General features: G+C 39.9%; 10 protein-coding genes and 3 long non-coding RNA genes across 22 annotated transcripts in view; 4 read left to right on the top strand and 9 right to left on the bottom strand.

Moving 5' to 3' along the window:
* Positions 1 to 6266: 6266 nt before the first annotated feature.
* Positions 6267 to 7918, bottom strand: LOC130178723 (golgin subfamily A member 6-like protein 24). The gene is made up of 2 exons (XM_056391174.1): positions 6703 to 7918; positions 6267 to 6538 (listed from the first exon to the last, which is right to left on the bottom strand). Exons 1-2 carry the CDS (start codon positions 7904 to 7906, stop codon positions 6267 to 6269), a joined length of 1476 nt encoding a protein of 491 aa, XP_056247149.1. The 5' UTR covers positions 7907 to 7918.
* A 30037-nt stretch (positions 7919 to 37955) lies between these two features.
* On the bottom strand, positions 37956 to 52888 carry klhl20 (kelch-like family member 20). The gene is made up of 14 exons (XM_056391706.1): positions 52763 to 52888; positions 51089 to 51152; positions 48411 to 48668; positions 48177 to 48285; positions 47063 to 47269; positions 45143 to 45301; positions 44916 to 45010; positions 44519 to 44634; positions 44215 to 44398; positions 43954 to 44097; positions 43585 to 43718; positions 43252 to 43460; positions 42992 to 43098; positions 37956 to 42060 (listed from the first exon to the last, which is right to left on the bottom strand). The coding sequence occupies exons 2-14, from the start codon at positions 51109 to 51111 to the stop codon at positions 41976 to 41978; spliced, it is 1830 nt and encodes a 609-aa protein (XP_056247681.1). The 5' UTR covers positions 51112 to 51152; positions 52763 to 52888; the 3' UTR covers positions 37956 to 41975.
* Positions 52889 to 56048: 3160 nt separating this feature from the next.
* Positions 56049 to 62158, bottom strand: LOC130179134 (LIM/homeobox protein Lhx8-like). 2 transcript variants are annotated; one of them, XM_056391910.1, is made up of 8 exons: positions 61840 to 62158; positions 60042 to 60200; positions 59389 to 59510; positions 58810 to 59030; positions 58506 to 58609; positions 57810 to 57905; positions 57006 to 57174; positions 56049 to 56635 (listed from the first exon to the last, which is right to left on the bottom strand). In XM_056391910.1, the coding sequence occupies exons 1-8, from the start codon at positions 61864 to 61866 to the stop codon at positions 56559 to 56561; spliced, it is 975 nt and encodes a 324-aa protein (XP_056247885.1). In that variant the 5' UTR covers positions 61867 to 62158; the 3' UTR covers positions 56049 to 56558. The 2 variants fall into 2 exon arrangements, with proteins under 2 accessions (XP_056247885.1, XP_056247883.1); XM_056391908.1 differs by having other exon boundaries at positions 57006 to 57186; positions 61840 to 62155.
* A 3622-nt stretch (positions 62159 to 65780) lies between these two features.
* Positions 65781 to 78665, bottom strand: LOC130179230 (uncharacterized). Its single transcript, XR_008829257.1, has 3 exons — positions 78496 to 78665; positions 67214 to 67302; positions 65781 to 66372 (listed from the first exon to the last, which is right to left on the bottom strand). It is a non-coding gene; the product is annotated as an uncharacterized LOC130179230 (long non-coding RNA).
* A 2894-nt stretch (positions 78666 to 81559) lies between these two features.
* LOC130179076 (microtubule-associated protein 4-like) lies at positions 81560 to 168838 on the top strand. 5 transcript variants are annotated; one of them, XM_056391812.1, is made up of 16 exons: positions 81560 to 81715; positions 96063 to 96262; positions 110072 to 110146; positions 111305 to 111544; positions 118247 to 119458; positions 142354 to 142709; positions 143528 to 143716; positions 144584 to 144692; positions 147519 to 147578; positions 148004 to 148260; positions 152406 to 152462; positions 157788 to 157880; positions 159688 to 159769; positions 159863 to 159972; positions 160233 to 160422; positions 161107 to 168838. In XM_056391812.1, the coding sequence occupies exons 2-16, from the start codon at positions 96073 to 96075 to the stop codon at positions 161109 to 161111; spliced, it is 3225 nt and encodes a 1074-aa protein (XP_056247787.1). In that variant the 5' UTR covers positions 81560 to 81715; positions 96063 to 96072; the 3' UTR covers positions 161112 to 168838. The 5 variants fall into 5 exon arrangements, with proteins under 5 accessions (XP_056247787.1, XP_056247792.1, XP_056247790.1 ...); XM_056391817.1 differs by lacking the exon at positions 118247 to 119458; XM_056391815.1 differs by lacking the exon at positions 157788 to 157880.
* Positions 168839 to 171684: 2846 nt separating this feature from the next.
* LOC130179079 (uncharacterized) lies at positions 171685 to 211852 on the top strand. Of its 3 annotated transcripts, XR_008829227.1 has the most exons (10): positions 171685 to 171725; positions 173759 to 173806; positions 174202 to 174276; positions 182276 to 182418; positions 191314 to 191391; positions 191524 to 191684; positions 200908 to 201048; positions 207498 to 207601; positions 207903 to 208067; positions 211100 to 211852. It is a non-coding gene; the product is annotated as an uncharacterized LOC130179079 (long non-coding RNA). The 3 variants fall into 3 exon arrangements; XR_008829228.1 differs by lacking the exon at positions 171685 to 171725 and having other exon boundaries at positions 171756 to 173806; positions 200881 to 201048; XR_008829226.1 differs by lacking the exon at positions 171685 to 171725 and having other exon boundaries at positions 171766 to 173806.
* On the bottom strand, positions 175068 to 188179 carry LOC130179077 (myosin-7-like). Its single transcript, XM_056391818.1, has 37 exons — positions 186978 to 188179; positions 186724 to 186867; positions 186481 to 186637; positions 186357 to 186384; positions 186167 to 186275; positions 185934 to 186026; positions 185778 to 185841; positions 185426 to 185524; positions 185225 to 185328; positions 184985 to 185123; positions 184083 to 184201; positions 183847 to 183996; positions 183576 to 183746; positions 183140 to 183449; positions 182775 to 182854; positions 182255 to 182460; positions 182032 to 182155; positions 181297 to 181433; positions 180742 to 180997; positions 180406 to 180648; positions 180139 to 180315; positions 179911 to 180056; positions 179733 to 179823; positions 179225 to 179614; positions 178960 to 179086; positions 178757 to 178875; positions 178476 to 178672; positions 178211 to 178394; positions 177962 to 178127; positions 177753 to 177877; positions 177357 to 177665; positions 177051 to 177254; positions 176669 to 176965; positions 176483 to 176587; positions 176274 to 176369; positions 175716 to 175850; positions 175068 to 175433 (listed from the first exon to the last, which is right to left on the bottom strand). Exons 1-37 carry the CDS (start codon positions 187176 to 187178, stop codon positions 175413 to 175415), a joined length of 5823 nt encoding a protein of 1940 aa, XP_056247793.1. The 5' UTR covers positions 187179 to 188179; the 3' UTR covers positions 175068 to 175412.
* On the bottom strand, positions 193300 to 205727 carry LOC130179073 (myosin-7-like). Its single transcript, XM_056391810.1, has 38 exons — positions 205677 to 205727; positions 205007 to 205215; positions 204754 to 204897; positions 204475 to 204631; positions 204351 to 204378; positions 204160 to 204268; positions 203905 to 203997; positions 203760 to 203823; positions 203582 to 203680; positions 203382 to 203485; positions 203165 to 203303; positions 202949 to 203067; positions 202605 to 202754; positions 202342 to 202512; positions 201951 to 202260; positions 201275 to 201354; positions 200885 to 201090; positions 200057 to 200180; positions 199683 to 199819; positions 198902 to 199157; positions 198568 to 198810; positions 198235 to 198411; positions 198007 to 198152; positions 197829 to 197919; positions 197321 to 197710; positions 196976 to 197102; positions 196773 to 196891; positions 196492 to 196688; positions 196227 to 196410; positions 195978 to 196143; positions 195769 to 195893; positions 195373 to 195681; positions 195079 to 195282; positions 194691 to 194987; positions 194478 to 194582; positions 194287 to 194382; positions 193945 to 194079; positions 193300 to 193565 (listed from the first exon to the last, which is right to left on the bottom strand). Exons 2-38 carry the CDS (start codon positions 205205 to 205207, stop codon positions 193545 to 193547), a joined length of 5823 nt encoding a protein of 1940 aa, XP_056247785.1. The 5' UTR covers positions 205208 to 205215; positions 205677 to 205727; the 3' UTR covers positions 193300 to 193544.
* LOC130179075 (myosin-7-like) lies at positions 209612 to 224254 on the bottom strand. The gene is made up of 37 exons (XM_056391811.1): positions 224054 to 224254; positions 223708 to 223851; positions 223420 to 223576; positions 223297 to 223324; positions 222767 to 222869; positions 222568 to 222660; positions 222432 to 222495; positions 222243 to 222341; positions 222029 to 222132; positions 221320 to 221458; positions 221118 to 221236; positions 220801 to 220950; positions 220547 to 220717; positions 220148 to 220457; positions 219924 to 220000; positions 219585 to 219790; positions 219383 to 219506; positions 218562 to 218698; positions 218193 to 218448; positions 217822 to 218064; positions 217557 to 217733; positions 217299 to 217444; positions 217090 to 217180; positions 216619 to 217008; positions 216373 to 216499; positions 216045 to 216163; positions 215708 to 215904; positions 215286 to 215469; positions 214879 to 215044; positions 214655 to 214779; positions 214264 to 214572; positions 213969 to 214172; positions 213546 to 213842; positions 212739 to 212843; positions 212398 to 212493; positions 212010 to 212144; positions 209612 to 211188 (listed from the first exon to the last, which is right to left on the bottom strand). The coding sequence occupies exons 1-37, from the start codon at positions 224252 to 224254 to the stop codon at positions 211168 to 211170; spliced, it is 5814 nt and encodes a 1937-aa protein (XP_056247786.1). The 3' UTR covers positions 209612 to 211167.
* Positions 224255 to 230489: 6235 nt separating this feature from the next.
* LOC130179078 (myosin-7-like) lies at positions 230490 to 243029 on the bottom strand. The gene is made up of 37 exons (XM_056391819.1): positions 242814 to 243029; positions 241927 to 242070; positions 241148 to 241304; positions 241014 to 241041; positions 240796 to 240901; positions 240326 to 240418; positions 240153 to 240216; positions 239939 to 240037; positions 239715 to 239818; positions 239402 to 239540; positions 239207 to 239325; positions 238876 to 239025; positions 238620 to 238790; positions 238222 to 238531; positions 238062 to 238141; positions 237764 to 237969; positions 237562 to 237685; positions 237315 to 237451; positions 236961 to 237216; positions 236641 to 236883; positions 236086 to 236262; positions 235847 to 235992; positions 235678 to 235768; positions 235193 to 235582; positions 234657 to 234783; positions 234455 to 234573; positions 234171 to 234367; positions 233906 to 234089; positions 233429 to 233594; positions 233212 to 233336; positions 232196 to 232504; positions 231902 to 232105; positions 231510 to 231806; positions 231303 to 231407; positions 231120 to 231215; positions 230887 to 231021; positions 230490 to 230623 (listed from the first exon to the last, which is right to left on the bottom strand). Exons 1-37 carry the CDS (start codon positions 243012 to 243014, stop codon positions 230603 to 230605), a joined length of 5820 nt encoding a protein of 1939 aa, XP_056247794.1. The 5' UTR covers positions 243015 to 243029; the 3' UTR covers positions 230490 to 230602.
* Positions 242897 to 247554, top strand: LOC130179080 (uncharacterized). Of its 2 annotated transcripts, none has more exons than XR_008829229.1 (3): positions 242897 to 243035; positions 245097 to 245309; positions 246941 to 247554. It is a non-coding gene; the product is annotated as an uncharacterized LOC130179080 (long non-coding RNA). The 2 variants fall into 2 exon arrangements; XR_008829230.1 differs by having other exon boundaries at positions 246938 to 247554.
* Positions 247555 to 266748: 19194 nt separating this feature from the next.
* fitm1l (fat storage inducing transmembrane protein 1, like) lies at positions 266749 to 270767 on the top strand. The gene is made up of 2 exons (XM_056391645.1): positions 266749 to 267753; positions 269340 to 270767. The coding sequence occupies exons 1-2, from the start codon at positions 267575 to 267577 to the stop codon at positions 270016 to 270018; spliced, it is 858 nt and encodes a 285-aa protein (XP_056247620.1). The 5' UTR covers positions 266749 to 267574; the 3' UTR covers positions 270019 to 270767.
* A 345-nt stretch (positions 270768 to 271112) lies between these two features.
* Positions 271113 to 275852, bottom strand: part of trnau1apb (tRNA selenocysteine 1 associated protein 1b) — a 7480-nt gene continuing 2740 nt past the window's right edge. The window contains exons 4-9 of one of the 2 annotated variants that reach the window (XM_056391643.1): positions 275826 to 275852; positions 275479 to 275607; positions 274872 to 274988; positions 273652 to 273958; positions 272574 to 272619; positions 271113 to 272231 (exon numbers count right to left, since the gene is read on the bottom strand). The exon at positions 275826 to 275852 is cut by the window's right edge and continues 26 nt beyond it. In XM_056391643.1, coding sequence (XP_056247618.1) covers positions 272095 to 272231; positions 272574 to 272619; positions 273652 to 273958; positions 274872 to 274988; positions 275479 to 275607; positions 275826 to 275852 — 763 coding nt within the window. In that variant the 3' untranslated portion in view covers positions 271113 to 272094. The remainder of the gene's footprint in view (positions 272232 to 272573; positions 272620 to 273651; positions 273959 to 274871; positions 274989 to 275478; positions 275608 to 275825) is intronic. The other variant, XM_056391644.1, reaches the window with a different exon arrangement.

Raw genomic sequence — 275852 nt, 5'->3', positions numbered from 1 at the left:
ATTTCTGGTATAGATTCATTGACCTTTGTGGTATGTTTTGATTTTACTTATTTATACACTGTATAGTTGGGATTCTGACATAAAACATAGTATTATATTTGTCCACGTATGTTTTTTCAGAACTATATGGAGAATACTGTGGAAAACAAGAGAAAACTGAATTGAAAAATACAAGCTAAAAAACATCAGACCACACCCCCTCAGCTCCACAGCCCCCCTCTTTCAGAGGTGACATCATGACCTCCTCATTATAGTAACCTTAACAGGCAAGATAGACCAATGGAGAAATGCCACTTTTAGTTTTTCAAATCATCCCGGGAGCTCTGTAGAACTCGTTTGAATAATTGGTTGATATTGTAAATTTACATCTGAATATATTAAATAAAAGTGTTATAAAGTCAATAGTGGTGTGTATGTTATTTGTAATTAAGTTTCCAACCCCACTTTAGTTGAAAGACTAAACATACATACATACTATACATACAGAGACTTAGTTTAATTTGCATTTCTTAAGTATATTATATTTTATGAGAAATGTAAGAAAATTAATCTGAATCATTAAATATTGTATTTTGTGCTTCTACAGGTTTTTAACATTACTTTACGTACTTAAAGATTAAATGTTAACACAAATACTGCAAGTAGAATTTTGAGATGATTTTAATCTGTTTTACACTATTTTTTTTTAGGTTTACTTTACAATAGTAGGCATGTGTTAATATTTCATTGATACACACTTAATTTAATTATTAGGAAAACGTTTCCCTGCAGAAACTTTAGTGGCATCACTTAATTGATGGTGATTGATCATAATAAATTAGGAGAAATCTGTAAAATAAGTTTTTCTCTGTAGAGAATTTAATGAAACTTTCATGAATTTTAATGAAACCGCTGCTGCCAGTCATTTGAACAATTTTTTACGATCAGTATAACACTGCTAAACATTTTTTGCATTACTATACCCTTTCTAAGACGCATTTTGACGTTTTTATGCCTTATTATACCATGATGTTTTTATACCTGACTATACTACAGTGTTTTTATGACCTCCTATACTGCTACTTTTTTAGCAGCTGACATTGAGGTGCAACCAGTAGGACTGATGACTCTCAGTCAGAAGGTAGTGGGTTCAAATCCAGCACCTTAGCTCACTTACTATACACATATGTGTTTTTGCCTTTATATTATGAAGTTTTTTGACATTTTCATTAAACTGACCATCCGGTGAATTTTATTCTGCATTGAAGCATCTGCAGTCGTGTTCACATCATCTGTATTTGTTACCCATCTGTGTATAAATAAGTTTTTTACCTGCAGCATGTCATTTAAAACATTGACAAATTGAAGTTATGGAGAGAAAAAAAGCAATATTACAGCTTCTATTATACATAATTTATTTTCATCATCAGTGTGTTCTTGGAGGTGTTGACTGGATGTTGTGAGCCAGATGTTTCTGAGCGCACTACTTCCAAAGCAGCTGGATCTCTGTCTGTCACCACAGTGTTGTCTGCACACTGGATAATGCCTCTGGATCACCTGTGTTATCGAGCTCCTGAGACAATGTTAGCTCACGTACAGTAAACACAGAACATTTCCAGGTCCTTGCTGCACGGCAGAGGGATTCTGAGTTTTGTCAAATTAATTCATAAAAAGTTGACAATCGTAAGTCATCGTGCTTTGTCTTAATTGGGACTTACTTTCTAAATCTGCCAACCTCAATAGCAACAAGAATATGAGTTTTAAATTATGTAAGTAAAGATCTTTGGCTTAAAATAAATTAGGTAGAGTTAGGTTGAACTGTGGCTCTCTTAAAGCTTGAACCAAATCAGGACATTTCAAACTGGGCCGAAGGTGTTACAGGTGAATAATGAACAAGATGATAATATTATGTGAAAATGTTTTTAAAGGTTAACAATGGGATGACAGTGAAATTCTTTAAATACAAAATGTTTGTAAAGACAAACAAAGTGATACAGAAAATCTTCACCAATCCTTTCTTTGTTATTTTCAACATGTGTCTCTTTTTTTCCTTATTATTATTATTTACATTTATTAAATTTTTTTCTTTTTTTTGTAAAATTGGTTCAAATTTACAATCACATCCTCTGAGATGAAAAGATATTAGAGTTCAAAATGGGGCATGACACCTCCACTTTTATCAATACCTCACATCGAGGGGAAAAAATAGATATTCAGATGCAGTGTTGAGTTAAATCACTCAAAATGTTTAATTCATTGAAAATATACATTAGAGGGTTGAACTGACAGCAGGCTGACGGCTGGAGGCAAGGCTTTGTCAAGGCTGTTCTCAGGACAAACTGATGGACAGATATCAGCAGCTTCAGAAACAAACTGTAGTCTGGAGACCATGAACGGGTTCAGGTGAACTTCCTGAGACTGAAGACTGGGGCGCGGAGCAATGGTCTAGTGAGCAGTTTGTTTACTGAGGGTTTTGCTCATCGAGTGATTAAAAAAAAACTTAACACTTGATGGACACAGTCCAGTGTTGGAAGCTCTTTCCTCTGATGTTCAGGAGCAGAGGAGACACAGATTTTTTCTTTCTTTGTTTTTGTTTTAATTTAGAATAAACTTCTTTGGTCTGAATGGATGAACTGCAGCTTTTGTGGTTTGAGGTGCACAGTCTTTAGTCTGGCAGCTGCTGATGGAGTTTGAAGGCAGTTAAATTTCTATGCTGAGCAGAGACATGAGACTTGCAGGGAGAGACAAAGCAGCAATAATAATGTGAGGCCGTGGTCCAGTTAACCAGGACAAAATAGGTGCAGTGGAAACACCGGGACAACTTCTCAGGTGTATCCTGCTGGATCTAAACTCAGGCAGAGTTTTCTCACTGTGTCAGCAGGATGAAGCAGCAGCAGCAGCAAAGTGGGAGGACTCGGGGTACAGTTAACAGTGACAAGGCGTCAGGCCTGTTTCAGGAAGTACCGGCTTGGTTTAAACCACACGGGAAGTTTGCTATGCTAGCATCAGGTTAGAAACACTGCAGAATCTGTGGTTGTCACAGTAAATGGCTGAGTGTGGACAGAGTTTGGGAAGGCTACAGATAAGCTCAGGTAAAGTGTCTGACAGGTGTCAGCAGAGCAGAGAGGCTGCAGCTGAGTTGAACAGGCATCAGGAGCATCTTGATAAAACGGGAGTGGACTGAGGAGCAATATAAAATTCTCTGAGCATGAGCGACACCCAGAAAAACAATTCACGTGGGAGGCTGCAGGTGCAGTGGAGACATCTGAGATATTTTTCTTGAACACTAAAGAACATGGAGGACAGGAAGTCGTAGCGAGCCATTTCAACACTTTTCATTGTTGAGGTGTTTCCACAGAGAACTGGCCATAAGACACTTGGTGAAATTGGTGGTGGACACCAGTGTTGGAGGAAGCCTTGAGGTTGAACAGGCGAATGTTGCGGTTTGAGAAGAGTTTGATGAGGCAGCAAGGAGCTAGATTCATTAGATGGATGAGGACGAGGAGGTAGCACTTTGTTCTGACTATTCACAGACACGTGTATCAGCAGCACAACTGAGGAGTGCAAGGCGGGGCTTTTTCCACACCTTGAGCGACTGACCTCGACTGCACAATTGTCGGGCGGAGGAATGAAAGTTTTAAGACGGATAAACTCTCCGTGGAGGACGGCCCAGGAAAGGCTTGTCAAGCAGCAAATATGATAATTAAAAATTTTCTGATGTAAATGACCTCTTGAGATGAGGTACTCATTTGTACATAGCAACCACCTGCTGACAGCAACCACCTGAAACACCCTAGCAGCTGAAAGGTGACTTCTGCATCGTCCACATGCGCAGGATAGCATTTATAGTTCAAATCAATTCACAACCACCACCACTAAGCCTCTTAGGGAGGAAGTTGGGATGTGATGGTATTCAGGTGTGCACAACATCTGACTCTGATATCACAGGGATTGTGTTCTCTCCTTCCTGACCTTTCACTAACCTTAACCTCATACCTTAACCATTAACCATTCCTTTCTGAATATTAGCACTAATGATCTGTGTCGATGTGTATAATAACGTGTTGGTCAAATGCTACTGATAAAGATTCAAGATTTCATTTTTCTCATGTTTTTTTCCAGGGCAGCAGACCCTGAGGAAGGTGCACCAGAGGGCAGCGATGGGGCATCTCTCCTAGTCCCAGGTATCAATAAGCTGCCACCACTCAAGGTCAAAGCACACACAACACCCTCCTGCATCGTTCAGCTCTGTAGGATTTCACCTGAGTCTGCTGTAAAATCAAAGTTTTGGGTTCTTATTCAAGAACATGCGGCATGTCGTTGTGCACTGTGCCTGCTCACAATGCCAACGAGGCCAGGTAATCGTGGCTGTGCCTGCCTTAGGTTGTCCCCAGGTTCTGCAGGGTTGGGGGGGGATCTTACCCGTCATAGGCGAACCAGTCTTCCATACCTGCCTGCCTGTGTTTTTTCCTACACTGTACAAAAACACTGTCACAGTGTCTTCGCACGCTGTGCCTGCTCACAGCGGCGTTTAGGTCAAGTACTCGTGGCTGTACCTGTCTTAGGTCGTCCCGAGGTTCAGCAGGGGGATCTTACCCGTCATAGGTTGAACAGTCTTCCATACTTGACCCTTTTGGTTTTGTTTTAAGAAGTAGGAATGTATCAACAGCAGACTTTAGTAGGATCTGAACATGCCTGACTTGAGTGGTGCCTGACCTGAGTGTTGCATGATCAATACTCATGAGACTCAGGATTCTCCCCAGTTCCCTCATTCACCTTCCTCAGGGCAAATATATATTAAAAGTTAGGTATCTGCCCGGAAATGAATAAAGGACCAACAAGCTAACTAGTCAGGTGGCCTGAGAGACCAGCGTCTGACTTCTTAAAAAGGACAAATTTCTGTTCAGTCACATGAGATCATGCAACAAGGCGAAAGGTGTGATGACCTTTGATCTCAAAGACTGTGCACACGCCACGCTGAGTGGGTCAGCCTGTTTCTACCTTTTGCCATGAGGCATGGGACACTGGCCAGACCACTTTGAGGGGTTAGATTAGTTCAGGTTGATTGGTTGAGGCTAGCCTAGGCTAGGTTAAATTGGGTAAAGCTAGGCTAGCTGAAGCTACGAGTTAGGTTAGACTGTAGCAGGTGAAACTAGGTATGGTATGGTTAGGTTAGGTTAGATTAGATTAGATTTGGATTGATTTGATTAGGATAGATTAGATTTGGATAGATTAGGTTAGGTTAGATTAGATTAGGTTAGACTAGATTAGATTAGATTTGGATGGAGTAGGTTAGGTTAGATTAGGTTAGATTAGATTAGGCTAGATTAGATTAGGGTTAGGTTAGGTTTCAACAATGTGGGAAGCAGTAAAAGTTTTGTCACCTTGGTTCAAACTGCGGAGGGACTTAGAACTTCCCCTGTCTCCTCACTGCAGTAGTAGTTTTAAAAAACAAAATGCAAGATATGGAAGTAGGACTTTAGCGTACGTTACCTCCAGGAGTTAAGAGACATCACATGGTTTTTGTTTTCGGGGTGTTACCGGAGTTGAATAAACACCATGTTAAATGTCTGAGCGAGTGTAGCGTGGTTGCTGTTGAGCAGTTGTAGCTGTTGTGGAATGACAATGCAGGAGCCCCTCAACAGCCCTGACCCTAAACCCTAACCCTGTTCTCCCAGTGTTGGAGAGCTCAGTGCGATAAGCTGTGTCACATGTTCTCCGGTCGGCAGAGCACGATCCTCTGCTGACAGGTTTCTCCAGGTGTTGTGGTGTGGAAGCTCGTGGAAGCACGTGAGGTTGGAGTGATCATCTGTGGTACCATGAGGGACTGGAGGGTTAACTATGAGGTGTGACGGTGAATCAACTGCAAGGTGGGGGGGAGGGGTCAGGAGAAGAAATAAGGGGAGGATGAGGAAGGAGAGTCGAGAGAGGCCTCCTCTCCTCTCACGATTATCTCCTTCCTCATCCTCCCCTCGTTCCTCCAGCTGACCCCCACCACCCCCACCTTCCTCCCTTTGCAGCTGATTCACCATCAGGCCTCACAGTTAACCCTCCAGTCCCTCACGGTACAACAGAGGATCACTCCAACCTCACACGCTTCCAGAGCTTCCACACCACAACACCTGGAGAAACCTGTCAGCAGAGGATCCCGCTCTGCCGACTGGAGAACATGTAACACAGCCGATCGCACTGTCCGGACTGAGCTCTCCAACACTGGGAGAACTGTTGAGGAGCTCCTGCATTGTCAGTCCATGTGCTGCGTGACGCCAACCCCCCCCCCCCCCCCTTTAGTACAGCTTGGTTATCTTCACTTCCCTTTCCTCAGGCACGTGGACACGATTTTGTGACCTGACCACTTTTTTTGCCCGCGAGTAAACAGACATGGTCTTTCTTTTGCTATTTACCTCTCCGCAGGTCTTTCTTGCCCTCCTCTTTTGCTCCCTCTCCTCCACCATTGCCTCGTCCCGGTCTAACTCCCTCATGACCCTGAGCAGGCGAATCCTTCTGGACTGCTGCCGGTTTGTCATGTGCACCAGCTGCTGCACTGAGTGCCCTGAAACTAAGGTTAGAGTCAAAGGTTTTAATGACGGTGGTGAAGCTCAAAACATTTTCACACAGAGGTAAAGAGCTAAATCAAACTACAAGATGAAGTTTAGTGGCGGTGACGTTGAAGTCATGTGACCGTGGTGCAGCATGCTTCTGTGTGAGTGTTGAGTTTCTTACTGTTGAGCGAGATGAACCACTCGGCCTCGTACGTCCGGTTGATGGCTCGGACGACCTGGGCTCTCTGGCTGTTGATCAGCCACATGTACAGTCTGGAAAGCAAGCTCAGCTTTGGAGTCTCCTCCTCCTCCTCTTCTCTCTCCTGACTTTCTCTCTCCTTCTCCTCCATCTTCTGTCGCTCTTTCTGTTGCCTCTCCCAGATTTCTCTCTTCTCCTTATGGAGACGTTCTCTCTCTTTCTTTGTCTGCTTTTCTATCTCCTTTCTTTCCTTTTCCTCCTTCTTCATTTGCTCCCTCTCCTCCTTCCCCATAGATTTAAATTCCTTCTTCTGTCTCTCTTTCTCCTCTTTCTTTTGCCTTTTCCTCTCCCTTATGCCCATCTTCTCCATTTCTTTCCTCTCCTTCTTGCGACGCTTTCTCTCCTTCTCTGCCTGCTTTGCTCTCTCCTTTCTCTCCTTTCTCTCCCTTTCCATTTCCTTCCTCTCCTCCTTCTCTCGTCTCTTTCTTTGCTTCTTCAGCATCTTCTGTCTCTCCTTCTTCTCCTTCTCCTGTATCTTTCTTTCCTCCTTCTCCATCCTCTGTCTCTCCTTCTCCTCCTTCTCCTGTATCTTTCTCTCCTCCTTCTCCATCTTCTGTCTCTCTTTCTCCTCCTTCTCCTGTATCTTTCTCTCCTCCTTCTCCATCTTCTGTCTCTCCTTCTCCTCCTTCTCCTGTATCTTTCTCTCCTCCTTCTCCATCGTCTGTCTCTCCTTCTCCTCCTTCTCCTGTATCTTTCTCTCCTCCTTCTCCATCTTCTGTCTCTCTTTCTCCTCCTTCTTTTGCCTCTTTCTATCCTCCTTCTCTCTCTCCTCCCTCTCCTCTCTCGTCTCCCAGGCGACGGAAGGCTGATCATATTTGCCAGATGTCGCCTCGGCCCTTGGTCTGGTGGGACCTTCGTCGATGTTCGGACGGGATGAAGGGCCGTCGTCATCCTCACAGGTGTAAAGATCAGACATGATCAAAGGGCTCTCACCCCTTTGCTTAGTCTTTCGTTGGGAAGCCGAAGGGCCGGGATCCTGCCAGGTGGAATGGGGCGGGGCATCGGCATCATCTGCCAGATACCCGGGTCTCGCGGCTCTTCGGTTGCACTTCCTTCTTTTAAAGGAGGAGCACAAATCTCCAAGAGACCAGGGTCTCGAAAATGATGGTTGAACAGAATAGGACATTGTAATACTCTCACTAACCGACGACGAAAAACTGCAGACACAAACACACATGACACACACATGATGATCAGGTTCTTTAACTGAACTTTCACACTCAACCAAAATGAAGTGAGATGCATTTCTCCCATCAATACTTGACAAGACTCTGTGCATGATAAACAAACACGTAAAAGACGCTGCAAAACATGTCACTTAAAACGACTGAGTACTGGTGCTACTGGTGCATCAAAAGATACTGAACTTGCACTGCTGCCAAATGTTATTACAGTGATAATACTAATAATACTCATAATTATAATTATGATCATAATAAAACCACTATTGGTGTTAATAATCTCACAGTTAGTTCAAGAGAAGTTTTTCAGTAACATGACATGATATTTTTTTGTCATCAGCAAACAACATGCAAAAAAACAAAAAAATGTAATAAAAAAAAGCATGAAGGATGCATACTTATCAAATAAACATTAAATAATCTTTGTGTTTTATTTTATTTTATGTAAGAGAAACTTCACAGTGTCACAAGTGAAAGGACCAGAAACCGTTCAGTTGAATTTTACTCTTGTGCAAAATTTAAAAACAAAAGGACTAAATTCAGTCCAGTTTGAACAAATGCAACTGAGGCAACAAGTGAAGCAAAGTTTACCAGTGGAAATTGTGTTGTGTAAATCATTTTACATCTTCTGATTACAGCTTGTTTGCAATTGCAGGTTGTTGTTTGCAATGCCACTAATGAAAAAAGTAATTTACTGGACCGATAAACAGGGAAAGTAAATGTACTTGTTCTTCAACACGATACAGTTCTATTAAACAGATAAAGTCAATTTAAAACAGAAACATTTGCTCCCAGCTAAATAATGGTCTTACCTCTCTCCAATGGTTGATGTGCGAATGAGGCCAGAACTGTGTGCACCTGCAGATCTGCACTTGTTCCACTGTGATGTCACAGGCAGCAGAACAGCGGCGGGTTCTAGTTCTCATGTTCTGTTCTCCTGCAGCGTTCTACCGGTGACACACGTTCCTCTGTACAAAGGTCATGTGTTCGAATCATAACAACAGTTACACTCACAGCCCAAAATGCAGAAATGGCAATAAATTTAGCAAAAGCCACGATTCTCATTTTGATTGACTTTCCAGTAAGAGAAATATTTCACTTTTCACACAGTTTTCTTTACTGTGGAAATCCGTATCTGCCACTGTGGTGAAAAAAAAAAGATCCTGTAAATCATTATAATGAGAAACTTTCTCAAAAAATGAGGAACTTAGGTCAATCGTCACAAAGTTATGTACGCTAACTAGCTTTATGTAACCGCCATCAGCATGTTATCACGGTCTATGGCAGCTACAAAGGGTCCAACCTTTTTCGATGCAGCCCCTGAATTTGTCCCTGTAAAAACTCCATGTACAACACAGTAAAAACTCTGACATGCTTTAGATGGAGCCTGTTAGTGTTCAATATGTCGAGCCAATGCTGTGATCAGGAACCAGCGATGAACAGATATACAGAATTCAGTCATCATTCATAGATTACATCACTGACACAAAGCGAGGGCGAACAGTAGCATGTTAAGGACCAGGAAATAACAGGGGGCACTTGTTAATTAATTTCCACAGCTATAAAACATTTTCATCATCATTATCATCATCATCATCATCATCATCATCATCATCATCATCACTACTATCAGACTACTTTTTCCCAGTAGCAGAGGAACAGAACTCACAAAATCTCATTTATGTTCTTTGGAAGAAAAAAAAACTTTTCAAAGGAAATTGCAACATGAAGTCTCATAAATTTCCAAGGCAGACAAACATTTTCCAGCATCTGTAACATTCATTAGAGTGTGACTGTGTCTGTCACTGACTTTCTGGGTTGACATGATTTGTTTTCTGTCAGGCTTGTCAGTATTTCATCAGCTCCTACCACAGTAAGTGTGCGCTACCATCCCATACACGCGTCACGACACACATGCACGGCCTGATATCTACACGCTAATGTACTCTGTCTTTGTTGACAAATAATAGCGAATATGCCATTCATTATTACTGTCACTATGTCGACTGCAGCAAACAAAAAGCAAACTTGTTCAGGTCTGTTTGTGTAGTCTGATGGAAATATTTTGCTGGTTACAACTTCTGCTCTAATTTCATTCTGTTCATCTTCATCCTAAAATATGTGAATGTGAAATTTACATTTATTAGATACGTATGAACGTATCTTGTTTTACTTTGTATGATATGATACATTTTCTGGGTTTAAAGCTCTACAGTTTAAGAAGATTTGTCCCAGATGCTGCATACAGTATCTTGCTGGGTGGTTAGTTTTACCACCGTGTCGTGTTACCCAGAATTTACTTTACTTTATTTTTTCTCTTTGTCTCTTCCCTGCAAGTTCTGATCAAAAGTGAAAATGTTACATAATTCAAGTTGGGAGAGAAAAACAGCAACCGTCTCTAACAGGAGCAAAACTTACAAACTTGTGAACTCGTATGAACTTTCACACGTCAAGTCGACTCAAGCCTGAACCTGCACCTGAATTTCACAGCCTCTCTTGGTAAATAAAGACTAAACTATTGTGGATCCAAACGGAGGCTGAGCTCTGTGTGAGAGACTAAATAAGAAAGATAGTCTGTCTCTTCTGACTTTTCTCTGCGAGTGATCATGTTAGAGTAAATACAGCTGAAATCACAGCTCAGTCTTTGTCTTTAATTTATGTGTTTGGTGATTTTCTCATGCGACATTGCAGTTATAAAATCAGGATTTGACCGTAGGCGGCCCAGAGATAGGTTGGGACCTACTCTTGTTTTTCTTTATTTGAATAAAATGTATCATCTGTCTTTTCATATACATTTTATTTTACCTTCAAATGACTTACACTTCAAATATAAATTATATGAATCATTCTGACATATTGTTAGTGTTGTTATTGGTTTAGGCACCAATATGTGACAGAGCGTCTGGGAACATTGCGTACTCAAGAGCTAAATAGAATTGTCTGTTCACTCCAGATATTTTTCAAAAAGCCTCCCTTCTCTGTCGGTCCCTTTATTCGTCTCTGGCGTCTTTGTTTTCCACAAAATAAGGCACAATTACTTGTGACGTGATGTGTTGGCTGCGTTCTGCTGGGCACACACTTAGCATCAATCCAGCGTGCAACCTCGGTTGCATAGTTCAGGAAGCAGTTAATTCTGGATTATCAAGAGCAAATTGGAAATCTCTCACTCTGAAGCAACTGTAGGGTTACACTGTGAGTTTAAAGGGGGTTATGTTACCTTGAAACACAGTGACAAAATCATTGGTTAAACTCTGTGATGAGGGGAAGACGACTTGGGTTAGGATTAGGGTTAGTTTCCATCATTTGTGTCATGCTACAACTAGTCAACAAACAAGACATACAAGATATACTATATACCAAGATATACTACAACCTTTTAATCACATGCCACATGTACTTTTTAGAGAAAGTTCTACGTCACCTCCATGATATTTTTTCACACGATTACGCTTTATAAATTAAGTATCCACACTTCTCATTCTGTGCCAAAATGCATTAGCCCGAGCTAATATGACACTTAGCCTTTTCAGACAAGCCCATAATTTGTCTGTGCAGCAGGTTATTATGACCCATAGTTACGTTTTGTTGCTAGGCGGCATCTAGTGGTCGTAGTAATTATGACAGGAGCAATGGGAAAAGTGAGGTGACGTAGTGTAAAGAGAGACATCTATGACTGTTTGACAGAGTTAACCATGTTGTTATCATTGTAACCATGACAACAAAGATTGTTTAATGTTGAGGAAGTACTTATTTTAACCCAAATCATGACCTTTCCTAAACCTTACCAAGCAACGACCGTTATTATAGTAACCATGGAGACAAATGTAGGTACGCCAGTGTGAAAGATGAGTTTTTGATGAGAAATTATTAGAGATCAAAGTAAAGTTTCTTGTTATAATGTGATAAGTTTGTATGTTGTAATAACAATAAACGTCTCACGTTATAATGTGTTTCTCATCACGTTTTCTTTTTCTGGCGTGGCGGGAATACGCTCGACCGACACCTCATTTGTCATAGTATAAAGACATGAATGAGTCCTGCTTGTGTTCACTGTTCTTCTTCAGCATTCGAGTGTGTTGATCTTTCATCATAAACCACAGTACAATAACATTTTTCATTTTGTAATGTGGAGGAATAATTTCTCACACTCAAGTGGATAAATGGTAATTGTTACCTCAGCATTTGTTAAGAGGACACCGCACTGTGGAAACTTTGATCAGTACCAAATGCTGCTCTGGCACGTTGATTGATTCTGTCGTTAATGTTTAATCTGCACTGGGAAACTCTTCTTTACATTCCTTATCTCTTTTATGTCTGCTCCCCAAAAGTTAAATAGGTATGCATTCCAGGCTTATTGCCCTTCTACATCAGTGGCTGCCCATTTGTGATGATTGGTTAAGAAATAAAAGTCACTACATTTACCATCGCCCTATTCTCAGTGTCAACTGCAATAATATTATGGGCCATAAATGTGAAAAACTCATTGCTCATCTCTTTTTCCCAAATGTCTCATCCTCCTTCTTCTCTGATCCGCTCAGACAGTGATAATTTAAAATACGAGGACTCAGTGTAATGGCAGACAGTGATGAGCTGAGGCAAAAATTAAGGCATGTTTGTGAAGTGATGGATGGCAGACGTTAATGTGGTTATTGAGATCACTTCTCTAAGTGGAGGGTCGGGGGAATTGTGTCTTGCACCTGTCTCCCAAATGGCAAGTGTTATTTACAAGGTCTATATAACGAAAATCTAAATAAATACAATAAGCAACACACATAAAATACCAATGTAAAAAAGGTAGTGAAAGGTTGCTATTTCCAGCTAAGGAAGGTCGTGATAAACGGCTTCATTTCCTCCCGGCTGGATTACTGCGACGCCTTCTACCTTGTCTCGACTACAGCCAGTACGAGAGGAAGCATCTCGTGTATACTTGCATCCCTGCAGTCACTGGCTACCAGGCAAGTACCATGTCGAGTTCAAGGTTCTTTTATTTGTTTTTAAGGCTTTACATGATTTGAGTACATCTCTGAGTTCCTCTGGCCCCTCTCCATCCCCCAGATCCCTCAGATCCTGCCCCAAAACCTTGGAAAAGTTTACCTCTTTAAATTAAGTGTTCCCCCCTCCGTCAACATTTTTAAGACTAAACTTAAAACCCACGTTTTCTTTGGCTTTTCCCTGAGGTTTTATCTTTAACTTTCATCCCGTGTTTTTATTTCAAACTATCTGTTTCCCTGTCAGATTTCACATTTTAGCTGTTTTTATGTTGTGTGTTCTTTGGTTGTATATCATTGTACAGTAATTTGTTAAACTCTGTTTGTTTTAAATGTGCTTATTACTATTATTAATAAACTTGATTTGATTTGATGATGGAACCCGCCTAGTGTTACAGAATTATATATTTAGGAGCAGTATCTAAGTCCGTAGGAGGTGTTGAGAGAGCCACAGGGAACTTTCAACTTTCAACTTAATTCAGTACAACAATGAACTGTTTTCACCATAACCATGAAAATGAAAGTTAAAGAAATTCCTCTGTGTAATACAGTACAATTCAACAGCACCACAAGCAACATCCTCCAAATTAATCAGAGTTGAATCAACACCTCTGACAGTTTCAACAAAAACTGATTATAACCTTCATAAAGGAGGATTTATTTATTGCAGGACTGTTGGATTTCACTCCATTAGTTTAAGTGTACCTAATAAACTGTCGTTGTATTTCACTGGGTAAGTGATACATTTGGTCTGCTGATGGCACACGGATTATTCATCCTGATCATTAGGATCTTTTCCCCGATGATTAATGAGATTTCAAGGCAATCCATCCAGCCGTTGTCAAGATATTTGAGTCCAGAACAAAATGATGTACCAACGCTTCCATTCCTACAGCTTTGTAGCTAATGTTGCTAAAAACTCCCTGTGAAGGTTAAGTTAAACCAAACTTTACACATACTCTTGCAACAGCTTTGGCCCTTGGCTTTTCTGCCGCACTACTTGAGAGCGCTGTGTGAAGTTTTTCCTGGTCGCATAGGAAACACTCTCGCTGAGCTTAAAATATCAGCCGCAGGCAATATTCCATATGTTATTTGTTGCAAGCAGGGCCGGATTGATTGTTGATGAGGAGCCAGAGGGAGTCAGTGGGAAACCCACAAGGAAAGGGCCCATGCGGTCAATTAACTGCTCTCCTTATTATCACTGCCTCAGTAGACAGTGTTAAGAGCTGCTGGATTGAGGCCATGTGCCAAAGACGCTACACAGTGTCCATAACAAGTGTGTCTCATAAGACTATTTGTTCGCTGCTGGATGTCTTTCTGAAGAGAGCAGTGACTCTAACATCCGCAGTGTGCATTTAAACTGTCTTGAAGTTATTGTTTTTAAACCTCAAACACACAGTAGGAAGAAGTTGGAGATGGAGGATAAATGTTCTTAAGATTTCCATATTTCATGCTTATTTAAGACTGTATTGTAATTTCATCAATTCCTTACAATCATAAACTTAATCATAGTTTTATTTTTGCCAAGCTTCCTCTCCAGCTCACTGTCTCTTTGCTCAGAGCATAGACTCTATATAAAGATGGACGTAGCCTCTGTGACGTCACCCAGAGGTTTCTGAGGAGCGGTTTAGAAGCTCAGAGTGAGCTGCTCCACCGTCGCCACCTTGGCAGTGCCTGACTCCGCCCCTAACTCCCAGCTTATCCCAAAATGGAAAAAGAGGCGGGGCATGTGTGGAGTTTTTTTCACCTCCATGTTGGCTTCATTGGCTCAGAGTTATAAAAATAAACTTCCATCAAAGCCAGTTTGACAGTTTCACAACTTTGACCTTTTACCTTGTTTTGGTTATGAACCTGTGAAATAGTATGAGAGGTTTCATATGGTAATAGAAGCCATACAAGTTGAAGAGTTAAAAAAAGGAAAAATTTGAAATTAAGAAATGAAACTAGCCTGAAACGACACGCCTTCATCTCGTCTTAAGCTGAATTTCACAGACTCTTCTCCCTTTTCCCTGAGGAGGTAAAAATAAAGAAAGTGGGCTGAAATCTCAAATCACACACCTCTTAAGGTATCTTGTAGAGAAACGTTATGAGAAAGTGACACAAAAACAGAATGATCCTCTCATGCTATTTTTGAGAGAAAAAGTTAATGAAGAAAGTTTAAAGAAAGAAGGAAAGAAATCTCTCTAAACGTCTGGAGCGTCTAGGAGGAGGGTGAACGGACGGATGTCTGAGCGACCCTCTTCTGAAGATCAGACTGCACAGAGTGGGATCACTCAGTTCCTTATACCTCACACTGCCCCCACATATATATTGTTTAATTAATTGTAAATTTCAGCCTATATTATAGTTAGCCTATATTATACAGTAACCAGTTTAGATAGCAAGGCAATAAATCAGCAAATTGATCATGCTAATGTTCCATCCATTCACTTTTAGATTTAGTGTTATCATGTTTTTTCTTTTGCATCATGGTTAATGCAGCCAATGAAGCGAGCCAGCAACCAGGATCTGGAGAGCTTTCCTCTCACCTTACCACAGACGGAGAGCGAGCTCCGTAAAGGCTGTTGTGATGTGGAGCGTTTCGAGGAGCCTCGACTCTCCTGTTTTACTGCTAAATACAACATCATTTTGACAAATCTCAACATTTGGGAAAAAGTTGAAAACTCATTTTCGTAGAGAGCCCTCGAGGACACCCTGTCAACTCTGGAAGCTTCAGCAATTGGCTGAGCGACAGGAGCCGGTGGATTCCCTATAGGGATATGAGACAGCTACAATGTGCTGGGAGCTTTGAATGAGCTACTAAACAGTAGGAAACATGTACACAGGGAATCAGCAGCCTACAAAACGTGTTAACGGTGCAGGCTTCTGAGAGAATGTGAACCTGTGGGGGCTGTACGTGAGAATTTTCTCAGTGATTTTTCTTTACATTTACATATAAACATGTCTGAGCCTACGGGAGCGTTTTCAGTCGGTAAGCACAAATCCTCGTCTCCCTCAGTGCGCGAGATGAACAGTTGTGTGTGCAGAGCGTATTGATTAATATCTTCAGCACAGCAAGTTGTACTTGTTTTCTATTTTCTTTTTCTGAACTTATTTTGTAGGTGCAGAAGGAGGATTTATCACAGTCAAACTGACTAACAGACAGTGGGATCCAAAGTTTGAGACCACTAGTTAAGACACTTCTATTTTGCATTTGCATTAATGATATTAGCTGAACAGTTTGAGTAAAAATTTGTATAAATTTACATGAATTTGGCCAAAACCTGACGACACCCTGACGACCCAATGTTCTAGGTTGTTCTTGCGGTGTCTCGGAGTGCTTGGCTTTCTCAATCTCAGTCTTCAAGTGCCCCTTTAAATGTTGAATGGGGTTGAGGTCAGGCAATTGTGGAGGAAATCCATGACAATCAGGACTTCTTGGTTATCTTCTTCTTATCTTCGGTTCTCAAGTAGTTCTTGCAAAGCTTTCAGGTTAATTTGTTTGGGTCACGATCCTGCTGCAGTATGAATCATTCTCCACAAAGATGCAAAGAGTTGCATTTGCTAATAGATGTAGGCTAACAATGAAAAGTTCATTCACTTCAATGTAGTTGACCCTGCACTGACCTTTAGCAGAGGCCTCTCTGATTGGCTACGAGTTGCACCGCAAGAGTTACAAGAGACAAGAGTCTCTCCTTTCTTACACTGTGTTACATTTAACTCATTAGTTAAATATGAGCTGCTTTTTGAGGATTTACAGCTGGAGATTTTGCAAGTTCAGAAACAGACCAAACGAACTGGGGAAATAATAATAATCATATTCAGTGCTTAAGATGGCTTCCTATTTGTTGTGAGCTAGAGAATGGAGTGTGAAAATTAAAATGAACATGAGTTCTCAGCATATCATGACAAAAAAAAACAAACCTTCTAAACCGATGCTAAAATATCCCTGTTTCTATTTACTTGCTGTTTATCTACCTAGACATTTGCAGGTCTGTGCCATGAACAAACACAAATCCAAGCATGGTGGAAAATAACACTGTGTCTAGAAAATGGCAATAACAAATGTTTGGCATCATCTTGACTTCACATTTGTGGATATATGGGCCACCTGGACAGCACCAGATAAGTGGAGCTTGTCGTATGTCTGCACGTCTGTCTGCCCATTTGTGTGTGTGTGTGTGCGCGTGCGTGTGTGTGTGTGTGTGTGTTTTAATTTTCCTTTTCTCTTTTCAATTTATAATGGCAGTGCAGTCCTTGTTACTGCTAACTCCTGCTGGGTGTTACAGATTAATAAACAATGCCTTAATTACACTTCCGCAGAGATTCTTCATCCTCACAGTGAACCACTTTTCAATCATTTATACTGAACAATTAACAGACAGTAAAGAATTTAATTAGTAGTTGAACTAATGAAGTTGTAAACAACAAATAGTCACTTAATATTCAGTCATTCTGAATACCTTTAGGTACGTGTTTAGTAAATCAGCAAAATCAAAGTTAAATCGTCTCTCTTCACATCTCGTGCGACTTTCAAAATAACAAAGTATCATGGCCTTTTTTTTGTCTCATTCCATCTGCAGGACGCTGATGGAGGTACGTTGGGATTATTCATTAGTGATATTTTCTGTGTCTCTGCAGCTCATACTGAACAGTTTCTGTTGCCTTCATGACATTACTGCTGATCTGACTCTGCTGTCACGGCTGGCACATCTGTCTGTCCTGAGCTCGGTCACACAATCTGCCCTCTCATGTAAGATCGCTACCTGGAAACAATGCCAACTTCATTGTAAGTGAACCCATACAGAAGATTGAAGCACTGAAATTCATACATGAAGGTATGTGAACACAACATACGTCTAAACTCAAAAGTTCCTCTGCAGACATTTTTTAAATATGTAAAAATACTCTGACAATATGTTTACTTCCTCATACTGTATGAAACCCTGGCTGGTTCACTGCAATTCCAAGTTGGAAATACTATAGATTATTTCACTCATCATATGTCTTCATATGGATGTTAACAAAGTTAAAACATCTCTCTCTCTCTTCACTCAGAGGACAGGGTCACACACATTACAGAAGCCAGAGGCTGGTAGGGATCCAGTGTCGTGGCAAATGACACTTAAATAGAGTAGATGCTTAATTCTGCTCAAAATTTTGGATGACATTGACAAAGTTGTGCATTTAGAAAACGCAGCTGTTCAAAGAGAAATGCCAAAGAACTGAAGATCGGCTGAGAGCGGGTGTCCAAATGTTCCAGGTCCACTGACAACACCTCCGCCCCTGGACAAACTAGTTAATGCCCTGCATGTGGGCAGCAGTGGCTGTGAGAGTAGTGAACACATATACTGTATATGGCTACTGTGTCTTTGTCTCTCTCACACACACACACACACACACACACACACACGCACACACACACACACACACACACACTTTCTGAGTAATACATTCTTGAATTGTTACCAGTGGATTAGTTAATCCTCAAAGTCCCTTTAAACCTAATTACTCAATATTGCTGCAGGCAGGTTAGTGACACACACACACACACACACACACACACTGATCAGCGTCATTGATTTCAGTGTGGAGACCGGATAAAGACAAAGGTGCATTTTGAAAAGCAAGCAGGCTCCATCAGCTGCGAAGGTAAGTTAAATGGTGTTTTCTCACTCTGTAACTTCAATTAAAGGTTACATTAACTTTTAAACAACATCTCCAAATACACTCGGGGTCCGAGAGTCTGAGTCCACTTTCTCATTCACTTCATTTGTCCATTCCCTCTAGAACAACACACATTTTCTGATCTGACATCCCTGATGAAACCATTTGTCTGTGCCCTCCAAAGAACTGTTTCATATAAACCTTGAAAAATAAATCCGTTATTTTTACCAGGAAGTCCCATCGAGATAAAAAACATCTTTTACAAGAGAGAACTGGCCAAGATGGCAGCCGTACAAACCACACGCCACATATTCGAATACACCATTAAAAAATAAATTGGTTAAATAAATCACTGTTAATTTTAGGAAAACATTGTGATTTGCATTAAAACAACTGCTTTGTTAATGTTAGAGGACGGTTGCCATCGTGCTTACAATAATAACCACGTGGTTAAGATGATTAGCAGCTCAAATTTGACAACTTTTTAACATGAAGTGAGGTGTTTTTTTGTTTGTTTGTTTTTTTTAAAGATGTATGCACTTTTGGACTCCTTATCTTATCTCTAAAGTTGAACTTTAAATTGGTTTTATAAACTTCTACTTCTGAGCTGATCAGAACTTCGAAAGCAAACAAAGACGACCGATCAGGATATCTCAATAACTCCATTTCTTTTTCTTGTTGTGTATCAGAGTTCCCTGTTTTCACCTGTGTGTCTGCCCTCCCTTCCCCCGGCTCCTGGCATTCCCCCCCCCACCTGTCTGCAATCAATTCATCACCTGCAGCTCCAGTACTCCGCCTCTCAACATCATGTGGAATTCACGCCACGAAAAACTGAGGATGTTCTGAGATCAGAGGGAGGAGCTACCCGGTGTTAGCGAGGTGTTCCTAATAAAAATGCTCCGTCTGCAACACATACAGCTAAAGCTTCACCTATAAATAACTGTGTCGATACAGGATTTAATAAGTGTTGTTTATCAGTCACACAAGAGAAGAGACTCTGAACACCTGTTTGACTTTAACAATTACAGGTGCAACAACATGACGTATTCTCCGTCAAGCCCCACATCCAAACTCTTGACACACGTCAAACTGATCTCCAAAGCACTGATCACAGAGCCTGACAAACCTTCACACTCTACATTAAACGGCCTCTAAACACACACTGACAGCGTGAGCCGTCTCATCAGTTTTTAGTGCACAACCGCCATGTTAAAATCCAGGGCTCCACCGTTTAGGATTTGCTTTTTTTATATTGCAGCTCAGATCACTTCTGATTCTGCTGAGCGACTATATAATAATCAGTCTCAAAGTACAAACTGTAAATCCGCCACATGAAACTCCAACAAAATGTTGAACAGACGAACAAGAAAAAGTAATAACTGTTGGAGCTATAAAGTATTCATGTGACACTCTGAGTCTCCTCTGCCAGCCGCACCATGATGGATGTCCACACCCTTTTGGAGACATGAGCTTCACAGGACAGATATCCAATGTGCTGCTACTGTACATCCAGACTTTATTATCCATCTGCTCACCTGCTCCTATCATCTCTCTCTCCAGTGTTCTTCAAACACACATTTTTTTTCACGATTTGATTGCTCCTTTCCTGCAGTGATGCCACGCGCTGCTGCCCACTGGAAGCGCTACAGTATCCGGGCACTGGCTTGATATAAAGCAAATTGAGAAATAATGGCAGGGTGAGAAAAAAAAAAAAAAAAAAAGGAAGGATGAACACCTGTTGTATTGGAGCAAAGAGACGTGCTGATATGTGGGTTGTAAGCTGTCGGTCTTTTTGTTGTTTTGTTTTGTTTGATTGTCAAACTTCTGTAATTAACCATATGCTAGGTGGGATTCAGGAGAGAGACTGAACCAAGTCGTTATTAATTCATAGGATAACTGGCAAAAACAAAAGTCATGACTGTCAGTGGGGAGATGAGTTATTTTTCTCTGTCCCTGAAAGATGCAGAAAATTGACTCCACATAGGTTGCTGTCGAAATTATGCTCATTTGTGGCATGTGCTCAAAACAGTACGAGCTGACTCTAACTACAGTTTTGATAAATGGAGATTTTAAAGGTGAGGAAATCAAATAATGAACCCTGGACAAGGAATGAAGTTTGATGCTGAACTCGCAGCATTTCTTCTGGACTGGTCAGGAAACAGCTGTAAATGCTAACGTTAGCTATGTAGCAATTGCAAAACTTATATAAAGCTCCTTTAAGTCTCTGGCCTCTGCAGCTGAAGGCCGGGTAAGGAGGTGAGTCCTGTCACGCCGCCCTCACACTACGACTAAAAGCTCTTTATGAGCGTGATGCAAAAATGATGCAATATTTTACAACTGCTGTGGGGCTTGGTTTTATGAGTCATTTTGATTTCTTCTGGACCAAGTGGGATCATTTTTAAAAACGATGGTTTGCATCTGAACAGGAAAACTCATTTCTAGTTTTATTAGTTTAAAAAAAAAAAAAAACTGAGAGTTTCCCCAGCAACGCCATGAACAGCATTCTGGCTCACTAGCAACAATCTCTCATCCAATCTGAGTGTGTTATCGAATGATGTTGAAAACAGGCCCTTAACCTAGCTGTTAGTTTTGACTCGAGCGTTGTCCTTTGACTGTCAGGTGACTAAAGTTGTGGATTCCCTCTTTGGTCAGCTGAGCTATTTACCCAAGATCAGGTCATTCCTTTCATCTGCGGATTTAGAGAATGTCATCCATGCTTTCATCTCCTCAGGACTGGACTACTGGAGCGCTCTTTATTCTGGTAGCAGCAGGCGCTACACCCACAGAAAACCAGCTGATACAAAATGCTGCTGCCAGAGGTTTTAACACATCTGTCCCTGCTGTGCTTCACTGGTTACCTATGGTTTTTAGAATTGATTTTAAAATTTTACCGCTTGTTTTTAAAGCCCTTGAATGGTCAGGCTACTGCCTTCGTCTGTGATCTACTGCCTGATCACTGCTTGAGATCCTCCAGCAGGTCTTTGCTGTCTGAGCTGTGGAACTCACTGCTGTGGAGATCTACGACAGCCAGATGTAATATCATCTATTTGTTGTAAATGTTTCAATTACTTATCTTTCTTTTAGATTTATTACTTTTATTCATTGTTTTTCCTCCAAAGCACTTATGAAAGGTGTTTTTGAAAGGTGCTCTATAAATAAAGTTATCATCATTATTAGCTTGTCTTTCAAAAGACAGGTGTTCTTCACCTGGAGTTTCTGTTTGCAGTCTGGCTCTAGCTGTGATTTCCTCAGGGAGTGTGTGTGGTTGAAGGGCTGGCGGGGTCACACAGCGCCTGCACTTCACTCTCCATCAGCTGCCTGAGCCCACTGCAAAGCATTAGTCACGGCAGTGTGCCACGGCACTGATTAAGCTAGAGAAGATGGAAAACAACAACAGTCACTGGGCGATCATTATTCTGTTCTGCCAGTAGGGTTTGGTATTGATGATCAGCTAGACTTCATTTCATAGACAGAAAAAAAAATAAATGCTGATGTTCTCCAGGATGCACGACTGCAACAAGAGGCTTTCAAAGGGGAACAAAGAAGAAGGCAGTCTGTTTGGAGTCTAGGTTCAATACAAAGACCAGGGGCCAGATGCATAAATGATGCATACACACAAAAAACCACCACCACAAAGCCATCTCCTGCACATAAATTGTTTTTTTTAAAGCTATTTTTTCAGGTATTTTTGCCTTTATTCTGTTCATAGTGACAGAGAGACAGGGAGGTGGGGGTTCAGCAGATGGAATTAAGTGAAATCTCTCCCAGTTTATATTTAATATATCTTGGATAAAGTGTTCAGGGTTAATGTTATTCGATTTCCTTACTTTGATTAATTTAGGAGGAAGATGAGGCATTTTAATTTTCCAGATACAAAAAACAATAGAGTGGTCACTGAGAGAGTCAGGTAGTTCCCCAGATTGTAGAATCCTGCCGGGATGGGAGACTAGAATCCAGTCTAGCAGGGAAGAGGAGCTGGGACCAACTCTGGTGGGTTCAGTAATGAGTTGGGTTAAATTTATGCTGTTAAAGAGATTGCGATCTTTGTGAGAGGAATGAACCAGCCAATTGGAATTAAAGTCACCTAATATGATTTTTTCACTAGCACAGTCTAAGGAATTAATGGTGGACAGGATACATTCAGTGGTTTCAGCAGGAGCAGATGGAGTTTTATAGATATTTCCTATGATTAGTCGTTTGTTTTCATGAAAAATTATTTAAACGAAGAGGCCTTCAAAGTGCAGGGGATTCTCACTTGGCAATACAAGTTCTGCAGTCAGATTTGAGGATACATACGTTAAGAGACCCCCACCTCTTGAGCCCCTGTCTTTCCTAAGTAGAGCATAGTTGACAAGTTTGACTTCATCATCAGAAATATCACTGTTTAATCAAGTTTCAGAAAGAGTAATTACATGAGGTTTATTATAAGTGAGCCAGGCTCTCAATAAATCAATTTTAGGTGGCAAACTCCTAATGTTCAAATGAATGACAAGCAAACCTTTAGAAGAGTTCATTACTCTGAGATAACAGGATAAATATGCGCATGATGTGATAGCAGAAATGCACACGGAGCATCATCGCAAATTGTAGTATGTAGCAGTCAGGGGCAGGTGATGAGAGAGGCAGAAGGAGAGCAACACATACACACACACACACACACACACACACACACACACACACACACACACACACACACACACACACACACACACACACACACACACACACACACACACACACACACACACACATACAAGGACAGGGGAAGTACATAAGAACAGGCTGCAGCCTTGAGGGGAAAAAGTAAAGAAAGCTAAAATCAGAAAATAGAAAATAAGTACACAGCTCAGTCTGCATGACCCTTTAAGCAACATAACAAAATAAGAGGTCCAGGTTTATTAATGCTAAACGAATTATATAATATAATATAATAAGCCTCCATGAAATCATCTGATGACATGAATACAAGTAATAATAATAACAATAATAATAATAATAATAATAATAATAATAATAATAATAGTAATAGTGATAAGACAAAATAAGATAGACTGCGAATGCTTCATCTGATCACTTCTGGCACACAGTGTTTTTTTTATGCAAATTGATTAATTAAGGGAGTGTCTCCTATACACTCATGGCTAATTGTAGAAGTGGAACGTGCACATGCGCACAATTTCTCAAAGAGTGAGATTTATAAAAAGAATGCATATGAATATTTCTGGTTTTGTGCATACACATGGTTTTAGTCATGAATCTACACAGAGTTTAATGCATCTGGTCGCTGCTGTGTCTGGATGCAGATGGACAGACATGAAGAACTCATGTTCTGCTATTAAAAATAAATAAAAAATACAGAGAAAATCCCTACAGGCTTTATTTACTCCACCAATAATCATCCTGCACTTATACCAAAAAATGTAAATTCCCTTTGTCAAGCAAGAGTCATTTCAGGTAAAATTACAGCAGCTCTCATAACATAATCTAAACTGTGGGTTTAGATTATCTACATTTATCATCCATAAAGTTCAGACAGGGAGAAACCAAAAAACAGCTCATTTTTCATCCGAAAAATATAATGCAATTACACAGTAATGTGAGTCTGATCAGATAAACTTCACACTGGGTTTTGACTGAAGAAAATTAACGAACAATGCAGCTTCTCCCCTCTAATTAAACCGGTGTTTGCTAAGCATGACGCAACATGGCGTGTGACATTGAGATGAGAGGAAAGTCAATGAGAAAAAAATAACAGGTTGTAATTGAGAAAACCTTTATACAACCAACATTTCCCCTGTCGGTTATTATTACTGATCGTTCAGTTTTACAGTAATAATAATAATGAAATTGATAATTGATAATTGATAATGAAATTCGCGTCAAAACTATAAACTATAGTGTTTGCCGTAGAGTGACTGTGTGCCTTTACTGCATTCAAATGAGGACAAATTAATCACAAGCGCTGACCATTTGAATCTCACAAACAAATTAGCTTCATGTCTGCAGCCTCTACGGGCAAAGACACGTTTCTGCCTCGTTGTTTAAAATATCTGTTTGGCTTTAATCCTTGTATAATTGTAGTATGAATTCATGATTGCCTGCCAAGCAGCAAGACATCGTGCACGGCTGCCATAGCGTTTTTTAAAGGGGACCTATTATGCTTTTCCCTTACTTATAGTGTGTTCTATAGGTTTTTGTGCATGTAAATGTTCTCCAGAGTAACAAGGATCAAACTTTACACCAAAGGGAGTAACTTAGGGGTCCAGACATTACTTCCTGGTCCTATTGACCATCCCACCTGCAACCTGGACACCCCCTGCAAGCTTGGCACGCCCCCCACAAAACTACTTATAATGATGAGTTTTCTTTAGTTTTGTAGCCATGCTGAAAAGACACCATGTTCTCAGCTGCCTGCAGAAATCTGCTTTATTTTCCCAGGGTTTTCTCCACTGCTCTGAACGTTATCGTGTGAGCCCGCACTTCGCTTCATTTTCACAACGGTTATTTCTGTAATTCACACGTAATGTAATTCACACTTAATGTGGCCGAACAGAGTCTGATTGTTATTGTGGATTTGTGATGTTAACCGATCTGATCACGTTAGTAAGAGGCAGCAGCAAAGAGGTTTATTGACAGGTTGTACCTGTTAGCTCAGATAAATTATCCATAATTTAACAGCTGAGTTCGTTTTTCAGTAACTAAAGTTTAATTCATTCAGATTTATCGTAAACCAGCAGGAGGTGAAGCGGTGGACTGTCTCTGTGTTCCTCCATTATTTATATTCCTTTAGTGTCCAACCAGTTGTTAATTCAGCTCACGGATGATGTATTATACATACATTTCAATTTTGTATTTGCATTTAAATTACATATATGTTCACATTTCAGTAAAATATCAGTATCAGTATAACATCCCTGCTAAGTGTTATAATTCTAATAATACATTATTAATATATCACTAGGATATTATCACTTTATGTTGTAATTTGTCAACATTTGTCTTTGTAACACTGCTGGTTGGTTTAATAATAAAGCATTGCAACATTTTTAAGATCTTTGTACGTTTTATATGTAAAATCTTAATCTGAAAAGTAACTAATAACTAAAGCTGCCAAATAAATGTTCAGCACAGTTCAGTTCTTTTAACTTCAAAAGTCACAAAGCATTAAACAAGTGTGTCCCAGACAGGTTCAACACTTTTCTTGTATCCCCTGGAAAGACTTCCGTTGTCATCTGCGCTACTTGCAGCATGTTTCTGTATTTGGTTGTTGTTGTGTGTGTTTGTAGCACGTGTTGTCAAATTGATGAAGATGTTTTCTGAAGTTGTTTGTGTTTACGATGCAGCGCATTGAGCTCTCAGGGCCACAGTGCGTACGCTGAAAAATGATCTTTTCAAACCATCCCAGTCGAACTCTTTATCTTCCGTCTTTCCGTTAAATTATCATTATTATTATTTTTATCATTGTTATTTTGGTTTTCCTTAAAGGGTCCTCCACATGCTCCACATGCTCCACACATCCACACGTGTGTGTATCTATATGTAGAAAGACTACAAATACACAAATATAGATAATTATTGTCATGGTGGCCATGTAACTATTTGACTATTTCTCAGTGCTGACCAATCTCTTTTCTTTTATATTTTCTTATGATGCACTTCTTCTCTTTTGCTGTTTCCTTGAAACACTAACGTCAACTCCTGACCTTAGTCATACTGTACATAAATTAAATTCTGTGAGCACAGTCTTCTTCTTCTTCTTCTTCTGAACTGCTGCACAATCACTCCAAACACTCGTCCTGTCTGCCGTGATGCGGGAGGTGGAGTCCCGAGTATCTGTGTGAGCAATTTCCATTTAAAGTCCTGCTGTGACACAAACAGAAATTACTGTGACCTTCCATATTGATTGGCTGGGACATCATTTCCAGGCGTACCATAATTAGGATTGGAGTTAATCCCTCTCTGTCTAGTCCCTGCTGCATATTTTCCTTGTGGGAGCTGACCTCTGTCAAAGATAAGGAGCGCACCTTCCTTGTCTCGCTCTCGTCTCTCCGTTCACACGAAGAGTTCTGAGCCAAGTTGATAAACCTCACTATTGAGGAGACTTTTTGTTCAAAACTCGCCCTCCATTTCTTCCTGGCTGGTTGTCTCTCAGTCAATCAGCAGCTAATAAAACACCTCAGGCTGGTTCTCTGCTCCTCTGCCACTTTCTCTGTCTCTCTCAGAGAAACTCTTGTCTGAGCGTTCTTGTTTACTCGTGGCTGTTGACAACACCGAAGGAAAGGTCATAATACACCGAATTACATTCACCAGGCACTTAATTAGAAACACCTATGCACTTGCTTATTCCAATCATCCAATGTGTTTAATGTTCACATCAAACGTCCGACCGAGGGAAATGTGATCTCGTTGACTGTGGCATGAGTGTTTGTGCCAGACAGGCTGGTTTGAGTGTTTCTGAACCTGCCGATCTCCTGAGATTTTCTTGCAACAGTCTGGAGGTGGATGGTCTACAGCAGCAGAAAAACCACGTCACAAGAACAGAAACCTGAGGCTGCAGTGGACACAGGCTCACCAACACTGGGCGGCTGGAGACCTGGTCTGATGGATCTGGATTTGTGCTGAAGTGGCAGATAGAGTCAGAGTTTGAATCCACGGACCCAACCTGCCTCGTGTCAACAGTCCAGGCTGCTGGTGGTGGAGTGACGGTGTGGGGAATGTTTTCTTGACTCACTTTGGGCTTTAATATCAATCAATCATTGTTTGAATGGCACAGCCTGTGACATGACATATGACAGCCCTTTTTGTATTTGTATATTTCATTGTTTCATTGTGGTGTAGGTGGAGTTTTGCTTTTGCTACATAGCTAGGGTTAGCATTAACAGCTGTAAGAGCTGCAGCACTTTGTTGTTTTCACAAGACATAAGAAGTTAAAATACGTCCGTTCGACCGCCTGGACGCTACAGTGACTCTGGGCCCAGGCTAGCTGGTTAGCATGCTAACTTTAGTAGAAAAAAAGAAGTGATAAAAGTAAAATCAAAACAAGAGGGTTGCTTTCCACCGCTTGAGACAGCTCTTCTACACTGGTAAGTTAACAGCTGTTGATGCTTACATTTGCTATGTAGCAATAGCAAAACTTATACCTAGCCCCTTTAACATTTTATCATATTATCCATACCGTAGTTAATATATTGGATACAATAATAATCTAAAAATCGAGGAGTGATTAAGAGACAGAATGGAAGTTTTTAATTTCCCACATAAGACATATTTCACACACCAAAATGTCCCCAATTGAGTGTTTTCATATTCAATTAAAACCGCGCCACAGCTGATGCGCCATATGACAGGAAAATGTCACATCTCTTGATCTGAAAAGGTCACATGGGCAAACATTTGCTGCCTTGTCAGACACTCGTGGAAATGTTACTCAGTGCGTGCCGCTAATGTGAGAAATCAACAACATCAGTAACATCTGTATGTTGTCAAATGTTAATGTGACTCTTTCATGTGGCAGTTCATGACTCAATCATAGATGTTTTGAAAATGTGTTGGCAGACACTTTGATCCCCGCCTGCCACAGGCTTCTCCTCTGTGTGGATTCCTCCCTCTATTCTGTGTAGTAATTTCCTGTTTTATTTTGAAATTACTTACCTGAGGTGTCCATGATTCTATTAATTCCTTCCTTTGTCGTCCCAAGTCACACCAATACATCCAAATGAATTGTAGCTCTGTGAGTTTTGCCTACCCAAAAACTGTAATTTTAGGAAGTCATAGCTTGTGATGCTACATGACTTCATGTTTACATGGGTATTGTTTACATAATTGGAGGGCTCAACAAATGTATTTGTATGTATTTGTTGTTTGTAAACATAAAACCTTATTTTTAGTTGATGTTGGTGCAAAAATATTGTGAAACCTTTGATTGTGCAAAAAGGGGAAAAAAATAAATCTTCAGCGTTGTCTAACATGTACAACGTTACATGATTGTGTATCTTGACAAACATCCTGCTGTGAAAACCTGTGAATTGCAGTTCATTGTTTGTCTGTCTGAAATAAAACACGTGGGAGATATTCCCCCGCGGCTGACTGTATTAGTGACTCCAAGCCTTTAAAGCTGACGCATTCATACTGACTGTAGATCTGTAGACAGAGAGGTGCTGTGTACTTGATTATTGAGGTGCACCAGAGGAATCATTCTGAGGAGTCAGAGTCGTGCTGTGCTCCATAGCTTTAACCCCAACTCCCCTTCACACCATTCTACATTCAACACCACTGACACAATAATTACACACGTCTGAGCTGGGAGATTAGCATATGGCATAAGGAAACAGAGGATTTTATTTTACAGTGAGGGACTCTGTGGAGCACCTTTGAGAAAAAGTATTTAACCTTTAACTGCTTCCCTTAATGTCACATCACCCTCTTCCAGATGAGGGTCACAGCAAAACAAGGAGAGCAGGGTAATGTACTGTGGAGCAATGCTGCCACCATCTGGTGACACTGAGAACAACACTAGAAGTGGTGAAAAATTAAGTGGCAAAAACGTTAAATTACTGAAATGTTATATTGACATATTTTTTAAACTACAAAAAATAGAGACACTTCAAAGTGATAAATGATTGATGCATTAAGACAGTTGATCCTATCTTGGGAGTCAATGACAATGTAAAACAGAGAACTACTCTATTTATTTTAGCTATTTTCCTATTCAGTTAACTCTTTTTGTGTTTCACGTGAACAAGTATCTTCTTAAGTTCCTTTTTTTTAAAGTTATTTGACCGCTTAAATTTGCCCTTTAAAAAAAAGATAATATTCAACACAAAATCTACAAAGATTGCACTTCAGCACTTCGGCCTGATAACAAAAACTTATCCTGGGTATGTTGAACTTGTTTCGTAGTTCAGGCCTCAGGCTGTCAGAGTTGTAGCTATGGTGGGGTTTTTGGAACATGGACGGTGTCTAATGAAGTGGATAATGAATGGTAAATCTGAGATATGGATTTCTATAAAATCTCTTCCAGCTTGCAATTTACACTGTCCGAAATGGCAGTAAAGAAGAACTGTGTAATGTCACTCAAACAACCAAACAGCCAAATGAATTATTACTGTATATCACCACGGACGCACCTCCAGAAACACCAGTTATTGCTTATGAAGTAGGACAAGTTTACCATTTAATTTCGCTCTTGGTTTCTGCAATGCATGGAAAGTGCAGACAAGACGGTACCGAACATCCTTTCCACCTCCTGACTTGCAAAGAAAATCTCTTGTGGCAGCACTAAAGTAGGCAGCATCACTGAGTGTGTTCTAGACCACAAGGCACAGGAAGTGCTACTTAAACATTTACAAACTGCCTAGTTATTTTCTATCAGAGCTGACACATGTGACAAAGGAAATGAAAATGTGGTCCAGTTACCTTTTGCTTTTCACCAGCTGAGAGAATTAAACAGAGCTTGTTGCACATTTACGAAGATGACAACCAGACAAGCGAGGCTACTGCAAGAAACATCAGTGGAATTTTCAATGACAATAATCTTAAAATAGACCGTGTTGCTGCGTGTTCAGCTGACAATGTGTCTGTAATCCTTGGTAAACAGAAGTGGGAGCGGCTGATTCAGTGTGGCTGTAAATGCCATGTATTCCCTTGTGAGAAGTGACAGTGCTGAAGGCTTCTGAAGGTCCTGATGGAAAGAAAACTTTGTGCTTTGTTGTCTTATCTTTGATTCATGTTCAATCCCGGAGACTATTAACCAAAATATACATCTTTTTTTTGTTTGTTTTTTGAAAAACAGAAGATATAAGTATACCTTTTTCATCTGGGAACTGTGTTTGGAGGTCTTTCTACAAATCAGAGTGTACTTAAGATCATCATGGTTCATGATTTTGGTTAAAAGTTCCACAAGGCTCACTCCTGGGTCATCTAGTTTTCTCTGTCTATACAAGGACGCTTGGTTCTGTCTTACACTTGCAAGGCTTGTCCTACCATTCCTCTGCTGATGACAGAGGGTGCCATTTTTTTCACATTACACTGGAGAATCAGTGATTCTCTCCAGCAAAACAACCTGAAACAGCCCAAAGACATTATGACATAAAAAGGTAAATAAGATATTTAGTGCAGCATTTGGAGCTACACATTTATTTAGGTTTGAAAACTGATGGAAACTCATATAGATCTGGTCATTTTTAGACATTTTAATGCGGAAAATTTACTGGAGGAGTGCTGAAACTATAATGTCTCCCCCGCACTTCATCATTCAGTGGTGTGACATAGTTAAATGAACACACTCTGTGATCTTTGGTATCTTGGAAGCCAAGCTGCTCTCTTCTTTGGTCATGGTTGTAACTAACTGAAGTGCAGTAGTATGACATGTGCTGTTATATAAATACGTATGTATTTCACATGTATCCTGGCATTTATAGTCCTGTCAGTCAGTATTAGTGGCTGCTCAAAGAGACGGGATGCTGATTACACATCGAGGCGTCACTCCTCCCCCCCGATGTTATTCACACGTCAAGTCGCCTCACCCCTCAGTGTGTTCTCTGACAGAAATGTGGGAGTAGTGCTCATGTAGTAAAAGAAATGGATCCAGCTTGTTTTGGATCCACGGCGCAAAATTACTGAACACACAGAAATGAAAACGTGCCTCTGCAAAAATGTTTATAAAATAATTTCTCCTATAACCTAAACCTAAAAAAGATAGGATAAGAGAAATAATAATGATTGATATATTACGCAGTGGGAAATTGATTCTTCCTTCAATATCTACAGTAGTTGGGGAGGCTTTGATATAATTTGCGGCGTGTTTCCTTATTTGATCAAAGGGTCTAAGGATTGAGCGTGTTGTATCCTCTACAGACTGTGCAGCCAAATTTAGGAAAAATTGTGAATTCTCATATATAAATGAATAATAAATTGATTTGATTTCACTTTTCAAGCTTCATAGAGTTAGTTATTGCTACTAAAAGAGAGATAGATCGGTGTGTCATCTGTGAAGAGTTATCAAAGCGACGACTCGTGGCCAAGGGCAGAGAACAATACTGGAAAAGGAACTGACCCTCGTTGCACACCATTCATTAAAGTGGCGGATGATGATAGAGGACTGAGGGCTGACTGACAATCAGAAAGAGAAAATGTGGGTTAATGCACGTTTCCATCCACTACTGTGATGTGAATATGAGCTGAATGCAGATTAACAGCTGCTGGTGCCATTAAACAACAGAGGAAGTAGAGGAAAAGAGCACAACAAGACTGACACCATTAAATATGAGTCATTTTTCTTCTATTTATTTGCTATGCTTGGTTTTCATTGGACTTTGCAGCATTTTGTTTTTTATGGATACACAAACCTTTCCACCTCAGCCAGGCATAAAAACCACTCCAATGCAATGTGTATAGAAATACGCTTTGAGATAGTGGGGGGAAAGGTCTTGAGATTGACCCAAGTAGTACTGTAGCCCTGCCATATAACTGAGGACAAAAATATTTTCAGTATACTCCTTGAGTCGTTTACACTCACCAAGTATTCAGTTCTTTGTGGCATGGATTCCACAAGATGTTGAAAACAATCTCCCATTCTCCCACATCCCAAAGGTGTTCTGTTAGATTCAGATCTACTGACCGGAGAAGCCATTGAAGTGCTCGCTTACTTTGTGACTTGGGGCATCATCGTGCTGGAAGTAGCCACTAAAGGATGGGTACATTGTGGCCATTAAGGGATGCATATTATAACAGCACTCGAGGACAAGGTACAGGTGATTTTCAGCTTGAAGATCAAAGTCTATGACGGGATGATGATTATTACTGTGGAAACAAGTGAAAGGAATATGTCCTCGAGATGTGTATTTCAGTCATGATCTGTAACATGAAACATCCTCTCGGTTTAAGAGGATGCTTTTTCACTCCGCTGCTCTTCTGACAGATCAGCAGGTGAATAACCATAAATCACACGGGCTGACCATGAATTTCCTCTGAGCTGTATGATGAGTGACAACGAGTGCTTTTAGTCCTGCTGTTGAATGATTTATGTGAAAAGACCAGGGATGTACTGTGGGTAATTTTCCTTTTTCAAATCTTGCCCTGACATGAAAGTGGTACGAAGTGAGCAGAGATAGAGTAGAGTTTGTGCACACCTGACATCGACGGTCCAGGTAATGTTTGGGCCCAGGTGCAGACACCAGTTTCAGGTGGAGTGTTGGTAAGGTATTTACTAGGAAAAGAGTTGGCTGTTTTTGGAGGAGGTGAGATTGCGTCAGGCTGAAGACAGAGTTTCTGAGGATCTAGTTTGGCTCGAGGGATCACGAGAAAACCAGGTTAAGAAGGAGCACGAGGGAAAACACAAGAGATTACTCAAAGAAATACTAGAGCTGCCACCACTGAAGCCAGCTGAACAATCTGAGAGGAGCGAGCCGGAGTACTTGAGCAGTAGAAGATGAACAGATTGCCGTCAGGTGTGCAGGAAATTCCAGGAGCCGGGAGAGGTAGACCCGCCCACAACACACACACACACACACACACACAAACAGGGGAGGAGGAGACACAAGGTAGAGCAAGGAAACACAAGGTAAGGGAGAAAAAATGAAACACAGCTAGAGCCATGACAAAAGCCATGTCCCAGTTCAGGGTCCGCATCCTTCGGAGGCTGCATCTGAAGACCGACTGTAACAAAATGGTGCGAGAAATGCGGCCTTTTTTCCTGGGCAATGAAGGATCCAACGGGTGGGCCTTAGCAGCTCAACCTATCCCAAGATTCATTGCGCACTTGTAGTGAAAGTAATGAAACACAGATAGAGAGCCTGAGGATTACACCTTTAAATCTAAGTATCGGTACAGCTGGTGAAAAATAAGTTAAGTGTTGTCAAGGTTACTTGGTGACAGGAGCAAAAATCCTCATAGACCAGACTGTCTATCAATTGCGTTCGACATTCCCGGTCTATGTTTTGTTCTGTTTTTCAAAGTCTTCATTTTCCATGATTATCTTGTCATCCCACATCTACTGAGCTGATACCAAACACAACAAAAGAAACTTTCATGAGCACAGGCTTTAAATAATCAGCTTTAACATGCACTTGGCAGGTGTAACTGACATAAGTCATGACGGCTGAAATATACAGACCTAAAGTACCAAACTAAAACCACAGAACTAAAAGAAAAAACCTCTAAAAAAAACCATGTCACACAAAGTAGATGTCCTGCTGAGAGACATCTGATTGAAAGTGTGTGTGTGTGTGTGTGTGTGTGTGTGTGTGTGTGTGTGTGTGTGTTTGTGTGTGTGTCCCACTGAGGACCTTTATCATTTGTTTACCATGGACAGGGTGATTGCATTAGTTAAAATGAGTGTGCTCCCAATCCTACTCCACAGTGGAAAATATGTAGAGTCGAGGATGCAGAGTAAAGTCTTTTTAAAAAGACATGATGGAACTTTGTTGTGGAAATCAGAATGTATTGACATGTCATCTGCTATTCACAGCATTGGCAGCCTTAGCTATGTGTTGCCTTTCCCTCCAAAGGGCCCCCGACTGATATACAAGAATTGAATAATTCACCCACTTTAATACACACATATATATATATATATATATATATATATATATATATATAGTATATATAGTGGCCATGACAACTGGCCAACTGTGGTTTCTTCATTCAAAGATGTACCGCTGAAAGTGGGTGCTCGGCTGAAATCTTTACAGTCTATGCGTCTGAGCAGTCACTGAAATGGACCTGTCTGATGCAGCAGCTATCAGAGACCCTTACTTCTGAGAGGAAAATGAAACCAATCTATCCCAGTGGTGCTGGAAAACAGAAAATCGTAGACAACAAAAGAAAACATCCAAATAGTGTCCCCAAAACTGACCTCTGTCTGTGGTAAATAAAAAAAGAAAAGCCTGCTGACGACTGCACCCGCAGCACCGTCACAGCGTGCCAGCCAACCAACTGGGGCTAGTGAGACAGAAGATGCTGCTAATCAGAAGAACAACGGACAACAGAACCCTTTGAGTCAAACAAACGGTGATATTGATGAACAAACACTATAGAATGACAATCACTTTAGGAAGAAAGCAAGTGAAAGTCGCAGATTCTCAGCTATATTTACAGTAACTGCATCCCAACCTCAGCACTGCTCAATGTGACAGCACCTGTGACTGTAGCGAGTGCAGAGAAGTTTCTCACACCTAAAGCTCATGAAAATGCATCTGAGGTCATCCATATTCTCCAGGAGCGTCTGTCAGCTCTTGCCCGGGTTTTAATTGAGCATGTGGTAACGAGATCGCTGGACAGAGATGAACTTATTAGAGCATTCTCAAGCATGAGAGGAAGAAGATCTAAACAGCACTACCCCAGACTGAATCAATCACTTCAAGTCTTTTCACACATTTTTAGTAGAAATACATTTAAAACAAACTACTTATCTCACTCCATGTGGACCCGCTCCCCCTCTGCCTGTAGTGAGCTGTCCGTGGTGCTGAAAGAACAGTTCACTTTTAAACTGTGGTATTGCTCTTGTTGTTGATTTAATTTGAGGGAATTATTTAAATTGTTTTTACGTCAGTTTTGGATTATTTCTGTGTTGAGTCGTCCATGATTGTCTGATATACCAATAAACCATTATTGATGTAAACCAACTTGAATTGTGGCCTTTTTTTTATGGAGGGGTAGGGCCCCACATTAGCTCTTGAAATGGGTCCCCAGATTCTTAAGACTATGATTCACAGCGCGGGAAGGTTTCAGTGCTTATATTTTGGTTTTCAGATGTAAACTTCAATAAGACTGTTAGCAGACTATGCTAGCAGCTCTATGAGGCTGTATTTAGGCACAGCAGCTGTTTGAGTTAAACACTAACATAGGCATGCTAACAGTGACTCTTCACAGTGACAATGCTAACATGCTGATGTGTAGCAGGTATAATGTTGCTCATGTTCACTGTCTTGGTTTCGCATATTAGCAGGCTAACATACAGTATGTTAGATAGCACGAAACACAAAGTTTTTCAGGTATTTGGTAATAAAACAAAGCACGAGGCAGATTAAAAATGTGACTTGATGACACTGCTGGATTAAGAATTAGGGTATGTGTTATCACTCAAATGTTCTGGAGATGTTTTGCTAAAATGATAACCTCATGGTGGCTCTATAAGTCTGGGGACAGTCAACCCCTTTAAGGACTATGACTTTTTATTGCCCACTACATATGAATTACAAAGCAAGTGGTCCTGCAGGAACTTCCTGTCCCCTGGAAAGGCGACAGAGAGGAGGCCAATGAGTGGAAATGGGCGAGATATGATGATAATGTTTTTGCCAGAAATGTCATCTGAGGCACTTACTCCATCAATATTCGAAGGTAATACTGTTTTACAATTATTCATAACTCTGATGTTTCTCCAGAAATCATTAAGACAGAAAATGTTTAAAATTTGTATTTGCACATTTTTTTTTATATTCAAATAAGGGTCCATGTTTATTTCTGCCCAAAGCCCTTCTGGCCTCGGCACGAAGCTCTTTTACAGTCACTCCAACCAGGACTAGGATTAGTATTATGTTTATAACGAGGCTATCATACCCACTTATTTTTCAGAAGTCTAGTGAAATGAGAGGTAAAATGAGCTGAGTGTTACTGCACACCTTCAGCAAGGTCTGCTCACAAACATCAATATGGTTAATCTTTTACAACAGATTGCCTGAAATGTGCCGTTTGGTTCTTTGACGTCTGTGCCGGGTTTATTTCTGCCGGTTGCCTCAGGCGGTATTTCAAGGTGGACGGCTCATGAAGAGCCTCAAGGTGAAGTGCTGCAATATTGTGGTTGTCAGCCCTTCAATAACACACCTGCGAGTGTACATCTCAAGTGCTCAGTCTCCGTCAATGAGTCCTTTGTCTTGAGGATGTTGTGATTGGCTTTTTAACCATGTTCACCGCCTTTTTTGGTTTTCAGTAGGTCCATTATTTTTTCACTCTACAACTGGAGACCTCAGAGGGACTAACTTTTTTTTCCACCTCATCATCAGCAGTAACCCAGACCAGTTTGCAGCCGGCTGTCTCTAAACCCTGAGGAGCCCACTCCATAATCAGCATCTCATTATGATAATCAACACTCACTCACTCATTCAGTGACCTTCATCATGTTCTTGAAGAGAAAAAAGGGCAAAACCAAAGCACATCATCTCGCCTGCAAACAACAGAATTGTTCATTGATTATTATTTATTTATTGTTTATTGTTATAAGATGTTTTTCACATTATTACAACATATAAATCATTATCACCTTAAATCAACTGTTACCTGTGATATCAAAATGATGTAAAAACACATTTTTCCAAACTAAGTGTTGTAGTAAAACCAACAGGACACTATTGATGTGTGACTACAGAGTATAAGAGAGAATTTATTCAATATTTTTTGTAGTATCTGTTTTCGGAGTTGCACTTTGTTCCTGATCTCGACTCACAGCCGGCTGCACAGAGAGACCAGTGTTATTTCTCCAGCTCAGAGCACGGTTTGTTTTAATGAAAATTAGCTTGTAGCTCGTTGTCTACTTTACTATGGTAGGAGTGAGACGTTGTTTGTGTCTTGACAATGTTCATGTTATGACCTATTGAACACAACAAGTTTGAATCTGTGAATATCTTTTAAACTCTACTGAAGTCTCAAACAGTTAATTTTAGCATAAGGCTACAGTATTATCTCTGCTGAATTCAGGAGGAGCTGGTCTAACACAAGACAATAACAAGAGTCTGCAAAAACCCAAGTAAAACACACTTAGTGTACATACAGCATTTATACTGCAGCAGAAGCCAGCTCCAGCTGAGCCACAAACCTATAGCAGTGCATTTCAAATTGTTTGCCCAGAGCAAAGTTTTCATGGTTGAGTGTATATTTTAAGAGTGAGGGTATGTCTGCCGGGACAGATGCAGTGTGCAGGAGATTGTTCAGTGAAGAATCGTGTGCAGCCACTGGCTCGGGGTAAATTTAAAGACAGTAAAAGGATAAAGAGATGGAGGAAAGTAAAAAAAATGGTGCTGAAAGAGAAGCAGAGAGAAGTGGCAGAGACTTGTGTGCATAGTTACCCTCTCTTTCATATTCTGTGTGGATGTTTGACGGTGTGTCTGCTGTCTGTCATGTACATATTCATATAATGTGGTTGTATAATTTAACTCTCAATATAAAGCAAATTTCTATGATGATGATAACAGGCAAGCCTTGTAGGAATGCTATGGAGAATATGTAAAAGTCTCCTGCAAATGTCAATTTGTGTATCCTGCAGACACTTTTCATTTTCTTTAACTAAACTGAAATCATTTGAGAAACTAAACTGTAACTCTTATTTGTTCATGACAACAGTATTAGCTCTCATGAAGAAACAGACAGATTGTTTTCCAGGGGAAAAGTTTAATCCTTGTCATAGTGAACATGGTCCAGAGCTGCTGCAGTGATCGCAGCTGAGAGATGGCTGCTTTGATTCACAAAAACAAAAAAAAACACCATAGATCACAACCATGTTTGGGTCATGTGTTGGAAAGACTGCACAGAGGCGACTCAAAACAAGATATTTAAATATAGGCTACTGACTGAAGTCGGTCGATTTCGGTTCATCACAGTCACGATGCATCGTTAGCAGCTCACATGATTAAAAGGGGAAACTCACTCAGTTTGAAAGCCAAATACAGTTTTACTGCTTTGGTCTAAAACGATCCAGTCAACACAACAAATAACCAGAGTTGTAAGAAAATTAAGACTAGAGTTGAAGATGCTGAGGAAAAATAGCACAAGGAAATGAAAGCAGGAAATTGTATTCTCTGAAAAATGCAGTCAGGAAGTTGGAAACAAGGTGTTTTCTTTGCCCAGTTGACATTGTGTAAAAAATACAGACAATAACCCGGCGCCTGGGACCAAAGCAATAACATGTATCGCAATAACACTCGTAACTGAGTGGGATCTCCTCATATTTCTGTGGCAGTGAAAAATAGCAACATATACTTGGGAGATTTTGGGAGCTGGAAAGACTGCATCATTTTTTGTTCAACAAAGGGGTGACTATATTTCTTCTATTTGATGGACATTTATCACAATCATTATGTAACATGTTGCATCAATGTTTGAGTTTAACAAAAAAAAAAAAAAAATTGCATGAAATGATCAGATTCTACATGTGAACATCGACGTATGTAACAGCAAAATATCCAAAAGCATAAACATATTCAACATGAACATTTGCATACAGCAAATACATTATGAGCCTAGCAGTGATCCTGTGACTTGAATTAAAACCAGCTAAATCTAGATTTGCCACGTTATTGAACATTAACACCAGTATTCAGGTTAGGTCCTGCTTTCTAACTCAATGCATTTGTTCAACACACAATTTAAAGTGCAGAACTGTGATAAACTGTGTGACACAAAGTCAAAACATGTAGTGTTGCATCTATGAAAAAACCCCATCATCAGTGAGGCCTGACATGTCCGATTCATCATTTTAGACCCCCCCCCCCCAAATATCTGGAAATTTGAACACCCATATAAAATACATTTAAGAAAAAAAAAAAAAGATACAATCTAAAATACATTTCCAATCACAGTGCAATAAATTATGAGATTAACCCCAACCACCGTATCCTCAAACTGTGTCTGTTTCACACTGAGCTGAGATCAGTTACGCAACCAGGGACCACTAAGAAAACTGCAGAGGATCTCTTCATTATCCATACCAGTACTGCACTACAACTGTCCTCCAGCAGGTGGCGACATTACGTGCCGCATATGAGGACATTAGAAAACAACAACATGGGAAACTGTGGCTGCAGAACAAGGAGGCCCCGTGTCTCTAAACCCTGTGGCTGTGTGAACTAAAACAAATAATATCACATCGATTACTCCTACAGAAGTAGCTCATTAATCAATGCATATACAGTTAAGAATTATGTTAATATGATTACTTCTTTAATATAAATATGCTTTGCTGCATTGGTCGATAGGCCACTTGTTTCTCTCTCTACCGTTTTGGGTTTGTTGTTACAGGAGATTTTGATGTTGCAAGTGTGAAGCATGTAAAATGAATCCGATCACATGAACTGTGTTTGATAAGAAAACTGAAATCTTCACATTTTAAATACTGAAAAACTACTAAATCATGAGTCCAACAGTTTCTATCAACATTTCTGAACAAAACTTGTGAAATATTTACATGATATAATTTTCTTTGATGTGACTGAACTCGTTTCTTGACACCTGTATCCTCATCTGTGTCCACAGTGGATCAATATTCAATGCAAACACATCAACAACTGAGTGATTTTATGTCCTAGGCTGTAAACAAACGGTCTCCTTTTGTATGGTGACAGGTGTTTTAAAGCAGCGTGTTTGTATTATATTCAATCTTCTTATCCCCAGAACTAAACTGATAGCATTAGGGGTTCTTTTTAAATTACTACAAAGATCTGTCTGATTTTATTGTGTATTTTTCCTCCTGTCGACAAATTCCATGAAAAGTCCAAAAACCAACAATTAATACGCAAATATTGTGTGTGACGCCAAAACCTGATGGGTGTTATTCAGATGTGTCAGAGCTTCACTGGTGTCCAAAAACTCTTAAAAACACAGCAATGGGCCACAGTGTTGCACTGATTTACATATTCCTCCATTACCACGAACACACACACAATGTAGTCAGCCATACACACAGTCCTGCTACAACAAATACTCATGTGTGGATTAATCTGCAGGTGAGAGCGGTCCCCCAAAAATACACAATTTCCTCCTGTTTGAGTGATACTCGCTCGTTTTGTAAAATTAAGGTCTTCAAGATGAATGAATGGACTTGGGTTAAAGTTAGTAAGTTGTAAAGCACTGAAAGATAAACATCTTGTTGGTTTTGGTCTTTTTCATGGACTTTGTTGACAACAAAAATACAAATATCACCAGCATTTTCCTTTCAAGCTCCTAGAAGTTCACATTTTTTCCACTTCTGAGGTCAGACTGGGACATACGATCAAACGCACCAAGCGTTTGTCAGATCGTCCGACATGGTCTCCGATCCCCTTTTCCAATGGCAGAATCCAGGGGACAGTTTTTCTAACTTTCTGAAACAGACAATCTTGACACGATCAACCACTTCACAGTGAAAGTAGGCTCTTTTTTTCCCCCCTACATCACACAACACAAAAAACAGTGTGATGCAGCCAGGTGGAGGTAATGACAGGTGGCATCAAAGTGTTGCCATGTAGAAAGGGTACAAACACTTGTGTGTGTGCTTGTATGAAGACGATCAGATTCGTTTTAAGAAAACAGAGGCATTTAGGATTCAGACCCGACAACAAACCAGCGCCGCGTTTGGATGACTTTGGTGTCCGAGTTCTTTCCACTGAAGGGTTATGGTGACGAACAGGCTACATGGTGAATTCCATGAACTACGCTTTGACCATCTGAACTGAAATCTTTAAACATTGAAGATAACAAGCAGCTACAGCAGCCTCCCGGAAAGTGCAGCAGTCCCATTCGGTGACAGTGAGTTCTGAGTAGCAGTGACCTCCTCGTACATATCCTCCCGCTGAGAATCACTCCCCCTTGTGGCAACAAGAGATAAAATCTCTGGGTATCCAACTGACAGCGTAAATGCAAAAAAGGAAACTACCTGACAGTTTTCTACTAATTAATGCTACACATGAGGCCCAGAGACACAGCAGCCATAGTTGAGATGTATGCTTCTAAGCCTAAAGCCAAGTAGAGACAGAATGAGAGGGCAGTCGGTATGCAATGTTGTGTCTCCAGGAAACAAAATCGACCTCACACAATAAACAGAAGGTTTTCCGCTCTGCCTTCTGTTTCTTAACTCATTCAGGGCAGTCGTCACTCGCCAGAATTTGGGGGGTGGGGTGTGGCATTTTTAAAGACAGGGGAAGGTGATGGAGGCTCTCACAGTTGGAAAGACCGAGAAAGCCCTCGTCCAGTGACCCGATGCTTTTGAAATTCTTAAACCGCAGAAACGTAAAATAATCTTCCCCAACAGCAAACTCAATCAAGTTTAGTTCCATTTCATTCAAATGTCCCAGAGCGAGAAGCCCGCAGGATGAAACCTGCAGAGGTCACAGGAGAAGGACCGTCCTCTTCTAACTGGAAGCTTCATGGCTCTCGGTTGACTCTCAGTGCACGTCACGGTGACCATGGTCAATCGAAGACAACCAGAGCTGATCACCTCAGAGTGGGGTCGGGGGTCAACTAGAGTTCAAAAGTTTGTTCCTCCGTCAGCCTCACTCCCCCCCCCCTCCACGTTTTTTCTCATCCTCGTGTGACTGGACAGCGCCTCTTTTTGGAGGCACAAGAGTTGGTGAAAAGAGGCATACCATTGCAACGTGATGAGAAGTGAGTGTATGAGTGGATGGGTGGGGGGTTGGTGTTACCATATGTGGGATTCACAATGAGTCATTTTAATGACACCCACCCCTCCACCTAGCCGGCGGTAGTTCATCCCCCCGTACAACCTGGAAAAGAGGGCGAAAGTCAAATGGCAGAACAGAAGAAGAAGAGGAGTGAGACTGTGGAGACTGACTGTTGATGGACAGACAGATAAAGCTGCACTCAAGATTAATTAATTAATTAATATCACTTAATCTAGATAAAGAGTTGCTTTGTCGTGGCTTTCCCTGTAACTTTCAGAATATTTTTGATGTAACAGTTTACTTCTAAATGTGTGTATGTACTCTTCACTTTTATTGCAAATACGGGTTTATGATTTTTAATGATGCTAATCAGGCTGCAGTGATGTTTTTTTGCAGCAATATATCCAATATTTGTCCATTCATAGCGGTCAACAATGATGCAGTATCAATATGCTTTAGGATTTATCTTGACATTACAGTCTAAGCAAAAAATTCACAAACTAAATGTCTGTAAAAGGGTGTAGCTGTTACTTTGGATAATCTATAGATAATCTGTGAATGTATTTTTATTTTTGAAAGAAATACAAAGTACTTCTTACAAAACTGTTGAGGTTACGCAGGTTATTCAGACGAATGTGGGAGTTGTTTCTAGAAATTGATTCTGCTGCCAAATCCATTCGCCCTAACTCTTAATGTTCGTTTTTCAGACTTCATAAACATGTTTGTGTAGAATGTGCTTTGTGATACAGGAAGTATCACAGTTTCCCACACTTTCAATATGTCGTCTAACTACAGACTTACTTTGTCTGTTTCTTTTTGTTTAGTTTTTTGTTGGATTTTTACAGACCAGCTAATTGCAACTGATGCAATATGGGAAAAATGCCGACAGGCATCATATAAACTGCAAACTTTTACAATAAATCACATATTATTCTAAGTGTGTAATTAATTCATTATGACTATAATAATGTTTATATTTAGATATTTGCTTTCTATCCAGATTTACTGGTACTATTTCTTTAGTGCCACATACCTCCATGTGTTGGCATCGGGGTCGTAGACTTCTATAGTTTTGAGATACGTCGTCCCATCAAAGCCTCCTACTGCCATGAGCTGACCGTTCACCACAGCCAAGCCCACCTGCAGGTACAATTACACTTCAGCCTCAAACACAGGTTAAAGAATTTCCCAGGATCAATGGCAACTGAACCAACACATTTAACAGATTTAATTCAATTCATTCATAAACTATGGATTACATCACAACACCACAAACTCCCAGCACACACTCACCCCGCTCCGTCTGGAAGTCATGGCCACTACAGGAGACCACTGGTTGGTCCGGGGGTTGTATCGCTCTGCACTGCTCAGCTCTGTGGTGTCGTCTCTCCCTCCAACAGAGTAAATCATATCCTGGTAGACCGCACAGCCCAGGTGCTTCCTCCTGGTCCCCATCGGAGATACAGTGTGCCAGCGGTTCTCTTGGGGGTTGTAGCGTTCCACTAAGGAAAAGAGAAACGTGACATCTCCTTGTTGAAACATGCCAACAGCTTCCTTCTCATTTCTCGCCATCATTGTTACAACTGAGTGTTCGTTATTGTATTTTCTCGTAATTGAGTTCCATACCTGTATTTAATGGTGACGTCCCATCAGACCCTCCCACAGCATACAGAAATCCCCCCAGCACAGCCACAGCTACACCCAGTCGCCTGGTGCTCATGGACGCCACGCGAGTCCATTTGTTTTCCTTAGGATCGTATCTGAAGGATGGGAAGGATGATGTCAGATTACACAGAACTATTTTCACATTTGAAGTCATAAATAAAGGAGTTAATACATAATTATTACGAGTATTATATCTGTATGTGACGTTGGTGCAAGTCTGGTGAGTTGAATGGTGAAGCTAAACATGTAGAGCCCAAACGCATGTTTCATGTTCAACATTGAAACTGATGAAAGAATTAAAGCTGAGCCAAGACATCAGCTGACTGATACCTTTCCACAATGTTGAGACAGGAAACTCCATCCTGTCCTCCTACAGCGTACAGATAACCACCGAGAACAGCCACGCCCACACTGGTGCGACAAGTGCTCGTGGGAGCCACATCACTGCTCCACTGGTTGGTCTTAGGATCATATCTGTACAACAGGAAAATGCAACAGAGAAAAAGTCAACATTTTACTTTTTAGAAATGTGAGTAATAAAGAACGGAGGGAGTGAAGACGGAAGTAAAAACTCCAGTGATCAGGCCATACCTCTCCACAGAGTTGAGATATGAGGATCCATCGTGACCTCCCACCGCATACAGCAAGTCATCCAGAACACTGACGCCGACTCCACACCGCCGTTTACTCATCGACGCGACCATCCGCCACTCGTTGGTCTGAGGATCATAACGCTCCACGCTGGAAATGGCGTCTCCGCTGCACCAGCCGCCAACTACAGGACAACGAAACATGACTCACTTTTTACACTTTTCCCTCGCACCGGCAGCAGTGTATACATAGTGAAAATAATGAATATTTTTGGGTATTCATTTCAGTGACTGATGGTACCGACCTGCGAAAAGTACCTCTCCACAGCGGATGGGTTTCCTCGGCCGTGTTCTGGGGCCCTGCATCAGCGGCCGCTCCTGTGGCAGCAGCAGGTAATTCTTAGCCTCATCAACCAGGTCTCTGAAGCAGCAGAAAAACAAGTATACGATATCAATGATGTCAATCATAAATTAAGTTACATATTATCACCATATCAGCATGTAAAATGAATGTAAAATAAAGGCTGATGTCTCTTCTTTCCGCCTCTCAGATATTTTTCCAACTAGACCATTCCTTTAAATTTAAAGGATTAAAGTTTAGGAAACCAGAAAATTCAGGGATTTATATCTGCACAATCACCAGTTTCCCCCCCAAAATTTTTTGAATGTTTGACGACTTTTATGTACACAAATGGCACCAACCTGCACTCCTCGTCACTCTTGATGAGAGGATCTGAACCCACAGTGCCCACGAGAAATTTAGGACTGAGCAGCGGCAGACGGACGTGCTGCAGGACCTGTGGAGCAGAAGTGTCCTTTAGCTACAGCAGTAATAATGTTCAGAGTTAAAGCACGGCTCGTACACTGATTACCGTACTTGCTGCGGTAGCTGTAACGGTCGTGTTAGGATGTGTTCTTCAACAACAAACCTGCGGTAGCTGTGGTCTGCGCTCCTGGATGCTGTATTTCACCCACGCCATCACAGCATTAAAAACCTGCTCCTCGCTCCGCACGTTGAGCTCATCGCTGGAAATGATGTCGATCAGCTGATTTGCGGGCAGCAGCATGAACTCCTCACTTTCCATCACCTACAACAGCAGAGTAGACGAGTTAGTGAGCAGCTCTGCCACAAAGAGAGAAACAGTACATTCAAATTCTCTACAGATAAAATCAGTAAATCAAATTCATAACCATCCAGTGCTGCACTTATGACACAGCATTTATTCCCCTGACACCTGAAAACCACCTACTACAAACCATGTGGTGTTAAGTAAAGAAAGCAGAACCTGTGTCACTGTGAATGATCTTTCTATTTGAATCTTTTGACTTAAATGCAAATTTTCACACAACTCCCAAATGTTTAAAATGTACATACATGTCAGGGATGCACTGCACACACCTGACTGATGATTCACAAGAGACTGTTCTAATGGCGGACATCTTGGCAAGTAGTGGCAGGAAATACACAGGTGTAATTAAAAACATCAATAATGGTTGCATCTTATATAGTTTGCTGGTATTTTGAATGACGGCTCAGTTGTAGGACTGACTGAAACAGTTGTTGTTTATGGCATTTGTTCTACGTTTTAAGTTCTACCAGTCAATTTAGACAATATGCCTGTCACCAACATTAATAATCAACAATCGATTGACAGAGAGTGTCACGATTGAAACCGTCCTCCAGATGTAGCCGTTTGTCTCGATGATAATAGTTGTAAAATGGTGCCGACAGCTGTTTGACTTGTGAGACATCCCTGAAAGTTGCCCATGTTCCAGCCAGACTGAGGGGAACTTTGACTGAATTTATTATTTCAGGGGGCTGGTTTCACAAAGATTTTTTTCATTATTTTTTGGATTTTGACTATGGCCTAGATCTAATAAACAGTCAGACTTCTGACCGCTTCACAATAAAGCTGTTCTCGTCGACCTGTTTTTCTATTGCTGTTGTCAGACAATGAAACCAGTATGAACTAGAGACTGAAACGCAGCCCATTAAGACAACATGGTAACCAGCAGTCACCTCCAAGCCATTTGCAGGACAGTACTGGAAACTAGTAAAGTAGATAAGCTTTGTCCAAAACGTTGCTAGATTTGTCGCTAGTTGCTTTTTTTTTTTCCTCCCAAAGTTGTTTACGAGAACCACAGTCACTTCAGTCAGATGGCAACAGACATATACATTTACAGGACTGGCCCCCACTGTTGCAGTCCAGCTAAAACTATAACTAGCTGCACATGGGAAAATGTTTGTACAAAAATACAAAGTAGAACTGAAACAGAGAGGAGTGTGTCGTCACTTTTTCTTTTTAAAAAAATCCAGCTTACATTTATTTTGAAAAGCAACACACTGTGAGGCTCTGAACCTCTTCGAAATGTGATGCTTCCTTTTTCTGTGCTGCTCAAGCACAAGCTTCAAAAGTCACATGCCTCCAAGTGATGTTTATAATCATGAGTCAATACACTGTCTGGACTTTTTCCATGTTTACAAGCCGCAGTGTAACTATAGTGTCAAACACACAGAAACACATCAACAACCATATTAGTTACTGTGTGCACACATCCTGAGGCCTGGAAAAAGTCAACTGTGCAATGATGACGAAACATAGTATATAAACACCGACACGTTTGATTCCACATGCTGTCTGTAAGTTTAAGTTTCTTACATGTTTTTTACAAAAAGCATGAAAAGTAAAGCTCTGACTCCTAGCTGTAAAATAAATACCTGTATCGTGTTCTCATTACGGAGCATTTCTAAACTTACCTGCGTCATTTCTGTAGCACAGTGCTACATGTGGCTTCTTTAGAAATTGAAGGGACTGTGTACAGTTCTTCTCATATATCTACATTCTTACCTCCTGAAAATTGTGCTGGGTGAACTTGTCTGCAATGCGGAGCAGCTCGCGGCAGGAGTGCGTGTCAGCGAAGGCCCTGATGCCCAGACAATTTGATGGATCCAGCTGCCTTTTCAGAAACTCACAGCAGGCCTCCTGGATCTCAGCCAGCTGGAGGAGGCAGGCTGCAGGGAGCAGCGTCTGAACGTTCCCCTCCTCTACAGTCACCTGGGAGCGGGGAGGGCAGGACACAACACTCGTCACATATACTTTACGTTACACCAACAGTTTAAACAAAGGGCAACGCTGCAGCAGCTTCTCACTGTCCCCACAGGCCTCTTGATGGCCTCCTCACACTGACACACAGACGACCTGGAGGGATATGTTGCTGTATCCTTCTCCTAATTGGAACTTTTCAATTAAAGTACCTTGTTATCTGAAAAGTTCTTTTTCAAGATACTGTATGTTTTCTGATAAGAAACCCAGCATTTAGACTGTATCGACCCCATTTATTTACTTAACCTGAAATCACTTGTTACACCTAACCCGACTACAGAGAAAAAAAAATCGAAATTCTACTAAAACAACTGGCTGTATCAGTGACGATTTAAGTGCATCATATTAAAGCATGTGAAGACTTGTGCAATTATGATTTTATTTTATTTAACAGGAATAATACACAATACGTATCTCCTTTGAAAGGTAACTCTTTACATTTTACAACCAAAATGTCTGAACCAAAGTTACATGAGCACAAAGATGGTAGGAATCAAAATTTTTGAGCTTTGCCTTTATTGGCATGAAAAAAAGCAAAGACAGAATCAGGAGACTCGGATCTTTAAAACAATGTATAATTTGTCCATGTCGTTTAAAAAGGTTAAAAACAGACATTTACACTACAAAAATATTTGGAAGCCCCATTAACCCCGCTTGCTGCCCGAGCCATAAATAAAGATATGCTTAAATAAATTCAAACTTCTCATCTTTCTTTCACCGACTTGAAGCAGATTTTTAAAAAAAAGCTCCCTCTCTTGTTAGTATTTGTTCAAATGCGAATAGCATTGGCACAAACCACACATCATCAGTCTCTGATGCCAAATATCAATAAAGCACTGTTCTGTGGTACTGCTGTTACCTGTGAGGTGTAGGCAAAGTCAATGAGCAGCTCCATGGCTCTCTCATCGATGTCTCGGATAACGACCTCAGTCTGCCTGCTTTCTGCCAGCTCTCCAGTAAACATGGCCCTGTGCAGACACACAATATCCTTACAGTCAGTCCACCTTGCACTTTGATGTTAATTCATTGGCCAGTGGGTTAATTTACAGATATATTTATCTTTAACTAACGAATACAATGCGTCTCTGGGTACCTGAAGTAGGGGCTGCAGGCCGACAGGATGACACGATGAGCGTAAATCTTCTTGGCACCCACCACCAGCACCACGTCACAGAGCTCCCGGTGTTTTCTCAACAGGTTGATCACCTCCAGGGTCTGTCGTGGGTGTTTGTCTGAGACGTAGGGCATGCGTGCAGGCTGGGGGACCCCTTCAGGGAGTTTGTTGGGGTCCCCCAGAGTACAGCGGCTGGTGATGTCCATTCCAGTGGCGTCTTGGCGTGCGCTGGTGGCCCTTAACATTAACCAGATGGGCAACAATAAAGCGAGTAAATATATAGTCAAAAGTTTGTGTGTAGTCAGGTGAGTTGGTGTTGTTAGCATTCATGTTTACTCTGAACGCAGTGGCAACAAAAAGCATGTGAGGAGAGACATGAAAGGAGAAAGGGATGTTTTGTTTGTTGTTGTCTTTAAGTTCAGCTAAACAAAAGAAAACTGTCTCTCAAACTGGATTTTACAACAGGAAAATGCAAATGGTTAATTTGTTAGCCAAATCCAAACTGGTATTTTTGTCAAGCCTGACTTTGTTGTAAATACAAAAAAAAAAAAAAAAAAACAAAAAAAAAACACGTGCTATATTCAAATATATACAGTATATCAGAACAAGGTCGAGCAGACTTGAAAGGACACATGAATCAAGGCAGGTACAAGATTATCCTGGAAGAAAAACATGCTTCCTCCTGGTCTGACAATGTTCCCAACCCTGAGGATTGGTTTTTCCAGCAGGGCAGTGCTCCATGTTACACAGCCAGGTCAATCAAGCTGTGGATGGAGGACCACCAGATCAAGACCCTGTCATGGCCAGCCCTATTTCCACACCTGAACCCCACTGAAAAAATCTGGACTGTGATCGATAGCAATGTCAAGCACGCCCAGAATGAAAACCGTGGGTGAAATATTGATTTCTAAACTCTTCCCAAGTTAAAACATTAGTATTGTGTTGTTTAAAAATGAAAACTTGCAAATAAATGCTCTGGACCAACACGGCTCAGGCTTTAAAAAGGTGCAAGTCTTTGCTGTTTCACTCCTTCATCGGTTCAGGAGAAGAGGCAAACATGTGGGCTGATATGGAGAACAGTGTTCAGGGCCTGAAGTATGAGATGAAAGCATAAGAGAGGCAGCATTAGAGTTTGGCCTAAGAGCATCACAAAGCATGTCCAAAGCAGTTCTAATTTTGGGTTGAAGTGGCAGAGAGCAGGGAAGCTTACCCTCATCTTGATGTGAACCCTAAGGCTATACCTCTATTAACAGACGGTCCTTTACTCAACTATACCAGATAGAAAATTTGCACGCAGTTCTCCCAAAACCACTGTAAATTATGCTGTTACATTATATCAACTATGGCAGGTCTAGCACAGTGGGAATTCAAGTTATCAGAACATTATATTATAAACGTCAGATATATTATTTCAAACATCAACCCTTAATAATATTGAGATGTCAAATTCTGCTATTTATATCAAATATGTTTTCCGGGATCTCAGTCATTGTGTGTGCAGATTTTGAGGGAAATAGTTTTGGAGTCATTTACTAGTTTTTGTATCATCTAAAAAGAGGTTTGTGTGTTATCACATGCTGTCGTCCTGTTTCACACATCAACATCCTGAGGGTCACTCTGTGTGTGGGGCGAGTGCACTACAGCTATCTCTTAGGACCAATGTGTACGATTTAGTGGCATCTAGTGGTGAGGTTGCAGATTGCAACCAACTGATGACCCTTCCCTCACCCCTCTCTTTCCAAGCGCGTAGGAGAACTTACGGTGGCCTACAGGTAACATCGTAGTGCAAAAGTCCCGCTTCCTATGTGGATATGAAGTGTTCATTATACACAAATGAAAACATAAATCTGAATATTATAATTAATTTCTGCCAATAGATGCACATTAACCCTACACACGGGTCCTTTAAGGCAGTAAACCCAGAATGTTACATATTCATCTCACAGTAGGGAGCCTGCCAGACCCATACTGAATTAAAGTGAAAATTACACTGTTTTAAATACAGAAGAAAGAAGGAGGTAAATAACTGATTAACTTCCAAAATGAGCTTAGAATTTTCCAACAAATCACAACATCCATCTCTTTTCCCCAGTAACTTGTCCATTTTCCCTAAAAGTACATCTGGTAATCCATTCAGTGCAGTTTTTATTTTTGAGTTGTGGACCTGGGTTGGTGGTTCCCATCAATGTGAGGGCACTAGTTTTATTTTTTAACCGAGCCCACACTATAAAAAGAACTGTTTGGATTTCCTGCTCAACATCGTTCGTTTACCTAACTCTCCATCAAAACATCAACCTGTCAGAGGACTGACATTGACCACAGGCTTAAATTAAAAGCCAAAGTGAAGCAATAGAGCTGTGGTCAGATCCACCCAGTCCTCTGGGAGTTGGGAGGTGTGGGGAATTCTTTATAGAATCCCCAATGACTGGTCTTCAAGAGGATCAAGGGGAAACTGTATAGCAGGGAGTTGTCCGACTCATGCACAAACTTTTTTGGGTGACGAGTGTCGCCGAGTCATGCAGGGTTCACACAAGATCTTTTAATATTTTCCTCTGACTTCCTCTGACCAAATTTCATTACTATAGTGGATATTTGTGGTTGTGGTGACATAAAGGAGGAAGGAAGGAGCACACATTCCTCCATACTTGAAAACCTACCTGCGCATTGGCTTTGCTTCCATGCACTGAAGAACAATGTTTGGTCCAACACCTTGAGGTTAACCTACAAAGCCGACAAAACAAAATCAGGTCCTTAAAGTTTCTAATGATACCTTATGATTCCTTTTGAAAAACATTCAGCCTGCTGACAAAAAAACTATGATATCTTCTTTTGAAGATATTATAGTATCCTGTCCTGCTACCTACTGAATTTGATCTGTAGCTATTTCTCACAAAGATGTCAGATTGATCTGTTTGCTTACACCGAGTCACCAGTTTCTGTGTTTTTTTCAGACACGGCTGTATAATCTACTGCAATAAACCCTGCCTTCATAAAGTTTATAGTGTACAGATTTTACTGACAGTGTCAAACAGGTGTTTAATAAACTCCGTGGTCATTTTGAGACTATAAATAGCTGTGATAACATTTCTGCTCATCAGTTTCCCATCATGTATGTAAATGGGGGTGGACATTGTGTAACACCACAACACCATTACTAACTACAGCCTCACAAATAACCACAGACCTGTACTTCTCTGTTAGAAAACTATAAACAATCAAAAACATTATTCACTACAAGCAAGGTAGTATGTATAAGAAGGCAGTTGTATTGGCCTGCCATACATTTTAAAGATACTAATACACTGTTGACTCTGTGCATTTCCTAGTTACACTCAACTGTTAAGTTTGGATAGCATGACCCCTCATATGATGTAAAACCCTTTCCGCTACATCATCCCCACAGAAACTAATACTTAAATAATTTTCCCATTTGACATTGAAAGCAGTTTGTCCTCAACTAGCTGCTGAACTCTGACTGCTGATTCCCAAGTCCACAGTTTTCAGATAACATTACACATTATTAACCATGTCACAGATCAGGATTAATTAGTAGGAGACCAAGAACGCAGAGCGGACACTGTTGCACGGGATCAGTTAAACTGCGGCTTACATGTTCATCTAATGTTAACATCAGCTTTGTGTCTAAATATCCTCAGTGTAAGTCACATCACATCATATAATGTTTATACATAGTCGCTCCTTGTGAGTTATTCGTTTCAAGCCAGCTACATTCTTCGCGTGACTAACAAGTGGCTTAGATATGTAAACTGCTTGTGGTTAGCTATTTCAGTAGATAGCCAGATCCGGATACGCAGTCTGCTAATCAGTTAGCTAATCACATTTCCCGATAGTGGGACAAAAAATTGGTTTCAATTAGGTTGTAGCAGAAATGCTTTAGCTACATAGACGGAACACGTAGTTGCGAGGCTAAATGTATTTGTACAGACTTGAAAAAAATCAACAAGCTAGCTAATATTAAACGCCTGGGAACGCTATGTGCTATCGCTAGCCCCGTGGCAAGGTATCCACTGGCGATTCCGATCACAAAGCAAATGCATAACGTTAAAGTGAATCCATTCAACCAAAGAAAACGAGAGTTAGCAACAAAATTAGGGCATTCATTTGTTAGCCAAAATGTCCAGGCTAACTGTGGCCGCTTGAGAGTCAATCTGTCTCACAGCATCAGGTCAGAAACCACGGGCTGGATATCATAAACTGTAATGCTAACATTAACTAAGTTAACGTCAGCGCTTTCCGAAACGTCATGTGCTGATATTGTTAGCAGTGACAACTATCTGACAAAAAGTAGACATGGTCAAGATGGTGTTTACCTTATATTTCCATCCTACCGACACACAGAAGTAGCCCAGGCTGCTAATGTTTACACTTTTATGCCGTCGGTTAAACACTGGTGCTTTTCTTCCTCGATAACATGCGCATGCCAAATGCCAAACGCCATATCCGGACAGAGTGTTTTCAAAATAAAAGGCATGGGATTACGTCATTGCATAAAATATTGTGCAGACCACAGACGAGAATATAAAAATGTTAAAAATGCTAAATTTGCACAAATCCACAATTAATTAAATAATTCAAACAATACCAAAGTAATTTCCACAGTTTATATTTACACCAAGAATGGCAGGATATTTAAATAATATAAGTAGATAAATATGCACGCGTGATTTGATACGCATGACATGCCAGTATAAAAAAAACCCAGTATGTTTATTTACCTGCCTAAAATCAAAAGCAGGGGGGCGGCTTGTGGGGCTCTTTCCAAAAAGCCCCGAATCTTGGATGAAGTTTAGTGTAACTATATTTACATTTATAACTTCAACTTGGTGTCATTTCATCTCAGTCTCTCTGACTGAAGCGGCAAATGAATTGAGTTCTATTAGTACTGTACGGGGGAAATAGCCATTAATATTGTTATTTCTGGTGTAATTTATTTACCATTGAGTTTATTGTAATCATTCAGTCCATTTGCCGTTTACAGCATAATTTGTATTTTCTACATGTAGGCTATACTCAGTTGGCAGTTACCTTAATTTGTCCTGTACAGTCACTGGAACAGCCAACTCATCTCTTACAGGTGGTAATATTAAGGAATATGTTATAATCAAGTGGCAAACTGCCGTGACGTCACCCATTAGTCTGTGAACTGCCGTTTTGAAGCCTCGAGTTTGGCTTAATGGACATCACCATCTTGGTTTTTTGGAGCCAGAAGAAACCATATTTGGATGAGAAGATGGAGCTGGGGAGGAATGAGGGGTGGATTTGACCTGTGACCCCGAGGACACCAAGTACACCCACCCGCATCGGCAACCTGACAAAAACAGGCCCCTGGCTGAGCCGTGCGACGATGCTGCTAACACGGTTAGCTGTCACAATCCTAGAGAAACTCCCTGGTGGGAAGCACCAGTTGGGAAAAAATTATAGAGATGGCTGTTGGACAGATCAATCAGTTAGACATACAGTGCATTTAGAAAGTTCTCACTTTTTTACATTCTATTATTCTGCAATCTTATAAATTGTTAAATTAATTCATCAATGAACAGTGCCAGCAAGCTAGCTGCTAATGGGGATAGGCTCTATAAACGTGCACACATACATTGCTGCCATTATCAACATTATCATTTATTACAATTATTATGATATATCATTGTTAGCATTATAATTGTTATCAATGTCATTAATACCTGCAATTACTTTTACTATTATTGTCATTGCTATTGTACACAATCAACTTTCTCACAAAATATCACTATATATATATATCAATTTTGTAACTTGTCTATCGTACTTTGTGATTACAATGTCTTCTGTTTGTCCATTTTTTCCACCAATAAAGGAAAAGAAAATGCTAATGCCAGCGGCCAATGCTAGCTAGCCCCCACTTGTTAATTTGCAATCATCTTGTCACCTTCTATGTCCTAGTTTTTTCACCAAAAAAAGCTAATGTTAGCAGCTAATGCTACTGCTAAGTGCTAATGCTAGCAAGCTGGACCCCCTTCCCTTTTTTAATTTGCGCTGATCATTTGTTCAGTTTTGATTCAGACTTTGTTCAGTTTTGATTCAGACTTTAAACAAATACTAATCTCTTTGACACAAGCACAACTGTTTCACATACACAAACTTCAATTTCTGAAGCAGATTTATCTTACAGGTTTACAAAGGTTGATTTACAACTACAAACATTGGAATTATTTGTCAACATCACTTTACAAGCTCAAAATCATTTTGACCCTAATTTGAGCCTAGATACACGTATAAATACGGCCAACAACAGATCACAATAAGTTCCTTAACAACAAATCAGACACAGCAAGTTTCCAAACAAGTATTTTAATTGTAATATTCAAGCCAAATATATTAATGATCACATCCACATTGTTTTCTGATGCATTCGATATGACGACAACTTATATGTAATAAACAGAATATCATTTTAACTCATCTTAAACGTTAGACAATGATCTGTGTGGAAATGCAGTTACACAAACTGCTTTTAACAGAAATTAACAATAGTTTACAACTACAAACATTGGAATTATTTATTATCACTTTACAAGCTCAGTCATTTTGACCCTAATTTGACCCTATATACATGTAAGGGGTGGAGTCATGCGCATGACTTACCGTTTCCTGAAGGTGTGGTTCTGGCCCGAGGTGGATTCTGCCATCCCAATGAAAACACAAAAGGAAAATAAGCACATGTCAAGCAGCTCCTCTTTTGACTGAGATGTTTGGGGCAGTCTAAGGACAGAACATAAAAGATGTGTCAATCATGCACTTAAACCTCATTTAGCATATACTGTAATAAAATTAGTGGTGAGGCAACATGAAGACACTGGAAGAGTCAGAGCTTCTGTCAATGTCTGTGTACACATGAAAAGCACAAAACTGTAAAACTTGATGCTCAGAATTCCTGCAAGTGTGTGACACTGAGGTTACAAGTAGAATTTAAATTCAGGTGTGAAAATAGGATCTGAATTCTACTTGTAACCTCCATGCACTTGCAGAGTTATGAAGGCAAGGACACACTGCAGGACACATAGGTGGTGCTTGGCAGGTTATAGCAGCATGAGGAAGGGATGATGATGACGACATCACAAAGGCAGACTCAGAAAATAAGGTTTATTGCCAGGTAGGTTTTCACTTACAAGATATTTGGCTTGGTGTAAAACATACTTTTTTGTAAAAAATTTGATGATTCTTGTGTGTCCCTCATTTTGATTTACCACCCCGTCAAACTAACATGTTTTGTTGCTTTTAACTGACATCACAAAGAGGAAGTCACATTATTTGAGGCTTTGGAGCAGCCAGCAATAAAAGCAGGCAAGTTCTGACCAGCACATAGAAAATGTCAGGTGGACTCTAGTCAATGTGTAGAAACATTTCAAAGATGATCAAGATACATGGAGGAAGCTGAGCTAAATATCAAGTGTCATAGTAAAGAGTCTGAATATTTATGTCGATGTGATATTTCAGCTTTTCATTTTTAATACTTTTGCAAAAGATTGTTTTTACTTTGTCATTACAGTGTTGTGAGTGTAGATTCTAAAGGTGAAGAGGATTTTTTACAGAAAGGAACAGGAGATTTTTATCCAAGAATGTACCATCTCCAGTGGCTTTAATACACAGTATAACCCAATCCTGAATCTTCTAGTAGTCTTCACACACAGAAACCGTCTAATTCTGACAGAACTGACATTTACTCAGTTACATCAAAAAACACAAACAAAAACAAAACAAAACAAAAAACTTTTATATAATTTTCCAACAAAGTGTCTCATCTTATACTTTCCAAATAAATTAAAGAAATTCATGACATACATATTAATTTCATCAATATTATACTTGACATTTTCAACTGTGAATCCCTGTACGAGTGAATTAAATTAATTCAGTGACTTCAGTCACACATTTTTTTTTAAAGTGTCCGCTCACATATTAGGCAGTGAAAATTAAATCATTTGATTACTCCTCATTTGCTTGACAGTTAATGAATTGAACTCATCAAATCTTGTGGGAGCTTTTCTTTTTGTTTTTTTTTAATTATATAGTAACGATTTGCTCTTCATCATCCTCCTCAGTTGTCAGAGTTGGGCTGTGGCTCAGGCCTCAGGCATGGCTGACTGGCAGCTGTGTCAGTGAATGCGATATGAGTGGCTGAAGCAAAAGTGGGTCTGGAGTTTGGACTGGGAAAGAAAAAAGAAAAAGAAAACTAATAAACCACAAAGATCATTAAAATCAAATCAATTCAAATTATTATGTAGTATTATATTGTACATGTAGCTACTGTAACAACTGCAACATGCTCTACCACAAATTGCCAGGTGTGGATTTCAATAAACACTGATTTATTTATTGTAGTGAAAATGTGATTCCCTCAGGTTTGGGCCTAGCATTGATTTTATGTGGCAGCCATACAAACGCTTTGTATGTAATCATTTTGATTGTCAGCACTGAGTTTTCTCTGTATGGGTATTTGGAGGTGCATTTTTTATTTTATTTTTTTTAATGACAAAACTCATGGTCTGCATAGTGAGATGTGAATGTGTTTCTTACCATCCATATAAGTCAGTGTAGTGAGAAGCGGTGTGTCTGGAGTCATAAAGGTTGTGTAATGCAGATCCTCCATTAAAGGTGGTGTCAGCTGACCAGGAGCAAGTGATGTCATCATGGTGGAGGAAACACAATTTGGGCTGATGTGTTTCTTTTGACGAGCACGGCAGTTCTGAAACCAAACCTGCAGTAGGTAGAACGGATTGATTGCCAGACATTAATGTGATATTCTCTACTTTCAGGTGCTGATGTGTCACTTGATGCTTAAACAACATGTCACTTCTCCTTTTCAGACACAGAAATATGAAACTAAGCAAATATTTGCGCATGAAACATTAAAATTCCTCGTTTCTCATAGTCAGGGAAATCAGAATTCTCTAAGTTCATTATGATGAATGTGACCACATTACAATTACTCAAATTTACAAACATTTGACCATTTCTGAGAAATTTTGGCCGTAGAAATTGCTGCAAACGTTCAAGTTCTTGCAAATAATGCAGCTGTTAGTTCATTTATATTCATTATACAATCAGGAGAGTAAAGATGCCAGTCATGTAAGTGTCTTGTTAGGCAGATCTCAAATGACTAAGAACATTTCTATTTTCAGTGCACTCACAGGCAAAATATAAGTGGCTAATCCTATACACAGGACTACAGGACAGAACGTTACTTGGAATAATACAGCTGCAACATAGAAAGCTATAATTTTTTCCTCTGTTGAGAGAATTTATCCTGACTGCCCAAGTCAGTCATGATTTTTGATAAAACTATAGCCTCTCTCCTACAGGTAGTAACAGTTGCTTCACCTGAATGACCCTGCGGCTCAGACCAGTCCTCTCTGCCAGTCTCTGGAGAGTCTGAGCATCTGGGTTGTTATCTTTAGCAAACTGAGTTTGCATTACCTGCAGGTGTAGAAATGACAGAGGGGAACATGTTTATTTGATTGACATTTTAGTCAAAGCTTGATTGTGTGACAGTTTAGAAGAGATCACTGCACCTGCAGTGCTCACTCTGGTTTCAAAGTACACCACCAGTGCTGCCACCACCAGTAGAGGGCGGAAAAACAAAACAAGCTGACCAAATATCACCAGCTTATACATTTGTTATGGCTAACACATTCAGCACTCATAGAGCAACATTAACATTAATTAGGAGTCATGTGTCTGCACACCTGACAAATCTAAATCAAACATTCACTCTCATTTTAACTCAGTTTTGGACTCTACTAACTCTTTCAAATTTACCTGGGTCTTTAGCTTGATGAAATATATTGAAATGAGATGTACTCATGTAATTTAACTATTACTTTAGTAGGAAACACACATATAAGCTCAACAGTAGTGCTGAGCATTTCCTCAGGGAAAGGAGATAATCAGTAATTTGTCCTATCACTTTATCTCTCATGCAGGTGGCAGGTGGGAAAGGGAAAATGGCCGTGTAATCACAGCAGCAGTGACCCCCACACACAGGGAAACACCAACACACACAGTAGTTGGTAATACCTGTAACTGGTCAACAGTGAAGCTGGTCCTGGCCCTCTTAGCGGGTCTAGGCATGGAGCCAGAGTCATCTTTGTCCGTCGCCTCGTCCTCTACTTTGGGTTGCTCTTTAATACAAGACACAGGACACATTACAAGGACTGTCTGACATTTTAAAATATGGGCCCTGTTCCAGATCAGAGATTTGTCTGTCTCACTACAAAAAGAAAACGAATTCTTACTATAGTGTAATGTTTCACGACTAATTTACTGACTTTGTTTCCATTCAACCTGACCCTTTGTTATCCATCCCCATCCATATACTCACCATTTTCCTTAGTGCGTTTGATATTCTCCATCATAATATCATAGTGCGGCCGGCAGAAGACCCTGTTCTCCAGCAGTCCACACTCCTCCCCGGTGGACAGCTGGCGCTTACAGGAGGTGCAGGAGAAACAGGCCAGGTGGAAGGTGCTGCCTCGAGCCCTTCGCACCCAGTCACTAGAGTGGATGTTGCGGCCACAGCGAGCACAGCGGGTCCCATACCTCCTGAAGAAACATGAGAAACAGGAGGAGAGGTGAGGCGCGGGGAGGAGCAGTGGTGTTCATACGTTAAATGATGCTTTAATCCTGCATTCAATTAACAGATTCCCCTACCAGCAGATATGTGTTGTAGAAATTCAAGTTAGCTATGCCAACTTTTGCGTTGCACATCAGATCACATGAAATGCATATTTTCAGATGGACCATGTGGCACCATATCACCATTATTCTCCTTAATTGGTCTTATGTAAAGTTTAGTTCAGGAAACAACAAACAAAATTCCTCCAGACCACTGTTATAAAACAAGAAAACTGATATGAAAAGGTAGATTTTATTTATTTATTATTTTTACATAAAGATTTACCTGAAGTAGTCGAGTTTGCAGAACACCTGTTTATCTTTGATGTAGCAGGTCACATGTCGCCCCAGTGATGTCTTGCACACACTGCATGAGAGGCAGCGCACATGCCAGCACAAGTTGTTCACCTGAGGTGGTAAAGAGATTTAATTTGAACAAAAACCTTAGTAGCCTTAGTATATTTAATACTATCCTTAGAACTGAATGAATATTACTGCAATGCATTTATTTATTCAACATAATGTTCTCATGAGTGATTTATACCACGATTAATCTAAAGGGTATTTGGTTTGCAACCAGATATAAAAACATTTTCCATCTGAGGGAAAAAAAAAAAAAAAAATCTGTGCAGTTTTTTCATTGTTCAAAAATTACCAAAAATTACTCCAGTGCAGATTTAAAATTTCATTTAACAACCTAACGTCCCACACCTACATTTATCTTAAATTACATTACTTTTATTTTCATTTAAGTACAAATAAAAAAATCTTAACTTCAGGTGGAATAATTCACCTATATTTCCCCCCCAGTTAGGAACCAGTTGAAACGTGTCTATATCTAAATAAAAAACTTTAGGGACTTTGTTTTCTAATAATTAGCTACGACTGAAGAGGACCGGTTTTTCGCAGTGTTTGCAGCGACATCAGTATCAGTCTGACCTTGAGCAGGTATCGGTCCAGTATCTCCAGGCCGCAGGAGGTGCACAGGGTTTGCGCGTGCAGGGAGGGCACAGTGTGGACGGAGGAGGACGACGAGGAGGAGAGGGAGGACGGAGAATAGGAGTCCTCCTCGAAAATATCATCAGGCCCGGAGGAAACCTGTCAGAGGGAGGGAAAAAAAACAAAAAAAACACCATGTAACAACAGCTTACAAAACTTTTGCACTTTTATTTTTATGTCTTAAAACGCTTATATCACAAAATGTAAAACGTAGTTTTGGGGTCAGGTGAATGAAAAGCAAAACGATTTTTTTTATTTTTCAAATAAATAAAATTGTTTTCAAACTAGTTCACAATGTTGATATTAGACTGGGAAGACTTTGCTATAAACGCTTTCTTTTGATTTATTTGGCGGCACTTTGAAGCGAGCAAACACTCCCGCAGGCTACAATTCAAAGACTAAACTCTCCACACTTTACCTCACGACCGTGTACAGAAAAAAAAAAGTAGTTAATTTGATATGAAAACACCTACTGTGTCGATATAAATATTTCCTCCTTGTAGCTCAGTGACAACAGCCTCCGGAAGTCGCCTCTCTCCCTCCGACATGCTCAGGAGTCAGGTACGACACAACTATGACCAAGTAGGAGTAATGTCCCTTTCATCTCCATGACAACCGCAGAGATCAGCCCATTCCTAAATACAGGTCACCTCGGGGAAACCTAATATCGGCTAACTGTATTTTGTATTATTTTTACACGATTAAAAAATAAAATAATAATAATAATAACATTTTCTCCCGGTGTTCAATTAGCAAATCCTACTTGGGGGACGTCAGGAGACTGGAGAGTCCGGGGCACGTGCTCACAGGTGAACGTGATTGTGACTAATTGTGTTCACAGCCGCACAGGTGCACATGATTACTAAAAATTACATGATCACCACTATTTATTTCAGTGACGCCTCCAGGTATGTCTTGCTACATTAAGAATAACTGTGGTCCTGAATTTGACCATTTATTGCTGCTGTTCCAACACAGGAGAAATATGCAGAGGCCTTAATATAAATGATAGGGATATTTTTGTGTAGTAATGAACTAAAATCGGAAAAAAAAACAATAAACAATACAAGCACGTATTTAAATAAAATCAAATCTCAAATAGCTTCATCCATGACACTTTTCTCGTGATATATTTCCCGAGAGAGAATAGCCTACATGAAAAGGTGATTTTTATTACAGACAATGACATCTGTGGATGATGAATATTTATGCAGGTACAGCCTTCCAGGCTGTTTGTAGCTATTCATCTCTCAATAAAATAGAGAATAAAATAAATCCTGTAAGCATTGTCCCTGTGTTCCTGATATTACTTGTATAAGCTTTTGTAATATGACCTCCAAATAAATGAAATTGAAAAAAGTAGACTGCTCTCTAAGTAGGCTACAATACTAATTGTGGGTTATAGAGGCTAATATATGCGGCAATATTAACAGCAGAACTTAACACTTAAGACTTTCACCTCTTTTTAGCAGCTTGAAATAATGTAGTAATGTAATTGTAGTAAAACTGATTATATTATATATCTATAAGAGGTCTGATTTCCTAAATGTAAGATAGATAAAACAGTAGACTGATAGTAATAGTGTAATGATTATATGAAAGTAAACCTGTTAATAAAAAAAATTAATCTAGAGTATGTCTCCTTCTTAAATAAATTCATCAATGAAACCAATGGATTTTAATGAACTATTGTTGAAGTTGTAACTCTTTTTTAAAGTCGTGTTATTCGTGTACTCACCAAGCTGCTGGAAACAGAGTTAAACATGTTCACGGAGCATCTGCAGCCTCCTCCCGCTCATTCCTCCTCAGCCAGATGTTTGTATTCCACAGCAGCAGAGCGGGAACTCTCTCGAATTCACCCCGTTATTAGTCAACTATACTCCGGCCTGTCCACCGCTCCAGCCTCGCCTCTTGCTCCTCTGAAGACTTGTTCACGCGCCACTTCTAAAGAGCCGCGACCTTTCCATTTAAGCAGCCCCGCGTGCACCTCCCACTCTCACGGCCTGGACCCGCCCGCTGCAGCATCACTCAGCACTTTGGACTTGTATTGTGAGGATCAGAGCTTCCGTTTTTCTTTCTGGGACAAATATAGCATTTAGATATTAATAACTGGAGCTAATTATTCAAACTAGCACAGCATTTAGATTATTGAAAAAAAAACTGTGTTTATATTTGTTTAAATATTATTATATCCTCCACCTACTATGACTACAGCACAAATCTTAAAAACTAAACTTTGCAAAGTGCTTTTCCTGTGAGAGGCTGTTAGATTCACTTTTACTACATCATCAGTATTTCTTATGTATTTCCCTGTGTTGCCATGGGGGACATTATGAACACAGCGCAGGTCTTTGGGGAATGATTTCTATTTGTTTAGACATCCAAACCGTCTGACCAGCAGCACCTTCGGGGGCAACCCACCAGCAGCGAAAACCTGTTGATGTAATTCCTCATACCTGGAGTAAATTAGGACAAAACAGTTTCATGGATTAAATTACCTGAGACGGAGTGAAAATCAGTTTTTTTGACATGCACAAAAGATCTATTTTTCCACACACTGTCAACACTTATGTTGGTAAAGTTAATGTCTGATGAAGGAAATGCTGACAGTGTGCAGGAGTAGATATTTCAACTGTTCCTTCGTTGAATTCCTGTAATGTATTGAACATTTTACATAATGCCCATGATTTAAGACTTTCTGCTTTGAGGGACCGTTTTCCTCTGGATGCAGAGGGGGTCTGGCAGATCTCCCCTCTTCAGAAAAGAGAGAGTGCTGTGTCAAACTTTAAGTGAACATGATGGCCAACCAAAGGCGTGAATGAAAACCACTTTGTGAATGGCAAGCAAAGAGACTGGGTCAAGAATCCCTCTGGGTCTTATATGTCTGCAATCTAATACCTGAGCTCCCCAGCCGTCCAAACTGGGTCTTTATGTGAAACTGAATATCTTGTGTGGCACAGAGTGTATTTATCCTCTGAGAGAAAAGTGTTTAACAGGCTTTAAAACTCGTCTTAAAACTGAAAGAATGAACAGCATAAAAATGATCTAATTTATAAATTGAGCTGCAAAACAAATCCTGACCTTAAAAGACTTGATTTGTAATTAATATTATTTATTTAATTGTTATTTTTAAATTAAACATCTAGCTACTATAGTTAACAGTAAGTGGGTTGTCACATATCACATTATCTCCACTGGGTAAAACAATACAATTTTTAAGATGCAAGAGGAAGATAAGCTCACAAAATATGCATTTTTTATTTTGCAGGGCTTTTAATCAGCAAATTTCTCTGTGTACTGTAACTCTGAAGGAGTTAAGGATGCAGTACATGCTTTGTTTTTTTTGCTTGACATAAATGTCTAGAATGTGGTTTAGGACGTATGCAGTCACATTTGCAGTATCATTGTCACAGCAGGAAAGAATCCTGTGTTCATATCAGCCCTGATTAAATGAATGTGAAGTCTGACTTTTCTGCTCTTGTGTCTTTTGTGCAGCACTTTCATCATTTTCAATGCTAATTACCCAGTTTTTCTTCTATTCATTCTGCGTAAACCTGGTGTACCCCACCTGTGTCGTCATGGTGACAATAATAAATACACAGTTAAGATTGTGGAAGGGTCACAGTTTGGTTTAGGCACAAAAAAGTACTTGGTTAAGTTTAAGTGAGTACTTCCTTCAGGGTAGAAGACCTTCGTCGTCATGGTTACGATAACAAACACACACTTAAGTTGTGGAACGATCGGGGATAGAAGAAATAACGTTGATTAGCAGTTTCTCATGGGAACCAAACATCAGCTTCCTAATGTGAAAGTCCTGTGTTTTGTGTTTTGTGGACCCACCCATCCATCCACCCCACCCTCCTCCTCCCAACGTCACCTGATTTCCTCCTTTGCTCCTGATGTAACGACTGCGGTTGCTATAGCAACGTTGTCAAGAGAAAAATGTTTGCTTGTCAACATTTTGTTGACTGCAAAATTGTTTAGGCAAGTCTTGTAGAGGTTTGTTTTAAAACCTTAATTATCAACTATGAATTAATTAGCAATTATTTTCAATTGTTAACAATTAATTGTTGCATATATTAAAAATAGTCTTGTAGAAAAAGAATATCCAGCACACAGCTCTAGCTCAGCATCCCAATTTATTAATCATCCTAATGTTTCGGTCTCTCTCGACCTTCGTTATTTCCTCTGACTGAAACATTAAGACGATTAATAAATTGTGATGCTGAGGACGAGCAGTGAGCAGGATACAGGTATAGCACACCTGTACCTGAGACATGTGGACAATTGAAGTTTGCATATATTAAAAAAAAAAAAAAAGAAAAAAAAAAGCCCATCGCAATTTCCCAAAGCCCAATATAACATAAATAAACGACTTATTGTCTGTCCATCAGTCTAAATCACAAGGAGTTTACAATCATAAAAAACTAAAACAAACCAACAAAACAAAACAAAAACTTGCAAACTGCAATTACTCTCATTTGGTCTCTCAACCAGTGAATTGGAGCAATTTTACTTGTATTTGTTAGTTTATGATCCCAAAAATGTTTGTCCACAGGCCACAGAGCAGGTTAATCAAGCCGAGCGTGTGGCAGACATCTCCACTCCACTTCCTGCTAATCCAGGCTCTTCACAGTGTTTAAGGATTTAGGACAATTCTCCTTACAGACAGCATCTGCGGATGCATTCACATGAACAGGAGGGGTGGGGTGGAGGCAGCTGCCAAGAACTAAGAACTGAAGCTAAAAGTACACTTTGCCTTTTGTTCAGACTTATTGTTCCCTTCAGACAGTTGTCACAGTGCAGTTTCTGGTTTATAATCCTGTTTGTGCTAACAGTGCTACCGCTAAACTACGGCTAATAGATACACGGATGCTAAAATTATGAATCAACCTCCTATTATGGTCTAAAAGTGTTTTACTTTGTCTGGCACAACTGCAGGAGACTGGGGAAATTGTGTGTCTGCCTTAATTCCCATTTGTTTAAAAATGTCCAGGAGTTAAGACGGTCTGAGAGCTCGCTGCGGACACCTGCTCCTTTATGAAAATGACTGAGTAATTTAGCTGTCAACCTGTTAGTGTGAGCACTGCTCAAACAATCAGTCACAAGACAACAGGATTCGACGAGGCCAGCACTGATCAGATGGAATAAGAATATATATATTTTTAAGCCTCCAACAAGTAATAATAATACGACACTGATGTGATTATTGGCGGTAATATCTCGTCAAACAATATAAAAAGTGCATCTTTCTACCTTGAGAACTGCGCAGTGGTTAACGTTTATCTTTGTGGCGTCAGGGTTCGTGAGCAGTGGCGGTGTTTGTCAGTGGGCTTGGTTTCCCTCCTCAGGCAAAAACAATCTCAGCATCCTAAAAACACACACAGTTGTTTGTGGTGGAAAGCAGGAGTTGCTTTTGGTTTGGCCGCGATACGCCGCGGCTTATCTCACTGTTTCAAAGTGACAGGGTATGTCTGTCACCATACACGCATCAGTGTGTGTGTGTGTGTGTGTGTTTGGATGGGACTGTGTGTGCAGTGTCTGAGGATGAGAGAGGAAGACCACCTTCCTTACCAACAGCGTGTATATACTGTAAATACATTATTCATTGCAATTCATTTCAAAAGTCACTGTTAATTTCTTACATAAGTTATTTACTGATCAGCATGTTACAAAGGACGAGAGTATAGCACAGACATCAGTGTAGGATCAGGATCAATATTAATATCGGTGTCTTAAATGAAAGATCAGAAGAAGACGTGATGCCAGCCGTCACAGAAGATGGAGTAGAACGTGTGCAGGGTGCAAGGTTGCCTGGAGGTTGCGGCCTATGCCAGCTGACATTGAGGAGCAAGAGGCGAAGCAGGCCGTCGACCCACGGAGACGTCGCCGGTCTATCGTGGGGCTGGCACAGGACATACTCACACTTACATTCACCTATGGGCAATTTACTCACGTACATTTCCATTTTATTCTACTCTATAATTCTACTCCACTACATTTAAGAGGGAAATATTATACTTCTTACACAACTACATTTGCAGATGTAGTGATGGTTGTCCTTCTGGAAGTTTCTCCCGTCTCCACACAGGATCTCTGGGGCTCAGCCAGTGAGCATCGGGTTCTTGATCACCTCTCTTACCGAGACCTTTCTCCCTTCATTACTCAGTTTGGCCTGGGCGCCAAATTCTGGCCACTGTGCTCTTGGGGAAGCTTCAATGCAGCAGAAAAGTTTTTGTAGCCTTCCTCAGATCTGTGCTTCGACACAATCCTGAAACAATTAAAGCATAAGGCTGCAGCATAACAAAAGTTTTTTTTTATTTTTTATGTTCCAAACATCATCAGACAAAACACTCTTTTGTTCGAGTTAAACTCCACGCCAGAGAGTTTTTGTCAACTCTCTTTCCAAAAAAAAGTCTTGAGTCCTCACTGCGGCGCTGAGTGCTGAAGCTTCAAAGCTCTGTCTGTCAGTTGGTTGACTAACGCAGCTAAAACACAATTTCCAAACTCACTGAAAGCCTGTTGTTGGTGTTGACAGACCACTTTCATGCCATTCCTGTATTCCTGTACTGGCGCACATACACATACACACACACACACACACACACACACACACACACACACACACACACACACACACACACACACACACACACACACACACACACACACACACACACAGTATGTTGCAATAAATAAATAAATCTAAGGGCTAAGGGCAAAAATTCCTCTAAATGTCTGTGTTGACCAGCATGTCAAACAACCTTTGCTTATGTTGTCTCCATCTGGGTTTTAGAAATGTATGTAGGATGTATTGTACTTTCTGAATCAGGTATCTACTGCTTGGCCTTAGTCCTTTAAATATGGACCTCTAGATCAGTGAGTCCCAACCTTCTGACACAGGTTAAATACTGTATATCTGTATGTGCTTTAAAGTCTCTATAAACCTCTCACGTATTCCATAATAAAACAACATCAAAGATCTACAGAAAAGAAAGAGAGGAATAAATAAAAGTTTGATCATTTGAGGGTAACAGTTCCTTCTTTGTAACAGTAATTAAACTCAAGGTCCACTTACTAGCTGGAGCTTTCATCTGCAGCTCATGTTTTACCTTAGCAGATGGAGATGAAAAACTCTGCCCTCTTTAGTGGTTGCTTGACTTTATAGATTGTTTTCCGGTAGCTGCCGGTAGCCTCTGAGCTGCAAAGTAAATTAAATGTTTAATTAGTAAAGAAGAAAAGACAGAAAACATCCTTTCATTCCTCATTCACTCTTCTGACAGTTTCTTTATCTGCAGAAACATGACAAAGTCGGTCTGTTACACTCAGGCAGCTTGTGCTGTTGGAAATGACAGCTAGCTTAGCTTGTCATAGCCTAGCCTGTTAGCTTAGCTTGACCTCTGCCTGCACTGTGGCTTCTCATCTGAACTGTTCATAAAGTCAGTCTAACATTTGATCATGTGATCATCGTTGACTGATCTATGTAAACTTGTCACCATAGAAACAGAGGATACATAATCTTCTAAATAAGATCCAGTACTTAAACAAATAGCACTTCACCGCTGGTACTTAAAAAAATACAAATTAATAAAGTAGAAAATTGTTAATACTGGAATTGTTCCGATCTCAAAGCTATTATTATATGTATTTTAGTTTTATTAAAAAATTTTTTTATATAATGAGATGAATGTAATATTGCTCTGTTTATCTTCAGCTCTGGATGCTAACAATCAAAGATTGAGATCAAAGCCGCGTCTGTCAGTCTGTTAAAAACCAAATACTCTGAGTCACTTAAATTATTATGTTAAACTTTCATCACTTCATCTGCAGCGGCACGCACAGCAGGCCGCCACAGTTTATCAAATTATATCATACTCTCAACAAACCACTTTGGATCTAAAAGTGGACTTCAAAGTTGAAGTGGGGATAATTTGGGCTTTTTCTGTCTCTTTTATTTCTGTCTTTATTCCCCCATCTGTACTTTCTTCCGTTGTTAATCTCGCTCTATCCTTCCAGTTTCCTTCCCCTTCTCTGATATTCTCCCTCTATTTTTTTATGGTGTCACTCACTTCTCTCCTTACCGCCTTTTACCACTTTGCTTTACTTTACTCTCTCCCTCTCGGCCCTCCTCCTTCTATCTCTCTCTCCATCTCCGTCTCCTGGTCTCTTTGACATGTCTCTGCGTTTCCTGTCTTTTGTGAAACCCTCCTCTCTGTCACATCTTGTTTTCCTCATTCTATCCTGTTTTAATCCCAGTTCCCGCCCCCCTCGTACAGCGGAGTCACGCTATTGGAGGAAATGGATGAATAGTGGCTGCTGAGTGACAGGTTATTCTGGGCAGACTGTGGAGGTAAACATAACGAGGTAATGGAGGTAAACGTCTGGTTGTTTGGTTGGGTGGTACACAAACAAAAGACCAGTAGGTTCTGCCTGGGCACCGATACAGTCTCAACTGTTGTGTGTAAGAAAACCAATAAAATTATATGAAGCTTGTCTCTATATTACTCAAATATCGATTCACCATGAATCACTTTGTTCATACCTCGACCTGCTTGAGAAGTCTGCAGCTGCGCAATTCCACAAGGACAAATCATGTTTTTGGTGCTGCTTTCAAGTTGCCTCGGGGGGGGAAACGGGAATTCCCATTTCCCCATAATATATGTACATATATTGAATTTCCATATATGAAATATATGTACATATAAAACAAAAACATATGTTAAAATTAGAAAGAAAACTATTAGAACATTTTTATATATTGACATACACTGTATGTTACACACACACACACACACACACACACACACACACACACACATCCATCCAAAAGCCTGTCAATATATGTTGATATTATATACAGCAGAGTCCAAGAGTCTGAGACACTTTCCCAGAGTGAGAAGAGAAATGTTTAAAATGAATGAGAAATTTATTAGAAAAACTTATATAAGCATATAAAATTTTTTAGGTGTATAATAATATATTGTTCACATGGTTGCAATAAGTTATGTAGGTTACCATGTAAAAATGTATTATTATTATTTTTCTAGTATATATGTATATCTGTACAAAATTTACTATTGGTATTTCATATATGTTATAAATACATATCTCCATATATCCACAGGATGTATATATGTGATAGTAATATATCCCCTTATAGGTGATATATATGGCAACATCACTCTGCTGTACACGTCATAAATTACATTTCTGTACATTTCTGTCACGTTCCGGCTGGATCATGTTTTCTAGGGAAAATGTTGTTACTCGTCTCTTCTGATATTTTCTGCCATGTTTGAGATTGTGTTAACAAAGTTCGGATAAATTAGGGTATCGTTAGACATCATTAGTCTCTGAGCATAAACGTTGCACTATACAATCATCCAGTATGTATGTTAATGTCGTTAGCAGGGAGACTAGCTGTTTTTGGACTTTCTCAAGGCATGTCTAAATAAATGTTCTCATAAACTGGCAACGATTTTCTCTACAAGACACTGAATAATTACTGTGATGTTTTACTCAGCTAAAAGAATTGAAAAAAAAGTAGCAACAGTACCACCAGCAGTTATTCTGAGTATTTGGGGTCCCTGCGACCTCTGACCTTTGCACTCTTCCTGTAATAAATGTAAATTTGAATTACATTCGGCAAATTTATTCACAATGTTATTTAAGATGTTTTAACTGAGAAGCAAAAGATTTATCTCTCAAATCATAGAATATAAATTGTCACAAAACTTAGAGACAAAAACAAAAATAGAGTATAATTAATTATGTCAATCTATTTCCTTGTAAATGAGACTGACATCAATATCCTGTCTGTGTCTCAAGGTGTTTGGCCCAATGGGACACACACGCACACACACAGGAAGTGTGTGAGGCCCTGTCAGTCTGGCAGAGTGGAAGACAATTCTACAGAGGGAATAGGAACGCTCTGTAATTTATTCACACTGTTGGCCAACACAAACCAACTGTACACAATCCTATCTGATCCAGACAAGTCTGTGATCCTACACACACACACACACACACACACACACACACACACCACACACACACACACACACACACACACACACACACACACACACACACACCTGCTCCGACTGTTGTTAATGACTTAAGATCTTCCACTCAGAATCAGTGAGTGACCCTGACGTGACTGCATCACATAATTTCTGCAGATTTATCGTCACCTCCACCACCAGCCTGGACTTTTATGTGTGCAGAGAAATAAAATCCAAAAATCACAAATGATCAAAAGACTGAATCCATGGACCCAACCCGACATGTATCTGACTTGGGTTCATAGTCTTTTGATGATTTTTGGATTTAATATTTTTTACATTATAAATAAATTGTAAAGTATAGTACTATAGTATAGTATGTTTTTTTTTTTAAAGAGAGAAATTGTGCTGGTGAAGTAAGAAACCCATAAAAGGCTTATGTTAAACCTCACCTCAATGTAATTACATCTTACAAAATGAGAAAGGAGGGAAGAAAGAAAGAAAGAAAGAAAGAAAGAAAGAAAGAAAGAAAGAAAGAAAGAAAGAAAGAAAGAAAGAAAGAAAGAAAAATATATACAGTGGAGGGGTTGCAGATATTTAAATGAATCTATCAGCTAAAGACACAAAGACATATAAAAATACATAAACCAAATCACTATTAGTTTACCCTGATTCCCATCTGAGGGCTTATTCATGCTTCTTTTAATTTTCTTTTAAAAACAGTAGGTGATGTGTCTACCAGGTAAATGTTCTGACCCTACGTCACATTATTTACCCATTCTGACATCTGATGTGAACGTTAACTTGTATCTGCAGGATTTCACACATTTTGCATGAATAAGCAGGTAAACAAGTGTTCCTAATTAAGTGCTAGGTGAGTGTAGATACGTGGAAACTGTGAAGGAAGCAACATGGGTACAACTTGCTCCAAACATCAAGTAGTAAGGTTTTCTCTCTGGGTGAGAAAATGAATCTTTTGCATGAATAATGGGTTAATGGTTTTCTCACTCATTAGTATTTACAGCATTTATTGCCTGGAAGCTGTCCACTGGACATAAAGGCATAAATCAATAAGATCAGGTTGAAAAGGGAGTGTATCGCTTTCCTCGATGGAGTGAATCTTTGAATTTTTAAAGGTGCCAGACAGAAACGATCCCGCTGTCACGTCTGGAATTGAAACAACTCAACAAGCCCCGGGGTCAGAGGTTACAGGATATAAGGTTGAATGGTGGAGAAAGGGATACAGGGAGAGAGAGAGGAGAGGGAGAGCGGGGAAGTAAGGAGAGACCTGTGGACCCTCTGGAGTGTTTATATAGTGGTGGTAGGATATCCTGCTACATGATGAAATCATTACAGACCTGTGTAGTCTGTAGCATGTGTGCGTGTGTGTGTGTGTGTGTGTGTGTGTGTGTGTGTGGTCAGAACCCTTTGTTGAGACAAACTGAAGTCAGTTAGCTGAGCTGCAGAGCTGCAGTGATCAGATGCTGACAACAAGAACACAAATAAAACCTGAAGAAAATATTCGGCTCATTTCATTTGCAAATTCGCGTTTTGAAGTGGGTTTATTTTGTGGATTCAATCAGTTGACCAACATTACAGACGTCAAACCACAAATCTGTGCTTCGCTGCGTTTGTGTGAGAAACACAAAATCCATTCCTATCTTTCACTTGTTATATATCATACCATCCGAAATGTTATTTCTATTCTTTAGTCTGAACTGTCCTTAAGGTCCAGGTCCTGAGTTGAAGATTGACACTGCTCTCATGTGTGTAAACTAAACATAAAGCTGCAGCCAGGAGGTCTGTTCAAAGCTTACAGCGCTAATCTTACTCATTAACATGTTATACAGAATTTCATTTTTTTTAATCTGCACAAAGCTGTAGTGTAAAAATAACATACTGTACTCCGACATGGTTTTACAGTCTTTGTGAGCCGCATCATTCTTGAGCATGTGCAGTGAGTCATCCCTGACTGTCTGACAAGCTCACAGTGACGCGTCTTTAGAGGTGTTTCTCTTACCTTTAGACAGAGCTAGGCTAGCTGTTTCCCTCCGCTTCCAGTCTTTATGCTAAGCTAAGCTAACCAGCAGCTGGCTGCAGCTTGATATCAGGCATGAGAGCCAATCACCTACTGTCAGCTAACTCTCAACAAGAAAGCAAATAACTGTATTTCCCAAAAATGTAGAACTGTTCCTTTAATATTGTGAGAAATGGCATTTCTGAACTTTAAAAAAAAGCTGCAAACTCTTCCTAATACCTCCTATGATCACGTGTCTCTATGTATAATCAAACTTGAATGTTTTTTCTGTTTGTAAATGAAACTCAAGCTGTAGAGGATTGTGGTGCTTGGGCAGAGAGGGTGAGAGATGGAAAGATTTCTTATGATGAAGACGAGAAATGGTGCAAATGATGTAAACAGAGACATGAAATATGATATAAACCTATATAAACACAATTTATATATTTTCCTTGTACAGATATAAAGACTGATACTTAAATAAAGCTCACATGAACAGGAAACATGCAATCTGGACCGGTGACATATTATGTAACACTCTCTACTATATACTTTGTTAGCATTAACGGCATAATAACCTACGTTATGTACATTTGTTGTGTTTTAAGATGTTGGTCAAGTGATTTTCATGCTTCGTGAACACAGTGTTTCCTTCCAGACACAGTTACTCTGACACACAACTTCTTTATCAACCGTCACATACATAAAAGCAGAAATATCATTTCCTGTGCTCCTGTGTTTTTCTTGCACCAAGTCGCGGAGTCTCTTTGAAGTCAGTGTTAATGTTCTCTGTCTAAAGTGCGTGTGAGTGTACAGTGTTGTTGGTCAGACAATGGCGGGCACACTCACACGTTTCCCCCTGTCATGTCTAGGAGGAAATTTTACATTTGTCACTCTAATGTCCATCTGTCTGTCTGTCTGTGTGTGTTTGTGTGTGTTGTCTTGCATAAAGCGATGAAGAGAGTGGAGAGATGTTGAAAAGCAGAGAGCTACAACTCATTCAACAATGAGCCGCACATCACCCAGAGGCTTACTCATACAAACATGGAGTGAGAGAGGAAACCAGAATGAATGGACTGATGAAAGAAAGCAAGAGAGAGATGCTGTGAGCGAAGGAATGTGTGAGGCAGTGAGTCCTGTGTGTTTGCAGGAACCTTAACGGCCCTTTGTTTTCCATTAATACTCATTTTACAGCCCGACTGATGCTTTTGTCTCTAAGCAGTGGTGGAAAGTAACTAAGTACACTTACTGTACTCAAGTACTGATCAATTAAAGGTACCATGACTCAGAATATTGTACTTTCTACTCAACTACACTTATGTAACAGCTGGAGTTACTTTGTAGATGAAGATTTGACCTAAAACAACATGTTAACAACATCTTACAAAAAAAGTAGTGTCTGGTAGGGGCCCTTTGTCGACTCACGTGTCAATAAGAGACTATAAATGTCCTGTTTGTGGCCCAGAGAAGAAAAAATAACAAAAATAAATGAGTGAATTATTATTATTTTTCTTTCCTACCCATAGATTGTAAATAAAGATGGAAATAGCCTCCATGATGTCACCCACAGGTTTCTGAAGAGCGGTTTTGAAGCTCAGAGTGAGCTGCTCCACTGTCGCCATCTTGGCAGTGTCTGACTCCGCCCCTAACTCCTAGCTAATCCAAAAATCAAAGAGAAGGGGGCGTGTGTGGAGCTGAGACTTCGGTGCATACTGGTTTGTGGCAGGCATACGCTCATCCACCGGTCACTCAACGGGGCCACGCCCTCAATTCTCCATAACTTTAGTCCCAAAGAAACATACAATTTATGCAGCTAACACAATCAGAAGTTGTTTTTTGTTTGAAAGTAGGGCGAACGCTCTTAATCTTAATTTTCACCTTCATCACACACACACACACACACACACACACACACACACACACACACACACACACACACACACACACACACACACACACACACACACACACAAAGGTCAGTGGCTGCGAGAGAAGAGCAACTGTAGATCCTCCTGCAGTCAGTCACTGCAGAGCTGAACATGATCCAAATCACTTTCATCACTAATAGAAGGGAAAGTCTAACAAAAACTGTTTTGACACATTGGTTTTGAACTAGTAGCTCCGGCTCAGGAAAATGTCAGTACACCAGTGTTATTGTAGGATCTCATCTGTCACTGCAGGGAGTCAAACTGCCAAAGACCACTAGACTGGAGTTTCCTGAATGGCTGGTCTTTCTTAGATTGTTTTACCACGGATGAAGACTCATTATAAACTGAAACTTATATGTTGATCTTTTATTGGGAACTTTAGGAAAATGTGAGTGTTTCTATGGGAGCGCAGTTGTTTTTTTGCTGGTACATATAGTTCTGGTACAAATACTTAAGATCGCCAGTTACTTTGTAAAGCACCGATACTGATATGTCTTCTGTCCCACCTTTGCACCAGCAATAAGCTTTAAATATATGTATGTATATACATTACTTTATGCAGAGTGACTGTGCACCACACTAAATGCAACATGGATTTTATTGCAATTTCACCACGATATGCAAACCATTATTAACACTTTACTTTAATTCCACTTATTTAGCTTTTAAAGGCAGGATATAAACATTTTATACTTGGTTTATAACATATTATAATGTAACTGAAAGCAGATATCAGTGTAACTATAATATTGTAAATGAATGAACACTTACACATGTCCTTATATCTGTGTATAACTACCTTAAAGTGAGTTATGAACCATTTATTAAGTGTGTATTCTGTTAATGAATGCTTAAAGTAAAGTGTTACCAGGTCATTTAAAAACTAAAGGAGATTAAAAAAAAAAGATTCAAAGTGTGTTGAAGTAGCAACAAAACATTTTTCCACTAGATGGTGCTGTATCTCTATTCTACATGTGCCATGAAACTTCACTTGTCTTATTGTCAATTTGTGTTTCCTGGAGAGGGTTGGGGTGGGGGGGGGGGCAGTTTCAACTCACATTAAAACAAACATGTACCACCTCTACACTAAAGGGTGTGTTGAGCGGCTTCACATTCACGTTTGCGAAGCTCTTGAAAACGATTCTGTTTCTAAAGTTAATGTGGTGGCATGAAGACACACATTCAGACAGCACACTCAATGCTTATCTCAATGATGTGGAGGACAAGTTTGAAATTTGTCTGTCCTGAAATGTCCTCAGGGAGGAATGCTAAACAACCAATCAGCCTCCAGAACATCAGATACGACCTTTAGTACTTTAGACGGACAAAGAGAAGTCAGACATGTCAGACACCGGAGGATAGATATTCAAAAGTCAGGTATAGCACCACCTGCCTCACCCTTCCTCACCCACGTCTTGCTCCTCTCATGTCCGCACACCCCCATCTTCCTATCCATCTAACCCAGACACCCCCTGTGCAGCCTTGCCCCAAATACTCCTTCAACCTTAAACTCTTCCAAATCTCCTTTATCGCAGAACCGTCCCTCCCCACCCCCAACCCCTTCAGCTCTGTCTTCAATCATCCACTGCTAAACAGATATTAGATATTTTAATTTCATGATAGCTGTTGGCACAGGTTCAGAGAAACAGCACTAATAACTTTTCTATTATGATTGCAATTAGTGAACGAAGGAGACGGGGATGTGTCGTCGTGTGTGTTTGCTGCTGCCTGTTTGACGAGCGTGTGTGAAAGTGTGTTAATGGTTCGACTGTTGAACCAGTGGTATGACACGGTATATCCAGTGTATTAGTGTGTCAGTCCTTCAGCTAAGCCTCCTCTCTGCAGGGGGGTTCACTCTTTATTTAGGTCATCAGCCCCTCTCCCTGTATATTTGAAAACACAGCAGTGGAGTGAGGGAGCCATGACTGTAGGAGGTGATGCGGCCTTGTCACGATCTAGTGTGTGAAATGGAGGACCGATGGACCGATGGGGGGGCGGGGGACGACTGACTGACCGCCGCTCAAGTGTAACATAGGCTATAAGAGTGCAAGCCACAGTAACATGACAAATTAAACAATATGCTTCGCTACTAATGATGGGAAGTGTCCTGAAGCAGTGACGGTTTTCAGCTCATTGGTTCATCAAAAGGCTCATTACTCGAAGCTTCTCTCAACAGAACTCACTAGCGACATCTACCGCTCCAATGAATGTGCAGCAGCCGAATCACTCGTGAACCTTTTAATAAAGAACAGCCCTGCTATCTGTTACCACTGTGCTTCTCATCGGACATTAAAAAATATTTATAATCTCATTAACAAAGTACGAACTTTCATCCAGAAATCCTCACTCAAAACCAACCAGTGACATTTCCCTCTGTCTTTGTCTGTCAACCCAACCACCTGAACCTGCTTCTGCTCGAGGTTTCTGCCCCTTAAAATGACGTTTTTCCTCGCCACTGTCACCATGTGTTTGCTGATGATGGGAATTGTTGGGTCCCTTTAAATAATGAAGAGGACAGTCTAGACTTGCTCTGTATAAAAAGTGTCCTGGGATAACTTCTGTCATGATTCAGTGGCTAACTGATTCTCAAAATCAAAATTAAGCTGGAAAAAGTGGACAAAAATATTATAACTAAACTGGAGTTAGGAAGACTAACTCTCAGAGGGGGGATTTCTGGAGACGCAGGGGCACAATGATGAAAAGGATGTAAAAGAATGAGAGGGAGGGATGATGCATCGAAACAGAAAGAGGAAAGAGGGTAGAAGGTTTGAATAAGACAGGAACAGAGATGCTGATGATAGAGATGTAGAGAGAGAGAGAGAGAGAGATGGGGAGATGATGCAGGCAGGCACAATATTATATAACAGTGTCAGGGGAAGAGGGGAGGGATGGAGAGAACAGAAGATGAGTGATGGAAGGATAGATAGAGGAGAGGACAGGCAGTGAAGCAGACTCCTCCCCTGCATGAACCTGATGAAGAGAACAAACTCACAGCCACGCCCTCTGGTCTGAGTCATCAAGAGCTGCTGCTGCAGACGTCCACAGAAAAGAGACTCAACTCAACACTCGACTCAACAGCTGCTTACTTTCATTTCACCACTTACCTGGAAGTCACGTTAGATTTATTATAACTAATCAATACTTGATAACAAGAAGTATTCTTCAATATTTTTGACCACATGAACTGAAAATCATCTGACCAAAGCTCTTTATAGATAGACGCATTACAGTATTAAAGCTGCATTAACCAATATTTTATATTAACAATAGATCAAATAATAATAATAATAATTTAGTTCCCTGCTCTCATAAAACTTTCCAGCTGCAGACAGCTGTTTTCAGTGCTACTGATTGGAATTTATTACATTTATGTAAATGCAGCATCAAATAAATGAAAACAAATCAATTAAAGCTGCTGCATGTGTGGTGGTTCAGGATGTGTGAAGAATGGTGAAATAAGCACTGGTCAAATAAGATTGGAGTCAGTTGTTTCTGTATGGATTTATTTAGATAATAAAATAAACAGCTGCTGCATCGAGTAGATGAACCTTCAAAAATCACTTTCCCATTTCCTTGAATTGGAAAGTGGTGCGAGATGGTCGAAAATATTTGGACTCCTCTGTATATGAAAAAAAAAGACATCTATCATTTTGCAGTGTGTGTTTGTTTACTGTGTTTTTGGGGCTTGTGTGCTGTACACAGTACGTGATATTTGAGAGATTATAAACAAACCCACCAAATCAAATGGGAGCCATAATCCCAGATAATCCTATAGAAACCTCTGCCTCTCCAACAGCCAGTCCATCATCTGGCTAGCTAGCTTTATCAGACAGCACCTTAGACAGCCATTCAGTCAGTCAGCTAACCAGCCGGTCTATTGTTCATTTTAATGTCTCAATTCACAATGAAGCAACAATCTAACTACTGGAAGAAGTACAACAGAGTTTAATAGTTGAGAAAATGCATCTGCAGAATCTCCAATATTGGGACACATTTTCCCGTCAAAAACCATCTTCAACACAAGGTGGTCCACAGGAAATTATTATAATCATAAAAGTATAAATTATTTAAACTTGAAGATTATTGAGGGTAAAAATGATTTACAATGATGTGGAGTACATACAAATACCAGTTAAAAGAGAACATCCAAGGTATTTATGCCGAGTGATGTTTCTAATATTTAAATGAATAAAACCTAAACCTTTCCTGTATTTAAAACTTGAAGGACTAAAAACAGGATGTGAAGAAGACACAGACATTGAGGTAGTTACAGGTGGTGGATGGGATAGAGGGAGGTTGACCTTGTTGCAGTTGGACCTATAGTGGTAATTGGGGAGTGCCTAAAACCCAAACTATGCATAAACCGTCATGTGGTGAATGCTTTACAGGAAAACAGATAATCAATGTTCGTGTTCAATGTTCAAAGACAAGAGAGGGGAGCCTACCTGATTAGGATGCAGGTGATCTTGCTTGAAGAGGTCTGATCTCTTGCAAGAGATGGTGAAACTGTCCACACAGGGGATCCCTCCGTTACAGCTGTAGTCCCTCAGCCAGATGTGCAGTTGCCATAACCGGGAGAACTTCACATCGAGGGAAGTGGACCTGAGATAAGGTGAGGCAGGTGAAATCTTTTTTTAAGCTTCTCTGACTGCTGTATCTTAAATTCATTGGAGCCTACTTGCATTGCACCTGCGGTGACGTTGCAGTTGTGGGATGGCGTTGTTAATGTCCTCAACAAGAGCATCTGGGTGGCAGGAGGTGAGGCACTTGTTGATATACACTTGTCGGACCATGCATGACCCAACATCCCTCGACAGCTGCCTCGTTAGAGGACTTGGAGTGAGCACCATTGGGGGAAAGATGCTTGGCCACCGGGCAGGAGCGACGTGCAGCAGCGGCATGTTTTCCCTGGGTAGACTAACCTGGCGGGGCAGACGAGGCTGGAGGCGGGCCGCGGGAGGGTCACAGAGGGCGAGCCCCGCACTCCAGAACATGGCGCGGAAATGTATTCTCAAACTGGATGGTCTCAGAGTTGTTGTTTTGCCGACCCTCGCTCTTCACCTGGGACAGGAGCATGAGATGTCCTTATCCTGGGCGGTGGGGATGGAAGACAACGGGATGCAATTAGAGCTCTTCCTTCTTCCTCGTCTCCTCACCTTAACCGGCGAATATCATCGAATAACCGTGAGTAGGAAGACAACTCCCACACATAGCCACAGTTTGTCAGGTCAACACTCAGGCTACCAGGCTAAGGATAGTCTGTGGCAGTCGCAGTGTCAGTTGTAGGTCAAACAAACGCTTAAAATCCACAGTTAAGGAAAGTTGGATATTGTTTTAAGTCCCACAGAAAAAGAGGATTAGTCCTTGTTAAAATCCGCAGTGAAGGAATCGTTGTAGCCGGAAGTTACAGGCTAATAACAAATTAAGCTAGCACCTGACAAGGGTCGACTAAAAAAAATAAAAAATCCAGACTTTCCATGGCTAAAAAGTTGTACTCGTGTGTAAAAAGACCAGACCACAAAAAGTGAAAAGGAAAAAAAAAAAATAATAATTTAAAACTAAAAAACTGTCAAGTCGTGATAGAGCTTGTCGTTAGATGGCGTACAAAACGCCACGCATGCGCAGTCAATAACCAAAAAGTAAACAAGGCAGTCGAACTGAGGGAAACTTGTTGGAACAAAAAGGGGATTTAAGGTCCTGTATCCCAGAATTTATGGTACTTTGATTGTATCATGTTGTTTGGGTTTTTGTTTGGTGCTTTTATCCATTCTATTGCTGACTTTCATGTATTTTTAAAGGGTGAGATATTCAGGAAAAGGCATTTTAAATCAGCTTAGGCTATGAACAGTGGTGGAAAGTAAATAAGTCAATTTACTCAAGTAGGCTACTTTGCTTGAATACAAATTTTAGAGCCTTGAGTATTTCCATTTTATGCTACTTTATACTTCAATGACATTTCTACGGGAAATATTGTTCTTTCTACTTCACTACATTTTCAAATCCCCCAATATCTCACCAAAAATCAATGAAGTCAAAAAACTATTTGTGTATTAGATATTTTAGATATTTTTTAAACTCGATTTTTCACGCAGGACTTCTTTTTTTTTTTTACATTGTTGTATTGGTGCTTTTACTAAAATAAATGATCTCAATACTTCTTCCACCACTAGTTATGAATTCTTATTATAATTATACAACGTATTACTGTAATTCTTAAATAGAAAATAAAGATATCTCATGGAATCCAGTGGACATTACAGACTGTGTCCATGTGGTCCAAAAGTCAGAAAAAGTGGTCATTCTGTTCATTAATTTGTCTTTATACTGTATAAAAACTATTGGATATGCACCTTTGTACTCTTTGCATTATCTGGTTAGATGCTAAACTGCATTTCATTACACTGATTCTTACTGTGTGCCACGACAATTAAGTTGAATCTAACCTAGTTCATGAACATGATGATAATCCCGTGCACAGCTGTACGGTTGTTCATCTGCCAGGCTGCTGATCTGGAGCAGAAAGATTCATACAGTAGAAATTCCAGCACACACAAGGGGTGTCTAAGATGTCATACATGATTACAAATATGAAAAACGAACTGCACATTTCGCCTAGCATCTTCCTACGGCTTGGTCATCACATGATCAGCAACAGCTCTATACTTTTAAAGATTATTGTGGCTCTCAATAGCCTGTGGTCAATTGCAGACACAGACATTTACATTTCTAAATTTATAATGTACATATAATTTAGTATGTACAATTGAAATTGATATACATAGTAAGTAAGAATACAACCCATATCACCCATAAATAAATAAAAATAAATAAAAATATAGGAAACTGAAAATACAATGATATGAAAATATAAGAGCCAATAATTTTTGCTATAAAATTGGCAAAATACAGATATTGACGAGTTATTACTTAAGTGTTATTACACAGAACACATTAAGAAAACCAATTTAGTCTGTCAGGAAATTCATGGTAACTATAAATGCGGTCATTGTACACATTGTGCAAATACAAATACATACAAGAGACGAGAGATAACATTGGCTTTGGTTTCCACAGCTGTAGACAGCTCTTGGCGAGTAAAGGAATGAAGTTTGATGCTGAAATGGGTTATCTATGGTGCAGGGTGGCAGGTTATCAATGAATATTTAATCATGTTTGTTTTGTCATTTTGATATTTAGTTTTGTGTTAGCTTGCATTGAAGTCATTTGGGTTTCAAACTTTGTTATTTTTATTTTTGTACACCATTTCATGTTAAATCTTGGGTCCATGTTGGAGATACACGTCCTGATTTTACCTTGTTAATCCTTAGATTTTTTAAAAATGGGTTTTACAAATCCAAAAGTAAATCAAGTGCAACGTTCAGGTTTACGGCAGCACTTGAAGGCATCACCAGTCCAGCTGCCTGCCTGCAGATTCAGAATCTTTTTTTTTTTACTCCGGCCTCTGATTGGCTGAGCCGCTTCTTGAGGGGGCGGGACCTTGTGTCTGAGTGCTGGCATCAGTCTGCTTTGCAAGCAAGGAAAGGTGGAGAAATTTTCAGCATCACACACTCTTGACTATCACATACACACACACCACACACACACACCTATATATATATATATAGGTATACACACTCAGCGAGAGAAACGGGACACGTCGAAACGGTGAGTAGAGTGTGTCATTTTACAATTTATATCTGATTTATGACGTGTCATCGCGTGATTATCGTTGTTTACTGTATCCTCGCGCTGCGCCATCATCTCCTGGCGGTTATAAATGAATGATGAAATTCATGTTATATTGATTGAATTATATTAGCTCCAGTGCTGCATGGATACGGGCCTTGTATTTAGCTCCTTCCATGATGGTGGACGGGCAGTTGAGGCGTTGTTGTGCACGGTGTTTCCCATCACAGTGATTGAGGGTAGTGGTGGGCGTGTGAGCTGGGATTTCTCTTGTCTCATGCAGAGGTCCGTGTATTCGTGTCTCTTTGTTATGGTGGTGCCGCAGTCGGGATGGTAGGCTACACCTCTCCTGCTGAGGAATCACCAGACTCCAGTATCCCACAAATATCCCTATAATATTCCTGCATGAGCTCACCATGCTCCTCGTTGCATCCAATGGCCTTTTAAACTTAGCATCTTTAAGCTTCATATTCCTATATGAGACTACAGTGACCTATGATTTTTAGTGATGTCTCTGTAGCAGGCCTGTGTACTGTACAATAGGAGTATATTATATTGAAGGCAGACAGGTGCAGCTCCACAGCTAAGGCCTTGTTATATAAAGCTTTTTTCCCTCATGTTAAAGAGCCTATACACCAGTTTTAGGAAGAGACTGTTATCTTCTATAGGAACTAAGTATACCATTATACAATAATACCCCACCCCCCTACCAGCCCACTCTACACACACATATACACACAGCCACACACACACACACTGCATCCTCTGTCTCTGTGGATTAGTACACATTGTTCTATCAATGCTCATGTCTTTCTCTCTCTGGCGGTTCCAGTCTTCAGTCTATTTCACATGTGAAATTGGATGTGTGTAGTGTTCGAGGGTAATTAATGAGCTGTAGATTCATCAATGAATCGACAAACATGCTGCAGGAATACTATCGGAGGATGGACATTTTAATTTCCCTTAAAGTAGAACTAGCGCTAAACTTTGAGTAAACATTGTCGTATCTGCTCGTCCCAAACACCTGACCGACGCTGCATGATGCAACACAGAGAGATTTTCAGCCAAGACACATGGCCGCACCATTACATAAAGTGGACACGTTCTCTTTGTGCTACATCGAATACATATTTCTTTAAAATTAAACTACATAGGTTCAGTATATTGGGAAAGTTCGGGGCGTCTGGAGGAGAATATATAACATAATGTTGCGATGTTTTGAGTCGGTGGGCACTGTTGCATCCTGCAGGGTTGAAGAGGTCACGGTCATCTTCTCTGACACTCTATGTTTGTGTTTCTTTTCGTGGTTGTTTGGCATTTGCTGCCGTTCCGGCTCTGCCTACCTGCTGCTTTTTCACTGTCACTCATATGTCACATCGTGTAAAATCAAAAGATCCTCTTGTGTTTGAAGTATTTATCTTTTGATATAACGACAAGGCAAAAACGAGGCGTAATCAGTATGTGATGGTTGGAAATTAAAATTTCACATGACATATTTGGTGATAGATAGTTTTATTACCTCAAAATTAATTATTTAATACTACACATGTAAGTGTTATATATCATAGGTTTATATGGTGTTATTTTTCTGGGAGGCGTTAGCAGCTAGTACAGCAGATTAGCCATTAACTGTAGGGTTGTTGGTTCAAATCCTTGGCTACTCGCAGCCACATGTCACAGTGTCCTTGAACAAGACGCTGAACGCTGAAGAAGAACATTTTAATTATGTCTTTGTTTGAAAAAAAACACTGTAGGTTTGTCTTTTGTTTTTTCGTCAGTGACAATATAGAGAGATTTTGATATAATTTTTTATTTTAGATTTATAGTTACCTCTTTTCTCATCAACGATATTGTATGGAAGTTTAGTCACAGGTCAGACGTCAGTTTTGTGTCGTCAGCGTCTTTGTCTTTGTCATGAGAAAAGAGGGTGATAAAATACCTTTTGTCCTTTCGTTAACAAAATGAACACCACTTCTGACATCTCTGGATTCTCTGATATCTTTAGATGATATAGAAAAGTGAAGAAAATGCTTGGTGAATGCAGTTTTCTGTTAACTGTCTGAGTTCTTTTTTGAATCGTTTATGAAACTGTATAATAATAATGGCCTGCTAATTAACGGTTCCCAGTGTCTAATTACAACCTTTTGTGTTAGCTGTAAACTACAGCAGCCTTCTCTCTCTAGCAGCATGTATTTTAAATGAAATGTTTTTGTGTAGTGACAGATGAGTGATGGACAGGCTTGTCAGAGACACAGGCAGCCAGTAATAAAATATAATATATAGAGAGGGAAAGAAAGAAAAAGAAAGAAAGAAAGAGGAAAATAAAAGAAGAAGATATACCAAGAAAGAGAGTGATGCAGTAATAAATGAATGAAGAGACACTTGGGAACAAAGAATTTACATAAGTGCATTTAGCAGCTTTTCATATGCAGAGGGACTTGAAAATGCAAAAGTAGAATAGACTTATTTTTACAACCAACACACACTACAACTACACACTTCAAGTTTTTGTGTAAATATTATAATGTGCACCAAATGATAAACTTCAGATTTATTAGACTGGAATCATCAAAACCACACGCGATAATTCTGGAATGGAAAATTTGCATGCTAACATTTGAAAAAGTTAGCATGCTAATGTTTCCTAAAGTGCCGTGTAAACCGACAAAATGTGAATTGAGCAAAAGGCTGCTATTGTAGAGCTGTGTCAAGCAAACCGAGTATGAAATGGACTGAGATGGCCAATGGCCTGGACAGTGGGAGCAGATACACTAGAACATCCATATCACAAGGTATTAGGAACCAGAGATGGTGTGATCACATAGAAAAAGAGACCGACTGTGTGATGCCAAGGACTTCAAGCAGGGAGCTATATGGATTATGAGAGATGTTCTAAAGCATGCTCGTTGTGATGATGATGATGATGATGCCGACATCATTTCTGCTTTATGGGGATTGGTGGGATTACATGCAATCCCTCCCAGATTACCAGCCAAGTAGGCAGGAAGTCAGGCTAGCAGTCATCCAACCAGATATGGTTAACGTTTTCAGTCGCTCTGCCGGGCAGTGAGCCATTCAGAGGCAGTTATCTACCCAGGCAACCAATGAAACGGTCAAGGTAGTCACCCGGCAGGCCAGACATTCACTAAGCACAACAATGTCGGTGATGATCAGCTACTTCTACGGGAAATGCGAAGTAAAGTGAATGTGCTAATTGTATGATTGGCACCATCTTAACTAAGGTAGTGAATTAAGATGTCACGCCTAAGAGTGATGATGAAAACCCTGTGTGTAGTATTTGAAAACATCTTACATCTGACCTGAATGGGAGGAAAGCAGTTTTTAGACTGCTTCAGTTTTCACAGAAAGTGGCTCATTTTCCTATAGACAAAAGCTTATTATAAATAGAAATGATTAATACTGAAATAAAAGAATAAATGAAAAGATGCTGTAATCACGTAGTAAGTTCAACACACATCGCAGACTCCTCATTTGAGGTAGTATGTCAAATGTTTGCATTCCCTTTCTAACGTTTGATAAAGTAGAATAAATTTCTCCTTGAGTGGAACAGAGATTTAATCAAATGTCTATGAGTAATGTGTAAATGGTCGCTTGTGGTGATGAAGCCCTCACCCACCTCTGCGGTTCCTTCGCCTCTGCAGAGACTTTTAGCCTGTTTTAGCTTATTGTTTTGGTTTCGCCGTCCAGCGATCTACTGTTACTGTTCCGTCTCATGGTTTACGGCAACCTCATCTCAAGCCACTGCAAAAACCACAACCCTGGTGGACCCAGTACATGCTACCTGCCCTGCACCAAACATCAATGGACAGTTAGCAAACATCGTAGGGTATTTCCAATGTTTAATACCCAAAGGTAAAAAGGTAGCACACACACACAGAGCTTCAGGATAAAGGTGACTAATCTCAATTTTATCACTTTATTGCGGCCATGGTAACATTTTGGCCCCGTGGCCTTCATCAGAGCACGGAGGAAATGTTTCCATAGTGAATTTTAGAAAAAGAGCTACTTGAATTCTCATGTGCAATACCCTCATCCACTGTAACAGCAACCACTCAAACCATTTTAAACAAACACTGGCTCTCGCTGTATGATTTTTTGAAGTCTAAATACAATCAGCAGAAGTAAAAAGCTAATATTAGGCAATAAACCAACTACGCCACAGTCACATGACTTCGACGTCACCACCACTAAACTTCCGACTTCTCTTCTCACAAAGTTAGTAACAGTTTGTATAAACACAATGAGGCTGTAAAGGTGGACTGGAGAGTATGTTGGTTTTCATGTTTGATGTTTAATGTCCCTGGCAACCTCTAGTATCATTTATACGCTTGTTAGCAACCGGCCTTTTTTGACAGATGTAAAAGCTTAAAGAAATTGTGACTGGGGTATTTACTGACTTATTTTATGTCGTAGCATTAAACGTGAAAATTCTGCCATCTTAACCAAAAACTGAGTCAAAAATCCCAGAGACTTCGGGATGAGGGAACTGGAAGCACTGAAATGCATCTAATTTCTGGTAAATGATGAATGTGAGTGTGTACTATCTTATAACTTTTGGGTATTCAACGTTGGAATTGCGTGACTTTGGTTTAACACCACACCATCCTTTCAAAGATCTAACTAAGGTGGAGCATAGAGCCAGATGTTGGAGTTGGTGGAGACCAAAACAGATCATAAAAAGATGAATGTTGGACTTAAATTCATCAGGTCACAGGAAACACAAATGTTGCTCTGTGTGTACGCAGGATGCGTAAAAGCCACGCTGTGTTTTCAGCTTGTTCTGCTTTATTTAACATATCTTTAAAAATCTTTAAAAAACTTTAACATTTTAAGATACATGGATCCATTTTGATAACTTACACATCAGATGTTTACTCAGATGTGGAGCACAGGTATCTTTTTACCTCAAACAACAAGATCTAACTCCATTGGATGATGACGGATTCAGCTGCCACTTTCTGTATTTTGATTTGAAAATTTCAGCATCTGAGCGCTGGAAATAAGCAATGATGCTTCAGACGCTGGAGACAAAAACAAGAGGTTAACTATTACCGAGGTAATAGTCTCACCCCTGGTCGTGAAGACACAGCGGAGGATTAAACATTTCATTGATTCAATATTGTCTTTTAAGTGTGTGAAGGCTGTGAAGTCGGCTTCACACTGTGCTGATGAGAGTATAGGGATCGAAGCTGTTGCACCAGTGATTCTCGAGAACTCTCTTCAAAAGACTATCAGTGTACTTAATGTGCAATAATAATATTTTGATTCATTATTGATGACCTTAGAGAATTATGTAAGATATGAGATGTTTTTTAGAAGCCAATTTTATTGCCACAGTGGGATTTAAGGGCCTGAAATCAAACATTGTCTGATAAAATAAATCGTCACAGAAAAAATTATTCTGCGTATTCAAAGCGGCATAATCCTGAAACAACATCATTTTATGAACTATTGTACCCAACTATTATCTATATCACTTCCTAAATACATTTGTTTTCAGTATTTTTGTTCATATCAGTAACCAGCAAATTGATGAGGATGTTAGACCAGTCGGACTTCAACCTGTTCCTCCTGTAGCTGTTTCACCAGCTTTGCCATGGTGGCCATTAAGGCTCTCGTATTGCTTTGCAAGACAAACCTCCTCCCTGACTGAATTTAAACATAATAAGCTGTCTGTACGACCGCAGTGTTTCAGATTTGGGCTTTACCAATAATGCTTCAAATAGGCACATTACCCAGAAACACACTTTGAGTGAACCATCTGGGACATGAGTGGTTGGTGTTCCCAGGTGCTTACAGGGATAGTTTGGGTTATTTGACGTGGGGTTGTATGAGGTCGTCATGCACAGTCAGTGAGTATTCATTCATCCATTCATCCATTCATAAATTAATTAATTCATTAATTAGCCCTACCACTTATCCTTTTTTAGGGTGGCACGGGGTGGAAGCTGATCCCAGCTGACATTGTGTGAGGCTGGGTTAAAGGTACAAGTTTATAACATATAGAGACTAACAACCATTCACAGCAAACTCCACACAAAGGCTCTGGCTGACGAACCCTGAACATTGTTGCTGTGAGGCGACGGTGCCGACCACTGTGCCACTGTGCCAGCCAATCACGTGTCCAAGTGCTAAACAAAGACGATTTACTTGAGGTTCTTGAAGATCAAGTTCACTTGGGAGAATTTCAGAGGAAGTCGTCCGAGCCTCAACTTGGAAGTTTACAGAAAACCAACTCACAGTCTTTACTCTTTGATTCTCACAACCCACTGGAGAACAAGCCGTTCTCTTATAAGAAGCAGTTTAACCATCAAATACCAACAATTACATTAAAATCAACCTCTTAGTCGACCGGGCTGTATAGTGGAGATGCATTGAGTGGACACCAGAAGTCTCTCTCCCCTGCTGAGAGTGCTGCTGAGGCTGAGATTCAGATGAAAGCTGACATCATATGGTACAGTAGAGCGCGGGAGGATGGCCGCTTGTCTCCCTCATCTTGATCGTCCTTGTGCTGAGAGCTTCCATCAGTGTGTGTTTGTGGTTTGAGACACGCAAAGGTCTCTTCTGTCCTGCTGATCGCAGAGGCTGAGTTTCAGATCTGACCTGACATCAGACATTACAGTAGTGTGAGGGGGGGATAAGTACAAATTATCCCATTCTGTCAACTTTCTTTAATGCATTTTAATATTGTTTTACGGCCTTTTATTGCATGCATTGCTGCCACATTGTCTTTCTTGATACTGCCACTAGGGGCACAGAAACAAGAGGAGAAGAACTACTTGATGTGGTAGATTTCTGATATTTGAGTCACTATCCCTGAAATAAGAAGGGTAGATAGAAAGATGTACATGCACATTTTTTATAAATACTTTAAATTAATGGAGCAGATGGAAAGAAAATGCAGAGAAAAGTCTTCAACTGTGGGCTAAATGATCAATCTTCAGTGATTTATTTTTAGAATTAAACTCTAATTAAATTAGATTAAACTCCTAATGTATCCAGTTGAGATAATCACTCATTTCTACATGTCACATTAAAACATACAGTACTACGAGAGCTGAGGACTAGAGAGACTGGAGGGTCTTGGACAAGACGATTGGATGGATTTGCGCTTTTACACCGGAAACAAATAGCGATCTCCCGTCCGAAGGTGCTGTATTTTGTTGGCCTATCCATCCATCCTTACCTCCTCTCAATGCAACTCTATACAAGTCCCTTGACACAGTTACATTCATACAAACCAGGGACAACACACTGATGTCATTTTCCTGTAAGTCTCTACAAACTGACTCACAATTTGTCACTGTATACAACATCCTGAAACACAATGAGAGGAGCTGATGGACAAACCTTTATTGAAACGTATTTATAAAGACAGATGTAGCACTGAGTGTTTGTTGCAAAGGAGTGCTGATGTCCTGAGCTCAGATAAGAGGATCTGCAGGGGACAGCTGCACAGCCAGGCTGCAGGATCACAAAACATATAGATTTGCAAGAAGCAACACAGGAAACATATAGGGGGGAAAAAGAGAGACGAAAACTGTAAAAAAAAAAAAAAAGATTTTAACCATATATAGAGCTGATAAATAAATACGTTTATAAAATATTCATATTTTATAAAATTCAATTCAGTTCTCCAAATATTTATTTTTTTAAATATTTTTTTTATATGGAAAATCAAACTCATGAGCGTTACACTGACCATGGACCTGGTTGTTTTTTTCTGTTGACAATAAAGTTAATTCAACCCAGACGATCACATCCTCAACAACACTGACAAAAGGAAAAAGAAAGAAAATGTGGTAAAATATGGCCGAAGATGGTCTGAAGTTCATTTTTATATGACAGCACAGTCAAGCCTACGGTTTTAACCGCAACATGTAAAACCCAGTAATATCAAGGCCAGCTCTCTGCAGTTTATACCAGATCTTTTGACTGCAGCCATGAGGGAAATCAGGCTGCAGACAGCCGACTAGAATTTCTGACATGCCACCAGAAATCCATCTGATCGTCAGACTGCCAGGTCGCTGATCTTTCAGGCAATCAATCAGGCGCAATTAATGCGTCATGACCCCCTTTTAAACAGGAAGTAATCTGGCAGAGGTTGAGCCCCGTTCTAAAATTAGTGGGCACAAATAATTTGGGGCTAAAATGTGGCCTAATCCATACAGTGTCTGCCCGGCTTTAAGTATCGCAATCTGTATCGGGAGAGACGAAACCAGATCGGTGCGTCTCCGTTTTGATGCTATGTGTAAGTGTGTATGTGCATGTATGTGTGTGTTGTGTGAGCTGTCAGCAGTAATCTAAACTGCTGCTCATCAGAGACACTGTGCGTGTGTGTGTGTGTGTGTGTGTGTGTGTGTGTGTGTGTGTGTGTGTGTGTGTCGGTGCGAGGAAATGCTGAGTCACCATGACAACTGGCCGGGCAGCCATGACAGGATTTTGTTAACACGTTAGATGCAATAAATGTGAAAAATGGAAAACGTGGCTCCGGCCTGTGCTGTGTGTTTCCCCTTCAGTGTTTCAACACATGAGGAGGATTGTTTTTTCTCATGTCACCACCATCATATAAACTACTCACATTGTCTCATCGCGCTGGATCCCTGCCGTCAGAATCATGTCTTTGTTGTATAGAGAGTGTTTATTAACATGAAAACAAAGAGGGAACTCGTATAATAATTGAAACAGATTTGACGATCACTTTCAGAGTCAACATCTCTGAACTTGCTAATGGACTAGCAGACATTGTTCCTCTGTCTAGATTGTTAGCTCCTAACTAAATCAGGCTACTCATTTATCATCTGCGTCTGCTGGCCTTAGATGTCCACTAACACCTTGACAGGACAGTCTGTCATTTTGGGAAGTTTGAGTAACTCAGCAATAGCCTTCTATCCAAACATAATGATGAAATTAATATTGATCTTCCCATCTGAGTGAGAGTAAGACAGCCAAGAAAAATGGTTTCCAAAAATGGTGACGTGTTCCTTTAGAGCTGGAGTAAGCATTGATTCTATTTGTTATGATAACAGTGAAGCTATCACCAAGCTAATGGGTTGAGAAACATGAGCAGTCAGATAATCTTATTTAAAAGAGGAAATAAAAAAACAATCTTGAAAGATATTACCCAAATTATCTGTTGTAAACATCCATCACAGTTTATATACCTACTTTCTGGTTTACAGCCTGTGTCTGTAACTCTAAGTCTCATTGCTTGCGTTTTAAAGAAGCTATTTGCAAGTTTTGCTATTGCTAAATAGCTAACGTTAGCATTAACAACTTTTTGTTTACCAGTCTAGAAGAAACGTTGTGAGTTCAGCATCAAACTTCATTCCTTTACTCACCAACAGCTGTCTCCAGAGGTGGAAACAAACACCAATGTTAACGCTTGTCTCTGTCAAGTCTTTTCTTCAACTGAAGTTAGCACACTAACTAGCTAGCCGCAGCCAATCTGGTCACTTTCCCATAGCGACAAACTTTAGCCTCCAGTCCACCCTGAAGACGAAGCGCTGCTTAGAGGGCGTATTATAACCTCTTGTCTATTAAATACTATTAAATATTTGGCCTATATTGAAACATAAAGTTTAGACTTACTCTGTCACAACATTGTCAAGCAAAACCTGCCATTTGTAAGTTTTGCTACTTTAGCATTAAGAGCTGTTTACTTACCAGTCTTGCCAAGAGCTTCAGTCATCATTGCATTTACAAGAGGTTATGATTTGCTCTCTGAGTGGCGCTACGTCTTCGGGGCGGACTGGACCCTACAGTGACTCGTAGGCTATCGGAAAGTGACTGGACAGGCCGACTGGGTCGGAGCTTGCTGGTTAGCATGCTAACTTCAGTAGAAGAAAACAACAAGACAACAAAACAAGAGCTAATATTGGCGTAGCTGAAAACAGCTCTCGGCGTCTAAAGGAATGAAATTTGATGCTGAACTCGCAACATATCTTCTAGACTGGTAGGTAAACAGGTGGTAATGCTAACATTAGCTACGTAGCAATAGCAAAACTTACAAATAGCTCCTTTAAACTGGTTTTCATTGGCCAAATGGAGATTCAGTTTAAGTCTTATGCTTCTGGAAATACAGCTGATTTAGTGCCAAATTATTATCTCTTGCTGCATGTCAACCACCTTTTATTCACGATAGCATGACTGGTCACTCAAGCCAAATTTATTATCACATGAGATACACTATGATCGTCTCCTTTTTCTTTGGTCTTCAGTGATTTCTGCAGGATGACAAGAGTTTCTCTGTTGTCTTGTTTGGTGTCTGTCTAGTTCTTGAACTGTGCGTGAACCCTTCCCTGGGCTGGACAGTGTAACTGAAAGCTGCAGTGTTAGCCACTCTCTGTTCTTCATGTGAAGTCAGAACTGCTGAGAAACTGAAGTAGTGATGTGCTTCTCTGTCTGTCAGGCCACCAGGCTGCTCGCACATTAATTTATCATGATTATACTGAGCTGAAAAAGAGTCACAGCCACTTTACATAATACAGCCCTCCTAAAATCTGCCTGACACGAACATATAAAGTGTCACAATATAAAGCAAGATGTTTTATGATTATTTGACAAAATAAACTAGAAACCAGTTTTATATATGTTGTGGGAACCAAGCAGAGATTTATGGTTTTGAACCGAGATGAATGCAGGAGGGAGCAGGTTCCCGGGGTCACTGACCTCTCCATTCACTGCTGTAGCATCATTAGCACAGACATACAGCAGATATTGTGCTGTGACTCATCACTGAACTGCACTGACCTGCGGCTGTAGAGCTAACGTGCATCATACTGTGGAGTTTTCTGTTGGATATGGACTGTGTTAAGTTTGTTTTTGTTTTTTTAACTTTAAAAAGAAATTTAAGTTTTCTGCTCATTTTATTACAGGTACAAATAAAAAATTGATTGCTCTAATTATCAGCTAAATTGTATTACAAGCATTATTTCTACAGACTTTAATGGTGCAGTGAAGTTGCACAAAAAAAAGCAGTGTGTGTGTGTGTGTGTGTGTGTGTGTGTGTGTGGTTGCGTGAGAGCTCTCAGTGTTTTGGAGGGTGAGACGATTACGTAGCAGACGGTTGGTTTCAGAGAGGGAGAGGTGGTGGATGTTGGAGCAGGGGATTGTGGGTACAGAGATAGTTTTTAATCCCTCAGTGCAACAGCTGTCGTGCCCAACAACCCCTCATCTTCATCATCATCATCTCTCTCTCTCTCTCTGACACACACACACACACACACACACACACACAGATAGACACACAGCCTTTTACTAACCACCATTTACATCATAATGTTTCTGTGCGTCATTGACATTATAAACTTATCATGTTAAAGTTGTGTTCTGTGTGAAAGCGCTGCACCAGTTCTTCTTGCAGCAGGTCGATTTCAGTTGGAATGATCGTTTTACTTTCACTGAAAACTTTCAGAAATGATGACAATGTGATTTTTGTTGGTCTCGCACCAAACAAACATGTTCCCTCACATCTGTAGGCCGGGGCGTCTTATGGTGCTAACAATGCACGACTATGTGACAAAGAAAAGAAAAATGCAGCTCCTGCGATTTGGATATTGCACTTGGTCATATTGCAACTTCAATTACATTTTGATTTTCATTATTGATTAGTCTGCCGATGTGTGTCTGAGAGAGAGAGAGAAAGAACCAGTTGTGTATGAGAGCATATCTTGAGAGAGCGAGTTCAAGCAGGAAGTTGATAAGTGGAGGATTGTGGGAAACTGAGTCCATGTGAAGGCATGTGAAGTCAGAAATATAGACGGATTCCCACAGTTTTAACAAACAATGTGACGATGTGGGTTTATTTATTTATAATAGAAGTTCAGACTTTAAGTTTCACATATTGACAGAAGCTGTGTTTGAGAACTTAGTCATATCTGCTTTAAGGCTGCATTAACGGACATGTGATCACCATATTGAGTTGTTATGGCTTTTAGATTTTAAACATCGTTAAATATTAAACACAATTATTTGTTAAGCTTTTAGATAATACAATGCACTAATTTAATATTGGGCTAAAATCAAGCCAGAATACACAAATATCTAAATACAAGGTCATACAATTTTCAGCAACAGGTAAAAATAGAAATCACTTGCCGAGGATACGTAGATAATATACACTGGAAATGAAAACAGCAAAGATGTTATAGTGAGTAATTGCTGGCAGAATGGGAGAGAGAAAACAAACAGCAGCAGGTCCAGGCTGCTGAACACTGCAGCTTATGAAACCTCTCCAGTGGAGCGATAAATATTCAGAATAATAGGCTAAGAGGGTAATGGAGGTTAGGAAGCTCCTGTTTAGGATTGGTTCATTTTTTATTGAAAAGATTAAATTATTGAGTGCATTGTATGTGTGTGTGTGTGTGTGTGTGTGTGTGTGTGTGTGTGTGTGTCTGTCTTTGTGTGTATGTGTGTGTTTGTCTTTGTGTGTGTGTATGTGTGTGTGTGTGTGTGTGTGTGTGTGTTTGGTACAGTGGCAAGACAATGACAGCTTGTTTGCTGGGAGGGTGGATGGAGGGATAAACAGAAACCGAGGACAGAAAGAAAGAAAAGTTTGTTCAGGGGTCATTCTGTCTTCGTGTTGGGGACACCGTCTATGCTGTATGTTCATGGCTTTCAGCGGGAGTAATCAAGTGTAACTGTAACTGAAGCACTTTACAAGTTGAACACAAACTGATTAAAAATCTGTCAAGATGAAGCAGATTTATTTGGTGTGACTCTCTCTCGTATCAGAGCTTTGTGGCTTTGATTTCTCTGCTCAGTTCTTCCTCTGGTTAAATGCTTACAACAACAAATGCTTTGTTATACTATAGGCTACCGATTAATAGGCCAGGCAGATATATCGTAGATTATTGCAGATATTATATATAATATATATATATGTTGGTCAATAAATAACAAGACATGGCTTTGCAGAAATGCCAAACTAGGTTTGAGGTCATTTAAAAGCAGTGTCACCATTACACTGTTTGTCCACCATTTTACATTATAAAATGTCCTGGTCTACCAAAATAATAAAAAAGACAACAACAGTAACAACTAAAGAAATCAGAAAAATAAAAAAAAAATAAAACAAATGGATCCAGGTTTTTTGATAGATATTTGATGGCTTTTTTAAATCTCATTTATATCTGCAGTTCATCATGCAGCATTTGAAAAAGAACATAGATTTTTTTTCTTACTAAAATAAGGTTTATAGAGCAGCCCCATGATAAATATCTGGGGCTGGTTGCACAAGACACCTACTCCTCATACTTAACTATACACTTAAGGTTTCATTTCTCATTAGCTGAGGGGGTTACTTAAGGGTATTGTGCAGAATCTCTTTCCTTAGTTAAAGGAAAAAAGAAAGAAGAGATTTACAGCAATGATAGAGATTTAACACGGGCCAAATTCTCCTGTTTCCATGGAGACTATTGATTTGCTGCCATTAGCACTTGTGATAGGCCGACCTATCATTGCTTTTAGGAAGCTGGTAGCATTGAAGGGGCGTGCTGCTATCTCATCCTGCTGTTGTGTATAAGAAAAGAAAAATAAATGCTTATGTCTTTGCCGAACAACATATGGAACATTGTGTTTGCACTGAAGCTGCACTTGCTTTAGCAAACAGGCATCGGAGGCTTTTGGTGAGAGCTTCCAGTCTTTATGCTAAGCTAGGCTAATCGCCTCCAGATTACAGCAACACACAGACGTGGGAGTGATGTCAATCTTCTCATCCATCTGTGGTGAAGAAAATAAATAAATAAATGTGTTGCCAGAAAAGTTAAACAATTTCTTTAAGTTACATTGACAGTACAACGTTTAACAAATGTAAATTGTAAACCCAATATGTTGATGTAAATGACTTTTTATCATTATATAATATAACATAATATATAATTGTATTATATTTTATTATATCATCACAGAAAATACAGAACAAGCACTTGTGTTTACGTCAGTATTATTGCTGTAAGTATTGGGATGTGTCACTGAACTGAAGGGAGAGAGTGAGACATTGAACACAGAGATACAGAGGGCAGAAAACATATTACACAGTATAATGTATTATCGGGCCGCACCTTCAAGTGGTCTGAAAATTTGCGTGAGATGGGATGTCACACCACTGCTCACCTAAACCAACAGGCTTGTAAAAGGTGTGAAGTGGTCAGTCACACCCACGTGAATGTTGTGTTCACTGGAGGGAAGAAGGTACAGTTTTATGTTGGAGAAAATGTCAGAGAGCCTGTGAAGCAGAGGAAGAAAACAGCAACTAGCAGAGAATAATGAATGTACTCACACCGTCTCTCCTTTCTCTCTGCAGTAACAGGACTATGGACCTGAGCCTGAGAGATGCTCTGGGTGGAGGCGGAGGTGGAGTCCCAGGTGGGGCCCCTGCTGAGGCCCTGCTGAAGAAGGACTTCATATCCTCATTGGAGAAAGAGAGCTATGATGACAAGGTGGGAGAGACGGTCTCCAAGAGCGACTATCGACCCTTGGTGGATGGAAAGGACATCAAGAGCGGTACGTCCCCACGAGCGTCTTTGCAGAGACGTGAATACAGAGTGAAGGTTTCTTGAATGTGATGTTGATCCCTGCAGGGAAGCTCTCTTCTCTGGAGGAGGAGGTCAGAGTTGAGAGGGCTTCCAGGCGTGTAGAAAAATCAGTCTCATGGCCGAACCGTCCCGAAAGAAAGTCAAATCTGTCCCTCAAGTTTCTGAATGCAGCTGCCAAATGTTCAGTCCAGTGAATGGGGTCAGGCGCAGAGTTGAGTGTAGCAGAATGAAGCATGAGGTCCGCTGTAGTGTCGGTGTGAAACCAGTGCCTGCAATAATCAGACATGATCAAGAAAGAGTTTTTTCTGTCTTTGTGTGAGAGGGCGTTCGCTGCAGTTTTACTCCGTCTGACGAGAGGAGGCCGCATCCATTTTCCAAAATAAACGGTGGCCGACAAGGGCCAACGCACTGCAGCGGTCCAAAACACTTCCAATTAGGGAAACGAGCTGCAGATTCAAAAACACATTTGAAAATACGAAACGGATACAACATGCTGCAAATGAAAAACGTGCTACAGGAAGCCAAAACTAAATTACTCACAATAAGTGCAAGTCTTTTGAAGATGACTCAGTTTATACACAGTGTTTCTTCACATTTCCCATAAACTTTGTGTTTGGTTCCAAAAGTCAAATTTCTCTTGCCTGAAAATAGTTTTTTTTTACTCGTACTGAGAAGGTGAACACTATTTTAAACAAGCTAATAAGTCTGTCTTGTTTCTTTAAAAGAATAAAATGATGCTGCTGCTCGTTGTCAACATCCTGTCAGGAGTTCTTATTGACAAACCAGCCAGTCTTACTAACGTCCACAACGTTCACTCTTAGAAATCATGTTTTCTGTTGAAAATATGAGATTTTTCATTCTAGTTTTTACATTGTTTTCCCCTTGTTAGTCAAATATGAAAATGTAACAAGCTTTAAAAGTTCTGATATCTGACCTGCAGCCTCTGTTAGCTTCTGTTAGCCTCTGTTAGCTTCTGTTAGCCTCTTTTAGCCTCTGTTAGCCTCTGTTAGCCTCTGTTAGCCTCTGTTAGCCTCTGACTGACAGGATGAACTACTGTTCCACCTGCTGTTGGTCATTTACACTCAACAGCTACTGAGCTAACTGCTAGCTACCTGTCTACCTGACATCATGTGATCAGAATCAGGAACTACTCCTCAAATTTTACTTTGCAGTTTGAGAAACGACTGGACAAGTTTCATTCAGACTGTTGTCGTCATAGCGACCGAAATAAGTCACCTATTAATAAACGTAACAGCTTGTTTAGACACGTAAAGACTGATGAATGAAATGATGATGCTAAATCATGTTAAATTGAACATATGCTGCCTTAATTAGCATTTCATCTAGTTGTTACAGAGACATATTCAGTTAATAATTAATGTTGTTTTGAACAGTGAAGGCACACTGAAACATTAAAGGCCTGTGGTTAAATTCAGAAAGTATTAATTAAGAGACTCATGTGATTTCAGTATCAATAACAGTCAACGATAATAATGATCCTGGACTTCCTCTTTTTATCGGCATCACTGCAAGTAATATCTGCCAGGGGCATTATGGATCCTCCTAGGAGTGTGTGTGTGTTCGTGTGTGTGTGTGTTTGTGTGCTTTGAAGATCAAGTCTACTTTAATTAGTTGCAGGACTTCCCTTGTCTTTATCTCTCAGGCTCGTTGTCTTTATTTCTCTACATCTTTGTTGATTCGTCCATTTTTCTTCTTGCTCCCTCCTCATAAATTTCTATAGAGATGATTATTGTGCCACGTCTATATGACACTGAGTTTATATCACACAGCTGTTGGTATCTCCTCCCATGATGATAACAAATACAAAACAAGTGAAAAATCAATCCTTCGCTGTGTAATGTTAATAGACATGACACAACAACCTCATAACTCCTAACGAGTTGGTATAAAGGTTGTAGATGGAGAACAGAGAGCAGCGTAGATCCACAGATTGATGAGATCTCGTTGATTGGTTTCGAGATGTGTGACGCTAAACAGAGACGGAGCATCACGCTCAATCGTGTGTGTGTATATCTAATCCTTTATGATAAACCATTAGCCTGTCGTATCATCTTGCGTTGTTGCCATGCCAATGCACAGCTGGTATGATAATGACCATCAAAAGCAGGCACACATACTCCAGCTGTGTGTGTGTGTGTGTGTCTGAGCTACAGCCTGGTGACTGTATAGGCCTGTGGGCTACGTTCTGTATGTGGTGTGAGTGTTCGTGTTGATCCTGCGCAGCAGACTGTGCTGACAGCAGATGTTTTACCACAGGGTTTCTCACATGTTTTCATATCACTGCTCCTCAGTAAAAACACACACATTATACCACTGACTCTGTGCAATGAGATTTTAACCAGGGGGCCAAAGGTCAGGCCACTGAAGCATTCGCTCTTGAGTCCGATCTCCTTTTTCCAACAGGGTGAACGAAACGTTACTTTTTCACTGATTGGATACTGAGGTTTTGGAAAAAGCTGTTGGACATTGTGAGTGAGTGAAGTTTGTTGTATGTTGCAACTTGTCATGTCTGTCATCCATCAGCATCAAGCTCTTCTGCCTGTGCTGTAGACTGAAACTGTCACTGTGTCATAAATGCAAGACGTCCACCTCAGAGTGATTCTTAAAGATCTTTCCATTGAAGCAACATGTTTGCCTTTGGTTTAATTGCTTTGGTTGATTAATCGATCAGGTTGAGTTTATAAAGTGACTTATAAACATCGTGTCAGGCTGTGGGAGCTGAGGATTGGCAGTGGACACCGTTTTGTGATATTTTATCGACTGAATAATGTTAACGTGGCTTTAGTTTGGAGAAATAGAAATGGATTACTGTTCAGCTGATTGCTGAAAGCATTTTAGCTGAATGTTGTGGATGACATGTTCACATGAATAACGCAACAGCGAATAAATGTTGTCATGGTTACAATAATAAAAGTGCGGTGGATAAAAGGTCGTGTATGAACACAGCAACGCTGACGTGGAATTGGTTTCACACCTGAAATGAAAAATGATCTGCTGTGGGAAAAGTCCTGTGTTTTGCCGTGCATCCACCTCAACCCTCCTCCTCCTCCTCCTCCCCCTCCTCCTCCTTTTCCTCCTCCTCCTCCTTCGCTCCTGTTGTAATTACTACCACTGCTAGATGTTGCCTCACAATGAAACACAACTATGGGTCGTAATAAGCTGCTTGTAGAGATGACCTTTGGGTTCTCACCGCAGGTAAAGTACGTTCTACAGTTATAGAAAATATTTCTGACATATTGGCTTTGCAGACTGACATATTGACATATCTAGTTGGATGGTCAGGGTACATTTCAGAATCACTACCAATCAATGAGATCTGTAGAGACAAGAGAGTGTCCTCTAATCTCTCTCTCTCTCTGTCTCGCTCTCTCTCTTATCTTTGTTCTCTGTCTCTTCCTCTTGTGTTTGTTTTCTCTCCTTCCCATGCTCCCACTGTTCTTTATATTCTCTAGCTGCACGTGCTGCACTTTTCTTTTCATTTCTGTTTTTATTAAAGGCGAAGCTTTGTAGTAATTCGTGGCTGCAGCTGTGACGAAGGGCTGTAATAAACATAAATGACATAAAGATTCTTCTTCTTCTGTTGTTTTTGGTGGTTAACAAACAGCTGCAGGTGCATCATCACCACCACCACCACCACCCTCTGGACTGGAGTGGGGCTTACCCATTTTTCCCCTCACTTTCTATATTTCACGTTGGTTTTCTTACCAAAGTCCCCTTCAGTTACTGTGTGCTCAAAAACAACAACCTCACGGAGCTGCAGAGAGGGCTTTGCGGATTTTCTTGCCCTGAGTTTGCTTGTCAGGCGACATAAAGGTTGTTGGGGTTTCATACAGCCTGAAAGGAATTCCTGCAGACAACACTCAGGGCAAAATTAAGTGTAATTCAATTTTGTTTTTTTGTTGTTTTTTTCAGTTGAGTATCTGGTGTTTACTTAGGAAACTAAAAATGGTCTCTGGATTAGTGCATTTACAGTTTTTGTTATACTACCATTATAATACCATCATTTGCTAGATATAATTATTGTATATAAAAATATACCAGCTTAATATCTGTTTAAAATCATTTTTTCTTGTTATTTTTCCTGTTTGAAGACATAGTATATTTGATGTGTATGAATGTGAATATGTTTTGCATTCACTATATAAATTATATATTGTGTGAATTTCACAGTTTTTGAATATCTTTAAAAAAAACTAAAAAACAGCTAATGTTTTACTACATATACAAACTGTTTCCACACTGTGGTTCTACTAATACTTGCCCTACATTTATATAATGTGTCGTATTGGGTGTCACTGCGGTTGATGTTAAACTTACATTGACTTTGAGTGTGAGATCATCCAGATGTACCTGATTATACATGTAGTTTACTGCGTCCTCCTGTAGCAGCCAAGGGAGGTGAAACTGTACTGCAGTCTGCTGCTGTGTTTGCTGAGGCATGATAACGCGTCTCTGCAGTGTGTGCATGTATGTGTGCTCGAGGTGCAGCAGAGAAGTCTGTGTGTGTGTGTGTGTGTGTGTGTGTGTGTGTGAGACCAGCAGAGGCAGGGACACACACACACACACACACACACACACACACACACACACACAGAAAGGCTGATGCAGTGAAGATGCTGTAATGGAGGAAGTGTGGCTTACAGGCAGACGGGTGGACGAGCAGGCAGACAGGTGTACAGGCGGGTACAGACGACATGTAACTAAACTAGAGGTTGCAGGCACATAGGAGATATACGGGAAGCGGCGTGTGAGTGGGGAGGGAAACTCAGGTGATTGAAGACGGGGAAACAGGTGAGCAGATGAATACGAGGACAAGGAGAGAGTCCGGAGACATCTGGTGGGCGGATGGGAAATGGCAGGTCTGGGGAACATGGCCGAGGAGACGTGAGCAGGGGCTGGAGACGGTTTGTGGCTTTAAGTAATGCTTAAGAGACACCAACAGCAAGCACTCTACTTTACCTGGTGCAGGTAAAGAGCTGGAAGAGACCTGAAGGAGGAGCCAAAACCATATACAGTAATACACTTAACATAAATCCACCACCACACAAGCAAATACAATACATTAGACAAATTCATATTCCTATAAATGATTCAATAACACAGGTTCACATCCTGACCGACGAGGACGTGAGCTGTGTAGAGTTAAAGCTTTCAGTGCGTTTTAGCTTTTAATATGTGACTTGCAGAATAAGTTGCATGTGAGATTAAGAAGTTAAAGGACAATTTGTATTTTATGTTCGGATTTCTGTAATCACCAAAGTAAATCCTGAGATCTGGGAACGCCGCTACAACAGAGTCGAGCTGGAGGGAAAAAAACACAAGCGGCCAGACGATCAGACAGGTGGTAAACAACAGAGACTGGGTTCGGCAGCGTTTTATATTCACTGTAAGACTTCGCTCGCGTGGTTTGGTAACAGCACAAGGCTGTAGTGCAAAATATAATTGTGAGAAGAGCCTGTGTTTGGAAGCGGCACTCCCAGAGGTATTGCCGCTTTTCAGTGTGTCAGTCACAGTAACAGGATTTGCATCACACTCTCAGTGGCCATGGGACTCGTACAGAGCAACTGCAGTTAATGGCTGTGAGGACCACAGCACTGTGCACCCAGAGGAAGCAACAGTTTACCTGAACACCTTTCTGTTTTACTTCGCCTTCACTTCGCCTCCTCATGTCACACATCTCGTACTTTCTCTTTCTATATCAGATCATTCATTTGTTCTATATTATTTGCTTTATTTCTAGTTAAGGGTTCTCACTCCTCCATGTACATTAATGAATTCAGCTTATAGTCCATTTCCTCTTTTATTTCTCACACCTTGTCCTCCGGCCGATTAACACCCACTAAAGCACCGAGTGTGTATTAATTTGCCACCGAAAATAGTCCCCATCTGTTTAAGAGTTTTTCATTAATCAACAAATACATTTGTGACGTACTTTTCCCAGATTTACGTCTTCAGCAGGAAGCGGTGGGGTGAGCCCCGCAAACAGGACAGGGAATTCAGAAAGTATGGGGAGACAAACTAGTGCATTGTGGGTATTGAACTTATCATATGATGTGTTGACAGTAAGAAAAATATAGAATATCACCAGCCTCGTCCTTTAAAAATCAAAAGGGAGCGTTGTTTGTTTGTATATGATAATACCACAGCCACTAGTCCTCTCCACCATGACGTGTCAGTCATAGACTGTGTGTATATCACATACAGTCGGCCATTTTTACTCAGGTCCTCATCACTACTAACAGCTCAGGACTTTCATTACCTGTCCCTCTCTGCTCTGTCTGCTCCTCCTCTCTCTCCGTGCCTCTGCTCTCCACCGCCCTCCTCACCCCTCTCTTACTTCTCTGCCCTCCTCACCCCTTCCCTTCTCCCCCCCTCGCTCTAAGTGCTCGTCTCTCTCCAGAGATGGTGACAGCTGTGACCGAGGATGGGATGCTGTTTGACAATAACCTCCCCTGTCCTTGACTTGGAGAAGCGAGAGCAAGCGAAGGACTTGAGCGTCGACAACATGCGCACGCCAGAATGAAACAGACAGGACAGTCAGGAGATTATGATGGAGCTAGATGAGATTTCATTATTATTTTTCGTGTCTTTTTGTCTATTTATGGAGAAGATTGTATAAACACTCAGACACGCAAACAACAAAATCCAAAATATGTAAATAGAACGATACAAGCAGAACATTTAAACGAAAATAAATAAAGCCGTTTGATACTGACCTTGTCGCCCAACTGTAGCCGACCCGGAAGATGTTGATCTAAATATAGAGGCAGCAGGTCTGCCCTGAGGCTGACTGCCTTCATCTGGAACTCTTGCTGTGAGCTGAAGTGCAGCATGGGTCCTGTCTTCGTACCCTCCGAACGGTGCACTCCACATCATCACAAAGTGCACTTCATAAAGCCCCGAACCGCTCCAGAGGCGCTGCACAGCAGGCGGTCCTGCAGTCTGACCTTCTGTGAACAAACAACATCGTAGGTCGTCTTTGCAAGCAGCTTATTACGACACACAGTTAGGATTTATTGTTAGCTGATGTGTAGTGGCTGAAGTAATTGTTAAGGGAGCAAAGGAGCAAGTCAGGTGATGTATTATATAGAGAGTGATAAAGTCTGTGTTGGAAGAACAGGGTTGATGGATGAAAACACAGACCTTTCACACAGGAGACCTCTGAAACCAATAATCAGTGTTGTTTTTGTTTTATCACCCTTCAATTTTTATGTTTATTTTAACCCTGACGAAGCAGGACCTCTAACCTTAAGGAAGTATTTGATTTAACCTAAACCCCCGACCTTTTCCTAAATCAAATCCAACAGTTTTTGTGCCTAAATCTGACCTCCACAACCTCGACCACCTGTTGTACCCTCACAACTAAGGTCTGTTTCACCTGCTGCCAGTACGCTCCTGTGGTTCGTGTCTGAAGGTAGAGACAAGTGACCTGTATGGTTGTTGGAAAAACGTCTACTTCTACTTCCATTAAGTTGGAAGACTTGGATGTTTTCATGAGACCCACAGCTGCGTGAATTCCCACTTCTTCTTCTGAACTATTTTTGTTACAAATTTTGTAAACAAAAGCTACGACGACGTCCTCAGGGTTATTTTTTCAGACTTTTTCAGCCACAGAAGAAATTATACAACTGTGTTCACAGATTTAATAGTAGGCTACTGAGCTGTCAGGCGCGTTGGTGGCACATTGCTATCTTGAGGCGAAACCAGCGCACCTCCGACTGTGCTGTTTGTTATGTGTAGGTGGATACTGAAAACTGGCAAATCTGCCGTTATAATAGCAATCACAGCTGGCTTATATTATTTATTGTTTATGGTTTATTGCATGTTATGTGCAAAACACAACCGTGAGTAATTAAGAGACTAAGTACAACCGTTTTTAACCATGTACGGAGCGCGGCGACCATTTTTTTTCTGCCATTAAATTGACAAAAGTGGATCTAAATGCACAGATAGTTAACACGGCGCTCATTGACTCAAACAGGAGATCTGGGGAATATTTCAATCTGCAGATAAATACACATTTGGCACTCTGATGAGTATTTCCAGCAGCGGGATTGTGTATGTGGGGTTGTTCATCATACTGTAATAAGGGAACATGCTGTTGTTGTAGTTTTTGGCACAGAGGAGTTCATACTTGCTAACAGGATCAATTAATTGGTTTTGGTCTCTTGATGAAAATTTTACCAGAAATCACCATCCTCATCCATTTAGATACAAGCTCCATGTAGTAATGTGTGTGTACGAGAAAGGTCCCGTTGGCAGCTCACAACTAGGGCGACTTTTTGGTTTTCAGGGGAAAAACTACAAACCCAAATGACCTGAGCCATTGGAGCTGAAATAAAATATTAACTTCAACCAGCTTAATGACTCAGAGGGGATGTGCAGAAAAACCTTTTCATATGTCCTTTAATCTTGTGTCTTAACCATTCACCCTCTGAAAGGCACAGACACCACCCATGTCTCTAGGTACATATTTTTTAATCCATTTTTCTTCTCATCGTTACAAGCTGGAGTTGATTTAAACAAGAGGAGCTCAAAGGGAAGGTCAGCTTTGCATCTTACCATGCACTGTAGTGCAATATGCAGCAATGATGTAATAGTGCAACCAGTCCATATGTGGCTCAGGGTTAGGCCATCAAACTGTATTTCTTCAAACTACGCAATACGAGATATTTTCATGGTGATTCCCCACTTATACATTTTGACTTGTTTTTCCTTGCAGAAAGTTTGAAAGGGCTTCCAGCCCAGTGATGCAGAAATGCCATAAAATAATGTTTGAAAAACAGAAGATGTTTGACCTTGAGGCTTGATACTGTCTGCTGTCCTCAGAGGACTGTCTGGGTTCTGACTGTGCACGCAAGCATGCACGCACCGAGGGTGTGTGGTGGTGTGTGTGTGTGTGTGTGTGTGTGTGTGTGTGTGTGTGTATGTCTCTATGGGGATGTCTGAGAGAGACAAAAAGAACAGAAAGGAAAAGAAAAAGCAACAAACTTCTTCCACGGAAATCACCTCATGCTCCAGATTGTATTTTACTTTTTCATTCATTTACATTTAGACTCCCGTCTGTGTTCTGTATGTTTAATGTACAGTAGCTTCTCTGACATGTAGTGTTTTGTTCAGTGTCACTAAGACTACGTTTCCCATAAAACTGTGTAACGTAAACTGTGATCATTTCCTATAAACTAAGGAACTGTATTGGTTATTTACATGGGAAACAAAATATATTTTTATCAACAGAAATCAAATTTATTCTACACAGTAGTGGAGTTAGAATTCAAATCACCTACTTAAGTAAGAATAGCATTGTCTCACGTGTTTTACTAATACTTTTACTTGTAAGCAATTATTTAGTATCTTAAAATTTTGTACTTAAATGAGTATATTTACTCATGCTGTTATCTGTAAGACAACTTACAGAAGAAAAATGATTATTAAATGATATTTGGGATGTTATCTCTCTTGCTAAATTGAATCCACTCAGTTGAGTCACTCTGTTAGTTAGTTGAGGCTAGCATTAGCTAGCTAGTGTTAGCTAATGTTATCAAACTTTAGATGGATATTGCTGTGTGACTGACGTTACTGTCATTTCACTGACATTATGACTCGACTTGACACTTAGTATTAGTTCTTTGTGGCTGCTGTTAAGGAAATGTCACAGTTTTGCTTTAGTTATAGCTAACTAAGTTTACTACAGTTGTCTTTATGGAAGGCAAGTCGATGTTTGGCAACTAAAAACAAAGAAAAGACAAATATAGTATTATTTATAATAGTAATAATATTTAATAGTTATTAAGACATTGATAATATACAAAATAAAATCACAGCTCTTGGAATTTGAAAATTGCATTCAGCTCTCCTCTAAACCCCCAACCATTTATTTTCTTGTCTTAACTGAAAATGACAAATATCACAGGAAAGTGTGAGTGGGTGGTATGTACAGAGCAGTGGAGGGTTTCCAGTGTTCATTCAGTGGTGTGTTGTAATGCTAACTAATCAGACATAATATGGTATTACAGTTATGTTAAAACCTTTATACAAACACGGTCCCACTGATATCTGTTGTCAGGTTCTGTAACATATTGCAGAAGTGGACAAAGAGACAAAACAAAGAAAGCAACGCGAAGTGACAGCTGAAGAGTGATCGACGAGGAGGAAACGTAGACAGAGAAAGAAAACAGTCTCTGACTCTGCAGTTGATGCGTCTGCCGTTGCGTGTGCGTGTATTTGTTTGTGTGGTTTCAGCTGAATAGGCATTCAGTCATTCACAGGTGTCGTACCTTTACAGACTCCAGAGTGGATACAGCCATAAAGACACACCTGCTCTCGCAAACACACTCACACTAGATCGAGTGCACCATGAACTCACAGTTAATGCACACTTGTTAATGATTCATGATATCCACCATTACCCTGTGCCAAAAATACATTTGTGTCCTTGTGTCTTGATATGAGTTAGTAACACACGATACATCAGTCTGTCCCCTGGTATTTCAGGAACATAGACAGACAAGTTACTGGGCAAGAAAAACCTGATCACATTGCACTTGATCCAGGTTTACTTTATCAAAGTGTATCACATAGATCAATGTAAATATGTCAAAAATATCTGATAATTATCAATGGGGCGGCTGTGGCTCAGGAGGGTGAGCGTGTCGCCCGCTAATCGGGAGGTCGGTGATTCTGTTCCCGGTTCCTTCAGTCCGCATTTCAAAGTGACCTTGGGCAAGATACTGAACCAATGTATCATCATCATGTGCCTGTATGGTAGAAAATCTGTGTTGGAAAAACCGCTGTATGAATGTGTGTGAATGTGGCTTCCATTGTAAAATGCTTTGAGAGGTCGATAATACTAGAAAAGCGCAGTCCATTTACCATCGATGGACGTTTAGAGCTGGGGCAAAGGGGAAGTTAATACTTGTATCTCTGTCGATTTACTCAGGTACTGTAATTAACTACAACTTGAGGTACTTGTTACTACTTAACACTTCAACCCCGCTACATTTCACAGCGAAATATTCTACGTATTAATCCACTACATTTATCTCACTGCTATGATTATTATCCACTTTGAAGAACTCATATGCTTCTATGTTTATTTAATGCATTACAGATTAAACCTTCAAACCATATGTAAAGCAGTTAAAATTAGCACCACATTAACCAACTGCAACAGTGCAGTCCAGTTGTTAGCTTTTTCCACTGCTTTCAACCGCATCTCACAGTCTTCATCAGTGGGTGGAGTTTGCTCAGTCTTCACGGACATTTTACTGCAATATCACTATGTTACCGAAATGTTATTTATACATTGAGGTATTTATAATGATATGATGAAACAGTGACATAGGTGTTTGTTCGTTGTTGTATATATTAAACTGTAGGCAGAGATGGCAACAACTGAGCCTCAGCTAGAGAGTTTGGAACGAGGCTTATTTGTGTAATAACAGACACACACACACACACACACACACACACACACACACACACACACACACACACACACACAGAAATTCAGTTTTTAATGTGTGTCATATTTGTGTGAATCTAGAAGTCAAATGAACTAATGGTAGTAAGAGGAAATTGGACTTAAATAGGGGAGTTAAAAACTGTTAGGAGTGGTGAGGCTGGTAGCCTAGAGTGTGGGGGGAGGGGACAGAAGACTGGAGAAGAAATGCGAAACATAGACACCGAGACAGCACAGAGTGAGGGGAGAGTGAGAGAGAGAGGGCACAGCATGTCTGTGGGTGCTTTCCATTTTGCTAATTCATGCTTCCTCCCATCCTCGCTCCTCCGTGACCCAGAAACGGATCTCCCTCCGCCATCGTCGAGGATGTTCCAATCCCTTAAATGTGTCTCGGAGGAGAGAGAGGAGGCTCCCAGGGGAGATCAGAGCGAGGATTCACAGGTGTACCCCGTGTGGAAGAAGCAAAAAAAAAAACCTCTTTGATCGAAAGCTGTTCACTGATTGGTCAGCCGATCTGAAGGGAGGCGACGGGGCCGTGCTGGAAACAGCTTTAATATTAATAACACTGCAGGATTTCTAGGCAGAATATCCTACCTGTAGTGACAGGAAGAGCAGTACCTGCAAAGCTCTGACATTATTTATCTGTATTCAAAAAGAATAAAATATGTAAGTGTAGAATCTGAATCATCATCAAAAATATTCTTTGCGGCTTTGTTTATTTTTCTTCTTCTTTTCTTCTTTTCCATTCCCATCCAGCCCTATACAACCACACAGTTACAGATATTATTAATATTATTATTATCATTATAATATCAGTCTAAGCCTTAAAAGGACGTCAGACTCTTTTACACAGATTTTATTCTGAATATTTACAACTATTTTTATTGCTCCCTCACATCTGTTCTGTTTGTTAAGTAATAAACACAGTGTAACTGTCCATCAGTCTGACACCCTGACACTGCAGATATCTCCATTAAGCATCAGTCGACAGACACAGACAGCGTTTTTCTTATGCTATACTCCTTATTTGTACATGTGTGACGGATGAGATGCTGCGTGTCAGAAGTAGTTGCCTTCTCCTCAAATCGACGGTGGAGGGAACGAGCATGTCCTGTTTGGCGAATACAATTCTTCCATCCTGGCGTCTCCTCTCTGCTTCTCTCTCTCTCTCTCTCAGGGAGACACACGAGTCTAATGGAAAGCACCCAGGAGAAAGATGCTGTGTTACGTTACATGAGAGAGTGAGCTTATTTCTGCTGGAGAGACAGTTTTTAATAACGTCGAGTATCAGGATGCATCAGTATTGTCTGTTCTTGAGATTGATGACAATACAATTTTAATTCCTGGTTATAAAACCTGTAAGAAAAGCAATGATTCTGAGTAATTCTGACACTTTCACATCAGGAAGTTTGATGATGTGTTGATTAAAAGTAATATTAAACGTGTATTTTCTTTATATTTATCAATAGTGATGTGTGTATGTGTGTGCTGGTGTGTGTGTGCCTCTGCGGGTAGGGCACATGCATCAGTCTTCTAAAACATGTCCACCATCAGCAAAGCGTTGCGCGGGGGAACTGCAGATGCTGTCGTCCTCTTCTTGTGTAACCATGGTGATAGTCCCTTCAGCGACGTGTTGGTGTCTGCTTGCCTCACTGTCAAAATATGTACACACACACACACACACACACACAGAGCCTCACACACAGGCAGGAGAGGCTGGGGTTTTGAGAAGAGGGACCTGCTTGATGGACGAGCAGTTGACAGAGCCGAGTGGCAGAGAGACAGATTCAGGTGCAGTTTTTCTGTCTGTCTCAACAAAGCCTGCAAGGACGCTGGATGTGTTCAGTTAGTTTGACTTTGTTGTACACAGGACTGCTGTGGCTGCAGGTACCAGGCTTTTACCATAGTGAGTCCGCCAGCACCTCAGGGAGCTGCACCCAGAGGGCAGCGCAGTGGGTGTGTGATGGCCTCACAATTGGGTAACAGAAGCTCGTAGGTCACGTATCCTATCTCTGTTTTTTGACCTTTTTTTTTCACATATGTCACACCTGAAAATGTAAGTAACCTGCAGCATGGGCCACATGGCAACAGGGAAATCTGATGTGAAGTTTAAAAATACCAACATGAATCTGTTAATGTTCCCTGCAGGAGCAGGGATATAGTCTAAACAAATGGATTTGATGTTTGCTTGCTGAAGCGAAACAGTCGTGGCAGAATAAAAAGAAAAGCTGGTCTCACGATGCCCCTGTGTTCTTGACTGGCGATGATGGTGACTGTGCTCTTCATCTCCTTTAGGTCCAGGGATGATGTCATCGGGCGGATACCAAGACGCACCTGGACAGCCTGCCTTCAGCTCTGACAACCTGTCTGGTAAGGGTGGGTGGAGGGAGCGCTGGTTATTCATCACACAGTCAGAAGGTGTTTGCGTAGAAGTTCGAATAACGATAATAAAAGTCCTCAAAAGAACACGTTCCATGTGTTCCTGTACAGTCACAAGTAAAAGCTTAAAATGTTCAAATGTACCAAAAACTATAGACCCACAATGTAATGACATACTGTACATACTGGTCACATGGTATAAATACTAAAACAAGCAATGATTTATTTCATTATTCTCAATACAAACATATTGAACTCTAAATGTTGTAAAAACCAAAGATTATTATGTAAATATATACCAGAAAATTGCATAAACAAAAGAGGGTCTATATACAACCACTAATGCTGCTAACAAACAAAGTAAGCAAATACAAAATGCTAACACACAGCGCTCTTATATGTCTGTCGCTCGCGGATTTTGGTCTCAACAGACTGTTCATCTGAGACTGTGTCTGAGGCTCTGGCTGAGCAGCGGTGGTGGGCAGGGCACAAGGTGCTTCCAGCCCCTTTTCAGTTTGTTTTTTTTAGCTGGGAAAACCGTGTTAAAAAAAAGAGTATTTTTACATAGTTTGAAATTTGTCTGGATGGGAACTTTTATTGGGAGATGTCAGATCACAGCGAATCATCAACCCTGTGCGTTATTGCCACGCCATCTCCCTCCGGCTGCAGATGTGAGGTGTGGTGTGTTCAGGTCGTGCACAATCTAGACAACAGTATGAATTCTTACAGGAGCCTTTGTTGAGCTGTTGTTGTCATGTGACACTGCGAGTGTCACAGCTGTGTCAGAACGACGAGACTAGACACTGATGTGACTGGATAAGGGTGAATTTATTAACACCCTCCAATTTTATATTTCGCCTCACCCAGGCCTTTTGCATTTTGTGCTGCTGCACCCACATGAACCAAAAAACAGCAGGTGCTCTTTTAATTAATGGTTGCCAGAACTATTACAGTCTAACAAATCATAAAACACCACTTAACCTACTATATTTTTTATACTTAAATCAAACCAGTATTTTTTTTTTTTTTTTAATCAAAATAAATCGCAGCAAGCATTATGTATATACTGTTAATAGCAACAGTGTGTACAATTTCCACAGAGGCAGTTGTGTGTTGATGGTGTAACGCTGTGTTTTGTCTCTTCATCAGGCTTCTCTCAGTCTGGGACGGGAGGGACAATGGGGTCCAGCCTGCCACCGTTTCAGACCAGTATGAGCTCCCCTTTCGGCCAGTCTGGGATTGGTCTAACTATGGACACCCAGAAGAGTTCAGGCCTGTTTGGTGTGGAAAACAAAACCACCAGTAATACCAGTGGAAGCAGTCCGTTTAAGACCAGTGATCCATTTTCTTCTGGTGGCCCAGGAATCCACTCTATGGATTATTCCACAGGTATCAAACAGAGGGTTAGTTGCTTGTCAGGCTGCATTCACTCAGACGTTTGCTCTGCGCCCTTCTCATCCATTTGAAAGGGGGAGGTAGGCTGAAGCAGAGAGGGGGCATTGTTCAGCAAAAAAGTTGAACCTGGTTCATCTTTTTCTGCAACGCAACATTACGTCACATACATGCAAGCACGCATGCAAGCCTGTTCCTACAGCTGGACTTCCTGGATCGTATTTCATTGTCTTACTGGTACATGAAACAATGCACCCCCACCACCACCACCAACAACAACAACAACAACAACAACGCAGCCCCTTGCGTTGCTTAAACGCAGGGCAAATGTGTGTCTGTGTGAACGCAGCCTGACATTGAGGGGGCGGAGATAGGAGTGAGGAGGAAGTCTCTTTTGGGATTCATAAACCTTTCTAGACTAAATCTCAGCTGAACAGTTCATCTGACACTTGGCATTCAAACTCATTCAAATACTGAACAGGTGTTTTCATATATACTTTAGGGTTGATTTGATTTGTCACACCTTTACAGAGCAGGGTGGAGCTACAGCCGTGGCACAAATTGAAAAATCTAAGTCGTCTAAGTCTGGTCATATCTTACATACCCTGTATTTAATCTGGCCTGGGTGTCTGTGGAAGGACAGCAGGAGCAAATGGTGATAGCAGCAGAGTAACAGCCTAATCACACAGGGCGAGCTTTCGCCAGCAGAGGGCAGCCTGTTCTAGTTATTTTCCCTTTAGGTGGCTTCATGCTCTTAAATAATAAACATGGAGGTTAACCTCAGTAGTTACTGCAATCTGAATAGAAAACGGAAGCTATTAAGCAACTTATTGCTCCACATGAAATTACTAGGAGCATTTGTTAATGTTTGTGATATCAATAGCTTCTTGAATGAAGTAATCAGCAGAGTTTTCTGGTTGCTGAGCAGCAATAACACAAACCCACACGAGGGTTTAACAGCAAAGACTGAGTCACAGCACGGTGAAGATTCTGTAATAGAGACATTCATGCAGTGCTGCATATACTTATTTTATCGTCTAAATATAATCAGAATTTGACTCCTGGCTTTAAAGTTCACATGAAAAAGAGGCAGTAAATAAATAAATCATCAGCTGCACTTCTTACATGTCTCTGAGTGTCTGAGTTTCCACTGTAGCTATAACTTATTAAACATTAAGCCAGGGTTTTATTTTCGGCTCTTCTAGTTTGTTGTTGTGCTAAAGATAGCTCTGCTAGCTTAAAGGCAGGAAGCAGTACTGGCTGGTTGTTATGTTACAGTCAAAGTTCAGTTCACTGTTGGAGCAGATACGGTACATCAGTGACATATGTGACAATACACCACAAACAATTTGAATTTACAGTATTTCTTCTATAAAAACAGCGGTGCGTTCAGGACAGATTATCTGTTAGCCCACATGATGCGTAACACAGCAGTGATGGCTGCCACACATCTAACTGAGTCATGTTAGAAGGAAACATGTAGTTATGTTCGTTTAACCGTAAGAATAACTTCCTATTATGTACTACATTTTCAGGGAAGAAACTGTAGTGATGTTACCATAGTGATGCTACTTAAAATTTCCGAGTTTAGCCATCAGAACAAATACCTTCAGACACGTAAATGTGGCAGTCCTATTACATATTTCAGATGACAACAACAAAGAGTAAAATGTACTGTACGCTTTTGAAAGGAAAATCTTTTTTTTTTCTTTTTTATTGAGTAAATGTTGTGTAGAATATTCAGCCTATAGCCTGTGACCCCTGCAAGCTGTCTACATCAGTCTTTCAGTCTTTCATATATAGATTCCTACAGCCTGTACGATAAGATCCTTGTGCATGAGGGAGGTAGAAAACAAACCGTAATGACTGACATCTTATGGGTAGATCAACATGCACAGTTTTTGTGCCTTAAATGGCACAAATCACAAAAATAATGGGAAAATGTTTGTTATCTCATGAGTGTAGAGTTACTAGCTCCAGTGATCTGGTCAGAGTCATGGATTTTATAGGATCCAAACAACTGGAAGATGGTGCACAGAACCTGGTGAGGAAGTAATAATCACTAATTATTAATATAATATCTAGAACTAGTGCAGCAGTCAAACAGCAGGAATTTCATGCAGTATAACGTTTCGTGTTGCATGTATGAGGGGTGACTCATTTCTCAGTAGCTACCTGTAGAGCTAACTCCGTGAGCAAATTGCTGCTAATGTAAGTGTAAGTTGAAGTGCAGCAGACAAATTTACCTTTTTAACAGTATTCTGGCTTGTTTCTAGCAAACATGACATAGTGGCAACGTGTTTTCTACACCCCTGCAGCAGGTGCATCCTGGACTGTTTGTAAATGAGGAAACGCATCTGTTCCACCTGATTTCACTTTTATTCAAATTATGACATTATAAAATAGCCCGCCCTGCAGACATAATATCACACTTATTACAAGTAGCTGCAAGTCTGTTTATATTTTTCACAGCAAACAGTTTTCATGTTCACAGCAGGGAAAGCACAAGTGTAACTAATAACATTAATGCTGGCTTTGTTCTATTCAAGTGTCCCAGTAAGCCGTGACATTGAGCCAGCAAACAAAATACCAGACTTCCAAGAAAAAAGGCCTCCTACACTCATTGTAAATGTAATGTAATGCCATTAATATTGAAATGCAAATCATAAGACTAATCTCATGTGAAGTCTTCTAACATCTACACCACTGATAGCAACATTTAGCATTAATTGATCTAAAGGTAGTCTGATAAAAAGCAAAATGTAGCTGATTTAAAGGCTGCATCATGTCTTTCTCTTAGTTGCTCTTTCTTAAAGCTTTTGTTTGGGTAGTTGAGTATGAGTAGTTTGGTTCTGTTGGCAGACAGAAAAGAAGAAGGTTAAGTTTTGCGGTCATGGCACGTCACGTGAAGCAAAAAAAAAAAAAAAGTCATGAAACTTTAAAAAGTTGCCTTTTCACAGATGGAGTCTCTCTCTAGTCTGGTTGGATCTATCTGTGCTCTGTTTGGCCAAATGCATTTTATTTGTTAGATGGGAACCCTGACTCTAAAATGACTTAAGCTAACCTAAAGCATTAACAATTAGCATTAACCAAAGTTAATGGAACAGCTCAGGGGTTTTCATTTGACAGCTTGAATACTGTATAAAAACACAAAGAGCCCACCATCAGTCACCTGCTTTATAAATTTGAATAACTTCAGTTAAAAACTCATATTGTCATCCCTCTGATTCACCAGTTTTGCAGCCCAGGTGCATTTAAATTTATATATAAGACTTACTTTTGGAGCTACATGGAGCTATAGTACTTGACATGGATGATACATTCACCAACCAGCCTTCTGCTCTGTCTGTGTCGCCTCTTCTCATATACTGTGTTTGAGACTTTAGGCCCCCTACACACCTGTTCTTCTGTGTGCGCAGGTGCCAGTGGGATTCAGTGAAGTCAAACCCTATTGCACAAAATTTCAGATTGCCTCTCACACACTGTACTCCTTCATAGGCGATGTGTTTGAAGCAGCCGGCTCTCCATCGTTAATGTTTCTCTTGGCAGTTTTCCAGACTCCAGATTAAGAAGAACTCCCATTAAATACCTTATCACATTAAACATAGATGATAATGCCCTGGCCTTGCCTCTTCTTTGAGCTGTTTATAGCCGGGGAAGCATCGGAGGCCGCAGGGAGAAAATAGCAACATCATTCAATTTACAAATGCAGGGAAAGGTGCCACATTTAGAGCGAAATGCACCTTTTTCTAGATTCCATTTAATATTCAGTTATGTAAGACAGAGCGAAAGGCAAGCTGGAGATGGGATGACGAAAAACTGAGACAGAGGAAAAATAATTTGGGCAGGAAGAGGACATGATGAGCAGACTGAGATGGGCGTATAGGTCACATCATTTCCCCCTCTACCTGTCTGTTTCTATCTGTCTGTTCATCTCTCTGTCTCTCGTTCTCCTTGAGCTGAGGAAATACTTGTCAATAATAATTGAGAAATATGGCTCTGGAGGAAAACGCCGGGATGGTTTCCTCCTCAAACAAGAGAAGATTGTTGGAACAGACAAATGTTGGGATCATTTCAGTGCAAGCCGAACATGTTTCGTTTGCTTGCATGTCGGTCTGTGATACATTCCATATGTTAAGTGCATCATTTTGGGTGTTTCTGCACGTGTGACAATGATCCATGTTATTACCATGATTTGTCAGACTTGCATGCATTTATTTTTAATCATGCATGCTAGACTTCATTTAAAATGTGCTTGATTCATTTGCTTTGAAGCTCTTTTGCTCCCAGTGTGTTTTTTTTGCTCTGCTGTGTGAGCCTGCTCTATACGCAAGACTAGCTCTGCCCCCTGGATGATGATGATGATGATGATGATGATGATGATGATGATGATGATCAGGGGTTAAAGTGGGCTGGCACCTTCATAATAATAAATGTGGCAGTTTCATACATAACTGCGTGCCTGTTACTCAGGGTGCACATGATAGCATGTATGGTGCTCCAGTGTGATTTTTAACCTGTTGCATCACCTGCCAAATCCTATTTTAACCCTTGATGATGATGATGATGATGATGATGATGATGACGATCACACTGTATACTCGTTGTTTGGCTTGCTCAAAAAACATTCCATTCCAGACTCCATTCAGAATTTTCAGAATTGAAAATTTACAAAATATGATATGACCAGACGATGGATCTTTCAACTTATATTTCCTCCCATTTTACTATATTAATTGGGATTCATATAAGATGTAAGAAAGGATCTTAAAATAGTTATAGGCCTCTTCTAAAGATACAAAACGTAGATATATCATACATCTCCAGTCACAGTCCGCTTTAGTTCTACACAGTTACCAAACCATTTGGCAAATCCGAATAAAAAGATTTATATGTTATGTAAATTAACAGTTTATTCAAACCAGTTTCACCCTGGCAGAGGTAGCCACGTTTCAACTGTGGCACAGCCAAGCAGATAAATCTGATCAATTTCGTATCACCTGATGCCCAGTGCTGAGCCATTATGCTGATGTGAAGTAGCACCTGTAAGTATCTGTCTTTATGTAAACTGATTATGCACGTATAGTCCAATGCAGTTTTTACTGAACCATAGTCATAGACAGTCTGTAACAGGTGAGTAAAACAAATGCTGGTTAAATGTATTTATAAAAGCAGGCACCATCACATACATCACATTTTATGAAAATGTTCAAAGGGTGATGCCAAAGGAAGCTAAAAGCAAACAGACTGTGGTTACTATACTGGAAACACTCAGGGAGGCAAACTTAACCTTCATCATATTTCTTACACTGTACGCACAAGCAGCATAAGCAGCAGCCAAGGTTAGAGCCATTGCTTAATGTGTCATTCAAGTGCTAACTCATGTTGCAATAACACGTATTAAAATGCAGTTTTTGCTAAATGCAGTACTGTTATCATATGATACAATATCAAAGTACCAGCCTATAGTTGCTGCCCTGCAGTCTCTTCATGTCTCAGTGGATGTGCTGCAATAAAAGTTGTCATTTAGTTTCTAACCTCAGGAAGAAATGGAAATACCACAAAGTTCAATGAGACTAGTAGAGTAGTATCTTCCTCCATCTTGATTTTGCATCTTATTAAACAGAATAATAAGAGTCAAGGCTGTAGGTTGTTTGTTAATGGCCATGCATTATGTATGTGTTCAGCGCTGAGCTTGCCTTTACGTTCTTTTACTAATGACTTAAAACATTTTCCTAGAGATCAGACTCAGACAAGCTCATATAAACCTTTTATATCTGCAAGCAAAACAACGGTACCATGAATGGGAGTTTAGTCTACTGTTGCTTAATTAATTGGAGATGAGGAAATGGCTTCTCTTAAAGAGTATCCCACCCGTTTGGCATTGCAGTACATTGTCAGTCTCACAATTCAAACTGATGTGGAACCAGTCAGCAAGACTTTTTTATTCCACACATTCTTGTTCCTTGCCAAAACCTATCACCTACATTACCCACAATGCAACTTGACCACCAACATTGGACATAGAATTTGGGTGGGTTATGTTAATGTATCCTCGAGCAGCTACCCTCAAGCAGAGATGAGGAGTGGGCTACATAAGTGTGGTGAACTCATTTCTTACTAACTCCACACTCCCAGACTGCACAACTTGTTTTATATTTGTAGTTGTAGTACTCCCCAACACCTGTGAACAAATTATGTTAAAAATAAATGGAGTTCCCCTTAAAAAATAAGGTCACCTCAGACTTCCAACCAGCTATTTATATATGTGCAAACAATCCAAGGGGCTGCACACCCGGCTCTTTACAAATCCTGACACATTCATTGGGACGTACCCTTATCCAAACTATTGTACTAACCCTGTTTTATTCAACATACCTTCAACCTCCACGCAAAACCATAAAAACTCTTTGTAAGTGTATCCTCTCAAAAACCAATAGTCCACCTTCAGATATTGGTAATTCTGTAAGATTCACTCCTTCAAAATGTCACTGGAGCTTGTATGGATATAACAGTTTTTACTGGACCAGTCATTTACTCGTTTACTACCATGAAACAGCAAACAAGTTACACCACATTCAAACATGAAGTAACAGGAACACCTATAGTAACCACAGACTGGTGGCTTTTTGGCAGGTGATTCTCTGACACAGTATGTGATGGGTTCCTCCTCTTATAAAACCCTCCCCCATTCGGCAGCTCCTGTCCTCTCTCCCAGCGGCTCAATAGATGACGTCAGTCCCACATCCTCCGCCTCCGAAGAGAGCCCCGAGAGAGCAGGGCCGGGGGGCGAGTCTGGGAAGCAACAGCAGAGACGACGCAAGAAGAGGAGGAAGGGCCACGATGAGGTCTACGACTTCTTGGGTAGCCAGGAGAATAACATCGGCCAATCAGACAAGCATGGGATGCAGGATAAGGGCGGACAGGAGGCTGAGGATAATGAGGACGAGGAGGAGAACTGGGAGTGGGAGATCAGAGAGAGTGGAGGAGGGGGTAGAGTAAAAGGCAGGAAGACTAAGACTCGGGCAAGACTTCCAGAGGAGTGGGGAGCACCCCAGCAGCCCATGTCTCCTACACCGGCTTCAGTTGCTCCTACCTGGGCTACAGCTGCTTACTCTGGTCCACCTGACTTCAAAGCTCCAAACTCCAACCCCAGCCCTGTTTTGCCCTCTGCCTCTGCACAAATACCCACAAGTTTCACCAACCATTCCCATGCTAGCCTCGTAACAGATTCGTCTCCATGCTCCTACGAGCCCATGTGTGTAGACGATTTCCCTGTGGCCGCTAAAGACAGGCAAAAGGCAAACGAAGAGAAAGTTTCAACCAGCAAACCTGAAGCTAACGTTAGCATAGTGGCTAGTGCAAGAACCACTGAGGGTAGTTTAGCTGGGGATGTTAGTGGTAGCCTAGCATTAATGACAGGGAACAATCTGAGTCCAGTTTCCCAGACCTTCTCTTTCCTCGATTCAGTCCTCCAGACCCCTCAGGACTCCACCCCTGACTCACAGACCACCACCCCAATCACCAACACCCCTTCCCTTGCCTCTGCTCCCCTGACAAAGTTCGCCCCGAAAGAAACCGCCATTCCTGTTTCAGAAGTCTTTTCTGTACCCAAGAGCACCCCAGACCTCACTCCTACTTCCACATTGTCCCCCGTCCCAGCCGCAGTCACATCGGCCCTCAGTGTCGACGCCAAGCCATTTGTCCCCTCAGCCACGCCCCTTAGTTCAGCTCTTCCTTGTAAGAGTGAAGTCCCTCCCACCTCATCATCAGACACTCCCCCCACAAGTGTAGCCACACCCCTTAGCTCAGCCCTACACCCTCCCTCCATCACCCCCACAGCCCCTCCCTCTCTCCCTGCACACTCAGAGCACCAGGAGTCCTCATCGCCACAGCTCCCCCCACTGGAAGGTTGGTGAACTACAGGCAAGAGTTATGAATAACATGGGGATAATTTGAACATAAGGGATTGTAGGCTAGGGTAGCAGGAAGTAGCAGTTAATTTTCTTCCTGTATGCATGGCTCTTTGTCTGTGGATTGAGCATCAGGTCTGCTTGGTGCTTAATCTATTCCTCCATGTATTTGTAATAACCGAGGCCCGAGAGATAAATGCAGAACAACTTATGTTTTATTTTAAACACAAATCTACTCTTTGTTACTATTCACAAAAGATGGCATCTTTAAAAATATAAAGTTTTACCTCAGATATTTACCGGAGAAAACATTTGTGTCCACGTATATCTCTCTTACCAAGTGCTGACATGAGTACGGGACACAAATGTGCTGTGCTGATCGGGCCCTGTATTAACAAAACTGCAAGGGTAAACCGATAAGTTGCCTGATTTGATTTCCCTCTGCCTGCCTCTGTGTATCTGTTACCATGATCATAGCAATTTTATTACTTGACATGCTGCTTCTGATAGCTCTACTGTCTGTGCTTGCTGCACTGTCTACTGTTTCATCTAACTGTCAGCTCCATGTCTAACCTCCCACTGTCTTCTCTCTGTCTATAGAAACACACATATACACACATACATATGGTTATATATATGAGAGCCAAATTAGTTTAGTGTTGACAATTGATTTATTAATAATTTAAAACACGGTTCATGTCGGTCGGACACAACTTGCAATCATCCAATTTTCTTGATGCCTCTTTGGTTTATTGTGTGTATATATTTTGTGTTTCTATTGTAATTGTTTAGAATGTATTTGACTCGACGATAATTTTTTGTGTAGATGTAGAAATGCTCATTTTAAGAGATTGTAGAATATTTAAATAATGCTAAAGACTAAAATGGAGTAAGTGGATATCTTTTAATTCATTGTCCAAAATGCACCAGTCAGCTATGATGTGAACTTGCAGATATACTGTATTTACAAGAGTTATAGTTTGACTAAATTTCTTAACTCAAGGTCCTCCTTACTAGATATCTTCCACCACAAATCTCTGCCTTCATCACCATCAGTGAGTGATGCCACCTGCAAGTGACCACAGTTTTCACCAGTCTGTTTATTTGTCAGCAAAAAGTACTGAACCGATTTTCACCAAACTTTAGAGGAGGGGTGGGGCACGAGCCAGCGAAGAACCCATTAAATTTTAAGGCTGATCCGGATCATTTACTGTGAATTTGAATGTTTTACTCTGAAGTCTGGTGTATGTTGTTTGACATTGGCCTTGGCGGAGGTCTGCGCTCTCTCTGTGCCCTTCCACTTAGGTTATGTGATGACAAGTGAACCATTTCAAATTAAATTGAGCAAACGCAGTCCACCATTGAAGGAATGAAAGCTGTGGAAGAAAACTAATAAGATGACTTTGAGTTAAGGTCAGGAATAAATTTTCAAGCTCATAGTTACAGAATCTAAAATTAAATGATTTTTAACCACTTGTACCATGATTCTTCAATGTAAAGATACAGTGACGTTTATAGTTGCAGATGTTTTTTGTTCCTGTTTAAATCCTAGTCCAGGTTAAAATCTACTTGGTATCCTAAATGACAAATGAAACTTCAGACGCCAGTTGTCATTGCAAAAAGAATGGCACAACTACAGACTCTGTGTCTATAATAGCTATGTCTAAGGCATATGTTTGACAGATATAGCTGACCGCCTTAATTAGTGTAATAACCGTGTAGTAGCCAGCAGTCCGCTGTCCACTGCTTTAGCTAGCGGCCGTCTTGGTCCGCCTGACCTCTTGTACAGTGGGGAGAACCCTGAGAGGAGCTCAGTCTTAATGCCTCTTCCATCTGGTGATGCTGGGTTTCAGTCCTCTACTCAATATCTACATCCCACAGTCTGTTAAATGAACCATTATTTTCCAGTGTGATTCCCTTTTTTTGCTTCCCCTCAGCCCCTTTCTCACGACTACATCCTGACCAATACTTAACATTGTTAGAAAAAATGTGTGTTAAATGTTCTTAATGTGGCTGTTTTCGTCACTCAATTGAATCTAACCCTGTAGCTCAGCCTGTAGCGTCTGAACTCTCTAAACTAATAGTAGCATTCACTAACACGATGCTGTCTTGTACAGTGGCCCTCTAGCTGTAATGACGCCAAATATCTAAAATGTCATAAATTCTAAATGGAGTTTTGAAGCACATTCATGATTTACAAACGGAAGTTTAAGCTCTGAGGCACCGTTAGTGTTTATGTTGGAGAACTGTGTGTTTAACACAGTGAAGCTGATTCTTATTTGACTGAACATCATCTCTTGTTTTCTCTCTCCCCCTTTCCCTTTTCTCTCTTTCATAATGCCATCAATGATGCAACCTTGAACAACAGGTAAGACAAGTTTCTCTTTATTCTTATTGGGAACTTTGTTGATGTTAGACATCCCTGACCAAACAGTTGTCTTACTGTGATTGTGTGGTGAAAAGCTGTTTCATTTATTTACTCGTTCTTGGGTGGTTTGACCAAATGATGCCAGTGAAGAATTTGAATATTCAGAATACACTTTTAAAAAAAGGAAATAAGTCAGGCAGGAATAAGCTTTTGTTTTCTAAAGAACAAATGAAGGAATTTTGGCACTTTTCTAATGTTAATGCGTGGAGTATGAATTTTCATTTTATGTTTTTTTGGTACAAACTGAATCTCTGAAAGGCCAGTGGGTGGCAGAGTGGCATTGTGGAAAGATAATATTATATATTGAATTTTTTTTTAAAAACAGAAGCATCATCACATTTTCTCCATGTGCAGAACGATAACACTCGAGGTCAGACTCAATGTGCGATCCAAACTTGGTGTTATGTGGAGAATGTTTTGATGACCTGGGACTGAAATATTTTCACCAAATATTCAAAAATGTGTGTCACCCTCTTTTGTTGATGTTCGGGATAGGTTCTGATAAGTGGTTCCAACTTGGATCCAGTTCCAAGGTTCAATAAGATCTGTTGATAAAAGATCTCTTATCACATCTTTAATTCACATTCTCTGTTTAGTTGATATAAGAACAACAAGTTGGTTGGTTGGTTGTTGCTTGATTAGAAGAAAGAAAGACACTGAACATGAGATAACTCAGCAACGCTGTTATTAACAAACATGTTCCAAAGTCAAAGTGAATTCTGTGACCCGTAGCAGTGCAACAACAAGCTCACCTTCAGGTAACTTTAAGTGCACTGTGCAGGTAAAACATCAGCAGTTTATTCAGTTGATATTTACTGAATGATAAAGTAGAATTAATATTCATTTCACTGCAGTTTGTTTTTTAAGTTTAAAAATCAGACACTACTTGGTCTTAGTGGGTTTTGCATATATTTCTGAAACACATATTTCAAAGAGAAATGGATATGGCCGATATCACTAGATGCAGCTCTATTAATCAACGTGCATATGCAGTGTAAAGCAGTAAATGTGTGGTTAGTGATATATGAAGCTGCACAACAGCGCCCTGCTGTGGTAGATATGGGTCAACATGCCCGACAGTATCAGTCGGTGACGGCTGAAAATGAATGAAGTTATGAGTGAACTGTATTGTTGAAGTTCTGTTATTGAGCTGTTTCAGGCATGACGTACCCTCCGGGGTCCACCAGATGGCATCACTTGGAAGATAATGATGTTGTATTTCACAGCACAGGGATTGGTGTGAGACTATTGTCACTGCAGAGATATGTGAGGCATCATATGTCAGTGAATCTTTAAAGAAACTCTGTGGTTCTTCATTCATCTCACTGCTTTGAGTCTGTGTTTGCTGAGACCCCGCCTCTGCTGCCGAGGACAGCCCCGTCCACGCTGTCCTCTCTGCTTATTCAGTCAGCACTACGCTGTCCCAGGGTGAATATGTTGCTCTATAGCTGATCCTCTCTCGGTGCTGGACCAGACAGAGATCTGGTGCTGCTACAGCGTAGTCATAGAAACATCACGGAGCTTGAAAAATTGAGGTTTTAATAAGATATTAGTGTAAACAGAAGTTTGTAGTAACATCTACCGCTCTGAGCATTTAATATCCATCAGTCTATAAAGTGGTAATCACTAAGTTTGTGGTTCGTTCTGATTCTTTTCTGATACTAATAACCCCATTGAAATTAATTGATATTTAATAATAGAGTTATTAGAATCAGTGAGTGACTGGAGATTGTACTGTAGTATTTTAAGTCTGTAAACTGTTACTCCATTGAGTCTTTTTCTCTGAAAAGTACACTCAGTGGCCACTTTATTAGGTACACCTGTACAATCTAATGCAACAGCTCTGCCATAAAAGTTTTCAGTCTTCATCTTTTGTTACGTTTCTCTCAAGCTTGGATTTGGGCCGTTTATCCAATTCCTCCTAGCAGATCTTCTCAGGCTCCGTCAGATTGGATGTGATGCGTCTAGGAGCAGCACAGATGTTCTGTCGTGTTTAAATCTGGACTTTGGGACAGGACAGTCAGAGACTTGTCCCAAAGACTTTCCAGCATTGTGTTGCCTGTTTGCTTTGGGTCATTGTCTTGCTGAAAGATGTCGCTGTTGCCCCAGACTCAGGTCACGTGATCTCTGGAGCAGGTTTTCTTCAAGGGCCTCTTTGTGTTTCGCTGTATTCAATCTTCCCTCGGTTCTGACCAGTCTCTTTGTCCCTAATGCTGAGAAGCATCCCGCATAGCGCGATGCTGCCACCATCACGCTTCACCGAAGGGATGGTGTAGGCCAGGTGATGAGCAGCGCCTGGTCTGCTCATCGTTCAGTGTTTGTCTCATTAGACCAGAGACTCTCTTTCCTCGTGATCTCAGAGGCCTTTAAATGCAGCAAACTCCAAGCAGGCGGTCACAATCCTTTTCCCCAGAGTGGTTTACCTACAGCCACTTTACCATGAAGGCCTGATCGATGCAGAGCTCCTTCCAGCAGGTTCTCCCATCCCTCTTTATCTTGTCTGTCTATGTTGTCTGTCTGCCTGTACATCCCTCTAGCTTCTCTCAGATACAATATTGATATCTGTCACCCTTACATAATGCAAGGACATCCTCGCTTTCTACCGTATGTGTGTGTGTGTGTGTGTGTGTGTGTGTGTGGCCTGTGAAATGGAAAAAACTGGGTTGTCATCCCTGTGTCGATGTCTATGGAAGAAAGAGACGGAGCATTCTTAAAGTCAAAGCAAAGCAGTCGGCCAACTAAATTTTTTTTTTGGCCAGTGAGTGAAATCTGATATCACACACACACACACACACACACACACACACACACACACACACACACACACACACTGACCTGGTTTTGTCCTTGAGAGTCAGCCAGTGAGATTAAGCCAAGTGAAATCTATAAATTGAGACGGTGGCTGGGGACCCACATGTGTTGTGGTTGGCTGTCTAACACTGCAGATAGATAATCTTGTTGCAGTGTGGAGTCGGTTGTGTAGCAGCGAGGGGCGTTGTGGAGTCTCAGCCCTGCTCGTTCGCTCCATCAGGTGTCTGCTGGGAGAACTGCAGCTCTGACTGCAGCCGGAGCTCAACAGAGACAAATGGCCGCTGGTGGCGAAGGGAAATAACTGCGCAGCTCTGGACAGTCTGGCTTCTGGATGAGGAATGTTCCCAAATCAGAAACCAATATTTAGTAATGCACATATAAAGCTTTTGATATTAAGGTTTTATTTTAGCTCTTCTCAAGTTTGTTCCCGTGAGGAAAAGGTACCTGGTGCCTTTTCTTTCTTACCGTTGAATAAGGCTGAACTGATGAGTCAGTGTATCTGATTAATTGATCAGAACAAAACTAAATAACATCAACTCTGACAATCGGTTCAAACGCAGAAAGTGCCAAACGGATTTTTTTAGATTTGTAAGTTTTGATCTGTCGGAATGTGAAGACTTTGACTTTTGGGAAACTGTGATGGCATTTTTCATAATTTTATGGTATTTAATAAACTAAACTGTCATCAGTTAATACAGATGATCATTACTTTCATATGCAGGTGTGCAGCTGTTCCTAATGAAGTGCTCAGTGACTGGATATCTTATTTTGTTTCCATGCAGATGTTATGAATGGTGCGTTCATGTGCTGCAGTGAAGTTTGAAATCTGACAATGACGCCTGGCGCTTGACAAACTTAGCAGGATAATGCAAAACCCCTGTGTGTGGATGGGTTCAGTCGCTCATCACATTATTCTCTCCGCGTGTATTAAGACACCTCACTCATCATGAGGGCTCATTTAATTTCCCCGCGTGTGATGGATGTGTACGGTAGCTTCCCCCCCCGCATGGTGCCACTGCGTGGTGGGTTAATGAAACCCTATTTACAGTCTCTCTTTAAGGGTTGAACTGTCCTCATGAGTGAGCCCGACATGAGCGCTGCAAAACTGCGGGATCTCGTTCGGGACACCTTAATGATTGGATTTAAAGTTGACATCTGTAGCGCTGTTCTTTCTGTCTGTCTTTCTGTTTTCTCCGCTGTATATTTATCATGAATTTTGGCCTCCCACTCCTTTTCCAGAATGTCTGTGAAGTTTTTCTCGCTTCTCCGAGGTCACTGACACGTAACAAGAGGTCAGAAGGAGTTTTCCTATATAGGTTGTTGATTTTAGCAACATTAGGACAACATACTTTCCCCCTCCGATCCAACGTCCACCCCGGAGTCCTCTGAATCAAATGCTGTATTTGGTGTTTTAAACCACTTCCAGACCTCATGCAGAGAGACGGACCGGATTAAAGCCACTAGAGCAAGAAGTGGGCTATTGCAGAGGTTTTGGGAATGTTTTTTATTTTTTTCTACTTGTCCTCTTTTTCTCCCTCCTTTCCCCCCAATTTATTTCGTTATCTCTGCTCTCCCTTCTGTCTGGTTCACTCTTTCCCTGTCATTTAATCTTCCTTATCCCTCTCGTTCTTCTCTTTCCTCCATCAACCCGTCGTCTGGTTGCCGTTCACCATCTCCCATCATTTCATCCCAGATTTCTCTGTCTTCCTCATTCTCTCTGTCCACCTTGTTTCTACTGCCCCCCCCCCCCCCCCCCCCCCGTCTCTCTCCCTCCTCTCCCTTTTCGCCCTTTTTGTTACCTCCGTCCATGTCACTTATTCCCCCCTCTCGTGCCCAGACTCCCCCGTGTCACTGGCACCATAATAATCACTGCATCAGCGGCCGGGGTGGGAGACGACGCAAAGGGGTTAGGGGGGTGTTGGTGGGGGGGGGAGTGGGGGGAGGCGTTGTCAGGGAGACTGGGGAGGCGGTTGCCGTGGAAACAAAGAGTGAGGGATGGAGGGACAGAGAAGAGGTGGACTGGGTGTGACAGTAAGTGAGGTTGAGGAGTAAAAATAGAAACGCTCTGACAAGATCCTCCTCCCTCCTTCTTGTCCTCCCCTCCCCTCCCCTTTCCCTCCCCTCCCCACTCACCCCCTCCCCTTCTCCCTCCCTCCCTCCCCCTCTCTCTCTCTCTCTCTCCCTCTCTCTCCCTGCCCAGCAGCATGGGCAATCAGCTGTAGGGTCCTCTCTCCTCGTTTCCTCCATCTCCAGCTGATGTTCAACAATCTGTGACCTTCAGAAGGAGGGTTTACAGTGACTTACAGTGATGGTTTTCTGCGTAAAAAACGGCAAGAGCATCAGATTTCATTTGAGCATCCGCTGGTTTTCTTTCTTTCTTTTTTTTCATAAAAGCCTTTTTATGTTGTTCTCCCGCTTTTGAACTTTTCTCGTTTACCTGTATTTGAATCCCACGGAGTTTCTCTCTGGTCTAGCTTGTTAGTGTCCAAACTGCCAAACTTTCAGCTTCACAGATTTTTACAGTTTCACTTGTGGAGCCGAATTTACCGACCTCAAATTATCATCTTTAAACTTCTCAAACCGGGTTTGCATTAGACTCTTAAAAGTTACAGCAGCCGTTTTTACAGGCGAAATAACTACCACCATCATTACTACCATGTCTGCTTGTGTGTGTGTGTGTGTGTGTGTGTGTGTGTGTGTGTGTGTGTGTGTGTGTGTGTGTGTGAAGCCAATTTTTTGGAAAACATTTTCTTATCTAAAGTTAGTTCTCCAAAAACTGTGGTGCATAATACAAAATGCATGATATAGATAATATAAAAACATACAAAGACAACAAAATAACAACAGCCAACAGACACTATTGAAATCTACAGAGCTGATATCAGCAAAATGGGCGGCTACAAAGGCTTAATGCTGTAGAGACGGGGACATGCATGTGTGTTAATGAGTGAATATGTTAATAATTAAAATAATAATACCAGGAAGTGTATTTTCTAAATGATCTGTTTCTCTGCAATTTGTGCAGTGGGTCGTTTGTGTCGGCATAGCTCACTTTGAGAAAAAGTCGAGTAAGCTACACTATGATGTGGGTCAGAACCAATAAGGCATTTACACTGTGTTTGCAGTTTATTAGGTACACCTGGCTAAAAGTAAGTAGTACAGTAAGAAGTACAAGTATGTAGAAATATCACAAAATTATAACAATACAAATTAAACATACAAGAAAATAACGTGACAACATACAAATGATGAGAAACTAATAAATCCAAAATATATATCATAAAATGAACAGCAATAATAACAATTATATCAAAACAAGAGCAGAAGTGAGAATGTGATGCGTGTGCAATGTGAGTAAAATAAATAAGACATTAAAACATGGACAGTAATACATGGGAACAGTTATAAAACAGCAGTTAAATGGTCTTTTTTTAATTAACATTAATAAAACCTAATTGTATTAATATTCATATTAATACATTTTAAGAATATTGTTTTCCTTGCTATGATGAAGCCAATGAAAAGACTAAAACCAATGTTAATCTGTTTGTTAAAACTGATCTCAGACACAAACCCACTCTATACTACTGCAGTAAATCTTTAACGACAGTCTACAGCCATGCTAGCAGCTCTGTGAGGCTGTACTTACTGTAGACACAGCGCTGCTTTCAGCCAAATGCTAACAAAATGTAAACAAAGTGGCAGCCCACACCATAATTCACTGAATCCATCTCCTCAAGGGAAACTCAGAGCATGATTATCTCCTGAACAGAGGAAAGACTTGGGGATTCGGGGTCACGGGTGGTGGTGCAGTCGTTTCAATGTTACCTGACAGAGGTGTCCACAGTGTCAGACTTTGTAAACACCTGCTGTAATCTGATTTGCAGAATTAACAACTCTTAAATTTGAATATTTCTAAGACCAGAATGAAAAACATAAGCTCCAGAGTTAGCATTAGCGGTCATAGCAGCATGTTCGTTGGCGGTACTACATTAACCGCAACAGAACATGTACATGAAAGGAAGTAAATGACAGTTTAGTCTGATGACGTGTGATGTCTGATGTCTTCTGACTTTAGTCACCTTGCTACATAGCTAGCGTTAGCATTAACAGCTGTTTACTTACCAGTCTAGAAGAAACATTGTGAGTTCTGCATCGAGCTTCATTCCTTTACTCACGCCAGCTTTAATCTTGTCACGTCTTTTCTTCTACTGAAGTTAGCATGCTAACCAGCTAGCCCCGGCCCGCCTCATCACTTCCACGACAGCGACTCACTGTAGCCTCCAGTCTGCCCTGAAGACGCAGCACTGGTCACCGGACGTACTGTATTATCCCCTCTTGTCTTGTAAACACAACAATTGCCGAAGCTCCCGGCAAGAAACCACGTTCGGCGGCAGAGCAACAGCCCCTTTAACAGCAATAAGGCCGAAACAGAAATACTACATCCGTAACAGGATTAAACCAAGTGAAACTTGTACTACCTGAGCCAACATTTAAACAGTAGTGTGAACTGGACAGAAGAATGACATCTCTGAGTGCAGCTGCAGTGAAAGTGATCAGCAGGAGTAATTATTATTATTATTATTATTATTATTATTATTATCATCATTTGTAGCTTATTCACAATTTGTGAAGGAGAGAATTAAAGACAGAGGGGTTAGCCAGAGCCCATTTGAATGTTAGCACCAGTCACCTCTGAGTCTGACCCACACTTTAACAGAAGCAGTCCCCTGGGTTTCTTGCATAACACCCTCGCTTTCCAAGTCTTTTGAAACTAAACAAACTGTCTCATGCTTCCCTCTTCCTCTCTTTGGCTCCCTCTCCCTCTGTGGTTACAGTAGACAAATTGTTTATGGAGGATTATGTAATAATGCTCATTCATTTTCAGTCATGCTTGACAAGATGTTCTTATTATCTGGGCACAGGCCCTGGATGTGTTGGGGTTGAAGGGGGGGGGGGGGCTTGTCGGAGACAGTCGGCTGTCATGTGCAGTGAAAAACTTCAGCGAGATGTCAATATGTTTTTGTTTTTTTTTGTTTTCATCAAGTATCTGTCTCTGTATCTGTCTCACAGGGAGGGTAGGACCTTAAGCTGTCTCGCTGACAGCTGATTCCCAGTGGTTCACAGGTTAGCGACATTAACTGCTGTCTACACATGTACTGGCTGTCAGTGCTTTCAGCCGCTGTCTCTGTCCTCGCAGAGCACTGAACTCACTGTATGTGATGTGTATGTGCTACACATTGTAAGGGGCCGTATCCCCCTCTGAACGTGACTTCGGTCCTCGGGAAAATTTTGCCCCACGCTTAAAACAACCAGAAGAATCTCCGGTAGTGATGCTGTCGAGACAGAATTCTGGATTCCAGATGGTTGCACTCCTTGAAGTCGGTTTCTTTGCTCTGCAGCGTGCATGGCGTTCATGATGTGAAGCACAGAGCGTCACTCCAGAAAAACAGCCTCAGCTAAATGCCTGGAGTGTAGCTGTAAATATCTTCTCGTGTCGCTTAAGCTCACGATGTTTTGGTAGATGTAATGTTTGTAATGTAGGAGCCTGCTGAGCGTTAGAAGAACCTTTTACACAGATTTTCTCTGTTAAGTCCAAAAAATCAGTGCGAAGCAAAAACATGGAGATAAGAGCGGCAGGGTGGAGGCTGAGACCCTGAGCTGCTAGCACACTTTTAATCCCCCTTGCAAATCTGTTGTACAAATCCTGAGCAGAGTGTGTTGGGGTATTGGGTCAATTTTAAAGTGGAAAGGTCTCCAGTTCTGTTTAGCTACCATGCTGTAGTTTCCCATAGTGATATTCTATACTGAAATGAAGAGGCCTCGGAAAGCGCTTGGCTTTGTCCTGATTCAATCTATCTAAGCTGTCTACAACACAGCGGCGTCCGTCAGTGGCCCCATCCTTCAGAGGACGCGGTCCATGAAGGTGTGGCCCCTTGTAGGAGACTTCGCAGGCCGAACCGAAGTGAGATTTTCGAGTTTTTGTTTCAGGCAGCTGTGCCCGCCCTTTACCGTTGCGTCCTTGACGACATGCAACTGTTTTTCACAAAAACTTGAGGTTTTAAGGCCGTTGAACTGAGCAGAAACACAATACTTACATTTAACAGTGTAATCCTCAGGTTCTATGTCAGTGCTGTTTGCTTTCATTACCGGCGCGCAGTGAATCTTGGGATATGTTGGGCCACGAACGATCCACCTGTTAGATCCTTCAGGAGCCTTTCGAAATGGCACAGTCTAGTTGCTTGGCTGTGCAGCCTGCGAGGTTGCGGCCCCTGTAATTGGAAAGGCTACACCTGTGATTTTGTGGAAACTTGTGATGATGAGTTAAGATCTCTGTGTGTTTGGTATAAGCTTACAATTTTTAAGACCGTTCCAGTGACACATAGCGAACTGGTATCGTTTTCACCTTGTGAGTCACCTTGGGGAGGCTAATGCAGACGCCTCCACACAGGGGTCACCCAATGGTTTGCTGAGTAGGAAACTGATGTAAATCATAAGCTATGACCTTCACAGTCACCAGGTCTCAACCCAGCTGTACACCTATAAGATCTTGGACAGGCTCCGCACCACGTTCATCAAACATGGTGTGATCCCAGGGCCCACTAGTTCAAACCAGTATCAGAAACATCTTTTTGGCCTCCTGCAGAATGTATTCTAGATATAATATCCACTGGAATTTGATCCACAGCTCCCAATGGAAAAGATCTTGGCTCGATGTGTGGCTTTATTCCCCATACACATCTTAAATAACCCTAAAAATGTAGCGTAGCTTGCTAAGTGTGGCTCCTGTGCACGGGGGTTAATAAACTCACAGTCTGCAGTTTTATAAGGAAAGTGTTTGAACAAAACTAATTAGGTGAAAACAGTAAGTATCCTTTTGTTCAGGCTACGCAGCCCTTTCAGCTCCAGAAACACAAAGTACTGCTACTTTCAACTGGATGATAATTTGGTCATTTTTTTTAACCGATGCACCTTCAGAAACGTGTAACAGCTGTGGCGTCTTTGACCCTCTGTCTTGCCTTGTGTTACTTTCAAAACCCATTTATCAAACTGCTAATTAGAAAGCTTCTTTCATAGCTGACACTTGGCAATCAAGCTGACATGATTCACCTCTGTGAGTCATAACTGTGACATTTTCTTTCTGCAGAGTTACATGAGGGAAAGTATAGCGATGTGGTATTCCTGCGATTTGATTTGGATAGCATTGAACCCATTATTCCCCGTTACTGTTGTCGCTTACTTCAGATTAATGCCATGCGCCGCTGTCCCCTGCAGCATTTCAGTGGGCTAAGCTTCAGCCCGTCGCGGGTTTTCCAGCGAAAGACGAACAAATCCGTGTTGCAGAGCGCTTCGTCTGTTCAAGAGCTTATACTTACTCAGCAGTCAGCAGTTAATGTTTCCATTCACTTGCGCTTGCCACCTCCTTTTATCCAATATGTGCAGAGAAGATGTCTGTGGCTCTTCCATGTGAAAATAAATGCCAATCCTAAAGCAATTCTGAAACGTTGAAAATGTTACACCTGTCAGCTGAACCACCGGAGACGCCCGAATTTAAATTTCAAAGAACTAAATATTTGTCCCTACCAAGCCTGTGCATGCAGTGATTTACACCGTTATTTAATCTGATTAATTAATGTAATCAGCTAAATCAATTAAACTAATTATGGTAAGTGGTTGAAATCAGAACAAAGTGAAAATACAATTAATAACACTTGGTTCAGGGCACAGTCTCTTCACGTGCACATGACATCAGTGTGGTAAGTTACAGCCTAAAAATATATATGAAGTTTTTATATATATGTATAAGATATAAGAACGTGACGCTGTGAGGATGATTACAGTCCTCAGTGATGTCTCACTCATCCCTCCTTGTGTCTCTCACTCTGCATCAACTGGTGAGCAGTGGTTGTCATATGGCAGCTGAGTAACTGTGATACTCATTGATCTGTGTGCATGTATGTTTGCCACTGTGCATGTGTGTGTGTGTTTGTGTGTGTGTGTGTGTGTGTGTGTGTGTGTGTGTGTGTGTGCATGCGATCCTGTGTCTTCATGTGCGTATGCTTGCGCACATTTGTCGCTAGGGGCTGGATGCTGAAAAAAAAATTTGCTCCTGCGAATGAGGGAATATTCCGGGCTGTCATGTGACTTTGTGATGTCAGAGAGAGAAAGAGAGAGAGAGAGATAGAGAAAGAGAGAGGGAGAGCAAGGTGCAATTTAGCCCCACAGCTGATCCGTGCAGTGCTCAGAGAGAAGCCGACGCGAACAGACACACACACTCACTCTCACACGCACTTCTTTTGCCTCGCCTGTAAACGCGCACACACACGCATACACACATACAGTTCACACACATTTGCACATTTACACACACACATACACACACACACACACACACACACACACACACTCAAACACACACACATACATACACACACATGCACACACAACTCTGAGCTATCACTTAAAGGATACATTGCCTCCTCTACTTTCCAAGCTCATAACACTGTGGAGACTGTGGACATCTTTGCCTCCTGGACAAGAATAAAAAACGACAGAGAAAAGAGCAGGAGACAGGAGGAACAAACTGGAGACAGAGAGAAGAAAGAGCTAACTCCTCAAAAAAAAAGACAAGAAAAGGAGAAAAAAGGAGAGAGAAAAAAGCCAGAAAAAGAGCAATTCAAGAAGACCTGACAGCATAGCAGGAGAATGTCCTTCCTGTCTGGCTCGCCCTGGCAGCCTGGCATTATTAGTGGCAGCAGCGGGTACGGACAACCTTCCAGTGGGCATCAACGGCAGCAGCAGCAGCCGCAGCAGCAGCAGCACAAACCTCCCAGTGCCCTCTCTGGTGCCAACATCCCCGCGGTCCTGGCCTCCTCTCCGCTGTCACCCTCCAGCCTGGCCTCAGCCCAGCACAGTGACTGGCAGTGCCAAGGCCAGATGGCACCGGGGGGGCAGGTTACCGCTGCCTCTGCCGCCGTCGCCGCCACCACCGCCACCCAGGGGGGGTCCAAAATAACTTTGACAGCAGATGAGGTAAAATTAGGGAGAAGCAGGACTGAGGGGGCGTCGTCTGGGACGGCTGCAGCAGAGGCACCAGCAACGCCGACCTTCAGGATGCCAGCACTGAAGATAGAGGATGAGGGGTCCAGAAGGGGGAGGCTGAGAGAGGACGAACACAGACTGGGAGGGGCAGAGGGGTCATTAGGGAGCGCAGGACAAAGCCCCAGCAGTCCCCTGTCCTCCTATTCCTCCCCTTCATCCTCATTACCCTCCCCTTCTATCTCACCAGGGAGATCCTTTCTGAATTCAGCACTAGACCCTAAACCCGCAGCGAACCCGAACTTTGGACAAAATAATCTGCAACAACATCACGCAGACAGCAAAGATGGATTTTACGTCCAGGGATTTCAAGCGTCTTCCCGAGGCCAGTGTTTGCTTCCTCCACCAAAACAGGCCTCAGGGCTCGGGGAGAGAAACACACTGAACCCTTTAAATCCAGGAAATAAAGGGGATGAGAGGAAAACCGTTAGTTCTTCCGCATCTGGTGGCCTCCTCGGAAGTGTGAAAGAAAAGTCAATAGCCGGTCTAACAGGAAATCTAACTCTGAAGCCGTCTTCAAGTGTTGATACACAACCTGCGAGTACTGCTCCTTCTGCTGCTGAGTTAACAGGGGATAGAGCCGGCGCCCCTGCAGGGCCCGCAGCAGGGCCCGCAGCAGGCTCCCCACCAGCTGCAGCTAGCGGAGCTAATGCTGGCGTAGGGGAGAGCGGTATGGAGAGAGAAAGCTTCAGTCATACTGAAACGAGGCGGACAGGGCCGTGTACTCCACCCAGTAGAGGCAAAATGGAGAGCGGGGTTACAATCCGTGGCCAGTCACAGAATTTAAATCAGATGGAGGACGGGAGAATGAGCTCATCTGCTACGTCACACAGAGAGACCAAAACTAGCCATGGCGGCGGCGGCGAGTTGCCACAGCGGACAGCGGTGAGGCGCGCGATGTCTGACTGTTCACACCTGTCTGTTCCCATGGTAATGGCTGGAACGTACCCGACCAGTATGGGAGGCTCGCCCGGGATGACGCCCAATGTGCCGAATTTCACCCTGATGGGAGCAGCGTGCCCGCCCAGGGTGCCGTACCCGCACGCCGCCGTCCGACGCTCGCTCACTGTCATGGACGGTGCAGAAGCCGCTGCGGCGATGGTGACGATGATGTCGTCACGGTTAATGACGTCGCCCGTATTGCCGTCGTCCCCGCCGCCAAAGAGGCACCATGGCAGCTGCGAGACCAGCTTTTTACTTCCTGTTCCACCCCCTGCAGGAACGTCTGTTCACAGCTACCAAGACAGTAAACTGAGCGCAGCGGGTAAGACTCCTCTCGTTTGTGTGTCTGTTTGTGAGTCATGACAAAACATTTGAAGTTTCAAACCTTTAAACCTCCAGGTTTCCCACCTCCTGGAAAAAAAGTCAGCCAATCGGAGCTTAGTTGGCAGGATCTTGCTAAAGAGCTAATTAGCTACCACGCTGCATTCATGGAGACTAGCGAGAAACCTATAAGACAGAAATAACAACAATTAAATTAGTCTGGAAAAGAAGAATCCTGCACACTGCTCTCGCTCAACATCACAGGTTATTGATCATCCTAACGTTTCTGTCGCTTTAAAACTTTGTCAGAAGAATTTTAAATGATGATCTTAAATAAATAATGCCACACCCATCTTGTGTGACAATTAGTCTTTCAATCATTGACAGTGACTCTGCCGTGTTACATTCCACACATATATATACACAAAAAATACATATGCAAGAGCCATCTCAATATATAATCAAATTACTTACAAAAGTGTCTGTAGAAATGACAAATCATTGAATGAAATCATCGGCTTTGTAGCTTTCATAAGGCATTTTAAACTATTGGTATCTTGAGTCTGCCGTAGATAGATCTATAAAGTCTATAAAGGATGACATCATTCAGTCCTTTAAGGGGTTAATGTTTGCAAATTGAATATCTAGTTCACTTCTGAACAGATACGAATCTTTGATCAATGCAAAGAAACGGATACATCACTCTCTACTGATTGGTTGGAGCAGAGCAAAACTAGAGACAGTCTTGTGATGAGATCATGTTCTGACCCTTTAGTGCTCAGCAGTCAGTACTTATCAGTCAGACCACGCCCATCTTTGACTTTTCAATCTCAGCTACACACCTGTAAAGTTTTGTGACTGTTGCTGTGACAAAATCTGTCGACAGACAGACAGACAGAGAGACAGACAGACAGATAGACAGTCGTATAAAAGTCCTCAAAACCGTCTCTGTGGTACTTCCTGCGACAGTAGATGTCTCCAGGACAATGTGTTGCCATTATGACACATAAGGCTGAAAGGTGAAAACAATACCGGCCACAACCCGCGCCCTAAAAAGACCTTCCTTTGTCTCGCCAGCGAATAGGATGCAGTCATTGATTATCAGCCGCAATAATCATGTTAAAGTTCTTTCATCTGCTGTGATGCAGAGCGTCATGTGTCTTTCTCAGGAGGTTTACATTAACTACAGCGTAGTGATGTATATATGTGTGGGTGCAGGCTCATCTGCAGAACCATAAATAACGTCTTAATGTGTAACGATCACTCAAGCTTTAAATTCCAGCCATTTAAAGCTGATCAACCTGATCAACCCGGTGAATTTAAAGTCGCTGCAGAGATTTACTCGATTATGTAACTCTGTACACCATCAGTGTCACAGCTCCGACAGGATGGACCGTGACCATGTTCCAGCTTTCGTGGCGCTCCTCCTTCATCTTCGTCAGGGGTCGTTGAGCATGTGAATATCTATATATATATAATATTTATATAAGGGTTTATAATTAGGTTATTAACACTTTATAGATCATAAATAAACAATTATAATCAAGTTATAACACAGTTTTCTTACATGCAGGTTCACTAATGAGTTTCTACCATGTATAACTGGTAAAAGGAAACACATCATTACACATTATAGATGGTAGTAACTCGTTAGTAAGATTAATGAGTAGTGAGCATTAACTTGATCTTGCCAATTAGTGAGCCTGCATCAGTGTATGAAAACTGTGTTATAACTTGTTTATAATTGGTTATTTATGATTAATAAAGTGTAAACAACTGAATTAATAACCTAATTATAAAGTATTTATAAATCCTTCATAAGAGTAGTGTGGTTGTAAACTGGTACAGTTGTTGACTCTGCCCTCTTTTCCCACATTAGCTGAGTCTGAAAAGAGGTTTTAGAATATCAAAAGTGGGTTGCCACATTGCAACTTGTTGGGTGTGTTTAGTGGCTGAACCTCCCAAAAATGGTTGTGAATTATTTGGCTTGCTGGTTGTTACAGGTTATTGTGGTGAGAGAGAAAGAGGAGAAGACACAGAAGCCACGAGTTACCGAGTATAACGACCAGCACAACCTTCACTCTGACCGTTTCCTGACCTTGAAATTCACTTTGCCCGTCTGTGTATTCTGGTGCCAAGCGCAATGTGCACTGTGCACAGGTGGGGAGGAGGGGAGCAAACAGGTGAGAGGTTTATTCAGATGAAGCACTGCGAAGCTGAGGCGACGGTGTTGCTGTGCTGAGAATAAATGTCTCAGAGGCACGTGTTTCTGAAGCGACGTCACTCTGCTGGTATTTCGGTGATTTCATCAACAAGATAATTTTTAATTAAACACAGCCAATAGATGCATCTAAATGAACGTTTAATTTGGATGAAGCAGGGGACAGCGATGAAGCACTCTACATTCATTTACAAATTAATGATTGATTGTGACAGTATCCGCTGTCCACAGCTGCTTCACACTGCATGAAAAGCTTCTCCTTCGGTTCATTAGATTCCTGCAGCCGTCTGAAGGCAGCAGGACACGTATCAATAGATACATAAATAGATAAATGTGCAGCCTCCGTTTTGACACCGCAGAGCAGTGCCATTACACATGAGCATCCACCTGTATTAATTCTCCTGCAGATGACTGTTTGTTGACATTAGCGGGCTCCATTTGTAAGATAATGTCGCACACTGCCGTAGAGGTGTGGAAGAGCGGCAGCACAAACATCATATCCTTTGCATTTGTTATTTCCTCCGCGCCGGCGACAGCCAGAGCTGGAGGACATATTCACATTCACTCAGACAAACATTCACTTGGATTCAACGATGATCTGATTTGATTTTGGTGGTGAAAGGTCAAAGGTCACGGTGACTTGTGAACGCGATATCTCCAGGAACTCCTCAAGGGAATCCCTTCGACTTCGGCACAAATGTCCACCGGGACTCGAGACTTCACACAGCAATTAGGACAAAATTTCACAGCGATGCTTAATATTTTTATATGACTCCGGATAAACAGGGATGTGACCTGAAACTAGTCTGAGTGGCGGTGGCAGACAACCGCGAGGAGGTCGTTCTAGTTTACATAGAAAAAGTGAAACCACAAAAATCCAACCCATTATCAGTATTAACACTTAGCAGCAGTAAACAGTGCATTTTGTGGTTTGTATTGATCATTGGACTGAGTGAGCTTTGAGGCATAAGGGGCGAGAGATCAGTGAGTTTTGGAAAAGTTCAGATGATAAAATGACACGGACGTCCTTACCTCCTCTAACAGGAGGTTTAATAAGGTGAATCTAAATGGGGAGAACAGGTTTTGCCAGATCATCACTGCGTTTCCTTTCATTTTTATGAATGTCACCTAGATATTATCACGTCTTCATATTTTATATTCACATTCTTTGAAATGACACAGTTTGATTTATCCTGGGAGGAATTCAGCTGAGATTTTTCGGCAATTGAGGCTGAGAGTGATGTGACAGAAAAAGAAAGAGGGAAAAATGCATGAAGGGAGTTGGCAGAGGATTATGGGAGGACCGGCCCAGGGCTTAGCAGTTTATTGAATGAATGCTGATTTGCATTGTAGACTTATTATATGTCTCCTTATAACAAAGTTAATGAAAGAGGAACCATCCATAAATATATTAATTCAATTCCCCCACCTCCCTGTAATGTCTCCTATCCATCTCAATTCAGTAAATACGTTGTGTTTCTCCCTCTGTGTAATGATTTATCCATCCACCCTGCTCTGTTTTTCAGACCGCAGTCGACAGAGAAAAGCTGGGACATTGATTAGATATTGACTCTGACTGTACTCATTCAAATATAGAGCAGCTATTTCTAGCATCGTATGTGTGAGCGCGCGCGGATATGTGTGTGTGTAGGTGAAGAGCTTCAAGTGACGTGAATCTTACAGATTTTAAAGGCGCACGCCTCCACAGACGCACACTGACAGTAGACAGTGTGTCTGCAACTTAAGGTGTTTTTTCCATTTAGCACTCAAATAGATCACAGCTGCACAACAACACACACACGTACACACACACACACATACACACACACACAAAGAAGTACACGGCTATAACAAGAGAGGTAGGCCAATGGGAGTCTTGAAGTTTGAGCTAACAGGAACCTCAGACACTGATAATACACAAACACTTCACTAAACAGATGGGCTCAGCCACCGTTTTTCTTTCTCCTGCTGATTTGCATAAAGCTGTACATGCTCGCCAGGACAACTGTAACACGCTCCGGTATCAGTCACTCCCTGGCTTTAACTCAAGCAGAACATTTCCTGTGTGAATCACATGGCACCAAGAGATACCGTATGAACATATCACCGCTAAGCTAGAGCTAGCCAGCGCAACACGGCTTCTTGAGAAGTTTCACATTCGCTGATTTCCTCGAGTTACAATCCTTGACATGTAAGCCCTGCTTCATTCGGCAGAATTTAAATACATATATACAGTTTACAGTGCAGCCAAAAAAACGCTGTTTGTTTTAATTAAGTAGTCAGTCAATAATATTAACTGTAAAGATGTGATTTCACGCTGCACCCCGTCTACGAAGGTCAGCTGAAGATTTCGTTAAGCACAGCAGAGTTAATTTAATCTCAACTCAGTTTAAACTTGCAGTGCAGAACTTTTATCTCCCCCTTCTGGCAGCGCGAGTAATTACACACACACTGTACTCTGAAATATTTTACTAATACCAACTTTTCCCCAGAGCAGTACAGTGGATTACACACTGCGTCATTTCCTGTGAATCTCAAGGCCAATTTGAATCCAACACAATTTGATCACAATTAAAACTGCGATATAGATTTAATTACTAAATGTAAATACATGTGCAGACCATAAAATATATCAAACATGGGGTTTTGATTGAATGAAAGTATTCTAAGTTTAAAGAAAGTGTCGGCACTAAACTAACAGCAGGAAATAGTAAACAAAGCTTTATGTGCATCAATAAAACCCCTCATTATTACAGAAACAGGGTTTTAACTAATGTTAAACATAGTTTGTTTCTCACTGTAAGAATGTCACTGAGCACAAAATCAGTGTGTGTGTGTGTGTGTGTGTGTGTGTGTGTGTGTGTGTGTGTGTGTGTGTGTGTGTGTGTGTGTGTGTGTGTGTGTGTGTGTGTGTGTGTGTGTGTGCAGTGTCATGTGGATTAGCACTGTGTTTGTCTGTCAGTCTATTGATTGTCCTGTCTCTCAGTGTAGGAGCTATAGTGGTCAATACACGTGGTTCATGTGTGTGTGTGTGAGACAGAAAAGGAAAAAGTGTGTGTGTGTGTGTGTGTGTGTGTGTGAGAGAGAGAGAGAGAAAGAGAAAAAACCACCTATAGCAAAATATCCTTGCACCAGCTCCATGTCTGTGTATGTTAGTCATGCTCTGATTTACGTGGCAGTCAACTCTCTCTCTCTCTTTCTCTGTCAAACACACACACACACACACACATGCACACACACATGCACACACACACACTCACACACACACACACATGCACACACACATGCACACGCACACAGACACACATGCACACACACACACATGCACACACACATGCACACACACATGCACACACACACACACACACATGCACACACACACAGACACACGCAGCTGGTTGCCAGCAGCTGTGTATTGTAGCGTGGTATGAGATGGATCCTCTGTGTTCTCAGCCAGCAGTCTCAGTCTGGATGAGTCATGTTGCTGGTCTCGCAGGGTGGAGCGATACAGCGACGCAAACTAGCATGTGCAATAAACATCGATTAGTGTCGGGGTCAAAAGGTGCCATCCTTTTTTTTTTTTTTTTCAAAATAATGAAAGTATAAGTTCAGTTTTTTCTACGAGGCTAAACATCCTCTGAGCTCATTCAGTTTTGGCTCCCTTCACTTAATGCAGAGAACAGAGGGTCAGGTTGTGCTCCCACCAATCTGTCAGCTGTCGAGTTGCATTATGGGTAATTTAGCCGCCAGGTTTTGACAAGGAAGACGAATGCATGGAATAGAAAAGGTGATATCTCTGAATCTGTTGCATCGATTTCGATTCATCCGTTGTGTAAAAATCCCACAACGATATAGAGGTGAAATCAGTGGCGTGTCTTTTTATTGCCTGGGCGTTTCATCGCCTCTGGTGGTCAGGACCAAGCGGTAACCTCCGAGGCTGACAAATGAAGCCAACGTGGAAAACTGCAGTTCCTGTAATGGCCGCTTTAGTCCGGCTCGATCCCGATCAGTCAGATTCGGGCCTCAGGCTGATCCAGTTTGCAGCCAAAGCTTAAAGTAACATGAGGAAACGTATGTTTTGTGACGGCAGTGACAGATCTAGAGGGACCTGGTCTGTTGTTTCAGAGGAGACAGGAATGTTTCACCCTCTCAGGACAAAGGGAGAGGAGAGGACATATCCAGGCCTGTCCAGTGTCATTGTTATGTAAGAGATGTCTCGATGGCAACAAAGAACCCCCGTCTCTTTCTGCCCTCCGCCCCTCGGCTCCGCCGCCCCGTCTCTACATCCCGAGCCCCCTCCGTCTCTGCCTCCGTCTGCTCCGCTCACCTTCCTCCTGCTTTCACTTTATTCCTCCTTTTTTTTCCTTTCTTGCTCATGCCATGAATCAGCTGTTAGCAACACTGGTGCTGCAACCCCGTCTGACCTAGTGTTTCCTCTGAGGAGGGTGGATGTCTCTGATGGTGTTTTCATAATCCTGGCGCTCGGATGAAGAACACTGAGCCCTGACATCGAAGGACATTTCACAGCTTTTTAAAATTCTGATTCAAACAATCTACATAAATGTTTTTAATTAAATAGTTATTTTTATAATCATATTTCTAATCCTCACCTGCACGTACGCTGTGACACATGTCGCTACGTCAGGATATGACACTGTCCTATTTTCCCTGCGTCAACGTGTGTCGACTCCCGAGAGAAGCTGCGTTCACTCTCCCGGCTGGAAACATCCAGGCCAGCTCACTCATGACAAGTGTAGAAAAGTACAGAATGAAATCATTTTCTGTTGCAACCCTGACAGATCCCGTCTCAGACAGTTTGTAATGGATGAGAAATTGTGGAAGAATGACAAAAACTCTTTAACAATACAACTTATAAATATAAGACACAGAAATAAAGTTTATGTTTAAACTGTTTTGCATTCACCACTGACCCCGTTTTAGTTACATGTGAACAGTTTCACCTTTGGAGACATGAGAATCAAGTTCCTTCCGATCTCCTGTATCCACGTTTAGTCGTAATTGTTTCGGTAAAATAGGCTGAAAGTGACAAAGACGTTTATTTCTCTCACAGTGAAATCTGACAACAAGGAGAAGCAGGAGAAGACAGAGACCCTGTCCGGTAAGACGGAGAAGATCGACACCTTTGACAAGAAAGAGAAAGAGGAGCAGCAGAAGAAAGACAACGGGTCGGACAAGAACCACAAGTCCGAGAAGATCCTCAAAGACGAGGACAAGATGGAGAAGATGAATGCGGAGAAAAACAACAAGGCCAACGAGAAGGCGGAGAAGGTGGACAAGCCGGAGAAGACCGACAAAGACGAGAAGAAGGAGGAGGAGAAGAAACTGGCTGAGAAGAAAGAGGAGAAGGGAGGGAAAGGCAACGGCAACGGCAGCAAGACCCTGCCAAGCCCTGACAGCAAGAGCAAGGTGGGTCTCACACACACACACACACACACACACACACACACACACACAGAATACTCAAACGCACTGCTGTCCAAACACATTTGCTGCATTACCACATTACACACTCCGGCGGCGGCAGGGTGTCCGGTGGTTACAGAAACAGTCCCGTCACCCAAAGGTCACAGTGCTGAACTCTGCCGGTGTGTAACTCAGAGGCTGTGTCGCACCGTCCACTTTTATTCAACCTCCTCCTGTTGCGGTGTGAACGCTTCACAGGAGAGCCGTGAGCCTACGACAGTCAGGAGACAGAGGTCAAAGGTACAAATACATCGGTGCGCACTTCAGCCGAGGCCAAGCAATCCTACACGTCTGTCAGATCCAGTTATTATCTGCACTAAACTGTAGAAAGTCGTAGATCTCAACACCATAAATATGTGTATGGTTTTTTTTTCATCCATACATGGGGACTAACTCCTGATAGGGATGCCGCGATTGATCAGCCATGAAAAATACGTGATCGGTAGATTGGAATTAATGCTTCTAGTCACCAATCACCTTAAAACTGTCCTGTGAGTATTTCTAACATCGCAGGACATCAGTCTCACAAGTTGTGTTGTGTGTTTTCTGTGTGAATGTGTCCCAATATCTGAGGCCAGATTTCCCCATCACCTATACTTTTAAACTGCTGCTCATATTAATTACATCTTAGGCTTATCAATTAATAATTACCAGCTCATGAGATCTTTAAATTGTTGATTCAATTCAATGATTTCATCTCTGCTTTTTCTTTCTCTTCACTTTCTTTTACTGTTATTATCTTTTAACGCCATAATCACCAGGCTGACCTTGGTCCAGACAAACCAACCTCCACCAAACCACGTCCGTCATCTCTCTCCACCAATGGTGAGGCCACCTCGGCCAAACAGCCCTCCCCCTCTACAGCCTCGACCAATAAAAAAAGCCCTCTACCCAAGGAGACCACACCCACCGCTGCCAAGCGACCACCAACACCTGCTGGCTCCACCAAGGTCAGTATAATCCATAAGATATAATATACCATAACATAACATAGTATAGTATAATATATACAGTATATATGTATATACTGTATATGTGTGTGTATATTAAGTTCATGTCTGCTGCTGAGATAATCACTGACCTGAATCTAATATTTGTTAATTTGTCTGAAGCTGAATTTAATGTTTATTTTGTTATTGAACAATAGTTTTGCCTCTATGAACATATCACACCACATTTATAATAATATATAAAAATGTAAACATGTCATAAATATATAAATGTAGGAGTGTAGTGTATGATAATTAAATTTGCAGACGAACAGACCTTTTATTGAGGAAACACTTGTGTTACCACTGACTTTTGATCCAAAAGATAAATGAAGATAAACATGAAGCACTTGCCTTGTTTGGTTTTAAAAGCTCCTCATGGTCCGGTTTGTTTTTTCAGTCTGACAACATTAAAATCATCATTCCTTCTCCCGCTCTTGTTTTTTTGAAGACATCTGTCTGTCTGTCCCATTTCCGTCTCTGTCCCTTCTCCCTGTCCTCTTCACATATGCACATTTTGGTGGTTGAAGGTCAAAGGTCAAGGTCACCGTGACCTCACAAAACACATTTTGGGCCATAACTCATGAATTAATACACTTATCATGACAATTTAACACAAAGGTCTAACAGGATGAAATCAGGCGACTCTTCACACCTCTGTCTTCACCATCTTTGTTTCCAGTCTCTGTCGCATGAACGGTGTTTGATAACGCAGTCTTTACACAGCAGTAACAGCAGTAACAGCAGTAGCAGTACATACAGACATTAACATAAATAGTCTTATAGACTGTCACCCACAGCTTATCTCTACTCTCGTCTGATTTCCAGACTCCAGAAAATGGTGAGAAACGCCCATCGGTTCCAAAGGCCACGCCCACACCACGTCCAGCTGCCAGTAAGAACGGCTCCTCTGCAACTGCTGCAAGCAAAACTGCAGGTACGTATTTACACACACATACAACACACACACACACACACACACACAGTGACAGAGGTGATATTTCCGCTCTGCTTTGGCCGGATCATAGTTGCCGCCAGTGCGCCGTGACATCTACAACAGGACCTGAACTCTCTACAGCGGCTGGAACAATGAGTCACAGTGTTGCCTGGCGCCGCTCCAGGCAACAGGCTAACTGACTGAATCGCTGCCATATGTTATACTTTATTGGATTGGAGTGCTGAGTTTCGAAGGCACCAGACTGGTATTTTTATCACATCAGCAACAGGATCTCACCTCTCTAAGTGACGGAGCTGTGACTCAGTCTGAGCCCTGTTCAAACAGTCAAACAGATATTCTGCTTTTTGTACATTCAGCTCAGCACCCTCAGAGAATATGATTCATTCACCCAGTTCACAGTGAAGCATTTTATCTACCGCAAGGTGCATATTTCATTTTAGTTTAGCACGAGTGAACTCCGTTATTTTTGTGACTGTTGACCCGATGGCTGTTCAGTCAAATTTCATGATGAACTCGCCACATGATGGCAGCATTACGAACACCACTTCATCAACATGATGGACATCCTGTCACACCTCCGTAAACAGTGAAGTGACTCAATGTTGCTCAGACGGCAAGTGACACATTCTTCACCTCACCGGAAGCCCAAGAATCTCCTGTACAGCCGAGCGATCGGGAACACGTAGCAAATCCTTTCTACAACTTTTATTTGAAAAATTATATGATGAAACGCTGATTCACAGCTGAGGCACATGTGGGCACAATAACTGGACAATAACAACCTGATAATCCCACAGCCATAACATATAATCACATTGTTTTATGATTTTTTTTGGCTGGACTGCTCTGGTTTCCCAGCTGCTCGGGAACAGCAGGGAGGAGGAGGAGCACTTCCAATACACTGAGCCTCGCATCCATTACAGCAAATAAACTACTTTCATTCCATATATCATTATTACTAAAGGAGGCAGAGGGATAACTAAATATAAGACGCACAGAGCAGAGGGAGCAGGAAAGAGAGAAGTCTTCGGTAACGAGGCTTCGTACTAACGACTATTACCGACTCTACATATCAAACAGAGGGAGTCAGACATAAAGACCTGCCTCTAATAAAAGTCTGTGACTTTCTGGAGTTGAAGTAAATAAAGACTACAGTATTGTGGATCCCAGACGGAGGCTGTGAAAAATAAAGACAGTCTCTCTCTCTCTGAGTGATCATGTTACAGTAAAAACAGCTGAAATCACAGCTCAGTCTCTGACTTTAATTGTGTGTTTGGTGATTTTGTCAAAACGACGTCACAGTTATAAAATCAGAATTTTGACCAGAGGCGGTCCAGACATATACTAGGCTTAGACTTACTCTTGTTTTTTTATTGTCCAGATGACTCACCTCTTTGTTTTTATGGTTTTATTGATCTCGCTGGTGATGCTGCCTTTGGTTTATTTGCCCCATAATACTAAGACACTTTAATTGTATTTGTGATTTGCTTGTTTTGACTCTGTTGCCTTATATTACCTGCATGTTTTATTCTGCTGCTTTGTGTAACGCACTGTGTAAAGTGGGTTTAGAAAAGTATAAAGCTATAATATTATTATTATTGTGTTATTATAAAGTTGCCATAACTAACAAGTTATTATCAAACAATTCTCTTATCACATCCAGCAGACACAGATGATAGCATTCATCTGGAGCCTTGTCCTTAGCTTTTTGCTACAAACAGCGAACTACAGCTGCTGGGAACAGGGTCGATGAGATCAGTCAGAAACAGTTAATGTGCTGTAAAACCAAAACCAGGAAATAAAAGAGGCTAAAATGCCACAAAAACTTGAGTTATTATTCATATAAAAATGACTGATCAGTGGAGCTTTAAAGTCCATCTGAAAATAAATTAGATTTTTTTTTTGTCTGCTGCAGTATACATACATACATACACGCTTTTTTAAATCACTTGTCCTGTGAAATCGAAAGGGAAGTATTTGTCTTTTCTATTTTTCGTTTCATAATTGTGCCCCTTTAGTTTTGCATACATTTACCAAAATACTGTGCTGTGCCCGTCTATATTTTATTAAGCAGTAATGTCAGCGTTCTGTCACAGGCAGAGCAGACAGTCACACAGGGTCAGGCAGCATTATGTTACACAAGAGCCACAGACTGAACAGCAACCATTAGCTTTCATGCTAAAATCTACTTTAGCAGCTTAGTTTGCAAGTGAGCAAATAAAGATTGACTGGGGGAAAAGTGCAATGCTAGTGAGAGAGAGAGAGAGAGAGAGAGAGAGAGAGGGAGCTAATTACATGCATCAAACAGCAAGTAAACATACCCGTAGCCTATATGCTAACAACACTGTTTGCCCATGAAGTGTAACTACAGTTATTGCTTTGTCTGTCTGTTCCCAGGTGAGAGGAAAAGGAGCATTGTGATTTTTAAAAAACACGTATACACTGTTTTTAAATTCGTTGATTTTAACATGCTCTGTCAAATTATGAGCAACGTTTACAAAAGCAAAGCCAGAGCAGTGAAACAGATGCTGCACACTGTAAATCTGATCTAAAAAAAGAAAATCTGGCATTACACAGATTTTTCCTAAATAGAATACAACTCATTTGAACATATGGCAACAAAGCATGCTAGCACTGTTTCTCAGTCTGCAACACAGATTCTACAGCCGGTATTTGTCCAGAACTACCTGCATGCTGATTCTTAGTTAAACAACAGTGTGGCAGAAGTGATAAAGTATTTGGCTATAAGGCTACCGGTGTTTCATATTAGCGTTGTTGAGCTTGTGTGCTGTCTGTACTACACAGCTAACAAGAACGACAAGGCTGAGAGCAAGACGGGAGAGGCCAAGAAACCCAAGACTGCAGGTAACAAACAAAGACACATTTGTGCTGGCATTTAAGAGAAGTATTATCATTATCTCAGGATTGTTCTCATGGGATCCTACAAATGTCACCAAAATGAAATAAAAGTTATGGACAAGGTTGTAAAAGCTGCTTAAGGCACCTCCAAGGGGACAATAAATATGCTGTAATTTTTTACTGCCCATTTACACAGTAGAAGCACATTATATTTAGACATGATGTACTGAGCAATAAGTTTACCTCAGTGATGAGTACGAAGATCACAAAGTCCCCTTCTTTCCTCTTTACTAGATATAATATGTGGCTTGTTGATGATGCAATTGTACGGTCACTTTTTACCCCTTTGAACCGAGACATCTCATCTTTGCTAATAATCACTTTCCAAGAGAATTAGAAGTTGTGACAAGTTCGGCTTCCTTTCTCTGCAGCTCGTCCTCGCCCGGCCTCCACCACCACTCCTGGCACTCCGGCTGCCTCCACTAACGGTGACACCAGCACCAGCCACCGCCGCCGGGTCATCACCAAACCCCCCGTGCCCAAGCAGACCCCGATGGAGAAGAAGCCGGCAGTGCCCCGTGCTCATCGAACCCCCCGGCCTATCAACGCCCCAACACCGGACCTGAAGAACGTCCGCTCCAAGATCGGATCCATCGACAACATCAAGTACCAGCCTGGCGGAGGAAAGGTAGGACAAACCAGACAATACAAGGGAGCTCTGTGATTCGTGCAGAACGGCCACGCACCTGCTAATATTCCTCAGTTGTTGCAGCATTGTATCAGCAATGATTTGGCACCACTTGGTTTGCAATCCAAATACTTGCTATGTGCTGTACGTCATCATTACATGTTTTACTCGGTGTACTTCCTCTACACTTGGACCAGACTGTCAGAATAAATGTTAAAATGTTAACACTGTTTAACAGAGATAACAATTTCTTTAAGGAATATCAGCTCTCTAGTTTGCTAAGAAAAAAGGATCACAGGCAGTTTTTGATTCTTGTGCATCTGCACTGAGAAGTTCATCAATCATCTACTTCACGATAATGACATCGGACAAAATAATCACCATAATAATCAACCACAGGTTAATGACAACAGCTGCTGCATAATAACATATAAATGAGTGATCACAGAGAGCGGTAGAGGCGACAGAAAGAGGTCCTGAATGACGACCACGTCTCAGTGGGCTCACTGAGGAAGGTTTCAAATCCCTCCATTAAAACAAAAAAAAGAAAAAAAGTGAGGAGCACAAATAGTTGTATGTATTTCTATTTTATGAATGCAATTACTGTGTCACAGTTGCATGAAAAACACATGTTAAAACTACAGTTTAGTTTCTTGTCTTTAATAACTTAACAAATTGTTTTTTACGGCGACTTTGCAGCCGAATGGTTAGGTCCCGTACCACATGGAGTCCCCGGTTTGAGTCGTGGCTCGACGGACCGTTTGTATTTCCTGTCTCTCTCTACAGGTTCTATCTCATAAAAGCATAAATGGCCAAAAAAATAATAATAAAGAAAAAATCTAAGTGAAGGGATGTATTGTATTTCAGTGATGTCCAGCAGAGAGCAGCGTAGGCCTACCAACACTGAACGCAAAGCACTGTTGATTCCAATATGAAAAACAATTAACTGTCCAATCACAGCTTAGAAGTGGAGCCATGGGCCAGAATTAACGTCACAATCTCTGACTTGACTTGACTTAAATGTACATTTAAAGACAAACAGGCACTTTGCTCATTTCTACAGCACATCTCAAGCTGACTGAAGTGCTGTACGACAGGACACAAAGAGAACACAGGCAGAAACATACCAATGACAACAAGGGACAAATACCAATGAATTATAGACATGACAACAGATTAAAAGATTAAAGGGCCAAACAGGCCAGCGTATAAAAATGTGTCTTTAGCTTAGATTTAAAAGCAGCGATGGAGGGAGCTGACTGCAGGGAATAAGGTCTGTGATATAAAATGGGGCCTGACCATTTAGAGCCTTGAAAGCAATCAGCAAGGTCTTAAATTGAATTCTACAATGGACAGGAAGCCAATGAAGGGAGGCTTGGGGGGGTGCTCTCACTTTTTCGGACCAGTCAACATCTGTGAAGCTGCATCTTGGATCGCCTGCAGACGAGCTGGGGGATGTCCTTAATTGAATGACTTTTTTCTATATCATGGAAAGGCACAATTTGGCTTGAGTTTGGAAATGGTTCTTAACTGATAGTAACAGAAGAAGAAGAACAGAAGACTGAAGTCTTTTAATTTTATTCATTTATTTGTCTATTTATTCACACATTTTAGGCCGTTTTCCTGATGTGTCCTTTTATTTTATTCCAAATTTGTGGATTGTTTTCCTTTTAAATTCCCCACCTTTCATTTGCGGTTTTACTCACTTCAATACATCATTGTTCTTCATCTTTGTTTTCCCGTCTTTGGTGTTTCCTCATTGCAGATTTATTAGAATCACAATAGCATTTCCTCAGTTCCTGTCATTATTGTTTTACTTTTATTGTTTTTTTTATTTATAACATAGTCATTTATTGCTCTGTGCGTGGATGGGGATGATGGTGGGCGGGATTTTTATTTTTATTTTCTGTAAAGCACTTTGTGTTAGATTATTTCTATGAAAAGTGCTATACAAATTAGGTCTGATTGATTGATTGTTTGATTAATACTCTATAAACAACAATGCTCAAATTAGCATTTGTAATGAGTGATGAGTAGGAGAGGGAATATAATACCAGCATGCCAACATTCAAGCGGTTAACACACATCCTCTGCTCTTTATTTGACAAATGAAATGCCCACACCATAAAAACTCATATATGACTGAGCTCAGCACCGCGGACAGTGATTTCTTATACAACCTCACCTAACCGAAGAGAGGGCAGCTATACGTGTCTCTATTTATGCATTAGGTTTCCTTATTCCGTCCACTTTTTATCTGTCATTTGTCTGTTGATTCGGTTCAACATCCAGCGTTATCATTGTTGACCACGCCTAATGCTGCCATTTGTTTCCCCGCACCCCCCCCACCATCCTAAAAGGTGCAGCCACAATGAAAAACAGTTTCTGTGCATGTCAGCTATCCTTTTCCGTTGTGATGAAAGTGTGTTCATTGCTCAGACGCCTAGTTGTGCCGTCAGTGTTTGTGGCCGTCTGTCTTTTGCGCTGACGCTTTGAATCACAAACGTCGCCTCTCCTCCTGCAGCTGTGCCGTGTGATTTAATGTGTCTGTCCGGTTCGTCCTCTTTCCATCTCTGCTGTGTTGTCTGTCGTCCTCTCTGAGTTTACTGCATTATCATTACCAATGCATAAATGTGTAACTTCATAGCAGATCAAGGTTGAGGTCATTTGAAGAAGTAGCTTAATATTTGGCTTCTATTTGCTACATAGCAGTCAGACATGAAACTGGCACTTAATTTATTCTTCCAGCCACTATTTTCATCTTTTTCTTTAATTCCTTTTAATTAATTCCTTCCTTTATCTTTCCATGTGTTTGCATGTTTTCACGGTTGCCTCTTCAGATCTTCAAATTTAATTTGTTTTCTTTAGCATTAGATATTTCTGTCTGTTAGTCTGGAACTGCTCCATTTCAATCTCTGCTTTTCTGTGTTGATGTAAAGGTTCGTTGGAGGTGCAGATCTCAAAGTGCACTTTCATCTTCTTTACTTTCCCTTAAAGCCCTTCTACCTGGTCACACTGGTAGCACAGGCTAACATACCGCAGTCACTGGCTGGGAGACATCATCTCCCCCTTATTTATCCAATGAAACGGCATGCTCGCTCCTTTTTTCCAATACTCTTTTTCATATTCACAGCGACTCCTCGCTTCCTCAACCTGTGTCACTTAGACATGATTACATGGCCAATTAAAGTTAGATCAGTGTGGAGAAGGAGCTGCCGCTTTCTCTCCAAAAGAAGAGTCACCGGGGGGGAAGTGTTGCAGAGTGTCTGGTTGTCGGCGTCACACTGACAAAAACAAAATGTTTGGTCACTATTCAGCCTCTCATGTTCATGTGCTGCAGGTCTGGTCCTGCTGCGCCGCCTCACTTCGCGTTTCAGAGACGTGCTTGTCCTCTTTCCATCAGTCTATCAGAGTGAAGCCACTAAACGAACACAAACACATCGCCACCGTGCATCATCGCAAGAGGCACTGACTCATTCAGACGCCAGTGATACTATTATTGACTTGTCTGTTATGTATTTTAATATTTTCCATTCAACAGCAGCTTATTGATCTAACAACCTTTCCATCCTCAGTGTTTTAGGGATTGGACTGGTGGTTGTGTGTCTGAACAACAGTAATGTGACATTTGATGTGTTTTTTCCTGGTTGTGTATTTATGCTGACACTCTTTTTGTGCTGACATTTGATTGTCAGGATGAAATTGTCTTACATCTCCATTTTACTGCCAATTAAATGGCTGTTATTATCCATCTCATGCAGTGTATCTGACATGTGTACACGTATGTTTAATCCACTTCCTCCTCCCCCATTTGACTGACACATTGTTAACTATTAAATGTAATTAGTGCGACTGCTGTCGATTATTTAAAATTATTCATACACCCACACATTGGGCTAAAGCTTGGTTCACTTTGCTTCTTTTTGATCCACGCAGTTATTTTCCATGCAGTCATATACTATGCTTCCCTTATGATTAGCTGTAGTAGCCCATACACCCGTCTGATCGGTCCAGCCCTTCCCCCCGCCCTCGCTCCACCTGGTCGGCACCTCATTCCCACCGCTCCACCTGCTCTTCCACCCCGCTGTGTTGTGGCATGTGGTTTGTTGGAGGTTCTATTGACCAGGGGGTGGTTGTCTTCCCAGGTCTCCTCCACCCCGAACAAGACATCAGACCCCTGTGCCCCTGCGGCCAAGGCCAGAGTGAGTCCCCCTACCATCTACACCCTCACACCTCACACACTCCCACCTTCTCTCTGCAGTAACCACCCACACAGCCCATTCTACATCCACCCAGGACACACCACACCCTCTGCTGTGCCCTGTTAACACTACCTGAAAATATATACAGCTGACTACTTTTCATTATGAATATTATTATCAAACTGTTTTCTTCAAAGCAGAATGAAAGGGAGATTTTTTTTTATGATGACCTAATATTTAAAATGAAATAAATAAATAAATAACCTTCTTGTGGATATAATTGAATTTAACTGTTGCTGAACATTTGCCAGAGTCAGTTGTTTTAATTAATCATTGACCTAACTGAGAGCTGGCCAAAACGGACTCACGGATACGACAGTCAGATATGGTGTGTCTGAGTATTTCCCCCTAGACTGACTTTATAAAACAGATGTCTGTGAAACTGTCGACATTAATATCTTGAACTCTTTGTATTTCAAAAAATTAAAATAACTGAGCTAAGCTAGTAATGTCAGTTAAACAGCAACATCTAGCAAACGTTGGCTACCATTAGCTAACATTTGCTAGCATTAGATATTTCTGTCTGTTAGTCTGGAACTGCTCCATTTCAATCTCTGCTTTTCTGTGTTGATGTAAAGGTTCGTTGGAGGTGCAGATCTCAAAGTGCACTTTCATCTTCTTTACTTTCCCTTAAAGCCCTTCTACCTGGTCACACTGGTAGCACAGGCTAACATACCGCAGTCACTGGCTGGGAGACATCATCTCCCCCTTATTTATCCAATGAAACGGCATGCTCGCTCCTTTTTTCCAATACTCTTTTTCATATTCACAGCGACTCCTCGCTTCCTCAACCTGTGTCACTTAGACATGATTACATGGCCAATTAAAGTTAGATCAGTGTGGAGAAGGAGCTGCCGCTTTCTCTCCAAAAGAAGAGTCACCGGGGGGGAAGTGTTGCAGAGTGTCTGGTTGTCGGCGTCACACTGACAAAAACAAAATGTTTGGTCACTATTCAGCCTCTCAGGTTCATGTGCTGCAGGTCTGGTCCTGCTGCGCCGCCTCACTTCGCGTTTCAGAGACGTGCTTGTCCTCTTTCCATCAGTCTATCAGAGTGAAGCCACTAAACGAACACAAACACATCGCCACCGTGCATCATCGCAAGAGGCACTGACTCATTCAGACGCCAGTGATACTATTATTGACTTGTCTGTTATGTATTTTAATATTTTCCATTCAACAGCAGCTTATTGATCTAACAACCTTTCCATCCTCAGTGTTTTAGGGATTGGACTGGTGGTTGTGTGTCTGAACAACAGTAATGTGACATTTGATGTGTTTTTTCCTGGTTGTGTATTTATGCTGACACTCTTTTTGTGCTGACATTTGATTGTCAGGATGAAATTGTCTTACATCTCCATTTTACTGCCAATTAAATGGCTGTTATTATCCATCTCATGCAGTGTATCTGACATGTGTACACGTATGTTTAATCCACTTCCTCCTCCCCCATTTGACTGACACATTGTTAACTATTAAATGTAATTAGTGCGACTGCTGTCGATTATTTAAAATTATTCATACACCCACACATTGGGCTAAAGCTTGGTTCACTTTGCTTCTTTTTGATCCACGCAGTTATTTTCCATGCAGTCATATACTATGCTTCCCTTATGATTAGCTGTAGTAGCCCATACACCCGTCTGATCGGTCCAGCCCTTCCCCCCGCCCTCGCTCCACCTGGTCGGCACCTCATTCCCACCGCTCCACCTGCTCTTCCACCCCGCTGTGTTGTGGCATGTGGTTTGTTGGAGGTTCTATTGACCAGGGGGTGGTTGTCTTCCCAGGTCTCCTCCACCCCGAACAAGACATCAGACCCCTGTGCCCCTGCGGCCAAGGCCAGAGTGAGTCCCCCTACCATCTACACCCTCACACCTCACACACTCCCACCTTCTCTCTGCAGTAACCACCCACACAGCCCATTCTACATCCACCCAGGACACACCACACCCTCTGCTGTGCCCTGTTAACACTACCTGAAGATATATACAGCTGACTACTTTTCATTATGAATATTATTATCAAACTGTTTTCTTCAAAGCAGAATGAAAGGGAGATTTTTTTTTTTTATGATGACCTAATATTTAAAATGAAATAAATAAATAAATAACCTTCTTGTGGATATAATTGAATTTAACTGTTGCTGAACATTTGCCAGAGTCAGTTGTTTTAATTAATCATTGACCTAACTGAGAGCTGGCCAAAACGGACTCACGGATACGACAGTCAGATATGGTGTGTCCGAGTATTTCCCCCTAGACTGACTTTATAAAACAGATGTCTGTGAAACTGTCGACATTAATATCTTGAACTCTTTGTATTTCAAAAAATTAAAATAACTGAGCTAAGCTAGTAATGTCAGTTAAACAGCAACATCTAGCAAACGTTGGCTACCATTAGCTAACATTTGCTAACATTAGCCATTGGTTAGTTCCTTTCATTCATTTAATGAAGGAAGGAATCAGGCACAAAGTCTTGATCATTTATTTTAAATGAATTTAAATTTAACGAGTCCATTTAAAGCTGCTCTACAAGCTGCTCCAGTCAGTACAAAAATGAATGTTAAAACAACCCAACAGAAAACACTATAGCAGCAGCGTCATGCGGTCGCAAAGACGTTCTCTCAGCCTGGGATAAAAAGGGGGAAAAAAACTGATAAATACAGAAATATTGTTCATAGAAGTAAAAAACTAAATCTCCTCTGTTTTTACAGCTTAGCTCGACCTCTGCTTCTATACTTGCAAAATGCCTTTTGTATGTTGTGTGACAGATTCATAGGTCTCATATCATAATAGTCCATCTGAACTCCACGGTTTCTTCTGATTTACATTTTCATTTCCATAACACCTCAACATTTACATGCACTGAGCTTAATACACTGTTCAACACATTCAACCAAATCTCGCCATCGTCGTCGACTACACTTCTATATCCATCCAAACTCTCCAAAGGACACCGCAGTGGGGACTGATGACCGTGTTTTCTTAGATTTAATCATTGAACATAATTAAATTAATTGATGTGGCAGCCATGTGTTCCTATGTTCTATCACTGAACATTGATTTTAGTGCAACTAAAGAATATTTCCAGTGATGTCACTCTATAACAGACGAATCATACCTGTCTATGTGCTCCACTGCAAACCTTTACAATTATTAACTACACCGATAACAAATGAAGCTGCCACATTGCAAAGACAAGAACTAGCAAGTACATGATAGAAACAAATAATACACATGCTACACGTAGCCAAGTAGCTGTTCCTGGATTTGTTTACTTCCTGTGTGCTAGTTGTAGATGTATCCCCTGCGCCTGATGACATTACTGTAGTAGATACACATCAGTGGTCGCATGGACAAGCACATAGAAGGAACTTACCAGTGAAAATGTGTGTGTGAATTTGTAGTTGAAAACTTTCAGACTTCATGAAATGCAGTAGCTTATTTCTGTCCTTCAGTTTCACCGTCTGTAGGTTTCACTGAGTTATTTTCCTTTTCTTGTTGTAACATGAGGAAACATGTGCAGTGTCCCCTTTAGTTGCCAGGATTCAAACTAGTCTTTATGGAACCTGAAGAGGCCTGATGAACCGCAGCCTTGCAGCTACTTTAGGGCTATTGAAATTAATTAGGATGTTTACAATGGGCTGTTAGAAAGAGAAAACAGAGAGAGGAGCCTGTTTACAGGCTACTGCTGAGTGTTTGTGTGTATGTTGTGTGTGTGTGTGCGTGTGTGTGTGTGTGTGCGCGTGCGTGCGTGTGTGTGTGTGCATGTGCTCACGCATTAAGCGTATTAGCGCTAACTGTTTAGTGAGTCATCCTTTGCTGGTGCTACCTGCGTCATCATGCCGTTTTCATCCTGGAGAAGGAGACTAAGACAGAAACAGAGATAATGCAGGAAGGTTTCGTCTGCTGCAGAGCTTTTTACACAAACAACCACAGAGGCAGTCGAATCGGCGGGCTGGGTGGAGGTTGGGGGTTTACTCTCCTGATTATCTATACCAAAGATAACAAAAGAATGGTTTTCAATTCACAGATTATTTCTTTGACCAATATCTCTCCAAAACTAAAGCAGAGAGTTTTGCTTTAATGAGATGCAGACATCCTGGCCAACTCAATCATGCAACAGCTATTGTGCTTTTGTGTTTTAGTCATTGTTCTTACAACTTTGGGAGTGGCTGCAGTGCAGAGCAACAGGCTGTTCAAAGTGAACCTGAACTACCTTAAAGGTCCCATATCGTATAAAGCTAGATGTCCACGTGTTGTCTGATTATAGATCAGGTCTAGGTTCTATATTAATACTGTGAAAGTATCAAAGCCTCAGTCCACAGAGAAATGCACATAGCCTGTATTCAGAAACTGAGCCTTAAAACCAGCTGTCAGGACTTCTGGAACTTTGTGATGTCACAACAAAGCAGTCACCAAGCCCCGCCCACCTGGACCCACCATCCAACCTTGCAGGATTTGGTTTCTCTGAGTGTTTACTTGAAATCTGCTATTTTTTTATTCAATCACTCAAACTTTCAAAAACAGTCAGCCAATCAGAAGAGAGGCTCAGAGCTTCCTCTCTTCTGATTGGATCACCAACCTGTTGTTACTAGAGCTCCAGAGAGAAGCCTGAGAGAGGAGATGTAGAACTACATTGAGATGGTTTTTGGTTATTAAAACCACAAACTATAATAAAAGAAGAGTCAAATATGAGACCTTTAAAGTTGGTCTGTATTAGTTGCTTGCAGCAGCTTCTGTGCTTCAGCAGCATGTGTTAACACGAAATCAGACTGTCCGGCGTTAAATTCTGTTGCATGTTCTCTGTCTCATCTTTTAGTGTTTGTCCTGCGCTTGTTTAGTTTGAGTTAATCCCGTTTATGGAAGCGCTCTGTTGTTATTTAGTCAGTATCCTTCCTCTTCTTTTGGTAAATCAACATTGATTTCTGTAACAATTCACAAACGTTTCCTTTAAGAATCTGTCCCACTAGCTGCACCCTCATTTTGGAACCACTTTTATTTATTTATTTTGTTATTATTCATGCACTGATTAAATTATGACATAATCCAATCACTGAACTCATGTGTAGGAAGAATCATTTGATTTGAATGACAGAATTCCTTCCATACTGACAGCACAAAGCTACTGTTTCCTGTTAACTTGAGCTGCCAGCTGATCTGCTCTTTTCTGCTGCTCGTGTCTGTCACACCTTTCTTTCTTTCTTTCTTTCGTTTTCTTTCTTTCTTTCTTTCTCGCTCATCTGTGTGTCTGCCTGCCTGTCTTTAGGTTCAGATAGTGCACAAAAAGTTGGACTTCAGCCATGTCACGTCTCGCTGTGGCTCCAAGGACAATATCAAACATGTCCCTGGAGGTGGCAATGTAAGTACTGCTGGAGCTGGAAGCAGACTCTGGTTAGGGCGGATGCTTATCAGTTTATGCAAATGTAGCCTCATTTGGACCGTCTTGCTCAAACCTGTGAAATAAATCTCTTCCTTTTTTTAACCCCATGTATGTAACCACAGAGAAATCAGACTGGTCACAAATGGATAAAAGAGGAATTTGCCTCCTTGATGTGTAAATTTGATTCACCGTGACTGGATGCAAATGTTATCACTGACACCACATTTGGCTTGATTTACACAGAAACAAAGATCTGGTGCCTTCGTCACGTAGATGTGACTTTTATTTGACTGTTGTAAAAGGCATTCTTCAAACAATCATGAAAAGATCTGATATTTATTGATAAGAAATCAAATCAGTCTGATTTAAAGTCAGAGTACTGCATCCATAAATCTGGTGCTATACTTACCTGGACGCCTGCACACAAGAAAATCTAATTTGAGTGTTATCTGTCAGAGCAAGAGGCCGACTGGAGTTCAACTATAACAATTGAGAAAGGCTTTTCATCACATATTGTTTTCAGTAACAAGCACATGAATGGCTCCCACTGTTTGCATTATGGATTTATTTTACTTTAAGTGAACTTACCACAGGTCTTTCTTCTACCTACCCTTCCAGATGTTGTTCCCATCTGCTCTGAACACTTGCTGCACTATCATGCTCCATCTCTGGGCTGCTCTCACAATAACCACTTTGCTGTCTGTTGTTAATTAAACAAAATGCAAAAGGTTTTTCCTCCGAGGAGTGAAAAATTGACGGTGTCTATGTGTAAATAAATGGAAAATGATCATGCGATTATGTTTGATCATGCTGCAATACCAAACTTCACATTCCCCATTATTGGTCCCAAAGAATGTGAAAGATTGGAAGTGGATTAACATGCACACAAATAACTTCATATATTTGCTCCATACTGTATGTGGAGCATCCATATTTTGTACAGCATATTCCACATAAAAATACAATGCAAATACAAGGTATTTCTATAGTGCAGTTACAGAATGTAATCAGATGAACACATTATAAAATTTCACCAATATTCAAAATTTCTTTATTTCTTTAAGTTGCTTTTGGTGTTACTTCAGTCTGAAACATCATCATCAAATATTTATGTTTATGTAATAAAAGCGGGTCATTAATATTTTAACCTCTAATATCAGTGTGTCTAATATCAGTCATGCAATCAGACTTAATGATGGTTTGTTTGTGAATAACATTTTAATAGCACTGAAGGTCTTTGAGGTCCTCTCGTTAGTTCTCCTGTCTGTTGTCAAATATATAAATCAGGTTGACCTTATTACGCACTGTGAGGACGGTCAGGAAGGAAGGTTTTAAAATCCATTAGTGCCAGCAGCTGTCAGACTACTCAGGATTACTCCCTGTGATCCTGAGCACACGCTCTCATGACAACGGTCTAACAGCTGCCCCGCTCCCATCCTCCACTTACAGCCCGTCCCGATGTATCTGCATAAATGCTGCATCATTTACAGGCCTAACAAAACAACAAAAAAAAGTCACCTTCACTGAGAACAGAACAGGTCAAAGTAGGGAATCAAGCATGGTAGGTATGGTAGGTTTGTTTGTTGTATGTCATTCTCCCACATGTTACTGTACAGAATGTCGCCCTCTCTGTAAATGCACCAGGTGCATAATGATGGATGACTGTAATTTTCTCAGGTGGATTACGTGGACATTGAAGGAGAACAGTAGTTTCATTGAACTGAATGTGACGTCTATATGAGTTAAAAAATAAAGAGGCTACATTTTGATCTCTCCTTTTCCACAGGTGCAGATCCTGAGCAAGAAGGTTGATGTGAGCAAGGTGACCTCCAAGTGCGGCTCCAAGGACAACATCAAACACAAGCCAGGTTGGACCTCAAGAACTCCTCTCTTCCCCTCTATTTCCCTCTTTCCAAACTCTATTCTATTCTTTTCTATTCTCTCTTTTTTTTTTACCCCAGGTGGTGGTGATGTGAAGATCGAGTCCCATAAGCTTAATATCAAGGCGAAGTCTAAGATTGGATCCATGGACAACGTGGGGCCGGGCAGCACACAGACCAACGGACACAAGGTCGAACTTAAACACAGTCATTAATATCAGCAGCTCATAGACAGTTAACGTCTCTGGTCCTGCTGACTCATTGTGCTGTTACCCACCAACACCACTAGATGGTGTGATGGCATGAGAGTAGTACACTTTAGAAAACATGGTGTACTTTGTGTGTGTGTGTGTGTGTGTGTGTGTGTGTGTGTGTGTGTGTGTGTGTGTGTGTGTGTGTGTGTGTGTGTGTGTGTGTGTGTGTGTGTGTGTGTGTCTATATTTGGCAACAGGATGAGAAAGCAGAGGAGAAGACATCTTCACCCCCAAGTGGCGCTCCAACAGGACCAGCAGGTGTTGCTAAGGCAACAGCACCAGGAGCTGTTGCTAAGGAGAATGGGGTGAAGGAGTCCACACCCACTCCCTTTGGGGGAGATGGACTGAGGGAGCCCCTTAGCATAGACAAGCGCATCACTGAGACAAGTGGGTGTAAATACACACACACACACACACACACACACATTGTTATTGTAGCCATAACATACTATACACTCAACCCCACGTCAAATAACCCAAACTTTCACCTTTAAAAATCACCAATTCCAGCAAAATAACTTGCTAACTTGCTAAGTTGGCAACACCGGACAGGCCTGTTGTTGTTAGTTACGGTTGCTAAGCTGTGAGTGGACAATTGACACAAATAAGTAGATATCGTGCATGCATGCGTGTGTACACCTGATTTCTGCTACATGTCTGAGGGGGTGCGGTGGTAAAAATAGCAGACGCTTTGCCACGAAATTAAATTATGAAGAGACCTAGAGAGTAAAGATTAGCTGGTCTTATGGGATAGATCCATCTCTGTCTCTGCAGCTGGCCTCCAGACTCAGAGTTCAGAGAGGCAACAGACTCCTGCCACCTGATGCGGTCGCCAGATTCGACCTAATTGATGGATGCGCTGAAGTGCTAATACAATTTAAAAAAAACAAAAAAAAACAGGAATGTTGTATAGTTTGTCTCAATTCACATGAACCTGTGCCAGAGAGTAACGGGCTTTTAGAAACCGTCTGGAAATTTCCATCTGTTTGTCTTTCTCTCCTTTTTTCTCGCCTTCTTTCTGTCTTTCTTTTCACCTCTCTTTTATTAATCCAGTTTGTTCCCCATCCACAGATTGAGTCCCAGTGACCTGTAGATTTTGGTGGGACATGCATGGCGCTCGCCGACCTGCCAATCAACAGACCAACCAACCTACCACAGCGCAGTCACTTCCCTCCGGCCCTTCATCTCGCCCACCGCTGCACCAAACTGAACGATCGCCTCTCAGTGTTTCTCTCGGGTCTGCTTGCCGGCTTCCTGCTACCAACCCTGACCTTTGACCTCTCGACATCCTCGGGTTGACCTTTGGCCTTGCCTATAACAGAGAAGAGCACTTGCTGTTTGTCTGTGTTTCTCTGTGTGGGGTTCCACCAGCTTCATGGCTGATAAAATTCCCTTGTAAGCACTGATTTAGAGGACACCATCCCCAAATCTAACAACCCCAACGCAATGAACCCACTCTCATAGTCCATGCTGTATTGACTATATTGAGCATAGCCAGATTTTTCATAGAATAATCACTGTTTAAACACATGTACTTGTGGCGCAAACACCCTCACAACTCACAACTTTACTCTGGTCCAGCTTTCACAGTTCAAAACCACTTCGATCTTTCAACCTCAACCTATGCTAATGCTACTTTTTGCCCCACCTCCATTCCCGGCCCGTGCCCTTTTAGCCCTAGACCACACTAACCAGCTGAGGGCTTGGCAGCCAGCAGCGGGGCAAAGACTGTCAAGTCTGCTTTAGATCAACACATTCCAGCCTCCCAGCCAACCAGCAATCATGTCCAAATCTACAGTATCCACAGCACTGCACAGTGTGTCATTATAGATCATTCAGATATTATCGCCGATTACTTCTCTTATCGTATCATTTCACCAGTTCGTCTCCTTCACATTTATTATAATAATGCTTATGCAGAGTAGAGTAGATACAGCTGAAGACATTTGGATCTAGATCTAAAGGCGGATTTCAAAGTCAGTGCAGAAAGTGATGGGACGTCAGATAATTCCTATGGTATGTTTCAAAAAGAGATGCATTCATTGACAGTGACTTTAAAGGCTACAATAAAGCAGATGTGTTTGTGATTAGTGCATGATAATCATCAAGGAAGGCGTAGAGTGATCGAGGATCTCTTTTGCTTCTCTAAGTAGCCTTGGCTCTTAAAAGGATTTGGCGCTGATCACAGGTATTTGATATTGAAGTTGAGATTTTTTAAAGTTAAGATGACAGTGTTTGACCTTGGAGGAGTGAACACAAATTCAGGCTGAGGGAGTGATTCTGAACAGGAGTATTTAACACTGTATGATGAGTGTTAAATCTTGCAGTTAAACTGCGGAGCTGCTGCACCTTTTAGTCAAGTAATGTGAAAGCATTAATGCAATATATAAAATATATAATATCGTATGTAGCACTTTTCTTCTTGCAGACAGTGTTAACCATCATGTCACAAGCTGCTGTTTAAAGGCCAGAGCTCAACACCACTTAAAAATGGTGAAATCTAATGGCAAAAATCACTTAATTTCAATGGAATCACCATAATTAGTGGTTTCTCTCACGGGGGTGAAGTGAAACGGTGCAGATTTTTCACCTTCAGTGAAACTTTGGTGAAGCCTCAAATTTGCACCACTGGCCAGTAGAAAGCCTCTAAACAGTGCTGACATTTGAGGGATCAGACAGCTGAAGAGTCCAAAATGGCGAAAGCAATTTTTTAAAATCCATTTTTATTTAAACCCCTCCTCTCAGAGTATAAGCTGCTCTACAGAAGAGGTATGGTCTGCAGATACTTACGACAGCGGAGTCGATAGCACTCATACTTTTGTTTAGACTTTTGTCCTGTTAGCAAATGTGCTAACAAGCTTGCTATCTGTTAGCAAGCTTGTTAGCTCGTAGAGCTTTTTTTCCCCTCTTCAATCACTTTTTATTGAATGAAGTGATGCACAGTCTTGACACAAAATGCCAGGGAGGTGTAAACAGCACAGTTCAGACAAAATAAAAGAAAGCTCAGACGGCTGTTGTGCGTGACTAGCACTAGCATGCTCTCTGCTTTACTAGCCAGCAGTACAGTCGTTTACCAACTAGCCCTGTGAGTAGTCTCTACACCTCCAAGCCTCTAGAAACAGATATTTCAGGAGGAGGAATTTTTTTTTGTGCCACTTTCTGGTTTGAAAGGTCAGGACAGGTAACACAATATGTTAAACATTTGTTCAGACATCAGGGTATACCAGTATAACTCTTTGATTTACATCATTCCTGGTCACATGGTCTTAGCACAAGTCCACAAACTACTGTGGACATTTCAGCGCTGCAGCCTCTTTCAGTTCGGGTTGATGAAAGTATTTTAAAAAATGACAACAAAGCACCTTATACTACAGACCTATGTCAGTGTGACACTTACAAACCCCTAACCTTTATCTCTAAAGAAGTTCACACACTCATATGCCATAAACTTTGGGGGCATTAAAACGTTTAGTCTTTTCAGTATGTCTATTTCTGCCACAGCACAGGCAACCCCGTTCTCCCTCATCATAATACTTTGGTTCCTACACTGTCTAATCTCTCTGACAGCAATACAGTGATACCACACCTCCCATGCATCCTTCAGTCCCACTCATACCCCTGAACTCCTCTGTGAGGGCTCCCAGCAGTCCCCCTGAGCAGTGTCTAGCATTTACAGTCCACATGTGGCTATTACAGACAGACAGACGGACAGACAGACAGCACCTTCCTCCTCTCGCGCATGTGGCATTTCCTGGTCCTTTGATTCGTCCCGGTGGAGAGGGGTGGGGCTACAGAGCCACCCCCTGTTTGGAGTCCTCCCACTAGCCGGTGCGTCGTAGAATCCTCTCTGTGAAACCTGCTAACTTTCTTCACACAAACACACATACAAATAAGCACAGATCTATACAGGAAAGCACACACATGCTTGTCGGTGTGCATGCACACATATACACACGCACACATACACACAAACAGAAATCAGCACATATACACAAATACAGTATGATACAAACACAAATCAGCACCCAAAAATGCTGCTCATACAAGCATTTCTCTGTTGTAGAATGAAACCAACTCTTTATTGTGTTTTGGTGGTCTATGCTGATATCGTTAAAACAATGATGAGCTGTGTTGGTGTGTTGTTCCTGTCATAGTCATTGTCGGACATTTGCATCATAGGCTCACCTCGTCCTGCCTCATTCTTGTCTACTTCCTCTCCCAGTGTTCCACTCCAACTCTCTGACAGCAATACAGTGATCTTAGTTGGGAACGCTCCCTGTTGCCCGTGCATACACACAAGGGACAGACAGACAGTGAACGACCGCAGAGGTTAACAGGGTGGGAGAGCAGCAAGATCACCTGCAGGACGAGCTGTCAGTTTAAGAGAGTAATGTTGTTACATTCATGGCAAGTCTGAAGTTGGACTATCCCTTGCAACTTTTAAGTGATTTACTGATTTATTTTCTAGTAGAACCTGCTGAGAACTGCTACCAGGCCATTTCAGGTGACTAATGCACAGCAGTTTCTAAATAGATGGACGTAAATAGCTTTATAAACACTGTTTTATTCAGTTTTTTATTTTTACTTTTTAGTTTAGCATTTTCTTGGTTTTTTTTGTATGATATCACTGGGTACACAAAAATATTAGAAATAAATTTCTAAATATCAAAGTTTTCTAAAATTCAGAAAGAAAAACATATTATTAAAAATGATTCTACTACACTGGAAACAGCTCTGAAATGCCATGAATGCAGCAGGATTTCAGTAAGAACCGAGAAAGGCCTGTAAATACTGCAGCTGGGACCATCCAGAGGTTTTTGAAGTTGTCTTTCTAAGTGAACAAGTCTGTCCTTGGCAAATAGAGATCCACATTTTAAGTGATAGGACTCATAGCACACTCATTTTTAAAGAAAATCTAAGTCAATGGTTGATGAGAAATAAGCCTAAAGTTGTAGGGAATGTTATTTTTGCTCAGTTTCCATGATTGTTAAATGTCTTAAATGATCTACTATGGAGAAAAGAGATGACTCTCTTTTTTTTCTTATTTTTTTGGCTTGTATTATTTTAAGAAGTCACCTAAATTGAGTTTTTTCCATTTTAGATTCTACGAAAACAACACTGTGATGTGACTTTGATTCACGGACCAGGAGCATTGTTATGTGTCGCGCCAGTAAAATGAGTAGAAGCAGCCATGTTAAAGGAGACAACGCTGTCTCCTTTAGAGCTCACTGTAATTCTGTGCATTAAGCATTAGAGGCTGGGATTGTGAACTATGAAGGATTAGTGACATGTTTGTGGCGTGTTGCTGTACTTGTTCTTCAGATGTGTGAACTGTTACTACTGCATCCATCCTGTAGAGAGTGTTGCTTAGCCTCTGGAAACACTGATAGTCCAGCTCTGAGACTGACTGAGAAACCTATAACATCACCATTAGAGAAGCTGCTGTAGTGTTACATGCTGTTCTCATGTAAACTAGCTTTGATGGCCACACTATATTATTGTGTCTGGAACCCTAAATGCTATTGAAACCATATGAACTATGTACAGTTCCCCTTAAGACTCAAATGTGCACTTTGAACACAGTCTTGTTCATTTCTTGAAGTGATATAAAAGTTGCTCATATTTAATATTGTACTGTTCCTCCGAATCATTCCCATGAGTTGCCTAAAAGTAGAACTATGTCACATGACATATGTGGATCATATGTGAAAACCTCAGTTGAAGAGTATGTTACCATGTGACGGGATGAGTTGGAAGTTGTGTATCCTGGGTGACACATCAGTGCCCCTTTATCTTGGTCAGCTTAATGGATTTTAGTGGTACTTTGGTTATCTGTGTTGTGCTATTAGCTATAATGGTTTAACACTGAAATCTCCATCGATCTCCGCCCTCATGTCGTTCCTGTCACCATTCACTGGTTCTTACTTTCTGGCCAAGCTTCAAAGTCACATTTACCAACGTAGGCAAGTTTCCGTGAGGGTTAAGGAACTTGGCCATGAGAGGCGTGGCATCAAGACTACCTCTGGTACAACGTCTTAAATGTCATGAATGAATTTCTGTCCTTAAGCATATGGTATGTTAAGTAATTATAAGGATTATCATTCCACTAAAAAACTGAAAACAAGAACTTGCAGTAAAGGATTTTTATTGAGATGCATCTAAATCTATGAGGTTTATTGCACAACCTATGAAACAGATAAAAATGATGCACTTTCTGACAGATTTAAAGCATTGCCTGTTTGCCAGATAGGATGTTTTTGAAATGGATATTGCTAATGATAAAGATTATGATTCTGTTTTATAGTTTCTGAATCTACAATTCATAGAAAAATTAATTCCAGATAAGGGTAACATTTTTGGATAATTATGTGCGATTAAAGGGAAATTAAAATATAATTTTTTTTTAGTTTATTTCCTTATATTTTTGTCATAAAAAAGTTGCATTACTCATACTTAATAAATATTTCAAAGTTGCTTAGAAGGGCTTTTTAAAATTTTATTAGTCAGACAGTGGAAAGCTGATAGAAAATGAAGTGGGCTATCACACGTAACAAACGTCCCTGGTCAGCGTTGTATAAAAAGATTTATTGTAACTTTACATTAGAGCCCATGTCGACTTCAGCCATTATAAGTTTATAACAGATATATTGGCATCAGTGTATTTATTGGCCAATAAGTAAGGAGGAATTGTTTTGCTTAAACAACAAACCAATTTAGAAACAGACAAAATAATTTATCCTGCTCAGTGCATATCTTGGTCAGAACCAAATTTAAGGGTTCAGTACGAAAAATGTTTACGTTATGTGTTTATGTGCAAAAATGTATATTAGCCGATACATCTTTATCAAATTTTAAAGAATCCATATTGATATTGCTTCAGTAATCTAATATCAGTCAGTCCATACTTTATATACTGTATGCTGAAGCAGTAGCATATGGAGCTATCCAACAGAGGTAATTCTTCCCTTTATATAGGAAAGAATAGAAAGGCCACCTATTGCTTAAAGTGAAGCTTCAATATAATCTCAGAGGAAATTATTTAGATTGATGCTTTTGGATTCAGTAGTAACCAGTATACAGTAGTTACGTAGGTGAAGGATGAAGTTAATGTTGAAGCTTTGCAGCTTGGACAAAATGACATAACCAGATTCACTCAGATATCCGTTCCATTAACTGTTTGATTCCCCAGTTGTAACGTTCGAATACCACCTTTCCACTAGTCTCTCACACTGTCCCTTGTATTTACAGCGCATTCAGAAATTTGCTAAAAATTTGTAAAATTCTGTTTTCACTTTGTCATTATGGGCTATTAAGTGCAGAGTTATGAGGGGAAATAATTTTAAATGATTATGAGATAAGGCTGCAACATTACAAAATGTGAAAAAAGTGAAAGGGGTCTGAATACTTTCTGAATGCACTGTAGTCACAACCATGTTTTTATCATTTCAGAAGTGACTCAAATAAACGAAAATCAAACAAAAAAAGAAAAAACTGACTTCCTAACAGGGTGGATGTTGACAGATGAGCTTTAACGTTCATGAACCTGTTACTGTTAAGGTTAATAACTGTATTATTTTAAGATTGAAAGCTTAAAAAAAAAAAAAGGAAAAGTGTACTTTTTCTTTTTTTCAGAGTCTGCCTTTTTTCCGCCAAGAAAAGGGCTGCTGAAGTTTCAAGAATGTTTTCAAAATGTATAAAAGATGCAAGATTATGAATTAATGTATGAGGTTTGTCTCTGTTCTGTTTTAGAAGATAGATCACATATGGAAACGCTATTTACCGGATTCAAATTGACGAGCAGGAAGGGAGGCAGTGTGTGTCATGTTTGGTATGGTGGCATATAGATATTTGACTAATGGAGGCATCGCAGGGAGAAAACCTGGAATCACAGGTTTTCAGATTTAGTTGGCAAACTTCTTAAAAACAGAAATAAAGAGTCGGGTTGGTTTCCACTTTAGTTTGAAATGCAATACATATGACACCTGACACACACTGGTCAGCCCTGTCTACCGCTTACAGCCACCCCCAGTTAGACTAACAGTAACGAGACTTAGTCTTTCGGCATGTGGTAGAAAGTAATGTTCCGTATTAGACAGCTCCTATATAGACACCTTGACATACCTACCAACACAGGGCTGAATTAAGGGAAGTCTTTGACCAAATTATTTGATCAGTGTCAATAACATAGGATAAAATTAATGAAAACAATTTTGACCTATTTTCACTCTTAAAAAGCGAAACACCTGAAATGTAACTGGGAAAGAGTTAATAAAAGAAAGTGTTGGTAGATATGCACCTGGAGCCCCTAGCTGTGTCTCCCACCTACAGAGGCCGGGTTAGCGTCACAGCACTGAAAAGTAGCTTTCTCTAGTTAGACCAGTAAAACAAACCAGTTAAACCAGTAAAGCATTCCATCCATTAAATCCTCGGAGGAGTGGGAAATTAGAGCTTTGTGTTGAACCTTTACTTCTATTTTTTATTTTGATCTCATTTTTCTGTACTTTGGTCTGGGAAATCAGCCATGTGTCCAAATCTGTCAATAACAAGCAAAAATAATCTACTTTTCAGTGCTGTGGAGCAGATCCACTGTAGTGGGCTGTATTATACTGTAGGACACAACACCATAGCAAGAGCATGCAGATGACAACAAACAGACTGCTGGTTATTAGAGGCATTTGTCCTTTTAGATAGAGCTCATCTCCCCAATTCTGAATATTTGGTATGAAAGAGATGTTCATTGTGATTAATTGTTAACCCGTGATGTGAATATTAATCAAGAAATAAAATGATGAGCAAAAGATCAGCTAGTGTCACAATTGTATGATTTCTTCTACATTGATTACACATGTCTACTAATGCATGTTATTGATTTTATAATGACTGACCTTTTTAAGTAGTGGTGGCTGTTGGTAGGTATTCATTTTCACACTTTCAGGTTTGGGTCCTCATATTCGTTGGGTTAATGTTACTGCATTGGAAGATTCTCAGATTAGCGAAGAACATTTGGATAAACCAGAGTCATTTTGTAAACAATGACTGTGGGTAGAAGTTAAAACTGAGCACTTTGGCTACAGTCAAATTATATTTAATTAAAATTTTAAATTACATTTAATATAAAGACCACCTTGCAAACTGCTAAACTGGCAGTGTAAATATTCTGCTTTGGGTTTGTGGGACAACCAGTGGCACAGCCAGGCAGTGGTGTCTTTAAGCATCAATATTTTTGGACATGAGTTTAAATGCATTATACGCAACATCATATCAGCTTGACAAAGAAATAATCCAAACAATTTAAACTGAAGCATTGCCATTTGTGCTTGGGAATGAGGAGAAGCCTCGCCCCTCTCTGCAACTACTATTCTATATTGAGTTTAAAAAGGCAAAGCAAAGAAATTAAATGAAAATATCAAAGCAGAGGCAAAAACAGCACAATTAACAAAGATCTGGTGAGGTTTTGTACATCTTTAAAGTTTCTGTACTAAAGATACACAAACTTTATGAAATTCAAAAAGCCTAGAGACTACGACTTAACACAAGACAGTTCTCAATGTCACACAGAGTAGTTAACTTATGCAGGTTATTATATCAGAATTTTACTACTTGTTTAAAACAGGCTGGTAAAGTTCCAGAAGTAGGATGTACCCTTGCTTCTAGCCGTGTCCTTACTTCTGTCACGGCACTGTATCCTTGAGCATAAAGATAACGTGTGAAATTCCGGCTGGCTGCTTTCACAGTGCTGATGATTTATGGGACAGCTTGGGGACGGCTTATGACGCACTACAGAGGAGAAAAGAGTGTTTACGTGGAGAGGAGCAGCAACAGGTGATCAATAGACAATAGCAGTAGACACCCAATAATTTACTGTACAACTATATGAAAGAAAGAACAACCATACATTCTTTTGTAAACCAACAAATGTAGGGAAAGACCCCAAACACAGGCAGTGTGAAAACTTTATTTTTATTTTTGTTGATTTGAGCTTCATATGAAAGTTATTCAGTCTTTGCTTCTTCCATGGCAAAATGAACTACTGTAGCTTGTAGTGCAGTTTTCTACAAGGTGAACCATGTTAGTACCTAACATCTTTTGAAAGGGAATGAAACTCACATCCCAAACAGTATGGCTTCCAACCTCAGAACATGTAAATATTGATGGATATACATATGATACATATTCTGAGTAAAAAGTAACAGTTGTTCTGTTTTGTATCAGTTAACAGTGACAAGCTACATGTAAGTAAACTCTGTTACTTAACATTGCCCTGGCTGTCAACTATGCACATTTGGAGCAGTTACCATCTCAATTATAAGAGCGATGTATCTGCAGAACTCCATGTGGGATTGTTCAGCAGTGTAAAGATAAACCCAGGATTACAAGAGAAAGATCAGCCAGGTGCAACAAGCATTTGCCAGCACTTGGGAGACAACAAACGTCAGGCTAACAGACAGCCTCCCATTTTCTTTCTTGACTTACTTATATCTCGTAGAAAAAAATGGCAAAACAATCACAAAAACAGATATTCAGTTTTTTGTGACACAACTAACCAAAGGTTCAATATCCAGCTGGTATACAGTATAATGGCAACAGTATTACAATATTTTTCAATGTACCATGGTTAATAATTTATTGAGGCTGCCTCCTGTAAAAACAAGCTGATAGATCATCTGTGCAAGCAGGTTATAGAGTGCAGCAGGGATGATGTATTTTAGTAGGCCAACCTGGAAGTTGGCATCACCCTGACTCCCACGACAATTAGATTATTGCAGAAGATAAACTCTATGACAAAAAAAGTTTATGACACTGATATATTTTGTTCTTTTATGATTTTTGACGCCTAAATACAATCACCAGATGTAAAAAGCAAATGATAGACCATAAATGAACTAGACTAGTCACGTGACTTCAACATCACTACCACTAAGCTCCCAACTTGTAATTTGATTTAGCTTACTTACAGTACTTCCTCTACGTAAGCCTTTCCTCTTAGAAAGTTAGTATTAGTTTGCAATAGTGTGTTGGCAACCATCTCTTTTAAAACACATAAAAGCTTAAAAAAAGAAGAAAAAAAATCATGAGTAGGGTTTATATTGTAGAATAAAACGTGAAAATGTCTTGAACTACAGATCTTATTTAAAGTATTTAACCCATTCAAAAACTCATTGACTTTGGGAGGAAGGAACCGGAAGAGCAAAATGCTAACTTATTAAGAGGTTTTAGGACTCATTCTTGCATCCCTAACAACCCTTTTGTTTATTACTGTAACCATGGCAATAATGGTCCTCTTACCTCTTGAAGACGTCCCTATTTTAACCCAAACCATATTTTTCCTAAAATTAACCAAGTAGTTTTTGTGTCCAAATCTGACCAAACCAGGAGTGTTCCATAACGTTAAACATGGTTCCATTTACGAGGGTGATTACGGGGATGTGACCCCCGATTAACAATTCGTAACAAGAGGTAAAAACAACAGCTAAGCGGAATTGAACACTTATCTATCCTTGTTACCTGTCATTGTAAATATTATAATTTATTGTCGATATTCATGTCCGGAAGAATTTTGTAATAAGATTTCAGACACCCCTAAAGTGGACCATACCATTTATTTACTTGACGATAGTTGCACGTCACGTCTCCAGCCTCACTCCAGTGGCTGTGTTCTCAAGTTCCCTAGCATGCAACGCACAAACACGGTAGGTAAATTTAAATAACAGTAGCTAACTATCTAGCATGTCTAATACACTTTGCTTTCTTACCGTCTGAGTTTCTGAATTAGCTTGTTTCAGGTACCTACGGATGGACAATAATGTTAGCTTGTGTCTAACTTTAGCCTTAAGTTACAGTTTAGCTAACTAATGTTAGCTAGTGTCTTAACTATTGTTAGCTAGCTTGGCAGTTCATTACCAATATAACATTTCATATATTAACTAATTTTAGCAAACACTTGTGTTCAGTCATGAGCAGTGAGACAATTGAGCATTAGCTGTTGTAGAGATACTGTTGACAACAGTATAGAGTTTATTATTTCATTTTAATAGTCTTTGTGGGGCTGTGGTGGTTTAGTTACCTTTTTGATGTCAGCGTTTGTGATAGACACCCCCTTTGTTTTCAACTAGGAGTTCAGGAGTTTTACCTTGTCTGGTAAAATAATAATATTAAAATACATGTGTGCTGAAGGCTCAGTAATTGTATTAGCAGTGGTGGAAATTAATTAAGTACTGTACTTAAGTACAATTTTGAGGTACTTGAACTGGCAGCAACAATGTATAGGTCTCAAACAACATAGACAGAAAACTAAAGGAATTAGGCTACTACCACCTGTATGTATATACCTACTATTAATACAGGCCAATTGCTGACTTGAATGACCTTTGAAGAAACATCAATTTAAATCAAGGCATTTATTATATTAGCTATAGACAGAGTATGTAGATCTGCCCTCAAAACACACAACAAAATTATAATTTCCCTAATTTTCACTTTAATAGATATTTCAAATAGAAAGTTGCTGTTTGACACCAGGACAGGAGAATTTCACCAAAACAACTAGAGTACTTCTATCAAACATTTTCAATAGGTAACTGTCACTGGGCTATGATTTATAACGTGATGGCCCCCATGATGGAAGTTCATACACTCGGCAGGCCCTGATTTACCAATACCTTAAGTGAACTTTGCTTAGCTGAGGTAACAACAGGAAGTTCTTTTGATTGTCCTCCATACAGTGGACATAGAGTATATAATGCTGACAACGTGTTCGCCTTCATACCCTATATTTTGAACGTCTTTACTTAGCTGTAATCTATTCCAGGCATTAGTGGAGCAATCAGCTCTCCATCAGAGGTCCCATTCCCAGCTGTCCATAGTCCTTGTACCTCTGACTTCTGGAAGCACATGTACACATAAGGGAAAGTGTAAGGCACCTTGTCTCTCTTAAGTTTGAAATCTGAGCCAACTGTGGTTTCAGATGAGGGTGCTATTGTTAGAATGCTTGTTATTTACCGAAGGTCACTTGAGGAGGTGTTAAGTATTGGACCCAGCCTCCATGTGTCCTTCTCTTGTCTTACTCTTTCTCCTGGCCTCCATTCAGACAATGAAGTAGTTAGTGGTTGGTGCATCTGCACTCAGATCTGAAAGACGCCCATAGATTAAGTTTTACATTTTTCTGCTGATGAAGACTCAACATTGCACATAACAGAAACAGGGCATAAAGGTAGGATTTGAATTACAGTGTGTTTTAATGTATTTCGCTGAATCATGTTTCGTTCATTATGTGAAATATTTTAGGTAACATATAGACAATCTACCATTTACGCACATTAAATATGTACCATCTACTGGTTTTCATGGAATCTTGTAGCACTATGTGCAGTTGGAGTGATGTTGTTTATAAAGTTGCTTGAACTATGTTAGGTCTTGAAACTGAAGAAGTACTGAAGAAATATACTGATGAAAGATGAGCAAGGCCTACAACTGTGCAATGGGGTCTTTTTTTTTTTTTTTTTTTTTTAAGAAAATTTGGACAAAAGCTTTCCTTTACATTATAACCCTTATTATTTTTGTTTTTATCTTATTAACAGATTCAAGTTTTGAGGTTATAGCATATTGTATTTTATATTAGTGAGCTTATTTGAATAATAGTTATATGTTTATTGTAATGCATTTAGATAATTTTCTGATCTGTAGAAATTTCACTTACTATTTACTTACTACTTACATGAAACAGAACTGAAGTGATCCAGGCACCTGGCAGAAGAGAGCCTTATTATAACAGGTGAGAGAATTGCTGTTTCAAATTGCAAATAGTATCTACTATGTTAATGACAGTGTAGCATGTTTATAATAGATCAGTTATATCTATTTCTATAAAGATGTCATGATTGGACAGGCAGAGCATAGATATTTTTATATTTAGCACAATACTCTTTATTACTTTATTGCAATTACATTCATTTAAACATCTGTGTAACCCTTCTCACTAGGCTTAGTTATGATCTGCTGGCTGTTTTGTGTCAATTTCAATTTCAGTTTTATTTTAAAAGTGCCAAATTACAACATACGTTAACTAAAGGCACTTTACAGCTCAAGGTCAAGACCTTACAGTAGTATAGAGAGAAACACTACAATTCCCACAATGAGCAAACACTAAACAAAACTCCTTTTTAACAGGAAGAAACCTCCAGCAGAACCAGACTCATGCTGGGAGGCCGTCTGCCTCGACTGGTCGGGGGAGGGAGGACAAAGGTAGGTGTATGGACACACACACACACACACACACACACACACACACACACACACACACACACACACACACACACACACACACACACATAATAATAATAATAATAATAATAATAATAATAATACTCAGGTGTAATGGTGTTATCAATAATAATATCACCAATTAATAATAATAATAATAATAATAATGACAATACTAATACTTATACTGATAATAATAATGTTATAATTAAGTTATGTAGTCAAAGCAAACGATACATTTTGGTTGATCCTCTAGTTACATTACCAAGGTGATAGCTCATAAACTCACAGGCATCATACTACTGTTACCTACGGTATATGGTCTGTACCTTTAAAAGAGTTAATACTCTGCTGACCTCTAGTGTTTTTTCACTCCCCTGCAGTGATGTAGACATGTACTCCAGGATGTGTCACTATACTGTGACATCACTGTTTGACGTGGTTACAAGTAAAATAGAGCACTCTTCAAACAACCCTTCAGTGTTTCTGAGTACAACACAAAGTAATTACAATTAGTGATACATGATAACTAATCACTGTACAATAATAACTATATTCTAACTTATAGTAAATTTGATACATTTTCTACATTGAACATAAAACTGTTCATAAATGTGTACAGCTAATGAAAAGCCACTCATTCTAAAGCTGTAGTAAAGTAAAATATAACATTAATAATGAAATAATAATAGTATTACTATAATCAAGGGTATATGGAAGATACAACCTGATCATGATGCACAGTTTGTACTGTATAAAAAAATCTACATGATCTGCATGAGTGTGAGCAATATGTCACTATATCAAATCAAATCCACATTTTTGACAAGTTTCCATTTTGTTATAAATATTCTTGCTATAGTTGCTGAGCAACAGTGTGTGGAGCCACATTCTTATGTTTATATGAGGTTATAACTGTAATGTAAACATCACATTACTAAATATAATTGTAGACCTGCTACAAACATGTTATAAGACCCCAATTAAAAAAACAAAACAATCCATGACACAGTTTGAGATGCAGTATATTTTTATTCTACTGAACAATCAGACATGCTTAGGGAGACACTGTGTTTCAGACATGAGGTGCCTCAGAACAAGAATCCATCCCATGAGCTTTACTCTTCGTCGTGTCCTTTCTAAATTAAGAGAAAGAAATAAAAATCACAAATCATAATTTGTAAAGCGATGGAGCAATCAAAAATCAAAACTTTTCAGTGTTGTAGATTGACTGTCCTATATATAGATGAAAAGACAGAATTTGACATAATACAAATTTACTGGTGGATTCTGGTAGTAACATACTGATAGGATCAAACAGTACTTAGGTGTTTTCTATGTAATTCCATTCTTCTGATGGGATTAAAAGAATACATAAAGGAAAAAAATATCTTTAAGAAGAAAGAAAAAAAACAACTGACCTTTGACCCCACATCACGACTCTTTGCACGTAGCTTGTTGACCTGAGACTCAGCTATGTCAGCTCTCTCCTCAGCCTCATCAAGCTCGTGTTGTATCTTACGGAACTTGGTAAGGTTGCTGTTGGCCTGTTCCTCCTGTAGAACAACACAATATCCTCTCATCAGTGCCTGACTGTATTTTTGTACTAATAATGAAGTTTAGGTAATGTAACATACTTGCATGAAAGCAGCTGACACCACTGGGAATACATTTTTTTATGTAATCTATGAATTATAATAACACAATTTTTGTTTATTTGTGTATATGCATGCATTTCAGTGATATAACATTTTTACTGTTCTAAGCAAATCTACTGCCATTAGTTTATCCTGTTATAAGGTCATTTCGTCAAGGCTTGATATTATTTTTGGTAATATTAGCCAGCTCTACCACATAGCCTTTACTGTTCTGAGGAGGAAATGAGCCATGGTATTTAATATGCATAGACGAACTGTGGGCTTGGACAGGTTTTATACTTTATTCTGTATTACTTTGTCTGAAATACTGAGAGTACTTACAGCCTCCTCTGCAGTTCTCTTGTAGGATTTGACCTTGAGTTGCAGCTTGTCTACCAGATCTTGCAGACGGGCAAGATTCTTACGATCCTCTTCTGTCTGAAATCAAAAAGGAACAAAATCTTTTTTTTTTCAATTCAAAATTGAATTAGATTGAATAAAATACATATACTCTCAGTGTTCCAAAATTTTGTAAGTAAACTGAAATTTACCTGATAGGTCAACTCTTTAATTCGTCTCTCATATTTTCGTATTCCCTTGACAGATTCGCTGGACTTTCTCTGTTCAGCCTCAACTTCAGTTTCTAGTTCTCTGATCTGTTGAGGGAATGACATGAAGTGTGAGTAGTGACTTGATGACGTTGGCCATTTGATTTCCTGGAAATTATTGACACTCACCCTGGCCTCGAGCTTCTGCACCTGCTTCTTGCCTCCCTTCATGGCGATCTGTTCAGCTTCATCCAGACGGTGCTGCAGGTCTTTAATGGTTTGCTCCATGTTCTTCTTCATACGCTCCAAGTGAGCGCTGGTGTCCTGCTCTTTCTTCAGCTCCTCTGCCATCATGGCAGCATCGGTAATGGCCTTCTTGGCTTTTTCCTCTGCGTTTCTGCACTCCTGCAGTGCGTCCTCCACTTCAGTTTGAAGCTGGGATGTATCACCCTCCAGTTTCTTCTTTTGATTCAGCAAACTAGTGTTCTAATTGAATGAACAAAAGTATACTTCCTCACTAAATTGACAATAAGTGAAAACAATTTTGTCAAGTGCAATGACTACATCTTACCTGTGAGTGCAGTAGCTGCACCCTCTCACTAACATCCAGAAGCTCTTGCTCAGCAAGTTTGCGACTTCTCTCAGTTTGCTCCAGAGCAGACCTAAGCTCCTCCACTTCGGCCTGAAGCAGGTTGTTGCGTCTCTCAACGATGGCAATGTTTTCCTTCATGTCATCACTGGCACGCAGAGCATCATCAAGCTGGAGCTGAGCATCCTGTAAAAGCGAAATATTTATTTAGAAGCAAGTTAAAACAAGCAGTAACATAATCCAGGGTGTCCAATGTGTTCTTTTTTTCTTCAATAATAAAATACATACCTTCAGATGCGTATGAACAGCCTTTAGTTGTTTTTGGGCCTCAGATGCCTGCCTGTTGGCCTGGCTAAGCTGGATCTCCATCTCATTGAGGTCTCCCTCCATTTTCTTTTTCAAACGGAGGGCTTCATTCCTGCTGCGAGTCTCGGCTTCAAGAGAGCTCTGAAGAGTGTCCACAATTCGCTGTTGGTTTCTCTTTGCTTGCTCCATCTCTTCATCTTTCTCAGCCAGCTTACGTTCAATGTCAGCTTTGACCTGGTTGTACTCAAGCTGGGCTCTGAGAATCTTCCCTTCCTCATGCTCCAGTGAAGCCTGGACAGATAAATCACTTAGTTTTAAGGATTTTACTTGTTGCAGACACATAATGGTGCATGAGGTACTTCAGAAAGCACAACATACCTCAGCTTCCTCCAGAGCTGTTTGTATCTCTAACTTCTCTTGTTCCAACTGTTTTCGAATCTTCTCAAGCTCATGAATACTTTTTCCACCTTCACCAATTTGTTCAGTGAGGTCAGATATTTCCTCTGAAAAACAAAATGTAACATTGTCAATGGTTAAGTAAATAGAAGACATTCTGCAGTAGAGGTGTAAGCTAGTGTTACCCTTACCCTGTAGATTCTTGTTCTCTCTCTTCATGGTCTCCAGATGTTCAAGAGATTCTTCATAGGAGTTCTTCAGTTTGAAGAGTTCAGTGCTCAGAGACCTGGCTTCCTTCTGAGAGCTCTCCAGTTCTGTTTGTGACTCCTCATACTTCTGTTTCCATTCTGACAAGACCTGAAACATGTGTACTTATATGTCATTATACTTTAATTATTAATGGAAAACAGCAAAATGGCCACATGTATTTTAAACTCTACCTTGTCAAAGTTTCGTTGCTTCTTGTCCAGAGCAGCAGCAGCAGAATTAGACCTCTCCACATCCACCATGAGATCTTCAATCTCATTCTGCAGTCTGTGTTTGGTCTTCTCCAGAGAGGAACATTTAGCATTCACTGCTTCAACAGCCTCCTCAGCGTCCTGCAGACGCTGAGCCAGCTTTTTCCTGCATTACAATATCATTTATTCAGAGTTAATTGATTTTAAACTTTGCCAGATTGTTCGAGTGAAAGTATATTTTACTCACTTGGCCTCCTCCAGTTCCTCAGTCCTCTGGATGGCATCAGTTTCGTACTTAGTTCTCCACTGAGCCACCTCAGAGTTTGCCTTTGACATGCTGCGCTGCAGTTCAGCCTTGGCCTCCTGCTCCTCCTCAAACTGCTCCCTAAGCAGGTCACAGTCATGACGAGAAGACTGCACTGCATGGGCTAATGCATTCTTGGCCTGAAATAAAAGCATATTTTAATGCTTCTCCTGTACGAACATTTAGTTTGTATTAATGAAGTCACTTTGCTATGCTTTTTCTACCTTGATTTCCTCCTCCAGTTGTCTTTTGAGGTCTTCAATTTGCTGCGTATAAGACTGTTTTCCTCTCGTGAGTTGAGACACCAGAGAATCTTTTTCCTCAAGCTGCCGGGAAAGTTCACCTAATTTTGATTGAAGAATAATATTAATACTTTATAAAATCCCCAAACATTACTGCATTTAAATCAAATGTGTTCTCCAAATACCATTCTCAGTTTGAAGCTTTGCTTTCTGCATAGTGAAGTCATTGATGGCACGCTGTCCTTCTTCTGACTTTGTCTTGTATTCATTCATCTGGTCCTCCAGAGACCTGCACATTTTTTCCAAATTATTCTGAAAACAAAAAGCATTAAAGATGTAACATAAACTACCTCAGAGGGTCTAAAGGGGGTTGAAGCTTTTTTACAACAAAAGTTTTCCACAAAAATGAGTACAACAACATAACATATGACATAACATAAAGTAATTTACCTTAGCCTTCACAATCTGCTCCATATTGGAGACCACATCATCCAGTTCCAGTCTGAGCTCACTCTTCTCCTTCTCTAGTTTCTGCTTGACTCTCTGCAGGTTGTCAATCTGCTCCCCCAGGTCAGCAACACTGTCAGCTTGTTTCTTCCTGAGCGTGGCAGCGGTGGCTTCATGCTGCAGAGTGGCCTCTTCAAGGTCTCTGCGGAGTTTCTGGAACTCAGCCTCCCTCTTCTTGTTCATCTCAATCTGGGCAGCTGTTGCTCCACCAGCCTCCTCCAGCCTCTCACTGATCTCCTCCAGCTCTCTGGACAAGTCTGCTCTCTGCTTCTCCACCTTGGCTCGAGCAGCTCGCTCTGCCTCAAGCTCTTCTTCCAGCTCTTCAATGCGGGCCTAGACCAAAATCAAAGCAGTTCCCTAATTGAAATTTCATTGCTAAAAATTGTGGTCTTAACATCTTATATTCATGTAGTAGCTTACTCAGTTTACTTGATCCTGTTTAAAATATTACCTGCAACTCCTTCAGTTTTTTCTGGAGCTGGGCACTCATTGCCTGTTCATCTTCTATTTTGCCATTTAGTTGGCTGATTTCAAAATCTTTCCTGCAGATAAAAACAGTTGAATGTACCAGCTGACACATGGTTTAAAATCTATTAATCTAATTTTTAAAAGTGCACTTCTCATATTACTTTTTCAGCCTCTCTTCAAGTTGCTGCTTGTCATTTTCCAGGTCCATGATGCTTTCTTGAGCCAACTTTAGGTCTCCCTCAAGCTTCCGCTTTGCTCTCTCGAGATCCATCCGAACTTTCTTTTCTTGCTCTAGGGATCCTTCAAGCTGTGGGTGGTAATAAATACTTTTTCAATAGTCATTTATCATTTGCTATGTGTAAGATCCACCTATTTGTGTAAATTCTCACATCATCCACTTGCTGCTCCAGCTTGGCCTTGGCCTTGGTCAGACTGTTGACTTTGTCTTCTTCACTCTGCAGATCATCCAGTGTTTGCTGATGAGCTTCCTGTAAGGCTTTCTTTTCCTTGGTCAACTTGGCAATTATTTCATCCAGAGCTGCCATCTCCTCAGTCATGTTCTTTACCTATGGCCAGAAGACATTTTTATCAAGGACATCAACACAGATTATATTTGGGACACAGAGTAAATTTATTGAAATTAATGTTTGTGGTACCTTGTTCTCAGTGGCATGCTTCTCTTTCTCTACTTTAGCCAGAGTTAACTCTAAGTCATCAATGTCCTTCTTTAACTCAGAGCACTCATCCTCCAGCTTCCTCTTCTTAGCTGTCAGTTCAGCGTTCATCTCCTCCTCATCCTCCAGTCTCTCTGTCAACTCTTTCAATTTTGCCTCCTGCTGAATCTTGCTCTTGATAAGCCCTTCGCATCTTTCTTCAGCATCACACAGATTATCTTGTTCCTGTTATTAAAAACAAAGCATCCCATACAATACAAGCAGACTTGATGTCGATATTAATTGTAATATATTATGAAACAGATTTTAAAAACATACAGTTTGAACTTGGAGCTGCAGGTCATTCTTCTCTTGGAGAAGAGAGACCATTTTTTCTTCAAGTTCCTTCCTGCGGGCTTCTGATTTTGCATAAGCCTCTTTCAGTTTCAGAAACTCCTCCTTCATGTTGGCCATCTCCTTTTCAGTCTCTGCTGATTTCAGCAGAGGCTTGATTTTGAAGAACATCTTCATCCAGGGCCAATTCTTGACCCCCATGAAGGCACGGATATTCCACTGGATCACCAATAGGGCATCCCTGTGGATAATGGATTGTCATTGTCTTTAAATCTTCCAGGTTTAACCTGATTGCACAAGATGTACACCTTAATTAAGTTCTTCCCCTCACAATGCTCTCCTGTGTTTGATGGTTACTGTCTAGGACAGAGAGTGTGGTCTGCTGTACAGATTGTAAAGCCCCTAACAATTTTATTTGTTTATTATACAATTTTCTTTAATTATTTTTTAATAATATTATAGCCCTTGGAGATCTTGCGCTACATGGATAAAATTCATTTGACTTGACTGATAAAGTTTGGCCGTGCTGTGAGCAGTTACCTGCGTTCAACAATCTTCTGGAATTCAATTCTTGCCAAAAGACCTCGTGACCGGGCTTGAATACCAGTGATGATGAGTGCAAGTCGATCATCTCGCATCTCCTCTAGCTGACCCAGTAGTCCGGCTTTGAAGAATACCTTTTTAATACAGGCAGATTCAGCTTCACGTGTCTTGGATTCATTACTGACAATAAACTCAGCTTTGATCAACACTGATATCCATAAACAATCCCAACAGAGTATAAATCAACCCATCCTGTTGCACTTTTTTCCTTGTTTCTTTGCAATGTTTACTGTCTCCAACATAAACAAATTTATCAGGATTACATGCACTGCTTCAAAGATTAGTTGCCTCATTGCTACCCCTGAATCCACTCTTCACATAACTGCTGTCTGGTTGCAGATACAAGACTTTAAAATGAGAGCTTACTTTGGCCAAAGTTTTTTCCCTTCTGCCATAGAAACCCTTAACAAACCACATTGTTGACACTGCTGTACAGATGCAGATCCATCTCTATGTGTAAATACTGTATATGTACATGGGTTGGGACATAGGCAGGGGCATGAATGCTGGTTGTTTATATTGCTGTGTGGATATCTGTATGTTTCTATGTTGAATATGTACAGATTGCAAAAACAAATCTCCCCTTGGGACAGTAAAGGCGTATCTATCTATCTAGATAGCCATCAATAACATCTGTTGTACAAAATTCATTTTGTCATAATCAACACTGACCTTGGTGTGCCCCAATTTGTACTGGTTGTGGTCAATATCCAGAGAACCCAACAGTTTCTCTGCAGCCTTCTTGTTGTCAATGAACTGTCCCTCAGGAATGGCATTAGGGTTCAGAATACGGTATCTATGACACAAACAAAACTTATACAGTGTCGTGCTATAGTGAAAATATCTATTAAGATACCACAACATTGTAAATGTGGTTTGTTCTTCACATGCAAACCTCTGTTTGAAATCTCCGTAGAGGATCCTGTTGGGGAAGCCCTTTCTGCAGATCCTGATGCCTTCCAGCACACCGTTACAACGCAGCTGGTGCATCACCAGAGGATTCTCCATGGCCCCAGGAGTCTTGGTCTCATTGGGGATGAGGCAGCGTACAAAGTGAGGGTGAGTAGACCTCAAGTTGGTCATCAGCTTGTTCAGGTTCTCCTGCAAGTTTTTAAACAAGTAACTTTGAATAAATTCTAGATATTAATTGTGTTTGTTACCATATTCATTAAAGAAATGTGTAGTAAATTTAAATGTGTGAGAAGTAATAGTGTCCTAGTCATACGAAAATATGTTGTACACAGCACTGTTAGTTAGCCTGAAGAAAATGTTTTGGTTACCCATCTTTCCTCTATGCTGCTTTACAATAGTCTAATACATATAATTATATGCGTATAATCATGCTTTGTGTAGATAAGACCCGTAACCAATATTTGAAAATATGAATGAAAAAAAAATGTATTTAAGTATCTTACCCTGTGCAAAGCTGATACAGTTTGGAAGGAAGAACCTTTCTTCTTGCTACCACCTTTGCCCTTCCCACCAGACTCTTGAGCTAGATAAAGATCAGTCAAATTTAGTCAACAGACAACTGTATAGTAATTCAGTCTATATCAGGGATAATCATGATATTGTAGTTCCATTACTAGTTTTATGTAATTTAAATGTCTGGTCATAACTGTTTCATTCGAAGAAGTGCTATTTTTGGCACTTGTGCGTTGGCTTAATTTTTCAGCCTCTGAGGTTGCTGCTTGTATTTAATGCAGGTTATGCTTAGGGTTAGGGGTTAGTCAAAAGACATGACACAGAAAAAGAAAAAAATGTGTGAGTGTCAACATACCTGATTCAGCTCCTGCATAGCCAGCAAAAAGTATGCCTAAAAGTTTAAGGTTAGACTTCTGGAAAAGACCGACCACAGTCTCATTCAGAGGATCCTTGTTCTTCACCAGCCAGTTCATGATATTATAATCAACAGTTCCAGCGTAGTGAACCAGGGAGAAATGGGCCTCTGGTTTGCCTTTGATAATTCTGGGCTTCTGGAAGTTGTTGGATTTCCCCAGATGATTGTCATAGAGCTTAGCTTTAAATGTGGTATCAGAGGCTTTGGGGAACATGCACTCCTCTTCAAGGATAGACATGATACCCATGGGCTGACGAGAATATAAAGAAGAAAGTAAATATTTTCTCATTTTTAACAAGCAAAATAAATGGATTTTAGGTTTTAGAAAAAAACCCTACTGGAATAAGTACCGTTCATGTAACTTCATCATACTCACCTTTTCAATCAGGTCAATACAGGCCTGCAAATCCATACCAAAGTCAATGAACTCCCATTCAATGCCCTCTTTCTTGTACTCTTCCTGCTCCAGCACAAACATATGGTGGTTGAAAAACTGTTGCAGTTTTTCATTGGTGAAATTGATGCACAGCTGCTCAAAGGTGTTGAACTGTAATCACAACAATAGTCAGCATTAACTTAGGCAAGACTGGATTAAACAAAAATGTTCAACAAATGTCCATGAGCTTTGGATTCCATTCCAAACTCACATCAAAGATCTCAAATCCAGCAATGTCCAGCACACCAATGAAGTACTGGCGTGGCTGCTTGGTGTCCAGGGATTGGTTGATTCTCACCACCATCCACAGGAACATCTTCTCATACACTGACTTTGACAGTGCACCAATAGCATAGTAAACCTGCCAGAGAAAATTATTAGTAGTATCTTCAAAACTGATTTTTATTCAGTCAAACTATCCTCAAAAGGTCTACTTCAATTCCTTACCTGGTTTACATTTTGTCCCTTGGTGACCCACTCATTTCCTACTTTGACTCTTGGGTGACAGAGACCTTTGATGAGGTCAGCAGAGTTCAGGCCCATCAGATATGCAACTTTGTCAGCATCTGAGAAATTGAAGATATATATATATATATATATACATATACACGTACATCTCTGCCTCTTCAACCTGACATGGACATGCTCTCTCAACAATCCTGTCTCCTAGAAATTACATGCATATGCATGAGAAAATAAATTTTATAGGATACATAATTGGGACAGGATTATGTTATTATCTTTTACTGTAATGAGGATATGTTGTTAATTTACATATTTGACAAGTTGCAAATACATTGATACTAAATGTAGCTTACAATGGCTTACATACAGAGGGGTTATTTTTACATTACAAGCTTGCTTAATGCAGATTTAAAACAACATCAGATTAAACTGATGTAGTGGATCAGCTGTGCTTGTCATGTAAAGCATAGGGAATCACGACGGCATGGTGTCAACTGCCCTCACAATGTCACTCGCATTCATCTGCGTTTGTTTACTTTTTTTGTCTCGTAGCAACAAAAGCGAAAAACGTTAATACCAAAGTATGAGCTGAAAAAAGACTTGCTCCTCGCTTATGCAGTAAATACTGTATATACACTGATATGGAAAACAGACAACTGAAAAAGTTATTCACGTTGTTATTCTTCAGAACAGGACAACGTTGTATCCTACTTCAGTACTTGCCTCACTGAAATAATAGCTGTACTTGACATTTCTCAGCTGGAGTTCTTTGTGCTTATAACTGTTAAGAATGCTGCATCCAAGCTGTGCCAAATCACTAATAAAAAAAAAAAAAATAATAACTATCATAATAATACAAAGAAGAGTATATTAGCCTGTCTTACCTTCAGTGCCATCAGCCTCTGCCTGCTCCTCTCGCTGCTTCTGCTTAAACTTCATGTTACCATAATGCATGATGGCACCAGTCAGCTTGTAAATGCTGTTCTTCTCCTCTTGAGTAAAGCCCAGCACATCAAAAGCATCCTAATTGAAATCAAAAAATGTAATTCTGGTATTTTCTTACTTTGTTGAAAATGATGTTTACTAAACATTGTTTGCTGTTGTGAATCAGAGACTCAGCTCACATCAGTGGCCATCAGCTCTTCAGAATCATTGATAGAAGCTACAGTTGTCTCTCCTTGGGAGATGAAGGAGTAGTCATAGGGGTTGTTGGTGATGAGCAACATGTCTGAAAAAATATTTAACAAAAATAGAAAGTTTTTATTTCTAAAACAATACATTATGTAGTTACAGCCATATATCAAACATATATATTGCACACTTACCCAGAAGTTCAGGCTTTTGCTGAGACAAGATCTGGTAGAAAATGTGGTAGTCCCTCTCAGCTTTTAGCTGGTAGGTCACACGAGACTTTTCCAGAAGGTCTGTTCGAAAAATCAAACAAATAATTAAATAACAAATAATTGTTGATAGGATAATCTGCCAGAACATTGGTTATGTGCATGTAAGGCAAACTGAAAATTTCCCAAAGGTTTGAATGTGAGTGTAAATTTGTGTTCCTACAGTATGTGTGTTAGCCTACTGATCTGCCCCTCACATTGGCTTCAGCACCACACAACCCTACAAAGGACAAGAGCCGTAGAAAATGAATGTAGGAGTGGATTTAGTTTTACTTACAAGTCTCAATGTCGGCAGAGGCCAACTTTCCACGGTTGTCAAAATGAATTCTGATGAATTTACCCTAAGAGGAAAAGTAATTATATTTCTAGTATGAAAAAATAAACTGTCAGATTAATGATAATCAAGCATCCTCATACAGTCACAGAAACTCACAAATCTTGAGGAGTTGTCATTCCTGATGGTCTTGGCATTACCAAAGGCCTCCAGAGCAGGGTTAGCCTGGATGATCTGATCCTCCAGGGTTCCCTGATTTTGTTAAATAAAGACAAAACTTCAGGTTAACTGACAACTTTGGAAAAGCCTTAAGAAAAACAAACTAACTATGACTTGCCATCAATATTTTAGTTACATAGTATTAAGATATACAGTATATATGTAAAACAAACCTTCTTCTCAGCGGCTGCATCTTTCTTCCCAGTCGGGACAGCTGCGATGCTGGCAAAGTACTGAATGACACGTTTGGTGTTGACAGTCTTTCCAGCACCGGATTCTCCACTGAGTAGAAGAGACAGAAAGTTTTATGCCAAGACTCATGACCTTTAAATACTGAAGAGATTCTGTGACTGTGTGACTTACGTGATAAGGATTGACTGGTTTTCCCTGTCTGTCATTAAGAGAAATGATCAAAAGTTCCATTAAAACTGGTATGTCATCAGAACTGAATATTTAAACAAGATGAGAGATAAAACAGATTATGTACCTGACAGCATGTACTGGTAGGCATTGTCAGAGATGGAGAAGATATGAGGAGGAGCTTCACTCCTCTTCTTTCCTCTGTAGGCAACAACCACTTCTTGGTTGTAGACTGGCAGCCACTTGTAGGGGTTGACAGTCACACAGAACAGCCCAGAGTAGGTCTGTCATGTTAAGAGAGGGATTGTGGTTTGAGATGCTGAAATGTGTTATTAACGACAGAAAGTTACAGATTAAGTTACTGTCTTACATAAATCATCCATGCTGCATAACGCTCTTTGAGGTTGAACAGCACAGCAGGCTCATGGAGGAAGGTGAACATTGCCATGTCTTCAATTTTATCAAACTTGGGCGGGTTTTGAGGGTGGACATCGCACTCCTTCACCGTCACAGTCTATGAGAGAAAATAATACATTTTACATCCCCAGGGATCAAAGCCTAACCAGTTGCCTGTCTATTGAAATATGTTCATCAGCACTCTTCTAAACCTAAATTTTTATCTACCTTTCCAAATTCAGTATCAACGGTGGCTTTGTCACCATCCCGGCTGGTGACAGTAGCTTTGACGTATTCAACCTCAGGGTCAGGAACGAAGCACTCCCTCTTCATGTCAAATGGACGAGTTTGGGCTTCCAAACGCTCCTTATCTGACTTCCTCAGAAAAGGAGCAGCAGGCCCAAATTCTGCCATGACAGCGTCCCCCATGTTTTAACCTTTTAAGAATAAAACATATTTTATGGTCCAACCATCTATGAATATACATATGAAAAAAACACATGTAAGACAAAAGATTTAGTTAAATGAGATATAATGAACTTAATTACATAATAAACCAGGAAGAGATACAAACATGGTATTTCCCCATCCAAAAAACAATAATAAACAATAACATCATTGTCTTAACATGTTATTTAAAACTCTTAAGCTTTTATCTTTTACTGTTGTGTCCAGCAATACATGAGAAATGTAGTATCCTTTACATGAGGGAAAATTGGATGTCCCAGGCCTTTTGATACACAACCATACCAAAGTAGCAGAATTGTAAAATGGATTAATTTGTTGCTGACATATGTATGTATGCAACAGAAAAGCAAGCTTTAAAAAAAAAAAAAAAAAAAAAAACATTATTGGATTAATTGGTGGTATATTCCATAATTAAAAATGACTGTGAAAAAAGCTGTGGATTGTACCTGAGTGCTTCGTCTGACTCCGCAGGAAACTGGGATCTGTGCTATTTATATCAAGTAGACAAAAGCAACGTCTTATTATGTCATTATTATTTATGACAAGTAAAAACAAAGGCACAGCAACAGAATGAATCCTGTCACCAAATGGATCACTAATTCCTCACAAAACATTTAGTTAATGTAGTTGAGAGTAATTTTAACATCTTAATCAAACACTATACAAAATGTTCACTCACATACAACGTAGGAGTTGCTGTCTTGAGTGGGGTTTTTCTTACCTTTGACCGTCAACCTTTGTCAAGTGAAATGATGGATCCAGTGGCTGACACCACACTGCCTCTCCATTAATAAAGGTTGTACGTGAACCAAATATGGGGATGAATATCAGAGAAATGGCATCCAGGTTGCCTATCACAAAAAGCATTCTCCAAATTGGGTAGAGCCCAGTGCTGCTATTTGTTGCTCTCACCTTGTGAACAAGGCCAGATGGGACCATGACAAAGAAAGGGGGAGGCAGGAAGTGAGGGAGCAGGGACAGGCTACAGTCCATCAAGTAATTCTATTCTGTCCCAGTGGGTTATATAAAATAACTTTGCAGTTATAATGAACGGAGTGGCTTATAATAACAAATAATACATTAAATTGATTTTGTTTGTTCTGTACTACATAAAACAACTGTCAAAACTTTTAAGGTCATATAAAGGGAGCAGAAAATTTCTTTAGATTTCTTTCCAAATACATCACTGTATCTGTATTAACACAGGATCATCATGTAATAGGACCCACTATACTATATTATCCATATCTAGGTTAATAATTAGGCTTGTGTTGTTTTTTTTTTTTTTTTACATTGAAAATCTCAATCTCAAACGCATTCATCAGAATACTTATATACTGAATGTTGAATCAGATCCACTGCGCTTTATGTTGATGTGCATCTTATTCATCAAGTATACATGATTTTATCATAGACTGTGCCTTTATTTTCTATACTAAATAAGGTGGACTAGCACACAAGCAGGATTTATGGGGCATCAAACATCCTGAGCGCTAAACTTCAACAATAGTCTGTCAAGTGATAGGGTGTGAAATACATTTCAAGAGGGAGAATAAAGAGCTGCAGCTGTTGTCTGCAGCAATGCAAGACCAGGCCAAGGTCACAGCTGTGAGATCTCTTTATTATCACTCACCATTGTTAACAGTTATGTCTATACCCTTAGTCTGACACTGGTCACTTGGCAGAGTTTCCTCTTCTTTACCAACAATAGAACCTTTCAGAGTTCAGACACCGACCTCAAGTTCATATTGCATGAAAAATAAATTATGTGACATGAAGAGCTAGACATGTTTCGATGACCTGGAGCTGGACAAAAACTTTCTCCACCTGATTAATAAATAGGTTAATAGGCTCTCTCTGATTTTGGAGTCAAAAGCCTATATGTTTGATACCCATAAAAGAGCAGTGGTAGTTAGACTTTTGAAATAGATAAAAACCATATATCTGTCAAATCTGTCCCATTATGCCAATGGGGATGCCACCTCCAAGACTCACAGTACCTTCAGTTCATGCACTGACCTGGATGAGCTGGATGTGGAGAAGGAGCAGTCTTTTATAGAAAGTAGCCAATGTTTGGTTTAGGGCTTAGCATTATGAATGGTTGGTGCATGAAATAGTGCATAAAAAAAAAACCCAAAATGTCAAAGTAGAAAATTTCATTAGTAAAAAGGCTGAGGTGAAATTAAACCTATGAGTCCTGAACAGCAAAGAAATGCAGGCACTAAAGCCTACTGTTAAGTTATAACAGAGTCCTGAGCTCATTTATTCTAATTAGCAATTGTTATTAGCATAACTGCACAGCTAGTGGTATACTTGTTATCATAAAAGTACATGTTTTTTTATAATGAAAACCGTGGCTGTGCCTGCAAAGTCTTCAACTAGTTTTAGGGTGTATAACAGGTGTTCAATTAAAATTCAAATGACTATATGTTCCTGGCTTTTGAAAATTTATAATGAAGTGATTCATTTTACAAAATGAGAAGTGTAGCAAGATATTCCTTTTTTTTTTCTTTATGCCCAACTCCAGCAATTAACTGAGAGTCTTAACTCACATCCTAACAACTGAAGAGCTTTAACACGCCCTTTTCTATTTCTTTCCCTCTTATATCCCACTTTCCCTTCTTGTGTCGCCAATGTCGTCTATCACGATTTGTGTGTGTATCTCACTCACTGACTCCAGCAATGATTGTCTGAGTAGTGTCACGTGACCAGTACTTTAAAGGTTAGAAAAGGATTGAAACACTAATTCTCATAACACATGTAATTGTCAACAATTTATAGGTTATACATCTGGGTTCGGATCCGGACCGCAATCTGCCTATTAGTGACCTCTGGTGTGTAATTATTCTCATGACATACACACATATGACTAATTGTTTTGTCTTTTACTAGTTTTAACCAAAGATAACTAGATATGTTTTTGAGGAGCAGATCACTTCAGTTCAGAACAAAAGTTTTATCTGTTTAAAAGTTGCTGAGTGTAATTACAGTTAAAGGACATTTGAACAAAAAAAACCAAACCAAAACAATTTATAGTTCAACAGTTCAAAACTGGAGTTTTAGATTTCTTTGTTTTTTCATTGTGTTGTCACCTCTCCTTGAATGTTAATACAATGAATGCGTCTAATATCTTTTTCAGAAAAGTATACTCCTACATACTCAACGTGCATTTGTGCACTGAAACAGATTCATTTTATTGTGACCTATACTCTAGACATCTACCCAGAAGATGCCTGCTGCAAGTGCCTTTGGTCTGCTCCTGTTGACATGGCATTATTTTCTTCTCTTTATCCTTGAGGACAAAGATAACTTGTGAAATTCCTGCTGGGTGCCTTTGGGGCTTGCTGGTTTGAAGGATAGCTTGGGGACAGCTTGTGACGCAAGTGGTCAGGACAGGTTTTTGTTCTTTCTTTGACCAGCAGCAACAGGTGATAAGTCCCATGAGATGATGTACTGTATGTACTATATCTAGTGTAATGTTATGTACCGTATCATATACAAGACTATGCTAAATGAATCTGCACTGAGGCCAATAAATAAACAAAGAAAGAAAAATTGTGTATCATCAACCTGAAAATACTGTGGATAACGGCAGCCAGGAGCTATTTGAAACATGTGATATGATTGTATTGGCTTGACATTGAATTTAAACTCAAGTATAGTCAAACAGTGTGGATCAAATTCAGTCTTACAAAGCACGTGGCCAGTAATGCAATCAGTACCTAAGCTGTCTTCTGCTTTCAATCACATCACATCAGACCAGACCTTGTCCTTACTTGCCTTCACACTAGAATTCTCATCTTCTTTACTTATCCCTCAGGCTATTCCAGGCTCTAGCAGAGCACTCGTCGTCCATTAAAGGTCTCATTCCCAGCTGTTTAGAGTCCTTGTGTCTTTGACTTTTATGATCACATGAGTGCAAGTGAAGGTGTAAGGCACCTTGCTTCACTTAAGTTTGAAACTGGAGCCAGCAAAGCTATTGTTAGTATTTTTTCTTTGTTGTTGTGAAAGGTCACTTCTAAGGGGGTGTTGAGCTCCAGTGGAGGCTTACAGGAGTTGATTGGTCTCTTGCCTCTTCTTCTCTCCACTCGTTCAGACTATGGACCTCTGTGTGGACTCATCTCCTGAGTACTGCTTGTCTTCTAATGAGGCAATGATGAGGACAAACAGAAAGGTACTGTTGACCATTTAAAGCTTTTATTGTCTACTTGTTTTTGAACACTTTTCTAATCTATTTTTCCATAATATGCTCTTGTTATCAATGTTTTACTTTGATTGATGAAATGATGTTGCATGAATTCACTAGGTGGAGGACTCTACCCCTAAATACACCAAGTCCAGATTATCTGCTGTCAGACATCTCTGCCTGTATTCGGTTTCCCAAATGGCCCTCCTTGTCTGGCTTTGAGAAGAGCATTGTTTTAACTACAGAAAGAATGACCTCCACTGTGCACTACTGATATAAAGGTTAGTAGTTTCAACTTCCCTTGCTCTCTTAGATCTTTTAGATATTGTAATCTACACTCTTATGAAAGTGAAAGAAAATTATATGAGTTAAATTTAAGTAAAAAGCAAGCAGATTGAGTCACCAGTGGTTGAAATCCAATTTTCTGTGTACAAAACTAGTGGTGAAAAGAAGTCTTAAATGGGTAACAGGGCTTGTTAAAAAAAAAAAAAAAAAAGGGTGATTGGTGAGATCCTTGTTTTTTTCTTGTTTTAAACCCATCATACTGTATAAAGCCCTTTTAGCTGTGATGGCTCTCTTGCTATCTTGTAAACACTAATATTGCAGATTTCCCTCTTATAATACCAAACATTTCACTTTTGCTGAAGATCAGCTGCCAACTCAAAATTCAATTTGCTGGACTGAAAAAAAGAAATTTGCACTACAAATACTTGAAATAACGAAATTCTCTCTAAATGTTGCTGCAGTTTCTTGGTTGGTGGCCTAATGTCACCAGGTGTATTACGGAGAGTGGATATTTTCTCAGTTGTGTACCACCATACTTTGTTGTACTTACATTTCAGGGCAGGATTTAGGCAGCAGCATTCTGTCTCTGTCTCTCTCTCTCTCTCTCTCTCTCTCTTTCAATGTCTTCATGTTTTTACAATCACCACAAAATTAATTTAGAGAAATATTCAAATACTTGTGTTAGTTTTGAATTGGTATGTTGCAAATAAAAATTGTTGTGACACTTAAATTCCAAAGAAAAGGTGAAACTATAAACACCTTACTAATTATGTATCAGCTATGTAGTGTTTTCAGGATTACAGTAGCATGATAGGTGTTGTCAGCAGGTAATGGTTCATTGTCGTCCTTGAGACTTCTTTACCAACTACATATTCTCTCATTTGGTGTTTTGATGATGGTGGTGAAGAGCACTGTCTAACATATTTGTCCAAAATCTTCCATAGTTGTTCAGTTGGGTTGAGATTTGGTGAACTGTGAAGGCCATAGCATATGGTTCATACCATTTTCATTTTCATACTAATTTTTCAGTTATTTCCTTTAATTTGTCACCCGTCTATACCGTTTAACCACACTGAAATATAATGTGTGAGCGCCCTCTGCTGATCATGTGACTAAGTGACCTTTGCAACATTAGATAAATGAGGGGGGAATTATTTATCAGATGCACTCAGCTATTGATAACAGATAATGTAAGAGAAAATGGAATCATTTATGTTCACTCCTAAGAGACAAATAGTTTGCAGCCACAAAGCAGGATGTAGAAAGCTTAAAAAGGACTCATAATAAAAACAGCCTGAGTGAACATGGTATGACATTGTCTTCAGATAAACAATTTATGTCAAAAGCAACAGCAGTTGACTCAGTAATCAGTCTATGACACACACATTAAACCTGATTTATTTGGAAATTAATGAAATTAAATACATGGATTAATTAAATATATACAAGTTGATCCCCTTTTACAGTTTTCCTCACCAGGATTCTTTTCCTTCAGCAGAGTTTATTTATGTATTTATTTTTCTGTTTTATGATATTTAAAATGCATATATAAATAAATAATTCACTCAAATGATGAGACAATGATCAGTCAATTTTCAATTCCAAATCTCATTAAACTGGTGTAAGAATTTATTGTATTTCTCACTTTAATTCAAATGGAAATTGATGTATTGCATTCATTTCAGAAATAAGTTAAGTTTAGTTCCCTATAAATATGAACCACTACAGTTTTCATCAATGAAAAGTCAAGAAACTTTCAGATGTAAATTCAATTTATTCTACTGAATAACAACAACATGCTTAGGGAGGCACCACAAGCTGCAAGTACCTCAGAGACCATCATATCTGAGGGAAGTTCACTCTTCATCAAGTCCTTTCTGAAATAAAAGAAAGAAAATACAAGATAAATTGTGAGTTGCGTTTTTGATATGATCAGTAGTATTTTTGGATACAGATGTCCCTGTATTATTTATCCTTTGGGCCTTCAAAGGGGTTTCTCAATATAACAACAATTTCTCTTTGAACGGAGAAGCGACAAAGTAGCTTGATTTCCTCTTTGGAGAAGTCTACAATGTTTTCTTTGTTGTGTTGTCATTTTTTTTGGAAAGTTGACTGTGATGTTTCAGTTTTAACAACAGAAAGACACGGCAGTAAAGCTGGAATGTTATTGTTGATCTGCCAACATGGCTGCTAGGAGGGTTCTAAAATGTAAGCCTAGCACATTTTTAAACATATGTACAGTATGTGTATACCAACCTTGGAGCCCACATCTCGGCTCTTGGCGCGCATCTTGTTGACCTGAGACTCAGCGATGTCGGCACGCTCTTCAGCCTCGTCCAGCTCATGCTGCAGCTTGCGGAACTTGCCAAGATGAGAATTAGCCTGTTCCTCCTGTTGATGTTAAATTAAACAAAGTAATTAGATAAGTGAAATTCAACTTATCAAGATCCATGCTGAAGCTTGCAGAATGTTGGTCAGGTTACTGTTGGCCTTTGCCTCCTATAGAACAGAAACAGCGTGTATGTTATATATTAAGTCTACCCATATAGGGCTTAGTTTCAATAGTCAGATAGATGTTTGGCAATTCATTGTACTTACAGCCTCCTCTGCAGACCTCTTGTAGGACTTGACCTTTAGCTGCAGCTTGTCCACCAGATCTTGAAGACGTGCTAAATTTTTACGGTCTTCTTCAGTCTTAATTGAACAAAAACAACACAAAATAAAAATGATTTTGATTATCAATATAATTTTCATTTCATGAACAGGTTTTGGTATAGATTGATTTTTACCTGATAAGTAAGCTCCTTTATACGTCTTTCATACTTTCTTACTCCCTTTACAGCATCACTGGCTTTTCTCTGTTCATTTTCTACCTCATGTTCAAGTTCCCTGACCTGCAGGATGTAATCACAGCCAAGGTCAACCAACAAGCCTGTACTTTACACAGAACAGATATTTATTTTGCATATGTAAATTATGCCATGTGCCAAATAACTACTCACCCTGGCCTCGAGCTTCTGCACCTGCTTCTTGCCTCCCTTCATGGCGATCTGTTCAGCTTCATCCAGACGGTGCTGCAGGTCTTTAATGGTTTGCTCCATGTTCTTCTTCATGCGCTCCAGGTGAGCGCTGGTGTCCTGCTCTTTCTTCAGCTCCTCTGCCATCATGGCAGCATCAGTAATGGCCTTCTTGGCCTTTTCCTCTGCGTTTCTGCACTCCTGCACTGCATCTTCTACTTCTGTCTGAAGCTGGGATGTATCAGCCTCTAGCTTCTTCTTCTGGTTTATCAGGCTGGTGTTCTAGTTTTATATAAATAGTGAACAATTTTTAGTTTGAATATACACCATTAAACATGCATGTTGAAACATATAAATGATCAATGTATTTTACCTGTGAGTGCAGTAGCTGCACCCTCTCACTAACATCCAGCAGCTCTTGCTCAGCAAGTTTGCGACTTCTCTCAGTTTGCTCCAGAGCAGCCCTCAGTTCCTCCAGCTCAGCCTGAAGCAGGTTGTTGCGCCTCTCAACAATGGCAATGTTTTCTCTCATATCATCACTGGCTCGCAGAGCATCATCAAGCTGGAGCTGTGCATCCTTTAAGATGAAAAGCCAAAGGACCTCATTTTTAGTAATGCTTATAAAAGCAATATGATCATAGCTGTATTCATTCATGTGCAATCACACCTTTAGATGCGTATGAACAGCCTTTAGTTGTTTCTGGGCCTCAGATGCCTGCCTGTTGGCCTGGCTAAGCTGGATTTCCATCTCATTGAGGTCTCCCTCCATTTTCTTTTTCAAACGGAGGGCTTCATTCCTGCTGCGAGTCTCGGCTTCAAGAGAGCTCTGAAGAGTGTCCACAATTCGCTGCTGGTTTCTCTTTGCTTGCTCCATCTCTTCATCTTTCTCAGCCAGCTTACGCTCAATGTCAGCCTTGACCTGGTTGAACTCAAGCTGGGCTCTGAGAATCTTCCCTTCCTCATGCTCCAGTGAAGCCTAGACACACAAATCACTTCATTTTAAGGATTTTACTTGTTGCAGACCCATAATGGTGCATGAGGTACTTCAGAAAGCACAACATACCTCAGCTTCCTCCAGAGCTGTTTGTATCTCTGACTTCTCTTGTTCCAACTGTTTTCGAATCTTCTCAAGCTCATGAATACTCTTTCCACCTTCACCAATTTGTTCAGTGAGGTCAGATATTTCCTCTGAAAAACAAAATGTAACATTGTCAATGGTTAAGTAAATTGAAGACATTCTGCAGTAGAGGTGTAAGCTAGTGTTACCCTTACCCTGTAGATTCTTGTTCTCTCTCTTCATGGTCTCCAGATGTTCAAGAGATTCTTCATAGGAGTTCTTCAGTTTGAAGAGTTCAGTGCTCAGAGACCTGGCTTCCTTCTGAGAGCTCTCCAGTTCTGTTTGAGACTCCTCATATTTCTGTTTCCATTCTGACAAGACCTGAAACATGTGATCTTATATGTCATTATACTTTAATTATTAATGGAAAACAGCAAAATGGCCACATGTATTTTAAACTCTACCTTGTCAAAGTTTCTTTGCTTCTTGTCCAGAGCAGCAGCAGCAGCATTAGACCTCTCCACATCCACCATGAGATCTTCAATCTCATTCTGCAGTCTGTGTTTGGTCTTCTCCAGAGAGGAGCATTTAGCATTCACTGCTTCAACAGCCTCCTCAGCGTCCTGCAGACGCTGAGCCAGCTTTTTCCTGGATTACAATATCATTTATTCAGAGTTAATTGATTTTAAACTTTGCCAGATTGTTCGAGTGAAAGTATATTTTACTCACTTGGCCTCCTCCAGTTCCTCAGTCCTCTGGATGGCATCAGTTTCATACTTAGTTCTCCACTGAGCCACCTCAGAGTTTGCCTTTGACATGCTGCGCTGCAGTTCAGCCTTGGCCTCCTGCTCCTCCTCAAACTGCTCCCTAAGCAGGTCACAGTCATGACGAGAAGACTGCACTGCATGGGCTAATGCATTCTTGGCCTGAAATAAAAGCATATTTTAATGCTTCTCCTGTACGAACATTTAGCTTGTATTAATGAAGTTACTTTGCTATGCTTTTTCTACCTTGATTTCCTCCTCCAGTTGTCTTTTGAGGTCTTCAATTTGCTGCGTATAAGACTGTTTTCCTCTCGTGAGTTGAGACACCAGAGAATCTTTTTCCTCAAGCTGCCGAGAAAGTTCACCTAATTTTGATTGAAGAATAATATTAATACTTTATACAATCCCCAAACACCACTGCATTTAAATCAAATGTGTTCTCCAAATACCATTCTCAGTTTGAAGCTTTGCTTTCTGCATACTGAAGTCATTGATGGCACGCTGTCCTTCTTCTGACTTTGTCTTGTATTCATTCATCTGGTCCTCCAGAGACCTGCACATTTTTTCCAAATTATTCTGAAAACAAAAAGCATTAAAAGTGACACATGAACTACTTAGGAGAGGTTCCAGTTATAAAGTCTCATGAAGAAGTTTTTAATGAAAAACAGTTTAACAGTTCAATACAAAGGTATTAACAACAACACATGAACTACTTCAAAGGGAATGAAAGGTTTCAAATTAAAATGTTAATTTTCATCGAGTACAACAACATAAAATACAAAAAAGTAATTTACCTTAGCCTTCACAATCTGCTCCATATTGGAGACCACATCATCCAGTTCCAGTCTGAGCTCACTCTTCTCCTTCTCTAGTTTCTGCTTGACTCTTTGCAGGTTGTCAATCTGCTCCCCCAGGTCAGCAACACTGTCAGCTTGTTTCTTCCTGAGCGTGGCAGCGGTGGCTTCATGCTGCAGAGTGGCCTCTTCAAGGTCTCTGCGGAGTTTCTGGAACTCAGCCTCCCTCTTCTTGTTCATCTCAATCTGGGCAGATGTTGCTCCACCAGCCTCCTCCAGCCTCTCACTGATCTCCTCCAGCTCTCTGGACAAGTCTGCTCTCTGCTTCTCCACCTTGGCTCGAGCAGCTCGCTCTGCCTCAAGCTCTTCTTCCAGCTCTTCAATGCGGGCCTAGACCAAAATCAAAGCAGTTCCTTAATTGAAATTTCATTTCTCTAAATTGTGGTCTTAACATCTTATATTCATGTAGTAGCTTACTCAGTTTACTTGATCCTGTTTAAAGTATTACCTGCAACTCCTTCAGTTTTTTCTGGAGCTGAGCACTCATTGCCTGTTCATCTTCTATTTTGCCATTTAGTTGGCTGATTTCAAAATCTTTCCTGCAGATATAAACAGTTGAATGTACCAGCTGACACATGGTTTAAAATCTATTAATCTAATTTTTAAAAGTGCACTTTTCATATTACTTTTTCAGCCTCTCTTCAAGTTGCTGCTTGTCATTTTCCAGGTCCATGATGCTTTCTTGAGCCAACTTTAGGTCTCCCTCAAGCTTCCGCTTTGCTCTCTCGAGATCCATCCGAATTTTCTTTTCTTGCTCTAGGGATCCTTCAAGCTGTGGGTGGTAATAAATACTTTTTCAACAGTCATTTATCATTTGCTATGTGTAAGATCCACCTATTTGTGTAAATTCTCACATCATCCACTTGCTGCTCCAGCTTGGCCTTGGCCTTGGTCAAAGTGTTGACTTTGTCTTCTTCACTCTGCAGATCATCCAGTGTTTGCTGATGAGCTTCCTGTAAGGCTTTCTTTTCCTTGGTCAACTTGGCAATTATTTCATCCTGTGCAGCCATCTCCTCAGTCAGGTTCTTTACCTGTAGCAAGTAAGGTTTGAATTGAAGTTGAAGTTTGCCAAAAATCATCCTTTATGTGCAACAGAAGTGATAATTTAGATTGAAGATTTGCCATTTTGGATAAAGACCAGTCAGAGCAGCATTAGAAACATTGTCTGTAAAGAAAGTTTGTAGTACCTTGTTCTCAGTGGCGTGCTTCTCTTTCTCTACTTTAGCCAGAGTTAACTCTAAGTCATCAATGTCCTTCTTTAACTCAGAGCACTCATCCTCCAGCTTCCTCTTCTTAGCTGTCAGTTCAGCGTTCATCTCCTCCTCATCCTCCAGTCTCTCTGTCAACTCTTTCAATTTTGCCTCCTGCTGAATCTTGCTCTTAATCAGCCCTTCGCATCTTTCTTCAGCATCACACAGATTATCTTGCTCCTGTTATTGTTAAAAACAAACATCATTACACCTTGCAAGACATCAATCTGATTTTAATATCATTTGCAATGTTGACAGATGTTAAACATACAGTTTGAACTTGGAGCTGCAGGTCATTCTTCTCTTGGAGAAGAGAGACCATTTTTTCTTCAAGTTCCTTCCTGCGGGCTTCTGATTTTGCATAAGCCTCTTTCAGTTTCAGAAACTCTTCCTTCATGTTGGCCATCTCCTTCTCAGTCTCTGCTGATTTCAGCAGAGGCTTGATTTTGAAGAACATCTTCATCCAGGGCCAATTCTTGACCCCCATGAAGGCACGGATATTCCACTGGATCACAAGTAGGGCATCCCTGTGGACAGTGAATCACAGGCTAAGTCCAAAGTCACCCGCTTGTTCACTCAGTCACTTTCTTATCATCATCATTTTGTGTCATCGGTGACAGCTGTAGAATTTTCACATCTCAAACTAAATGGTGGGCAGTGAATGTGGGGCACTAAATTCTAGATAGGGAGTCATTTGGTACACAGTCATACATTTTTTTATGTTGTAAAGCAAGTTATTGTTTCTTGGGCACAAATTCTGTACCAGTGAGCCCATTTTTCTGCATGTACTGTACTTATTTAATGCATGTGAAATCTATATTGTCATTCTTTGGGAATATGAAATGTCATCGTTAATCTGTGGACAGAGCTGGAAACATTATAGGAATAATCAGTGGCCAAGAATCACTCACTTGATTGTATTGGTACTTCATGAAGACCTTGTCAGAATATAGTGAGATATTGATGAAAAAGACAGAATTCTTATTCTGTCTTTTTTATTTCTCTTCTTTTCCTCATCCAGTATACTTCAGTTAATTTAAGAGTGCATTTACCTGCGTTCTACAATCTTCTGGAATTCGATTCTTGCCAGAACACCTCGGGATCTTGCCTGGATCCTGGTGATGATCAGAGCTAAACGGTCATCTCGCATCTCCTCTAGCAGACCAAGCAGTCCAGCTTTGAAGAACACCTGAGTTTTGCAAACAGATGAGATTAGTCATAGCAAGCACAATATGCCCACCTGTCTATGTTGTTGATGATAGCTCATGCCAAGCTCATTACAAATTTGTCTGTTATCACATAGATAGCAGTACTTTGAATGAAAGCAGGAGTATCTCAACAAATAGAGAACAAAGTGCAGGCAACAAAAAACAATTCTTTATCACACTGATGCAAATATGCCTACATTTATTTCAATAGTACTTACCTTGGTGTGCCCCAGTTTGTACTGTTCATGGTCTATATCCAAGGAGCCCAAAAGCTTCTCTGAAGCTTTCTTGTTATCGATGAACTGTCCCTCAGGGATAGAACTTGGGTTCAAAATACGGTATCTTTATGATGTAGATAAAAGATAAATTCAGTTTTATTTCATGTTAGCTAAAATATCAAAAATAACTGCATCACTAAACATATAGTAGAATGTGTCACTTGGTGACAGATTCAAAGGTACACCTGAATAGAGACATAATAAATGCAAAAACAGGCCATGAAGACTCATTAAATGGTTGCATGAAAATTATGTGAATCATTTACTTTGGCCTTCACAGTCACCAGATTTCAACCTAGTTGAACACCTATGGTAGATCGTGGACTGATGTGTCAGACTCTGCACCATCATCATCAAAACACAGAAAGAGGAAATATTCTTTGGTAGAATGGGATCATCCCTCGAGCAAAGTGCCAGAAACCTGTAGAATCTATGCCAAGTCATCTTAAAGTTGTCTTGTTTGTGGCTGCTCATGGTTTCCACCTTCTGCCTGCGGCTCTATTTTCTTGCTGGTGCATTAGGTTTTTATGCAGTATTTTTTTATTATGAATTTTTTATTGTGTCGACGCCTGGCAATATGGAAGTAGAGGGATGGCTTAGACTGTTTTTATTCAGCCTCTTCCCCGTTGTGCCAAAATTACAAAAATATTTGTATTAACGTCTGGAAATTTTGCTTGCATTTGTATCTGTGGCCTGTTTTAGCAAAATAGAGCCCTTACTGGTGTTTTTATCTTTTAATTGTCACCCATCTATATATCTGACAGACACCTCTGTTTGAAATCTGCATAAAGGATCCTGTTGGGGAAGCCCTTCCTGCAGATCCTGATGCCTTCCAGCACACCGTTACAGCGCAGCTGGTGCATCACCAGTGGATTCTCCATGGCCCCAGGAGTCTTGGTCTCATTGGGGATGATGCAGCGTACAAAGTGAGGGTGAGTAGACCTCAAGTTGGTCATCAGCTTGTTCAGGTTCTCCTGTGAGGGTAGGATAGGAAAAATGGTTTGCCAATTACCTTTGTCATTAACAGTTCTATTACAAATACATAATATCATGTAGTAAAGGACCCTTTGAGGAAACTCACAAGCTAATGATCAAGATCAATTAGCTAATGTATCACATATATAAAACAAGTACTAGTATAAATTATATTGATCTTACCCTATGTAAGGCTGATACAGTTTGGAAAGAAGAACCTTTCTTCTTGCTGCCACCTTTTCCCTTCCCACCGGACTCCTGAGCTAAATAAGATATTTATCATTAGAACTTTAAAAAGAAAAGCATATTGAAGATACATGTTTATATTGTTTTAAACAGTAGTGACATACAATAGTAACACAGTGGTACAGAACAGTAATGGTAACAAAAATAAGGATTTTTTTGCATTCATATTGAAGGTTTCATAACACTTTTCCAGTGTTTTGTTTGAAGTTTTGATATCCATAAGAAGATATATTTGTGGTTTCAAATACAGTCTTCTGATTGACTCTGAGTGATCAAATAAAAATATAGCAGGTTTCAGGTTAAAACAACAAAATCATGCAAGGTTGGATTGTGGGTCCAGGTGGGCGGGGCTTGGGGCATAGTTGAAGGCAGTGACTAATTGTTGTAACAATACAAAGTTACAGAAGTTCTGACAGCTTATTTTAAGGCATAGCTTCCGGATCAGGTCTGTGTGTATTTGTCTGTGGACTAAGCACTTTGATGCTTTCACAGTATTAATATAGAACCTAGACCTGCTTCATAATCAAAAATGACATAGAAATCTCACTTACAGTTGTATGCTATACAATATGGGTTCTTTAAAAGCCTCTTCTAACCCTTTTTAAATACAAACCTGAGTCAGCTCCAGCATAATTTGCAAACAGGATACCCAGCAGCTTGAGATTTGACTTCTGGTAGAGTCCTACAACGGTCTCATTCAGTGGATCCTTGTTCTTCACCAGCCAGTTGTTGATATTATAATCAACAGTTCCAGCGTAGTGCATCAGGGCAAAATGGGCCTCTGGTTTCCCTTTGACAATTCTGGGCTTCTGGAAGTTGTTGGATTTCCCCAGATGATTGTCATAGAGCTTAGCTTTAAATGTGGTATCAGAGGCTTTGGGGAACATGCACTCCTCTTCAAGGATGGACATGATACCCATGGGCTGAAGAGACAAAATATGAGTGATTTAGAAAACAGAACAATTTTTTATTTACTTTTATTCATGTCTGAATAATAGCCTCACCTTTTCAATCAGGTCAATACAGGCCTGCAAATCCATACCAAAATCTATGAAGGTCCATTGAATGCCTTCTTTCTTGTACTCTTCCTGCTCCAGCACAAACATGTGGTGGTTGAAAAACTGTTGCAGTTTTTCATTGGTGAAGTTGATGCACAGCTGCTCAAAGGTGTTGAACTGTAATCAAATGAGCCACAGTATGACCCAACTTGATAATCTCTCCTTAAACCAAACTGCTTCATATAGATACATAGTGTTTTCAAGCTTACATCAAAGATCTCAAATCCAGCAATGTCCAGCACACCAATGAAGTACTGGCGGGGCTGCTTGGTGTCCAGGGATTGGTTGATCCTCACCACCATCCACAAAAACATCTTTTCATATACTGATTTTGACAGTGCACTAACGGCATAGTTCACCTAACAATGAAAACATTAATGAAAACACTGTTGTAAACCTTTGTGGACTTCATTTTGGAATTGAACTAAAAAGTAAAAGTTTATATTATCTCACCAATAGCATAGTAAACCTGCCAGAGAAAATTATTAGTAGTATCTTCAAAACTGATTTTTATTCAATCACTATCCTCAAAAGGTCTACTTCAATTCCTTACCTGGTTTACAGTTTGTCCTTTGGTGACCCACTCATTTCCTACTTTGACTCTTGGGTGACAGAGAGCTTTGATGAGGTCAGCAGAGTTCAGGCCCATCAGATATGCAACTTTGTCAGCAACTATGGAGAAATTGAAGTGTCAAGGTCATCGCTGTCTTTGTTTATTACTGATTCCTTCAGCACATGTGGCTGTATTTTTTTTCCATTTATCTCTTACCTTCAGTGCCATCAGCCTCTGCCTGCTCCTCTCGCTGCTTCTGCTTAAACTTCATGTTACCATGATGCATGATGGAACCAGTCAGCTTGTAAATGCTGTTTTTCTCTTCTTGAGTGAAGCCCAGCACATCAAAAGCGTCCTGAATAAGATATTACATGATGAAAAATGCATTTCTGGCATCGTAAAATGATGACTGGGATTTGAAGACTCAGCTCACATCAGTGGCCATCAGCTCTTCAGAATCATTGATAGAAGCTACAGTTGTCTCTCCTTGGGAGATGAAAGCGTAGTCATAGGGGTTGTTGGTGATTAGCAACATCTCTGAAAAGATATTTAACAAAATAGAAAGTATTTATTTATGATACAATACATGATGCAGTTACAGCCATATATCAAACATATATCTTGTACACTTACCCAGAAGTTCAGGCTTTTGCTGAGACAAGATCTGGTAGAAAATGTGGTAGTCCCTCTCAGCTTTGAGCTGGTAGGTCACACGAGACTTTTCCAGAAGGTCTGTTAGAAAAATCAATTGTTATTGTGGTCCACTGAAACTTGATGGGTTAATCTTTGGTATGTCTACAATTTTACTTACAAGTTTCAATATCAGCGGAGGCTAGCTTTCCTCGATTGTCGAAATGAATGCGGATAAATTTACCCTAGGAGACAGACCCACTCATTTAGTGAAGGTGATTCGTTTAAATTTACAGAATACCATTTGCAATACCCCAGACACTCACAAATCTTGAGGAGTTGTCATTCCTGATGGTCTTGGCATTACCAAAGGCCTCCAGAGCAGGGTTAGCCTGGATGATCTGATCCTCCAGGGTTCCCTGATTTTGTTAAATAAAGACAAAACCCAAGTTCATTGTATGTAAAATTACAAAATTTGTTTTAGGTTTTACAAATTATTTTAATAAAAATATGTTTGTGCTTCACAACTGATATTTTGATTGTAAAATAGTCACAGGCACACTGTATTTCTTATTACAGACCTTCTTCTCAGCGGCTGCATCTTTCTTCCCAGTCGGAGCAGCTGCGATGCTGGCAAAGTACTGAATGACACGTTTGGTGTTGACAGTCTTTCCAGCACCAGATTCTCCACTGAGTAGAAGAGACAGAAAGTTTTAGACCATGACTCATGACCTTTAAATACTGAAGATATTCCGTTGACTGTGTGACTTACGTGATAAGGATTGACTGGTTTTCTCTGTCTGTTATTAAGAGAAATTATCAAACTTTTCATTAAAACTGGTATGTCATCAGAACTGAATATTTAAATGAGATTAAGGATTAAACAGATTATGTACCTGACAGCATGTACTGGTAGGCATTGTCAGAGATGGAGAAGATATGAGGAGGAGCTTCACTCCTCTTCTTTCCTCTGTAGGCAACAACCACTTCTTGGTTGTAGACCGGCAGCCACTTGTAGGGGTTGACAGTCACACAGAACAGCCCAGAGTAGGTCTATCATAGCAAGAGAAGAGGGGCAGATAATCAGAAGTTAACATAATGCTTTCCTTGGTCATAAGAATACTGCTTATTAACAGATACTTTAACAATGAAGTTTTATGTTGAGGTTTTCTTACGTAAATCATCCATGCTGCATAACGCTCTTTGAGGTTGAACAGCACAGCAGGCTCATGGAGGAAGGTGAACATGGCCATGTCTTCAATTTTATCAAACTTGGGCGGGTTTTGAGGGTGGACATCGCAGTCCTTCACCGTCACAGTCTACAAAAGAAATTAATAAATTTTACATCCACAGGGATCAAAGCCTAACCAATTGCAAGTCTCTTGAAATATGTTCATCAGCACTCTTCTAAACCAAGATTTTATCTACCTTTCCAAATTCAGTATCAGCGGTGACTTTGTCACCATCCCGGCTGCTGATGGTAGCTTTGACGTACTCAACCTCAGGGTCAGGAACAAAGCACTCCCTCTTCATGTCAAACGGACGAGTTTGGGCTTCCAAACGCTCCTTATCTGATTTCCTCAAAAAAGAAGCAGCGATCCCAAACTCTTTCATGGCAGCGTCCCCCATTTTTTAACCTGTTAAAAATGTGCACATATTGAGATAGAACGTGTACAACAGGACTTGTTCTACAACCTTTCATACATTGCATTAACCATCAGTATTACACATGTACAATAATGACAAGATAGATAGCAATTTTTACGATTTTTTGTGTACAGGTGCTGTCAGTTTATTATCTGACATAAAGGTCTTGCATAAATCCAAAAGTAAAATGTAGAGTTGTGAATTATTGATCTACATATCGTGGCCTTGGAGATTACTGGGATACAGATCAAAGAAAGGCTTAAACAAAGTAATTTACTGAGCCAAAATGAATCCAAAGTTTGTGTTAACCCTCCCTTCAGTATGCAAATAACCTTGCACTCTCAATCATGTATCAACAATTAAATTCCTGTACATGAAAAGTCCTGACTGAAGTACGGGGGCTATAGTCATGATTAAAGACATTTCAGATAGAATCAAAAGTGACATTTACCTTGGGTGGGTTTGACTACAAAAGGAGAGCAGTGTCAGTCAGGGTCTTACTGTTTAAACCAGATAACAAAGCAAAGCATTATTCCATTACTACTGCCACAACAACACCATCTGTTACCACAAGCAAAGAACATGATCCTTGTGAAGTGTATCACTAAAACTTTACACACAAATACTCCATAGCGAAACCAGCAAATATCAAGATCTTTAACATTAAAAAGTGAAATGTGTCACACTTTTTATCCCGTACATAAATGTTTTGCTTACCTTTGACTCTCAACCTTAAATCTAGTGCAGCGATCAGCCCTGTCGCTGACAGCCGCCCTCCCTCTCTTAATAAAGGTTGTTTATCCACCAAATATGGGATGAATTTTTGGAGAAAGGTTGCACATTAAAAAAGCGTTCTCCTAATTGGGCAGGATGTACTGCTGCTATTTGTTGCTTTCACCTTGTGACAAACAAGGCGAGGACAACAATGCATGTTGCAAAGAAAGGGGAGGGCAAGAGGTGGGAATCAGGGACAGGCTTGATATCAAATGACTCCTATTTTATTCATAGAAATAATAACAGGTCATTTTATATATTTTTTTTCATTAGCTACTGGCTTTATTTAATAAAATTTGTTGATTTCACATTTAAATCTTGAACTAAAATTATGTGTCTCTTCAACCCCTGTCATGTGGTATAAAATTGTTGATTATTTTACTTGCTAATGATGATTATAATGAACTGATGGCAAATCACATGACCTATTATGGTCACACTGTATATTTTGGTAAGAAGGTCCTAGGTATATAATTTACTTTAGTTACTTAGCAGCTGAAAGCTTTTAATAACCATGACTGAAAAATTGGAAATATAAAACATGGCAGGGATAAAGATGTTCCATTTAAATTCACATTTTTATGTGATGACCAAAGTGAATAAAAGGAAACCTTTTCCTTTTACAGCACCAGCACCAGTTGACTCTGTCCCTCTTCTAAATCCCAAACAGAAGGCAAACAAACAAGCAAAATTATTGACTTAATCAGATGTCTTTGTTCTTCAAACATTGTGTTTTGAGATCAGTGCCAGACTTTTCTCACTAAGATTCTTAATCAAAAAGATAAAGTTCAGTCGAGGACAGTCATGTGTGAAAGTGACAGGGGGTGAAATGCATTTCTAGAGCCGCTGCTGAGACAATAAAGTGTTGCAGCTGTTGTCAAGTGAGAGCTAAGTTCAAGGACTTTAAATTATCACTCACCACTGTTCTGCCCCGCTCGATCTACACCCTTTGTCTCATGGTGTCGTCATGGCATTATTCCCTTTCCTTTGGCCTTGAGGACAAAGATAACCCTGTGAAATTCTTGTCTGGATTTTTTTCTCTCTGATTGAGAAGGGCAGCCTTTGAGGGCACTGATATAGCTGAACTGCAGTGTGTGATGTCGTGATGGATGAGGGGTAACAGGTGCATGGCAGGGAAAATATATGGAGAAGCCTCTCTTTGTTCTAGACCTAGAGTTTCACCATTTTTAAAGTTTTATTCCATAATGGAACATAATCATTTGTTGTTTCCTCCTCATGGTTTAAATCCATGTAGTATGTACAAACTGACTAAATTTGTGTGAATTTGACTACCATCTGTCCAGGTTTGTGGAACCTCAGTAGAGAGTAAATTTTGGTGATCACTGCTGCGAGGAGAAAGCTTTTCACCCTCAGTAGGCACATTTTGTTTCCTCCTGTAAAATGAGACTGAATTGTGGTGCTGAGCAATGTTCCAGTGGGCCTTGTGAGGGTTGGTCAGAATTTGCTTTCACATTGTTGGACTCACTCTCATTCTCAGCTGTCTGAATCCCGTTGGAAATCTTCATCTATGCTGTGTCCCCTTCCTGGCTTTCATCTCCTTCTCACTGTATCGACATGGAGCCACAGCCGGACTCCTCTAAGGTACCACCAGTTGTTGACAGCTAAGCTCTTAAATGGAAAGAACAAATGGTGTCACCTTGATATGCTATTGTTGGTGGTGTGGTGGCGTCTGCTAATCAATTCTAAAGCATTTCTAAACATCACAGATCTGCACTGTTAAGCTGTTGACACAGTGAAACCTAGCACAAAGCTAATGAGGTTAAAGCGATGATCTTAAGGTGTCAGCAGGAAGATAAACAAAGACCTATGGCTTATTTAGTCTTGTTCATGTTAGAATGTGGATGGCAAAGAAAAACACTATCATCCTATAATCTCCTTACAGATATCTAAAACCTCGTAAGGGCACAGCATTGTGGGATCAAGGTCAGCATTGAGTACTCGACTAACATCAAGCAAACATCAAGGGGTGGATGTGAATCCACCCCTCACTTTGCTCCTGCTCGACGTTTGTATCGGTCTCTCTACTGTGCTGCCTCAGATGCATGAGGTAAGTCTGTCACTGATTCAGCTAGAAGATTGATTTAGTGTAACAGAGCTGATTAAAATCAATTTGTTGTAATTAGTTACAATGTAACAGTTTCAGCTTTTTATTTGTTTGAATTTTCTTGAATTTTGATTGAACTGATTCTGTTTCATTGTATTACACAGTTTGTAATAGTTGTGTGGTAGCTTTAGAAACACTTTGTTGAATATTGTTTTACTGAATGTTCTACAGCAAAATATTAACATGGTTATTTTTTACAATATTGATATATGTCACAAGATGTTCCTCTGTTATGCATCATGTGAGACTGCACTCTGTTTGTGGAACCAAAACTTCAGTAACTAATATTGTTTTATTTTAATGACACCTGCTCTGAATCATTAATTTGGATGATATACATTTGTAAAACTATAACATGAGAAGATTATATCATCACAATACAATTCAAAAGGAATTTGATAAATTTTAATATTTAATTATCACCCATTGAAATAAATGTATGTCAAATAAAATAATGTCAGTAAATTATACAGTATAATTTGTGTTTTACCCCTCCTCAATATTTTAACTTAAGTAAAATGTTTAATTTACTCTCATTACATTACTGAGCACAGAAGAGATAAAACCTATCACCTGTAGTCAGGTGCTAAATATCAAAGACTATCTGAAGTCAGGGAACATTTAAAATGCCATTGGAGGTCTATAGACAAAAGAGCCTAATCAACCCAATGTAGACATTTTATTCTTGATGCTATTTCCACATTACTGAATAGAGATTCCAGAACTGTTCTCATCTGATTTTCAAAGTTTTTAGCGCTTCAGGTTGTCACTCAGCCAAAAAGAAAGTACTTCTCTTATACTACATCAACAGAGCAGATCAGCACTGTTTCTTCTTGGAAGTTCTTCTTCCAGCTAGTGTCAGCTAGTGTCTTGGTGGCAAATCCCTTGTTATTTTGCTATTATACATCTGTTCATCAAATAAATTATAGTCTTATATTTTCAAGACTTTCAAGAACTGGGTGACATTATGTTTACAGTGTCAGTATTTTGACATGATGGAAATTACACTATATTTGAGAAAAGTGTTGAACAAGTTAATTTGTAGTAGAATCTGGTTAAATTATTAAACATCACTGGATGATTTTTTTAAAATTCAATTTTCAGGGGAAACAATAAAAGATTGTGGGATTTAAAAGAAACTTTTTAAGATATTTTTGTACAATATTTGTTGCTGCTACACTTTCAGGCCTGTTCGTGTTACACACACCAACTTGATATACCAGAACAGCTATTAAAATTCATGTGTGTCTCGACAGTGAAGAAAGGAAAAAAAAGAAAAATTTTGTCAGAGTGTTGAAAACATCTCTGCAACAATAGAAAGTCAGACACAGTTCAGAGTGTCGGCACCAGGTGGCAGGAGTGAACCACTTTACATCAGAACCTTTTCCCACTCGTCACCCTCCACATTGAACAATGCTGCACATGCTGTTGTTCATGTGGTAAGTTTTTGTTCTAATGCAGATGCACTGTGTGTGTATATCTGTGTGTGTGTGTGTGTGTGTGTGTGTTTTCACTTCCTTTTGAGCTTTCTATTGCTAACCCTGTCTTAATTTACTGAAGTACTGTACATTTACAAACTGGGTGATATTTTTCATTAGTGATAAAGTGAAAGCTGGAAATTTTAACATTCTGGGCTCTATTTTCTTGAAACAGGATGCAGACAGAATAAATAATCCGCCAACACAAATAAGCTTGATCAGACATTTCTTTGCAACTTTGGTGTCCATAGGCGCTGACACAAACCAGGCACAACAACATGAAGGAGAGGCTGAATTCATTATTAGTGTATAGAATACAGACTCAACAGATGGAGTCGGGGCGAGCTTCAGTAATGACCAATCTCATGAGCTTATCTCATTCCCTTTTAAAAGCAGCAGCGAGGGCAAGAGACTGAGGACTATGAACGAAACAATCTGAAGTTCCATAAAAATACACAATATCTCAAAAATATTTATACATCGCCCACAATATACTGTCAGTCGATGCTGTCATCGACAGGCAGCTGATGTGCGTTGGTGCAGCAGCAATTAAGTTTGAGGCAAATTAATTTAAACTCTGCTGTTCTTCTCCTCTGCATATTTGAAAACACTGATTTATGTCTTTAAAGTACAAGAAACATATTTGAGAGTATTTGGAAGACTTCCTTCCTTATTCATCCACTTGAAGATAATGAAATATCCCTTTCTTAAAACATACAAATACAAAGTGGCATTTGGAGGTTATTTAGAAAAAGGCACAAGGTCAGTTCACATCAAATCCCGGTGTCTCACCAAAAGATTTAAATAATTAATGAAGGTTTCCACTCCGTGTCAGTGGTGCATAATCTGTCAATAAAAGCTTTCCACTCCGATTAGGAAGACACAGAACAGTAGCACTGACGTTTCTGCACAACTCCCGGTCACAGGATCATGTGGATCCTAGACAACGTTGTTGGTAATCTTTTTAAGTCTTAAGATGTAATTTGATGTGTATGAATCTGCAGTAGATGAAAAAATTGTAGCAAATGGAAAGAGGCCATACTTAGATAATTAATAAATAATTTAGAGTTGTTTGATTTTGGAGAGGTCTCTGTGTGTGCCACGCAAATTTCCCTGCATCTGCGTTTGCAACAAGATGGTCTGAGCAGGTTTTGCTCCAAAATGAGAAAACAATATTGGACTGCACCACCCAATTAGCACAAAGACAGCCTAAGCTGCTCCTCTTCTTCCACTTTGGTGCAAACATGTACGTTTGGTGCCTGGAAATTTCCAAACAGGCACAGATGCAAAAAAAAAAATAGACCTGTGCCCAAGGGAAACTGCATACAAAGTGTTTGCTCTGGTGAACAGGAAAATAGAGCCCATTGAATTTGACCTATACATTATATGACAGGTCTGTCTTCTGCTGACTATCTTAAACTTAACATGGAGCATTGTTCCTGGTTGAAATGAATGAGGACTCTACACAACTTGGATGCACTTTGCTTTATTCTACAGTTACTTTGGAGACAAAGGGGACTACAGCACAGGAGATCCCAAAGCTCTTAGGTGGCCGTCTGTGAGTTTCACTCCTCATCTAGCCCTTTCTGTGATGATAGAGAGTAGACAGAGAGACGGATTAGAGACAAAAGACCAGCAAGACTCAACAAGTGTTACACAAGGTAGTACACCAAAACTGCATTTTGTAATGTTGAAGATGTTAGAAGTTAATGCTTTTTTAATGTCAGCATTTCCTCATTGAGGCATATTGGCTTCACAAATGTTCAAGAAAAGTCATGTTGAATTTGTACAATTGGAAAATTAATTCAGTACTGAATGTATTTTGAGAAAAGCTAAGATTATATGTATCATATATTGAAATTCATATAACATTTGAAGAGCCAAGCTTATCTTCAGTAAGTTTCAAGCCACAGTTTTTCCATGAAGCATTGTTTGGCATCTTTATTTGGTTTATTTGCCCTTACTTTGATTTGATTGGTTGGTAATGTTTATTGCTGTCTCTGCATTCACAAAGAATCTCTGTGATGAAGACATTATAGTAAAAATCCTGGGTTGAGTCTGGACAGGGACCTTTTCTACATAACATTTCGCTCTTCCCTCATTTTCGGACCCATCTTTACTGTCAACTCACTAACAAAGCTGTCATGGAGCCTTCCCTGTGACAAAAATTATATTATCACTAACCCCATTAAATTACACTTACAATTAACCAAATCCAGAAAAGCAAAATAAAAAAGATCTGTACAAAGACTGGTTTGATTTATTTCTACCATTAAAAGTTATGTTCTATCACTACAGATTTTGCATTACATATAAAACACAACTTGAAATGGATTGCATTGGAATTCATTATTGTGTAGGACAGTTCTGTGTATAAAGTGTGTTGAAATACAGAGGAGCTTCCTACCTTTGAGCCCACATCACGGCTCTTGGCGCGCAGCTTGTTGACCTGAGACTCAGCGATGTCGGCTCGCTCTTCAGCCTCGTCCAGCTCGTGCTGCAGCTTACGGAACTTGGTCAGATGAGTATTGGCCTGCTCCTCCTGCAGGATTCAACAAAAACGCAGAACACATTACAGTACTACAATCATCATCAACTGAAAGGGACAGCTACACAAATAATCACAGTCTCTTTGTTTACAAGTTAGGTCTAAAACAAGTCACTGTGGAAGTATTTTAGCGTCACAGCATGACAAAATATTAAACTATAAGATAAAGATGTGGTATGAACTGTAACTATGAAGCTTATAGACGTTGAACACACAAACACAAACAAGTTTTCCAGCCCACACTTACAGCTTCCTCAGCAGTTCTCTTGTAAGCTTTGACTTTCAGCTGCAGTTTGTCAACCAGATCCTGCAGACGCGCAATATTCTTGCGGTCTTCCTCAGTCTGTATAAATCAGGAGAATAGGAAAAGACTCGTAAGTTCAGTAAGGAGCACTGTCTTTGTTTTCCACCTTAATTTCTCCAAAAATAAATTATGGATAAGTAGGTATGGTATAGCAGAAGACTGGACAGACAATGGATATGCATGAGCAGGTAAGAAGACCACTATAAACAGTATACATTGTAAGGAAGAAAATACACAAGACTTATTGGCAAATGTATAGATTATGGAAAGAAACAAAAACTGACCTGGTATGTGAGCTCCTTGATGCGTCTTTCATATTTACGGATTCCCTTTATAGCTTCGCTGCTCTTCTTCTGCTCTAACTCCACTTCATTTTCAAGCTCCCTCACCTGAAAACATCAGAAAATCATATATTGGGAATTCACCTGTCCACAAGAAGCTCAAAGCTCCATTAATCAATATATTTTAACGTTGATTGAGATAACTGAAATGAGAAAGGTACAGTGTACAGTACCTGCCCATAATCAAACAGCAGACAGGCAAAGTTAGAAACTACTTGGTCGAGAAATTGACCAGCTAGCAAACTAAAGACTAAAGATGTATATTTTGCTCAGGATTAACAGACCAGGGAATGATGAACATATGTTTGTGCCCAGAAACTAGACTGTGATGGGATTATAATGTTGATCAACAATCTTTAGAGTTTTTACTCAGAATTGTGCAGAAAGTGATGGTAACTCAGATAACCACTTTCTACAACGTTAGTGAGCAGAAAAGCCTCTCAGAATTAACAGCACGTCGAACCTTGAGGTGGATGCTACAACAGCATAAGACCAGATCAGGTTCCACATCACATCATCAACCAAGACGCTCGCCAAAACTGGACACTAATGGTGAGGGGAATGTTTTTTTTGACACTCTTTGGGCCCCTTAATACCAATCAATCATGGTTTGAATGCCACAGCCTATCTGAGTATTGTTGCTGACCATGTTTGTCCCTTTATGGCCACAATTTACCATATAATGTTTACTTCTAGCAGATAATACACTAAATCATAAAATAAATTTGTATACTGGCGAATTTCTCTTACCCTGGCCTCGAGCTTCTGCACCTGCTTCTTGCCTCCCTTCATGGCGATCTGTTCAGCTTCATCCAGACGGTGCTGCAGGTCTTTAATGGTTTGCTCCATGTTCTTCTTCATGCGCTCCAGGTGAGCGCTGGTGTCCTGCTCTTTCTTCAGCTCCTCTGCCATCATGGCAGCATCAGTAATGGCCTTCTTGGCCTTTTCCTCTGCGTTTCTGCACTCCTGCACTGCTTCCTCCAATTCAGTTTGAAGCTGGGATGCATCAATCTCAAGTTTCTTCTTCTGGTTTATCAGGCTGGTGTTCTACATATATTTGAGATGTGAGAAAGGGTCCATAGTAACACTTAAGAAATAGTGATAATTTTGAGTTCTTTGTAATGTCCAAGATTGAATCATCTGAAATGATTGCAATGAATGATTAGGTCTCACCTGTGAGTGCAGTAGCTGCACCCTCTCACTAACATCCAGCAGCTCTTGCTCAGCAAGTTTGCGACTTCTTTCGGTTTGCTCCAGAGCAGCCCTCAGTTCCTCCAGCTCAGCCTGAAGCAGGTTGTTGCGCCTCTCAACGATGGCAATGTTCTCTTTAAGATCATCATTGGCCCGAACAGATTCATTGAGCTGAATTTGGCAATCCTGAATGAGATGACATCAATCACATTAATGTTTATAAACAGTTTGAATATGAAACATCTTAAGAAAGCGAGCCTTTCCTTTACTAGTTTACCTTCAGATGCGCATGAACAGATTTAAGTTGTTTCTGGGCCTCAGCTGCCTGCCTGTTGGCCTGGCTGAGCTGGATCTCCATCTCATTGAGGTCTCCCTCCATCTTCTTCTTCAGACGCAGGGCCTCATTCCTGCTGCGACACTCAGCTTCCAGAGAGCTTTGTAGGGTATCAATGGTCCTCTGCAGGTTCCTCTTGCACTGCTCCATCTCCTCATCTTTCTCAGCTAGTTTGCGTTCAATGTCAGCTTTAACTTGATTGAACTCTAACTGGGCTCTTAGAATCTTACCCTCTTCATGCTCCAGGGAGGCCTGGTGGGCAGGAGAGTACAGACTTTTAACATAACAGCAGTCAGTGTTACTGTAAAATCTACTCATAGAGGAAGACCAGTACCTCAGCTTCCTCAAGAGCAGACTGGATCTCATTCTTCTCCTGTTCCAGTTGCTTCCGTAATTTCTCAAGTTCATGGATGCTCTTACCTCCCTCACCAAGTTGCTCAGTGAGGTCAGATATCTCCTCTGTAGGATGTAAAATAGTGTGATTACGATGGCTTTGCAATTAACTCTGTAAAGTATGTCTACAGAAACCTGACCAGAAACCCTGGTAGTAAATCTTACCCTGTAAGTTCTTGTTTTCTCTCTTCATGGTCTCCAGGTGATCCAGAGACTCCTCGTAAGAGTTCTTCAGCTTGAAGAGTTCAGTGCTCAGAGCCCTGGCCTCCTTCTGAGAGCTCTCCAGCTCACACTGAGACTCTTCATACTTCTGCTTCCACTCAGACAGGACCTGCAGTGAATAGAAAGACCAACAGTAAGTGGATATGTGCTGCATGAATGGAGACAGGACTACAGGTTTGGGAGTGCACTGTGTATGAAACAATTAAAGTGGAAAGATATAAAGTTTAATAAACACATTTCACTGGGAAATATCAAAAGGTCAAATAAAAGATTCATCCAATCTATAGGTGTGAGAGACTACGCTACCAATTCATATGTTTGGTGCACAGGAATTATCAGCAGTACTTCACCTTGTCAAAGTTTCGTTGCTTCTTGTCCAGAGCAGCAGCAGCAGCATTAGACCTCTCCACATCCACCATGAGATCTTCAATCTCATTCTGCAGTCTGTGTTTGGTCTTCTCCAGAGAGGAGCATTTAGCATTCACTGCTTCAACAGCCTCCTCAGCGTCCTGCAGACGCTGAGCCAGCTTTTTCCTAAAGAAATCAATCATTCAAATTATTTAATGTTCCTGCAGTTGTGCCTGTTGGATAACACAATTGTATAAAAAATCAACCACTTTGGCTGTTTAGTCATCTAACAGACAAACTTTTTGTTCGTCTTATATTTTAGTAGGAACATAACACAAACAAAAAGCTGACCCGATAGATGAAGTAAAATGTCTTTTTAGGAATTACAGATTAAATAATGAATTTGCATCATAAACTGTCTTACTTGGCCTCTTCCAGTTCCTCAGTCCTCTGGATGGCATCGGTTTCATACTTAGTTCTCCACTGAGCCACCTCAGAGTTGGCCTTTGACATGCTGCGCTGCAGTTCAGCCTTGGCCTCCTGCTCCTCCTCATACTGCTCCCTGAGCAGGTCACAGTCATGACGAGAAGACTGCACTGCATGGGCCAGAGCACTCTTTGCCTGTTGAAACAAAATCATATGAATGAGTAACACCCAAGCAGCAACCTTGGGGCCTGAAAAATGAAGCCATCAAGGGCCAAGAACTGCAGTTCCTCTAATGACCACTTGAATTAAATGAACGCAATGCAACCTGATTTTACCTTGGTCTCCTCTTCCAGTTGTCTCTTTAAGTCTTCAATCTGTTGAGTGTAAGACATTTTTCCTCTTGTGAGTTGAGACACCAGGGAATCCTTCTCCTCCAGTTGCCGTAAGAGCTCACCTAGTAATTTGGAAAATGCAGAGTGTCATTGTCTGTGTCCTTTTTTTTTTTACCTATATTAAACATTTTGTTTTTTCTGTTTGTTTTTTTTTTACAGAAAACCTCAAAGATTTTTTTTTTTTTTTTTAAGTTTGAAAACATTTTGTAAACAAAAATTGTCAGCTATCAAATACTTGGGTATCAGTTTGTAACAATTGCAAAAATAGTACCATTTTCAGTTTGAAGCTTTGCTTTTTGCATATTGAAGTCATTGATGCAGCGTTGAGCCTCTTCAAACTTGGTCTTGTATTCATTCATCTGATCTTCCGTAGTCCTACATGTCTTCTCTAGATTTGTCTGAAATAAATCACATCAAAACAAGAATTTTAAATACACCCCACCCCTTGCACACTAAATACCTACTTATGTTTGCTATGTCAACATTAACACTAAATTATTCAGTCAGTTGAGCTAACCTTTGTCTTCACAATATGTTCCATATTGGAGACCACATCATCCAGCTCTAGTTTGAGCTCACTCTTCTCCTTCTCCAGTTTCTGCTTGACTCTCTGCAGGTTGTCAATCTGCTCTCCCAGGTCAGCAACACTGTCAGCTTGTTTCTTCCTGAGCGTGGCAGCGGTGGCTTCATGCTGCAGAGTGGCCTCTTCAAGGTCTCTGCGGAGTTTCTGGAACTCAGCCTCCCTCTTCTTGTTCATCTCAATCTGGGCAGATGTTGCTCCACCAGCCTCCTCCAGCCTCTCACTGATCTCCTCCAGCTCTCTGGCCAAGTCTGCTCTCTGCTTCTCCACTTTGGCTCGAGCAGCTCGCTCTGCCTCAAGCTCTTCTTCCAGCTCTTCAATGCGGGCCTGTTGAGCCATAATTATTTAGTCACTCTTACTATTGAGCTTTTACCAATTTTTAACCAGTACATGTGAGTCATTCATTACCTGCAGCTCTTTCAGTTTCTTTTGGAGCTGAATGGCAATGGCCTGCTCATCCTCTATTTTACTATTCAGCTGACTGACTTCAAAGTCTTTCCTGTGGTAAAATAGGGAAATAGTAAAAGCTAGAGCAACTGTATAGCAGTATCAGCATTATTGTATCCTTTTTCATATCTGTATTGTAAGAAATACATGCCTACATAAAGAATAATTACTTTTTCAGATGCTCCTCAAGTTGTTGCTTGTCATTCTCCAGGTCCATGAGGCTCTCCTGGGTCAGTTTCAGATCACCCTCCAGCTTCCTCTTTGCTCTTTCAAGATCCATTCTTACTTTCTTCTCTTGTTCCAAAGAACCTTCAAGCTGGATTATATCATTAGAAAAGGTCACAATTTTCATCAACATGTTTTGGACAGAGAATTACCTTTCTAAACATATTTAAAATGATGGAGACAACAAGCTTTTAAATACATACATCATCTACTTGCTGCTCCAGCTTAGACTTGGCCTTGGTCAGAGAGTTGACTTTGTCTTCTTCACTCTGCAGGTCATCCAGTGTTTGCTGATGAGCTTCCTGTAAGGCTTTCTTTTCCTTGGTCAACTTGGCAATGATTTCATCCAGAGCTGCCATCTCCTCGACCAGGTTCTTCACCTGCAAATTGATAAATACTGTAGTTATTGTAAACAAGATAAAAACATGTCACTTGTTCATGCACTAGCATGCTGGGGAGTTGTCATACCTTGTTCTCAGTGGCATGTTTCTCTTTCTCCACTTTGGCCAGAGTTAACTCTAAGTCGTCAATGTCCTTCTTTAACTCAGAGCACTCATCCTCCAACTTCCGCTTCTTTGCTGTGAGTTCAGCGTTCATCTCCTCCTCATCCTCGAGTCTCTCAGATAGCTCTTTGGCTTTTGCCTCCATCTGAATTTTGTGTTTGATCAGCCCCTCACATCTTTCTTCGGCATCTGCAAGATTGTCTTGCTCCTGAAATCAAATCGTTATTAAATAGATAACATTCTAACACATGATAAGTTGCATGTATGCATTATTTTATGTATGGTTTAATGAATATTTTGACATCTAATCATTAGAAAACCCTTCATTATACTTACAGCCTGGACTTGGAGCTGCAGGTCATTCTTCTCTTGGAGAAGTGATACCATTTTCTCCTCTAGTTCCTTCCTACGAGCTTCAGACTTTGCATAAGCTTCTTTCAGCTTCAGGAATTCTTCCTTCATGTTGGCCATCTCCTTTTCTGCCTCAGCAGATCTCAGCAGTGGTTTAATCTTAAAGAACAGCTTCATCCAGGGCCAATTCTTGACCCCCATGAAGGCACGGATGTTCCACTGGATCACCAATAGTGCATCTCTGGCCAAGATCAACCAAAGTTATTACTATGACTTCATACAAAAAAAGATCATTATGAATAATCATAATCATTTACTTGGTTTTATTTATTTTAAATGGATGATTCCTCTGACCTCCTTTCAACAATCTTCTGGAATTCCACTCTTGCCAGGAGACCTCTTGATCTCGCTTGGATTCCAGTGATAATGAGTGACAAACGGTCATCCCTCATTTCCTCCAGTTGCCCAAGAAGACCAGCCTTGAAGAACACCTTTAGGAGCATGTCACAGCAGGTAAATGTTCACCAGGTGTTACACTTAATGGTTCCCACTTTAGTAAATTTTTCTGCCATAGGCTTGTTTGGTCCTGTAAGACCAGTAGCTTAAGATGGCAAATATTAACTAATTCTCACAAACTTAAGATATATTGCTGTGAAAAAAATTCAGTCAGTGTAGTAACTTGATGACTCCTCTCTACTTACTCTTCTACTACTTTTCACATTTACCATTTTCCTGCAGTTGTCACTTGTCACAATGCTTACTGTTCAACAAAAGTTATATAATCTTGCTTCAAAGGACCAATGTGTAGGATCTACTGGCATCTGGTGAGGTGGCAGATTGCAACCAACTCAATACCCCTTCCCTCACTCTTCCCCCTTCCAAGCTTGTATGAGAACCTTTGGTGGTCCTCAGGTAACGAAAAAGCCAGTATTGGGTTTGTCCATGCTGGGCTACTGTAGAAACATTACAGGATGGTGGATTCTAAGTGAACGTAAACACAGCATCTCTTAATTTCATCTGATTATACACTAATGAAAACGTCATTATGAATATTATACCCCCTAAATCCTACACTCTGGTCCTATAACTGTTCACTAGTGTTTACTGTTTATGTTTCTGGACATATTAGACAATTTAACATATATGTGCTTTGGTTTTTCCCTTTTATTGATTACCTTAGTGTGTCCAAACTTGTATTGATTGTGATCAATATCCAGAGACCCAAGAAGTTTCTCAGCTCCCTTCCTGCTGTCAATGAACTGACCGTCGGGGATGGCAGCAGGATTCAGGATGCGATATCTAGAAAATCAAGAAAGACTTATATTTCTATTTTCTTTGGGAATTATATAGTAACAGAAAAATGGCGTGAGATAATACCTCTGTTTGAAATCTCCGTAGAGGATCCTGTTGGGGAAGCCCTTTCTGCAGATCCTGATGCCTTCCAGCACACCGTTACAGCGCAGCTGGTGCATCACCAGTGGATTCTCCATGGCCCCAGGAGTCTTGGTCTCGTTGGGGATGATGCAGCGTACAAAGTGAGGGTGAGTAGACCTCAAGTTGGTCATCAGCTTGTTCAGGTTCTCCTGTTGAGGTAATCAAAAGTTTTTTTTTTTTAAAGTGTAGGTTATTGTGAAGTATACCTTTAACTTATAAGTGCAAAATGATGTTTCTGTCATTATTTTCCATATGAAGTAGTCATTGTTTGTCTTTACGAACCCTGTGCAAGGCAGAAACAGTTTGGAAGGATGAGCCCTTCTTCTTGCTTCCTCCTTTGCTGCCTTTTCCACTTTCAGCTAATAAAACATTAGCATTAACAGTCTCATTAGGTTGCAATAATAGACACAGGCTGCAGTTAGTCTTGCAGTTCTCACAATTAAACATTTTATAAAATATTGACATTTCCAGTGGAGGTTAATATAGTACATTTACTTTATTCTTACATGATTCTGCTCCAGAATAATTTGCGAAGAGGATACTCAACATCTTGAGAGAAGACTTCTGGTAGAGTCCTACAACCGTCTCATTCAGTGGATCCTTGTTCTTCACCAGCCAGTTGTTGATATTGTAATCAACAGTTCCAGCGTAGTGCATCAGGGCAAAATGGGCCTCTGGTTTTCCTTTGACAATTCTTGGCTTCTGGAAGTTGTTGGATTTCCCCAGATGATTGTCATAGAGCTTAGCTTTAAAGGTGGAGTCAGAGGCTTTGGGAAACATGCACTCCTCTTCAAGGATAGACATGATACCCATGGGCTGAGGAGATGAAAAGATAAAGTAAAATGAGTTATATAATGTCAGTAATCTTGATTTATTCATGTCTGAACATTTAGCCTGTCCCTCACCTTTTCAATCAGGTCAATACAGGCCTGCAAATCCATACCAAAATCTATGAAGGTCCATTCAATGCCCTCTTTCTTGTACTCTTCCTGCTCCAGCACAAACATGTGGTGGTTGAAAAACTGTTGCAGTTTTTCATTGGTGAAGTTGATGCACAGTTGCTCAAAGGTGTTGAACTGGAAAGCAAAAAAATACCAATTTATTTATTATCTAATGATTCATATTATGTTGAAAGAGGTCTGGTCTGGATGTCACTTACATCAAAGATCTCAAATCCAGCAATGTCCAGCACACCAATAAAGTATTGGCGAGGCTGCTTGGTGTCCAGGGATTGGTTGATTCTCACCACCATCCACAGGAACATCTTCTCATACACTGACTTTGACAGTGCACCAATAGCATAGTAAACCTGAGAAAAAGAAATCCAAACTTTAAAAGATACAGTAAATAGCGAGAGTTGTACACTGGATGTTGCTTTCTTCATCATCATCATCATCATCATCATCATCATCATCATCATCATCATCATCATCATCATCATCATAATTCAGTGGACATTCAGCTCTTCATTCTTACCTGCTGGACATTTTGTCCCTTGGTGACCCACTCATTGCCTACTTTGACTCTTGGGTGACAGAGACCTTTGATGAGGTCAGCAGAGTTCAGGCCCATTAGATATGCGACTTTGTCAGCATCTGAGAACAAGAGTTAACCATTAAATCCTCCATGATTTACATCTCGTCTATCATCTCTCAAGGCTTCAGAGATCTTCACTAACCTTCAGTGCCATCAGCCTCTGCCTGCTCCTCTCGCTGCTTCTGCTTGAACTTCATGTTACCATAATGCATGATGGCACCAGTCAGCTTGTAAATGCCATTCTTCTCTTCTTGCGTAAAGCCAAGCACATCAAAGGCATCCTGAATGAAAAGAGGGGGGATTATATTTGATACGTCACTGACTCTTTGCATTGTATCAGGCTAGTGACAGGAGGATAAGACAGCATATGCTCTCTGAGCCACCAGGATCACAGCCACATGAAATCATAGTTGGCATCTGACATCAGACATCTAATCCAGTCTATTCAGATATTTTTTTACTCTCATGCAGTGATCTCAATGACATTAAGTTTCATGATCCCATGCCAACAGCTATTGTTGTCACTGAGATTAATACTATTCATATTGAGGGTAGTAGTATTATTTTCAGTTTCTTTTTTCTCTATTTTCTCTTACACACATTAACTTGGATTCATTCATTTTTTTCTCATCTTCCTCTCTCCTGCTTTTTTAAATTATTCTTTCTTTACAGTAAGATAACATGGTTGATCTCTTCATTTAATATATCTTTTTTAATCTTATTTAAAAAGAACAATAGATTTTATCTTTTCTTCAACAGCTGTCAGCCGTAAAGCATGATTTTTAAGTAAACACCATGAGGTCACTATAAGATAATTCCATGAAAAGTCTTTGTGGTGCATCCCCACTCACATCAGTGGCCATCAGCTCTTCAGCATCATTGATGGAGGCCACGGTTGTCTCTCCTTGGGAGATGAAGGCGTAGTCATAGGGGTTGTTGGTGATGAGCAGCATCTCTGAAAAGGCAAAACAGATTTCTGTTCAGCCTTTTCATGCTGGAGATACTTTATAATAACATTTGAACTACCAGCATTTACTGGTCCAAAGATCAGTTCTTTTCATTTACCAAGAAGTTCAGGTTTCTTCTGAGACAGGATCTGGTAGAAGATGTGGTAGTCTCTCTCAGCCTTAAGCTGAAAGGTGACGCGGGACTTTTCCAGCAGATCTGTTGAAGATAATTTCATTATGTAGGTGAATGGCCAGTGGATTGTTGTCATTATGGGAGTAGTAGAAGTAGAGAAAAGAGACTACTCACATGTCTCAATATCAGCTGAGGCCAGTTTTCCACTGGCTGCAAAGTGAATTCGGATGAATTTGCCCTAAAATTTATGACAAAAAAAGTTAATATAGAAGAGGCACAAAGGGCTGTTTCATTACAGACAGAAACTTACAAATCTGGAAGAGTTGTCATTCCTGATGGTCTTGGCATTACCAAAGGCCTCTAGAGCAGGGTTAGCCTGGATGATCTGATCTTCAAGAGTACCCTAAAAGAATACAGGAGTGTAACATTTTGTCAAAGAGATAAACACTAAAGAAAACAGTGCAATGCACCAGTAAATGTTCTATTTTGTACAAATTCGGCACAGTAACCTTTTTATCAGAGCTCCCGTCTTTCTTCCCTCCAGCTGCGATGCTGGCAAAGTACTGGATGACTCTCTTGGTGTTGACAGTTTTCCCAGCACCAGATTCTCCACTGAAGACACAAATTATTTTGATAAATTAACTAATAGGCAGGGAACATCAAATGCAACTAATCAAGCTGATTAAGTCTTGTAGTTAAGTTTTGATGAATCAACAGGATGCAGATACATAACAGTCTGTAAGTACTGATACACCTTTTCGTCTTTAGCGTGTGTTTTTCAGAGCTGCTCCAACTTAACGAGACACGCCAGATAGGTTGTTACAAAATAAAGCTGTCTCCCAGCGTTAGCTCCAACTGTTATTATCCATAATTATTAGCCATGTTAATATTCAATCACAGTCAGGTCTTCTATTCTAATATGGAATAATAGACCACTTAAAATATAACATATATTAAAGGGAATAACTGGAACTAATCAGCACAAAATCACAATACAAATAATAATAAAATTTAACAAAGTCATGAAAAGAAAACTTACGTAATGAGAATTGACTGATTTTCTCTGTCTGAAAAAAAGAGAAGACAGAATCAGTCAAGGATCCTGGGATTCCTTAGCGTTTTCCATTTTTATGTGAAAGCAAAAAAACTGAAGGTACTTTACCAGTGAGCATGTACTGGTAGGCATTGTCAGAGATAGAGAAGATATGAGGAGGAGCTTCAGTCCTCTTCTTTCCTCTGTAGGCAACAACCACTTCTTTGTTGTAGACTGGCAGCCACTTGTAGGGGTTGACAGTCACACAGAACAGCCCAGAGTAGGTCTATGAGAATGAGAGAGCGAGAAAGGATTTAGGATAAAATTATATTAGGCACTGATATATGGATGTAGTTGTAGTATAAGTGAGGGGCACAATCTGTGGCTTATAATTTTTTTTTAAAGCTTTCAGCTCACATAGATCATCCATGCTGCGTAACGCTCTTTGAGGTTGAACAGCACAGCGGGCTCATGGAGGAAGGTGAACATCGCCATGTCTTCAATTTTATCAAACTTTGGCGGGTTCTGAGGGTGGACATCGCACTCCTTCACCGTGACAGTCTGAAAATGGAGATAATCAGTGTTAAAACAGTTATTGATCCTAAGGAAAACAAGTGCTGTGTAGGAGAGAGCACAGGATCTTTGTTCAGCAGTGTGTGTCTTCTATTATTTCTCTGCTATATGACTAAAAGACAAAATGGGCCTGAATCATCTCTTGGGAACCAGTTGCATCCAGGGAAGCTGTGCCTTCTGGCTCACTGACCTTCCCTCTCTCAGTCTGAGCAGTGACTTTATCCCCCTCACGGCTGGTGATGGAAGCCTTCACATACTCCTCATCAGTATCAGGAACGAAGCACTCCTTCTTCATGTCGAAGAGACGAGTCTGGGCCTCCAAACGCTCCTTGTCTGACTTCCTTAGGTACGGGGCTGCTGCCCCAAACTCTTTCATGGCAGCGTCACCCATTTTTCACCTTGTCTATGAAAAAAAATAATGTCAGTTGCAAATTAATCATATTGTGTGTGTAAGTGACGGCAGCTGTAGACAAAAAATATTTATTTCCTTTTGTCATATAATTTACTGCATTTAAATCAACACATTTTCATTTTTCAGAGTCTCTTACCTTACAAATCCTGACTGAGAGGAAAGATGTTTAATGGTCCTGAGGAAAGAAGTAATGAAAACTGATTAAACTAGTCTAAAGTCCACACCAATAGTATTAAAGTGCAGTGGTTGATTTGTAAGCCATTGTCCTCGCACCTTACCTTAAGGTAGAATGGTGACCAATTGGGGGTTTCACCATGAGTTCTCTTTATAAACAAAGCCCCTCTGCCAAATATGGAGGGGCATTTCAGGGCCCAGGAATGTTATTGTGTCTGAGTTGGGTTAGGGGTGCATGAAGGGAGGGGGTTAATGAGTGGCAGAGAGTAATATAGAAATCAGCGGGTAAGAGTCTTATCAGTGATGCAGTTGGTCTCCTGACGAGGCCATATTAGGAGCTCCATGCAGTGCAGTGATTAATCATAGGTATCCTCAAGCAGCCGGGGGACCAGGGGAACACAGCAAAATCTTTAAATAGACAAAGGGAAGAACTCCTTTCTTATCATCCCTAAAGTTCTGAGGCAGGAACAATACATGTTGTACACAACAGCAGCTTCTTCACTTCAGACAGGCAAGACTACTGATCAAATACTGTCTACATGTATTTTAATGGTGTGTGATTTAAATAAATGTTGGAAATGTGATAGCATACTTAACTTCAGGATAACAAAGCCTCTACCTATACTTAAAGTGTTTATTGGTTATCTGCTTATCTTTTTTTTATCTGGCAGATCAGTCAAATATGATTCACAATTGCTGATGTAATAGTCAATTCAATTTTTGAAAACAGCTGTTTGTTTTTACACCAATATTACCAGTGTTAACAAAATTAAAAGAAAACATCTTGAAATATTCATATATATTTCCATATATTTTCTTATTGGGCCTGTGTGCACATCACTGTGCAGCAGAGAAAAACATCTAATTCATAATTAAAACTGAAAATGGATTCAGCTAAAATCCAGAGTTAAAATAGATATTTAAACTTTTTTTTTTATTTGTTTATTTTGCATAATTGCTGAATAATTAAAAAAAAAAATCATCACACAACATTCTCATGCAGTATTTTTTTGCATTTACAGAAGAAATATGTTAAATAGTAGGTGAGTTTTCATTAACCTGCTTAATGCCTGCTTTTTGAAAATGCGAACTTAAAAACAAGTAATTGAAACACGTCAATTTCTGAAAAAACTCTCAAATATCGCAAAAAATCTTATGCACTCACATGAGGTGGTTTTTGAGACTATTCAACTCAGCAATATTTTGCAGAATGCCCCAGGGAGCCAGTTCCAACTGAGGCAGACTGCTGGAAATCTATTGTCATGTTTAATTGGAACAAAATCTAAAAAAAAAAATTTTGTGCAAACCTGCAATAGAAAACCAGGTGAGTTGAGAAAGAAATAATTGAACATTGTTAATACATCTTAGATCAAAGCAGCGAATAAAATCAAAAGGATAATTCACATTCTTTGCATGGTTTACAATAATACAGAGCATTGCATAAATGTAAACTGCTGGTATTGTTTTCTAATCAAAAAGGAAGGAAGGCAAGAAAATATGTGTGGAGATATTTTCGAGTAGTAGGTCATGTATAGTTCGTAATTACCCAGAGGGCTTAAGTGGAGTTGCGAGTGAGGTATTGGTAACAAATTGTGTTGAGTTATCATAGAATGGACTTTGCAGTAACATAAACAGCCATCAGATACCAAGTGGGGTGGTCTAAATAAAGAACATTAGTCGGTGAGATTAACCAGGCGACAAGTGCCAGGCAGCACAGACAGAGGCCTGCCACAGGTGACATGCTTGAGACTTACTGAAAGGCAGTAATGATGATACACAATGGAGGGCTGTGCCAGCATATTGTTCTGCAATGTGATGCCAAGGTCACTGTGGAAGCCTTCTCCCATTATCAGACAGCAACTTGCAAAAGCAGGCCCCTCAGCCCTGTTGTCATGGCATTGTGTCTTTGAGGACAAAGATAACTGTGTGAAATTCCTGCTGAGAACCCCTGCACTGATTGAGGAGAGCAGCCACAGGGGCTTTCTCGATGCTGCCTTCTGCATCTCAGCTGTTGCAGATGATGGTCTCACATTGGCTTCTGTACCATATAAATATACGCAGTGACAGGTATATCCCACAATCCATCAAATTTGAATGTTGCATTAAAAATTCCACTCATACGTCTGAGGGTACTCCATCAACAGATGATGACATGTTAAAGACCCCCCCCCCAACATATATATAAGCCCACCATGGTGTTGTTACTCATTTATGCTCATATTGTTTTGACCTAACCCCACTATTTAGTAAGATTTAATCATTTCTAATTATAAAACTTAACCATACAACTTATAAAGCATACTTTGTAATTATGTATAGCAAATATAATACACAGCATTTTGCTAGCAACAGTAAACGCAGGCCCTTCAAAGGTGAAGAGATAAAAGGAGGGTCAACAGCTGCTGACAAGTGCCAAGATTATTTCCATTCTGATAACTTCCCCGGCCCTGTTACTGACAGCTGGTGTCAGGGTGCCAAGTGGAAGTGAGAGATTCCATGCCCCTGCTAAAGACCAAGTGAAGATAACACTGACCTTACAGTTCAGACCCCCACTCATTAAAGGAAACATGGTTTAAATGCTTTGTTTATATCACAACAGATTCCTATTGTTACCACATGTATTTAATTACATACAAACTGGAGAAGGATATTTCTAGGAGTAGAGATTAGTATCTAAGGTAACTTAAAGTTCATACTTTTTAACATCAGTTTACCAGAAAGTTTTACTCTAATTTTAACAATAACCATTTTATTGTTGTTGTTTTTTTATGCATATTTTTTTAGTCTTACCTTTTTAAAAAGCCATTGCAATTAAATAAAAGTGTTTTTTAAATGAAGCTCATTGTTACTTTTTTATCCACAAACATGTTGCTGATGCAGTATGTAAATTTCATATTAAGTTCATTACAGTACATTCAGATAGGCCCCTCTTTAAATTATGTTCATATACTACTAAACAGTTTCCTAATTATGTAGTGATGCTAATGTAACAATAATTTCTAAGAGAGAGGCAGAGGGTTGGTTCACTTATGCTATTAACACTGGATAATAATGTATGTAGGAATACCCCTTGTCTTTATACATGAGGACCCCAACAAATCCCCCTTTTACAACTTAAATCTGTAAACTGTAAAACTGTCCTGACATTGCTGTGGAGCTTTTGTACCAACTATGACCTTGAGGTGGTGACATCATCCTCCCCTGATTTTCTCATAAAGAGGTTTGAATTAAATTTTCCAAACAACTACTGTTGTTGCTGCTGCTGCTGCTGCTGCTGCTGCTGCTGCTGGAGATTTTAAGGTCTCATATTGTATAAACTTAGATTTCCATGTGTAGTTTGATTATAAAGCAGGTCTAGGTTCTATATTAATACTCTTAAAGTATCAAAGTGCTCAGTCCACAGAGAAATGCACATAGCCTGTATTCAGAAACTGAGCCTCAAAACAACAAAGCAGCAAGGCAAAGCAGTCGTGTCGCTCAGCCATGCACCAAGCCCCGCCCACCTGGACCCAACATCCAACCTTGCTGGATTTAGTTTCTCTGATTAAAAGTGTAAAATATGGACCTTTAAATCATATGGCTGCCTCTGTAGCAGATAACATTTTCCCTGGAAGGATCTGGGTTACGATCGCATGCGTAAAAAACTAAATCACCAGTCAGTGATAGTAGCAAACAGTCTTTTGAGTTTCCTTGTTGTGTCACAGATGATTGCTCTTAACTCCCGAGATAAGACCATAAGTGTCATACACCATGTTAAAGGTGGTCTAATTATAGAGGCAGTGAATTGTTCCATCTTTGGTCTGTCATCTTGTTCATTTGAGCATGGGCTCAGATGTCCTGTTAATCATGCTGATAATCCTCAGCACATACTGTGCTGTATGTGGTGCGCCTCTTTAAGCACAGGTGTGAATGTACTTTCATTAGTTCATGGATACCTGCTTTTCACCTCAGGGGAGTTAAGGACATGACATGTAATAAGAGAAGAGACAAGACTCCCTGAATTTACTCAAAGGGAGTCCCGGGCCTCCCTCTCCTCCCTCCGCCAGACTCAAATCATTATTTAGTCTCCAGCAGCAGCAGCAGCAGCAACAACAGCGACAGTAATGACTGAGACCTCATACCAGCAGCAAAGCAAAGCTCTACACAGACAGATGAGCATAGAGTAGCACAGTTAGCTGAGGGTATAAACAGTCAGTTTAAAACTACTTTCAGTGCTGACAATCTTAGAATAAATTTTCCTAAAGATATTTTAAAAAATGAAGGGGCATAATCCAAGAAATTAAATTCAGATTAACACGCTTAATTATATATAAATGTACCATTAAATGCAGGGAAAGTCATCTGAGTGTAGTTTGTTTTTATTTATTTCAGTAGCCTATATGAACTATTATAATATTTGATTACTAATTCTCTGAAATCCTCCCTCACCCCTTTGAGGAACAGACGGACTTGAGCAGGAATCCAGTGACCAGCTGAAAGTGATTATGTGTGGTATTATGGTGGGCCTGAGTATAAGCACTGGTTTGCTGTTGACCTTGAGGCCCAGGCTCTTGGGCTTTCTGTAACTCTATTTTAAGAACAGGAGATTTGTTTTATCTCTCTCTATTTTAGCTATCACTTTACCTCAACTTACTAATTTTCACCACAATTCATGGGTCCCTGAGTTTTCCTGTTCAGGCCTAACTCTGCTCTTACTGCTTCACCATCCCCATTTTGATGCCTGGTTTACATCATAATTTACCTCAAAATATTTTATCCCATCACAATCCACTTAATGTACTGAAGAAGATAATGACAGTGACTCTTCATTTTACATAAATTGATGGTCAATTTTATTGGTTACCTTAGTTTTAATACTATATACACCAATCAGCCACAACATTAAAACAGGTAACTGTTTTATAGTTGGTTTATAACCGTTGCCTGTTTTTTAGAGTTCATACTGAATCATTAGTAATTAAATTTAAAACTTAATTTGTAGTTTGAATTATTTTCCACGGCTTCATGGCTTGACTCAGTCAAAAAATACACAGATCAATCACAACTTTAAAGCCAGTCACCTGTTTTAATGTTATGGCTGATTGGTGTATGTGCATATGCATGTAGCTTTATGTTCATGTGTGTATGTGTGTGTATGTGTGTATATGTTTTAATTCAAAATACAAATACTATAACTTATTTGTTGATACTGACCAGTCAATATAATATACTGAAGTTCAGAGGTTGTTAAGAAAACACATGCAACAGACAAAACACAAACAAATTTAGAAACATCTTGATCAACTTGACAACACATCTGTTGCTAATACACACAACACAATGGAAGTGTTTACAGGGGACTCTAAAAAGTGATGAACCCGACTAAGATGCACTTGTTGTTCACACTTGTGACTTTTGAAGTGTGTCCCAAAAAGTTAATCACTTTTTAAGGTTTAAAGTTATTTTTTGCCTTAATTCCAATAGTGAGAGAGAGATAGGAAAGTCAGAGAGTGAGAGAGAAAGAGAGAGAGAGAAGCAGCAAGGGGCCACGGGTCAGACTCGAACCGCCACTGCAGTTAGGGCTACACTCTTATAGTACGCGCTCTACCCGGCGACCCACCGGGCTGCCCCCTCATCACTTCTGGGTCCATCAGAAACACTTCTGTTGTGTTGTGAGTATTTGCAGCACGTGTTGTCAAATTGATGGAGATGTTTGTGTTTTGTCTATTTGCATGTGTTTTCTTAAGCTGCAGTGCGTTAAGCTCTGAGGGCCACCGTACATCCCCATGGCCTCTGCTGGTCTGGTGCAGGCTGCCAGGTTTGGCGGAATCACAATAGAAATCATGTTTCAAAAGAGTCAAGTCTCAAGTCTGATGAATACCAAGTCAACATCAAGTCCAGGCACGTCTGAAGTCCTCAAATTTGTGACTTTAGTCTGACTTGAGTCAAGTCATGTGCCCCCCCCCCCCCCCCCCCCCCATACAAGATTTCCTGTACAATGTCCTATGATACCACTCATTCTCAAAGAAAAGAGAGAAAAAAATAGAGAAGAATACAATAATGATGTGCAACAGCTTGATGAGATTTTATTAAGCACTACAGGTGGTGAATAGTGATAGTTGAGGGGATCTACAGCACACAGAAGGGGAAAGTATTTCTGAAGGCTCCAAAGCTTCACTCCTCATCAAACCCTTTCTGTTGCAGCCATGAAAAATGGAAGGAAAGAAAACAGAGAGAAACAGCTGTTAGCTCATCAGATTAGTGTTGCTTTAGTACCACAAAGCAATTAACGTAGAGAGAAATTATAGATAATATGGAAGCTCTGCAGTTGGCATAACACAATATGTGATAATAACTGAATAGCAGAGTAGCATACAACTAGCCAAGAGTAGCCAACAGAGGGCAGCATGTGTCAGCATCAGATGCTGTGCACCTGCTACAGAATGCATGCTTCTTACCTTGGAGCCCACATCACGGCTCTTGGCACGCAGCTTGTTGACCTGAGACTCGGCGATGTCAGCCCGCTCCTCAGCCTCGTCCAGCTCATGCTGCAGCTTGCGGAACTTGCCAAGATGAGTATTAGCCTGTTCCTCCTGTCGAAGTTAAATTAAACAAAGTAATTAAAGTAGTTATATTAAACTAATTATAGACTGACACATGAGGACAACACTTCACACATTTCCACACTCACAGCCTCCTCAGTAGATCTCTTGTATGATTTAACTTTCAGCTGCAGCTTGTCCACCAGATCTTGGAGTCGGGCAAGATTCTTGCGGTCTTCCTCGGTCTGTGGAAATCAAGGTTACAAACTTAATTTCCTTAAAGATAATTAACCACACGTGCAGATTAATGAAGGTACCTAGATGGTACAAACCTGATAGGTAAGTTCCTTGATGCGGCGCTCATATTTACGGACGCCCTTCACAGCTTCACTGCTTTTTTTCTGCTCCATCTCCACTTCATTCTCCAGCTCCCTCACCTGGTAAGGGACAAGATTGTGCAGGTAACTTTTTTAATAACTTACTCAACATCACTGCTGACCAAAAATAACTCAAATTACAAATGTGACAGAGATACTCACCCTGGCCTCGAGCTTCTGCACCTGCTTCTTGCCTCCCTTCATGGCGATCTGTTCAGCTTCATCCAGACGGTGCTGCAGGTCTTTAATGGTTTGCTCCATGTTCTTCTTCATACGCTCCAGGTGAGCGCTGGTGTCCTGCTCTTTCTTTAGCTCCTCTGCCATCATGGCAGCATCAGTAATGGCCTTCTTGGCCTTCTCTTCAGCATTTCTGCACTCCTGCAGTGCTTCTTCCACTTCAGTTTGAAGCTGGGATGCATCAGCCTCCAGCTTCTTCTTGTGATTTATCAGGCTGGTGTTCTTTTGTTGTACAATTAAGTCAGTTATTGTATGCAGTATACTATAAAACAATTTTAAAAAAGTAATACAAATTCTAAGTGTAGTATCTGCCATACCTGTGAGTGCAGAAGCTGCACCCTCTCACTAACATCCAGCAGCTCTTGCTCAGCAAGTTTGCGACTTCTCTCAGTTTGCTCCAGAGCAGCCCTCAGTTCCTCCAGCTCAGCCTGAAGCAGGTTGTTGCGTCTCTCAACAATGGCAACGTTTTCTCTCATGTCATCACTGGCTCGAATAGCGTCATCAAGCTGGAGCTGCGCATCCTGTTAAATTTTCAAAGCCTCCAGTTACAAAAATACCATTGTAACGATGGCAGAAAAATGAAAAGTTACATCCCCCTCTTTTTTTTTTACCTTCAGATGCGCGTGAACAGCCTTCAGTTGTTTCTGGGCCTCTGCTGCCTGCCTGTTGGCTTGGCTGAGTTGGATCTCCATCTCATTGAGGTCTCCCTCCATTTTCTTCTTCAGACGCAGAGCCTCATTCCTGCTGCGAGTCTCGGCCTCAAGAGAACTCTGCAGGGTCTCGATGGTCCTATGCAGGTTCCTCTTGCTCTGTTCCATCTCCTCATCTTTTTCAGCGATTTTACGCTCCATGTCTGCCTTCACCTGGTTGAACTCCAGCTGGGCTCTCAGAATCTTCCCCTCCTCATGCTCAAGAGAACACTAAGATAGACATCAGAAGTTTAGCAAATCTTATATATATTTCGCCAAAAATTCTCCAAATTACAGCTTCATTTTGAAACTATGCATATACACTCACCAAGCGCTTCATTGAGAACACCCATACCCCTGCATATTCATATCATACCATCATACCATCAGGTACGGTCACTCAGAGAACCACTCTTTACAACTGTGGTGAGCAGAGAAGCTTCTCAGAATGAACAACATGTCTAACATTGAGGCGGACAGGCAAGAATAGAAATGTAAGGCTGCAGTGGGCACAGACTCACCAAAACCGGGCAGCTAAAGACTGAATATACGTAACCTGGTCTGATGAATTTCATTTCCTACCGAGGTAGCAGATTATAGTGTCAGAATTTGGTGTAAACAGCATAACCCATGGACCCAACCTGCCTTGTGTCAGTAGTCCAGACTGGTGGTGATGTAATGGTGTTGAGGAATGTTCTCTTGGCACAGTACCTATCACTCATGGTATTAAAAGGCCCAAAGTGTGTCAAGTGTTCATGGTTTGAATCCCACAGTCTATCTGAGTATTGTTGCTGACCATGTTTAACCCTTTATGGCCACAGTTCACCATCTTCTACTGGCTACGTCCATCATAATAATACTCGGACTGTGTTCCTAATAAAGTGCTCAGTGAGTGTACACTTGAGAAACTAACTTTGGATTTGAGGTTTTAGTCTTACCTCTGCTTCCTCAAGGGCTGTGTGAATCTCACTTTTTTCCTGCTCAAGCTGCTTACGAACCTTCTCCAACTCATGAATAGTTTTTCCTCCCTCACCAAGTTGCTCAGTGAGGTCAGATATCTCCTCTGTGTATGGAAATAGTTGCATTTCGTTAGCTTTTTTTGGCACCTGCAATGTGTACGGATTGCCTGCTATAACATATTGATTGATATATTACCCTGAAGGTTCTTGTTCTCTCTCTTCAGGGTCTCCAGATGTTCAAGAGATTCTTCATAGGAGTTCTTCAGTTTGAAGAGCTCAGTGCTCAGAGACCTGGCTTCCTTCTGAGAGCTCTCCAGCTCACACTGACACTCCTCATATTTCTGCTTCCACTCAGACAGGACCTAGACATTGAGATACAAGTTGTATGATTTCAAGTTTAAATTCCCACACTGAGCTCTCGACGGTTTAGCAAATGTGCCTTATTTGAGGAAACTATTTGCACTGTAACAACACTTTGAAATCTCAGGTTGTGCATAAAAATCCAGGTTGAAAGCCTTCTTCATCACTAAGCTGTGTAGCCACATGATTCTAAGGAAGTAGTGTATCGATGTACATTCCAAATTTATCGTCCTAAGGAGACAGGAAAACTCCTCAAATCATATAAAAATGGATGTGATTCATTAAAAAGAAACCACACCTCAACCAACTCTACCTTGTCAAAGTTTCTTTGCTTCTTGTCCAGAGCAGCAGCAGCAGCATTAGACCTCTCCACATCCACCATGAGATCTTCAATCTCATTCTGCAGTCTGTGTTTGGTCTTCTCCAGAGAGGAGCATTTAGCATTCACTGCTTCAACAGCCTCCTCAGCATCTTGCAGACGCTGAGCCAGCTTTTTCCTGGATTACAATATCATTTATTCAGAGTTAATTGATTTGAAACTTTGCCAGATTGATTGATTGAAAATCTGTTTTACTCACTTGGCCTCCTCCAGTTCCTCAGTCCTCTGGATGGCATCAGTTTCATACTTAGTTCTCCACTGAGCCACCTCAGAGTTTGCCTTTGACATGCCGCGCTGCAGTTCAGCCTTGGCCTCCTGCTCCTCCTCAAACTGCTCCCTAAGCAGCTCACAGTCATGACGAGAAGACTGCACTGCATGGGCTAATGCATTCTTGGCCTGGATTAACATAGATAATATTTCACTCGGACATGCAACTTTTTTTGAGCCTTACAGATGAATTAACAGGTTTTTCTATCTCCATACCTTTATTTCCTCCTCAAGTTGTCTTTTCAGATCTTCAAGTTGTTGACTGTAGGAAGTCTTTCCTCTAGTCAGCTGAGAAATAAGAGATTCTTTCTCCTCCATCTGTCTTGATAACTCACCTAGAAAGGCAAACGTCTCAGAGTAGCATTCTTCTACAACAACCAAGTTTTTTCATTTGAAGTGAAAAGAGCATAATACGAACCATTCTCAGCTTGGAGCTTAGCTCTCTGAGTGGTGAAGTCATTAAGGGATCTCTGATATTCATCACACTTGCTTCTGTATTCATTCATTTGATCCTCCAGAGTTCTGCTGGTCTTCTCCAAGTTAGTCTTCAAAATAAATATATTATAGTTCATAGTCACTGTTTACTACTATTCAAATGAAATGGGGCAACATTTAAGATAAGTGGCTGAAAAATGTCGACTATGATTATTTTGCTTTTACAAATTAAGCTTAGAAATGCAGAAGATGTTTATGGGTATTTTAACCCATCCTAGTTAACTGCAAAGTGCAGCAGGAAATGGACACATGAAGTAACTTCTCACTTCCTCACCACTGCCATCCTTACTTTCTCTAGTAATAGCAACAAATTTAAGGAAGAGATGTACAAGTAGACAGTTTGCTAATATTGCCTCACTTCTTGGTATTAACTTATGATTCAATTAAAACCAACAACCAGGTTGCCAGTTGGTTCTGCCAGTCTGTAAATTTGTCTTGAGCATCTTCAAGCACATGTACCTTAGCCTTAACCATCTGCTCCATGCTGGCAACCACATCATCCAGTTCCAGTCTGAGCTCACTCTTCTCCTTCTCCAGTTTCTGCTTGACTCTCTGCAGGTTGTCAATCTGCTCCCCCAGGTCAGCAACACTGTCAGCTTGTTTCTTCCTGAGCGTGGCAGCGGTGGCTTCATGCTGCAGAGTGGCCTCTTCAAGGTCTCTGCGGAGTTTCTGGAACTCAGCCTCCCTCTTCTTGTTCATCTCAATCTGGGCAGATGTTGCTCCACCAGCCTCCTCCAGCCTCTCACTGATCTCCTCCAGCTCTCTGGCCAAGTCTGCTCTCTGCTTCTCCACTTTGGCTCGAGCAGCTCGCTCTGCCTCAAGCTCTTCTTCCAGCTCCTCTACACGAGCCTAATGTCAGAACAACATGTTTAAATGTAGCAATGTTTCACAAAATCGTTTACACTTAATTGATGATGATTAACTACTGAATCACTTTGTTTTACCTGCAGCTCTTTCAACTTCTTCTGGAGTTGAGAGATTATGGCCTGTTCATCTTCAATTTTGCCATTCAGCTGACTGATTTCAAAGTCTTTCCTGCAGAATTTTTTTTAGTCAGTGTTGGTTTATTAAAACAAGAGATAATGAATAACTAATATAAAAATGAATCTGTACTTTTTCAGTCGCTCCTCCAGCTGCTGCTTGTCATTTTCTAGATCCATTACAGTCTCCTGGCTCAGCTTTAAGTCTCCCTCCAACTTCCTCTTGGCTCTCTCAAGGTCCATTCGAACCTTCTTCTCTTGCTCAAGAGACCCTTCAAGCTTAATGCAATATGATTACAACATTTGTGAATTGCTTAATTATTAATACTTGGATGATATACTATGTACTATAATTATGATATGGGTACATACATCATCCACTTGCTGCTCCAGCTTGGCTTTGGCCTTGGTCAGAGTGTTGACTTTGTCTTCTTCACTCTGCAGGTCATCCAGTGTTTGCTGATGAGCTTCCTGTAAGGCTTTCTTTTCCTTGGTTAACTTGGCAATGATTTCATCCAGAGCTGCCATCTCCTCAGTCATGTTCTTTACCTGTAAACCATTAAAAGAGGCATTATTGTTTCATTAAGCTGCTAATCTGTGGCAGACTGTCCTCCTGTAAAAGCGGCCGTAGTAATTATGACAAGTCTGCAGTGGGTAGAGGTTGTGGTGGGTGGATGGGTAAACAAAACACAGATATATGACACAGTAGAGCAGTGTTCGATTCTCATGTGACAGTAGCAGTTTATGTTGTTTCGATTATCCATTCGACAAAGTTAGCCACATTGTTATTATGGTAACAATGACAACAAAGGTCTGGTACACATGCCGCCATAGGTCATATCAGAGGATTGATAAAAACAACCTATATGTTCGCTCAGGTTTTGAGGACTTTTTGGTTGTAACAAATGGTTAAGTTAGTTGTTGTACCTTGTTCTCAGTGGCGTGCTTCTCTTTCTCCACTTTAGCCAGAGTTAACTCTAAGTCGTCAATGTCCTTCTTTAATTCAGAGCACTCATCCTCCAGCTTCCTCTTCTTGGCCGTCAGTTCAGCGTTCATCTCCTCCTCATCCTCCAGCCTTTCTGTCAGCTCTTTGGATTTTGCCTCCAGTTGGATTTTGTTTTTGATCAGTCCTTCGCATCTTTCTTCAGCATCACAGAGATTATCTTGCTCCTGCCAAAATTTTGTCTCATTAGCACATACTGTAATAACAGGTTCAAAGGAAAACATCGCTATAGTGCCATTCTCACCGTTTGGACTTGGAGCTGCAGGTCATTCTTCTCTTGGAGAAGTGATACCATTTTTTCCTCTAGTTCCTTCCTACGAGCTTCAGACTTTGCATAAGCTTCTTTCAATTTCAGGAATTCTTCCTTCATGTTGGCCATCTCCTTTTCTGCCTCAGCAGATCTCAGCAGAGGTTTGATCTTAAAGAACAGCTTCATCCAGGGCCAATTCTTGACCCCCATAAAAGAGCGGACATTCCACTGGATCACCAATAGTGCCTCTCTAGAAGGTTTTTTTAATTATATGAAAGGTTTTAGTTAAATGTATAAATCACATACCACAAACCGTTGAATCTTTAATGACCAATATTAGCTTGATACCTGCGTTCCACCATCTTCTGATACTCAATACGAGACAAAACACCACGGGATCTGGCTTGAATAGCAGTGATGATTTTGGAGAGACGCTCGTCTCTCATCTCCTCAAGCAGACCCAGCAGTCCAGCCTTAAAGAACACCTAAAAACAGGGATGGGTGTATTACTTTTTGCCATCTTCTTCCTCATCTACCAGAATGATATATCACTTTTGGTTACTTTTTCCAATGTCAGAACAATTTCAGATGATACCTTGGTGTGTCCAAACTTGTATTGATTGTGATCAATATCCAGAGACCCGAGAAGTTTCTCAGCTCCCTTCCTGCTGTCAATGAACTGACCGTCGGGGATGGCAGCAGGATTCAGGATGCGATATCTAGAAAATCAAGAAAGACTTTTATTTCTATTTTCTTTTGGAATTATACAGTAACAGCAAAATGGCGCGAGATAATACCTCTGTTTGAAATCTCCGTAGAGGATCCTGTTGGGGAAGCCCTTTCTGCAGATCCTGATGCCTTCCAGCACACCGTTACAGCGCAGCTGGTGCATCACCAGAGGATTCTCCATGGCCCCAGGAGTCTTGGTCTCGTTGGGGATGATGCAGCGTACAAAGTGAGGGTGAGTAGACCTCAAGTTGGTCATCAGCTTGTTCAGGTTTTCCTTTAATATGGTGAAGAATACATTTAGACATTGTGGTGTACTTTTATGTACAAACTACCACATCCTAGAATGAGAGGAATCATATACAGTACCCTATGAAGAGCAGACACAGTCTGAAATGATGATCCCTTCTTTTTCTTCTCTTTTTTACCTTCAGTACCTTCACCCGAAACTATTAAAACAAATTGTGCAAGGTTAAAGCTATACTAAAAACCATTGTAATCTCCAAAGAAGAAATTCACACCATTGTACCTGAATCAGCTCCAGCATAATTTGCGAAGAGGATACTCAACAGCTTGAGATTTGACTTCTGGTAGAGTCCTACAACAGTCTCATTCAGAGGATCCTTGTTCTTCACCAGCCAGTTCATGATATTATAATCAACAGTTCCAGCGTAGTGCATCAGGGCAAAATGGGCCTCTGGTTTTCCTTTGACAATTCTGGGCTTCTGGAAGTTGTTGGATTTCCCCAGATGATTGTCATAGAGCTTAGCTTTAAAGGTGGTATCAGAGGCTTTGGGAAACATGCACTCCTCTTCAAGGATGGACATGATACCCATGGGCTGAAGAGATGAAAAAATCCATGGTTTAGAAAACAGACCACATTTTTATTTATTGTATTCATGTCTGAACATTTAGCCTGTCCCTCACCTTTTCAATCAGGTCAATACAGGCCTGCAAATCCATACCAAAATCTATGAAGGTCCATTCAATGCCCTCTTTCTTGTACTCTTCCTGCTCCAGCACAAACATGTGGTGGTTGAAAAACTGTTGCAGTTTTTCATTGGTGAAGTTGATGCACAGCTGCTCAAATGTGTTGAACTGGAAAGCAAAAAAAGACCAATTTATTTATTATCTAATGATTCTTATTATGTTTAAAGAGGTCTGGTTTACTGTAGTCACTCACATCAAAGATCTCAAATCCAGCGATGTCCAGCACACCAATAAAGTACTGGCGAGGCTGCCTGGTCTCCAGTGACTGGTTGATTCTCACCACCATCCACAGGAACATCCTCTCATAAACAGCTTTGGATAGAGCTCCAACAGCATAGTTCACCTGGAGAACAGAATTACATTTAAGCTTATGCATCCAAATTAATTTTTGTACACTTTTTTTCTTGCAAATATTTAGCCTCTGCAACAGAAGCCAGGCAGACAACACGATCTGTTCCTTAATCAGTGTAGAGCATTTCCCTCATGGATAACAAGCTTTTGAGACACATTTTCTAATTTCTTACCTGGGCGACAGTTTGTCCTTTGGTGACCCACTCATTTCCTACTTTGACTCTTGGGTGACAGAGACCTTTGATGAGGTCAGCAGAGTTCAGGCCCATCAGATAAGATGATTTGTCAGCATCTGAAGAAGGAAAGGAAATACTGTGAAACTCTCTGCATTTGTTCTGAGCCGGCCTGACAAACAGAGCCTCTCTTACCTTCAGTGCCATCAGCCTCTGCCTGCTCCTCTCGCTGCTTCTGCTTGAACTTCATGTTACCATAATGCATGATGGCACCAGTCAGCTTGTAAACAGAGTTCTTTTCCTCTTGAGTGAAGCCCAACACATCAAAGGCGCTCTGTGGGAGAGCACACGTAATAAGTTCTCAACATTGATGTGGATAGTGTAATTTTGATGAAATAATAATTTGAGAACTTAATAACTGTCTAAATTTCACTAACTCATTCAGTCATTGTGATTAAATTTGAGTTAAATGTAAATATCTAAAAAGAGTAATGAGTGAGAGCCTGACGTCTGTTGCCATCAGTTCCTCTGAATCATTAATGGAGGCCACTTGGGTTTCCCCCTGAGAGATGAAGGCATAGTCATAGGGATTGTTTGTGATCAACAGCATCTCTGGAGGACACACAGAGAGGGTGAGGAAAGGTCAGACTGATGGACACATTACCACAATACAAAGCCAATGGCAGCCTGGTGTTTTCTTTTTACTTTTTCTTCCCTATGAACTATACTAACCCAGGAGTTCAGGCTTCTCGTTGGACAGAATCTGGTAGAAAATATGGTAATCCCTCTCAGCCTTGAGCTGGAAGGTCACACGAGACTTCTCCAGAAGGTCTGACAATTGACAAATACAAGTGAGGATACTGTCAGGAGTTAAACCAACTATATTACGAAACATAAATAGTATTTCTATAATTTGTGTAAGTATGATAAGCATGTTTGTTCTTACAGGTTTCAATATCAGCAGAGGCCAACTTTCCCCTGGTATCAAAATGGATTCGGATGAATTTACCCTGAAAGGATAAAGTTTACTTTGATATCTGCTCCTGCTACTGATTGTGTTTTCATGGGAACTGGATACATAATGATGACAATACAATCAAACCAAGATTAGATACTCACAAATCTAGAGGAGTTGTCATTCCTGATGGTCTTGGCATTACCAAAGGCCTCCAGAGCAGGGTTAGCCTGGATGATTTGATCCTCCAGGGTTCCCTGTCACAGAGGAATACTGTCTTTAAAGCTACACGAAGAGACTTCAGCAGCCTCTGGTGGCATCATGTGATATCATTCCATTTTTTGAAAGTTTGATTAACCTCTTAACCTACAAATGATGTAACACAGTTGCCATTTTCAGTGAAAAACTAGGAAAGACGTTTTAATGAATTTGTGTTTTTTAAGTTGGATTTGTCACCAATGCACTGAGCAAATCTACAGCTCTTCCATTTTAGTTAAAGAAGATAAGAGATTGGTGTTAACACTCTTCTCTTCTCAAATTTTTGTTGTACACTTATGTAATCTGTAGTTTTACCCAGTTTAAGGCTCAACAGAACCCCTTCCAACAAATCACACATTTGACAGAGCTTATTTACCTTGTCTTTGGCATTGGGGTCTTTCTTAAAGTTTCCAGCTGCAATACTTGCAAAATACTGGATGACTCGCTTTGTGTTGACAGTCTTTCCTGCACCAGATTCTCCACTGTAATTGCAAAGTCAATGATCAATACTTACAGTGGTAAATGTAGAATGATATTTCATTTCAGAGCATATATACTGTCATGGGTGCTTTTTAAGTATAAGATATTACGCACGTGATCAGGATTGACTGGTTTTCACGGTCTACAAAAAACAAAGATGCAGAGTACAATTTTGTTAATCAAGTTTCAGCATATGTTATGTGTAATAAAAGTTACCCAAAACAAATATCTGTCTTATCAGTCTGTACCTGCCAACATGTACTGGTAGGCATTGTCAGAGATGGAGAAGATATGAGGAGGAGCTTCAGTTCTCTTCTTTCCTCTGTAGGCAGTAACCACATCTTGGTTGTAGACTGGCAGCCACTTATAGGGGTTGACAGTCACACAGAATAGCCCAGAGTAGGTCTATGAGAAAAACACAGTCATTTCAACGTGGTTACTATTTTGGCATCAGATCTTTGCCATTTATAAATTAAAACTTTGCTGTGTTTTGATTCTATTTCCCTCTCCACAACCCTAAAAGAGCCCCGCCCACCTGGACCCACCATCCAGCCTTGCAGGATTTGGTTTCTCTGTGTGTTTTACCTGAAATCTGCTATATTTTTTTCGATGACTCGGAAAACAGTCAGCCAATCAGAAGAGAGGCACAGAGCCTCCTCTCTTCTGATTGGCTCACCAACCTGTTGTTACTAGAGCCCTGAGAGAGAACATTTAAAACTACATTGAGATGATTTTTTTGTTCTTTTCCACAGACCAGAAATATATCTTCTTATAGATCAACACTTGAAACCAGAAAGGTGTTAAATATGGAAACTTTGAATGGAAAACTAATGCCTATAGAGCAATATTAAAAAATGCAAAATTAAACATGTACACATTTTATATGAGCATAAATATACTGTTATATGGCATCTAGATAGGTTTGAGCAAAAGGTTCATTCTACACAGTTTGAGTTTGTGCAACCAAATTTTTATAAACCATGCTTTGAGAAGGAATGTTTATTGGTTATTGGCTTGATCTACTCACATAGATCATCCATGCTGCATAACGTTCTTTGAGGTTAAACAGCACAGCTGGTTCATGGAGGAAAGTCAACATGGCCATGTCCTCGATCTTGTCAAACTTTGGAGGATTCTGTTGCAGGATGTCACAGTCTTTGACGGTCACAGTCTGAGGAAAACCAACACAGGTTTCTGATTAATATGTAATGGTCAAACAATTTTGACATTGAAATGTTCTTTTTATGAGTTGTAAGAAAACATTCAGGCAACGTTATTATCGTCAACATTGCCAGTGTAGCATTACAAAGCATTGCCACACATTGTTATTGCCAGATGGCAGCAATGCCTCATTTCATCACTCAGCTGCTCAGTGCAGTGACTGGAGACACTTTAATTGCAGCAGTACTCCGGATCCCATTTGAACTTGTATTCACACTCACTTAAGGATAGACAGTTTAAATTACACATAGATTTACACTCAGATTAACACTTGCTCCCCAGTCAAGGACTCGCACATAGACTCACACTCAAACTTCTAATATGATATAATGTGTTTCTTGTGCCGCTCTAACTGGCTTGGTGACTGGAGTTAAACCTGTTAATCAAAAGCTAAATAGATTCAGTTATTTTTCACCGCACTTGAGAATGAAGTGGAACAGTCTCTGGTTCTGACTGTTCGTAACTTCTTACATGCTGGGTATGTTAAGGCAACAGTTACATTTATTTGACATTAAATAATTACCTTTTTGTTGTGAATTAGTGAATTCACAAAGATATTTGGGAGTCTGGAATAACTTATATTGTTATAGACTTTTTTCCGCTTGTAATTTAATCATTGCACCTATGATAAGACCATCACATGCTGTCAAAAATTAAAACTAAATGCCTGAATGGTAAATTGTAACCACTGACCTTCCCATTCTGTGTCTCTACAATGGCCTTGTCTCCTTCTCGGCTGGAGATGGTTCCCTTCACAAACTCTTCCACTGGATCCGGGACAAAGCATTCCTTCTTTATGTCGAAGGGACGCATGGAGGCCTCCATACGCTCCCTGTCCGACTTCCTCAGGTACGAGGCAGCTGCCCCAAACACAGCCATCTCTGCGTCCCCCATGGCTGCACTAACATACAGTCGGTAAGAGATGAGTAAGGCTTCACCCTGTCTGTATCTGACAGTTTGCCATCACATCTGTTTCAAGCAAAAACTATTTTTCTTCTAATCTTATTTTTCTTTCTTCACTCTTTTCCTCTCCATTTGGATTTTAACTGTTTCAACTTTGAGAGAAATTTGACAGTTTCCCTCATGGGATCAATGAAGTTTATCTTTTTATTTATCTAAACAATGATTGTCTAAAACCCCTCTGTCAGGATCCATAGGCTCTTATATGTACTGATGAGCTACAGAAGAATAAAGCCATCTTAGATCAGTCTTTAGCTCTATAATATTGCTAAGAAGACACTAGGAACAGAGAATTTACCTGTGAGTTCAACTCAGATGACAGATGAGCTCAGGCTGCGGAGATTAAACCAGTGATCCACCTGCAGTGGACAGAGAGAAATGTAAGTAAGACATTCTGAGTAAAACATCAGCATGAGCTTACTCACATCAGCATCAGTGGGAGTTAGAGGTCTCTTGTTTTAGGATGATTTGTCTAACCTGGTCCTGGATTAAGTATACCTACTGGCCTTTTAACAAATTATGTCATACATCTTGTTAGGCATGTATGTCACTCCTGTTTTAACTATGTTTCAAATTTAAAAAATTGTTCCTTCCTATCACCTCTATTTTGTAAAATGAGAGAAGTTGGAAAATATTTTCCCTTCGGTTTAGGCAATAGAAAGATAGCGTATGAAAAATGGAATCTTTGAATACAAAATACAAACTAGTTGTGCAGACTTACAAAGGCCAGGTGAAGAAGAAGCAGCTACTAGACCTGTAGGGTAGGCAGGAATCAAATATATAACCCCAGATAACCCTGCCTTACAAGGCCAAGGGCACCACCCTGACCTGTTTACTAATACACACACACAACACACACACATCAACAGGTACACTACTTCCATACACACACACACACGCCCACGCACACACTCTGTGGTAATCGCCATCACTTTCATCGTGACAGGGCCCTCTATGGCTCTCATGATGTCTGGCTGCCCTCTCTGCTTGTTTGTCACTACCTCTCATGTCCAAATAATGTGATTTTATGGGAGTAGCGCCAGGAACTTTCTCCAGCATAACTCGTCCATGACTCACATAGCACAAACTACTCTATCTCTAATTCTACCACACTTTTCTTTTTTCTCTCAACTCATGTGTTGAAAAAAATTTTCCAAGTGAGGACTGGTCGTGGACAGAAACCAGATTCCATTTATTGCCTGTGAGGAGAAGTAAAGTAAATATACCTTATCTGAAGTTCAGATTCATTTTTAATTTATTCATTAATGTGGTGGCTCCCCACTAACAGCCCCATTATGTAGTATGTGGGCAACTGTGACCAATGGTGTCACAGTTGCAATAATTAAGTGTCAAAACATTTCATTAAATATTTCATCTTTCTTGGACATCGACCATGACCTGAGTCATCTTAAAGTCGTTTGTACCTGGATCAATACACCTCCATAGCTTTGCACAGCAGGCATATGCACCATCTCAAAGGACCACCTCAAGGTCGAGAATCAGTGATTCAGAACCACAATTCACGGACCACCAGGATCCTTGTCAACACGGGAGACTGACCCTGAAATCACACTGAGACCACTTGTAGACAAGAGGGCAAATCAAGATCCTTTGTTTCTATGCCACTGTAAACTGCATTCCAGCATCAGCTGCTCTCAACTTTCAGTCTATTTAAATATCTCATTTACTCTGATTTGTGGTCACCAAGGTACCCAAGCACCTTGGGTGGGCCAGTTAAGTTACATGTGGTCACGACTGAGTAATCAAGAGGGTGATTGATAGGAACAATCTTTCTGATCAACGTCTGAGTGGTGGTGGTGGTGGTGGTGGGGGGGTCTTATTAGACATCTGTCCTCATGGACTGTCCGTAACAAACACCATGAGATGAGGCAGTTGATAAGTTTATCTGGTAAGAACATTTTAGGCTTTAGATTTGTGATCAACATACCTTACCTCTCTCTCTCTCTCTCTCTCTCTCTCTCTCTCTCTCTCTCTCTCTCTCTCTCTCTCTCTCAGCTGTCATTGCAGTCTATGCCGCTTACCAGTTTACCAACACCATGTCCAACATGGCCTCCAAGCACTGGAAAGATCCTTCGTCCTCTCGGCGCTCTTCCCCTGGCTTGTCAAAAACCCCAGATCTTCAATGAAGCCCATCTTCGATGACCTGGCATCCCAGCTAAATTCCTCCCATGCATCATCTTGCTAGCTCCCCTCCTGCATCTGCAACAGGTAGACCATTTGTTCTGCCACTTCCATCAGAAAACAGTCAAAACATTTTATCATCTAACAAAATCATGGACATCTGCCAAGTGCATGCACCAAACCTTTGTCCAAACCTTCCAGTCCAGTTGAGTCTTCCCCGCTCAACTGGGCTGTCATGGCTGTCAGGTGTTCCACTTTAACAACATCTGCAAAAATCTTTAGGAAAATGTCTGCACTTGTGTTTTTCCCTGTGTAGCCTGTACAGGGAACCCTGTACCCTCACATCGTATGTCTTCAAAATCCATCCCAGAAGCAAGGGAGAAATGTTTCCAAGACATTTTAAAACAGCATCCATCAACTCCTATTAATATCCAAGCCCTTGCTGATGATCTGCATCCCATCCTCAGACTTTTGTCAATTATCAGACTTTTTGTTAATAAAACTGGCAATTCGGGGAGCACCACCAATGTCACGGCCCTGTCTAAGGCTCCCTAGGGGGGGATCTCAGATTGTTGGCTACTTTCAGGGCTCTATCCCAATATATCTCTTGAATCAATTAGCTCAACACGAAAGTCTTTATTAAATATAGCTTCTGCGTTCATGTTACGTTGTGTCTTTCCTGATTGAAATGAATCTAAAGACCCTGCTGTGAGGCAACAGTCCACTGCATCACTGTGCTGTCGAACCAACACAGACCCACTTCCTTCTCAAGTGGGAGGTGCCAGACATCTAGAAGGAGCTCTGGGATGTGTTGTTTTTGCTCCTGACAAAAAAAAACAAAACAAGTTCAGACAGGAGTAGGTTGCTATGTTTGGTAGCAAACAGCTGCACCCATCACATGTCATTGGACTGATTTGCTGGTCTATTTAAAGGCCTTTGTTACTTCTCAGTAAATTCCCACAGGGGGGTTATTCACAATGCCCCCTGGTTATAAAATAGTCCATGCTACTATTATGAATTACTGCCATACGGAAAAACTTATGCAGCCAAACCAGCAAAACCAATATAACCAACACTGACTTCAATATGTATATCCATGTGCACAGTAACTTGAGCATAAGGTGTTTAAATCAAACTAACTACTGCAGACTTCTGCCTCTATTGTGATCTTGGCAGAAACTAGACAGAAAGGTGTTGCATACTGTCACCAGGTGCTAATTGGCTTTCAGATCACTCCTTCCTTAACGACAGCAGGGTTAAGTGGTTGGGTGATAACTATAAATTAACACCTGTCTCAGTCAGGCTTTAGGTCTATTGTATACACTGCAGGCTGGTCAAGTTACATGTGGTTGGCATCTTGTCGGCAACTATTGCTAACACTTCAGTGGCAACTCTGTCATGACCCCCTTCATGAAGCCCTGTGGGCCGATGAAATACAGCTGACACACACGGACAGAAATGACTGCAGACTGATGAAAGTTTAAATTTGCCTACAGCCAGAGTCTGTCACAGTAGCTGTTCAGGAGCAGCTGTTTCAAACATTTAACAGTGGGAAATGCCTGGCTTCTGACAGCTACATGCTTGTTAGCTACGGTATCTGAAGTGAACACAACTTTAGCATTAAAACGTGTGTGTTCACACTTCACGAGAGCTAGCTCAAATTTCTTCCACTTTTTTTTTTTTTTAATGAGCTAATCTGAGCTTTTCTTTTTCAGTAGAACCTCATCTTATCCATCCATCCATCCATCCATCCATCCATCCATCCATCCAAGATCCATCTCCAGCCCCAAGTCATTAACACTTCCCAAAGGAAATGAATGACTGTATACTACTGTACAATCATTGATAGCTTTGTTTTAATTAAACAGTCTGACTCCCCTGGTCTGTACTAGCTCTTAGTCAGCTGCTAGGCACCAGCCGAGGCGACTTGCTGAAGGAGCACTTATATGGGGCGTTAATTGAATGGACATATTAGCTTAGGTCCATTGGGTCGTTTACTGAGGAACATACAGTACATCAACAGTTTACAGTGTAATAAATTGAAAAAGAAAAACTGGATGTTAATGTGTAAGGAATTCGAGTGTGAGTTGTAAAAAGTACTGCTGTTGTGAAAATTGTTTGCACTATGATATTTAAGATGGAAACTAAAAGAAACTTCTTGTCACTTGAGAGAAAAATGTTCACACTGAGAAAAATGCTGATGTTGAAATTTCTGACTGTTAAACTGTCCTGTATTGTCCTTGTATTTATGGAAGGTGAAAGCAAATACTTGTTATGATAAATGAAACAGGCCACCAGGTATTACTGTGTAATAAAGTGTGTGTCATTTCAAAGAAAAAGGTAGTAGTGTTTTATTCGAATGACATTCGATTACGTAACTGTGGGCTGATGAATATCTATCAACAATTCTTGATCATGTAAGTAAAAGAAGAGAGACTCAGAGACTCTGACCAGATTGGAGGTGTGGGTAGAGTTACTTTTATTTATTTAACACAGTAACAAAGAACATCAGAGTAACAGCTAAAGGCTAAAAGGAAACATTGGAGCTGGTTCACATCTCTGTCCATGAGTCCGCCATATGCAAAGTTTGCCAAAGAGCAGCTTGACTCTCCACAACACTTCTGGGAAAATGTTGTAGACTGATCAAACAGAACATGCAGCACTGTGTATGGTTTAAAAAGGGGAACTGCACACCAACATGAAAGCATCATCCCAGAGGCCTTTGCTGCCTCTGGACCTGGAGAGCTCCACATCATCAAGGGGAAAATAAATTCCCAGGTTTATCAAGGTCTCTTCTAGGATCATGTCAGGATGGCTGTCTGCATGCTGAAGCTCAGGAGAAGCTGCTGATGCAGCCAGACAATGACCCTAAAAATCAAAGAAAATCCAGCTTCTAGAGTGGTCCAGTCAGAGGCCAGACCTCAGTCCAACAGAGATGCTGTGGAATGACCTGATGAGAGCCTCTCACACATCCTGAGAATATGTCAGAGCTGAAGCAGCTCTATAAGGAAGAATGGTCCAACATGTCTCCTGAACATTGTGCAGGTCTCATCAGAAGGTACCAGCTGAGAGCTGGTTTCAGGTTATTGGAGCAAAAGGAGGTTCAACCAGTTATCAGATCCAAGGGTCACTGGCTGTTTCCACCAGAACTGAGACTTAGATGAAAATCAGATCACATTTCATGACCAGTCAACCAATCAGAATCCCAGGTCGTTCCAAAGAGTTCACTGACTTTTTTCTTTATTATTATTTTTTCTTTATTGACAGTGCAGTAGAGAGACAGGAAATGGGGAGGCAGAGAGAGGGGGAATGACATGCAGCAAAGGGCTGTCCGATGCGGGACTCAAACTGGGGCGGATGCTCAACCAACTAAGCTACTTGACGCCCCCGAGTTCACTGACTTTTTAGTGCCACTTTGAGTATCTCCAAATGAAATCACCTGAGATTAAAGACCATGGATTCACAGTTTTTTCCCTAATAATTTTTAATGTATGAATGACACATATCCTCTTGGTTATGGCAAGAAGGAAGAATCACGAAGAATCTCATGAACACAATATCTCAGTAACGCCTTGAGGGAATTTCTTTAAATTTGGCACAAACATTCACTTGGACTCAAGGATGAACTGAACAGAATTTAGTGATCAAAGTTTAAAGTTCAAGGTAGCAGTAGCCACACAAAACACATTTTTCGCCATAACCCATGAATTCATACACTAATTATGACACAATTTAACTCAAATGTCTAACAGGATAAAATGAAGTGATGACATTTTATATCCAAATGGTCAAAGGTCAACTTCACTGTGACATTATAATGTTCTGCTAAAACACTTCTGGCCATTATTCCACGTCACACCTGAGAAAGGGGAGATTGTAACTTATTTGACATATTTCTTGCAACCTGGCTGATTAATGGCAGCATACAACTCTAAGGTGGTAATTCTAGTTTTCGAGTGTTATTGATTCATCATATACCAACTCTAACATCCAATTAATGTAAACAATGGGCGCATTTATAATATACGACACCAACTCATCTGGTTACCACAACACTAGGAATGAGATAAAAGTCCCCGTCCACTCCTAGACAGTGAGAGCTCTATCCATAGAAAGCTGCACTCACCATTGTTCCCTCATCATTGTGGTATTAAGTATGTGTGCAGTTTATTAATACTCTGGGAGTGATGGATATTAATAAACCTTGTGTTTGATACCTCGCCTGACCTCGCTGCCTTCCACTGCATAGTCAGACCACACAAACATTGTTTGAGCCTCTTTCCTGGTCACACTATAAGTGGCACTCTCAGCCTGATAGCAGTCTGGGAGATAAGGGTTCACTTTCACTAGAACTGAACAGAACCACGCACACACATTGTCAGGGGGGAAAACAGACACAGAAGGTTTTCTGTGCCAATCATTTTAGGGGTAAATGACTTTTAAACACATTAGCTTTGTTGCAATTTTTAAGTAACTAAGTATTCTACTATTTAGAGCAGCAAGCTAAACATTCAAACATTGTTTTTGTCTTTTGGTAGGAATGAAGCCAGGCTCTCCAGCACGTCCATCCATGTCCTTCCTCTTTGGCTCTCTGCTTTGGAACATTTTCAGCACCACAACAGGGCAGAGCAGATTAGGCAGGCAGCTGTTTGTGTTGTCAGTCAGTGTTTTATGGTGGATTAGAGGTGAGATTTTACAGCTGACAGTTCTTCTGGCTGCCCGGACGCCACACAGATACCAGGCCCTTTAATAGATCTAAACTGGGAGAAGCAGTACAGGGAGGGGTGGACAAAGCACACAACTCCATTACCAAATATTACTCCCATATTAGTGAAATTTGATCCGTCAGATTTTTACTTGAGTTAAAGTACTGGAGTACCTGGTTTTAAAATACTGAAGTATTATAATACATTTTTGCATTTCTCCCAACAAGTTGTTGTATTGTTCCACAGTGTATTTACGGAACCTAATGACTCCTAAACAACCTACCGAAGCACTGACTGACTGTATAACCTGTAGAATAAAAAGCTTGTAGAATATTATACAAAGACTGTAGAAATCTCCATAAAAACACAATTCAATCAACAAAAGGACAGCCATTGCAGTTTATGTGTTTATTTTTATTTTTATGTTTTTTTATTGAACATGCCCCACCCCCACAAAACAACATGGCAGTGATGAAGCTTGGTCATGGTAAACACAGCTTGTTTGAAGTTACATTGAGTAATAAAATAAAAACAAAAATTCATTAACAAAACATAATAGTAAAAAATAAACTTTTTTTAAACTAACACAAGCAGGTTATATTCTCAAAAAGTAATATGTACTGTTTTACTGTAAAATCATTGTGACCTGAACTTCATATCAAAACAAGTCATGTCATGACACGTCATTTTAAATATACTTGACATCATACTACGGTAACATATATCTCCAGTCTCCAGTCATTGGAGTGGAAGTCCTCCCCAGCAGCAGTCTGCTCCCAAACCCTCATATGGAGCTTCTCTCTGGTGCCAGCAGATGTCAGCAACAGAACAGAAATGTAACTGTGGTATATCAATTTAAAAAAGCAGCAACTAGATGTCAACAAACTGGGAAGTTCACCACAAGATTTCACCATAATGCTCTTAATATTTTGTAAGTTACAGTACTATTGTATTTGTCTCAATAGACGTGCATGTTTAGTGTACTGAGGATTTGATGTAAAGCTCTCGAACCAACATTTATTTATTTATTTATTCGCTTATTTGTTTTTGATTCAATTCGTGTCTTTAGATTTAATTGTCATTACTGGCATCTTTTTTCTTTTTTTTTCCTATCTTAGGATACCAACTGACAATCCTCCCATAGTGATTGTATGTTTTTGTATAGGCCTAAAGTTCCATCCAATAACAACTGTCTGTAATATGTCTGTAACCTGTCTGTCTGTGATCTAAAGACTGTTTGGAGTTAATTTATTGATTGTTGTATCAGCTTTGATGCACCTGAGCCCAGTGGTGTTCTCTGGGGTCAGATATTTTATTGTCTCTCTCAGATAATAGAGGGTGATGAATAGTCAGGTCCTGTTGGGTTCTGTTGGGCTTGGGTTGGGTTTGGTCACATCAACTAAACAATGGGCAGCTTCAGTATAATACTAATTAGGAAGCTTTGAACTGCTTGTCATGTTTTGCCATGGCAGACACTTTTTGTTAGTTTTATTTTGGACTTTTCGCACTTCCTGTTTTATTTTGTAATTTGGTTCCTTGTGTCTCAGTGTTCTTGCTTCTTGTCGTGGTCTTGTTTCTGTGTATTGATTGTCTGCCCCGCCCTGATGTGTTTCACCTGTGTGCAATCACCTTGCCTCCTGTGTCTATATAGTCTTTGTGCTCCCCTTTGTCTGTGTCGTTTCGTCTGTTGTCTTCATGTCTGTTCATGTCACGTTCACGTCTGGATTTTTTGTTAATTAAACATTCTGCACCCCATTCCCCTGTGTTGACTGCATTTGGGTCCTACTTACCACTAACCCTTACACTGCTGAGGATATCATCTAATGTGTGTGTATTAAGATAATCTACCTATGGCCTATATAGAACACTGCCTTCTGTCATTTAACACATGTAATCAGGGTAAACAGGCAAGCTGTGACCATGGCAACAACAAGTGTGAGGCAGGGTGACACAAAATAATTGATTCAGCTTATACTGACACACTCACACACACACACACTCACACACACACACACACAGCAGAGCTGCGCAGCATCTCTCTCTTTATTTGGCTTTTATGTCATATTCTGAAAGGTTATATTATCTGTGTATAATAAACAGCTAATACAGATTAAACTGTCCAGTATCAGGTGTCTAACTTGGTGACATTTTACAGGTGGCTGGTGGCGGTCATCTGCTTTTAAATCCTCATATGGAGCTTTTCTCTATTGCCTGCAGATGTCAGCAGCAGAGCAGAAATGTAACTGTGGGGGACAGAGCCTAGGTCTTGCTCTTGGAGATGCTGTTGCCATTTTATTTTATGTTTGCATACATGCCTAACACATCAAAGTCAGCTAGATGGTTCACCACAAGAGTTAATCATAGCATTTTTAATAACTAAAGTTATAGTAATACTATTTGTCATTTTTATAACTTAACATACTATGACTTTTTGAAGGGGGGGCATGGTAGTCAGTGCTTAGAACTGTTTTGTGACATTTTTATGCCTAAATATACTATGACGTTTTTTGACATTCTTATGCCTTATAATACCATGAGGTTTTTTGTCATTTTTATGCCTTACTCTACTATGGTGTTTTTTGACATTTTTATAACTTACTTTACTATGACGTTTTGTGACGTTTTTATTCCTTATTATACTATGGTGTATTTGACATTTTTATACCTTATTACAATATAGTGTTTTTGACGTTTTTATGCCTTACTATACTATGACGTTTTGTGACATTTTTGTACCTTACTATACTATGACGTTTTTTGACATTTTTATGCCTTACTATACTATGACGTTTTTATGCCTTACTATACTATGACGTTTTGTGACATTTTTGTGCCTTACTATACTATGACGTTTTTTGACATTTTTATGCCTTACTATACTATGATGATTTCATGCCTTACTGTACTATGGCGTTTTTATGATATTTTTATGCCTTATGATACTTTGACCTTTTTTGACATTTTTATGCCTTACTCTACCATGGTGTTTTTTGACATTTTTATATCTTATTATACTATGACGTTTTGTGACGTTTTTATGCCTTACTATACTATGACGTTTTTATGCCTTACTATACTATGGTGTTTTTTGACATTTTGAAGCCTTATTATACTATGACGATTTTTGACATTTTTATGCCTTACTCTACTATGGTGTTTATTGACATTTTTATGCCTTACTATACTATGGTGTTTCTTGACATTTTTATGCCTTATTATACTATGACGTTTTTATGCCTTACTATACTATGGTGTTTTTTGACATTTTTATGCCTTATAATACTACGACGTTTTTTGTCATTTTTATGCCTTATTATACTATGACGTTTTTTGACATTTTTATACCTTACTATACTATGACGTTTTCATGCCTTACTACACTATGACGTTTTGTGGCATTTTTATGCCTTATACTATGACGATTTCATGCCTTACTGTACTATGACTTTTTGTGACATTTTTATACCTTATGATACTTTGACGTTTTTTGACATTTTTATGCCTTATAATACCATGAGGTTTTTTGTCATTTTTATGCCTTACTCTACTATGGTGTTTTTTGACATTTTTATGCCTTACTATACTATGACGTTTTTTGACATTTTTATGCCTTACTATACTATGACGTTTTGTGACGTTTTTATGCCTTACTATACTATGACGTTTTGTGACATTTTTATGCCTTACTATACTATGACGTTTTGTGACGTTTTTATACCTTACTATACTATGACGTTTTTTGTCATTTTTATGCCTTACTCTACTATGACGGTTTTATGCCTTACTTTATTATGACGTTTTTTGACATTTTTATGCCCTACTATACTATTACGTTTTTATGCCTTACTATACTATGGTGTTTTTTGACATTTTTATGCCTTATAATACTATGACGTTTTCTGTCATTTTTATGCCTTACTCTACTATGGTGTTTATTGACATTTTTATCCCTTACTATACTATGGTGTTTTTATGCCTTACTATACTATGGTGTTTTTTGACATTTTTATGCCTTATTATACTATGATGTTTTTTGACATTTTTATGCCTTACTATACTATGACGTTTTTATGACTTACTATATTATGGTGTTTTTTGATGTTTTTATGCCTTACTATACTATGACGTTTTTATGCCTTATTATACTATGGTGTTTTTTGACATTTTTATGCCTTATTATACTATGATGTTTTTATGCCTTACTATACTATGGTGTTTTTTGACATTTTTGTACCTTACTATACTATGACGTTTTTTGTCATTTTTATGCCTTACTCTACTATGACGGTTTTATGCTTTACTTTATTATGACGTTTTGTGAAGTTTTTATGCCTTACTATACTATGACGTTTTTTGACATTTTTATGCCTTACTATACTATTACGTTTTTATGCCTTACTATACTATGGTGTTTTTTGACATTTTTATGCCTTACTATACTATGAAGTTTTTATCCTTACTATACTATGGTGTTTTTTGATATTTTTATGCCTTGCTCTACTATGACGGTTTTATGCCTTACTATACTATGGTGTATTTGACATTTTTATGCCTTATTACACTATAGTGTTTTTGACATTTTTATGCCTTACTATACTATGACGATTTCATGCCTTACTGTACTATGGCGTTTTTTTGTCATTTTTATGCCTTACTATACTATGATATTTTTATGCCGTACTATACTAAGACATTTTATGTCATTTTTATGCCTCACTATACTATGACGTTTTTTTGACATTTTTATGCATTTTTATACTATGACGTTTTTTGTCATTTTTATGCCTTATGATACTATGACGTTTTTTGACATTTTTATGCCTTATAATACTATGACGTTTTTTGTAATTTTTATGCCTTACTCTACTATGACGGTTTTATGCCTTACTTTACTATGACGTTTTGTGACGTTTTTATGCCTTATTATACTATGACATTTTTTGTCATTTTTATGCCTTACTATACTATGACATTTTGTGCCATTTTTATGGCACTATGACGTTTTTTGACATTTTTATACCTTACTATACTATGACGTTTTCATGCCTTACTACACTATGACGTTTTGTGGCGTTTTTATGCCTTATTATACTATGACGTTTTTTGTCATTTTTATGCCTTGACGTTTTTTGTCATTTTTATACCTTACTATACTATGACGGTTTTATGCCTTACTTTACTATGACGTTTTTTGATATTTTTATGCCTTATTATACTATGACATTTTTTGTCATTTTTATGCCTTACTATACTATGACATTTTGTGCCATTTTTATGGCACTATGATGTTTTTTGACATTTTTATACCTTACTATACTATGACGTTTTCATGCCTTACTACACTATGACGTTTTGTGGCGTTTTTATGCCTTATTATACTATGACGTTTTTTGTCATTTTTATGCCTTATGATACTATGACGTTTTTTGACATTTTTATGCCTTATTATACTATGACGTTTTTTGTCATTTTTATGCCTTATTATACTATGACGTTTTTTGTCATTTTCATGCCTTACTACACTATGAAGTTTTGTGGCGTTTTAATGCCTTATTATACTATGACGTTTTTTGACATTTTTATGCCTTGCTGTACTATGACGTTTTTATGCCTTACTCTACTATGACGTTTTGTGACATTTTTATACCTTACTATAATATGACGTTTTCATGCCTTACTACACTATGACGTTTTCATGCCTTACTACACTATGACGTTTTGTGGCGTTTTTATACCTTGCTATACTATGGTGTTTTTTGACATTTTTATGCCTTATGATACTTTGATGTTTTTTGTCATTTTTATGCCTTACTCTTCTATGGTGTTTTTTGACATTTTTATGCCTTACTATACTATGACGTTTTTTTACATTTTTATGCCTTATTATACTATGACGTTTTTATGCCTTACTATACTATGGTGTTTTTTGACATTTTTATGCCTTATAATACTATGACGTTTTTTGTCATTTTTATGCCTTACTCTACTATGACGGTTTTATGCCTTACTATACTATGACGTTTTTTGACATTTTTATGCCTTACTATACTATGACGTTTTTATGCCTTACTATACTATGGTGTTTTTTGACATTTTTATGCCTTATGATACTATGACGTATTTTGACATTTTTATACCTTACTATACTATGACGTTTTCATGCCTTACTACACTATGACGTTTTGTGGCATTTTTATGCCTTATACTATGACGATTTCATGCCTTACTGTACTATGACTTTTTGTGACATTTTTATACCTTATGATACTTTGACGTTTTTTGACATTTTTATGCCTTATAATACCATGAGGTTTTTTGTCATTTTTATGCCTTACTCTACTATGGTGTTTTTTGACATTTTTATGCCTTACTATACTATGACGTTTTTTGACATTTTTATGCCTTACTATACTATGACGTTTTGTGACGTTTTTATGCCTTACTATACTATGACGTTTTTTGACATTTTTATGCCTTACCATACTATGACGTTTTTATGCCTTACTATACTATGGTGTTTTTTGACATTTTTATGCCTTATTATACTATGATGTTTTTTGACATTTTTATGCCTTACTATACTATGACGTTTTTATGCCTTACTATACTATGGTGTTTTTTGACATTTTTATGCCTTATTATACTATGACGTTTTTATGCCTTACTATACTATGACGTTTTTTGACATTTTTATGCCTTACTATACTATGACGTTTTGTGACGTTTTTATGCCTTACTATACTATGACGTTTTTTGACATTTTTATGCCTTACTATACTATGACGTTTTTATGCCTTACTATACTATGGTGTTTTTTGACATTTTTATGCCTTATTATACTATGATGTTTTTTGACATTTTTATGCCTTACTATACTATGACGTTTTTATGCCTTACTATACTATGGTGTTTTTTGACATTTTTATGCCTTATTATACTATGACGTTTTTATGCCTTACTATACTATGGTGTTTTTTGACATTTTTATACCTTACTATACTATGACGTTTTTTGTCATTTTTATGCCTTACTGTACTATGACGGTTTTATGCTTTACTTTATTATGACGTTTTGTGAAGTTTTTATGCCTTACTATACTATGACGTTTTTTGACATTTTTATGCCTTACTATACTATTACGTTTTTATGCCTTACTATACTATGGTGTTTTTTGACATTTTTATGCCTTACTATACTATGAAGTTTTTATCCCTTACTATACTATGGTGTTTTTTGATATTTTTATGCCTTGCTCTACTATGACGGTTTTATGCCTTACTATACTATGGTGTATTTGACATTTTTATGCCTTATTACACTATAGTGTTTTTGACATTTTTATGCCTTACTATACTATGACGATTTCATGCCTTACTGTACTATGGCGTTTTTTGTCATTTTTATGCCTTACTATACTATGATATTTTTATGCCGTACTATACTAAGACATTTTTTGTCATTTTTATGCCTCACTATACTATGACGTTTTTTGACATTTTTATGCCTTTTTATACTATGACGTTTTTTGTCATTTTTATGCCTTATGATACTATGACGTTTTTTGACATTTTTATGCCTTATAATACTATGACGTTTTTTGTAATTTTTATGCCTTACTGTACTATGACGGTTTTATGCCTTACTTTACTATGACGTTTTGTGACGTTTTTATGCCTTATTATACTATGACATTTTTTGTCATTTTTATGCCTTACTATACTATGACATTTTGTGCCATTTTTATGGCACTATGACGTTTTTTGACATTTTTATACCTTACTATACTATGACGTTTTCATGCCTTACTACACTATGACGTTTTGTGGCGTTTTTATGCCTTATTATACTATGACGTTTTTTGTCATTTTTATGCCTTATTATACTATGACGTTTTTTGTCATTTTTATACCTTACTATACTATGACGGTTTTATGCCTTACTTTACTATGACGTTTTTTGATATTTTTATGCTTTATTATACTATGACATTTTTTGTCATTTTTATGCCTTACTATACTATGACATTTTGTGCCATTTTTATGGCACTATGATGTTTTTTGACATTTTTATGCCTTATAATACTATGACGTTTTTTGTAATTTTTATGCCTTACTGTACTATGACGGTTTTATGCCTTACTTTACTATGACGTTTTGTGACGTTTTTATGCCTTATTATACTATGACATTTTTTGACATTTTTATGCCTTACTATACTATGACGTTTTTTGTCATTTTCATGCCTTACTACACTATGACGTTTTTTGACATTTTCATGCCTTACTACACTATGACGTTTTTTGACATTTTCATGCCTTACTACACTATGACGTTTTTATGCCTTTTTATACTATGACGTTTTTATGCCTTACTTTATTATGACGTTTTTTGTCATTTTTATGCCTTTTTATACTATGACGTTTTTTATGCCTTACTTTATTATGACGTTTTTTGACATTTTTATACCTTACTATACTATGATATTTTTATGCCTTACTTTATTATGACGTTTTTTTACATTTTTATGCCTTATTATAATATGACGTTTTTTGATATTTTTATGCTTTATTATACTATGACATTTTTTGTCATTTTTATGCCTTACTATACTATGACATTTTGTGCCATTTTTATGGCACTATGACGTTTTTTGATGTTTTTATGCCTTACTGTACTATGGCGTTTTTTGTCATTTTCATGCCTTACTACACTATGACGTTTTGTGGCGTTTTTATGCCTTATTATACTATGACGTTTTTTGTCATTTTTATGCCTTATGATACTATGACGTTTTTTGACATTTTTATGCCTTATTATAATATGACGTTTTTTGTCATTTTTATGCCTTATTATACTATGACGTTTTTTGTCATTTTCATGCCTTACTACACTATGAAGTTTTGTGGCGTTTTAATGCCTTATTATACTATGACGTTTTTGACATTTTTATGCCTTGCTGTACTATGACGTTTTTATGCCTTACTCTACTATGACGTTTTGTGACATTTTTATACCTTACTATACTATGACGTTTTCATGCCTTACTACACTATGACGTTTTCATGCCTTACTACACTATGACGTTTTGTGGCGTTTTTATACCTTGCTATACTATGGTGTTTTTTGACATTTTTATGCCTTATGATACTTTGATGTTTTTTGTCATTTTTATGCCTTACTCTTCTATGGTGTTTTTTGACATTTTTATGCCTTACTATACTATGACGTTTTTTTACATTTTTATGCCTTACTATACTATGACGTTTTTTGACATTTTTATGCCTTACTATACTATGAGGTTTTTATGCCCTACTATACTATGGTGTTTTTTGACATTTTTATGCCTTACTCTACTATGGTGTTTATTGACATTTTTATGCCTTACTATACTATGGTGTTTCTTGACATTTTTATGCCTTATTATACTATGACATTTTTATGCCTTACTATATTATGGTGTTTTTTGACATTTTTATGCCTTACTATACTATGGTGTTTTTTGACATTTTTATGCCTTACTATACTATGACGTTTTTATGCCTTACTATATTATGGTGTTTTTTGACATTTTCATGCCTTATGATACTATGACGTTTTTTGACATTTTTATGCCTTATTATACTATGACGTTTTTTGACATTTTTATACCTTATGATACTATGACGTTTTTATGCCTTACTATATTATGGTGTTTTTGACATTTTTATGCCTTGTTATACTATGACGTTTTTATGCCTTACTATACTATGGTGTATTTGACATTTTTATGCCTTATTACACTATAGTGTTTTTGACATTTTTATGCCTTACTATACTATGACGATTTCATGCCTTACTGTACTATGGCGTTTTTTGTCATTTTTATGCCTTACTATACTACGATATTTTTATGCCGTACTATACTAAGACATTTTTTGTCATTTTTATGCCTCACTATACTATGACGTTTTTTGACATTTTTATGCCTTTTTATACTATGACGTTTTTATGCCTTACTATATTATGGTGTTTTTTGATGTTTTTATGCCTTACTATACTATGACGTTTTTATGCCTTACTATACTATGGTGTTTTTTGACATTTTTATGCCTTACTATACTATGGTGTATTTGACATTTTTATGCCTTATTACACTATAGTGTTTTTGACATTTTTATGCCTTACTATACTATGACGATTTCATGCCTTACTGTACTATGGCGTTTTTTGTCATTTTTATGCCTTTTTATACTATGACGTTTTTTGTCATTTTTATGCCTTATGATACTATGACGTCTTTTGACATTTTTATGCCTTACTATACTATGACGTTTTTTGTCATTTTTATGCCTTATGATACTATGACGTCTTTTGACATTTTTATGCCTTACTATACTATGACGTTTTCATGCCTTACTACACTATGACGTTTTGTGGCGTTTTTATGCCTTATTATACTATGAAGTTTTGTGGCGTTTTAATGCCTTATTATACTATGACGTTTTTTGACATTTTTATGCCTTGCTGTACTATGACGTTTTTATGCCTTACTCTACTATGACGTTTTGTGACATTTTTATACCTTACTATACTATGACGTTTTCATGCCTTACTACACTATGACGTTTTCATGCCTTACTACACTATGACGTTTTGTGGCGTTTTTATACCTTGCTATACTATGGTGTTTTTTGACATTTTTATGCCTTATGATACTTTGATGTTTTTTGTCATTTTTATGCCTTACTCTTCTATGGTGTTTTTTGACATTTTTATGCCTTACTATACTATGACGTTTTTGGACATTTTTATGCCTTACTATACTATGACGTTTTGTGACGTTTTTATGCCTTACTATACTATGACGTTTTGTGACGTTTTTATGCCTTTTTATACTATGACGTTTTTTGTCATTTTTATGCCTTATGATACTATGACGTTTTTTGACATTTTTATGCCTTACTATACTATGACGTTTTCATGCCTTACTACACTATGACGTTTTGTGGCGTTATTATGCCTTATTATACTATGACGTTTTTTGTCATTTTTATGCCTTATGATACTATGACATTTTTTGACATTTTATGCCTTATTATACTATGACGTTTTTTGTCATTTTTATGCCTTACTATACTATGACATTTTCATGCCTTACTACACTATGAAGTTTTGTGGCGTTTTAATGCCTTATTATACTATGACGTTTTTTGACATTTTTATGCCTTGCTGTACTATGATGTTTTTATGCCTTACTCTACTATGACGTTTTGTGACATTTTTATACCTTACTATACTATGACGTTTTCATGCCTTACTACACTATGACGTTTTCATGCCTTACTACACTATGACGTTTTGTGGCGTTTTTATGCCTTACTCTTCTATGGTGTTTTTTGACATTTTTATGCCTTACTATACTATGACGTTTTTTGACATTTTTATGCCTTACTATACTATGAAGTTTTTATCCCTTACTATACTATGACGTTTTTTGACATTTTTATGCCTTGCTATACTATGACATTTTTTGTCATTTTCATGCCTTACTCTACTATGACGGTTTTATGCCTTACTATACTATGGTGTATTTGACATTTTTATGCCTTATTACACTATAGTGTTTTTGACATTTTTATGCCTTACTATACTATGACGATTTCATGCCTTACTGTACTATGGCGTTTTTTGTCATTTTTATGCCTTACTATACTATGATATTTTTATGCCGTACTATACTAAGACATTTTTTGTCATTTTTATGCCTCACTATACTATGACGTTTTTTGACATTTTTATGCCTTTTTGTACTATGACGTTTTTTGTCATTTTTATGCCTTATGATACTATGACGTTTTTTGACATTTTTATGCCTTACTATACTATGACGTTTTCATGCCTTACTATACTATGACGTTTTTATGCCTTACTATACTATGGTGTTTTTTGACATTTTTATGCCGTACTATACAAAGACATTTTTTGTCATTTTTATGCCTCACTATACTATGACGTTTTTTGACATTTTTATGCCTTTTTATACTATGATGTTTTTTGTCATTTTTATGCCTTATGATACTATGACGTTTTTTGACATTTTTATGCCTTATAATACTATGACGTTTTTTGTCATTTTTATGCCTTACTATACTATGACGGTTTTATGCCTTACTTTACTGTGACGTTTTGTGACGTTTTGTGACATTTTTATGCCTTACTATACTATGACATTTTTTGACATTTTTATGCCTTAATATACTATGACATTTTGTGCCATTTTTATGGCACTATGACGTTTTTTGACATTTTTATACCTTACTATACTTTGACGTTTTCATGCCTTACTACACTATGACGTTTTGTTGCGTTTTTATGCCTTATTATAATCTGACGTTTTTTGACATTTTTATGCCTTGCTATACTATGACGTTTTTATGCCTTACTATACTATGACGTTTTGTGACATTTTTATACCTTGCTATACTATGACGTTTTTATGCCTTACTTTACTATGACGTTTTGTGACGTTTTCTATGCCTTATTATACTATGACATTGTTCGACATTTTTATACCTTGCTATACTATGACGTTTTCATGCCTTACTATACTATGACGTTTTTTGACATTTTTATGCCTTACTATACTATGACGTTTGTATGCCTTACTTTACTATGACGTTTTGTGACGTTTTTATGCCTTATTGTACTATGGCGTTTTTATGACATTTTTATGCCGTACTATACTATGATGTTTTTTGACATTTTTATGCCTTATTATACTATGACGATTTCATGCCTTACTGTACTATGGCGTTTTTTATCATTTTTATGCCTTACTATACTATTACATTTTGTGACATTTTTATGCCGTACTATACTAAGACATTTTTTGTAATTTTTATGCCTCACTATACTATGACGTTTTTTGACATTTTTATGCCTTTTTATACTATGGCGTTTTTTGTCATTTTTATGCCTTACTATACTATGACGGTTTTATGCCTTACTTTACTATGACGTTTTGTGACGTTTTTATGCCTTATTATACATGACATTTTTTGTCATTTTTATGCCTTACTATACTATGACATTTTGTGCCATTTTTATGGCACTATGACGTTTTTTGACATTTTTATACCTTACTATACTATGACGTTTTCATGCCTTACTACACTATGACGTTTTGTGGCGTTTTTATGCCTTATTATACTATGACGTTTTTTGACATTTTTATGCCTTGCTATAATATGACGTTTTTATGCCTTATTATACTATCATGTTTTTTGACATTTTTATACCTTACTATACTATGATGTTTTTATGCCTTACTTTACTATGACGTTTTGTGACGTTTTCTATGCCTCATTATACTATCACGTTTTTTGACATTTTTATACCTTGCTATACTATGACGTTTTCATGCCTTGCTATAGTATGACGTTTTTTGACATTTCTATGCCTTACTATACTATTGTGTTTTTCTACAATTTTATGCCTTTTTATACTATGAGGTTTTTTGTTATTTTTATGCCTTATAATACTATGACGTTTTTGACCTTTTTAAGTCTTACTTTACTATGACGTTTTGTGACATTTTTATGCCTTATTATGCTATGGCATCTTTTGACATTTTTATACCTTGCTGCATTATGATGTTTACATGCCTTACTATACTATATATTTTTTTTAATTTTTGCCTTAGTATACTATTACGTTTCTTGACATTCTTATGCGTTACTATACTATGACGTTTTTTGACAGTTTTACGCCTAATTATACTATGACATTTTTTGATATTTTTATACCTTGCTATACTATGACGTTTTCATGCCTTACCATACTATGACGTTTTGAGAAATTTTTTTGCCTTATTATACTACGACGTTTTTTGACATTTTTATGCCTTGCTATACTATGACGTTTTTATACCTTACTATACTATGACACTTTGTGACGTTTTTATGCCTTACTTTATTATGACGTTTTGTGACATTTTCATGCCTTACTTTACTATGACGTTTTGTGACATTTTTATGCCTCACTATATTATGAAGTTTTATGCCTTACAATACTATGACATTTTTATGCCTTACTATAATATGACGTTTTTTGTCATTTTTATGCCTTATGATACTATGACGTTTTGTGACGTTTTTATGCCTTACCTTACTATTACGTTTTGTGACATTTTTCTGCCTTACTATAATATGATGTTTTGTGACATTTTTATGCCTTTTTATACTATAATGTTTTTTTGTCATTTTTATGCCTTATTATACTATGACGTTTTTTGACATTTTAATGCCTTACTATACTATGACGCTTTGTGACGTTTTTATGCCTTACTTTACTATGACGCTTTGTGACGTTTTTATGCCTTACTTTAAAATGACGTTTTTTGACACTTTTATGCCTTACTATTCTGTGACATTTTTGACGTTTTTAAGTCTTATTATACGATGGCGTCTTTTGAAATTTTTATACCTTGCTGCACTATGATGTTTACATGCCTTACTATATTATATTTTTTTTTTAATTTTTGCCTTAGTATACTATGACGTTTCTTGACAATTTCATGCCTTACTATACTATGACGTTTTTTGACAGTTTTACACCTAATTATACTATGATGTTTTTTTTACATTTTTATGCCTTGCTATACTATGACTTTTTCATGCCTTACTATACTATGACATTTTTTGATATTTTTATACCTTGCTATACTATGACGTTTTCATGCCTTACTATACTATGACGTTTTTTGACATTTTTATGCCTAATTATACTATGATGTTTTTTTACATTTTTATGCCTTGCTATACTATGACTTTTTCATGCCTTACTATACTATGACATTTTTTGACAATATAATGCCTTACTATATTATGATGTTTTATGCCTTATTATACTATGACACTTTTATGCCTTACTATTCTGTGACGTTTTTGACGTTTTTAAGTCTTATTATACAATGACGTTTGTTGACATTTTTATGCCTAATTATACTATGATGTTTTTTGACATTTTTATGCCGTACTATACTATGACATTTTCATGCCTTACTATACTATGACGTTTTCATGCCTTACTATACTATGACGTTTTTTGACATTTTAATGCCTTACTATATTATGATGTTTTATGCCTTACTATACTATGACATATTTTATGCCTTACAATACTATGACGTTTTTTGGCATTTTTATGCCTTACTATACTATGATGTTTTTTTATATTTTTATGCGTTATCATACTGACGTTTTTTGACATTTTTATACCTTGCTATACTATGACGTTTTCTGACGTTTTTATGCCTTACTTTACTATGACGTTTCGTGACATTTTTATGCCTTACTATATCATGAAGTTTTATGCCTTATTATACTATGGCGTCTTTTGACGTTTTCATGCCTTACTATATAATGACATTTTTAAGCCAAACTATACTATGACATTTTTCTGCCTTATTATACTATGACTTTCTTTTAGATTTTTACGCATTACTATATTATGGCATTTATGTTTTAATGTTTGATTATACTATGACAATTTAAAAAAAAAAAACATATATATATAAATATATATATGTGTGTGTGTGTGTGTGTGATGTTTGTCCTACAGTGAGTCAACTTTAGAGATGTCAGTGTTCAGAGTGTTCAGCCTGAAGGAAGACATTTAACACTTTGAAACCAGGTCAGCTTTTATTTCTGGACAGACGACATTTCAGCTGAGTCTATATTTCAGGAGTACACAGAACAGGAGAGGACAGAAGAAGGTTACAGTGGTGTGAATAAGAAATAAATGAACCATCAACCAACTAAGAAGATGTTTTAGTTGCATCAAGATTTTAAAAAGGTTACCTCTATCTTTTTTACTGACCTACATCAATTAGCCCTGAGCCTCTCTTCTGATTGGCTGACTGTTTTCTGGGTGATTGAATAAAGATGTAGCAGATTTCAGGTAAACAGAGAAACCAAATCGTGCAAGTCTGAATTGTGGATCCAGGTAGGCGGGACTTGGGGCGCGGCTGAGAGCGGTGACTGCCTCGTTGTGACATCACAAAGTTACAGAAGTCCTGACGGCTGGTTTTAAGGCTCAGTTTCTGAACACAGGCTGTGTGTTTTTCTCTGTGGACTCAGCACTTTGATACTTCCACAGTATTAATATAGAACCTAGACCTGCTTTATAATCAAACAACACATGGACACTATATGGACCTTTAAAGAAACAGAACCTGAATTAAAGTGTTTGGTATCAGAGAGCGAGAAGAGAAAGAGAGAAAGGGCAGTAAAAGTGTGTGAACTGTGTGTCGGCATTCTTTGATTGACAGAGACAGACTGCTGCAACAGCTGAGTCTCAAACCAGATACAGTACAAAGGTTACCGCTATTAATACACATGAACATACATACAAACACATAGTGTGACACACCGCATCTAATTTCACATCACTGATGACATGTCATGTCTTTTCAGTAACGTCAGCTCTGTCGCTGCTGCTCAGCCCAGCCTTGATCTCTGCTGCAAATTCAGATGAAATTAGTCAGAAACACTGTGATGTCACACACACACACATACACTCACACACTCTCACACACACACACCAAGGAATCAGTGTCATTGGATCACCTTCAGTTATCTCAGTAGGAGTAATGTGACAACCTTAAGGTTCAGGAGACATATGACAGGGCGAGAACATAAATAGTATGTGTGTGTGTGTGTGTGTGTGTGTGTGTGTGTGTGTCTGTGTGTGTGTGTGTGTGTGTGTGTGTGTGTGTGTGTGTGTGTGTGTGTGTGTTTGAGAGGGAGGGTGCTAATGGAGAGCAGAGAAGCTACAGTTACAGCAGGATAGTTTGAACAGTGGAGACATTCAGAAGCAGTGGCCATTGCTGAGTGGAATACGTTGGTGGCCATTGCATCTCTGCAGCAGTGACACAGAGGGGACCAATGACAATCACTGCACAACAAAAGGAAAGAAGGCAGAGGTCACTGGGAAACATGCTTCACAAGGTCAGAAAAGACTGATGTTTAGTTCACTGCCCTCGGAGAAACCCAGTGAAGCAACAGTGATGTGGTTTGGAGAGCAGCAGCAGCAGTGGTGAAGCCTTCAGTGAAAACTGTAAAACTGAGAACTGCAGATAAAACTACAGCGCACCGAAACTACAAGATACAGTAAACACAGAGTCAGCACAAGTGTCTGCTGGATTGAAGAATTTCATGGTTGGAATTCACAGTGTGCATATTTTCAGTCTGAGGAATGTTGGAAGCCAGCTGTCGTTTCATTCATGTTTCTCACTACAACACTGAACACACATAGTCTGCAGCTCTGACATACTGCAGGCTCTGGATTTATCTTCTTCATCTTCATCTGAACAAATGGATCCGATCTGCAACCTTTGAAGAACAGTTTGAATAGATTGATCGATTCCAACCTGACTTTTAGATGATATAAAATGCAGAGTTATTCCAGTCTGCAGCAGTGGTAATTACAGTTACTGGTGTGTTAAATACATTCTCATTGGGATTACAGCCTCATCACATGAACGAGTGCATGCTGTTTAGTCTGAGGTGGATTATCTACACAAACACACTGCTGCATTCAGAGCCAGCAGCAGGGGATTTTCATATTTAACTTAACACCCAGTCAAGAGTCTCAGTTCTGGGTCCAGATGTTCCTCAACACGCTGCTGGTGGTCCTGACGGACCTGGCGGCCCGGCTCCTTGGTAACACTGTTTTCCGGCAGCACTTCCACCTGCTGCTATCTGCAGTGGTGATGTTCAGTCCTGCACTCAGCTTCTGGGTCTCCCAGCACAGCATCTTCGCCAAGAGAAGCCACTTTCTCTACAGGTGAGACTGCTTCCTGTTCACTTCCGGCTCCACTTTGGACAAGTGCCTCCATCTTCCTTCATGTTGTTGTTAGTGTTTTGTTTGTTTGATTAAAGCTGATGCAGATGTATAGTCTGAATATGTTCAACAATATGTTTGTTCATGTTTCCTCTTCTGTGTTAAGCTGTTGACATTGGATCATAACAGTCAAAGTTTCCTGTGATAAATATAAACCAAATCATGGATGGTTGTAAAACCTTTTGTCTCAGCGCCTTTAACTCACACAATTTTTGTGATAGAGCTCTCAAATGTTGACACAACGTACTCTTATTATTTCATTACAATTAGCAATGTTTTCAACTTCTCCAGCTATACCACAGTTTTGCCCCACTCCCGGGGCAAGTTGTAAACCTAAAAGTAAAAATTAAAAATTCAGCCTATAGCACAAATTATGCATCTAAATAAGTTTATTTCACATGTTCCAACACTTCACCATTCTTCCTGTTGGTCACCAAGCACAAAAACAACTCATCACTGACTTTTAAAGCACTTTAAAAACAGCTGTAATCCACAACAATGAGCTGTTCTCAAGACCTTTAAAACTTTATAGAAGTACGTGTGCAAGCACACGGAGAATATGTTTAGTTGTCATTACCGGGTTAGTTGTAACAGTCATTGTTTACCCTGCTGTAGAAGCATGGGGGAAGTCACATTTTACCAAAGAGACTCTGTAATTTAATACAAGTTACATAATTCTAACTTTAACAGTATCAGCACTCATCAAAAATGGTCCAAAAAATTATTAGCATGTAAAACCTCTTCACAGCTTCACATGCAAGGTCAGGAAGGAAGTGGTCATGCATGAAACTGATCACGATTCTAAGGTCATCTGGCTTATTGGTGAAAGCGACACTGTTACAACCATCCCCCGGTCTCCCCTGCGTACTAATACCACATGGGAAGTATTCACTGTGTACTAATCTGTACAGCAACCTACAGCGTACGACACTGCGTCACACAGTACAGACAGTAAATGACACTGACAGACATCAATCAAGCTTGATTTTTCTTAAAAGTTAATTTCAATGAAACAAACAAAGTATAAACACTGGCGTAATGTCTCCTTATACAGCTGACATGGTGAACTTCTTATGCCTTAAATGTATTAGACGCGGAGCCACAGTATCTATTAGGGTGATGAGTGTGATGCTCTGACCTCCACCGGCTGCTCTCCAACTGTGTCTGTCAGCTGTTCGGTGCTGAGCAGACAGTGGGTTCATTAAAGTGTTTTTACTGCAAACAGCTGCTGTGAAGCAACTGCTGGTTAAACCAAAAGGCAAGTTTTGTGCAGCAGATGATGAGATAATCAGCAGAGCATAGAAAAATAAAAAGATTAATAATAATAATAAAATATATAAAGAGTCACATTGCATTTACAACTCAAGGGCATTTATTAGCAGCAATTAATAAGGTCTACTTTCTTCTCAATGGTGGCTTTTATATATTTACACTAATTTGTCATGACATAATTTCTCTCTCATCAATTCCTCCTCTAATCTCTAACTTCCCTGCTAACACTGTCCTCATCGCTCCTCTCCCTCCTCCAGGATCTTCCTGCGCTCCGGCTGGGGCTGGACCTGCGTCTTTGTCGGTTCCTTCGTCTTCCTCCTCTCCTTCTCCATCCGTCGTTCCCTCGCTCTCTCCATCCGTCACCTCTCCAGGCTCGGGGTGGCTGGTGCACTGTGGTTTATTTTCTGCAAGCTCCTGGACCAGCTGGAGAACGCCACAGGAAGCTGCTATGAATCTTTGATCACCGACGCAGGAGATACCAACGGCCAGCCTCTGCTGGTGCTACGAGAAGGGGAGAGCAAGTCTGAATGCCTCAAAGCTGGGATGTTGTGGAGAGGATATGAAGTTTCAGAGGACGTCTTCCTTCTCTGTCTTTGCTGCCTGCTGTTGGCAGAGGAGATGGCCGTGTTTGGTCCTTATCTAAGTCTGGGCGGGATCTCGGACGCTCCTCTGAGGATCCTCTTCCTGTTCTGTGTTCTCCTGCTCGGCCTCTGGATCTTTCTTCTCTTCTGTCTCTTAGCTTACTTCCCTCAGTTCCCCACCCAGCTGCTGGGGGGCGCTCTAGGCTGTCTGAGCTGGAGGGGACTGTACCAGGGTTGGTACCGCCTGGGGCCCAGCTGGTACTGTCCCGGGAGGCCTGGAGTGGGACTGCTCAAGACCAAGACCGGCAGTGCTGAAGCTGAAGATGCACAACTGAACCACGATCACTACAATTAACCGGAGAAACGAAGAGCTTTAAACGGCTCTCAACACTGCCACAAAGGTGAATTCAATCATTAGATCACGGCGGCTGTTTGGAGACGACTGAAGGTTCTCCCAGAAACACAAAAACCCTGTCCAATCGTGTTTGTCGTCCTCAGTGAGATCAGCAATCCTGCCATTTAGATGCAGGTTGGAGATGTTTGAGAATCCCTGAACCCACAGCTCAGGTTCTGTTTGCAATGCAGAGAAAAAAAAAAAAAACTAGTATCTGAAATCAAATGATGGAAATGTGATTTTCTAGTGAACATTAAAATCTCTGCAACACTTGAATAAATTCAGAATGTGTGTCATAAAATACTCAAATTCTCTAAAGCCCATGGCTGACAGATACTATCAAACATCCATGTTTCTCTATGTGTCTTTTGCATAAAGATCAGTGTCTGACAGCATCTTAACAGACATGTCCCACCTTGAAAAGACCCCCAGCCTCAGGAGGGGGCCTATTCACTGTAGGTTTCTGTGCCTTTTCATTTATTTAGTCCATTTGTCTTCACCCTTATCCCCTGGGACCTCACGTTCCTCTGCTTAGTCTCAGGCAGCCAAATGAGCCGACGTGGGCTTGTTGGGTAGTTGTTAGCTGTTGAGGGGAAGACAGGGTAAGAAGGAGGGTAGTTGTGTATTGAATGTAGGTGTGAATTCATTAGTGTGTATGATTGAATTTATGTGTCCGTCCACAATAAAGCAGTTGCTGAGCCACAGTTTTATTGTGGAGGTCTAGAGAGAGTTCCTTGGACTCCATGGTTTGGTTTTTGTCCTGACATAGTGTGAATTGAGGGACCTTTTGGACACATAGGTGTGTGTCTTTCTAAACTATGTACAATCAATTCAATTTACAAGTGTACTCCTGTGAGGAAGCGTAGGACACAACATGGAGACCCCACAGCAAAGGGTGTGAATACGTCTAAATAAGAGATTGTCAGGTTTTGACTTTTAATACACTTGCAAAACAAATTCTAAAACTGTTTCACTTTGTGGAAACTGACGGGAAAAAACAGAAAATCTTCACTTCATTCTTCACCTCATCACTAAAGAAAGAAGACAGAAGATCATTTTATCATTTTCCTCTTAAATTGTATTTTTTTGATAGAACGTCTCCAGAAAGAAAACATACAAAACGTCAGCCATCAGACAGCAGGGAAGAAAAAAGCTGGACATCTGCTACAGCAAACCAGCTGTGTCGGCCGCACAAAACCATGACATACAGTTTGTCAGCGCTCAGCAGTATTGAGAAGTTGTCCCATTCATCTATTACACAGAAAAGAAACAGTGATAAATTACATTTCTGACTGACTGTTGCTGGGTAAACTCCACACCATCATCATTCCAGATAAAGTTCAGTACATCTATCAGAAAAATGAAAAAAAAAAAGAAAAAAAAAAAAAGGAAAATTAATCCTTCATTAAAAATGAACAAGACAAGACAGATCGATATCTTGTATTTACACATTAAAAAAAATCTATTGACTATCGTAGAAGTACATGGCAGATGACGATAAAGGCATAGTTTTATTTTCTGTCTTCAGAGGACTCTCCCTTCCTAAAGAGTTGGGGCCGTATTCAAAGAGCAAAGTTAGCGTTTGCTGGTGACCAGTTCAGCGTGGATCAACATGAATGAATGACAGTGGTGTTTGTTCCTCTGTGACATCATTAAACGCAAAACGTTGACCCGCGCCGATCGACAGCAGAGAAGGCAACGTCAGCACTTCATCCCTCAACTTTTAGCTCTGGTGTATAGAGGAGTTCATACTACACAGTATGGACTACACAGTAACTTTCTGTATATTACCAACATGGTAAACATTAAAATCAAGTGAATGCTTATATGCACTTTAAGTATTTGAAGAGGAACAAGTACTGTCAGCCTTTGTTCAGGCTTGGATAAAGTTCAGAGACTGAAGTGAAGAGGCCTTTATAAGGCGTCAATGTAGCTTTAAATCATCAAGATTATGGGGAGTACACAATCATTAAAAAAAATTATTCACTGGTTTGTTGGGGGAGGGGTGGGGGGGACCGAAGAGACAAAAAAAAGTTATCATGGGAGGGAGGGGATGGGGGAATCGACAGTGTTCAGAGTTTCCCAATGACAGTTCATCATGGCGTCGTAGAGCTCCTCGCTGCGCTGCATGAAGTCTTTGTTCCACTGGTCCACGTCACATTCAGGGATGGGCTCTGTAAACCCCCACCACCCCCAAAACAATGATTTAAACACAATCCACAGTGTGTGTCGTCACAATCTGACCATTAACAATGCCATGGCTACAGTGGCTACGCTAGCAGCTAGCCAGGAAGTACTGGTGAGAAGATCTTTGTGACACCAGACCGAATCTGGAGTCATGGATTTAAACTTTATATCTGTGAGGTATCTGTTACTATGACTCCCAAAGAACAGCCTATTCAGCGGTCTCACATTGTCTCCAGTCAATATGATATGTAATTAACATTTAGCAGTTATGTTTAATATACAAATATATAAGTTGTACCAAAGCAAATCAGTTCAGTGCAGGGTCTTACCTTCAGCATTATCGCCCTCCATTTCTTCCGTCTCCTCGTGACTCTGCTGGGGAAAGAGATGAAACATTAGAAATGATACTAAACACTGAAATACTAGAAGACACCAAGTAACTACATTACTGTTGGTTTTCTGCAGTAACCTGGTTTTTCTTTAGCAAGAAGCCCAGCTTGTTCCAAAAGAAGGCTGGGGTAAGGGAGAGCACGTATACGTGGATTTAGAACTAGATTACTACAGCAGAAACACATTCTGTCTGATTTCCTGTATAGCCAGAGGCCTGTACTATGAGGCAAGTTCAACATACCCAGGATAACTTTTCCTTATCTGGCTTAACTGAACAGAACCATGAACTCTTAATATGATGTGAGAAGACACGCTGATACCTCCAGGTAAATATGGTTATAGCGACATCATAAGGTGATATTCAACAAGGTGAAATGTAAACAATATGATCACATGCCTGGAGTTAAAAAGAGATAAACACTACAAATTATTTCTAACTATTAAAGTCAGATGGAGAATATATTGTAAATAAGTTCATGAATTATCATTAAGTTTCTTACTGAAAGTCTGCAGGACTAAAAAGGTTAGTTAACTCGCTAACCTAAACTCTTGCTTTGCAGTACAGGCCTGTGATCTCTGGTTTCTTGTGTGCATGTAAACATACTCAATTTATCATTCTTCAATATTAGACGCCAACATTATAAGCACTGAGATTATCCTGTAAAGAAATATTCAAACATTACTTTACATTAGAGAACACCGATACAATTTCATCGCTGTGCACTTGGTACAGAATTAGCTCCGTAATTTGAGCCTCACTTAACACAAAGGAAATGGTCAGAGATCCCAACTGCAACTGTCGTTGTTCATTAGCACACCAGATAACATGATACGATCTGTAAATAAGACAGTTTGAAGCTGTTGGACGGTGTATGTGTCTTCTAGTAGCACTTAGCAGAGGATAACACTTCCCCCCTGCTCAACACACCCTGGAAAATTTCACAATCAACAGACAAGTATATTTCCCAAAATGTCTAATTATTCCTTTGAGCACGGGTGTGGGCGTGGTCCACTCACCTCTACAGCTCCTGACATGTCAGTGGACATGGGTGGCATCCCCATGGGAGGTGGAGGCATCATGTGGCCAGGTGGGGGGTATCCATAGGGCCCGTAGTTATAGTTGTAGCCACTGTTGTAGCCACTGTTGTAACCGCTGTTGTAGCCGCTGTTGTTGTAGCCACTGTACTGGTCATAGCCCCCCCACTGAGAGTAGTAACCTCCCTGACCCCCGCTGCTTTGGCTGCCATAGTAACTGGACTGAGACTGGTTGTAGTTGCTATGGTAATTCTGGCCCTGGCCCCCGTGGTAGCTGCTCATCTTTTGGCTACAAAAAAAAAAAAAAAAAAAAGAAACACAGTAAGGTTTCACATATATTTGAAGGGAATTTGGTGAAGCACATGTATCTATTTATCTTGTGTGTCTACAAATCTTAATTTATAAACCTTCAATTTGTAGTAATACTGCAATGAAGGATAAAACATCTCAAAGGAATTGAACAGACTGATATGAAAGGAGTTATGTACTCATATCTTCTGGGTGCAGGTCTTCCAGGTTTCATGTTTGGAAATGTACTGTTCTCAATACAAGTGAGTATTTTCGTTTTGTGTAACTTTACTTCTTCTAGTTTCCAGAGGGAAATACTGATATTGACGCATTGTTATAGAATTTACTAACTGATAATATATAAAGTACCTGCACTGCATCGGGTTCATCAAAGTGGCACACATCACTTACAGTGGCGTCCAAAAGTCTGAGACCACTTTCCTTCAGACTTTTGGATCCCACTGGACATTTTGTTCATAATACTCAAACTATTTTGAATTTACAACCTTCAGGCATTTCTTTTTTTGCTCAACCTTTAAATAAGCCTTTACAGTTTAATATCCACTTTGTTACAACCCCCATTATTAAAAAAGGTTAAAGCTGGCAACGTGTTTACTTTTCTTACTGCCGACAAATCACGAGATCAAAGATCAAAACCAACCATGAGTTAACCTCTCAGCACTTTTGCATTTGTTGAGGACTATTTTCAGCAGTGGATTAATCCACATTTGGTCTTCTAGTGAGTATCTCGGGCAGCAGAGTGGTTTGTATGAGTAAGTAATTTATTTATTTGAGTTTATTTAAGTTATATACGTACTCATATCTTTAATCTGGGGTTAATGAAATCTTGGGAAGAGGATGTGTAGTTTATATCTTCAGCCATCATCCGTCGTGTTTCTTTGTCAGGGTCTCACCTCTTTGCTACAGCGATGCTGAGTCTGAGCGGCTTTCCGCCGAGCATCGTTCCCTGGCACTCCTCGATCGCCTTCTTCTGCTCGGTCTCCTCCCCGAACTTGACAAAGCCGTAGCCTCTGCAAGTCAAACAACTCTTACACCTCCGCTCCACACCAACACACACTACAAACTTGGCATTACATAGCCACTTATAATGAGAAAAGAGAATATAATGGGTATTATTATGGTAGAACTGAAACTTGTTGTTTTACTTTTAACATGAGGTAGCATCACTTGAATTGTGAGTTGCTCTTGCTTAGCCTATATGGGGAAAACAATAGTTTTAGCATAAGACCTCAAGAAAACATGTCTTCAGCCTTTTTTTGAAAATAGATTAAGATGAACTTGGTGGTCAACGTCCACAGCACTGCCATCATGATACTATCAAAACCAGGAGACATTTTATATTATTGTACATTTCTTACAAAAATATTCAAACAGAATATGACACATAACACCAAGGACATTAAAAAAGCAATACGTAGTTCAAGGAATCATCTTTTTCATACTTTTAACATTTCTCTGAAGCCACATCGCTATCCGATCCACCTCTGTGAGCTGACGTACCTGGAGTATCCATACTGGTCTGTGACGACTTTGGCTCCTTTGCAGGAAGGGTACTTCTTAAAAACTTGGTGCAGCTGGAAGTCGTCCACCTCAGAAGCCAAGTCGCCTACAAACACTGAAAATTCTGGCCTGAGAGAAGGAAAGACTTTGATCAAATACTCCTGCTTATACAACTATATCACTGTCAAGAATTAAAGGAGCAGTTGTGGTTAATGAGTGTGCCGCTTGTGTTTCAGGGTGTAAATTTACTAAAATTAGTTTGTTAATTAAATTAAGTTTTGTAAATTAAAATTCTGATTCAAACATCGACATTTGATAAGGAAAGTTGAATGTAAATCATATCTTACCCTGCCTCTGGCCGTTTCCCATAGGTG

Source organism: Seriola aureovittata, chromosome 12 (assembly GCF_021018895.1).
Source record: "Seriola aureovittata isolate HTS-2021-v1 ecotype China chromosome 12, ASM2101889v1, whole genome shotgun sequence".
Classification (NCBI taxonomy): Eukaryota; Metazoa; Chordata; class Actinopteri; order Carangiformes; family Carangidae; genus Seriola; species Seriola aureovittata.
This window is presented reverse-complemented; position numbering and strand designations above follow the sequence as displayed.

Coding starts and splice junctions, on each gene's coding strand:
- klhl20 (XM_056391706.1), bottom strand. CDS start 51,111: ATGGAAGCAAAGCCAATGCGCAG. Junction 45,302..47,062: donor CCCAGCACAATTTTCAGGAG/GTAAGAATGTAG, acceptor CTGCTGTTGTAG/GTGATGGAAAGTGAGGAGTT. Junction 44,399..44,518: donor TGGAGAGGTACTTTTCGCAG/GTCGGTACCATC, acceptor GTTGTCCTGTAG/TTGGCGGCTGGTGCAGCGGA.
- LOC130179134 (XM_056391908.1), bottom strand. CDS start 61,866: ATGTTTAACTCTGTTTCCAGCAGCTTG. Junction 59,031..59,388: donor TGCAAACTCGACTACTTCAG/GTAAATCTTTAT, acceptor ATGTTTCTTCAG/GAGGTATGGGACCCGCTGTG. Junction 56,636..57,005: donor TACACTGACTTATATGGATG/GTAAGAAACACA, acceptor TTTCTTTCCCAG/TCCAAACTCCAGACCCACTT.
- LOC130179078 (XM_056391819.1), bottom strand. CDS start 243,014: ATGGGGGACGCAGAGATGGCTGTGTTTGGGGCAGCTGCCTCGTACCTG. Junction 240,217..240,325: donor ATGACAACTCCTCTAGATTT/GTGAGTATCTAA, acceptor TTATCCTTTCAG/GGTAAATTCATCCGAATCCA. Junction 233,337..233,428: donor AGAGAACAAGAACCTTCAGG/GTAATATATCAA, acceptor TTCCATACACAG/AGGAGATATCTGACCTCACT.
- fitm1l (XM_056391645.1), top strand. CDS start 267,575: ATGTTCCTCAACACGCTGCTGGTGGTCCTGACGGACCTGGCGGCCCGG. Junction 267,754..269,339: donor AGAAGCCACTTTCTCTACAG/GTGAGACTGCTT, acceptor TCCCTCCTCCAG/GATCTTCCTGCGCTCCGGCT.
- LOC130178723 (XM_056391174.1), bottom strand. CDS start 7,906: ATGTCCTATTCTGTTCAACCATCATTTTCGAGACCCTGGTCTCTTGGA. Junction 6,539..6,702: donor GTGGTTCATCTCGCTCAACA/GTAAGAAACTCA, acceptor CTCTAACCTTAG/TTTCAGGGCACTCAGTGCAG.
- LOC130179075 (XM_056391811.1), bottom strand. CDS start 224,254: ATGGGTGACGCTGCCATGAAAGAGTTTGGGGCAGCAGCCCCGTACCTA. Junction 223,852..224,053: donor CTCAGACTGAGAGAGGGAAG/GTCAGTGAGCCA, acceptor CTCCATTTTCAG/ACTGTCACGGTGAAGGAGTG. Junction 212,145..212,397: donor AGAGAACTGCTGAGGAAGCT/GTAAGTGTGGGC, acceptor TGAATCCTGCAG/GAGGAGCAGGCCAATACTCA.
- LOC130179073 (XM_056391810.1), bottom strand. CDS start 205,207: ATGGGGGACGCTGCCATGAAAGAGTTTGGGATCGCTGCTTCTTTTTTG. Junction 203,681..203,759: donor CTCCGCTGATATTGAAACTT/GTAAGTAAAATT, acceptor TTTTTCTAACAG/ACCTTCTGGAAAAGTCTCGT. Junction 194,383..194,477: donor TAAAGGAGCTTACTTATCAG/GTAAAAATCAAT, acceptor TGTTCAATTAAG/ACTGAAGAAGACCGTAAAAA.
- LOC130179076 (XM_056391812.1), top strand. CDS start 96,073: ATGGACCTGAGCCTGAGAGATGCTCTGGGTGGAGGCGGAGGTGGAGTC. Junction 148,261..152,405: donor ACCAGCCTGGCGGAGGAAAG/GTAGGACAAACC, acceptor TTGTCTTCCCAG/GTCTCCTCCACCCCGAACAA. Junction 159,973..160,232: donor CACAGACCAACGGACACAAG/GTCGAACTTAAA, acceptor ATTTGGCAACAG/GATGAGAAAGCAGAGGAGAA.
- LOC130179077 (XM_056391818.1), bottom strand. CDS start 187,178: ATGGGGGACGCTGTCATGGCAGAATTTGGGCCTGCTGCTCCTTTTCTG. Junction 181,434..182,031: donor ACAAATTGGGGCACACCAAG/GTCAGTGTTGAT, acceptor TGTATTAAAAAG/GTATTCTTCAAAGCCGGACT. Junction 180,998..181,296: donor CAGAAGATTGTTGAACGCAG/GTAACTGCTCAC, acceptor CATTATCCACAG/GGATGCCCTATTGGTGATCC.